The sequence below is a fragment of the Lutjanus erythropterus genome, chromosome 5 (assembly GCF_056507025.1).
Source record: "Lutjanus erythropterus isolate fLutEry1 chromosome 5, fLutEry1.hap2, whole genome shotgun sequence".
NCBI classification, from domain to species: domain Eukaryota; kingdom Metazoa; phylum Chordata; class Actinopteri; order Lutjaniformes; family Lutjanidae; genus Lutjanus; species Lutjanus erythropterus.
In genome coordinates this window covers 35192463-35451968 of record NC_139321.1, presented here as the reverse complement: position 1 = coordinate 35451968, position 259506 = coordinate 35192463, and the positions used below count along the sequence as shown (strand labels likewise).

At 38.3% G+C, this 259506-nt stretch overlaps 6 protein-coding genes across 6 annotated transcripts; 1 reads left to right on the top strand and 5 right to left on the bottom strand.

Moving 5' to 3' along the window:
* Nucleotides 1-8103: 8103 nt before the first annotated feature.
* ccna2 (cyclin A2) lies at nt 8104-13182 on the bottom strand. Its single transcript, XM_084719732.1, has 8 exons — nt 12741-13182; nt 11200-11461; nt 10938-11044; nt 10556-10779; nt 10269-10473; nt 8958-9071; nt 8712-8845; nt 8104-8617 (listed from the first exon to the last, which is right to left on the bottom strand). The coding sequence occupies exons 1-8, from the start codon at nt 12969-12971 to the stop codon at nt 8566-8568; spliced, it is 1329 nt and encodes a 442-aa protein (XP_084575858.1). The 5' UTR covers nt 12972-13182; the 3' UTR covers nt 8104-8565.
* A 1749-nt stretch (nt 13183-14931) lies between these two features.
* bbs7 (Bardet-Biedl syndrome 7) lies at nt 14932-25570 on the bottom strand. The gene is made up of 19 exons (XM_084718463.1): nt 25064-25570; nt 24826-24891; nt 23160-23222; nt 22889-23064; nt 22591-22777; nt 22423-22495; nt 21998-22105; nt 21606-21736; nt 21051-21135; nt 19719-19821; nt 19402-19594; nt 19185-19259; nt 19021-19089; nt 17274-17413; nt 16552-16716; nt 16127-16236; nt 15934-16037; nt 15686-15809; nt 14932-15491 (listed from the first exon to the last, which is right to left on the bottom strand). Exons 1-19 carry the CDS (start codon nt 25097-25099, stop codon nt 15358-15360), a joined length of 2142 nt encoding a protein of 713 aa, XP_084574589.1. The 5' UTR covers nt 25100-25570; the 3' UTR covers nt 14932-15357.
* Nucleotides 25571-26619: 1049 nt separating this feature from the next.
* tmem33 (transmembrane protein 33) lies at nt 26620-37707 on the bottom strand. The gene is made up of 8 exons (XM_084719731.1): nt 37597-37707; nt 36570-36637; nt 35314-35408; nt 35025-35212; nt 33773-33840; nt 33398-33531; nt 32845-32928; nt 26620-27716 (listed from the first exon to the last, which is right to left on the bottom strand). Exons 2-8 carry the CDS (start codon nt 36615-36617, stop codon nt 27587-27589), a joined length of 747 nt encoding a protein of 248 aa, XP_084575857.1. The 5' UTR covers nt 36618-36637; nt 37597-37707; the 3' UTR covers nt 26620-27586.
* A 23607-nt stretch (nt 37708-61314) lies between these two features.
* On the top strand, nt 61315-77042 carry ppid (peptidylprolyl isomerase D). Its single transcript, XM_084719730.1, has 10 exons — nt 61315-61475; nt 63085-63225; nt 64625-64731; nt 64986-65174; nt 66303-66425; nt 66983-67089; nt 68493-68634; nt 72555-72641; nt 72832-72874; nt 76417-77042. The coding sequence occupies exons 1-10, from the start codon at nt 61391-61393 to the stop codon at nt 76503-76505; spliced, it is 1113 nt and encodes a 370-aa protein (XP_084575856.1). The 5' UTR covers nt 61315-61390; the 3' UTR covers nt 76506-77042.
* On the bottom strand, nt 76865-104092 carry etfdh (electron transfer flavoprotein dehydrogenase). The gene is made up of 13 exons (XM_084719729.1): nt 103882-104092; nt 102435-102593; nt 100811-101040; nt 100472-100553; nt 99432-99550; nt 97975-98052; nt 97208-97354; nt 96376-96516; nt 88323-88466; nt 85595-85763; nt 84137-84319; nt 82470-82691; nt 76865-77692 (listed from the first exon to the last, which is right to left on the bottom strand). Exons 1-13 carry the CDS (start codon nt 103910-103912, stop codon nt 77529-77531), a joined length of 1869 nt encoding a protein of 622 aa, XP_084575855.1. The 5' UTR covers nt 103913-104092; the 3' UTR covers nt 76865-77528.
* Nucleotides 104093-109613: 5521 nt separating this feature from the next.
* rxfp1 (relaxin family peptide receptor 1) lies at nt 109614-233677 on the bottom strand. The gene is made up of 18 exons (XM_084718299.1): nt 233257-233677; nt 219314-219451; nt 159758-159841; nt 150451-150556; nt 140771-140842; nt 137818-137889; nt 135799-135870; nt 135503-135574; nt 135292-135360; nt 135098-135169; nt 134798-134869; nt 130822-130893; nt 128178-128249; nt 126234-126305; nt 123368-123597; nt 113064-113474; nt 111887-112105; nt 109614-110375 (listed from the first exon to the last, which is right to left on the bottom strand). The coding sequence occupies exons 1-18, from the start codon at nt 233675-233677 to the stop codon at nt 109954-109956; spliced, it is 2748 nt and encodes a 915-aa protein (XP_084574425.1). The 3' UTR covers nt 109614-109953.
* Nucleotides 233678-259506: the final 25829 nt, after the last annotated feature.

The window sequence follows — 259506 nt, the reverse complement described above, 5'->3', positions numbered from 1 at the left end:
TTACAATGGTTCCACTCAGACTAGTGGAAATGCAGGCTGGTTCATTAGAAAGTTTCCAAGGATGTTGAATCGAACTAATTTGGTGGAAAAGGGTCTTCTGAAGGGTTTCTACAGTAAACCTTTTTATATTTCAAGGGTCTTATCTAGAACCCACCTAGGGAGTTCTACCAAGAATCCTTTAATATTATGGTAAAAAAAAAAAAAAAGACATTGACAAACCCTCAGTGGAAGAGGATTTCGACTTGTAGAACTTCTTCCTCTACAAAGGGTTCTTTGGATGAAAAGGGTTCTTAACTGAACCCTTGGTCTTACAAAGAACCCTTGAAAAACTCTTTCTTCAAAAACGGTTCTTCAGAAACAAATAGTTGTGGATAGAACCTCAGCCCTTCAGGAAGAACCCCTCTGCAACCCTTATTTCTAAGAGTGTACCAACTAGATTGCCAACAAACTGCATCAAGTAAAATAAACAGGACATAATTTGTGACTTATTCCCATCATAAAATGCCAATTTAGGGACTTCACAGCTGCTTCCCTCATATGAAGTGATATTTTGTCTTCTAAAGAGACACCATGCACATAAGGGCTCTATAATAACATTTTATTTTCTTCTGTTGCTCAGTGGCAGTTTACCTTGATTTATATTTGATCATCTGTTTTCATCTCTACTTTACCAGTCTCACTCTCAAAAATACAACCAGCGGTGCAGAAAATAGAACCAGAATATGAGACAGGCAAACATTGTCCATCCTCATCTCATCTTTTCTTGACCATGAATTTCCCTCTCTGTAGGATAAACCCACCAGGGATCTACGGTGCAGAGGATACTGGATTGAAAGCTGCTATGACTCTTCCCATGTCCGTAGTTATTCACCGACTCATGGCACTGTTTTTATTAGAGGAGGATTGAGGAGGATTGAAAGGCCACAGATGGCCAAATATTGCCAGAGGACATATTTCAGCTCAACAGCAAAGGTGAAGCACGTACATGCAGTTATGGGATCTATCCAAGATGTTGGACCTCATTAATCATCAGATATCTTAAGGGAGCAGACAAGCAAACTGTTATTAGTCAACCTAACCTGTCAACCTTTTAAAGAGAAATCCTTAAATATTTTCTGGTTTGAAATAGTGCAGATAGTGTATTTATTTAACCAGCCAAGTTTGTCTGAGAAACAATGTTTAGAGCAATAGCTCAGCACTTTGGGAAAAAAACATTTTCTTTTTTTACTTTTTCAGCTTACTTTTTTGTGAATAATTAAATTAGAGAAGATTGATACCCCTTTCATGATTTTATTCTAAAAATGAAGCAAGCCAGCAGCTGCTCAATTTTAGCTAGCTGACAGTAGCTTAGCACAACAAATAGAAACAAAGGAAGCAGTTAGCCAGGGTTGGTACAAAGCTAACAAAATTAGTAAATTGAAGTTTTTATACTTAGATGTTTGCACAGATTAAAGAAAAAGATGCTAAGCTGAGCTAGGTTAACTGGTTGCTGCCTCCAACTTCAAATTCATCATATAGAAATATGAAAGTGGTATCAATCTTATTATCTAACTCTTAACATGAAAACAAGCGAATATTTCCTAAAATAAACCATTAACTACCGTGAGACAACAGCTAACGTTAGCATTAACCACCTCCTAGCTAACACTACTGTTCGATAATGTTACATTACATGGTAGGAGAGGCGGAAATGAATTCTTCTATTGATATTTCAGAATTAATTTGTCTTTCCTATTGAATCATATAACACTGCCAAATAGTAATGTTAGCTAGGAGGTTGAATGCTAACGTTAGCTGTTGTCTTACCATATCAAATGTTGAAAAACAAAACAAAACAAATGTTGTTTTACCTTGAAGTAAGGCCACATATTCACACGGCAGCCAGTTCCTGTGATGTCACAATCAGGGTGGGATGCTCAAATGTTGTACTGCAGTGTTCCAGTTTGCAAGTCATATGAACGTAAAGAATTGGATAATTTGTTATCATTTCACCATCTCCTGATTGATCAGCACATTGAACGTTAGCTGTTGTGTAACGGTAGCTAATGGGTTATCAAATATGGTGTTTTATCTTGAAATATACCCTTATGTTCCTCCAGACTTTTGCCATCCATTGTCTGTTTAGTTGCTGATGAATGAGGAAGTGGTGAAATGATCACAACATGTCAAAATATGGTGAATGTCCCTCCAGATTTTCATTATCCATTGACTTTTGCTGTTCAGTGGGGAGTCAGTGACATGATAATGATTTGTCAGATTTTGTATGGTTATGACTTAGAACCTGTAACACAGCAGTATGACATTATTATTTTCTTAGCAGCATTTGAGCCCCCCACCCTGAGTGTGACATCAGAGAAAAACGGCCGCCATGTGCCATAATGAAAACATATTTATGTTACTATATTCAATTTCTGCCATATTCTGCCAATAAATCCCCATTAATCTTACACACTGGACTTTTAAGTAGGCTATATTAGATGAAACAGTATCTTGTGTAACTAATTTGTTTTGATCAAAATTAATGATTTCTTTCCCTGTAGAAACATGCCAATGTTTACACCCCTTGAGAAATTTACTGAGGCATCACACACAGAGGCACTCACTCTCTGAACCATGGGTGTTTGTGTTATTGTGCTGCTGTGTACGGAAATCAACTGTCGATGTGTAATTAACGTGCTCCCTTCGGGGCTAATGGCTATTGATTCCTCTCAGACCACTCGATAAAAGACGGCCTGGCCACCTGCCCTGAGTAATGATTGAAGAAAAATAGAAATAAAACACAGATTTAGTGTTAACAAGTCATATTGAGTGAAAAATGTCACATGTCCCTGCCTTGCCCTGTCACCATTTGTAAACACCTAAGAAATATCAGGCAACATTAAGCCTGTGGGCTCTTGCAGCTGATATTAGTCTTGTCCCCGAGGGTCTCGTCTAGTTGGTCCCCTGATATGGACACAGGACTGGAGAAACCTTATGGCACACAGCTGCTTTCTTATTTTTCATCTGTGGCATATTCTCAATATCCCTCCTGCCAGTTCACCAATAAGATGAGAGGAGTGCAAATTGCCTTCCTGAATGCATTGCTTTAATCAGGTTGAAACAAGATGCAGATTTAATATTGGCTTGTTCTTTTACTCTGCAATTTAGATGTTTTGTTTAGATGCTCGCCTGTGTAAATTCATCAAATAGCAGAAGAATAACAGCTTTTTTTTAATAACTTGCTACTTCATTCATGTCTGAGAGAGATGATGTAGAAACACATTAAGCTGCTAAATGAGTCGACAGAGGTTTCTATAAATAAGAACATGAACAGATTTTATTATTTTCTGAGGGAATATAAGCACTCGAGTCCAAAGCAGAGAATTTTTTAAAGTCATTTTCTTACATTCGAGCATTCCAAAAATTGTCCCATTTCTCACAACACGTACTGAAGCTTGTGTTCAAAGCGAGGCTGCCTGAAAGAGCGGGCAGGCTGCAGCGTGGATTTCCCCACCGAGTTCCTCAGCTGCTTGAGGAGCACCCAGAGGAGAAGCAGCATGAGGGTCAGGAGTCCGAAGAGCATCCCCACGTACAGGCTCAGGTTCCAGCCCCAGCCCAGTGCCAGGGGCAGCGAGGTGGATGCCACCAGGAATCTCCTGGGGGCAGGCATTAGGGTTAGGCAGCAATCCGCCCCCCTTCACCTCGTCTTAAAAAAAAAGAAGCTGTTTTTCCCACACTTGGATCTTCTCAGGGGTCAGACAGATGCTGTGCTGGAGCTGCAGGAGCCATTGTTTAGACAAGTATCCAACAGGTTTGGCTGTTATGTTATAGAATTCCCATCTGTCCCCATGGTTTAGCACAGGTGGGTGCTGTCAGCGACAAAACAAACCTGTTGAGAGCGTGAGCGTGGTCTGTGAGCTGCCCATTCTCCTGAGGTGAGAGGGTGGAGAGCTGTGTGCAGCCAGGCTGTGCTGTGCTTCTCCTCTCCTGTCAGGCTCCTCGCACACAGCCAGCCTCCCAATTTATGAGCGAGAGAGGGGGGGGGAGAGAAAGCGAGAGATGCCTTCAACACCACTGGCTGCCTTCACCTCAATCCCACAGAGGAAATGAAATCACTGAAGTACACAACATCCATCTTATTGTATCATTTACTAATTGATAATTATGTGCAGATTAAAAAGGGTTACCTTTGTTTGCCATGCATGTCTTTATATTTCCATCTCTTGATATATTCATATTGGATTCAGGGTACAACTTTACAATAAGACTAACCCTATAAATTATTTAGAAATTGGCATCAATTGGTTCTCAATTGGGTTATTATCTTTAATAAACTGTTATTAGATAAAGAAGGGAAAGTGACCTGTTGCATGCCAAATAATGAGACCATATCTGTCAAGCTGCAGATCTCATAGCTTGCTTTGTCTTCTCCAACAGCTGCATTTATACCTGTCAGCTTCATCAGTCATTTGTTAATAAGTTACAAGCATTTAAAGGGACAGTTCATCCCCAAATCAAAAACACCGGATTTTGAACATATCTGCCACAGAGTTGTCTGCCTTCTCTCGAATAGAATCAGTCCCTCCAGGAAGTTGTGATGTTGCAGTCGCAACAATTCATTCTGCACGGCCTTGCAATTTTGTCCAATCGCAGCAACATATCTGCAAATTTGACCAATCATTATATTTTCCTGTGAGTTCCACCAGTCATAGCAGTTATGAGCAGTTACTGACATTTATCAGTGCTCTCTGTACTTTTATATTTGATCATTTTGTGCTGTTTTAAGCTCCAAAAGGATTTTGCTTCTTTGTGAAATACCCCCTGGGTGCACTTATTTATTTGCAAAGAATATTTATTTAATATTTTGTAAGAAATTTTGTAATCCTGAGCCTTTTTGGTAAGGTTACTTAAATCACTCAGAACATGTGTGGTTTTAGGCTTCCTAGAACAAATTGCTTTTGATTTTTAATGAATTGTACAAAAAAAGGAACTTACTTGCAATGTTCACTTGGTACACAAGTTTCATTGCAAAGAACACCAGAAAACATTGCAACATGCATCACATTATTTTTTTTTAGAAAAGATGACTTGAAGTCAGGAATTTTAGGCCACGACAATCTCAAAAACAGACTGCGAAACGCTTGAGGGACTATATAATGGAACAAAATAACACTTAGCTTGTGGTGCTCAAAGCGCCAAAAAATACATTTGAAAAAACTCAACAGCAGTGTCTCGTTCCAGGAATCATGACCCGCTCACTCAAGATAATCCACCAACCTTGTTGTGAGCAGTTTTGTGTAAGAACAGCTTTCCTTCTAGTAGAAAAAAAGTACAAACCCCAGTTCCAAAAAAGTTGGGACACAGAATGCAATGATTTACAAAAACCTTTCAACCTATATTCAACTGCCTATAGAACAAAGAGAAGATAATGAATGTTCAAACTGATTAACTTTATTGTTTTTTTTGTAAATACTCACGCATTCTGAATTTGAGGCCTCCACAAATTTCCAAAAAAAGTTGTGACAAGAGCATGTATTATGTCACCTTTTCCTTTGACAACACTCAGTCAGTGTTGGGAACTGAGGACATTAATTGTTGAAGTTTTGAAAGTGAAATTCTCTCATTGTTGGCTGATATACGACCTCAGGTGCTCAACAGTCTCCAGTCTCTGTTGTCATATTTTACACTTCATAATGCACCACACATTTTCAGTGGTAAACAGGTCTGGACTGCAGGCAGGCCAGTCTATTACCTGAACTCTTATAATACAAAGTCACACTGTCGTTACACATGTAGAATGTGTCTTGGCATTGTCTTGCTGAAATAAGCAGGGACGTCTCTAAAACAGACATCGTCTGGATGGCAGCATATGTTGCTAAAAAACCTGTCTGTAACTTTCAGCTTTAATGGAGCCTTCACAGACGTGACTGTTACTCATGTTATGGGTATTAATACACACCCATACCATCACAGATGCTGGCTTTTGAACTTTGTCTTAGTCAAAAATTATTTGCAAACCATTGCATTCTGCTTTAATTTACATTTTACACAATGTCCCAACACAGAGAAAAAACATAGTTTCTATATGAAAGTGCTCAATAGCAGGTTTTATAATTTACAACTGGAGGGTCAAACTCATTTTAGTTCATGGGCCTCATACAAACTAATTTGATCTCGAGTGGGCCGGAGCAGTAAAACCACTGGATACTAACCTATAAATAACTCCTCCTCCTCCACCTTTCCCTTTTCTGTTTCATGTAAAGAAGTAGAAGTATGTTGTGAAAATGCTCACAATTAATGAACCATCCACTTACAGAGCAGGAACAGCTTGAGACGTGTTAAGAAAAACAAGTCCAATGACAAAGTCTCAGTTTTTCCACATTCAGTCACTTGCATATTTCAAAACTGAACAATAATACAGTATATTACTTCATTGTGATTCAAACAACTTGCTGAGATCTAAAAATTTTAAAAGACATTTCTCCTCTTGTGTGGTAACACTGCATCGCCAAACAACAATTAAAGTAGAAACTAATGAGGAAGATAACTTAAATTTTCTCTGCCTTAAAAAACATTTCAAAAATGAAAAGTTTTAGCAGCACCTTAATAACAGGGTCACACCAACACAGCTTTAAGACAGAAGTTTTATACAGGTTCTTTTTGTACTGAAGCTGCTGATTGATAATATTTAGCACTATGTTCAATATCTTTAAAAATATATGCCATAAGAAGGGCTTTCATTTCTTTCTTTAGTTCTTTTTAAACTAGTTTAAACTCTGATGCAGAGATGTACGTTGCATGGACACCAGCGAACCCTCGTGTGTGGATAGCATAATACCAGCTTTCTTTTTTTTTTTAGATAATACTCTGGTCTTGAATTAATGACAGCTTCTTAGACTTTGCAAAGTCATCCAGTGGGCCAGGCCAGACTCTTTAGCAGGCCATTTTTGGTCTGCAGACCTAATGTTTGACACCCCTGCTTTAAAATAAGGCACCATTTTACCAGTTATGTTGACAGGATCTTGCCAAATTGTGAGCCTACATTGATGCATGAAAACTTACTTGTTTGAAGTGTTTAAATAACCTATAAACACTGATAAATTTGTGTAGTCTAGTGCAGTGTTTCCCATCCCTGGTTCTCAGGGCACACCGCCCTGCATGTTTTAGATGTTTCCCTGCTCCAACACACCTGATGCAAATGATCAGGTTCTAATCAGGGTTCTGCAGAGGCTCAATGAGGAGCTGATCATTTGAAGCAGGTGTGTTGGAGCACAGAAACATCTAGAACTTGCAGGGCAGTGTGCCCTGAAGAGCAGGTTTGGGAAACGCTGTTCTAGTGGTTCTCAACCCAAGTTGAGACCTCTCAGAATAATCAGGTTGATGTTTGAGACTGTGCTGGGATTGCTGTAAAGCACACAAAAAAAAACACATTCTGCAGTTTAAGTACAGCCCTCACTTCTCATGGTTGCTGGACTTAACATTTGAGATTGTAAATGTTAATTTGTCAGCATTTTGTGCTCATTTCTCCACAACCATCTGGTAAACCCTGAAGACTCCCCTGGGTCAAGAAATTGTCTTTTCAAAGTGGTACCAGCACAGGTATAACAGTTTGATAAAATTCAGTTGAACTTCAGTAAAGGGTGGACACTCAAAAATACTTAAATCATCCCTCAATTTAAAACAAAAAAAATCCTAGTTCATGTCTTTTACTCATGTTTCCATCTCCCTTATGATTCATTTCTTTGGTATAAAAACGTACATTTCTCTCATTTATAAGATTGTTTAAATATGGTCTGTCATTCTAAACTAGTTTAAGTTTTGCCTTCAATGTTCAGCCAAAGCTTTGTACATACAGGCTGATATGCCAAATAACACATCTGTACATGAGGCAAAGCACCTTTGATCAATAAACCATTATGGGCTTGAAATTTAACCAAGCTGAACAGTTCAGTCCCATTTTTGAAAGTCAGGGGGGGATTATACACATTTCAGTAGTTTCAAACCTCAGACACTGTAACACCATTTAAATAAATCTGAAGTCCTTGTGTCTGAGGAAATCCAATGACTAGAGGCAGTCCTCTGCTGCCCCCATGAGTCCAATGTGACAAAGATTTAGCAATGAAGTCTTACTTTAAATGAACTTTATTTACAAATTATATTACAGTGCAGATGATGCCCAGAAAAGCTGTAAGCTTCCAAGAACACCAATGTAATGAAACAGCTGACTCCATGACAGACAAAATATACTTTAATCTGCATCCCAAGAGGCCAGATAGTTAAAGGTTACACCTCTCAGTGAGCCAACAACTGCTTAGATCAACCCAACCCTTAAAAAAGTAGAAAAATTAAGGTTTGAATTTACAGAGTGGTGAGAAGACCTCTACATTTTGTCTGATTAAAAGTCAAACCATTAAAACTGCTTGATTAAACACAACTGTAGGAATGAGTATAAAAATACCTTTAAAAACTCTAAACATCTAGCTCTACTCCAAGAGCAGGCAGTGTCATTTGAAATTGTGGCACACATCATTTAAAAAAAAATTAAAGACTGGTACAACTCTACATGGACAGGGGGAGGGGGAGGAGTCAGTTCAGCAGCAGTTTAGCTGGAGGGTCAATCAGGGAAACTTCAAAGTACCTGGAAACCAAAGTAGAGTTAGAACACATATGCCAAAGTCATTTTTGAAACAAAGCAAAAACATGTTTTTGGTTCATCTTAGCAGTCTACTCACTTGGAGCCCTTGTATTTCTCACGCACAGACTGCTGGGCATGCTGAGCAGCATTGAGGTAAAGTCTGTGCAGATCCTCGACACACGGCATCAGATCTTCCAGGGAGTAGCCAGTCGTCTCCATCAAGGACTTTGGCTGAGGAGGAGACCACAGTTATCTTGCTTGTAGCTACTGCAGTTTGTGTGTGCAAAGGGTTTGACATCCTCAGGCAATACGATTGCTCCATTTTAGACCACCTCAAACTTACCCATGAGCCACCAGTCACTGTGTGGTTGGCCACGATGAAGGCTGCAGCAGCCGTCTGTGATGGTAGATACTTCAAGAAGGGATCTGAATCAACCAGGCTGAGCTCTCCAAGGTACTGAGGAAAACACACAAGCATTAGGTACATGCAATTAATGTAACTTGCACCAACAGACAGTGGGTTAAGAGAAGGATTATGCATTATCATGTATGGTTAACACTTCAAGGAGGTAGGAACACTAGGATTCTTCTACAGGAGAAGGAACCACTGAACACTTTCCATCTTGTACTAATCCAGGTTTTCAAATTGTTCAGTTTCTCCCCAGGGGGCTTTACACAGGCTGAAGGGAGGCTCAGTGGAAGAAAAAAAAAAAATCACAACAAATCAGAATAGTCCAAGTGTGTGATTTGAATAAAGCAATACTTCAGGGATGAGATATTAGGGAAATTTACCCAGATACTGAAACTAATAAAGTCCTTTGGGTGGACCATTATATGCATTTGGCATCTAGTTATGTAAAACAGCAATATAAGGCTCTTGGCTGAGTGTCTATGGGATCAAATGACCATGATCCAATCTCCTGAATTCCTACTTTTCGGTAATATACTACTTGACTTACAAGTTTGCACACTTTAAGGTGTGCATTTAGGAGACTGCTTGTCTTGTCAAATGTATATAAACGCATAAATTCAGGTCTTATCTAAAAACTTGAAGCAGCAAAAGGGAAGTGTTTGGTTTAAATCAGCAACTTACTGAGATCCAGAGATCCCTGAAAGTATGAACCATGATGCAGGAAAGGAACTTTACATCAAACTATGGAGATTCAGTTTGAAGCTATGAAACTTAGAGCACTGAACACAGACACTTAAATCCATCTCTCCTCTCCTGCAAACACATGAGCTGAGTCTTTTCCAGCACACATCAGGAAAAAAGAAAGGCAAACTCTTCTACTAGCAATGGAACAGTGTTCACTGCCTGTTTAAAACTCCTGCATAAATGTGCTACCTCAGGTGTGAAAATGGTATGTGCAATTGAACTGGGAGCCATTTCCAAGTTTTGTTGAGGGTGAAGAAGCCCTGTACTAACTGAATCATTTGATTTGGGCTTTTAGTTCAACATTGTGGAATTTAGTGTTAAACTGATTTCATTCACATCAATGTGAAATGTGAAGTTGGCGCCAGCAGCCTGCTAGCCTAGCATAAAGACAGGGATATCACTAGCCTGTCTTGTCCACAAGACGACATGTTGGCTTTCAAATGCTGTGATACAGCCAAATCCATAAACACTTATACTTAATATCTGCTGCGTGCTCACCATTGCCAGGCTTTCCACCTGTTTGTTAACTGAGTGATGGAGGAAGTACTGGGTGAGAAACTGGTTGATGGTTGGTGCTGCCAGATCAAAGGAGAGCACTTTAAGCACCAGATGCTCCATTCTTAACACTTGCTTCTTTGTGTAGGTGTCATCTGTGATGTAGACAAACTCTGCCACCTCAGGGGGGTAGATTTCCTCAAATTTCCTGCATTTGACAAAGTAAAGTCATTTACACAGAAGGAAATCCACTTTTGCATATACTTTAAACGAATGTGAATCATACATACGAGGCCAACAGCATGGCAGCAGTCCCAACCAGCTGAAGCTTCCCTCTCAGCACAGACATGGAGGACAGGAAGCGATCGATGTAGTTTACAGCCAGATAAAGTGTCTCATTCTGGAGCTTGTACTCCTCTCCAACTTCAACCAGCCAATCCACCAGGATGGCCCTCATACTGTTGGTGATGTCCGGCTGCTTCTTCATGTAGCCTGCTTTAGGCCTGGTTTTTACCTGGGGTGCAAAAACCACTATGTCACTACAGAGTCAACTTGCAGGCAAAATCCACTTTCAAGTAGTTGTGCACTTCTAGAATGGCCTCATGACAATCATAATATGCAAAACAGCTTAAGAATCTTGATGCAGTGTTGGAAGTAACTCAAGTTTCTCACCTCCATTTCCCTCAGGTATGTGTGGATTTCAGCAGCATATTCTGGAACCTCATTTACATTGACTGGTTTCTCCTCCCCCTCAACCACAGACATGTCCATGGGAGAGTCTGAGCAAAGAAAAGTTTAACATTTACCTTTTGACAAGGCAAGCAAACATTTCATTGACAGATTCTATAAGGAAACTATTGTGATGGTAAATTTGCAGCAATTTCTTCCCCTTACTGCTGACAAAGTGTAATGATAATAATCATTCACAACTTACCGAAGCTGACATCCATTGCGGATGGAACGTCAATTGTTGCCAGAGGCTGTCGGAGCCGTGCCACGGCATTGTTGATTTTGAGTGGAGAGTCTTCAGTGACCGACTTCACTTTGACAGCTTCGACCACCTGCTGTGGTTTCTTGGAGCAGGCACCATCAGGCTCATCCACGTGGATCTGGAAAGCGGACGGTTTGCTGGAGGGCTTCTCATAGCAGCTTTTGCTGAAGTCTTCATTTTTACAGGACAAGGGCTGTGATGACTCCTAGGAACAGAAAAACAGGGTCAGTTTCTCCATTCTTTATTATACTTCAAGGAGAGGTGCTTTTTGCAAGGCAAATAAATTGTAGGGCAGATTTAGATATTAATGTGCTGGCACTATACACCAAACAATTAAACACCCAGCTGCAACAATTGCAAAGTGGCAACTTGTGGGGGGAAGAGGCAATTTATTTTGTATTAAGGCAGGAGCAATTATTGTGCAAACAACAGATTGAAAACTATTCTGCTACACTCGCTTTTCAGAAACCTGTACTTTAAGATGTCAAGCAGCATGCACAGAATTACAACACTGAGGTAGGGATTTTCAAACTGAGTTGGAGGTCGCTGTAGTGGTTCCCCAGTAAGGGAGGATGAAATATTTAACTTCACTTTTTGAAAGTCCTTTGATCTGTATAATACATTGCAAACAAATCCTAAACTCACATTCCTTAATCCAAAATGCTCTGAAAAATAGAATCTTATCTATTGTGGGCTGGGCACAAAATTTAACTTTTGTCCACCAGGCAAACAGATAGTGAATGTTCAAATTCTACCATCTTTCTGACATATTTCTATTATTTCTGGCTACCAATCACTTGCATATTTTACCAGCATTTCCCTAGTGCTAATTTGGTCTATACTATGAAGACTCCTCTTCAGATTCCTCAAGACAAAATCCCCTCAAATTGGAAGTTGGCCTAATGTACAGCCCTATTTTGAACTGAGAAAAGACATTAAAAACATCACCTTGACCTCCATGAACTGGGATGGACATTTTATAGTGGCTGACAAGATAGATACAGGTAAGGTAACAATTTTAGAAGTACAGCAAAACCAAGCTAGTAAGAATACTACAATCAAGTGGAATAGAATTATTCAGTTTACTGTCCGTGACTTAATATTCACTTGGAGCTGAAATAAGAAAATTCAGACACTAAAAATACAAGTATCAAGGTGATAATTGATCATCTCGTCGTTAAAGGGTGTACAAGTCACAGTAAAACAAAACTAGTCTTTGGGCTTAAATGGCAAGTGCAGCACTAATTACAAGTTAAAATGGCGGCCAGCCTAAGCAACAGACATAGCTGTAAAGTTGTTCAACAATAAGGGCAAGGTTACAAAAACCAAAATGAGGTTTAAACCGGCAGTAAAACCTGACATGCAAGTGAAGTTAATTTGTAAGGTGAGTTTAGTTAGTTGCCTCCAAAACCTACAATGGTTCTCATCACTACAGTCAGTTAACATTAGCAGCCGAGCTATGTAGCATCGTTATCCAAACTGACCTGTTTTGTTCCGCGCTGGTTCTGGGTTTTGCTCCGCTGGTTGTTCTGCAGAGGTCCCAGCACGGTTCTGCTGCTGGCTGCTTGTTGTTTCGGTGGGAGATTTTCCTGGTTTTCGTTTGCAACACCAGCAGCTCGGGGTTTCATCGAGCCTCTTAGTTTTGACAGCATATTTTCTTGGTTGTGAAAGTCATTAGCCGCCGCGCTTGCCTGCCCTCTGTTAGCTCCTGACATGTTTCCCCTCAAACAAAAACCTGTCCCTGCTTGATTATCAAGACACTACAGCGTTTGAGAGCTCTTGTAGTGTGAAAATATCAAAAATGAGTAAGAAAAGATCACTTATGGACAGTTACAGGGAGGCTAGCATTAGCTGCTACGTTGCTGAGGAAGGTTACAGAATCGTTCACAATCAAAACTAAGCTGTTGAGATGGCAACGACACTCGCTAAAACCAAACCAGACAAAAACAGAAGATGCACAGATGGCGGTTCAAAGTCTACAACACGTTAAATGTGTTTTTAAGTCGCCATAGTTCTGAAACTGTACCACCAACCTGCAGACAAGAGCGCTAGCCTCGGTCCATTTGCACAGAAACATGCAGGGATGTTGCTTTCTCTCAGTTCAAGTAGCCCGCGAGGATTGAAACGGACCAATCACAGGCGGCGCAGGCAGTGACGTTAAAGATTGTACGGAAGCCGAACGAGTAAAAAATTCTTTTGATTACAAATTCAAAACCGGTTTGACACATTTGAGCCTATGGACAAACGTTATATAGAAGGAACAACTGTGGGATAATGGCAAACAATAAGAACCCACGTCTGTACTCTGATATAATTTACTTTGATCAGACATTATTTAAGATAGAGGCATTGTTGGCAAACAACACAGACCTACTCACTGAAGTCATTTTGGTTATGTGGTGGTTATTGGATTTATATACAACATGTTTGTATAGGGCCGCACGTAACAATTGTCAACCTATTGGTTATTTTATCAATCAATCAATTTGCTGTTGTGTCTATAAAGGGTCGAAAAATTGTGAAAAATGTCAACCACTGTTTCTAAAAGCCCAAGATGACATCTTCAAGTGTCTTGTTTTGCCCACACCCCAAAAATACTATATAGAGTAAAGAAAACAGAAAATGTTCACATTTAACAAGCTGAACTCAAAGAAATTTGCCATTTTTTTCTTTAAAAAATACTCACAGTAATCGATTATCAAAATAGTTGGCAATAATTAAATAATCGAGTCATATTCATTTAATAGTTGCAGCTCTAGTGTTTTATAACCTGTGTGCAATTATCCATATATACTTTTTTAAGTGACCCTCACTCTGCTGTAACAAGTGAATTCCCTGGTATCTTATTTTACATGGGAATATTTTGAAATTAATAATTTAATCAACTGAATTACAAAAAAATGTAATCTATTTGGAATACTTTTTGATTACATCAAAATCATTGAAAATATTGCACCTCCTTATACTAAATAAAATGACATAGCTACAAAAATTTGAGTCACAAATATTCTGTCTTGTCTCTAAACATCTCAGTGCATTTTCAGTGCAAATAAAATGCATTTTTGCAGAGGGTTATATTCTTCCTCCCGCACCTTATCTAAGAAACCCTGACATGTCAGATGCTGTTGTCATGAGTTCACAGAGCACTGGTTATGAAAACAAGTTTCATACATTTAAAGTAGCTACTTTTAAAGACACAATAAAACATGTAATCAAGTACTCCTTGACAATGTAACTGTTATCTATTTACACATTTTTGAAATGTATTGTACTGTATTTTTGTAATCATGTAATTCAGATTACATGTAGCCTAATCTGTTACTACCCTGTTACTGCTTGTGATGATGTCCAAATACCTCACACCCTACAAACATGTCATCTCACTGAAAGATTTCAGATCCTTTAATTTACCTGAACCACAATATAAAGTTGTGTATTCAAATTGTTACTTAAAGGTACAGAAGAGTAAAGAAAGATTAGGGAGAAATTATGGTAATGGTAATTGATTTATTGACTCATCAATTTGCCAATCAAGTGACAGCAGGTGTTGTAATTTAATGAATGACACTTGAACATGTGTTCAACATTTGTCACAAGGTTTTTTCTTCCAGTAGACTTTCTCATTCTTAGCGGTATCTGTTCACTATGAGCCCTTTGAATGATGAATCTTACAACTGTAGCAAATAAGCTCTAACTTTTATTTTAAGAGGAGGATCTCAAAGCGTTGAAGTCTCAAAGATTACCTGTGGTAATTATAATACAAAAACATACATTCTATGTACTTTAAACTGGTGTACATTTGGTCAGTGAAATGTGTACCCTCAACCAAAGCTTAGTCACTAATAAAAAGAGGAAGCTGCACTATCCTGGCAACCCTGTAGTGATTTTTTAATCACCACACTTGCTTTTAGATGCTATCAAAAGACATTTTGAATATTCAAATATTGCACATTTTAGTTACGACAAACAGTATCTAAATGACAGTATGACAACATGATAGACACTGCTAGCTAACTATCATAAAACAAACAATTTGTATTTACAATACAAAAATATCACAAACAAAGACATGTAAATAAATATGCTCTGATCTACAAATCATCATACTTCATTGAAAAAGTTTAACAGAGAATTTAAGTCATAATTATCAAGTATCTCCAGCAATGAGGACACCTTGGTTTTCACATTCTGGCCTTTGAACTTGAATTTGTCGATGAAGAGGTCGGTGATCATTCCTACAGGAAAGAAAAAGAAATATATTTGTGTAAATATAAGTTTCAAACAAGCTGTACTTTATAATATCCAGGTCACACAGCAGAACTTTTCTTTTGGGTAACAGTAATACAACATAATAACAGTATTTTTCCATCAGTCAATTAAAAGTGGAATCGGATATGAGTGTCAGTGAAATATATTGATAATGATGCACCATAAAGCCTCTCAAGGTGTGCCGGCTGCTTCTTGTACTCCTCGAGGAGATTAGCAGATTCATCCAAGATGTTGCGATATTCTGGGATGAGGAAGTCAGCATTCCCCTCATGAACCTGAAGCTCCTACCAATCAGAGAAAGAGGAAGTGGGGGAGAGACCAACAAGTGATGAACATAAGCAATTCCCAAAAAACCAAGTGAACAACCATGAGAGAACGGGTGAGACCTTGTGGTTTGCGGCTACTTACTTTGAGTGCATCGATAAGCTGAACTTTTCTAGCCAACAGCAACTGGTACTCTAGTTTGGGATGTATCATCTTCAGGGTATGGCTCACAGAGTCATCATTGATATCTGGAAGATTGACAAACAAACAAAAAAGATAATGTAATAGAATTTAATTTACCAGAGATTACTCACTGAAAGAATAATAATAATCCTACCATATGAAATGTTGAGATTGATTTTCTTCTTGGTAGCTTCTTTAGAGAGAACGTCACTCAGTATGGAGATGGTAGAGATGTTGTCTGACCTGAAGTGACCCTCCCCTTTACTAAAATTACAAATTCAGAAAAAAGGATGTTTGATTCCAAGTCAAGGGACATCAGATGGGATACAAAATTGTATAACCCCTTTTTAGTTAGATTATAGTCTCTGTAGTTGGGCTGCAAATCCTCATATTTAAAAAGCTGGAATGAACAAATGTTTGACATTTTTAATTGAAAAATGATTGAAAAGAATAACTGATGATCAGAATAGTTAGAAACTAATTTTCTCTCAACTGATTAATTGACTTATTGTTGCAGCTCTACTCTCCAGAGTTATATGCAGTCCTAGAAGAGTCTTTCTCCTGTGTGCTATCATTTACCAGTAGGTGGCTTCAAGCTGTGTCCCAAGAAAAGTGTTGTGGAAATAGAAAGTGATGCTGTCTCCTGCTGGTGTTTTCTCAGGCACCTCTGGCAAACAGAAGACCACCCAGGAGTGGATCTCAGCAAAACTGAACTGTCCCACCAGACTGAGCCTGTTCATGGGCCTGTATGACAGACAGAGAGACGAGTCAAGAGACAGACAGGCAAAAAGGTTTTGCAAGGTCAAAATCATGAATCAAAAACAGATGAGTCACGTTACTTCTATTGATTTATATGGCACTACAGAATTAAATCTCATTTCCATGACATATGATTCAAAACAAAACAAAAAAAAATGCTCAACAACCTGTTTGAATTATTAAAGGACTTTAAATGTTTTCTTTGATTAAATGTTACAATTAAACACTATTTGTTTTAACTTCATGTTTCATTGCCTAGTTTAATTATGCTACCAAATGCAGTCTGAATCCACCATTCCAGTAACTTGATAATTCACTTGTGTGCAGACATTCAGAAGTCTGAAGCCTCAAAGTGGGACTGACCTAAACCTGCTTTCCTGGCATCAACACAAACCAACAATGTGGAGTTTTGAAAAATACAGAAATGAAACTTAACAAAAATTCAAGATAAGATTCAAATTCAAACCCAAACTAAATGATTAGAATTGGCCTAAATCTCTTGTGAAAAAGCCCATTTTCGGATTCAGTTTAAATTCCTTTACCTGTCTTGGTCAATGCTGTGTGTCCGCTGGTGGAGGGACAGAGGTTTGATCTGGTACTGGCGGACCTGGCATGTCTTGGGTTGCAGTCTTGGGGTAATGTAAGCCTGCAGGGTCCCATACTGCCCCTCGATGGATCTCACCTAGACCAAAATATATTATCAGGGCTGTTCCAATGGATTCCAATAATGGAGTTATTGGCTGTTGTTGTTGTTTAAATCACACAAGGTGGCTGTGGCTCAGGGGGTAACTGATCGTCCCCTAATCAGAAGATTGGCAGTTTGATCCCTGGCTCCTCCAGTCTGCCTGTATTCTTAGGCAAGACACTGAACCCCAGATTGCCCCTGATGGCTGACATGTAGTTGTAAAGCCCTCTGAGTGTGCTTTGAGTGGTTGACAGATGAGAGAAGCACTATACAAAATGCAGTCCATGTACCATTTTACCATTTTAGTCAGCACAATCCTACAGCCACTGTTGGAATCTAATTCTACAAGTAGTAACTTACTAATAATATTAGTGTGGACAAATGTTTATCTGCAATTGTGCAGAAATACTGAATATTTAGAATGAACAGACATGCAAAAACAGCATTCAAATGTTGATTCAAAGCTTTGAACTATTGGGTGCAGCCCTAGTTATTATGGATTAAAAATATTAGAATTCTGCAGGGCATCATCAAATAGTTCCAGCAGTTGGAATGGGTGGCTATTTAAAGGGAAAATCCAGCACTTTTCATGTAGATGTCCAGTCAGTGTTGAAGCAATATATCTTGGTGTGTGCTCTATTGACCTACAAAGCTAAGTTCTCCTGCTCCAGGGTACTGCAGCAGTGCCTATGTATACCATGATGCATTGCATTGAAAATTGTAAGCCATGTATCCCCATCCTAGCCTACAGCTATTACTTTGGGGTTGTTTTGGGGGGTCCTGTATGGCTTTATTGACAGGACAGCAGAAGATATTACAGAAAAAGGGGAGAGAGAGTGTGGGGGGTGACATGCAACAAAGGGACGCAGTCTGGAATCGAACCCACAACCAGATCAAGCTGTTATGATTTCTGGAGGAAATGTGATTGATTTATAATTCAATGTTTAATTCAATGTCTGCTGTATCAGATGACAATTTGTTTCTCTACCTTATTCACTTAGTTCTTAATTTAATGAGATGAGCTGCTATGTTTGTTGTGTTTATGTGGTAAGTGTGCATGATTTTATGTGAAGAAAGCAAATGCTTATGCTGTTACTAATGGAGATCGTAACAAAGTCATAAAGACACAAAGCTGCTCAGCCTCTGTAAATGGAACACATGCTCTACCAACTGAGCTACCAGGGCTCCCAGCTATGAGTTTATTGACCATAACATAGCATTAGGTGACAAAAATAATCACCTACATACCCCGCTGGCTAACCAGAGGTGTAGACTAAAAATCCAAGCTGAAATAACCCATAGTTCAGTCTTGAACTACAGATTTTACAGCATTTAAACTCAGCTTTCTCGGTCAATACAGCAGCACACAGGAATTCATTGCTGTAATGAACTACATTTACCATCAACACTAACTAGACATCCACATGAAAAGTTTAAGATTTTCCCTTTGAGAACATGCAGAAGGTATATAATTCTACAGGAATGTTTTTACATTGTGTTAAATGATTGATGCACACAGAAAAGCATCTATAATTACACAGAAAGGCCCACTATGGTACTGTAGCTTTCCATTTCACAATATATAGATTTTTTTGATGCGTCACCTTGAGCTCAAGTCTGGTGGTGTTAGCCTGACATCTGTATGTGGCCAGGAGGAAGTTCCCATTTGGCTGCTGGAGACAGAATAAGAGAGTCAGGCCTCTGGGAGCAGCAGCAGGTTTGTGACTTTATTTAAACAGTATGTTTGTTCTGAGTATTCAGAGCTCACCTCTGAATCACATTCACTGAAACTGACGACAGCTGAGTTCTTATCCACATCCAGCAGGTCTATGGGGACGTCACTCTGCACAGGACATTCAACTTTAAGTTACATGTTGCATGATTATGTATGGGTTTAAGAGCATGATATATATTATGAGAGTCTGTGGGCACATGTTTTACTTCTACTCAAGGTTGTCACCACAGGGATTTATCAAAGAGCAGACCTGGAGCAGCAGATTGTCGATGGCAGTCTGCACCTCCAGAGTGAGGCTGTAGCTGGCGTCGTCCTGGCAGAGGGTGAACTTGTCATTGATGCTGAAGATGGGGACGGCGGAGACGGCTGTGCTCGACTGGGACGTCTGCTGGTACTGCTCACGGCCCTGCAGGACTTTGATCTGCAGCTGCTCCAGCTCTGCCCTGGAAGGGAACAATATGACTGACTGAAGGAAAGACCTGTCTTGAAATTGTACTTAAACAATTGAACAGCAAGTCAAATACATTAAAGGCACAATGACATGCCGTAAAATGAGAAATCTGATACCTGAGAGCTTCTACTTTGGACTGAGTCTCCTTACTCATCCTGACCTCATCTCCAGGGCCGGCCTCAGCCTTCTGGGGCTCAGTGGTCAAACCAGTCACCCATCCTTAAAGAGATAATGACAGTAATGCAGAATAATATTCTGTGCATGTCAGGTCTTCTTCTACCACTTCTTCTACACGTTTTAACATTAACTGTTTGGTTTGGGACAGTTTGCTACAAAATCAAATATATACATTATTCCTCTTACCTGTAGTGCCATTTGTTCATTTAATTTCTGATTTATTCAACTGATGATCAGATTTTTTTTGTGTGAGTTGCAGGGTTTTGGAGACATCAGTAGTAGAGGTATCTGCTTTTTTACAATATAATGGCACTACTGTAGATGGCATTAGTCTTGTGGTGCTCAAAGCACCAAAAAATACATTTGAAAAAATCAGCCGCAATCCATAACTCATGACCCAGTTACTCAAGATAATCCACAGACCTCATATAGGAACTCAGGTCAGGTGATCAATGTCCACAGTGAAGCACTGTGATGTTTTCAAAGTTTTTCCTTTAGTAAATCAGGCATAAGGTGCAATTATTACAGCTGCAACAATTCATCGATAATGAATCGATTATTAAATGAATCACCACCTATTCTGAGAATTGATTAATTGGTTGGACAATTTTTTAAAGAAAAATAAATAAAATTCCAGCTTCCTAAATGTAAATATTTTCAGGTTTCTGTACTCCTATTAGGTATCTCAGTGGAAGATGGCATCATCCATTGGCTGAACCACAGGATTAGTTGGAAATATTAGTAGGAAATATTTTATATTTTATACATATTTTCTTTCTATCCAACTACACGTCGTCCTTGAAGAAGGAAACGGGCATCTACTTATGGACGAGAAACTCATGACAGTGTGGGATGTAAATATTAATGGTGTCCTCCTCATCTGGGCTGTAATGTTAGCACAACTGAGCTAGCTAGCACAGAGATGAGGTTGGCTGGTATGGTTTGGTAAAAAGAAAATACACTGGTTCCTACATGAAACTGAGTAATCAGGTCATGATTTCTGGAAAGAGCTTGAAGCACCACAAGCAGAGCACCACTGAGTTCCATTATATTCGAGAGAAGGCAGACATCTCTGTGGTCGATATCTCCAAAATTCTGCAATTCACACCAAAATGATCTAGATCGATAAACAGCACAACAGGTTAGAGGAAAACTGTAGTTTTGATTTTGGGGTGAACTGTCCCTTTAAGTAACCCATTCTACATGTCATGCAGTGCAAGAATTTTCTGTATCTTCTGTAGCACACCGTTCTGATTTTTTTTTTATTTAACCTGTGTAAGTAGCAGTCAGGACTTCATCGTAAGAGTCCTTTCCCACGCAGCCACCCTGGATGGAAGTCACGCTCTCTGACAGCGCCTGAAGACAGAAAAGGCAAGAAACTTTAACCATCGATAATCTGTATCAGTCATGTGCTACAAAAAATGACAATGACTTGACCATCGAAGAAATGACCAACAAGGTATCAATATCAGTGTATAGGGAAAATATAACTAATACTACTTCAGATTATAAAAAATTAACTATTGTTTCCTTATAATTTCAGGAACACTTCAACAGATCTGGGTATAAAAAAGCCATTAGCAGACATAGTACAAGCTTGGCTTTTATAAAATTAAATTAAACAGTATGGTTGCAGGATACTGACACAAAAAGTCATCTTTGAATATGTAGCTAAACATTACCATATATGAAGACAAAAGGACAAAGCTTTTCTACATAATTTGGTTCCTCAGCATTTGAAAGCTACATACTGGAGTAAATTGTGTAAATTGTTACAGTAAAATAAATCCTTGCTATTTGATGAGTTGTGCTACACATTAACTCACATGCTCAAAGCGTAACATGGGCTCACTGGAGCTGTCGAAACCATAGACTTCAACTGTCCCATCATCCCTGCCCACCAGGATGTCATTCACTCCGTCTCCGATGATATCATAAGTGTCAATGCAGAGAATTCCTGACAGGAGACAGTAACATATAAATATAAGACATTGGAGCATCTTCAGAATACTAACAGTTTGCAACAATTCTTGTAACAACCATATTATAATATTGCAAGCATGAAGAAATAAAATATGTTTTGTTGTTGCTGTTCACTGGTACGGTTTTCTGGTCTCCTACAAGTTAATAGTCATGTACTGTGGAAGTGGTTGGTACTAAACAAATATATAAGAGATTTGTATTGACCTGTTTTGGTTTCGTCATGTTAACAACATACCTCCTTTCTTTTTGTCATTGTCAATCTCCCATTTGGTCGCAGCAGAATCCTCACCGATCTGGACCAATCCTATTCTGCCGTCTGTGGTTCCATAGAGGATTTCCTCTCCTGTGGAGAAAATCATTGACCTGATGTTAGATCTGCTCTAGAGATGCCCTGATCAATCAGCCACCAATCGTTATTGGGAAATCAGGATTAATGCTTTCTCTGCATAAGTCGTTATAAAACAGAGCAAGCAGCAAAAAACAGATCACTATAAAGTTCAATTTTCAGCTGTGCTGGACTAAATTTATGCTTCCCTGTTTTCAGTTACAGAATTATTTTAAATTGGACAATGTGCCCTTATTATGAGTATATTACAGCTATACAAAATCTTACACAAAATCAGCCTTATGTTTTATTGTTCTAGCAATATGTTAACTTGCCTCCATCTTTGTTGTAGAGCTCCAAGACAGATGGAGGGCCGGGAACTTCAATATCATAGGCAAGCTCAGATCCCTACAGAAGGAAAAAACACACATAGAATAATAATTGTTTGAGGTAGAATAACTTGCTGTATCAAAATCAGAACAGTAATTATGATCTTGGACTACCTGCAAGACTCTGAGAACCCGATCTTGGCACGCCAGGACCGGGACAAGGCGAGTCAGGTTTTCTGAGGACAAACATGTGATGTCATTGATTTTGTCTCCAGAAAGGTAGTAGTCCTGGTCCTTACAGTCACAGTAGTGGTTGTAGATGTAACTCGCACACACAAAAAGGTCAGCGCCTGAGACGTGCCTGGAAAAGAGATAAAATCTACTCAATACAGTGGAAATCACGCAGGTCAGCATTCTGCATGAGTCAACCTAATAGTGGAAGTAAAGTGTAAAGGGAAGACATGGTTCCTACATTGCGTTGATGCTCTCCGTGAGGTTGGCTTCAAAAGTGAGGAACTGTTTGCCCTTTTTGGTGAATCCCCGGACCTGAGAACCAGAACAAACAAAGATCTTCTCCTGGGGAGTTCCCACCGCTCCGCCAAGGTCCATTCTGGTTATTTTCTGCCCTGGAAGTGTTTTAAACACGGGCTGAAACAGAGAGTCAACATTATCATCATTAGAGACTGAAATTCAACACGTTAATATCCAACTGGCTGTACGATAAGAAAAGGAAAATCACACACCACTGCTTCTCCTTTCTTCATTCCAAAACATGTCAGGATACCATCATGATCAGCAATAGCAACCTGCAACAAAGAAATAACAATCAAGAACCATGATGGTGTGATGTGAAAGTTCAATTAAAAGACAGCACACTGCTACAAACTCTCTGTGGTGGAAGAAGCATTAAGAAATCTGATTAATCTGATGTTTCTGGATTAATATTGCTCCTACATTAATGTGTAGATTGCGTTTGCTGTGGTAGATGTTTAAGGTTGAGCTCACTTTAACTACTTCATCTAGTGCTGGGTAGTTTAATATAGGTATAAGTAAGTCTATATCACATTTGTAGCATTGCTGGGAAAACCACGCATCTCTAAAAGGTTAACTCTTCATGGTGTCAGAAAAACAGCATGATTTCAGCTTTGTGAAGATGCATTTTCAAGCTGATCCAAGAGGGTTTGTATATATTTAGTTAGTTTAAGAGGAAGGAGAAAAAGGATAAAAGGATAATTAATCCTTCAGTTTACCACAAACTTTCAAAATCAACACAGCCAGAGACAGAGTTATCATAGTTTTGTATTTTTCATTATTGTTTTAAATCTTTGTTTTAAAATCAGTTTCTTTTTTGATAGTTTCCAGAGTGATCTTTAGTTTAGTTTTTATTAGCTTCAGTATTCATTTTACTTTTTTTATTATAATATGGGGGGTATTTATCAGGGGTAAGATTTAATAAGTTCTAAACAGGTTAAGTACAAAAACAACACTTTGTGAAGACAGCTGACTCACAGACATGCAGACGTCCCAGTATGGATAGACAGATGCACCAATGCCTCCTCATGCGTGTTGTGTTGATACATTTAACCAAATTGACAAATACTAAATCTAAAGACATGTCCTGTATATTAAGCACTTATTTTTGTGGCTTTTGTAAATACACAATATTCTGAATCAGAGCTAGTTTTAGTTTTTAGTTTAATTTTAGGTAACTATAATAACCCTTGTTGGACATACATGGTTTTCACTGGACAGGAAGGGTATAAAAACTGTAATCTGAAAAGTAACTGATAACTGCAGCTGTCAGACAAATGTAGTGAAGTAATAAAGTATAATAAAGTGTAGTAAATAGAAGCGCTGCACAATTAATGGGAATTTTATCGAAATCACAGTATGGCTTTTTGCTATTTTCAAATTGCAGGAGGTGCAATATTTGTTAAAGGCATATTGTTTGTCAAAAATCTTTTAAATTAATGAATTTCAGGGGACAGAGATGTCCTGTCCTACACATCAGATTGTACAGACTTAAGAAAAACAGCTTCATTTGGTGAAGATTCCTGCTAAAAAAATATATATCATAGTAATTTTAACATTTTGCAATTAAAATAAGAAACATGATGTGAAAATTATCATTACCTCTAATATGCATCTCATATGGCAATTGCAAGATCAGTCAAAATAATGACAATTAGATATTTTTTCAAAATCATTCAGCTCTAATAAGTATTAAGCCTGTAAAAAATATAGCTACACTTGAGTATTGTGATATTATGTTTTGTTATTGTATTGATTGTCAAAAACACTGTATTGTGATATCAATGCATGAAATAGATGGTGGATAGATTAACAACGGATTAATAATCAATCAATCGATTAATCATTACAGCTCTAGTTCTGTCAGGCTAATATTACCTTTTGGGTTGCCTTTTTTCCCAAAGCTGGAAGCAGCCTCATAGTTTTCTGGGATGTCACACCAACCTGTGAGAGAGAATTTCATTATAATAAAAATTAACATAGGAAAATGAAAAATAAAAAAGAACAGATTGAAACAACCTGAATCATTAGGTAAAATGTTTAGTCTAGTGTAAAAATAAAAGATTTCTGAAGAGCACCATAGACTAAATAAACCAACGTCTATATTTGGTTTTACCTGAATGTAATCAGCTCGATTTAGATGGAGCTCCATCTTCTATTTTCCACTGAATATCTTAACTCAGAAGGAAAAAAGTATGATGCAAATCTTCCAGGCTGGTTATCCAGGTCTTAAAAGTGCATGGACCATTAGCTGCAGATATGACAATCACAACTTGTTGGTAACATTTCCATCCGAATTTCAAGGCAAGATAACAATGGTTAAGAGAGACTGGGATTAGAGTTAACTATCTGAGGCAAGGAGATTAGCTCGACGTGCTAACGTTAGCTAGCAGGCTAATTGGCTAACACGATTTATCCGTACGCCAACTGTCAGCTTCAGAAAATGAAATCATCTATAACAAATTCTACTGAGCGACATGTAAACACCTGAAGCAACTCACTGTCTCTATGTGTTCTGATACAGAGCTGAACTCTCCTTTTAACACGAATATTAGGCATAAACGTCCAAACCAACGCTTGCCAGAAACGCGTTGCCAATGGTAACGCCAGCAGCTGCAACAAACAGTGACACCATTGGATGGAAATAAGTTTCAGAAATTGACGCGGGAATCTGATTGGTTGACTCGCAAAGATAAACTTCTGAGGCTCTTATAATTGAAATGCATGATTTGCACGACTTTTCAGATTCATTCGTTTAAATTATAATTATATTGTTGAATTTAAATGCCTCATAAAATGTATCTTTCGCACCTTATCTCATCTGTAATTTTTTGGTGTTCTTTTGTTTTTGCTTTGTTTTCCTTTTGATCCGTAAATCCCCTGTTATATTTTGTAACTTTCATCTGTATTGTTATTATTATCCTCTTTGAGAGTTTGTATTTTCAATTGCTTAATAATAATAAAAAAGTATGCCCAATAAGAGAATCCCAGATCTACCAAAAATATATATATATATATTAAAAAATATTTATTTATTTATCTACCACAAAAGGCTTCATTATACGCTGCATTTATTTTATGATTAGACTTTTAACACTATTCCTTTCCACAGTTTTCCTAGTATAGGCCTTTCTTTTAATTTTTCCTTTTTATTAGACCTATTTTTGAATTGTTTATATGTTACATGTAATTTTTGATTGTATATTACTAAAAAAAAAAAAGCAAAATTCTCATTTTCTTTTATGTATGCACTGAGAATGAAACAGACTCTTGTGATGTATGTGTATGTCTGTAAGGGGTAATCTGCAAATATTTTCAGTGCATGTCTAATGTCTTTCTAATAATAATAATTCTCTTGCACTGGTCTTTCACTTAACTAAGTAGAATTGTAAAACATATTACTCCATGGGACATACATGAGGGCATCCATGGTATATTTTCTATTTTGCAAGTGGTCCTTGGTTGAGAAAAAAAAGAATAGATACACTTATACAGTCTGAAGCAATTAAATACAACAATTTTGCCTTAAATTCAACCTTTACAAAGTCTATAATATTACATTAACATATTTTATATCCATGGGTAGTTAATATTGTGGTTCACTGGTATAAAATTTGTTTAATATGAGGCAGATAAACTATTACATAAAACTAAGCACAAACTACACTACTGTTTTTTCAATATTTTATTGGTTTAATTAAGAGATCATATTCTTGTCATAAAAATGTGGTTTGTCTGTAGGCAAATAAACACATTTAACATGGCAGAAGAAAATCAGAGCATGCATTAGGCAAGAAAAACTACAAAGCAGCAAAAGAACAGAGCAAATTCAAAACAGTTTTCAAACTGAGAGACAAGGTCAGGATGCACTCAGAATCGTCATGACATGCATTGTGCAACTCATTTCAAATATGAATGAATCCAACAGCAGAATGTCTGATACCTTAAAATATTCTATAAAATACAGCAGATATCTTGTTTCTCAATTCAAACATCCATTTTGACATTATACCTACATAGAATGTGCATGTTGTTAAGTTGATGGCATTGATAGAACACATTTAAAGTCAGGCATGTAGACAAATCAGCATCAGATGCACATAAAAAAAGAAAATGGACTAAATCGAAACTGCAAACAAACCTCATTCTCCCCACTCTCCATCCATCCAAGCACATCAGGAGTTAAAAAAAAAAGGAAAATAACATTTTTAATTATGTATAAGCGCATTTTCATTAAGTTACTAATCTCAGAATGTTAATGTTCCGACACAGAATAAGAAATCTTCATGAATAAATAAGGACATAAGAGAAAAATATAATAACAGCCGATACAGAAACACAGCTGATGTCTACTATGCTCCGTTTGGTGAACGCAACAGAGTGAGTGTCCACTGCTTGAATGAGGTCACATTAAGAAGATGGGAAAAGAAAATATCACCATGGGACTTCAGTGCATTACTGGCTGGTCTTCAACTGTACTCAGACATACAGAGAGGCTGGAGCACAGACTGTTAAAGTTGACATTCAAAAAACAGTTCCTTCCGTTGATGGCAATGTCTGTCCCCATCAGAGTTTAAGTCACATCCTAAATGGCAGAAAAATAAAACATAAAAGAAGACAGGAATTTTATGCGGCGTAATCAGACCCCCGTGGGGGCGAGACGGCTGATGAAGGCGATACTGCTGAGGCACATCCTTCTGAAGAAGACGGGGCAGGCGGGCTTCATGATGAAGTGCTCCAGGAGAATCCGCAGCTCTGTGAACAAGGTGCTGAAGAGGAAACACATTTGTTTAATATTCAACTCTCAGACAGGGCAGAATACCAGACCACTGTGTTACATCGGATTATATTACTCTGCAATCTAACATTTGTTAATTTCTAATCAAATTATTTTGGTTTTCAGTGGGTCATGCCACTTTCAGTCAAAATTTCTGGCTGACAGCAAATCAAATTAAAATAATCAACAGGGCAAAAAGTTAGAAGCGTCTAAGGTTGTCCAACTCATTTTTTTTAATCACTGTATGTCTTTTTCAGTTGTCCTGTATCAGCTTACACGAATTTCACCCGTAGAACTTAACATCTCTGATTTACTTGTACGTTATGAAGCACCAAGACCCCTCAGATCATCTGGACCAGGTTTACTCAGTGTTCCCAGGATCAGAACCAAACAAGGTGAAGCAGCCTTTAGTTTCTATGCTCCCCGCCTGTGGAACAAACTTCCAGAACACCTGAGGTCAGCTGAAACTGTCGGCTCATTTAAATCAGGGCTTAAAACATTACTGTTTACTGCAGTTTACCAGTGAAGTGGATATGTTACATATTTTTAGGATAATCTGTAGCTATTGTTTTTATATTTGTCTGCTGTTGCTTTTGTTTTATGTTTGCTTCTTTCTTTAAATGCATTTTCTGTAATGTTTTAAACTATTTATTGTCCTGCTTTTAGCTTTTGTTCTTAATGATCTCAAATGCAATTTTAATGTTCTTTTAATGTTTTTATTTTAACGAATTTTCAAGTTCCGTAAAGCACCTTGAATTGCCTTGTGTATAAATAGTGCTATATAAATAAAATTGCCTTGCCTTGCCTTGCCTTTAGATTTAGGGCTTTTCTTCATCATCTGTGATGTGAAAACATTAGATTTTCACACAGTAAGATAAAGTTTGTGTGCGTCAGTTGCGTGTCATTTGACAGCACACTGTCTGGGAGCGTCTCTCCCCAGGCTGCAGCCTCTGTCTGGCGCCACCTGCTCTGCACATTCTGTTCCTTCACAGAGTGAAAGAAGGGTTTATTTCCACTAAACCAGAGCTGATTATTGAAAATAAAACAGAAATTAACTGTCCAACACACTGACAAAAAATGGATCAGGGTATGACCTGATGAAGATTCAGTTGAGTCAAAATCTTTGGCATATCCATGAATTAATACATTTTAAAATGAATTATCAGAGAGCTTCAGATTATTCCAGACTGCCATTAATTTCTAAATTGCCAGTCAGTATCTGTTTCATCAAATCTTTGGCTCATCGTTGAAAAGTTTTTTCCATCTTCTGCATTGCAACTACTACTTCAGTAACCCTGCGAAGCACTCAGTACTTTTCTTCAGAGTAGACACCAAGACGGTTTTGATTTGCTTCATTTCGTTTGTTAATTTTGAATGAAGCTGAAGATGTTGAAATTAAAGTTTTGATAATGTAGTCTAGTTGCTGGGAGCAATAAAAGAGCTGTTTCTGGTTACACAATTTGCGTCTTGCTCTTTAAAAAAGAAAAAAAGGTCTCAACAATCCTTTAACGTTGACAGATACTTCTAATAACAATCTGAGCCTGTAAGTAGCAAAAACAAGCATCACCTGCCCTGCATGCTCTGTGGTGCAGTGAGCTGAGGTGGCTGACAGCACATTACTCAATTTCATCACAATTCTCTGCTCCCATCTCATCTCAGTTTGGTGGTTTGCGGAGATTTTGAGACTTAGTTTGTAAAGTTTACTGCCTGCCATGCTGTTCCTTTACGTTATGTACAACGTCGCAGCTAAAACACAAGAGCTGAAACTTGTTTACCACTTGTTTCATCCTGTTTTTTAATAATTGCTCCAGCTAATATAAAAATAGATTTGATTCCCCTTATTTCTAATTCCTCATTGAAGTGTTCCCCCTTTGCATTTTTGTATGATTCTATCTGTTTTATCCTTTTACCCTGTTATTGTAATGCACACTGACTGACAAAAAACACAAAACACAGCCACTCAACTTAGAGATGTCAGTTGACTGAAGGGCCTCTAACTAATTATTAATTTCTTTAACTTTCAGGTAACAGCCCAAGTTGCTTGTTGGTTGTACCTATTCACACTTCATGTCAGTTATGCCATTTCTAGCCCAATTTTCTAAACTACTGTCATTTTTTGTTCTTTTTGGAGTTCTGGAGTTCTTTTTTGTACTCCAGACTGCTCTGCAGCTGCTTTATTATTCAACAATGTTTCACTATGCTGAAAAACAGTATGTTAATATGCTTCTGCTCTTATATACAACACACAGTATGTGCCAGAGCCCAAGCAATACTGGATTCAACAACTGAGAAATAAGCAGTGCTCTCTCATGGACAAACCAAGTAATTGCAACATTGTTTCTGAATTACCTCACATACATACATCTGTCATTTCTGTACTGAAATTCCTTGTAGGGCTGTGCGGTATACACGGTATGACGGTAGAAACGGTATAAATTTGGTCACGGTAGAGGTTTGCGCTCTCCTGTCATACCGTCGATGATGTCATCGCACCTGCCTCTGTGTGAAAATGGCCACAAGCACAGTAATGGCGAAGAACGAGGGGCTGGTAAAAAAACGGTGCTACATCCGTGATTTGGACGTGGTTCAGGTTTAAAAAGTCGGATGTTGAGCAGAAAATGTCATCTGCAAGATGTGTGGAGTAACTGAGACCGCCAACAAAGACCCAGACGCCGCCCTATACGGACCCGGACCTATAACCAATAAATTATTAAGAGATCTAATTAGGGCTGAACGATTTTAGGAAAAGATCTAATTGCGATTTTTCTGGCAGATATTGCGATTTCAATTCGATTCACGATTTTTTCTTCAAATCAAGCTTCAGTGCAATATTCACAATGTATAATAACATTTACAATCATTATTAATTATTCAAACTAGGTATTTGTGAGGGCTTAAAGAAAAATAACATTAAGAGAAAAACTACTGACTATACCGAAGACAATTCACAAACATCATCACATTAAATCCGTATAAATAAATAAATTAATAAACAAACACACACACACACACACACACACACACACACACACACACACACAGGTCTGGTCCATTCATTAAGTTCCATATGACGTTTGCTGCATTGTCGGTTGTGATGCACGTCAGAGGAGTGCAACTACGAAGCGAGAAAAATGTGTTAGCGAGCTATGTTGAGTCTAAATCCAGGGTTTTCAGTGTCACGAAAGTGGCTCTCTTTTAACCTGCTAGATCACCATGGTAACTTATTCTAAACTCATAACCTGGTCGGGAGCAGGTTATGTTAAGAGTTTCAGATTAAATCGTCTATAAAACGCGCCATTCTTTAACTTATAATTGTCCTAACAAGGTTGTTTATGAGCGATATAGCTTTTAAACTGAGGGAAGACATTAAAAATGAAAAGCTGCTGAGCTATATGTTCGTAATATCACCGAACGAATCCATATAATGTAAAAATGAAACAGCGGCACAAACTGTCTGCATCGCGCTGTCATGGTAATCTCCGTTTGGTGATGCAGAGTCATTTTCCCGTTTTCTCCAGATCATATTAACACTTTAAATTTACATCGTATATAATCCACACAGTAAAATAATGATGAAGCAACTACAGACACTTTGAATACTTTTTACTGTTATCTGTTTTGTTTTGGTGATATTGCAGCTCAGATCACTGATTAGAAAATTCATCATCATTTATCACAGACAGTCTTAAATCAGTTACACTCATTTTACGTTCGTTTAGCCAAAAACTTAAGTGATCTCCACGTCTCTGTCATCATAGGACAGTGTCAGACAGACTTCATCATGTTTAAATCTGCTGTATGGAGTTTTATTGTTTAATGTGCAGTTTTCATGTTAGAATAAACGTCAGCATTAAGACCACATTTAGTCGATCAGTAATTTTCTGACATCATTCTTCTTCTCCTGCTTTATTTGCAGCAACAATGTTGCTTTTTGCCGTAATGTATTTAGTATACTTTCCACAGCTCATAATTATAATAACTTGATCATTTTGACTTAAGTGGCTCGCGATCGCTTCATTTCATGCGGAAGAAGAGTGAAATGACGCAACAAACGCCCCTTTTATGTGAGCACGCACAGAGTCTGAAGACGAAAGCCTGGATTAACAAAGTGAGTTGATAACCACCGTTGTGATACCCGTTATCTCTGCTTGCAGTTTTAGGCTTTGTCGATCCAGATCATACAAAGAAAGCCTGGCTGTGTTGAGCTTGCTTCGTAGTACAGCCCTCAGGAGCACTGCAAAAAACCGCAGCTTTGGCGATCACGTGATCGCGTTGTCTGAAATTGCAATTTCGATCAGAAAACGATAAATCGTTCAGCCCTAGATTTAATTTTATTATGGGACGCTTCTATTTTAACTGGCGCAACTTTTCTAGTCTTTCCGGCGCTGGTTTATCTGATCAGGAAATACACAGACCAACAGCAGAGATGCTGCGTGTGGAGGAGACTGTTGTTAATGATGTTTTTTTTTTTCAGATTTTTACAGGATTACAGAACCTTTTCACTGTTTTTGCCATTTGCCTTATAGAAAACCTCTCTTACTTGAAGTACTGTTTACAGTATCTGTTTACTGTTTACTTTATTTTTGTAAGGATTTTTGTACTTCTGAGGCACTATCCTTACTTCTGTTGATCTTCTGCACAATAAATGCTCAAAAAGTTACATTATATCTTTGTTTTTTTTTTGCTGTTGTTGTTTTTTAAATCAATTTAGTTTTGCTAAGGGACTACAAAACCCATTCAGAAACACTTCCATTCTAAGTTTTACACCGCAACATTTATACCGCGATAAATACCGTTACCGAGAAGGGATTCAATTTATACCGTGATATGAATTTTGGGTCATACCGCCCAGCCCTAATTCCTTGTATTAAACTTTTGATCAATATACGCTGATACTGCTATACTTTGTCTGAGATGAGCTAGTGTTGGCCGATATTATCAGTCCAGCTGAATAATCAGCTCCAATGCATGCAGGGTACAGACATTTCCATGGCTCTGAACATGCCATACTTTTTAGTGTTTCCATTTTATTTTGGTTTGTGCAATAATAACTACCGTGTTGTTATAATTTATGGGAATACAGGTGCTGTATAACAATATTATATTATTTGACTTCTTACCGGCAGTATGGGTTTCTTCTGGATGTGTAGCGGAGAGTGAGGAATCTGTAGTAAATGAAAGGCAGCAGCAAACTCCCCTGGCCACTGTCAAAAAGACATGATATGAATAAGTCAAAACCAACTGTATAAAATTATTCAATCTTTAAATAATTAGCAATAAACTTCATTTGTTCAGCACATTTCAAAACATTGTTAATATTAATCTCAACTGTATTAGCAAGCAAAAGGAGCACCTATAATCTCATGCAATACAATACAGTGACTATCTGGCTCTACTTCTGTGTGTCACTTTGAAAATTTGCATATATAAAATAATGTGCATCAGATGACTACTGACACCAACACTCACGGGTAGTTGAGATGTAATTCAGTAAAACTGATTTATGTTGACAAGTATGGTTGCCTTCTGTGTAATAAAACTATTATAAAACTTTCTGAGAACAGATTCAGTGTATAAAATGTAATAATGTGTAAAATATTATAATAAGGAATTGCACTGTTTCTACACACTAACAATGAAAACAAAACACTTCAGAGAGTCATGTGCACTTACCTGAAGAGCATGAACACAGTGGCTGGCATCAGGAAGATCTCGTTGCAGGCGATGAACTTCAGGATGTTCTGCTGGTTGGTTGTAAGTTTGTCCAGGAGGTTTCTGATGAACATCAGACTGCTGGGGCCCATAGACTGCAAAGAAAAACAAAAGTAGCACAATTGAAGCAAAAACATCATCAGTCATCAGTTTGATTCAATTTAAAGGTTAAATTTGGGTCTCTGAGCAGTGGCTTGTTGACTGAGTAGATCATTAAAGCACCATTTGGCTGGTGGCAATTTTCCACCTTAATCGATGTTCAGCAAAATACTTTGTCATACATTTTTAACCAACAGCATTAAAAGTCACAGCGAATGAATGCTGCCTTCTACTCACATCAAGGACTTTCTTTGTGTAGGTAGTTGCATGAAGCAGAGAGAAGAGGAAGACTGGAAAGATGCTCACTGGACACAAACGTTAAGGATCAACATAAAAAAAGCAGGTAATGATAAATAATACAATTAACTGCAATTATTAGGGCCGCATAATAGCAAATTATGAGACATGATTATAATTTTGATGATTAAAATTATGGGATTTGATAATGCTGAGGAATGTGTGATATGCTGAATCCTCTTGAAAGCCCAGTGCAACACACTGTGCTATTTATTTGATAGATCAGATGCTACCAAAAAAAAAAACAGGATGGTAACCAATGTCATACTGGTTTGCCGAGTTAAGTTAATATTATTAGTGCTAGTAGAAGATCAGTTGAACCCGCAGCCACTGCTGAGGACTAACAGCCTCGGTTCATGCAGATGAGTAACATCTCAAATGCCACAGAAAGCTGGCGTTATCCATTAATAACAGAGATGCACCAACTGCAATATTCTTGGCCAATTCTAGTTTACATTTATTTAAAAGTCTGATGTGCTGATTCAAATTTGGCCCATTCAAATTTTCCTTCTTAGAACTTAAACTGACAGCATACACAAACATTTTTTTAACTTTTCTTTTGCAACTTTTCTTTCCTCGTCCACTTTTGCTTTCTTGACTTTCCTGCTCCACCTTTTCCCAACCTTTCTTCTCCCCACTTCTCTCCTCCTATATTTTCTAATCTTCTTTCGCTAGCTCTTCTTTATCCTGTTCTAGGAGTCTATCCTCCCTCCCAATATCGACAACATGCTAGAATGTGTGCGGCTGTGACCACCACTGTTAAACATGACTGTGACGTTACTGTGTCACCCATGGATGTAAAGAATTGCATGCAAAGAATTGGACAGTGATTGCCCATCATTGGTCCATCATTAATCAACAGAATATTGAATAGTTTTACCTACTGATATTTCTTGTGCTGACTGGATTGCAACGTTTAATCTACTAGACCACTAATAGAGCACTTTCTTATTTTAAGCTGGGGTATGTCTGTAACACCATAATGATAAATAGAATTACTCCTGCAATTTAGACACTGTACTTTGGCATACTGTGAATTTGATAAGATTTTGCATTAATTGTCCAGCCCTATTAAGCAGTACTTCTTTATTATTTTGAAATTTTAAATAAAGATAATAAACATGCACTCCTAATAGACACTTTTAACAACAATGCTATCCATTTTTCTGCATGTTTGAAGGTGAAAGGATACTTGTGATGGGGTAGGAGTTGACCAGGATGAGTGAGTACAGCAGGTAATGGCAGCTATCCTCCTGAAGAGCCTGGGCCAGGAAAGCTCTGCTCAACTGAAAGCGTGGAAGCCTTTGGTGCAAGCGAAGGGCACTGGTGAGGGCGTTCGCTAACAACGCTCGCTGATAGAAATTAGCTGCTGCATAGGGTCTGAAATACACAAGCAATCACAAATATTCTGACATCTATTCAGGCCGGGAGAAAGGAGAATAGGGTGAAAGTAGTGTTTTGCTGTTACTGAAACAACTCACCCCAAAATTGGTAGTATAAACATTACAGAGCAGTAGACGGTGAAGAGTCGAGAAAGCCACATTGCAGTTTCCAGCTTGTTGCTCATTAAAAATTGCTGTGGAAGAAATAAAAAAAATACATTCAGGATTTTTGAGCACATAAGTGTTAAACCTGCTCCATCACTTACGATATAACATTACAAGTGTTGGTACACCTTGTTAGCTGGTATGATTTACTGTTTTAGCATCTGGGAATCTGAAATGACAGGACGGGTTTTCTGTTCTTATGTGTACTGAAAACTGATTTGGTCAAAGGCTCAGACCTTTATCCATGTTCTCTCAACAGTCAACATAAAACAGCCAAACTAAAAAACAACTTAATTCAATCTGGCAGTTAATTTTATCGTCTTCCCATCAAAAGTCAGGAAACAAGATTCAGCTGTAGCTCATGAAAGAATCTGGTCTTTCAGCTGACTTCGCCTGAGTAAGGCCATCTCTATATTTCAAACAGGTTCTACATAAACTGAGTTGTTTGGATACAGTTTGAAGGAGGAAGAAAGGTGACAAAATGTGCCATTATCCCAAAATCTAAAAATCAAATCAATTAGCACTGCAACTGATGATAATTTTATTAATCACTTATTCGGGTCTAAAAGTATTAGAAAATTGTGAAAAATGTCCATCCTGTGTTCCCTGTATCCAAGGTGATATCTTCAAATGTCTTGTTTTGTCAGACCAAGAGTCCGACACACAAACACACACACTACTCACCTAAAAGAAGATGAACCCCTGAATTTTTACCAGTCATTCACAAAATTGATGAAGTGATTATCAAAATTGTTGCCATTTATGCTCTGTTGTTCAACTAGCTCTAAAATAATTACCCCAGGAATAACAATAATTGTGCTACACTGATGAAAAACATGAGACTTTTCTTAAAAATTCCAAATAAGGTCAGCCTGTGTATTTGTAAACAGTGGACACAATCAAAAGGAATACAGGCACAAAATAAAGCAATCTCGTACTATTGCTCTGAAATATATACCATCTTTCAGAAACTCATAGTGTTTAACTTGTGATGAAACTGTTTAAATTAACTTGTAAACACTGAAGTCTCTATAAAGTTTGGAAAGTTCTGGTAAAAATATTGTCACACCACCAGGGGCTAGTGTTCCTTGTAACAACTATTTATTTATGTGCAGTAGAATCAGTAAAGTGCGCCTTTCAAGGTGAGAAACATTTGGAAGATGTAACAGTAGGTCAAACACTCAACTTACCACAGGTCCTAGCTGGGGAGGAGGACTTTGTTGGTTTGTGTCAGCCATCTTTGGGAGTGTAGGTTGCTCTGTTGGGAACAAGTCAGACACATCATGAAGCAATACTGACTAGTCATACCAACAGGAGACAGGACTTACTGCTTGTCAGATGCACTGTTGGAGCTGTATTAATAAAATTCACTTGACTTCACCTGAAAGTGACTGTTGTTTGATAAACAGTCCAAATCCCAAAGATATCCAACTAACTACAGTATATAACTCCTTCCTTTATGAGTGCGTATCAATGTCAAAACTCTACACACAAGCCAAACAAAACAACCATCTGCTGTGTCAAAATTAAACTCTGCAATCAAATCTTGCAATCAATCAAAATGGCATATTTGTCAGAAAAACAATACAAACATGCACCAGTTGCTACTTAAATAATCATACACGCTAGCTTTCCAATATTCCGAATTGACAGCTTTTAATGATAAACTTTTATTGCTATTGGTTTAGAAATTAATTAGTGGCTTCACTGAAACTGTTCATCTCAATAAACCAACCTTTAAGGGGAAAATCCATATAGGAACTAACGAACTATTGCATCTCTGATTTGCTCTAGCCGAAGAGGAAGCTGCACCTTAGCCACGCTAGCACGCCTAACCTCCGCTAGTATGGCTACAATAACTTCTTCATAAAATTAAGGACAGATGCAAATGTAAACACTGACGCGTTACTACTGCTCAGAATGGATAACAACAGACCAGCGTGTATAAAGAATCGGAAAACACTACCGTCGGTGGTTTATTAATGCTAACATGACGCTAGCTAACGTTAGTGGCAGGTGGGTCTAGAATATTCTCAGTTACCATCGTTACTAGCATGTGAGCTAAAGCCTCCACAAACGTTAGCTACCCGCTAGCTCGTGAATTTACGTTACCCTGGTTACGCTGGCTAATTTCGTGATGTTTAGAGGAGCTTGAACAGAATGAATACTCCTGGTTGACCATATATGTATATCTTAGTAATAAAGTATATAACTTACCAGTGTTACAGCGTCGATATTTCACGTTGCTTGCTAGGTTTGAAGTGACAGGCTCAGAACCCAACTGAAGTAAATGATCAGCTGACCTTCCGAAGCGAGGAGGCACGTAACTCTCGCGGTATTTCAGAATAATAGTTCCTGGATCACGGGCAACACTTCCCTCTAGTGGCAAAATTACAAACACCCATGAAATACAACAAGGCTGCAGAAGTCCTTGCCATATGAGTACAACTACTACTAATAATAATACTAATACTACTACTTCTTCGTCTATTTCTTCTTCTTATTACTATTATAGTAGTAGTTGTTGTACTATATATTCTATTATAAGTCCATGGGCCGCGCAAAACGGGTTAGCAACTTGGGGCAACAACATTAAAAATAAACATAAATATGTAACAAAAAACAAACAAACAAACAAAAAAAGGACGAAAAGAAAAGAAAGAGAAAAAAAACAAAGAAAGAAACAACCTGAAGAAATGATAAAGAAATAAAATGAATTTTAAAAACACTGGAAGCACAAAATGTAGATTAAAAATCTAACTACACACCTTACAAGTAACACATACCTTTACAGTCTTTCAAGCTTTCTTGTTGTTACAGGTTTTAATGGATTGTAAATATAGTTGGAAAACTTAAAAAAAACAGAGGTAGAGAAAGGAGAAAAAAAAAGACATTTGGTTTGAAAATTTGCGTTCATTTTCTGACATAATGAAAGAAACTAAAATAGTGGAAATTCTTGGTATCAACAGTTCATTATTAAATCAAAAACATCTTTTCATTGATTTTTGAGTACGGGCAATGCCAAAAAATAAGCACAATAAAGCTCTCTAATCTTATTAGTTATAAAACTTTAATGAGGCAGTAACCAAATTTATTCAACAAATATTCTCAGTTAATTCAATGAGTAATTACATAAGACTTTGTATCACTCTGAAAAAAGAGAGTCAAGGGTTCTGTTATTATTCCTATAGGATGATGAGAAACAAATCCTCCCACAAGGGATGTCAAGAAGTTTAACCAAAGATATGAAACAGCTTTACACAGAATCACAGAACCATCAGGAGTAGACCCCATTACAAGAGCAAAGTCTTTAACAGTGACAGAAAAATTTAAATGAGAAACAAATTTATCATATTTCATAAGGTAATCTTCTGGGGTAATCAGTTGACTTACATCACCACTGTTCCAAATATGATGTTATTATTATGAGAAATATTTGCAAATTAAATTCAATGCCAGCTGTAACGCAAGTGTTTGACCACTGGGTGGCGCCAAAGCACCGTCTTAATGTTTTTAGTGATGTTAACGTTGACACGGCCACCTTCCCAACCTTTATTTAACATGTTATTTATACAACACATTGTTCGACTTCAGGTAACAAAAAGGCAGCATAATTTCAAACACATGTAACAATAGAGCCTAAATCAAAACACTGAAACAAGCAAAACCCAAACAGAAATTGTAAATGATGAAACAAATAATTATAAAAAAAAAAAATTAAATTGACTCCAAAGGGTATTAAAATAAAATCTAATTCAAGTAAACCTCAAGGCACTTCTATTCGTTTCTAAAAAAAATTTCAAAGATTGAGAGAAAAGGTAGGTCTTAAAAATGTATGTAATTAATTTATGTATTTTGGTAGCAAATTAAATCTTGAATTATGGGCAAAGAAATGTGCTTAGTGAAGTCACTGTGACTTTGACCCTTTGATCACCAAAGTCTAATCAGTTCATCTGTGAGTCCAAGTGAACAACTTCATGCAAAGTTTGAAAAGCCTGAAAATACAATGCCTCCAGCCATGAAAAACATAAAGGAAGAAAGGTCGTAAAAAAGTTTTTCAAGAATTTTGTGGCATTTGGAGCAGTGATGGTCAACTTGTGGTCCACGGGCTAAATCTGGCCCTTGATTGGATGGCCCTGTGACCATTTCTTAAATTCACACTATTTTTCTCAGGAAGGAGGGACAGATATGAAATAAATGAAGCTGTTAGGAACAGAAAAGGTTGATCTTTGTTTGAACAAACAAAATAAGTGCCGGGGAAACTGCTTCTAGCTACTGCACTCCAGGACTGTTCAACACCCTGCAGTCACATCAGACACGCAAACTCGTTTTCAAAAATCAGCTCAAGGCCGACTAAATGAGGCAGGCAGCTTTGTTTCACTGTTATTTTTACTCCTTGCATCTCTGCTTTTGTTAGATCTTTCATTCTATTTAGTAGAATTTATTTTTAGTTTTTTTTTCTTGTGTGCCTTGTTTTGAATAACATACTGCTGCTTTAATTTTACAATATGAATTACTTTATTTTTCTTTCATATTATTTTGTTTTGTTTTTAATGCCACATTGTAAAGCACTTTCACTTGCATGTTATGCATGAAAGGTGGTAATAAAAGTAGTAATTATTAATATTATACTTGTTGTTCTTCTTATAAATAAGTGTCCTCTGTGTGTATGATATCTAAATTCTGTCTTCTGGTCTGATTAGAAAACATCTTCAGGGTTTCAGAAAGGTCACCCTTAGCTATTGATCTAATGTGCCGGATAGATAGTGGAATGAGTCAGAAAATCAAAACTGTAAAAAAGAAAAGTCTCATACCTGATTTTGTACATTACATTAGGTTCATTACAAATATATACTTGTGATCAGCCACATTGTGCTTAAATAAATAATAAGAAATACTATAATCTGCTTTTTTTCCCATTTGATGCATTGTTAAGGATTAAGCTACTCATCAGTTTATAAAATAGGTCAGGTGAGCTCCACCAGTTACACTAACAAAGTTATGCTTAAAAAATATAATATTTTAACTATTAATATTTTTAGGGCATTATGTATATTGAGTACAAAACAAATAGTTCCAAGTCAAAATATAAATATCTGCTCTGGACACGGATGCCTGTTGTTACTCTTTTTGTTTTCCCTGCGGATCAGAAGTTTCTCATTTCTCATATCTGAGAATTAAAGATTTGTGACAAATTAAAGGAAGAAAGTGTCTTGAGTTTAGTGTTTTGGCCACTACGAGCCTCCAAAGAAGCTCCAGTGACGCTTCTTAGAGATTCTCCAAGTCAGTGACCTGTGATAAACACCTCACATGGCTGGTTGGTTGGGTTAAGATCTTGTGATTGTAAATGCTTTAACATGTGATTCATATTATTTTCATCTTCATCAAACCATTTAGCCCCACCCTCTTTCCCTCTGTGGAGGAGGAGGTAATGAAGGACTGGCTGTCTCTCTTGAAGAGGAGGGAGTGTTGGAGGACTGAAGGGAGAGTTTGCCTTCTGGGGAGGAGGAGGTGCTGGAGGACACAGGGGAGGTTTTCCACACCTGACAAAGACCCAGATTAGTAGACTGAGTCTTTACTGTAGCAGCCCAAGTTTGATCAGAGCGATCTGCTACTATATGTTAAATGATGATCTGCCACCATCTGTTCAGGTCATTTGCCCCTTGGTGGCCCTGCAAGGTTCTTAGCTTAAGGGCTGAAGGCTTGATCACCTAATATACTTTTAGGACTATGTTAGGCTGAGTCCTCGCTGTTGCAACCCAAGTTTGATTAGAGCCTGGGGTCGTTGCTGCATGTTATCCCCTGTCACTGTTGGTGGTGGTGGTGGGGGGGGGGGGGGGGGGGCGGCCTAGTTAGGCTGATCAGATAGGCTAGCCCAGGTTAGTTTAGTAAGGTTGAGTAAATTGGGGTCAAGTTTGGCTGTTAGGATATTTCATAGTTGCTAAGATCTTTTAAGATATTTTTAGGTCAGGTTAGGTTGTTAGGTTAGGATTGGTTAGAATAATGTGTAGTATTTTTCCTCAGTTTTGTTACATCTGGAATGTTTTCCTTGTGTGTATCTAAGCGGTTGCTCAGCTTGAATACCTGTGGTGCCTTCTTAAACAAGTTGAGAAAACTTGCTGCCGCCTACCTTCCCCTCTCCATTCCACTACTCTCTCTCTCTGTCTTTGCTTCTCTTCCAGCTCCTCCACCTGCTGTTGTGCTCCTCTTTTACAAACCCACAGCTGTCTCCTCCTGTAATACTAACTCCTCATCTTTAGCTCCTGCTGTAGGACACTGAGGCCTGAAACTAAAACATATGAAAGGTTAAGTCTGGTGTCCAGTTGTACAGATCCTGTTTGCATCATTTCTTATATTTTACAGAATAAATGTAACTAATGTGAATGAATGTGCTTATTTAAAACAACTATCAAACATTAAAATGTAGTAGACATAATTATAACCAGGTTTGGGGAGTAGTGCATTACATGTAATGGGATAATGTAATCAGGATACAAGAAAAGGTAACTGTATTCCATTAGTTACAGATTAAAAAGACGTAATCAGATGACAGATACATTTGGTAAAAATGTTGATTATTAGGAGTACAATTTTAAAACACTGTGTGCATACACAGTTATCAATTCATTATGATGGCCTGTAGTGAAAAATGTGTGAACATTTCTCAATGTTTTGTCTTTAAATCAATCAATCAATAAATAAACTGAACAAAGGAAGGAACAATGTCATGTAATTTTAATGTAAAAAAAAAAAGCCAAATTCTCAGAATTCATCTTCTTAAATGTGAATATTTTCTGCTCTCTTTACTTGTCTCTGATGGTAAACTGAATATTTTGAAGTTGTGGACAAAAAAAGACATTTGAGAACATCATCTTGAGTTCAGATTGATGGAGAAAATAATCAACTGATTAATAGATTATTAAAATAACTGTAAGTTGCAGCCCTAAAACACTCTATATTAGGCTAAACAATTTCACCAAATTTGATACAGAGGTTATTAAAAAGTAATATTTTGATACTTTTATTATGTTACTGCCTCTATTTTTGATAATCAGACTAGATTTTTAAAGTAATTTCCCCACCCTGATTATTAGCAATTAAAAGTGACTGTGTATCGTTAGGTAATGCATACTCCTCCTACAACATGTGGAACTTTATGCAAAAGAATCAAAATGAACTTTCTTACTATTAAGCAGAATGGACCACTCCTCCTTGTAGCTCCTGTTTGGGGGCTTTTATTGTGGCCTCCCTCTCAGACTTAAGCAACCAAGTGCAGAATCTTGTGAAGAGACTTCTTTCCTGTTTTTCTCCTCCATGTTCCTGACTATCTCAGTCTTTCTCCTCCCTCGTATTTGTTTCTCTTTCGTCTTTCTCCTGTCTTTTGCTTTAATTTTTCTCCTTCCTCAGCATGTCTTTCTTGTCTTTGGCCTGCCTTTCCCTCTCCTTTTTTTGCTTTTTCTTTTTCCTCCCTCTCCTGTCCTTTTCTCTTGTTTTTTTTGTCCTTTGCTCTTTCACCCTCCTGACATTCTCTGTCCTCCTCCTGTGCTTTTCTCTCCTCCTTAGGCTGTTTTTCCGCCTTCTTCCATTCCATTTTCATTCTTTCCCTCTTTCTTCTTCCTTTCTCTCTCCTTCTTCTCCCTCTTAAGTTTCTCTTTCTCCTCCTTCATATATCTTTCTAACTCCTCCTTCTCCCTCTTATCCTCTTTTTCATCTCCTTCTCCTGTCCTGTTCTCTCCTTCTTTTTCTTCTCCTTCTCTTGTCTTTTTCTCTTCTTCTTCTTCTCCTTCTCCTGTCGTTCTCTCTCCTTTTTCTCCCTCCTTCGCATCCCCCCACTTCTCCCATCTCTCTGCCTCCTTCCTTTCCGTTTTCTCTCTCTCTCTCCTCCATCTTCTGCATTGCTTTTTTTTCCTATTCCACTTCTCTTGTTGCCTCTCCTCCTCCTCCTATATTTTTCTCTCCTGTGCCATCCACTCCTTCCATTGTCTCTCCACCTACTCCTGCTTCTCTCTGTCCATCATCTCCTTCTCCCACCTCTCTCTTTTCAGTCTTTCATACTTTTCATTCCAAAGTTTGTCTCTATCCTCCATTCTCCTGGCCCATCGCTGGACAAATAATCGGGCCTGTCTCTTACTCTCTTTCTCATCCAGCTCTGGTGGTTTTGACTCTTCATCCTGCCGTTCTCTGCCCTCATCTTAAACAGAAGGAGAGTGAGAACTTTCAGGAGACTGATTTAAGTCCTGCCACACACCAAGGTGGACATCAACTGGAGACAAAGACATCTCAAGTTCCAGGTCACAGGAATCAGAGGAGATGCTTTCTGAAGGTGACTGATGTTTCTTCTTCCCTTTGCTTTTCCAGGTTGTAGAAGGCTCATCTCTGCAGAGATCAAAGGACTCTCACCCCTGCGTCTCTGCTGCCTCCTGGTGGTAGAAGGCTAGTTTTCTGCAGAAGGTGAAGGACTCTCACCGCTTCATCTTTACTGCATCCTGGTGGTAAGAGGCTTGTTGTCTTCAAAGGATGAAGGTCTCTCACCCCTCCATTTGTGTTCCTTCAAGATGGCTGAAGGGCCGGTATCTCCATAAGACAAAGGTCTCTCACCCCTTCGTCTCTGGGCCTTCACTACCATAGAAGGGCTGGTGTCGCCACAGAACAAAGGTCTCTCACCCCTTTGTCTGGGTTCCTTCATGATAATAGAAGGATTGGTGAGTCCACGAGACAAAAGTCTCTCACCCCTTCACCCGTGCTCCTCCCACATCCTGAAAGGGTCGATGTTACCACAAGACGAAGGTCCCTCACCCCTTCGTTGGGAAGGATGTGGTCTTCAGAAGATGGAGATCTCACACCCCTCCATTTATCTCTTGATAAAGACAGAGGTCTTGCAGGGGGCTTTGGTCCAGAAATGGAGCTAAACATTGTCTCTCTCTAGGCGTGTACCAACGGTGCTGATCTGCAGACACAAACACACAGTGGTTGGTCACAGGGAGGCAGACACACATAAATATTATGTCTGGTGTTGTTTGTCCTACCTCTGCTGAAATAAAAATAACTGATAAAAAAAACAAAACAAAAAAAAAACAGTGGTGATTTCACTGGTAATCATGTTATTCTTTCAAGAAGAACACTGAGCAAATTCTTTCTAACTTAAGTAATCATATTATCTGAGCTAAAATTCTACTAAAGATATCACTCCAAACCAGTGACAGGAAAAATGTTAAAGTCAGTATGAGAAATGTTATGCCCTTTGAAAAAAAAGGACTTGAAATACCATGAATTTAAAAAATTATGATTTTTAAATAAAGAAAATAATTTTACAATGTAGATGTAAAAAATCATAATAGGCCAATATAACCGTTTCTTATTATGTCATATTATTGTGTTTATACTAAGTTTGGAAGAGGAAAATAATTCCAAAACTATCAAATAAATATACAAAATGAAAATTACTAGAAATGCGTACATTTAATGTACTTTGGGTCACTGATGTACTTTTGTTTTAAGATGTTTACAATTCTGACTAAACCAAAAATTTGAAAATTGACATAACCACTTTCAGTAAGAAAAATCATAACAGAAAATGACTCTATGGTGACAGCATTGTTTTCCAAAACTGGTCTGTAACATGGCAAGAAAAAAACTATTTTGTTATCAGTAAACTGCACACAGAAATAATAGTAAGGGGAAGTCATATTTAGTGAAATGTCCATTATATAGTTTTTCATTTTCATTGCATCTGCAAATCAAACTGCAGATGGTCACAAGTGCAAAGACTGAAATAATTTCAGACGACATGAAATTTTCTCTAGTGCAAAGACAGACTCCAAATACAGTCCATTTTGCTCACATGCAATTTAGGCAACAAGTAAAGCAAAGTGTAGATGCTGAAAATTTGTTGTGCGACACAAAAAGTACATTTGCATCTCCTGATTATAGCAAAAAATGTACATTTGACTGTAATGGCATTTGGTATGTCACTAATTAAAAAAAAGCAATTTATTTGACTGAATAACTCAGGGAAAATAAATGAACTTCTCTGTCTCTCAATACAATACAGTTCTACTAAAGCAAAAAGTCAAATGAAAAAGTAGTTTTATCACAGATGAAAAATGGTCTTACCTCTCCAAAGGCTGCCTTGGGAATGAGGCCAGAGTTCTGTGTTCTGCAGATATGTTCATGAGATCACCATGATGTCACAGAACACAACAACAATATGCAAATTCAAGTTCTACTCTTATTTTTCTAAATAAACACTCATTCATTTATTCACTTCACACCCCTATATATGACACATTTCTAGAAAATTATTGTTTCTTTCTTTTTCATTATTGCATTAAATCAGACGTTATTATGCTGTTATCAACCAAAATTATGTTGTGACAGAATTCTACAGACAAGTGACACATTAAAGTAAAACACAACAAAGTTTTATGTCTTTAAGTACACTTGGCTTCCTTTAAGGGTTCCACATTTTGTGCATTTTCCTTAACCTGATAGTTTGGATAATTTATGAATCATTAATAATTAGTAAGATATAAAGCACTTTTTTCCTCCTAAATTTTCCCTATTTTTTTTCTAATTTTAAGCTTAATTTTAAGTTTCCTTATCCAATGAATGGCTCCACCAGACAAAACAATGTCAAATGAGGTGCAATTAATCTAGACAATTGATTAATTATCAGTTAATACATGTTTAATTAGTTATATTCTTATTTGGCAAATAATTGACTAATGATTGATCATTAACTTCCTATACGATCTGGCTCAGCAGATATCTGACTTATTTTGTTTCTTTATGTGAAAAGTTAGCTAACTAACTGCACTTTATTTTTTAAAGTCTGTATTGAGGCTGGGGGTGGGGGGGTGGGGTGGGGGCTCAACCACTGACCTAAGCATACCATTTATTTTTGAGGGCTGTAATCATGTAAGAAAACATGCAATGTGCATTTTACAATATAGGACCTTCTTATTATGGTGGAAATTTATGCATATTGTTTCTTCCCCACATGAAACATATTCCCATGGCTATGATAGCTACTTATGGAGCTGTTTTGTAAAAGACTGTAATTGCACCTGGTTGGTCTGGATGTCATTCAGTGCCGCCTTTCTGTTTTGATCGCTTCAATTAGTGACATATTCACATCAAGCAGCCTACAAACAGCGCTGGGTTGTGGAGAAATTACATGTTTACTTATATGTTGAATAATATGTTTTTCTGATGCACACCCACAGACTTGTTCTGGCTATGCTGGTACAGCAGAACAGATGTTTTCATATTAATTCAGCAAACATTACACAAAATTCAAATGATGGGACTAAGCCTGACATATGTATGGTAGCAGCTCATCTAGGAATCAGTGGAGATGAAACCGCAGACACATGCAGCAGCTGTGGCTGCATATCATCCCCCCACTTCAGCTAAAAAGCCCCCACATATGTTTTTAAAAAGGCTATGTTTTGGTCATAGTACTCAATGGCACATTATTTAAAGTAAAGAAAAACACAGAAGAGGAGACTGTAGAACATTTTCGTTTTACTTCACTGTACAAAATATGATGCTGAGAGAAGGGAACTTATACCTTAACCCTCCTATCATCCTCAAATATCACTAACACATTTTACCCTTGGGGTCAATCTGACTCCAGGGATATTTGCCTCCAGAAAGTGATTTACAGAAAATTGTTGACCAAGTTTTTGTGTCAGGCACTTTGTTTATTTGTTGAATACATAAATAACCCCTTGATAATGAAACCATGACCTGTCCTCTAGTGCCACCATCAGGCACTAAAGGATTAGAGGAAATTAATTAAAATTAATTTATCTTGAAAAGTTTTCATCCAAATCTTCTCAAATTTACTGACAACATTAATGACCACAAGAGTACGAACCCTATTGATTTTGGTGATGATGTGACCTTTCCTGCAGCGCCACCATCAGGTCAAATTTTCAGTTTTAGAGTTAATGTATCTTGATAATCTTTCATCCAAATCTATTCTAATTTGGGGTGCACATTCATGACTCTCACAGAATGAACCATATTTATTGATGTTGGTGACCCCCCATCCTCTCATAAACATATTTATTTACTTATTTTTATCTCCTTTTTTCGTAACATATTTGTGGTTAGTCACTATAAAGTCTCACTCACCCCTCCTCTTTTGTTATCCTTTTTTTTTGTTTATGATTTGTTTTGTTTTTGTTTTTTTGTCTTTTTTGGTTGGTTTTTTTTTTGTTTTTTTGGTGTGTGTGAGGGGGTTTACATGCTTGAAAATTCACCCATATATGAAACATAAAATCAAAGATCAGGGTGATGGCAAGGAGACCCTCCAACCTGAAAGAGTTGGAGCTCATCGCTAAAGCTGGATGGGCAAAAATACCACTGGAGACATGCAAAAAGCTGGTCAGCAATTATAGGAAACATTTGATTGCTGTAAGAGCCAATAAAGGCTTTTCTATTGATTATTGAGAAGGGTATGAATAATTTTGGACATGCCACTTTTTGTTCAAATGTAAATAAAAGCTGAGAAATAATTTTTTCCACAATGATGCCTGTTGTACATCATCTTATTATCTTTTGGGAGAAGCCTGTGTCATTTCCAGTCAAAAAAGAAAAACTCTGGTTGAATGAAAGTAACTTTAAGCAAAATTTGCCAGGGGTATGAATAATTTCGGGCTTGACTGTATGTATATTACATAGATAGATAGATAGATAGATAGATAGATAGATAGATAGATAGATAGATAGATAGATAGACAGATAGAGCTATCTCAGTTCTATCACCCAAACGTGTTTAAACCTAAACAGTACAACACACATCCTGGTGAGTAACCACACACATATGCAGTGTTTTTTGTTTTTTTTTAGAGATATTAAAAAATTGTAATCCTGCAAATAATCCTCATTTTAACTAAATGTATCTGTTATCTGATTCCATCTTATTTCTTGTAACTGTAATGTTTTACAGTTACCCTTTTTATATACTAATTACATGTATTCTGTTGCTCCCCACACCTGTTTATTTAGTACAGTTTTATGTTCAGTAGTGTGTCAAATACAGAGTCCTGTAGCTCAGTGAACTACACACTTGCAGGAGCCAACAGTGTTTATGTTGCATGTAGCACACATGAGAATGAAATGCTTTTTTTCTTCACTATTTAGCAGGGGGGGTCAAAGGTCACCCACGTTTGTTATTGTTCTCATTACATGAAATTGACAAGCTGTCACACACAGTGAAAATATTTGTAATTACTGTAATAACAATAGTGCTGCTGTAGTTTCGTGCATATATACATTTATTTACAGAACAACACAGCTTATAGTCAGATAGAGCTTCATCCTTCATCCTCCTCCTCCTCATTGGTGAACAGCAGGGGGTAATGAGGGGCAGTGTACTCAGCTATGTTGGGTAGTCCATACACCGCACAGCAGCTGGAGCAGGACATTTACCTGCGAGGAATGACTTAATCACTTCTGCTAACTCTGAAACAGAGAATGCTCCTTCCAAGGAGCGCTGGTTGCTCTTATTTAACTGTGCAGGCATGAAATCGGGTTTTAGTATAAAGAATCAGTACACACTAATAATTTTGAGCTAAATTCTCAAATATTAAAGAAATTTATATTAAGTTGCTCAAAATATTAAACTCTCACAATGTTATTAAAATGCTGAATAATAATAATAATAATAATAATAATAATAATAATAATAATAATAATAATAATTGCTCAGTCCTATCTGTGTGTAGATGTCTAGTGATTAAATATTTTACTAAAAAATAGCAACAGATTCACCTCTGCAGCCCCTTTTTCAGGTTTCTTTTTTAAGATAAGTTGAGAAACCACATAATGAATCCCTTAATTGAGATAATGAGGTCAGGAAGTGCAAGTTTTTCCCAAAATCATTGAGATTTTCCAAATAGTTCTCTGTCAAGGCCACAACAACACATACCATTTGTTTTGCTCATGTTAGATTTTAAATTGTCCGATGCAGAAAGGAAAATTGATCTGAGAAGTTTCATGATAAAGGTCAGAGATTGTTTACTTGTATCATGGCTCCTGCTGATGGAGAGTTTTCTAAGAAGATTACAGCTGCTGTAACTTTCTTGCTGATGCAACAAGCTCGGGCGAAAAATGCTGCTGCAAATCCTGTTCAATAAACTGTCAGATGGATTTGTTTCTACAGGTGAAATATTTCAAACTGCAGGTAAAAATGTGAACTTCAGAAGTTATTATTAAATCAAAGGTGTAGATCTAATCATTACGGTCACTGGCACGTAGGGCTGCACGATATTGGAAAAAACTGACATTGCGATTTTTTTGAACCCTGCGATATATATTGCGATATGAAAAAATACACGATTTTTTTTTTTTCGGATCGTATCACGGTTTTGAGTCACGGATCGGATCAGTTTTCGGATCAGCAAAAAAGAAAAAAGTGGTGGCATTAGGGTTAAATTATTTTTAAAATGCACTTGTCTTTGATCTTTGTCTGTCTGTAATTATCTGTAATGATCTGTGTCTTTGGTGATAGCATAGTTACATCAGTGAAAAAAGTTACGGTCTGGATTTCACTCAAGGCGATGTGATGGCTTTTAAATCAGTCGCTCTTCACAGAGATGAGCTGCACACAGCAGCATCTGTCTGTAATGAGATTTCAGGTATTATAACTTATACAAAAGTAACAGTGACAGTAAAAATGCTTTGCATTCGTCGTACTGAGCTGTGTGGTGCCGACGTAAATCGTCAAACAAATTAGTTGTGTTACCTCTCGTTGTGGCAACAGGTGCAAGGCACTGTCGACACAGAACACGTGTTTGGTCAATATCATTCCGAATATTCAATATGGTCAATATCATAGCCGAAATAATTCCAGATAACTAACGTTGCTTTTCTTTTTGGCACCAAGTCTTCGTGTGGCAAACTGATTAAGAACGATTGGTGGATCGCTGCGCGCAGTGTGTGTCAGGTACCCTTGAAATTAGATGAGAACACGTTTGCCTCCTACATCACAGGACCTGCGATGTGACTATTGTGCACACGTACATCGTGATGACGATGCTCAAACGATATTTCGTGCAGCTCTACTGGCACGGTCACAAGATACTCAGATATCTTTGGGCTTGTTTTGGTGGAGGAATTTTGGCACATTTTTTGTCTTGATCAAAATGTAATTTAGTGGTAAATTAGAGATAAATACAAAAAGTGTTCAATACAAACTCTGTATGCCAGGAAGGATTTCAGCACCATTTTGTCCCAGGTGTGCTTCACTGTAGATATTAGTTAGTTTTCTTACCTACTTGCTGTGTGGTATGTTTCCCTCTGCAGTAACATACTGTGCTGCAGGATTCTACCAGTAGGGTGGTGTTTTTCTGTAATGAAAGTGGATGCCAATAAACTGGAACCCTTTGAGCAAAACACTGTATGTCTGTATTTTGTCAATCATCTAACCCACTCTTACATGTGTTGTTTTTATGTTTTTTTTCTGTTGAGATATGACTTTCTTTTAAAAGCCTTCTTCTTAAACACACACTGCCCATAAACGATCTCTGTTATACAGTATTAAATCAGACATCTATATATTTATTGTGATATCAGACTGAATTGTCCACTGGACCCAGGCTACTATGTAATAACAATGACAATATGTAACTGTAGTTTCTTATTTATTTAATAATAAAATAAAATTTAAATCAAGAGATCACTTCAGTTCATTCAAAAAGTCAATTCAATAGCTACATGTACCACATCAATTGCAAATCAATTAATTTCTGTAACTACATCATCAATCATGAGCAAAAACATTACATTGACAAAATTCTTAACACCAGATTAGGCTTTCATGTTTTCTCTGTTTCTTCTTGCTGTAATTGCAATCCTGGAATGATTACACTTCTGTTGCCATTTCATATGAATCTGAAGAGCCTGAATCGCAGCTGTCGAACTCCTCATCTTCATCCTCATCCTCATCCTGGTCGAGCTCCTCATGACCACCATTTTCAGCCATCCTGAACAGACAAAACACAACATCAGTGGTGTGATACAAATTGTAAATACTCCAGACTAAATGTTGGGCAGCCTCCTGCTGCTGCCATAACATGTCTGATGTCCAGTGGCTCAGGTAGACTCTTGCTGTGAGAAATCTTGAAACCTTTCTCGGTTGTTTATCCGTCTGATGATACTAAGAAAAACAAATAATGTTCTCATATAAATATTACATTGTCATGGACAGTAAAGAAATGGGTGGTATATAGTAAATCTTAATGAAAACACACGTTGGAAGATGGCCAGCAGTGGATTCTGTGGAAGGATGTTTCTATAAAGAAAAAAGAAAAGTCAAACACTACCATCTTCTATCCTCAATCAGATGATCAGAAATATTACTCAGCTTGTAAATCTTCCACAAACTATAGAAGAAATTCATTGTAATCTCAGACATAACATCACTTTCTTCTCACCTCACTAGATCCAACAAGACGTGCTGTGCTATTTCCTGTTTTATTTTGGTAGTGTCTGGTCCTCCCTCGTGTGTCCTGTTTTTACTTCCTGTCTTTGTCTGTTTTCCCGCCTTTTGTGTTCAGTAATTTGTTTCACCTGTCTTTGACTGCCCTCACCTGTGTCTTGTTTTCCTCCCCCTCCCTAGTGTATTTAATCCTGTGTCTTGTCTCCATGTTGGTCCGTGTTTTCCTGTGTTGTTGGATTTATGGATTTTTGGTTTTCTTCCTCCCTGCCTGTTTTTGGACGCCCCCTCATCTCTCTTGTAAGTTTTGTGTTTGCTCTGCCATATTAAATATCTTTTGAACTCTACCCTCTGCCTCCCTTTGTCTGCATTTGGGTCCTCCACTTTGTCAAATTCTAACACGTGCACAGTCAAGAGTTCTTCATCTTCTGCCCCTCCAGTGTCGACAACCCCAGGCTTGAACAGCAGCACCAGTGTCAGCCCTACGACACATAAGCAGGGTTGGACATGTGGCAAGTGGCAAAAATGGCACACGTGCTGTAGCTGTTAATTGAAACGATGATTTCAATAGTACTCCATAAGATGACAGAGCTCTTTACGTGGCATAAAACCATTAAAAGCAGCTGCTGCAATATTAGAGAATCTTTTTAACAAATCAAGTTTGTTCCAGTTTGTCTTCAGTTGGTTTGGAAAGAGTGACATTTGGCTTATATAAGGACAATTTTCTGTCAGAAAAGGCTGTCTGATGGCAAGGTAAGGCTGTTAAAAATTGATAGTGATACTGATTTTTTTAGGTGGACCTTTTCTAGGTGGCTAAATTTATGTATGTAATATATGTTTTGTTGCTGATATATATATATATATATATATATATATATATATATATATATATATATATATATATATATATATATATATATATATTAGTTAGATTCCCGATCCACACTTCATAGTTGGTGGTAATGTTCCATAATGTTGTTTGCTATCCTATAAAGCACAAAGAAGAAGAAGAAGAACCCTACTTTTTTTTTTTTTTATGAGGAGGTATGTCTGTCTCTCATGGGTGGATGGTGAGTAGATAGGTCTCATGATTGTGTCCAAAACGCTGAAAATCAGGGTGTAACTTTAAGGAATGTCATTACCAAACACCTATTTTCTGCAATTAAGGAAACGTCTTAGGGTTTAATTGCAGAAAATTTAACTTTTGTGTTTATACACAAGCTAACCATGTGCTGACAAGCATCTCTGAGATCAACCAAGAATTACCTTAAATCGTGACTACTGAAACACTCACGACCAAAATACATGATGAGTTAAAGGGAACACTTAATCCTTTATTTGGGGAAAATAAACAAAATTTTAGTCCAGTTATGGGTTATGGGTATTTCAGTATGAACTCCATATCAGTTAAAATTCTGAAATGTGATATTTTTTGAATAGCAGCTGAAATAAAACACTTCTACCAGAACAGCCACAAATGAAACATGGGATGTTTTTTCCCCCAAAATAAAGTATATTAAGATGTTGTGTTTAGTTCAGTGTGTATTAAACTCATGGATCCTTAACTGTTAAATGATCAGCTTTACAACCCTTTGAAAAGAAAAACTGAATTAAAACAAAACAAAAAACAATCCAAACATTTTCCTTGAAAAATTTGCACATTATTTCATTTTTTGATTATTTCAGTAGTGGTAAATTTTGGGAGAGGAAAATTATTGCAAAACTATCTGAAATCATGAAATGAGAAATGTGCAATTACTAGAAATGTGTACCTTAGATGCTGTACACATTTATACATATACAATTTGCATTCATAAAAAAGTTAAAATACACAAGATAGTTACTGCTCTGGCTTTGAAATAAATTGTGTGGTGAATAGAATAAAAGGGTTTTTTTTTCTTTAGGTTTAAGCTTTTCCCCATGAAACTGGCAAGATTAAGCATCTCGAGTGAAAATAGTTTAATTTTGCATCAACTATGTTCTGTTTTTTATCTTACTAAAGAACATGTGGCCTACTTTCCAGTCAAATACAATAGAGAGCAATTCAAAGCTCAGTTTTGAACACCTTTGCCAAGTATGTCTGTTTGTTGGGTTTTTGATGACACCGTATTCTTTTATCCAAGCTGTAATAAACTTGAATTATCCTTAGTTATCATCATCAGCCAGGACGGATGCAATAATTCTTAAAGTATAATTTTGAGACATTGATGCAGTCTACACAGTATACTTCATGTAGAATTACTGTAATAAATCACACTAGTATGGAAACAAGTGAAATTTGGATTGTTGACACCATCACCTTTTTTACAGGTGTCATAGTTCACACATTGTCCCATTTTAAGTTGCTAGTCATGTTTCTTGCTGTGTAAGTATTGGATAAGCAGATAGGTGTAAAGAACCACCTACGTATAGTTTTCTGCGATATCTCTGTTCTGATCTAATAATTCCAAGGCTACAATGAAAGCAGACTCCACTTGGAAGCCCTGTTGCCTTTAATCTGTTCTAACTGCACCCTGCTTCTGTCACCAAAGAGAATCAGCAGAAAGAAAATCATTTTTCTCCTCCACAGCCCATCAACAAAAGCTTACATTTAGCTCATGTCTTTGTGCAATTTACTCATGGAGAGCGTGAATTAGCAATATATAGATGACAGAGGGTAGAAGAAAAAATAACATATCTACAGCTGGTCACAAAACGCCATGGCCACACTGAATGTCATGGTAATTATTCGATCTAGACAGTGAACTCATGAGACGTCTTTGCTCAGCAGCTCTGCCTCAGTTTAACTCATCTGGCAAATTGCTGTTGCTGACTGTCCCATGAAAAAAAAACCTGAAGAGGTCACTCAACAGAGTGCAGATCACCACCAGGCAACGGACGGTGAAGCACCTACTGCAATGTCATCACAACTGCCAGATGCAACCAGCTGAGATCTCCAACATTAATGTGACCCCTCCACATAAATACACAGACAGACCACGAGTAGATCAGTCCTGGTAGTGTGAGTACAATTTATCATGTAGTATTTTCTGTCACCTGTGATGTCAAACCTGGAGCAGAGGACCAGAGAGAAGTTATTTTGACAGATCAGACATTTTGCCCAATATCTATGATCTGATGTGTGAATCCTTAACATAACTGATGCAACTGTGTTTTCCTGTTATTGACACTTTGTTTCCTTTAAACTTATGATCAGAGTAGCAGGAGACTTAGAAAATGATGCATGTGAAAGCAGAAATCAGAGAAAAATAGCATTAAAATTCACCAGAATGCAGGACATACGCCTGACACTCAGAATTTCATCCCTGCTTGATTTGTGTTCCCACGCCTGAAGTCGCTGGCAAGGTGTCCCTTATTTTTCCACCTTGATATATTTATATCAATATCTATATTTATTGCCTGCCTGTACATATTTCTGCTCACAAGTCATGCATTCAGAAACGCAATTTAGATTTCCATCACCAACTGCTCAGAGCTGTACCTTCGTCTATTTATTATTTATATTCTTATTCTTTTTATTAGTACTATTCAACTCCACTTTTCTTACTAGCTTGGTTTGGCCTATGCTTTCATTTTTCATTGCTGTTGTTGCTGGGGATTAATAAAGATTTATCTTATCTTTTCTCATCTCATCTTATCTTATCTTATCTTTCAGTAGTGATGTCAATGCCTGATTCATGGTATTCACTGTCTCTGATTGCTGCCTATTTGTTTCCTTTCAGAAATAACATGACAGATGACTCTTTCCAACACTGAATTTCACAATGAACACAGTCAGAGTGAACAGCAGATGGCATCCTGCAACCCCCTGGGGGTCCCGCCTGCTAATAAGGTCTGTTGTGTTTGACAAGACATCTTTTAATCCTTGTAACATGTTGACTTTTGGACAGTTTCTCCATTTTTGAACACCGTCTAGCCTGAATGATTAGGGGAGAAAGTTTTCACAATCTGCTCAAAGCCATACATCCAAACAAGTCAGATATGGCATTGATTCCTCAAACTGAGGATTCTCTCCAAAAATGACAAGCTTGGTGTTGTTTATCAGAGGTCAATCTCCCCTCTCACAGTGTCACAGATATAGACTTTTGCTTCCTGTATGAGAAATGGCCAGTAATCCATCCCCACAGCAATAGCAATCATATCCACTCATGTCTGTAACTGTACGGATTGTTTACCTCAAGTCAAACCTCCAATCTTCTTATAATGAGCCACACAGACATCCATTTCTCCAGATCAGCAGCAATTTACTGGTAATACCATCACTACAAAGGGCTGCCCACAATCAGACACCCACCTGAGGGCATTTTGTAGTTGAACATTGCCCAGACAGAACATTGCAGAGGTGTGGACTTGAGTCATATGACTTGGACTCGAGTCTACATTTTATAGTTCTTCTAGTTTTAATGAAAAATGCAATGCAAAGACAATGATATGCTTTCCTCAGTACACCAGTCATCACTTCAACAACCGCCATATTGTGACATGCAGACATGGTCCAGACCTCACATGTGATACTAGCCGAATAAATGTTGTCTTTTTTTAAAATGGAAACTTTTTTGTCTTAAGGGTGTATTAAAATGCTTATTTTAATAATTAAAAATAAAAATTAAGAAAATATATATTCTCCCAGTCATTTAAGGTGGGTCAGTTGTAGAAGTGGGTGGGCCCAGGCCTGTTAGGCCCACCCATAACGCCATGCCTGATGGATGGATGGATAGATGCATAAATAAATGAATGAATGAATAAATGAATTAAAACACTGTTCCATTGCTAAAATAAAAAAAAATGATCACAAATAAGTGTTAACTGTTTATTCAGGTACAAATGCTCTGTAATCATGGTAATGGGGTCCTTTGACGAGAGGGTCCACACTCATTCCAGCCCAGCCCCCCCCCCCCAGCTAGGGGAAACACTGGCCATTTATATTTACGTGGGAAACAGGTCCTCATTCACGGAGGCCGCCATCTTGCGTCGCCATTTTTTCCATGGCTGTGCAGAGCGGATGCACTACAAAACGCCGCAGTGTAAATACGGAAGACGAAGAGGACAGACGAGGGCATTTGCTGGCTAACTATCTTGTTTTCTGAAGGCAGCCAGATAACATTTTAACCAGTGGATGAACATAGTTATTATTTACCACAAGAAAAAGCAGTGGATGGGAACCCTCATCCTCGAAGTAGCCAAAACATGAAGAAACCAAATGGAAGCGTGACAGGAGACGTCAGAAAACTACTGCTAACATCGGTGTGGTGTTTAGCAGATGGAAAAATCTCTGGGGGAAAAATGTTTTCACAGTGACACCGAAGTTGCCTCTTTTCTGCTGGACATGCAGTTCATCCTACACATGTAATTGTGCTTTATTATGAGATAGCTTTATGTAATCATATAACGAGGTTATGGCCATAACGCTAATTACTCACACAAATAACTATGTCTCCAGATAATAAGTATTTGTTACCATGACTGTAATCTTACTTGTATGCTTGGAAGGAGGCTCTGCTGGACTGAACCATCAGACCTGGAGAGGTACCGACATCTTTAGACCTGAATCTTTAATCTTCTTCTCACCTGAAACATTTCATCCATTTATCTTTCATTTCATTCTATAATAAATAAATTGTCATATCATTATGTGAATGAATTTTGGATTTAAATTTGAAGGAGCTGTCAAATGATGATGTAACAGAAAAAGGCAAGAACATAAACACATATTCGATGTAATATTTGTGTCTATGTAGTAGTTTTTATCCATCTAGATAGTTTTTTGTATGAGCTGCAGAGTTTTGGAGATAATCCATACTATGTTGTGACCAGCTTCAGAACTTTGGAGCTTCAAAACTCTATACAGAGTTCATCATGAAAAAGGCCAATATTACCACAGTTAACAAAATGAACGAAATATTTTGGGGGAAAAAATGCAGACAAAGTAAATCTGAAAATAAGGTGATCCTCCAGTGCATCGCCCTCAGTGGTGGAGAGAGTACTGTTCTCAAATACAAATATTTTTACATTAGTAAGAAAAGACTCAGTTACAAGTGAAGGTACTGGTGTTAGAAAATTACTTAAGTAAAAGTGCAAAGTACTCACCTCAAAAAATACTTGGACTATTAATTACTACTGTCCAATAATTTCATTAAAAAGAGGTGGTAATTACCAAGTATGATATTTGAAATTTGTTAGAATTTACTCCCAAAATTAACCCCAGATTTCATGGTTAATTATGTGACAATTAGCAAGTACTATTTGTATGTTGTGTGTGGTAATCACCAAGTAACATTTTCAATTTTCAGTTAAAGAAAGTTCAAATATGTGAAATAGTAATTGCCACCTAGTTGCATAAAAACAACATGCAAATGATCACAGACTTGTGACTTTGTGGGTAATTTCTAAGAAATTTCAAATATGTGACACCATCTGACAAGACACCATCTGTCAGCATTGGTCTTAGGCTGGACATCCTGTTGTTTTCTGATCCAGGTGGGTGAACTTTCTTCGTCAGCACTGGGGAGCTGGGATACTGTTGACTGAGTTCTGATGCTTCTTCAGAGTCCGGTATTTCAATGCAGGTGTGTGGATGCGGGCCCTCAACGCTGCAGTGTCTATTGGCTGGTCCTGCCGTATGATAGGTAGAATATTGTTGACTGGGTTCTGGTGTTTGCTCAGTGTCCCGTATCTCAATGCAGATATCAGGAGGGGGGTCTTTGACCCTGCAGTGTCTGTTGACTGGTCCTGCCGTATGATAGCCAGAACATTGACTGTGTTCTGATGTTTGCTCAGTGTTCTGTATCTCAATGCAGGTGGCTGGATGCGGGCCCTCGATGCTGCAGTGTCTGTTGGTTGGTCCTGGCGTATGATAGCCAGAACATTGTTGACTGGGTTCTGGTTTTCCTTCTTCTGGTAGCTCTTTGCAGGTGTTGGAAAGAGCACGCTTAATCCTGCAATGAAAATTCTACCCTTTCTACTGTCTCATCTGATGAAGATTGGCCACTGTGTTTCAGTGTTCCTTCTTGGGGGTCTGGTGTCTCTATGCCTTTGTCCGTACTGGATCTTTCAACCCTGTTGTGTCCTGCAGTGTGATGGTCAGAACACTGTTGATTTAGTTTACTTAGGGTGTCAGCAGGGGAGCTCTCAAACCTGCAGTGAACATTGTCCGGTGCACCACTGCAGTTTTCTGATCCCGTGCTCAGATACCCAGAGCCCTGCTGACTGGGTTCAGGGGTTTCCTCTTCACTGTCTTGAACTTTTTCAGCATCTTCAACTTCTTCAATATTGTCCAAGTTGGCAGTGTGGGAGCTCTGTGGGACGCTTTGAGCAAAGAAAGGATGCTGCAAAGCCTCCTGGGCTGTGATTCGATCGTCAGGGTTCAGGGTCAGCATCCTTTTAATCAAGTCCACCAACAGATGTTGATCACTCTGGCTCTCTGTGTCACACACCATGCGCTTCTCAAGTTCATCAAGACAGCTAAGAATAAAGCCCCCCAATTTCATACCATAATAGCCTGTGTCCTCTGCAAACTCCTCTCGCGTCTTGAATCTCCAGCGCCGTTGGCTGTTGTTTTCTGATTTGAAATAGAAGGGAGAACGCTCTCCCTGGTCCAGCACCCCATCCTCTGGCTGGCCTTGAGTCTGTATTATGAAGTTTAGAACATCATAGTCTGTGTTCCCAGGGTAGAGGTGTCTTCCTGTTGCCAGTTCTGCAATTGTTATGCCCAGAGACCACATGTCTATAGCCTCACTAAAAGGAGCCTCTAGCATTATTTCTGGTGCCTTGTAAGAAACGGTTCCCATATTGAGACCGGGCTGGAATTCTGAAGATGGCAGCGCCAGGCCAAAGTTAATTAGCTTGACCCTCAATGGCTGCTGTTGACAGTCCACAATCATAACATTGTCTGGTTTGAGGTCCACATGAGCAATTCCCAGTGAGTGCAGGTGGTAAAAGGCTGTTGTCAGCTGATGAACAATTGGTCTCAGCTCTGTCATAGGAAGTCCCCTGTAATTACGCTCGTGTATGTAATCACTTAGGCTTTGATCAAGGAGTTCGAAGCTGAGACATATTTGCTCCTTGTCAAAGAAAAATCCATTCCACTTGATAATATTACAAGTGTCTGGATCCAAACAGCGTAGCCGCCTCAGCATGGCAATTTCTGTTCTGGCGATACGAACAACATTGGGGGTACTTTTGTTAACTTTGATGGCCACACTCTCGCCTGTTTGAACGTTGCGGCATTGGGATACAAAACCAAAGCCGCCCTGTCTGAGGTAGGCCTCCACTTCAAAGCGAGGTCCGAGTGTAATCCCTGTAGGCATCATAAATTTATCGTGCATTGCCATTTAGATAGATGATTTACTGTGAATATTTTTTCTATCCAAAGGTTTGTGTCCACTTGTTGTGGATGTTAAGTTTGAAGATTTGATGTGCACTAAAGGATTAAGTGGCTCGTTTTAATTAGACTCTAGAATTCATGTCATATGTTCATATGTTTAGAATATCCTAGAGAGCAAGAAATTAAGAAATTCATCAAGGTATAAGAGCTGCAAGGATTAGTTAATTAATCGATTAGTAGATCAAAAGAAAATATAGATACCAACTATTTTGATATTCAGTTAATTTATCAAGCAAAAATGTCAAACATTTGCTGGTTCCGGCTTATTAAATGTGAACATTTGCTGCTTTTCTTTGTGATTTATTATAGTAAATGAAGAGGCTTTGGATTTTGGACTGTTGGTTGGGCAAAAGAAGCAAGTTGAAGACATCAAGTTGAAGTGATGAGTATTTTCACTTTTAAAAAAACAAAACAAAAACAACAACAACAACATAAAAACATTTTATCGCCTAAATGATTTCAGGAAAATAACAAAAATAACTGTCAACTATTACATTTTGCTGGATTGGCCAAAACAACCCTTTTCTGTCTGCTTATTTAATCCACAGTTTATTCTCCGGATGATACTGTATAGTGATGTATACCAAAATATATTGTATGCTGATATTACACTAAAACAAATAAATAAATAAGTAAATAAAAAATAAACATGGAATAACATAAAGGCTGGCATTGCTTTAGTGACAGTGAATGCATCAACGACCTTTTTAAAACTTGGTGTGAATTATATTTTATTTTTATTTATTTATTTATTTATTTATTTATTTACTTATTTATTTATTTAGATATCATTTTATTATATTATATAGTATATATTTTAAAAGTCATTTCCTTAACCTTATTTATAGATATAGAAATTTAGATGGTAGGCGCCAGATTAGGAACAGAAACTGTCTTTTTTTTTTTAATATAAAGGACTTTTAGCGCTCAGCTTCAGTCATCTATTACCTATGTTTTTGTCCTTTTAAATGTGAAACTCCTGATTTTATAGTCGCTTGTTCATTTGGTTACCTCCTAACGCTCAAATTTTTACAGTACATTCACGTATGATTTGTTTTATTTTGAAATTGTGTGACCGGAAGTTATTGAGTTTGTTCTTCTTCGTGTAAGCTGCTCCAGTACGCCGGCCGGGTTTTGGAAGGTTAGCTGAAACAAGTGTCTTACATCGCCTTGTCCTTAAAATGTCTCACCCAACACCGTCTGACAAGCCTTCCAACCCGTCAAACCCTCGTGTCTTCTTCGATGTAGACATTGATGGCGAAAGAGGTCAGGACAATTTGATTTTAATGTCAGCTAACGGTTTTTTAAAGGCCAGTTTAACCGTTAGCCTTGTTAGCTTAGCACCATCTTACTCATTCCAGGGACTTCTAGAACTGATTCATTTAGCATAGTAGCTGCCAGAACGGTTATACGTTACAAATAAGCCAATTTGTAAAGCACCGACATTAGGAGGTTGCTAATGTTTAATATGAGCTAGCTTTGTGTCAGATAAATGTTTATTAGGAGAGCTCGTGTCTTGTGAGTGCATGAACCACGTGTGGTTGTGTTGTGTAGTAAGAGTGAAATCTCAGCCTTTACTGTCATACTATCTCTGGCTAGTTATAGTCATCATAGCAGTTGGTAAATGTTAATCACACGTGTAGGTTAGGTCAATTAATTGTAGCTCATGTTGTTTACCGATCTTTTAATTGGCTGTAGTTATCAAATGTAAATATCACAAAGAAGACATGTTTTGTAGACTCACAAGGCCCATTTTGTTTAGTGGATATAGAGCTGTGTCATATATATTTGTAACCTGACCTGGCCAATACTGGATTTTTGGGGCTGATACCGATATTGGGAAGTGTAAAAAAAATCGATATCAATATATTAGACAGTACAGAATATAATATACAAAATATAGTCATAGTCACATTTTTTCAATGATTCATCAAAAGTGGTTAACACTACAAAGATTATGTTATGGAAGCAGGATATTTTATAGTTTAGTAATAAACATTATTGCCCAAAATGATATCAGGGCACTGTTACAGCAAACTATCTCCAGTATCTTTAATAAGATAAGATATTCTTTTATTAGTTCCGCAATGGGGAGATTTGCAGTGTATTAGCAGTAAGTGGATAGTAAGACAGAATAAGCATCAATATGAAAACAAGTAACCAGGCAATATAAATAGAAGGAGAGAAATAAAGGAACAATATGAATAAGAGGAACTATAAAAATACATAGGCACAATATATTTTCATAAATACAATATGAAGACTCAACAAATATACATCATTATTATAATATAAGGGATTGACCAATATATATTTTTCAGGACAGCTACTGATACCAATTATTAGTCATAAAAGAGACAGATATGTGAAATTTGGAACTGATATACATTTGCAGTAAAAGTGCAATAAAAGTGAAAATCCGTCAAAGTTTAAAACGATCATTTTCTGCTACTTTGTATTTCCACTCCACTACAATATTGTACCTTTTACTCCACAGGGCTACACTTATTTTATAACTTACAACTCAGATTATTAATACAAAATATATATAAATTATTATGAATAATTATGACGTAGTATTATAAATTAAGCAGTATATAACATAGTGTTAATAACAGTCAAATAGTGCTGTGGGCAGGACACTGAGTGAGACTACAGAGTGCGCTACAGACAGAGAGAAGTGGCTGCATCAGAGCCAAACTAGCGATAAATAAAATAAAAGTAATGTGACAGACATGATTTGTTCTCTGTTTGAAGTATGTGATAGTTAGCTCCGGGCTGTTCTCTTGTAAACTGTGCTGTAGTTGATTCAGTCAGAATCTGTGACTTAACTTGTGCAGTAACATTGTTACACTGAACTCTTCTCTGTCCACAGCTGGCCGAATAGTTTTGGAGCTGTTTGCTGATATCACCCCCAAGACTGCTGAAAACTTCCGGGCCCTCTGCACTGGAGAGAAAGGCACTGGAAAATCGACTGGGAAACCGCTGCACTTCAAAGGATGCCCGTTCCACAGAAGTAAATAACTCTCACACATCTGCATATAATCTGATACTTCAGTTTGGGAGGAAACCTTGAAGTTTTAGCGCACACACATGCACACATTCAGCACCCCTGGCTCTGTGGTTAGCAGAGTCGCCTCACAGGAAGAACTTCCTAGGTTTGAATCCCAGCTGGGACAGGCCTTTCTGTGTGGAGTTTCCATGTCCTTCCCGTGTTTGCGTGGGTTTCCTCTGTGTGCTGTGTGTGTGAGTTAGTCGCCAGGCACTGATCAGTGGAAGAATCTGTAGTTACTTGGATATTGAACTCCTTTTTTAAAATCTTCGTTGGTCTTGCAACATAACAGCCCTTGGACTAAATAATACAACAGTGTATAAAAATATAAGCACATAGATGCCAGACCAGCGCAGCCACACACATCCTACCTGCGCACCCACCCACCCCTCAAGGTCTGACCACTTATTTCTTCAGAACATGTACCTATTCAAAGAAAAAGGAATCAATAAAAACAGTACAGTATATTAACAAGAAACAAACAATAGCTGGGGGGAGAGATGGCTAGCAGCCTTTGTGTATTCATTTATTTGTAGGAGCAGGATAAAAAATAAAGACAATAAAATAGGAACTGTAAACCAAACATGTCATGACAGTTGAGTTCAATATTTGTGTGAATATAAAAGAAGTGTCATGTTGTGGAGCTTTTTAGATGCTCCAGGTCATTGAGTACACTCATCAGTGCATCTACCAGACGTAGGTGGATGTTCATCCTTCCACTTCATGGTTTTACATTTGTTGGCTGTGATAAGGACAGTTGTAGTACATTTGAGTGTGTTTTAATTTAATTTATTATAGATTTTAGTTAGACGTCTATTTATAACTGTCAGTTGTCTGTTAATGTAAAACTAAGCCTTTTATCCTGAAAACAAAAGCCCAGTGCTCTGAAAACACACACTCTGAAGCTGGAGTTCCAATACATAGTGCGTCCCATTCCACTTCCTCACACTGAACTCTTTCTTTAACAATACCATCTGCTTAAAGTTTAAGTTCACCAAAATTTGGGACACATAAAACTAAGTTATAGGTCAGGATTGCCCCATTAATTAAATAAGTTTAATTTGGGATCCCAAAGAGCAGCTAAAAAGTGCTGTGCAGCACAGCTGAACAAACAGTCATGGAAACTGCTTGTAGACATGTTGACAGTTAAAATATACAATAGAAACACATGAGAAATTGTCATGATGTAAAATGAATAGTTAGGAAGACAGGTAGTCAGCTGGAACTTTTAATGCTTTTCATCAGTCCTGAGACAATATAGTACGAATAGAAAGTACTGCCATTTACCATTTAAATTAGGCAGCTTAACACTCATTCAGTCTGGTTGATATGCAAAATAATTTTTTTGTAATTTTGTTTTCAGTCATCAAAAAGTTCATGATCCAAGGAGGTGACTTCTCAAACCATAATGGCACCGGGGGCGAGAGCATCTACGGGGAGAAGTTTGAGGATGAAAACTTCCACTACATGGTAAACTATTTAACCCTAATCCACTGTACCTTGAAATATATTAAAGCAGTTTCCTCATCCACCATGTCAGCCATCACAGTTTGTAGTTCAGCCACCAAGACGGTCTTGACTTTAGGTCAATTGTTTAAAGAATTGTTTAAAGAAAAGGGACAAAAATGAAATACAAACTCTGCTTTATTCTTGAACTATTTGTATTCCTACCTGTGTATTTGTTCATGTGTTTTTTTCAAGAATTTGTTTTCTTCTCCATGTAGCATGACAGAGTGGGTCTGCTCAGCATGGCCAATGCCGGGCCAAACACCAACGGCTCGCAGTTCTTCATCACTACTGTTCCCACGCCACACTTGGATGGCAAGCATGTAGTCTTTGGACAAGTTGCGAAAGGAATGGGAGTCGTAAAAATGCTGGAGGCGATCGACACTAAGGATGATGCCCCTGTAAAGGTAAATGTTTTCACTTCAAATTTGTATAGTTCAATTCCGAAGCAGTGCATTTACAATTTTACAAAGGTGGTACTGAGTCTTAGAAGTGTCATTGTAGGCCTTAATAATACTTAACTTAATAGACCTTGACTCTGGTGACTGTAGTGTTGCTTCAGGTGTTTTCTTGTCCTTTTTATTTGTTATTTTCCTCAATGTAATATAAAATATGTACCAAAACATCTTTGCACAGTAAATTCAAACCCTGAAGTCAACTGCTTATAGGTTCAATCATGGTAACAGTGGTTTTGTGGCCAAGGAAGAGTACACCAAAGGGCAAGCCAAAATTTTTAGGCATGCCTGTTATCATATCTATGGAGAATAGCTTCCATAACACGTGTTATCATTCATTAATCTGCAGTTATATTACTCAATATTTATTAATTCTAGAATTCAAGTATTCATTTGCAGCAACACACCTGTTTAAAAAACTGGGGTTTCCTTTGAAAGAAGGTTTTCACTGGAAATTCTTTGAGGGTTTAGAATTTGTCTCTGTATTTGGAAGTGAGTGTGTACAGAGTTCCAATATAGTAAAAAATAATTATTCATAACTTTTTGTATAGTTGTATACTGCATTAATAATATATGGTTATCACAATATCCCATGGCACACTTGGACTTCCCTTAGGGCACACAAATATGCAACTGCATGCAATCTGTCAATCACTATTTTAGAGAGTATAGAAAGGAACATATGTACCACACTGCTCTTTACCCTTAATATTGGCATCAGTATCAGGTATTATCTGTCAACCACTAGTCAACACCAAAATAATAAGCATTTTAAGTTAAAAAGCTCCAGCATTCATTCTTCATTGACAGTGCATTAGTTCTAAAGACACATTCATGGAGAACTGATGAATCTCACCTGTGAGAATTTTTTATAAGCTATAATTGGTTGTGAAAAATGTGAATATTTTCTAGTTTCTTTAGTCATTTTTGACAATACACTAGATATTTTTGGGTTGTGGACAAAACAAGATACTTTACAGACTGACAGATTAATCGACAATGAAAATAATTAAGGGCTGCAGCTCTAATAATTGTATATTAATTTCTGTCTGAAAATTCTGCTGCTGTCTTCCTCCGCAGCCATGTATCATAGCAGACTGTGGTGAGCATAAGGACGGGGACAGCTGGGGCACTGCACCTAACGATGGATCAGGGGACACCCACCCAGACTTCCCCGAGGACTCTGACATCGACTTTAAAGATGTGAGTATCTGTGAGGTCTTTGATGTTGAAGGACACGGCTGAACTTTGGCAGATAGTATCAGACCGCTCTGCTCAAGGACCACTCTGGCTTTTTGCGAAATGTGCCCAAGTTTTTCGGCTGATCCAAAGACCGATGAGATCGATATCAGTTTCAATAACAGGATCTGGGATGTGTTCAGCATATCAAACACCGGAACGTAACAAATTCAAAGGCTTGGCCCTAAAGGATGGCGTGATGGATTATTACCAATATTTTGAGTGTACTCACTTTCGACTTTACCTTGAAGTAAAGTGGTGTAGGTCGTCTGGCTAAACTTTTTGTTTACATCCTCAGTCTCAGTGTCTGCATGATTAAGTTTCCTGCCCAGTGGACTTTGTTTCAGCAATGTCTGTCTCTTCTCAGAGCTTAGATAGGGCTCTGTTATCATGACTAATGCAAAAAATAAGAACAAAGTTGCAAAAAAGACTTGAATTATTTATTTGTCATGCTAGCAGTTATATATGAAGGAAATGGAATTGAAATCTTGAGCATAATTTTCACTTGTGCTCTCCTTCAGGTTGACAAAGTTCTGTCTGTGGCCGAGGACATCAAGAATATTGGAAACACACTTTTTAAGAATCAGGACTGGAAAGCTGCAGTCAACAAATACAGCAAAGCCCTCAGGTATTATACAACATGACTGGATGTATGTGTGTGGTTTACTTTGTCACAGTTGCCTTCGGTTAATACAAGTGAGAATGTGAAAAGCACACCTTCAAAGCAACCATCCAAATAAAATAAATGATCTCAGATAATCTACCAGGCCTGCACAACTAATTGAAATAACTGGTAAGTAATAATAACTAATGTGTGTTTGTAATGAAAACTAGTTCAGCCTATGTCACAGGAGTAAATGGGACTGGATATTGAACCCTAGTAGCCACCAGTACTTGACGGATCATTTAGAAAACATGTATGCATGTCAGCATGGACGTTTTCCTTGATTAGCAGATCAAGAGCTGTATAACTGCTGTGCTTGCATCCTCCTGTGAGTGCTTTGTTCATTCAGTCCATTAAAAACTAAAAATAAGCCCAGAATCATGACTGTACAAGACGTACAGTTTTCATCCTGTGTCTGTCTGATCCGATGTAACAAGTGCTGCAGAAACTTCTGTCACTTCACTCAGGTACCGTCAATAATTGCTGTTTGTTTGACACAAAACCAGTTATTTATGTATAACACCTCCTTACTTTATATAAATATTTGAATAAAAAAATATTGCATTTTTTGGTCATTTGTGTCCATGTCATGTGACCCAGTTACTCCTAATCAATATTGGATTGTATTACTACACTGGACAAATACAGCACGCCTCTTTTTATCTGATTATTGTGCTTCTTTTTTTTTAAATTAACGTATTTATGGAAAATTCTCAATTTTATTTGAGTATCAGTTTCTTTGTCTGCCATCAAGTTGCGAAACAAGTTTTTTTTTTGTTTGTTTTTTTAACTTAAGTGGACACCGTACACATCTCAAAGAAATCCAGGACTTTTGCGATAATAATATTGCTTATAATACGTACAAATGATCTTTTTCACTCTTCGTTTCCTTTACTTCATGTTGCGATTAGCAGCTTTGAAGTTGATGCATGGAAAGCTCAAATTGGTGCAAGTGTGCGACGCTCACAATGTCATGGGAGAGAACCCACAGACCCCCTGCCTTAATTTGTGACTTGGGGTTGCTGGCAAGCTCTCCTTTATCTTTCCACCTTGAGCGGGGTGACCCTGCTAACCACCCACACAGAAAACACTTTGAGACAGTCAAGTGATAAAGTTTGTGTATAGGCAATGACAACAAACTGCTGGTTATATAAGCAACTAAGTGTTGCAGATAACCTTGGTGTTATGCCTATGAGACACAGTTTTGATAACTACATTTCAAATGCTCTGACACAGCAGCAGCAGCAGACAGATAGATGTAGTTACAGTATTCTTTGACTTTAGGCACAACAGTATTTTTCCACTGTGCCGAGCTCTTACCTTATCAGTGGTATTATTCGCTAACAATGAGCCATTGTCCTCCTCAGGTACTTGGAGGTGAGCGGAGATCAGCTGGAGGAGGAGGTGCACCAGAAGCTGGAGCCCACAGCCCTCAGCTGCTTCCTCAACACGGCAGCATGTAAACTGAAGATGCAGCTGTGGCAGGATGCTCTGGACAGCTGCAACGAGGTAAATCTGACAGCACAGTGCTCTCTTTGTGTTGGTCCTGTGTGATATGGAACCATCACACTTTACAGCTCATTTACCCACACCAAGGATTTAAACCAGCCTTTTACAGCCTCATGAGAGTAAGATTCAAGCACTTTTTATGCCCTTTCAAGGTACCTAAACCATCACAAATTACTATAAATATAAGTGCAAATTCCTTAATACCCACATCGTATATCAGGCATATTCAATAACTTTTTTTAGATGGTCCAGATTTGAAAGAAGTAGAGTGTCAAGGGGCTGAAAATTTCTTACCTGTAAAGTTCAGGTTTTAAATGTGAAAAACACTGCACCTTTTTTTTAATTTTTTCTCCACTGTCTTAGTTTTCACAGTTGGAAAAGAAACATCATGTTCCGGGAACAGCATCTTTTAATCTCAGATCAGAAGAAGCTTGTTGTTTTAATGAGCACAGTGCTGCATTTAACATTTCATTTAGTTTGACTCCCCTCCTCCCTCTGCTTTAACAGCCTGAGTTAAAACCTTTTGAAATAGTGTCTCTGTGCTCAACAGACATAATCAGTTAATGGCCTAATTACCTTACTAACAAAATGATGATCTTAATGATGTTAACACCCATAAACTAGGACATCGCTTGTTTTAATTAACACAATCTTGCATTTACTATTTTTTCACATTTACAGATGATCAAAGGTGGATTGTTGTAGTTAAAGGGCTGGATCTGGGTCTCCAACTGAACAGGCCTGATGTATACTGTTGCTTCATTTTACCAGCTGTTCATAATAACTTTGTATGTTTTGATCGTGATTATGGATGAGAGCAGCCATACGTCACTTCTCTCGACCACGCGCCCTTTGGGTGAAAACAAGCACTGTGCTCTGTCAGTTTATGCTGCCTTGTTGGAAAATGGTAAAGTAGCACAAATCGGTAGCAAAGTCTTTTTTTTTTTAATTACAAACAGGGGTAACTATGCCAGAAGAATGTATGAGGAGCATATTTTGATAATCTATTATAAATAGCTTTATTTAAGATTACAGGGTTAGCGTATTTTAATAGAGCAATATCTTAATCGAATAATGCTCCCACCACAGAATCATTTTATATTACACCAATACTCACTCACTCCAGCAATACTGTAAGAATAAGGGGAGCATGTTGAATACTCTGTTAACCACGAAGCAGCTCATCTTGAGAAGTAGCACATATTGTCAGAACACTGGCATCAAATTTTAAAAAATGTGTTATTTGCATGCATGTTAATGTTTGTGAGGTAATGAGTTTAATCAGTGAACAGATCACTAAAACAGCTAAATAGTTTTTTGAAAAGTGACAGATGTCTAGGAGCCAGTATTTCAGAACTTTTAATCTAGATCAGAATTATCCAGATTTTGTAATCCCTTTCTTGCTGTCCTGGATAAAACTGATCTTGTAGGTTCAAAGGTGTTTCAGATAGGATCATTCTGATAAAAATTTCACAAGATCAGGATTACAGAGACTAGATTTGGAGTCGTTGGATCAGCCTCCATCTGTTGGTCAAAGTAACATTTCATTAACACAATGTGAAAATGTTGGGGGGTGCATTATTATTATTAATTTAACGTCTTCCTGGATCAAAATAAAGTAACAAAAAACATTGTTTTGTCAGAATACTACAGTTTTTATTTATCGAAAGAGTAAAATAATGTTTCACTGGAGCGTCTCTCATTGACCGTCCAGCTGGTGTCAGTGCTGTCAGTGGCAGGTCAGGTTTCCACTGCAGTGAGGAACCTCACATCCTTTAGAGATCTTATGAAGCGTGATGCAGGTGAAAATTATGTTGCATGTGGCACTTTCCAAAGACTTTCTTGTTATTGCAACTACCCATTTTTACAGTTTTTAGGTAATCTAATTGAAAATATTGATTTATTGGTTAATTGTTTAATGTAGAACGGATATTTTGGCGTTGTTGCTTCAAGTAAATACATCCCATGAACTCTACATGGCTCTACCTCCACTTTTCCAATGGGATCAGGATGATCCTAATTTTTAGCATCAAAACTGTCCTGATTTCCACCCCTGGAGTTTTGAAAAATCTGGAATTTGGGTTAGGATTGAATTACCAAGTCTATATCTCAGTTTTGTAGGTTCAGGAACACTTATCCTGGTTTTGAAATACCCAGATCTGAGATTTAAGTAATCAGGATAATTCTGATCTGGATTAAAAGTTTTGAAAAACTGGCCCCAGAGGATTCAGTGAGGTAGTTGTGTGTGCCACCTCCGGCCACTAGGTGGGGTTGTTCTTCAACTTTGAAGGACAGACAGAAAGGTCACTCATTAACCCATATTTCTTTTTATTTTTTTTTTAATGTAGCGATGCCAAATGTTGATTTGCAGAGACATAGCTTAATAATTCCATATGATAGCCATGGGATTTGGGCTCCCAATAGTTATTTTATGCGTTTAAACTGGCAAAGACGTCAGAAATTTTCCAATGCCAATCAAAATTACGGTGGTTGTTTTCACCCAAAAAGGGATGGAAGCATTACGCAGGAGCAAAATACTTGGATTAGTTGCTCTCATCCATGTAATGCTTGCTAATTTCCAGAGTAAGAGCTCAACAGAGGACTTAATCTGGCTCTAAATGACAAATAATGATGTTTCATTTCATATGTAAAAAGATTTTTAATTTAGATGAGTGATTGTGCAAATAAAACATTGAAAATCAAGCATCTTAATACAGTGTAGTAGAATTCAAGCATATTCCTGGAACTGAAAAATTGCTGTTTCATCTCATTTGTATAATCTGTACCAAAAAAAAAAAAAGACAAATTGTAAGAACTACAGGGCTCGAATGGGGTCTGAAAATCCCTGAAAACACTGAATATTAATGTGGTGTTAACAGTGTTTGAACAGTGCTTGGATTTAGGATTAAGTGCTCAAAACTCCTTGAAATTCTAATTGCATTACTTTCATAATAAAATTGCCACCTTACTGAATAGTTCCCTTTTCGGATAAATAAGGAACTAATTCCTTTGGCCTTTTGCATAAAATGAAGAGGACGCAGCTTGAGCCTCACTCGCCGCTCTGCACATGTGTCTGCGCGCGCTGCGATCTGTCTGTCTTTCTTGATGCGCGCCGTCTGATGGAACAGCGAGTGGGAGGCTAACAGAACGACAACACGCCGGGAGGCTGCTGTTTCAATGAGCGTCGGCTAGAGGACAAATAATGAAAAGAAAAATTAAAAAGACTTATAGTCATTTGCACAGTTATTGTCTTGTATTGGCTCAGCCAGGTTATAAAGGACGCCAAGTCTACTTACAGACAGGTGACACATTTAGAAACCTGAAATGTTGTGTGTGTTTTCCTTTAAATTTGTCTGCCTTATGTAGAATGCTATCATCAAACATAATTTTGGTTGTTTATAGCACAGTTACATCTAATATAAGGTGATGAAGTGAAATAATCCTTTGGAGGATATAAATATGTAAATAAATGTCATTTGCCTCAGCTGAAAGCATGAGAAGTGCTTGAATTTGACTCGGGGAAAAGTGCAGGAACCCTGGAACTACACGCTGTTTTTTTTGTGACTTCCTGGAGATTAAATCAAATGAGTGTATTTCCCAAAACACCAAACTATTAATTTACTGGTATTCTACAGTACATCATATCTTGTACTTATATTCAGTATCTTTAAAGTGGACATCATTTGATATCTGGCAGGATAAAATCAACTTCCCATAAATATGATTAATGAGCAGATGCACTTTTTGTCGGACTCACCCTATCTCGGTGGTAGGGGGAACTTAATTGTTTCTTAAAAAAAACAGTAATAATTTACTGTAATAAATCATAAAATGCCCATGATATGTCATCAGCTGAGTTGAAATCTTTTTTTTAAAAACAATATTTAATGTCTGATGTGTGTTTCCCTTGTGTTTTTCAGGCTCTAGAGCTGAACCAAACAAACACTAAGGCACTTTTCCGGAGAGCCCAGGCCTGGCAGGGTTTAAAGGAATACAGCAAAGCCATGGTAACCACTGTTTAAAGCATCTCTCTCTTTCAAGTGGCAGAGAGCCTTTTTCTATGTTGTTCTATTCTGTACAACAGCTGTAGATGTATATGTGTGTTATTGTCTGTATATATGGACTATCCTGTGGTTTGGAGCAGTCTGACATCAGTTTGACTCTCCCTGCTCTTTTGTCATTTCTGTCATTTTTCAGACTGATCTGAAGAAAGCTCAGGAAATAGCCCCAGAAGACAAAGGTGGGAATTTTCTTCTTCTTCACCACTTTCCATATGCTCAGCCCTTACCCATGCCAAGATATGCAACAAGATATTGTCTTTCTTCTTCTACCACATTTGCATATTAAGTCTATTTATTTGAACATTTCATGCATATTCACATGCATTATTCAAACTTAGTATGCAAGCTCATGAAGAAAAACAGTCCAGCACGACAGGAAATCCCCCCCTTCCTCATGTTTGTTGTTCCTCCTAATTGGATTTTATGGGAGAACCTGAGTAATAATCTGTCTGTTAGTCATGAAAGGTCAGCTACAGGGCAATAATGATTCTATTAGTTTGACTCTTTCCTTCGCTTGGTTACCAGGGTTTTCATACAGGAAGCAAAGTGTGGTCACAGTTAACATTCTGCTATCTTACCTTAAAGGGATAGTTCGGATTATTTGATGTAGGGTTGAATGAGGTACTTAAAGATAGTCTGTGTACAGTAGATGACTGTTGACATGCACCCACTCTGGAGAGAAAGCAAAAGTACCAGAGTAGAAAACTGAGCAATGTTCTGCTGTGGACAGGTTCAGCAGCAAAACATATTTCAGCTGCCTAAAGAAAATCGGCGTCAGTGTAAGGGTTCATTATATTTAGAATATTTTCGCTGCTTTACCTTGCTGTCAGATGAGGGATGTTCCTGGCGACTACTTTCCCTGTTGATTTAATGCAAATTTTAATTTAGACTAGTTGACTAGTCTCGCAGTAAGAAAACACTCAGAAAGCAGTTAAAATTGAGCAGAATTTATTAATTGATAATTTTAAAGATTGTCCAAAAATACTGTGTGCAGTAGGAGCCACTTAAAGCCGTCAGTCACTGTCTACAATATCCAAATGGTATTTAAATGCTGCTTGTACCGCCATGCAGTACAAGCTTTGCACATTATCCTTCAAGACATGACAACAACTCACTAAATGCTTAATTTTTTCAGAGCGAATAAGATCAGTGTCTGGGGGTAAACAACATTGTTTACCCAGAGATGATGTTAGCTGCCAGCCCGCCAGACAGTGTGTCTGATGTTAGCAGTTTAATCTGACACAGCCTACATTCATCCATATTTTAATTTAGATAAAAACACTGCCAATCCACATCGGTTTTACTAGCTGTCATTTGCCCCACTTTGTTGATAACATTATCTGGGCCATCGAGACATTTGTGCCGAGTCAGTGCAGCCCCGACTAGTGGCGAGCGGCTGCATAACATCTTAAAGGCAACAGCTGACTGCCACTGTACATTAAAAAAAAAAAAAAAAAACAGTGATAAACAGTTAAACCGACTAGTATTTCTGGTGTCGACTAGTGAGGGTGGTGGCATTAAGCTGCACATCATTTGCTCAGAACCAACCAAACTTTACTGGTGTTTAACTTTGGTGTTTTAAAGGGATAGTTCACACACAATAACAGAAAAAAAAAAATTGATCAAGGCAGCGGTAGAACAGCAACTCTGCTGTTCTGCAAAGTAAAATGACCAAATCAGTGTGGTTGCTAGAGAGAGAGATATTTGGCTTATATAATGGCGGTTCCCTGTCAAAAAAGCAAGTTTGACTGCAGCGAAAATGTTCTAAATACAGGGTACACATAAATTAACGTCTACTATTTTAGATGGCCCTTTTTTAAGTGGCTAAAACACATTTTGTTGCTGACCCTGTCCACAGCAGTACATTGCTGAACTTGTGTGCAGCTTCTTCTGTCTTCTTGTCCAGACTGGGAATGTGAAAACAGTCATCTAGTAGGTTAAACACTGGTGATCGATAAGTACCTCACACACCTTCAGTTCAAATAATCCAAACTATCCCTTTAAAAACAAGCTTGGTATCGAATCTTAACAGGTTGTTGGACAATGAGCGGTCATGAACAGCAGTTGCTGCAGTTTTACTCATTTCCAGTGTAGGAGAAACTGTCAAGAAAACGTCCTGCAGTCTTTTTATTGATTCAAACTGTGCTCTCGATGAGCAGCATGCAACCAAAACATCACCTCGGGATGTAAACTGATCAAGGATTCATTCTGGGAAAAAAAATATATAGGAAGAAAATGGCCATATTAGCTTTAAGACAGATAACACTCCAGTGCTGCCAGAACGCCCTCATCTCTACCAGTAGATAAAATCTGATGCAACTGGCTAAAAAGGATATTACAGTTCAAGTTTCTGTCCCCCTTTTTTAAGAAATGGACACTTTTATCTGCGTGACTAATGAGAAAATTATTCACAGCTGCACGCTATCTCGTGGAACACGCATGTCCTTCAGAAATAGTTAATTCATGCTTTCATAGTGATCAAAGGACTCACTGCAATGTCAGTCCTGCTTTTGGCAGATATAAACTCTCCTTAAAGGGATGGTTCTGTCAGTGTATTAGCTACAGTAAATGCAGGTTGACATGTTCCCAGTTTGGAAAAGCAGAGGGTCACCAGCAAAAGGTATTTTAGACATTTAATAGAAGGTCCACTAAACAAAATCTATATCATTTTAAGTGTATGCTATATTTAAAGTATTTTCACTGCTTTGCCTTGCCATCAGACAGCCTTTTCTGACCGAAAGCTGCCATTGTAAAAGTCAAATGTTGCTCTCACCAAGCCAACCAAACTCAACAGGCAAAATCAGTAATTTTACCTCTAAGAACACAGGAGCTGCTGGTGTCACGCTGCCTCAACCTATTAGTTTGTTTGAGATATTGTGTGACTTAGGTGTTTGAAAAGGATAGTTCTACTTCACAGAAGTCACACAAAAACACAAACAAAGTTACCGATAAGGGGCAGTGGTAGACCAGCAACTCCCATATTCTGTGAGGTAAAATGACTGGTTTTTCGTATGGAGTTTGGTTGGTTTGGAGAGAGCAATATTTGGCTTAAATAATGGTGGGTTCCCATCGGAAAAGGCTGTCTGGTGGTAAGAAAAAGCAATGAAAATATTCAAAACATAGTGTGCATTTAAAGTGATATTTTTTAGATGGATCCTTTTTTAAGTGAACTAAAATATGTTTTGCTGCTGACCCTGTCCACAGCAGTTCTATGCTGGTTACTCCTCTCTGCTTCTCCAAACTGGATGTGTGCTGACCGCCATCTCTTGTAGGTAATGCCCTGACTATGGATAAGTACCTCATAAATGGTGCTTTCAAAGCTTGAAAGCAAGGATGGTATTTAGATGACATGTTTTGCCATTGCAAATCCATTGAGGAACAGTTGAAGGGAACAATGTAGAAGTAATACATTAAAAGCTGCGAGTGTGCTGGATGGGATCACACTCGCTGCAAATCCAGAGCTCGTCTCTGCTTTTTGACAGCGCTGCACTTCTTGCTTTATATTCTAAGCAGCGGTTTACTGGCTGCTGGTGAGGAGATAAGAGCTATCAGGGCACTTCAGGAGCAGTATTTTAAAATTGAAATTTAAAGTGGACACAAAACAACGTTTGAAATCTCAACATTCAAGGTGAAACAATTTCCATGATGAACAGTAGACATAATTACTTCTGATGCATTGGTTCATTCGTCTTGCTCATCCAAAGTGTTTTCTTTTTGACAGCTATCAGCAACGAGATGAAGAGAGTCCAGCTTAAAATCCAGGAAGAGAAGGAGAAAGAAAAGAAAATCTATGCCAAAATGTTTGCGTGAACACTTCACCTAATGATGCAATGAATGACAACGATCAATATTTGAAGTCATCCCCACGTGGGAAGCTGCACACACAGCTGTGAGCAGGTGAAAGTGTACAGTATTTTAAGTCCTGTCATGCACATTTCTCACCGTCTGTATCGTTACAAGGGAATAACTGTTGTAAGCTTTGACCTGTCTTAATTCTGACAAGTGTATTCACTGTAATAAAAAGTGTGAGCGTGAAGTCTGATGACCCTGAAAAACTGTTAATGCTCAACACTGGTCTTTTCTCTGGAGTTTTGAAGTAGTACAGCAAAGCAAAATTGTGTGTTTTACCGTTTCATGGAAGGGATTTTGAGACAGAGCCCTCAGCCACATACAGTACATCCATTTGTTTTTATTTGTTTTTTACAGAGTTCAATAAAAGTTAAAGGATATCAGTCAAGTGTTCTTTATTGTGATATCATAATCTAATGTTATGTACAATACTGTGTGGATTGAATGCTGTCAAAATATACCTGCAATAATGTTGAAATAAACCTAAATTTGAGAAGAGCTTATTTGTTGTGCAATAACAGCAGATGTTTAAGTAAATATATTAACTATTACAGTTGGTTAAGTACTTTCTAAAATAAAAGCCACCATTAAATGCCCAGAGTGTGGAGTTTATGGCTGTGATCCAAGAACTATAAAACTGCTAATTGTGATTCTGCTTTAACTTCAGATTTATATGGTCCTGTAGTTTGCATGGGTTTCATAGCACTTGTGCCACATTATATACTTAATTCCTCACTGTATAAATTAAGAACTTCTAGGACAAAATGCAGTTTTATTTCTAATATCATTGTTTTTTGCAGATTTATTTTCTTTTCACGCTCAAAAACAGCTATGTAGATATTTTCAGATCCATACTTAGGCACATTCGCCACTTGCTGGCAAGTACTGTCTGTAATGCTGAATGCATTGTACTTTACAGTTTTTTTTCCAAGACAAAATTATAAAAAAAAAAAAAAAAAAAAGAAGAAGAAATGAACGAGTTGTTCACATTCCATTGTAGGCGGGTCCACCACCGCCTTCAGGCACGACCCAGTTGATGTTCTGGCTCGGGTCCTTGATGTCACACGTCTTACAGTGGACACAGTTTTGTGCGTTAATCTGCAATCTCATCCCATCTCCAGTTTCCATGGGAACATACTCGTACACACCTGTGAGGGTAGACGGAGACAAAACATGAACTGGTTAGAGAAGACACATATGATATAGTTAACTAATTTATCATCCACTTAATGATCAGAATTGTTTTCTTTTATAGAGCACGAACAAGTGTCCTACTGGGGATGGAACAATGTCATATCATAGGCACTTGTATGATAACTTATTAATAAAGTGCTCTGACACGAAGAGATGAAAGTGACAGTTCACTCCTATATTAAAAATTCAGATTTTTCCTTGTACCTTTCATAAAGCTGGACAGTATATCGATATAATATCAATATTGTAATATGACACTAGATCTTGTTTTAAGATTTTGGTTATTATATTGTGATATGTCATGAGTGTTTTTTCTTGGTTTTAAAGGCTGCATTACAGTAAAGTGATGTAGTTTTCTAAACTTACCACAGTGCTCTAGCTGTTCTATTATTTGGCTTTACCTTCTTAGTCATTATATTCACATTAATAAGGTGGCAGCTAATGATTAATCTGTTGATCATTTTCTTGATTAATCAATTAGTTTTTTGGTTCATAAAATGTCAAAAAATTGTGAAAAATGTTGATCAGTTTTTCACAAAGCCCAACGTGCCATCCAAAAAACAAAACAAACAAACAAACAGTAGATATTTAAATTTTAAGAGCTAAAATCAGAAAATTTTGACTTTTTTTCCTCCAATGTCTCAAAAACATTAAGTTATTATCAAAAGAGTTGGCAAATACTTTACTAGTTAATAAACAACTTAATATTTAATTGAATAATTATTGCAGCTTATTGATCAAAAATCTCATTGAGTTGTATTTTGTTAAAGTACCAAAAGACATCTCTGCAATATTGTCACAGTATTGAGGTATTTGGACAAAAATTTTGCAATTCTGTTAATATTGCCCTGCTCCAACACTTCATTATTTCAGAGATAATTTGCATATCAAGATATATATTGTATGGTATGGAATAGCCACAATGCCCTGCCCTAACCTGTAGTGTCCATCTTACACATTTTATTTTTACTACAGCTCAACCTAAGACGACATTAATGTTTACACCCACACGGTCATCAGCTAAGGCCTTTTGTCCGCAAGTAGTTGCACTCTTCCTTCTGCGCTGTGATGGGGGATGGACATCAAGAACAACTACTAAACTGCTACTGGTTCCTGACTCGTCTGTACCAAAATATCAATTAAGTCCTAGACAAATGATGCTGCTTTCAGTATTTACATAACATTTAAAACAGCTAAAAACGTGTATGTTCACTTGACTACATATTTTTAAAAATGTAGCTAAATGCAATTACTCAATTTAACTTGTTACTTCTGCAAAAAAAGCAGAAGAAGGGTATCGATAAGCAGTTTAAGTGTCAGGGGTGTTACAGTTCTACAAACACACGATTAGTTAAGTTTCCGCAGCAAAAACCAACAGATTATTGGTTTCATGTCCTGTGTATTTTCTTTGGACATGCGGCACACACCCCAAGTAGACAGGAGAAGAGTAAAAAAAAAAACACTGGGAGAATCGTCTGCTTTTTGATTCTGGTATTTCCAATCCTATTTTCCCCGTGGTAAAATGAATCTTTTGAAATCTGAAGGCTCACAGAACAGTCAAACATGTCTCGTCTATTTTTACTGAAAAAAGCATCATAACCCATGCTCTCTGCAAGGTTTTGATGATTTTTTCCATTTCTGTAACAAATATTACCAGGGACAAATAACAGTGATAAAGCCTGACAGAAAACATGGTTTGAAAGTGTTTTTCAGAGGCGTTGCTGTGGACTCATCTGAGCTGCCCAGCTGGTTTCAAAAGTTTTACTGTGGTTTTAATGACTGCCTTGGTGCCCGCTGCAGCAGCAAAAGGTTTACAGGCAAGACGCTGGAGCAGACTGAGGAGGGCTTCCATGTTTGTTGTCTGCTTGAAACAGCCACTGACTGCAAAACTGACATGCTTAGATTGATCACAGTTGGTCATTCACAGATCAATGTATTGTCAACTATATAAGTGTGGTTCATGTTTGGTTTCATAAAACTGATCTGAAATTGGCAGTGGCACTGGCTTTGAGAGGAAATTGAAGGTTATTGTTGATAATTTGATGGGATTTGCAAGTAAAAAAAAAAAAAATAAATAAATAATAAAAAAAAAAATATATATATATATATATATATATATATATATATACACACACGCACATATATATACACATATATATACACACATATATATATATATATGGCAAAAGTGAATAAAAATTAAAAACCTTTACATGCACTACAGTGTGAGATTCCACAGTAATCTGTTTGTTACACACTACATGTGATTATAGTGACAGGATAATGAAGTCAGGGTTGAAAAACATATTTTTAGCCTCTAAAAATGTAGTTATACCCTCCAAAGTTGCACAGCTGTCACAATTTCCCGCTGCTTTATGTCAGGATTTACTATTTCCTAGAATTGACTGTTTTATGATTAATGCCAGCCAACAATGCTGAGTTCATAGCTAATTATAAACATAATTAATCATGCTAATTCAAAGATGCAGTGTTGCACAGTTTCTGCAGTAATTTTCTGTCCTGCTTCATCCAGTCTCTCCCACTCTTTGTCAAAGCTCACCTCTGTGGGTCACAACTGTCTCGCTTCATTTAGTTTCAAAGTTTCTAGAGAATTCAAAGACACAGTCTCTGAGATGAAATACTGAGTTTTGCTTTTCAAACACAACTGCTCCACTGGACAGGACCAATGACCTGAGACCGGCTGGCTTTACCAACACAACTCAGGGTTCAACAATAACCACGTCCCAGTGACCCGTGGACAAGAAAGTTGTTTGCATATTAATTTGTGGACTGATTTTGTGGAATGCACAGCAGGATTAAATCAAACAAAGTAAACATATCACACAGATGTATAGATTATATTTTTGTGAAGTACAGACATGAGGAAGGGGAATTAAAACACATGAAAGATGACACTATTGTTGTTTTTTCGCTTTCACATTGCATTATTGATTATGTTTAAAGGAACAAACATAGTTGTATAAGTATATGTTAAGTTGCTGTATGTATCAAAAGTACTGCAGCTATAAAAACAATGATCCAAGTGCTCATTCAAGACCTCAGTTCAATTGAGTCTTTATTTATTATCCTGCCTGAAATTTGGCCTGCAGCAAAACCAGACAGTGTTCAGTGATTTCTTTTACCAACACTGTGTGTAGGTTGTTAAGAAAAAATAATCCATGGTATTCAAAGAGGTATCGAGTACTGCTTTTTAATACTGGTACAGTATGAAATTTCAAATTCTAGTGTTGTGACAACTCTAACCTCTGGTATTGATTAAAACAACATTTGTTGTGAACTTGCATGAAAAATGTTTCTTTTACACAAAGGTAACAAGTATTTCAGGTGTAAACCTTTCTTTGTATTTATCTGGAAACCTCGTGTAAACACTTCAAACACTCTAAATCATTACAACTCATAAAGTGTTTTTTTTTCTTTGCAGTATTAAGATTTTGTTTTTCAGACTTGAAGAATGAGCAGCTGTGTCACTTCAGTATTTCCAGGGTACAGATGAGACAAAGTTGCAATGTTTTCTGTTCCTTATTAATTGGATCTGTCAAAACGGACTGTAACACCTCTGCAGGTGCACCATGGTCAAAATTAAGCTGTCTTTCATACAGGAATCTTCAGGACCCTGGAGCAGTTTTTTCATCTAAGTCTAGCATGTTCCCACCAGGGTGTTTGCTGTTTATTAAAGAACTGAAGTGTTTTCTCCTTTATTGAAGTTTGGTTGTTTACAACAGAGTCTCTGTTCTGTCCTCTGCTCTCAGCTTTAAAAAAAATCTATCAAACTGTGTTTAACTTTGCTTTGAGTAAGCGAAAGAAAACCCGGGTGAGTTATTTATCTCAAAGCAAAGGCTGACAAGTTTGGCAGAGACGTCAACATCTGGCAGCTGGGACTGAAGTTGAAAGCAGGTTGGAGTGGTGTTCCATGTCAAGTAATTTCTTAATTTTCTTCCACTATTGTGCTGAAATAATAAAACATAAATAGATCTTTGGGGGGGGGGGGACAGAAAAGTAATTTACAACAATTTTGAGTCTCTGATCAGGCAAAAATACCCAACTGTCACTGGTTCCAGCATGATGATTTGCTACTTTTTTCTCTGTTTATATCATAGAAAATTGAAAGTAGTTTAGTTTTGGACTTTGAGCTCTTGACAAAGAAAAGTCATCAATGTTAATTGCAGCTTAACTGGTCTGAGCATTACAGTGTGAATTTTAAGAATAAGGAAAGACAATAATAGGAAGTGTATTTTAAATTGTGGAGATTAAAGCAGATTCACAGCTATGACTAATGACATTTTTCTTTATTGATTAAGCTACTGATAATTTCCTGGAACAGATAATCAAAAAAAGCACACGTGTGCACACCGTTTGAACTGGGTGTGTGTGGAGTGACAGTAAGAGACTTGGATCACACTAGACAGGCAGTGTGGAGGCATTTTATGTCTTCTACATTTAAAAAACCTAAGCCTGACCTTCAGTTGGCATGAGGTGAGTGGATAATGACTGAGTTTTCATTTTTGTGTGAACTATCCCTTTAAGTATACTTGCTTTTTTTTTTTTTTAATTTTTTTGGTTCTCCTTTTGTTTGCTTGTCTGTCCATTTTTTTTACTTGGGTATTTTATGCAGAGGGAAGAGATGGACAGTAAGAGGGAACCCAGTGTACTCCATTATGCTTAAACGTTCTTATTTGCGCCCTGATAGATTGTGTTATGGATGATTGTTACCTGCGGGGCAGAAGCGTTGCTCAGGCCCATCGTATATGGTCAGGTTCCTGGCGACCGGGACGCTGTCGTCCTTTAGGGTGAGATGGGGGGGCTGATCTCCCTCGTGGTTGGTGCCGCTCAGGGCCACAGACGAGAGCAGGTCAAAGCTTATCTTGCCGTCGGGCTTGGGATATTCAATAGGTGTGCAATCCTTAGCCGGTTTCAGCTGGTCTGCATCAAGGCCTGAAGCAGATCGGGCACGGCTGGTTAGGAAATGTTGATTTTCTCTCCTGAGATAAGATGACCTCAAACCTAACCTTAAGAGAAACTACTGGCATTGTGCTAAGCGGCAACTAACTGCACTGAAAAAAAAAAAACTTTTCTGCTGTATAAGCTATATAAGTAATATTCTTGATGCATTCAGGTTGAAGGTTATGGACACAAACTCTTTTTATGCAAAGCTGACACTCAAGTAGCTGTTTTCCTTTTAATAACCAGTGTAAAAACAAATGAATACTATTAATCACAGTAACTCTATTATGGACTTTCTAATAAGACATGTTTACTGATTTTTTTCTCTACATTGACAACATTTTCCACAGATACAGGTCATGTAAACAGCATATTCTGTTTGGCCTTATTCTGAATGGAGCATTGTCTGACTATGACTTGTGGAATATGGCAATATTATTCAAGTTTTATGACCATTCTTTAGATGTATACAACACATTCAGATTATGCTTCTCAATGGAGTGTTTGCACCCAAGTCACAGTGTGGTCAGTAAACTGAAGGCGTGGCCATGTTGGAGCCACTGGAATATAAACAACAGAAGGGATTACATGCTGAATACTAAATTTAAGCCAACTTTAGCATGTCAAAACTAAGGAAAAGTTCAGGAAAATGTGTGGAAATGCTTAAACTCAGAAGGACTTGGTCACCAGGAAAAGGTGGAATATTCTCAGAAACTAAGGTTGATAGGTGGTGAAGATCCTCATGAGTTGGCTCCTTTGTCTTAGAATACTGACCCACAAATTTCAAATTCTAGTTCCCATACCAACACAGTGAACCATCTCATCATAATATTTCACCAACCACACACAGCTGAAGGCCTTAAATTTGACTAAAGTTTAGAAGCTACAAACAGATGGTGTGTGGATGGTGAGAGAGGCTCAATATCAGCTGAACAATGGCATGTGCCTACTTACAGTAGGTAATAATACATCATTAAATTAATGATGATAGGCTTCATGCGTAAATTTAGAAGTACACTACAGTTTGAAATGCAGCCAAACAAGAAAATGTCGACATAATTATGAAGTGTAATTTATTTTTCAAACTCAAAATGTCTTCAAACTAATAAAATCAATGAAAAACCTGGGTTTGGATAACAGCAGACTGACTGCACATGAGTCTACAACAGGTCTGGTCTTGTAAATTGTGTTTATACCTATGAGAAAATTCAAAATATGTGAAAATTCCTAGATCACTCCACCAACCCTCTTTAGAACAAATCTGTTTGTCTGAGTGGTTCTTGCATCAGGCCCATTGTACCTTTCAGAATGAGGTCACAAGCCGAAATATTTTGTGCATGTAAACTCAGTCAATGAACACAAGTTTTCCCAGTGTATTCAAATAAAAATAAATGTTTGACTGAAGCTGTACAATGATTCTGTTCCATGATACTCACCACAGTGTTTGAGGGTCCACGGCTCTTTTCCTCTGAAGATCCAGTAGAAGATCCCGGTGTAGACCATACCTCCATATAGGCCAAAGTAATTGTGGAAGGACGGCCTGATGTTTCTTACTGCGTACATCTCTTTCCACACCCACGAATTCTTCAAGTTCTCAGAGTACTCAGGTATATGAAGTCCTGCGAGGATTAAAATAATAACACCATTTTTCAGTCCTTCACTTTAAAATAAAATAAACTGAAGAAGTGTAATTTTATTTCTGCTCTGCTCTTGCCAAATTTAATGTTTTTTTTCTGATTTCTGGCCCCATATCAGCAAAGAGAGCAAGACAGCAGCCTTTCTCCTGGGAAATGTTGACAAAGTAAAGCCTTTCTTAAGAAAACTAGCAGATTGAACTACTGCAATTCACTGTTCACTGACTGATCAAAGAGGCTGATTCGGAGACTTCAACTAGATCGACAAGGACGAAGTGAAAAAGAGAGCAAATTACTCCTGTTTTAGCTACCCTGCACGGGCTTGACATTTCATTTAGAACTGATCTGAAGGCCACATTTAAAACTCTTAATGAAATTGCACCTTCTTACATTTAGCCTCTACCTCTTTTAGTTATTATGGTGGAACACTCTGCCAAGTTACATTAGACATGCAAGCTCTGTTGACATTTTTAAAACTCAACTGAAGGCCTACTTATTCAGGCAAGCATTTAGTTGATACGGAACCCTGTAGCTTGCCCTACTGTCTTTTATTCTATTTTCTAGATTTTTTTGTTTTCTTTTCTTTTGTTTTTAATGCCAGAGTGCTTCAACTTTCTGAATTTATGTATTTTTTTGTCTTGTTGTTAATCCCATGCTGTTGTTTTTAATGCCACACTGTAACGCATGAAAAACCCACGTAAAGAGGATTAATAAAATGTTAAAAAAGACAGCAACAAAACTTTGAAGCAAAGGCGTCACCACAGTGCTTCCAAGATGGATGACGTTCTCTCGCCAACTCAAAGTATCTGTCAGCACCCAGTACTGTATATCATGGCCCTATTGATTAGCTTCAACCTGTGGCTGATCTTTGACAGTGCAGCCTGTCTGATCGGAAAGTGATTTCTTGAGACAATTTTATCGCATTGTAGTTTTGTGATTGATGCACAGTTTGTCTCCTTTGGACCTCTGTCATGTTTTCTCTGGTTGTTTTGGAAATTCACATTAACAGAGTTTATTGTGTGATCTTTTCTAGCTGTCAAATGTTACTACCCAACTTTCAACCTGATATGACCCAGCCTCGACGCAGCATTGAGTTAAAACCATTTTTTCCATGACGTCTTAATATTATTTTGTCCACACTCTGCATAATTTAACTGACTGAACCTTAAAATTCCCATCCCATCATGAAGTAACTGGAATAATATACAAACAGCTACTGGTGCTACTATCAAGATTATTAATGGGTCTTTAACTCTGTACCTGTCGTCTCTGACTCCACGCTCTCTGCTGTGACTTTGGGGAAAATGGCCTCAGCAGCCAACATGCCGCTCTTCATAGCTGTGTGGGTGCCTTTGATCTTTGGGACGTTCATGAAACCGGGGCTGCAGCCAATCAGCAGCCCTCCAGGGAAAGTCAGCTTTGGGATAGACTGCAGAGAAAAAGCAGAGTGTTCATGTCAATTTTTAGCTTATTCATGTTCTACTTTCTAGGACCTTAACTTCTAACCAGATTTAGAGAATTAGACATAAAAGACTACATTATAATGACAATGAAGTCTTTTTATTTAAATAATTGTTATCATAGTGACATATAAGATTCTTTTTCAGTCATTGTAGTAGTGATGTGTATATCATTATAATGGTGATGATGTACTGTTATTCTAATGATAAAGTGCTGCATGTCCTTTGTGTCATGTGATATTTTCCTAAATGCTTTGGTAATACTGTTCAACAAACCAATAAAGCAAATAGAATTTAATTTGGTTGCTGTTATACACAGTGCAAATCAATATGTTGTGTTTGGCTATGTTTTGTGCAACTTATCGTGGTTTTGAGGAACCTGAGGCCCTTTCACACATGCACTGCTACTCTGCACTTACCTAGACGTTACCTGGAGAAGCTTTATGTGTCCAGTTGGCCTGGACTTAAAACTGCCAGCTCACTAGAGCTCATTATCTGGAGCAAGCAAGTGAGTATGTTGATGACGCTGTGTGGTGTGTAGGTGCTTCGTCTTTTTTCTGCTTGTATACTGCTTTCTTTTCTTTCATTTAGTGTTTTATTTTCATACAGACTATCTGCCGGTCATTTCAATTCCTCTCTTTATTATTTACGATATGTGTTACGTGCCACAGCGTCTGTGTATGGTTGTACCCTCCTGTGCCCAGGTTCTGCTAGCTCCGCCAGCTAGCAAAGGCACTCACTGTCTTCAGTGTTTGTGTTCTTGTTAGCCTTTTTAATAAAAGAACCTTTGTTTGCATTTATGTGTCAGTTTTCCTTCATTCCTTTTTCTCCTGATTAAATTTATTTATTGGGGGCTCGTCCGGGACCTGAACCCAGACGCAACGCAAAAAATGTTCCTCCTTGCTCCTTGTTCCTCTGTGCTTGGCAGGCACCACTCCTCACCTAAACTGTTTTGAGCATTTTCTACATTTGAGAACTTGTCTGATATGGACTATCTCCTGTTGTGTGCTACATGTGTGAAAGGACAAATTCGGACAATGTCCTGACCAGATTATCATGACATTGTTCAGAGATCGTATGTTAAAACTGCTCTATATGTGCTACCTGGTGTACACTGATAGAAACCAGGCAAGGTTACAGCAGGCTTCTGGTCTAATCAAAAACAGGGACAAAGCCTCAAAACCAGGACACTGTGCACAAAAAAATTGTCCTCCATAATTCTACTGAATATTATCACTGACACACTAATTATCACATGGTTAGAGCTGATCAACAAACAGTTGGTGTTTTCTTGACAGGGATGGTAAATGACTGCTTATCTGTCTAACTCTATATTGATTCTTGATCAATTTCCTGTGTGGAAAAAAGAAGGCCCGCACAGGTTTTTAGCATCAATGTAACTGTTATCTCTGAGTCTGACCACAGAGTAAAACTGGCACTTTTGTCATCTTTCTGTGTGAAATCAAGGCACACTTTGGACAGTTTCCTTCTCTCTGCCACAACTCCTTCTTGTTGCAAATTTCCAGCAGTGTAGACACTTTAGTTTGACGTTGCTTGTCAGTGTTTAGCATCACACAACTGATGAAGAAAAACACTCTGGCATTGATAAAAGGAACTGATAAGTGCAGAGGCATACAATTATGATGGATTGAACAATTTAGAACCGGTTCTCCATTCCCCATTCCTACGTGTTCTCAGGCCAGGTGGGAATCCATCAAACCTGTTTTGGGTCTTCCACCACTTGGACATGTCTGGAAAACCTCCACAGGGAAGAATCCAAACCAGTGGTTCGGCATAGTTTAATGAAACTGCTCAAAAATGGAGGTGTGATGTGTTATAATAAGCTCTTACCGCAATAACTTATCTTAATCATATTCTATTATCTTTGTAATAAGAGCGATATTGCATATCTGGCTGATAAAGGACGTTATCTGTCTTTCCATTAGAACTTTCATTTTAAAATCCTGATTCAGGAAGCACCAGAAACCAATTAAAACAGATTAGAGAAAAGAAACTAACAAGCTCGAAGGCTCATAGATACAATGTATACAATAAACAATACTGTATCAGTAATGGGAAAAATACATTAATAAGCAGATTCAGTTTTAGTAGCTTGATTCTGTCGTCATTCAGCTGTAAGAGCACTGATATGTTTGCTGAGTAAATTAGATTCTATATTTGGAATTCTGCTGATGGCTTCAATTAAATCTGAAAGTAGGAATAATATATTTAAACAATGCCTGTGGGGAAACTGGCTAGTTTAACAGAGTTGTGCACTGCAGTCTTCCCTATATTACATAAATATAAAGTAAGTGATTTCCAAATTAACACAGCTTCACTCAATCTTTTAGCATTTGGTCAATTCTGGGGTTTGATTTATTTAAAAGGGATTATCTACTCACCCTCGCACCAACTGAAGGTCAGGTTTAATTTTTAGTTTGCAAAACATTGCTGGAGTTTCATAGGAAAACGTTGTTGCAAAACAAGAATCCTTACTTATAATGACAATATATATTCTAGATATATACCTGCAATCCTCCTTCGTTCAGTGCCCTGGCTCCATATGCAATCCTGTGGCCTCCCTCTAATGTGGGGGCTACGAAGGGATGATGTTTCCAGCGCTGGAACTCCCGGAAGGGGCTCAGGTAAGGATTGGTGTAGTCCAGACCAACCTGCAGTAAGAAAAAAAAAGTTTAATTACAGCATTCCTACACCTTTTCCCAAAATCAAATTCAAGCACTTTTCAAGTTTTTCCAGCACCTTACAGCTGCAAAAAATGACACTTATATATGTTTCAAATGACTTGGCCCTGTATCACTTTGTTACCATAGATGTTACTGTGATAAAAACAATCAAAATCATGTTTCGTGATAGAATTCTACGGACGGGTAACAAATTAAAAGAAAATATAACAAAATTTCATGTTTTAAAATGGGTCACCTGTATGTGAGTAGCCATTAGAAAAGAATCACTTAAACAATTACATCAAATATCTACAATATTCTTTTCAGTTTTTGTTCTGAGTTCAGTTTTCCTCCCAGTGTGTTCTTGTTAATGACTGTTACATCACTGTTACAATAGAGAGCCCACATTAACAAAGACAGACAGATTTACAATAAGTGAAGCCACACACAAAGAGATAAGTGAGGCTCCAGCAAAATAGTCTTCATTGTTGAAAAGGCAAAAGCAACTTGGCTTTCTTTAACTTTATTGATTTCTTTATCTATAAAGTGAACTACTCAGGCAGATAGTGATTTATTATAAAAGTAATGCTGTTTCAAATTCAGAAAGTTTCAAGCACTTTATATAAAATCCTCTTTTATAAACTTGAAAGTGTTTTCAGGGATTTTCAACACTTGTAAAAAAAAAAAAAAAAAAACCCTTGTTTTCAAAAAACAAGGGTGCACCTAATCTTAAAATATATATATTTTTTAGGTTTTTATACCTTTAATTTTTAGTACAGCTGAAGATATGACTAGAAAGGGGGAGAGAGAGAGAGTGGGGGAATGATATGCAGCAAAGGCCATGGGCGGGAGTCAAACCTACGGCTGCTGCAGAGGACTCACAGCCTCACCACATGGGTCAAATTCTCTACCCACTGAGCTGCCCAGCCACCCTCTAGAACTCGTCTGAAGGTCACCTACAAAATTAAACTCAGAGGACATAATTTAGACTCGAGAGGCATTGATTTTGCTTTATATAGCTACCAAAGTTGGCAGTGCATGTCAGAGAAAAAACCAGACCAGGTCATGGACTGTGTTGTCCCCTTAGATTACCTCATGATGAAAAACGGACTCTTTTGAGCTCGATGTCTGGCCAAATTAAGACCAGACAAGAAAGACTTTGGTCAGGGAGATGAAAGCTGCCAGGATGATACTGGCTCCTTGAGGTGCAAGCTGATGACTGAATAGATTAGTCTAATGACACAAAAAAATTAATTTGGCCTGAATGTTTAGTGAAATGCCTGCTTACCACCAGACTCGATTAAATATATTTGGTGAAATGATGGTGGTAGCATCATGCTAAAGAGATGCTTTTTATTGGCAGGAACTGGGAGACTGGTGAGGACAGAGAGAATACTAAAACAGCTGTGTACAGAGGTTTTAAAAACAGCCTGCTCCTGAGCCTAAAAATCAGGATTCATTTTTTGGCATAACAACCCCAAGCAGATCAAATCAGGACAAAGCTGGAGAACCCTCAGGTCAAATCACTGAATGTCCTTCAGTGCTAAATTAGCAGAACTCACTCACTCACTTACTAACTTAATGTTCAATGGAAAAAACATTTTAACTTTCTTTCATTCATGTCCTGCCTCTATAAAATTAAAACGTGGATGTCCAAAAATGTCCTGCAATTGAATGACTGGAAATCAGATGTCATTATATTTACCCACTGTGGCCCTGTACTAGCAGCATTAATAATCTCTCCTCTAGTCTGGGTGCCTTGTCTAATTATGTTCAAAAACAGGCCTACAACCCGAGGATTATTTTTGATTCTGATTTGTCCTTTGATGCTCAAACATTGCAGTTCTGCTTTGCTCAACTGAGACAGCTACCCAGTATCAGGTCATTTCTTCCTCCTACAGACTTAAAAAAAAGGTCAGCCATGCTTTCATCTCTTCTAGGCTTCACTAATTCAGTACATTTTATTCTGGTATCAGCAAATAGGTCCCTACTAATGGTTCCAAAATCTTCTCCTGTCAGTAAAGGTGACTGGGCTTTTGCTGTCCTGGTCCCAGAAACAAGAACCCAAAACAACGGTTCCATAAAATGTCTTTTTGCCCTCTCATCACGTCTTTCCATGCGAAAACACAAATTCAGACCTTGAATTTACATATTTATTTTAGTTGCAAAGCAAGTATTAACAAAAATCAGAGTGATGCTCATGTCTTACCACTTTCACTGTGTGTTTTGACATGGAATGAAGCCTTTCATTTAAAAGCTTCACATTTATAATTCAAGAAAAAAGTGTGCCAAAGTTGTTTTGAAGTTATTTATTCTTTCACTCACTTTGCTCAAGCTGTAAAGACAAAAAACATAAAATAAAGTCCAAACCATGACCTTCTGCTTTGTTTAAATTTAAACTTCTTAGTTTCTTTATCTGCAACTTATTAAGTTTTAGATTTTTGTACTCCATTTCAGGTTTGTGACTTTCAATGTCGAGCAGATGACATTTTGAAATCAAACGGACATCCAGTGAAAGAGAAAATATTTCAAACAGTAGCTGATTGTGTAGTTGATAATGGCAATCTGAATAATTATGTCCTGCAGCAAGGTGTGTGGTTACACAGAAACTGTAGAATGAAGATATTTATTAACAAATAAAACAATAAGCACATTTGTATAACTTTTTTAAATTTGTTTTTTGTTAAACAGAACAGCTGAACATGGACATGAAGAGTGAGATAAAAAAGGTGACATGTATCAAGGGGCTGTAAGTCAGACATGAACTTGGGGCTCTAAGGACACCACCTCAGTACACTGGGCAGTCGCTCTGTCAATTAGGCTTAAGTTACTGAGGCACCTGTTGGAAGGCACTTGGCTATTTATCAGCAATTTTCTGTCAAGCCATCTCCCTCCCTCCCTGTTAATCAGTCTTGTTTTCCTGTTTCTCTGGGCAGCTTTTGGACTACATGCACGCTTGCAATGCAGCTTGTGCAACCCTAATTGGAGTTGGAGTTGCCCGGACACGGCTGAATTGTGTTAGTGGACAGCTTAAGCCTGGAGTGGAAGTCGAAGTTAATTCAAACTGTGCTTTTTCACTTAAGCACAGATGTCATTATCAGCCTTGACGGAATACCCCCCTGGAGATATGGCAGACCGATTCAGTATTCTTTTCTTTTCAAGTATATCTTTTATATACTTTTAATTAACTGCTGGCATTTGTTGTAACTATTTAACTTATTTTCCGCTTATATCTTAAAAGGCAGGTGATTTGCAGCATTTTATTTTGCATCATTGAGCAAAAACTTTTCTGCATATTGTAAATCAAGTGGTGTGAGAGAAAACTAGACATCTGCACCTTCTCCTGGCTCTGTTTTGTCAGGCTTTAGCAAATCTGGGCTGTGACAGTAGATCTAAACCAATCACAGGTTTCTAGAGACTGGGCATTCCTATTGGCTGTTCTACTACTTCAATTGTGCACACACGTTCCTTTGGTGAAATCCGGAATCTATGGCGGGATGTCCTACTGGAAAAGTCGCTACAAAACAGCATTATCAGAAAGAGAATATTAAAAGAGTCCAGCTAATGAGTGACACGCTCAGCCCAGTAGGTTGTTAGCTGACACACAGACACAATAGATAGCTGCTCAGAGCCAGAGAGCTCTGGATGAGAGGGTCGGTGGCAGACTGGATCTTCTGGAGGAAGAAATACCGGAGTCGCTCTGATGCTGGCTCCTTTATTGGCAGGATGAGAGCTCAAAGTGTATGTTTTGAACTTTCGGGATTTAAAAGTGAATTTATCTTCACTCCCGCTTCTCAACCCGTCTGCAGCAGCAAACCATGAAGACATTGTGGCCCAGCCAGACGAGAGCTCAGCGTTTCTTCTTTTAAACTTTTGTGATTAAAAAGTGGATTTATCTTCACATTTGCTTGTAAACCTCTGTGCAGCAGCCGACCACACTGTTTACAGTGAGATACTTACCCCGTATTTACACCAGGCCCGGCTGCGCCGCGGCACGCAGGGGAATAGAACCCATTCTAGTCAATGCTGTAATTTACACCAGAAGCGCCGCGGTGCGTTTCAGCAGCATCCCAGAAGCGGCTCGGCGCTCCGCTCCGCGGAGAGTATGCAGCAAGTCTATTTTCGACGGATGGCGCGTCAATTGGCACAGAGCAGGTTGAACGGGCAGGAAGTCAGGCACGGAAAACAGGAGAGAATCCGGTTGATTTTCAAAAGAAGACCCCGTGCAGACTCGCGATCATAAAGACAGACAGAAAATAAACAATTTAACTACGTAGCCTGCTTATCCATGGTAGAAGCACAAAGAGCAAGGAAAGAGGACTTAATCAACAAAATCAGAGCAAATAACATAATCAGACGGGCAAAACGCTCGGCTGCTGAAACGCTTCTGAAACGCTGCTGGTGTAAACCGCGGCGCAGCCGTTCTGCGGCGCAGGCGCGCCTGGTGTAAATCCCGGGTTAGTCTCTCTGTACATGTTGACTGATTACTGCAGAAATGTATTTCAAAGCCACCTCGTGAGAGTAAAGAGAGGAGGGATGTAAAGGAAAGAATCAACTTGCATTTTTGGCCACACCAAGTCAAACCATGTTGCAGCTGATTTGCACCACCACCACTTTTATTGCGCCAAGCTGCGCCCGGGATAGAATGACTCTGGAGTGGGACCAAAGTGAGCCCAATGAGTCTCCAAGCGGGATGCAGTCACATCCCGCCAACCACAGCCGAGCCTCCTTGCTCCCTCTCCAACAAGCAAGTGTTGTGATACTCAGGCAATGTGTATGCAAGCCAGCAGAGAGGACGATTTTAAAAGTCTCTTTATGTTCACATCTAAGTACTTCTGTAGCTTCTAACTGAAACTCCGTGCTTTGAAATGGGGTTTCTCTCATCTGTCACTGTTTGTACTTTCAGATTTCTGCTATATAGGTGACTGCCATGATAAACTGCTGTGTGCACACATGAAGCGCATGCTGCTCTTCTGGTAGGAAGTGTTCAGGACAAAGAAAACAAAACCTAACTCACCTCCTGGAGATAAGACTCAACAATCAACTGTTTCTAGGCTTTCTACCTACTGTAACTTTAAGTTCTTGGTCTTATAAGCTCTTATTTTATGGTTTTATTGTGGTGCTATATAAATAAACTTATCATCATTAATCTATTCCGACAGGGCTGGAGATGACCTGCAACTGTCCCAGTAAATGCAGAATGTGCAGAATGGCAAGTCAAAAGACATGGTCATTGAATTTATGTAAATTACATGCAAAAAAAAAAAAAAACAGTTTTTTTTTTAATTTCCTCTACAGGATTAAAAAAAACAGAAATAATCTAAAGCTGCTCAAGGCTATTTATTCAGAAGCTCAAGTATTATCCTGTGGTTCTTTACCTGCCTGAATGACATGGAGCTGTCACATCTGTTTATGTCATTGTCAGACTGTGTACAAATAGAGGTGTAAAATTCGCAGTACGGTACATAACTCAGTCATGGTTCTGTGTGTTTTCAGTACAGGAGGGAAAATACAGCCTTTTTGACATTTCATTCTGAAAAATGTAACCATTCAACAGCAGCTCAGTGGCCATACTTCTGACTGTAACAGTTAAGGCACTGAAATAATGACATATTTTCAATAAGAAAAAATAAATAATAACAACACTAATCTCAGTATAGTAATGTACATGTTGGTTATCGCTGAACAACTGCAGCTTGCACTCATTTAATCGGGGCAGGACTGACTAACATGCACATGTGAAGACATACTGAAGTAGGGCTCAACACTTTGATCGTGTGATTAAATTAAATATTCTGTATGGCCAACTATGGTTTCTATATCTGCTCCGCTAAACGCAGCATCAGGTATTGCTTTGGCACAGTCTGAATCAGCAGTAAGAAGCTGTCTGGACACTTTGAATAGAGGGAACTTTACTTCTGGTCCATTTTTGTCTTGTTATGCTAATTGACACATTCAGGTGACACCATCCAAAATGAGAATGTTTGAAGTGTTTCCACAGATGTACTCGACTTCAGTTGAAAATGTCGGAACACAGTTTTTTTTTTTTTTGGGTGTAACTAACCAGGAGACTGTGATGCTCCCATATATTGGATCTAAATGTCATGGCAGGATCCTCCAGCGCTGGCCTCTCCTTTGTGTTTGCCATTTGGATGTCAGGAGCACAGCATGAGCTTGGCAAACCAAGGATATAGCTGATAGTTTTAGCATTTAAATGCTATTAGGAACTGGATGGCGAAGAATTTTCTGCTGTTAAACGCAGACAAAGTTTGGATTATTGTCCCAATCTTCATTATACCATCTATAAACTGTCGAAAATGATGCTGCTAGGCTCTCAACACAATCCAACAGATATACAATACATTATTAACCTTCTATACACCCTTTATGAACAGAGCTCTTAAGTCCTCCACTCAGGGTTTTCTAAGTGTTCCTTTGATAATTTCATGACTCAGGGAGATTGTTCTTTTCAATCAGTAGGCCTTAAGATTTTCAATAATTTCCCATTAAGCCTGAGAACTCTGAACTCTGTCAACTCTGAAAGTAGTTTAAAACCTGTTCACACAGGCATTTGGGTACACAAAATATACACGGGGAGCAGATAAAAGCACATGATTAAAACATAAAATACCATATGCTGATGTTTTATGTTTGTTTTATTAATTTGATTTGATTTCTTTGACTGTGAAGTACGTTGCCATTGGTGTCTGTTAAAGGTGCCATATAACTAAATTCTGCTTGCTTGCTTAGTGCATTGCCAAAACTTACCAGGTAAAACTTGCACTCTAGAATCTCTTCTCTGCATGGGCAAGTACTTAGACGTAAACAGACTATGTGACAGTAATTGTTTGGGCCACAGGGTGCACTGAACAGAGGAGGTCCATTATTGAACTGAACATCCACAGTTTGAGATGAATAAATCTACCGTGACATCCAGTTCTAAATTTTTAAATCATAAGGTCCCAGAGCACAGACAGAGAGTGGCAGATTGGGCAACTCTGTCTAAGTGTGAGCTGTTGAAGCTAAATGAATAATGCCTTGTTTGTGATGACAGTTTTGCTTAGTTTTATTAATTTGAGCTTCTGCAATAATCACTCAAAATCAGCAGGTGAGGGTGCAAAATCAACTCTCATTAACTGCTCATTTCCTTTCTGTCTCTGGATTGCGCACAATTGGGGGGGGGGGAATTAGGATTTAAAGTTCTATTTTCAACCACAAAAATGATTGTGTTCTGTCTGTCTATGGATTTCATTCACTCACTGCACAAGCATGACCTAATTTAGCTTTAATGCTGCAGGGCGCACAGGAGCTCTACCACATTGTCTTCTTCTAAGTGAGGAAGTATATGCAGATCACATAACCCCTTTTTTAAGTTTTTAATAATCATCACTAAAGCAAAAGCCCAATCAGACAGACAGCAGTTTTTGCAGTGAGATGCGTCTGTATGTCAACTCACAGTTGCAGCAGAGAGAAAATCGGTGCTCATGTGGACTTACTGCTAAGTAATATTCAACTTCAACATAATCAGACTCCTCATGAAGCCGGTATAACATTTGATTGAGTGCTTAGCTATAGTTGACTGATATATGTAAACACATTACCATAGGAACAGTAGCCACATAACCTGAAACGAGCCACAATAGGTGGCAATAAGTAACATGCACGCCTCATAGGTGCATGCCGATAATTACACAAACAACACTAACTCTGAATTCCACAAAGGTTATTTCACTATTTAACAGCACAAATGGTCACTTGCTTAGCTGTGGGGCATACAGAAATGATCAGATAAAATCAAATAACACACAACCTTTATTTAAATGTTTTGATGGTGACGAAGGAACGAACGAAGGAACAAATTCCGCCCTGGTGACACCCCAAATACAAAGCTACTCACCACAAAGCCCAAGGCCACTAGTGGCTCTCCTTCATTCAGATGATACAGGAAGGATCCTCCATATGTGTTCCTGTTGAGGGGCCAGCCCACAGAATGCTCCACTCTGCCTGGCCTCCACTTCTTCTCATCAATCATCCACACCTTAAAAAAAAAAAAAAAAAAAAAAAAAAAAAAGGATTCCTTTAAATCAGGGATACGCAATCTTTACTATCTTTGAAAATTTGTCTGGAGCTGCAATTATTTCAATCTCTATTTTTGAGACTTTTCTTTTTTGCATACCTAGCAAAAAAGGGAGACTGGCAAAGTTTAGACTTTTTAAAATTTATTATTATTTGGTGTACTTGAGGACCAGGGTTGAGAAACACTGGGCTACGCAGTCAAAGCCACAGCGAGCAATGGAGCAGGCAAAAGAGCTGCATTCTGCTGACCCCTGCTTTAAATCTATCTATTCGTATTACTTTCCAACAGACACTATATTTGGGTGTGCTTTGAAAGGGTGGGCATGCATAATATATCACTTTATTAGGGTAGTACAGAGTTACTACAGTAACCCTATATAACATGCTATAGTAGATGTTTGTGGCAGCTTTCAGTACTTCAGCCATGTTTTTCTAAATGTCAAAAATATCCATGATTGTGGTGAGCAAAGAGTATTTATGTTTTCTACTGCGACTAAAATTAAATCATGAATTTACACCACAATGTGTACACACTGCTCATTCTCCAGCAGCCACTTTTATCAGTCTCCTCAGGATGGACTTTATTCATTAGGAATGATCAGTCAAACCAGATTAAGGGGAAATTTAGGTCACGAACAGTACATGTTATTTACCTCCTTCAGGCCAATGGCGTAGGTCTGCGGCTGACAGTTCTCGCGCAGGTTGAACTGCTTGTAAAGCTGCTTGGCCAAGTGCCCGTGACAGCCCTCTCCAAACAACGTGACTTTAGCATGGAGCTCCATTCCTCTTTCAAAAACATCCTGACGCAAAAGGGAAGCAGGATGCATTAATATACTTCATGATTGAGAATCAACTGAACATAATACAGATAATGGTACAGCTGGGGGGGGCTAATAATCACTGAATAGCTTTTTGTGTAGAGGATTTTATTTAATCAGACAGAAATGGAAAAAAATCAACTCCTACCTTCTCTGACAAAGGAGAAAAAAAATACATTTCTGAATGGCTATAATAGAGTACTGAATGATGTACCAAAAAAACTGTAACCATAATATTACTCTGATATACAATATACTGTTTGCACAGTATATGACATATTACAGGTTTAGCCATTTTCTTTAAAGAATACATTTGTTCAAAAGGACAGTTTCATTTTTTTCCATTTATAAGCCATACACAAACTCTTTTTTTTCAAAAAAATCTTTTATGAATAAAGGAGGTCAGTTAATGTCATATTCAATGCTTGATGCTTTAAAAAAAGGTGTTTGTGCCCCTACTGGATTGTGTGACCTTTATATCCTTTCAAATACGGCCTGACGTATCCAAGCTATTCATGTGTATTACACACTGCAAAGACTGGCCAGCAAATATACATTTTCAGCAGTGCAATTAAATTACATTTTTTTTTACTGTACAATACCTTCGGTGAGCCATCCTTGGCGATGCCTACATCATTGGTAGCAATTCCCTTTACACTTCCATCTTCATGAAACAGGACCTTAGCAAAAATAATACAAATAAAGGTTAACACTTAAGAGGGGGCAGGTAATATGTTTGATGTCCACTGATACAGATAAACTATAATCAGTCTATAACATTGGATCCAATCAACTGTTTAAGCTGCAAAGATGTAAAAAAATGAACCACCTATATTACAATAATTCATACTCGGCCAAATGGATACAGTGCTCTAATATCAGTGAACCTGATTTTATTTTGTAATTTATTTATTGGGTGTAAACAATAGACAAAATGATTTTACTATCAGATATCTAAAGTGACGTAATGAAAGTTGTAAACATGATCATGCCAGTCTGCCCCCAGTCTCTCCTCACATGAGTTATTTCTCTTTTGTTGTTTTGTTTTCTTCTTGACTCATTTTGATTCTTTCATATGATTAGCCTGAGCTTGAGTGTTGTTCTTTTGTTTGTACTCGTTTCTTGATAGTTGATTACATACAAAAAAATTGTCATGCTGAAAAAAGCCCATGTTGTAAGTCAAAAACTGAAATTCTCTATAAAAAACATAAATTGCAAAAAAGCTGTAAAAATGAATGTATGTATGTGTGTATAAATGTATGTAAAGTGATGTGATCTTTAATATGATGATTTTTTTTGTCTTTTGTGGGCAGGTTTACTGTTAGTTTGGGCAATTATTGACTATATTGATTTCAAGACAAAGTAAGACAGATTTAAGTTTAAAGCCATCATTCTTTCATTAATCTCTATTAACAGATATCTGCATAGGAGTGCAGAATCTGTAAGCAAGTGACAAGATTCTGGTTTCCATTTGTAGTTCCAGTAGAACTGACCAATCATCTTTAAGTGGTTGGTTGGTTGGTGGTTGCATGCAGTTAACAATCTGTGTGAGAGCAAAAGAGGGTGGGACGCATTGGCCGAAATGCAATCTCGAAAGCTCCTGGGTATCATCTTAAGGCAATTTAGCTTTTTTTTTTTTTTTTTTAAGTACATGCATTCTTATTCTGCAAATTTGTTTGCAAAGATTGGCTCTAACTTCATTTTTGTCTCACAAGTTGCTAATCAGGAAGAGGAAGTCTTGGCCAGGACATCTGTTGTCTGTTATTTGTTATCTGATGTTCCACTGGCTATACCAGAAGTCCCAAAACACCGGCCGTTGTCCCCAGAGGGTCAATCACAGTCAGATGACTGCCGATGGGTTCCGAGATTGTGCATCATAAAACAAGGCCAGTGGTGTCAACACTTGTAGGTTTTCAAAGTTTGATCTCTATTGTAGCATATAAGTCAGGCCAAGTGGCAAAACTTTAAGAAAAATCATAAATCATTAAAACGCCTCAAAATTAAGACCGCCATGGTCAACCTACCCAGCTATGGTACATTTTGACAAAATTTGTCTCACCTCAGCTGCAGCATAACCAGGATACAGCTCCACTCCTAGCTCCTCAGCCTGCTCCCCTAGCCAGCGCACAAAGTTCCCCAGCCTCACAATGTAGTTACCATGGTTCACCATGGGCAGACCTTCAGACAGTGAGAAAAATCATGCACATATAAAATCAGCACCGTGCTATGGTTCCATCATTTTAGGAAGTGTAACAACTGAAGTGCAGAGAAAAGTTTTCATGAGCATGCATATGGAGAACAGAGGAGCACTGGGTCAGATCCACGTAAAAGAGAAGACAAGGAATAATGGGGCTCAGTGCATAGACGTGCCGCTTCACCAGAGGCGTCTCTAAATGCACAGTAGGGTGCAGATTCTAGGCATTGTTTTCTGTAATGTCTCCTGATAAGTTAATTAAAATCAGCTTTGGCACAAGCCTATATAACATAAACAATCCAGCAGCTCTTAAACATATACTGTATGCTGTTCACTCATTATTACACTCTCTCCACCTCCCTACACTCATACTGAGTGCAACTCATTTACCAAAAAAGAGACAAAACACACAATAAACAAAGTTTAAGATTAATTTAAATGATAGCATTATTTCAATTTTTCTTTAGATATTGCATTAACATTGTTATTGGGAATTTTTTGGCAGCAATAATTGTGAAGTGAAAACTTTATATTGCGATAGCCCTACTTCACATAATTGAATTTAAAAATTACATATATAGAAATTTAGACCCCATGACTATATTTAGACTGTCAGTGTGTTCATCTTATCTTTGCATCAGTTCAATATGTCTGCTCACTCCAGACACCATGTAATTGAAACTGAAATGCAGACGGACCCTTTTGTTAGTTTTAAATTGAAGCCTGGGTAAGTAATACATATAGTTTCAAAAGTAATGTTTCTGATCTCTGGCTGAAACCATGAAGGTATAGATGAAACACTATCTCTGTGGGGCAGAATATATTAATGTCATCTCAGACTGAAAAATGAAAGAGTATTACACCATTTTTTATTAGATTTTGTTGGAAAAAAGACAGGCGTTTACCTGGCAACAGTGGGACAGGAATTCTGTATTTCTCTGTTAAAATGCTGAACACATCTTCAGTCACTGGAGTGTTCAGGGGAGCCTGAAGTATAAGAGCACAATATGTGTTGTTGTGAGTTTGACTTCATAGGGATTTGTGTGCATATATTTTTTCTGACATTAACACAAATAAATGCTTATTCACACATATGTATGACACCCCATATATACTAGTATGTACAGTATGTGTAGCTATGTTACATACAGCGTTGAAAACATCAGTACAAAGGAAGTACATCTTTGTAGATTCCAGTCAACACAACAAACACACAAAGAAGAAATGCTGTATAAGACACTCACCCCTCGTTCCTTCCAATCGGGAAAGAGCTCACAGAGGGCAGTGGGCTCCAGACAGGCTCCTGACAGGGTGTGTGCTCCAATCTGAGAGGCCTTCTCCACAAGACACACTCGCAGCTCCTTCTCATGTTCATTGGCTAGCTGCTTCAGACGAATGGCCGCTGAAAGACCTGCAGGACCCCCACCCACTATCACCACATCTGCCTCATCGGCAAATCTCTCCATTTCGACCCCTGGAAAAGGACCATAAAAGAGAGAAATACTGAGGAACTTGAGAGGCATTGCATTCTGTTTCAGTTTGCAGTGTATTAAAAGGAAAACTGCAACCCTGTGTGGATTACTTGACAGAGCCTTGCACCAAAACTGACAGCATTAGGCAAGTCTTTATTGGCAGAGGAGCCAACCAAACTAATGACAAGTATGTGATTTTTTTTCTCCTCCAAGAGGAGGAGAAACAGCAAAATTTTAATAGGCAAAAATACCAGGTTTTGGACTTATTTACACCGATTCCTCACGATATAAAACGTATGGTCTTTGCAAACCTTCTCAGTCTATGTGTATTTTTTGTATGCATTTTTTTAAACCATTCATCAGATAAAAATTTTCATGCCCAGAAACCTTGCACAATGAATTTTCTTCTTCTATTTGTTTCAAACATCACACAATAAAACAAGGAGATAAACATGGACACCTTATCAGTCTGCAACTCTGATCTGTCTCTCACTCCTTCTCTCATTTTCTCCCTTGATTCACTGAAGGTACCTCCCTAAGCTGTCGCTATTCTCTCACAATGTCTTGCATTTGGTCACATGAAGGGGCTGAGCTGTCCTCCCTTTCCATCTCCATCAGAGTGACTGCGTGCTTTCCTCATCCACTTTTTAATCCTCTTCCTCTAGTCTTCATTCACCAGATGCTAAAAAATTCAGAAACCTGTTCCAGAAACTTTAATGACAGACGAACGTTTCAGAGCTGATGTGTAAACATGATTGACATAACATGAGACTGCATTTATTTTTAAACAGCCCACAATTTCAGATGAATAATACTTGGTGTGTAAAGGCCTTTACACATGAACCCTTAAGTCTACCAAAAAACAGACAACAGATGCATCTACGAAATAGCAAGGGAAAAACTCAATGAACTCACAAATTGGAATAATGCCAAAGTTTGATCAGTTTTAACAAGATAAAAAGACTTTGGATAATCCAGTCCAACCCTCATGCCATCTTCACTGGCATTTCTCTTCCCATGACCATTATACTACTTACTTAGACATACTATATTAAACAAAATACTATAGCCAATAATGGAAAATATTATAGAAAGTCATCAAAGAAAGGTGTAATGCAGTTTGTGTTTTCTTCATACTATCAGTTTTCAAATATTTCGCTAACTGGCTTTGGTAACTTTATTGCTGGCTGCATGTAATAAATGGAAGTGCACTGTGAGCTTTATTGTGAAGGATGAAATAAATAAAACTGGGTCACTTTTGTTCAGTGTAAAAACACAGATCAGGCAACCAAAAAAATCATGTTCTTAAGGGTAAAAGGAAACAGGAAACAATCCTGAAGGTGTGTACTTATGATATCGGTTATTATAATGAATTTTAGATAATGCAGTGTCTTACCTTCCCATCTTGAATCTTTATCTCTAGAATGGATGGTGTAGTGTGTTGTGATGCGGGGCGTTGCCACAGAAGAGCATGTTCGTCTGTGTACTGTAGTGTACAGTTGAGGGGCAGCATAGTCTGTCTGTACAGTCTTCAGCGCCCTGATACACCTGTGGGCTGCAAGAGAGAGAGAGATCAGCTCCCAGTCAAAGTCAGTTCAAACAGGTGGGCATGTGGCCATTCAATATGTAGATAAGGTGCATACTGGTTTAGTTGAGCCAGATCTGGTTCTCAAATGATAAAACATTAACGGAATACAATGAAATAACAACACATAAGACTGTACCACTGCAGACAGGTGACATAATACAGTAAGAAGACTTTGGTTATGCTTCAATTTAAAGGTCCCATAATTTCAGGGTCAATAGGTGTAAATTACTAAGTAATATATTTGAAGTCACTTAATTTTCTTTGAAATTACTTCCAAATTACCCCCAAATTTCATGGTTGAGTATGTGATAATTTAGCAAGGACCATTTTCATGTAGTTGTGAAATGTTTATTACATACATACATTATATGTAGTGTAACTACCATTTCACTTAACTGCAACATTACCCCAAATTTCATGGTAAACATGATAATTAGCAAGTACTATGAAAATGACACTTTTGAATTATCACATACTTAACATGAAATCTGGGGGCAGTTTGGGGTAAATTGAGAAAAAATTGTTACTTTGTAATTACCACCAGTATGAAAATGGTGCTTGATAACTATCTTATGGATTTGGGGGTAATCTGAAATATATTACTTGAGCGTTATTAAGTAACGCTCAAGTAATATAGTAGCGCTTAATAAAGTAATAAAGTAACGCTTAATTTTTATGAAATTACACTTTTACAAATACATGACAGAGGCGAACAACAGGCTTATTATAGAAGCTTTAATAACTAATATGGAGGAAATGACAAGCAGCTGTCAAGCAACAGCAATGTTGCAGCAGTAGCACCATGCCAGCTAGCACAGAGTTGAATGAGCAACTGTAGCTAAGCTAAATTCAAAGTCCGAGGCTAAGAATAAACATCCTTCTTAGACAACAAAACCCTTTGAATAGCTTTCAAAACAACGTCAACTTACTAACAACACAATTACATGTCTGAAAAAGCGTATATTTATAAGTTAAGCCAGGACAAGGGCACTGTTCAAGTGACCTATATATTGGTTCAACTTTAACCTACATTTTAGCTTGTTGCTAATAAAAGTGAGCTAACTGGACTTTCTCTAAAACAAAGTCAGGCGCACAGAAAATACTTCAATATCATCTATAACAGACTGCAGTGAGCACACAAATCGCGCAGCAACATCTGACAAAACTGTCTTTAAACTGTTAGCATGTTAGCTTTGCCCAAGTCCAGCACAGCAAGCTCCCAACATGTTAGCTAACTAGCCATTAGCCGACGTACCTTTACTTGAATATCTGCTAGCTGGAAACATTATGTGTCAGCTAGTGTAAGCTCACTAGCAGACAGTGGTTTTCTTTGTACAAATCAGCCGAGGTAAAGCTGTGGTGTTCTCACTTCACTGCCAGTGCAAATGTTGTGTAAGCTGCCCGCACTGCAAACAAATGTTGAGCCGAGATACCTTACAAAATACGTCTCATAACAGAGACGTTAGAGAGCGTCAGAAGCTGCGCTGCGTTCATGTGACTGAGCAGCGGTAACTGCGTAAACGTAGATCTGTACTATATCTGTGCACTTCTCTGACTCAGTCCAAGACGGTCAGTCTGACATGGTAACGTATAGGAATCGATCAGTGTATGAAAGGAATTATTACAGGCTACTGTCGACTGTTTTTGAGGGACAGTGTTGACGTTGCAGTGTCATCAGAGCTTCTCAGTTTTTTTCTCAGTGAGGATCCCTTACAAGATAAAAAATACATCGGGTATCCCATCATGTATGTCGCTTCTTTTACACTTCTATTTAGTAATGTGAAAGGACGACACAATGTAAACATGTTTGAAAGATATGAAACATGTATTAAAAAAATATGTGCACCATGTCAACAAAGAAAACCCATAACAACAGAAAACTTAAAATTACGCCTAACCTGAACACATCTTTATTTTAATTGTAAATAAGTAATGATTGCTAAAACTCTGATCACAAAACAAATCCAGCCTATAATGAAACATTTTGTTTAAATCGATCAATAATAAATAAATAAATAAATAAATAAATAAATACGAATTTTTATATCGTGACAATTTAGGCTAAGTAAATAAATCAAAAACTTTTCATGAACGATTGAGGGTTCCTGGACAGCCATTTTTAAGAACTATTGGTTTAGATGACCCAACTTAAAAAAAAAAAAAAAATCTAATAAGAACTTTCCCAACTGTCTCTGGTGGTTGACTTTGGTTATCTCTGGCCCCTGAACACTTTGCTTTGGATTTTTTTGGATTTGGTATTGCCTAGGCAGCTTATTTCAGGAAATATTTAAAGGATAAAGCATACATTTTCACTTTTCTAAAATATAAACAAATGTTAACTGAATGTAAAGAGTGGTTTATTAACTATCAGCATCTACTTCTTTATTAGTTTGTCAGTGGTTGAGTGAAAATAGATTCAAGTAGGCCTGCTATATGAGCACTGTGCTCCTGTATAATTTTGAGACTGAATATAAATTTCATGCTACATAACCACTCTTCAGAGGCATAAAGTTAGCATATAGCTACTCTCTACTATATTTATCTAAGAATAATAGTTACTCTGAAATTTGTAAGTACAAACTCATGATTAAATATGATATGATTTTAGCTAAATTAGCTGTGCACATCTGATTCTGTGGTTCCTGATTTCTGCAACCAACACTTGGTATCAGTTGAACATTTTGTTGCTATAGCAACACCAACTGGCACAGTTAAATATAGGTTTGATTGACATTATTACATCTGAGTTCAATCCAAGTTCAGTCACTCACCTCAATGCCCTCATTGGAGCGTTATCTGTTGGTACTCTTTTTTATTACAGCTGTTTTGTGGTTATGTGTTGTATAATTTGAGATGTCAGTTTAGTTTTTTATGCAACCAGTTTACTGCCAACCCAGCTGAAGCTGAGAACGGTGCAATTCAAAGGGGGTTTAGTGGTGCAGGAAACATGTTTACATTGGCAAACCAGACCAACATTAACTGTAAGTAGGTGATATATTTACTGAAATCAATTACTATGTTCTACTTACTATGACTTTATTACATTTTATTTGCTTTAACTAACTCTTGTTTATGGTACAGGGTACTAATAAATAAATAAATGAATAAATGAATAATGGTCAGCAAGCAGATAAGAGGCATACATACATTTATTGTCCAAATTCCACTGAAGAAAAACAAAAATACAAAAAAAACCCCACCCTTTTTCAGTAATTTATTGTGGGAGACAAGTCAATACAACAAATGAAATAACACATTTTAAAACAATGTTTCCTATTAATGTTAAATGTAAGTCTGCAGATATTGTAGAAATATCTCAAGCAAACTGCTGGCTTCTGTTTTTTCAGCCTGTACAGGAATTCAGTTCAAACACAAACAGCACATACAATGTATCCACAAATGATTGTTTTAATAATTTATTCTCTGTTTCCTATACATTCATACATTTATATTGTCTGAAAAAGTCCTTTTCCACAGGAATCAGTAGTTCATTGAACGACGTACAGTATGCACAGAAGAGTTTATGATCATTGTACAAATGTCCTCACTGTACAGGTCACAGTGTAAAAAATGTGTAGAATGGATGGTGTAGTGGTCAGTTAGGTGAGGTTGAGTCCAAGTTCAAATCCCCAGACCAGCTGGGGATTTTCTAACCAGGATGTACAAAAGATTATTTAAAATTGTTCCCTGTAGCTGCAACCCGCTCACTAAAGTTTCTGTTTATACCTGCTGAAATTAAGTACATTCTTCGTTGAACATATTGGATATATCTTATACATTACATTCAATATTTCCCTAAAACCATTTTTGGTGGCTGAGGCAACACAAAAGCACTTTTGATGGGCGCAAGAATGAAAAAAAAGCTCTTATATATACATGAAATGATCAAATTGCAGAATAAAATGCATTGTTATGTGCCCATTCACTCTTGAAAAGAGAAAGACGTAAAACGGGGTTTATTCACCCTTCAAATTTCTTCAGGGGAACAGCCCAGTGATTTATCGTACAAGAAGGTAATGAATACCTGAACTGTGATGATTCAAGGCTTTTAGCTGCAAACTGTAATTTTTTTCTTCTTGTCACAGAAATAAGATATTATATTACACAGGGTCTGGAGAAATATTTCAAGAACTAAAGTGAACTGAAAGAAATAAATGCAAGTTATGTTCCTTTTCAGTGCACTGTTGAAAAGTTTGTCTATTCTGTTTCATGTAATTCGTGTTATGGTCATCAGTGCACCAGCACTGTACTTTTCTTTAATGTCTCTGGATCACCTGATCACTGGATTTACAGCTGCAAATATTGTGATATAATGAAACAGGCTTTTTTGGTCCATATTCTAAAATAAATAAATTAATAAATAAATAATTAAATCTACTAATGTATGGCTAATACAATTTTACACCTCATCATTATATCACACTCGATTCTGATTGGTCAATTACAGCATCCTATCTCACATTTCTGTATATCAGACCGTTACTATGGACACAGTTCTGATCAAAAACTTAATTTTAAAATTAATACTGTGTCAAATTATAGATTTTTCTGGTACATAACCATGTAACAAGCAGGATAATGTACAGTGGGCAGGTTACTATTGTGAAATAATGCCATAAAATCATTTTAAAATTAATATTTTGTGTCACATAAATGTGTGCCAGATTTTTTTTGTAAGTAATCCTGTAATAAGTGGAATAATGTACAGTCATTATTGGGAAATAAATCACAACAGGATGATGCAGGGGGTCCTGTATCATCTTGAAAGGTTTTATCCCTTACATATCAGAGGTCTGAACTGCAGGAAATACATGTTCATTACAAATATTGAGGAAAATACAGTAAATTTAGAGAATAATTTCCATTGTAGTCCTCCGAGTTCAAATTTGGAAACAACTACTGTTTCCAAATTCAAAGATGAACCTCGACACTCCACAATAATTTTGTTGAATTTTGAGTCTTAGCCACATAAGCACAGTCAGTGGGCTGACAGGAGTTGTACGTAATTGAACAAAATATTCTGTCTTTTGTCAACGTTAGACACAATAAGTGGTCCAATTTTTACCTGCCAGAACTACTCAGCTCAGAATATTGACATAATATCATGTTTCAGCTTTCAGAAGAATAATAGATGAGGCCCTTTGTGAGAAATGAAACTGAGCGAAGAAACCTAATGGAACAAAAGCTAAACCATATATGGAGCATTGCTTCTGTTCTGTATTGATACAAATTTTTTGGAGCCAACGCTTAGTTTTCATTAAAGGAACTACCATATAAGGGATTTCCACACTGACTTTACCCATTGCTGTGATGAAGGTTCCCATTTTTACCCAACATACGCACTTATGACTTGCATAAAGCTATATCAGCTGAGCAATATATATCATGTTGGCGGTAAAGGTGATGGTTCTTAGAGGACCGGTGTGTAGGATTTAGTGGAATCTAGCGATGAGCCTGCGGATTGCAAACATATCATTGCACTCTCTCCTTTCAAGCATGTAGGAGAACCTAAAATGTGAAAGGACATTCTGGACTACTGTTGAGCAACACGCAGCCTGATAAACTCTATGGAAGAGGTTCTCTCCCCTCTGTAGATATAAACTGTGGATTCACTTTTTTTCCAGTTTGGATCCGATTCAGTTATCTAAATACCAGCACTCTTTTTGTTGAAGTTCGTAATTATTATTTGTTATTACTGTTGTTATAATAATAAATTAGTGTAATAATAACAACAACAACAACAACAACAACAATAACAATAATAATAATAATAATAATAATAATAAAAGTAGCAGTAGTAAGATTATTGCAGAAAGATGAAACTGAACTTCAATCTGGAAAACTTGTGTAGTTTGTGTGATGTAACTGTAACTGTAACTGTAGCAGTGGTGTTCTTTAACCAGTGTGGGCTGTTTTAGGATTCTGGCTAGATAGAGTTAATGAAAACATACTTATGAATTTTATATTCCATTTCAGCCATATTTTGCCAATAAATCCCCCTAAATCTCACACGCAGAACGGTTAAAGGGGCACACCCCCTGAGTTGTCTTTTCTGTCCCCCATTGTTTAAGATTGATATATCTATATAAAAATAACAAAAACAACGAAAGTGGTAGCAGTATCATCTCCAGGGAGGTTGCCATGCTGCTCATCCTTCATGCCCCTGCTCTCCAGCAGAATCAGCCTGCTGCTCATCTGTCCACACTCTTTCTTCCTTCTCTGCATTTGTCACTGACGGACTTTTGGCACTGGCATTGTAATTGTTATTTTTGAATAATAAGACTGGGTTACACAAACACAGAATAATTTAATTTAATCAGACTTAAACAAAACTAGGTTTAAAATACATAAATCCAGATTTAAGTAAATAAGTTTTAAAAATCTAAAAAAAAAAAGTCATATTGTTTGCTAACTAAAATATAAAACATGTAATACTGTCTGCAAGTTGGCTAGCTGGCTAAAAAGTTAGTTAGCTTAGTTAGCTTACTCCTGATGGCTTAGCAGAGAAGCTAATTTATTTTCCTTTGAGAAAAACATGTTGGCTGAATTACCACCTGGAGGAAAGAAAGAAGAAATGCATCATAAAATTTAATTGTGTTGAGTCTGTCCCCCTACTTTTTTCCCCCCTCATTTTTTCCCCCACATTGGTGGCGGCAGCTTTGTGTCTCACTAGGTGTGCCAGTCGGTCTGGCATTTGCCAGAACTGACCCTTCCTAAGTCCCAACCATTTTTGCTCTGTGTTCTAATAACAGTTAAGCAAGCTTGGTTCCTCAGTCAATTTTCTCCTTGCCTGTTTCCTGTACTTAGTTTTGAGGATGATTAAAAGTTGTTGCTGGGGACCTGAAAAAGTGACATACCGCATAGTCACATCTTAAGTTAGCTAATGTTAGCAAACAGGCTGGCTACTTTAGCTAACTAGTTAGCCACCATTTTGCTAACATTAGCTAGATAGTTAGCTAACATTTTGCTAACTTTAGCTAACTTAAGATACAGGCCTACATGTCCCAGAAACTAGAAAAAGAGAAGTTTGACATACCAGGTTTGCTCAACTTATTAGAGCATAGAAAAAAGAGGCGGGACTTAGGATGTGTCAATTGCTAGATTACTCGTCTGAGCCTGGCCATGATTGCTGCTGCTTGGGGGAGATGAAAACACAATACTAATGATTTTTAAACACACAGACGTAGGGCACAAATCAGACTAGACTATCCCTTTAAAAAGTGTATTTTAACTGGTTACACTCTGAGATGAATGAACCTGAATCACATTTTGATCTGCTGAGGTGACAACATTACGAACATACGTATGTAGATCTGCTGTTCAACACCTAGCTGAGTTCATTTGTTTGTGTGTACATGTGCGTGTGTGTGAGCGTGTGAGGCGCTGTTTGTTTCTGTGAGCTCACTGACAGCACTTTGTTTTGCTTCTGTTTCTGCTGTGTGCCTGTGGTGATGTCATTGCATCTCTCTGTATTTTCCACGGGAGTGAGCTTGGGTAGCGTGCCTGCTGGCTCAGGCGAGTGCCCCGTGGCGAGGCCGTGGCTGTTCTCCTGCAGCGGCCACATTTCCTGCCAGGTGAGCGACGGATGATGAGCATGGTGACCGCTAAGCAAAGGCCTCCTCTGCCTGTAGTTAGCCCATACTTGCAGGATGGTCTCTTTGAAAGGTCGTGTGGTCAGCGTGTAAAGGATGGGGTTAAGGGCGCTGTTGATGGGAAGAATAAATATGACCACCCAGGAACTGATAGTACCTGTCGGGAGAGAAAAGACAGAGGAAGAAATAAAACAGCGGAGCTGGTGTATAGTCTGGTTTGAAGATTTCAATGTGGTTATGAGTTGGGAGAGTACTTAGACAAAAAAATCCTTTTATCAAGCCCATTTATGTGATTAATGAAAATCCCCTTTATCTCCACAGGGGACCTAATTAAGGAGCCACAGCTCACCAGGTTATGTATGTAATGGATTCTGCACAAATACTAAATGGTCATTTGGGTATACAGTGCAAACTAAAAGCACTTAAGTGGCTGCAGTAAAATGTTCTTTACACAGTGATAAATATGTTTTCAAACTCCTTTAAAACTCAGTGGAAACAGCTGTTATACTACTTTTTACATTAATATTTTATATTGGGCAGAAAAAGCAATACTTTAAAGAAATACTCCAAAAATGTCTCTTTTGAGCACTCATCTCCCTGCAGGCTTGAAATGTGGCTCTGAAAAGTTAGGAGGTTCGCAGACGATCACAAACCGACCGGATTAGGGCTGCAACTTATGATGATTTTCATTATCAATTAATCTGCTGAAATGGTTTGAATCACACAGGGGTTGTCATGGTAGCCCTGTTTCCGGTGTGCACCACTAATAAATGTGTCGCATGCACACACATACATGGAAGTGTGCAGCATGGTCAGTTGCAGGATTACTGTGAAAAACATTGACAGTAACTGTCTGCAGTAGAATAACGTTTCATCGAGGCTAAATGACAAGAATATGAGGCTGTTGTTTCAAAATCAAATAATACATCTATTAATCAGAGCAAAAAACAAGGAACAAAATCAGCAGGGGGACACAGGCAATGTTTTTTCTACTTCTCACGAATCATAGGCTACATCATATATTCTTTAGCAAACTAAAGAAACTAAGAACTAAAGAAACTTCTTGCACTGTTTAAAGCAAGAACTGATCTAAGTGATGTGTTCAATTCTTTTCACTATTTTACTCAATCAAAAATGGCAGCCAACAAAACCACTCCCACCCTTCATATCCTCTGTTATAAGAGCCACATAGCTCCTGTGTGTGCAGTGAGTGAGGAAGAGGAAGCAGGTGGCAGAGTGTGACAGTGAATGCAGCTGAGCAGAGGATAAAGTGAGCAGTAAAGCTGTGAATCTAGCAGTATATGTACAATGTTACAGTTTGTCAGTGAATAGAGGCTGCAGCTTCTCAATAATAAAAATGTTTCCCAATTTTTGAAATAGATTCGCTGAAAGTGGCAACTCGGTGATTTACTGGCGAAGCAGCAATTACTTGGGACAAACTGAGCGAAGGAATCAACAGCAGACAAGTGGATTATGCTGCAGCTGCTGTTTGAGAAATTTCTGTGGTCATTTTGCATTCAAGCGCACTGCAGATGTTCCCGCACAAAAGAGCAGGGTACAAACCTTTCAGAGCTTCATTGAAAGCCCACTGATTGGGTGTATTTGATGCTCAAAATGTTGACTTTAAGTGGAGTATTCTTTTACATGGTTATAGCACCTATACTGTACCGGGAATCTCCACCTGCAGCAGTGACAGGATCTTGAGGATGAAAATGGGGATCCAACAAAGGGAGTCAGTAATGACGATAGAGAAGAACCTCTTGGCGATGGTCACCTCTTTCTTGATGTGGTTGCTGTATTTAGTGGTCTGAGTCCCTGTTCTCTGGATGTTATAGAACATGCTTGCATAGGATAAAACAATGATAAGGAATGCAACCAGGTTCAGACCTGCAGAGAGATATCTGGTTAGTTTCTGAACTGCCATACAACTGCAATGCCTCATATTTACACTGTGGATGTGCAAATCTAAAATCATGCAAATAAATACAAATGATGAGACTGTGCTTTTACAATTGACCCTTCCTAAGTTTTGCCACTTTTTGCTCTTTGCTCCAGTAACAGCAGACTTGGTAGCTCAGTCAGCTGTCTCCTTTTCCCGTAAAGTCAATATATAGGGTCACTATGACGTACCCTGGCCTATTTATTCATTCTATATTTGTTTTACTAATGAAGGTGCCTGAGCAGCACTTCAACCATAAAAACCCCACCTCCTGGCTGAGAGTTCTCTTTTATTCATTCAATTGTATATTTCATTTATGACTATTTATGGCTTTTTTATGCAGTCAAATTCAGGATTTTGAAAGGACAGTTTTCAGGTTCAATTTCATAAGTGAAGAATGTTAATTTAAATGCTCACATTGTGCTGTGTGCCATTTCAGGGGCTCTATAAATCTTGGCCTAATGTAATCTTTTATTTATTATTTTCTCATGGCACAAGTTCGATTAGCGGGAACAGCTAAAGTTTACTTCAAAAAGTATTTAACTTACATTATTTTTATATGCGGTATAGCAATGATGCTGATGAAATAAAACTGTGATAAACAGTCTCTCAGTGAAGTCTAGTAGTAGTCTAGTCTAGTCTAGTGTGGAAAACACAAACAAAATTGCACTGAATTGTAAAATTGAATTGCAATACTTGCAAGACATATCGAATTAACCCACAAGTATCGTGATGGTATCGAATCGGGAGATATATATTGTTCCACCCCTAATATTTAAGTTAAAAAAACAGGAAAAGGAGAAAGTTGACTGAGGTACAGAGCACAGAGCAAAAATGGACAGGACAAAAAACAAAAAGTATTCTATATACAACAAAAAAGCTCCAAAGACAAGAACAAATGCCTACCCAGAAAAATGACGATGGAGTAAACATGAGCCCAAAGCGTCTCTGGCTGCTCAGAGTGCAGTGGGAAGCAAACCCCATTGGTCCCGTAGAAGTTGCGAAACAGCCCCTTGCAGGCCAGCGGCAAGAAGGCAACAATAAAGCCGAACACCCATATCCCGAGAAGGATGGTGACAGTTCGTCGCCAGCCAGGAGTCAAGTACCGGAAAGGGTAGACGATGCAGATGTATTTCTCCAGAGTGAGGTAAGTGAGGAGGAGGACTGACACCTCTGTGGACAGCATGGCCAGAGAGCCGATGATCTGACACTGACTGCTGTCCATCCAGGCCTGAGCGTGTCGGTTGTACTCGCCGCGGAACTTCAGATCATACGCGCCGATCATGAAAAGGTAGACTCCCATCAGCCCATCTGCACCTGAAACAAAGGGGAGTTCCAATTTATGACATATTCAGAAGATTTATTGATCGTAAAGATGGATTATATAATCAAACAACTTCAGCTCCAGCGTGATATAAGCAGTTTTAACAGCCTCTGGACTGTTTTGTCCTTGAATTCGTGAACACCATTTAAAGACACCAGCATTGTCTGATGAAGCAGGGTTTTTCTAAGCCAGTTCTCGTTCAAGGGAGCCACAATGCAATTTCTTCCAAGTGAGAATAGAATCAAACATGAAAGGCTTCCCGCCTATGATGTGGAGATGTGTGATGACAATTAGGAGCAGCCACTCCATTTTTAAATCCATTCATGTGTTACGATCAATAGAAGGGGTTAATTGCAAAGAGCAAAGACAGCATTGTTCTTTGTTGTCAATACAGAAAGACTGAAATATTGAAACTTGGTGCATATTCAATTACATTCTCTTCAAGGATGCCTATACAAGCTAAATCTATAGATGCATAAAAATTGTACTGCATAGATTCAGAAATCAAACACAGTGCCCTATTTGTAATGCTGTCTGAGAAGAGCGCAACTGGCATTTGATCTCAACCCCGCAAAACAGCTTAAACATAATAATCAAACCCCTGGTGACAATATGCATGCAGAAATGTAATCATGCTATGTTTATTGTCAGGCTGGGTCACATGTATAAATAATGGGTATGCACTGAATGTTTGAAAGTGCCACTTTAAACAGACATATGAGTCACCTTTCATCAGCAAAAGCCTCAAACAGAATTTCACGTGAAAATATTCAGAGAAATTTGCAAGGAAGAGACTGAGATTTAGAGCAATTAGAGCAACCATTTTTCCTTGGAGCCCCCCATATTTCAGTCTATGAAAAGCTGAGCCCCCTGAATCTATGCACATACGGTACATATGGTAAAATAATGGGCGATTATTTCCAGGCTTGAACATTCAGTTATAATTGTTCTTCAACCTTTACTTTTGTTAAATGTCTCTTTTCTAGGATTTTGTTATAACAACCCTACAGAGTAAACACACTCATCATGATTCATTATCACAGTGTGACACGTCACAGAGGTGTGGCCAACTCAGTAGCATATTATTTTTGACTGAGGACAAAAATAAATGATCTTTTAAATAGTTTTGCATACAGACATTTGTATAAATTGTGATTAAATTAACATGCGCAAATCTAAATTTGACATTCTCAGAGCAGACAAAGCCTTGGGGACCCCCTGAGATGTCTGGCGACCCCTAGAGGGGGCCCAGACCCCAGGTTGGGAACCAGTGATTTAGGAAAATGAGCTGATTTGGTTTATTGCCAAGAGTTATGTGAGAGGATTAACACCACTCTCCTATCTGTATGGTAAATATACAGCTGGAGCCAACAGTTGGTTAGTTTAGCTTGGCATAAAGCTGTCACAAAATCAGATTATCAATACACAATTATCATGGCCAAAATGATTGACAATAATAGTATTATTGTGATTTTGCTAGAAAATTAGGGGAAAAAGATAATGGTATTAATCTAATTCATGTTGAACTTTATTTATTGTGCATTTAGTCTCATTTTTGCCACAATAATTTCACTCTGATACAACTGTAGGGAGGTGGACAGAGAGTCTGTAACCATAACTGCACTAAACCATATAAAAAGTGCAATTAGGATGACTTCATTTACACATTATTATCAATATTTCATTCTCTAAATATCATGATTATCGTCAGAATATTTGACTGAAGACAGAATGTAACAAATAAAAAATTCTTTTAGTTAAAAATTAAATTCTCCTACTTTATGTAGTTATCCTGCCACCGAAAACATTGTAAGTAACCCTCAGGTCACAATCTATCAAAGCAGGTCGAATTACATTTAGCCATTCAATACGAACAGTCTACAGTTAGTTCTTTTCTTCCCTCAGTTCAGTGCACCACATTGATTTCCTATAACAGCCTACATGAGACTTGCATTTTGATGCCTTTCTTCGTCATCTGTAATGTGAAGATTTCAGATCCTCACACAGACAGAGAAAGTAAAAGGCGTGTCCTCTAATAGTCCTACAGAGGCTGCTGGTGTTAAAATGGGGAGACTGATGAGTTTGGCGAGAGCAGTAAAATTAATTTCTGTTTAAACAAAAAATGCCTTACTCCTTAAAAAAGGTCTCACTGCAGCGATCCTTTCCATAATGTTGTTAGACTCTTCTAACCACAATCTGAGCCTGTCAGTGGCAAAAACAAGCACACATTCTCTCTGGTGCTTCCATCACTTTTAGTTCTGTTGTTTGTGGTGATTTGGACACAAGGTTTACAGCCTGTCATGCTGTTACACTGCCTTGTGTACAATGACACGGCTAGAAAACAAGAGCTGAAACTTGTTTACCAACCACTCGTGTCACAAAGATGTTTTTTTAAATGAGTTAAATATATTTATGATTCCCCTTATTTATAATTCCTCATTGAAGTGTTCTCCTTGTGCATTTTTGTAAGCTTCCATGTGTTTTATCATGTTACTGTAATGCACACTGACAAAAAAAAAAAAAAGAAAGAAAAACAGAAAAGAAAAATAAAAAACAACTGCTCAACTGGAAGAATCTCACTTGGTCTTGGTCTCTCAGTGAGTCAGAGAGAATGTGTCATGAAGCGACACAGTGCGACTGAAACCTGATCATAATCACCAGACAAATAAGGTAACAGCAGCTGAAATAACCTGCATTTACTGTGCAGCACTCCCAGTCATATAATTAGCAGACTGTGGTGACCTAATCAACCAGAGGGCAAAGATGTTACGTGCTAAAGGGCAGAAATGAAATGTTCTTTATTTTAAATTAGACACACATTTATATCAAAATTTGAGACTTATCCCACCTATCCCACACATACTCTGAACCCCACGTTTAATTTGTTGGGATATGATCACTCTAATCAATATAAGGCATGAAGCATTGAGCCTGAACAAAGCCCTCTTATTAACATTTTGTATTTTGTTGGTTTAATCCAGTACAAACAGAAGTGTAAGAATGAAAAGTTGATGTTGAAGTGGTATTTCTTAGTCAGGAGCACTGACTTCCTGGAGTCTCAGTAAGTTTGATTTGCTTTAAAACGGTGACTTGTTGTTTCTGTTGCTTAAATTTACAGATCAAATTTCCGGTCCTTGTGCTAAGCTAAGCTGAGCTAAGTGACTGCGGATTCTTGTGTAATGGAAACGCCTGCAAATAACCTTATTACTCAAAACGGCTGCTTTAAAATTGTGTGATTATGGCATTATAGTTTCAGTGTGAATAATTATCTGTACATATGACCATGCTTCATACAATAGCATGGGATAAAGACACATTGGATAATAGCTTTAATGTACTGTACTCATTTATCATCAAGGACTTGGGTCAGAGGCAATCAACATTTACCATTTGGATTATTACGGATAATTGTGGACTAGGAATTATGTGCACTCAAGTAGGAAAATGACATGGACATGACAAGGAAAAATACTCCTAGGGTTTATGTTGTACATCTAGTGGACAGACTGTATGTCCACGTTTGCTCTTTCATACAAGGACTGCTGGTTTTCTCTCTACACAGATCATGTATCTGTGTCTGGCACCAAGCCTTTGAAAGTTTTTAAACTAAAAACTCTTGCCTAGAAAAAGCTGAAACAAGACAAAATAATAAATAAATCCCAATTCCACATGTTGTTGTCTCTTACTTTCTCTGCCCTCAGCGAATTCATTACACTGTTTTACTGACACTGTGTGAAGGCAGAAATTAGATTCATAACTTAGTCCCTCTGAGGGATTCACCACTGCTTCATTGTCAGTCACTACTTAAAGCTGGAATAGACAGTTATTTTTTGGCATCACGGGGCAAAAGTTCTATAATAACCTTAAAGCATAATGTAATTCAAGAGGTCTAAAACTAAAAGTCTGCTCCTTTTCTTGGCTCTGTTTTCAGGCTTTAGAAAATCTAGCCTGTGATAGGAGACTTTGGCCAAACACAGGACAGTAAGATAGCTGATTGTTGAGTATCATACCCAAAATGTCAGCATTTCACAACCTTGGTAACAACTCAGTAATCAACTATATTTCTTCAGAATTGTTTACACCCCATTTAAACTTTTTTTTTTTACGATGGGATCTGTATCCAGCTGATCTTACCTTTGTGTTCACACCTTGTATTTTTAATGTGCTATCCTCACTGAGATCAGATCTCTATCCTCCAGAGCAAAACCTGCACATGGCTCATCTGAGATGGAGGAAATTTGACAAAAGCATACACATCCAAATCCTATAATACTAAAAGCTGAGTGCAGAGTGCACATTGTGTGATGTCTTGGGCACTGAGGAAGGACATGTGCCCGAAACGTGACATGTACATTAATAAATGTTCACTGGAGTGTAATCTAGTGTGCAAAGTCTTTTATGCCGTGGCTGGAGACATTAGGTTTTCCACTTGTCCCTCTGTCCATCCCATTCTTGTGAGCATGATATCTCATGAGCGAATTTCTTCAAACTTGGTACAAATGTGTGTCTGGACTCAAGGATGACTTGCTTAGATTTTAGAGGTAAAGGTCACTCTCCTTCGTCCCAGTCTCGTCAATGCTATATCTCAGCAACATCTGGAGGGAACTAACTCAAATTTGGTACAAACTAGAGATGCACCGATTGCATTTTTCTTGGCTCATTACAATTCACAGTCTTTCTAACAACTATAATAAACAGAATACATAAATATTTTTGTCACTTTTCTTTAATGTAAAATTAAATTGTAATCATAATAAAAGAAAAAACCTGACAAAATGACTTTAAAATTTTCTCCAAAAGTGCTCCAGTGTACAGCAAGGCCTTACCAAATCATTATATTCAGATTCTGTACTAGAGGGAGCACAATCTTATGAGATCTCATATGGAACGTGACTTCATGTGCAGGCAGATGTAAACAAATCGGAGGCTGTTGGTGCAGTAAAGCTTTGCAGTGAGAAAAACAGAAGCGGATGAGAAAATGTTTGCGGAGAATAGGGTGTTAGTGCACCTTTAATGTTTAGTTCTTTGATAATTAATTCATTACTCCTAATAGTAATTCCTTTGATATGTAGGGAAGACCAATGCTCATCAAAAGGAATTTATAATTTAACACACATATATATATAATCATCATTAAAGACTCATTGCTCTTTGAGACACATACCTTTACCTGGCATTCAACATAATATTTTTGCCTGCCCAGCTATTAAATTATGAGATATGCATGCAGTGATATGGGATACCTTTATATGAAAGTAGCATGGATACATCAAAGTGTTAAAGATTAAAGGTGACCTCTGGCTGACTCAACTGAGCACGAGTGCATCTACTCTCTAAGACCAAGCAGAGAGGATACAGGAACCATGGCCCTCTTGCCTGGATTTACTTTAAAAAGGGAAAATATTCTGAGAAATAACAAACTGAGGAGGTGTTAGGAAAGAAAGGGTTTGACACAGAGAAGCGGGGAATAATGGGTGACAAATGTGAGAAATGACACTGGAAGTTCACAAGTCCAATGGACCACGAGTCCATTTTTCAGTTTACAGGGAGAATCAATCTCTATCTAAATGTCTCAGCTTTGTTTCTTTCTTCCCAGACTCAACTCTGTTCCACTTTAATAACTGGATTAAAAGCAACATTTAGAAACGTCTGCATGAAGACACATAATCTATTGTTAAAAAGAAGCAAAGAATGAATCATATCTCGACTATTTCGCTAGAGTTAATTACCTTAAGCTCTGTTTTTGTCTGTTCTCCGCCACCAGAAATTCCTGTCCTTCTGAAAACAGACCCACTTAGATTCTAGTAATAAACTTTTAAAGGTCGGCGTATTAAACAAGGCCTAAATTAAGAATGAATAACATCATCCTCCACGTGGCTTTCATTGTGGAAAGAGAGCAGATACCCAGTGTACAGAAATTCTGCTCTGCATATTCTTTGATGTCAGCTGCTCTGAGACTTACAGTGAGTCTATACAGGATCCTTTATGTTCGACTTATAGATGTTAAATTCCAGCACAGGCTTATAGTGATGGAATGTGTCATTTAATATGCACATATTTTCTCTCTCTGTGTGCTTACTTATCAAATGAAATTCCCTTTCAGAAATAATAACCATAAAGTTAATGTGCACTGCCTGCTTTTATACCTGCATGATCCTTTCAGTGACCGGATAAAAATAATACATTTTATTTGCAGAGCACCCCCAGGGTAATCAAAGACACTTTACATTCACTCTATACCAGCAAGCTCCTGTAAACGTGGGTTTGTTTGATTTATATTCTCCTCAACAAACACACGGTCATGAATTCAATGAATTTTCCTCGAGCAACTTTTAATATCACAGTGAGGCTCCCACTGAATGTCAATCAGAAACTATCATGCCAAAATGTCAAGAAAAATGCATTACATGATTTTTAGCATGAGCGGCTGCAGCTTATATCAGACCTTTATCTGTGCAGTGTCAGTGCCATTGTTAATCTTCAAATCGTCACTGTCCAGTGAAAAGCACTTATCTACAAATTTGTTTATTTTGAATTTTTTGATAAAACTGAAGGAGGGAGGAGGGAGTGCACCTTTAGGCGCTGAGACACTTTAACTACTTCTTAAGCCCAACAAACCATTTACAAAGCCACCGGATTATCTGAAAAATGCATCGCCACAAAGCTGAAAACGTTGTTTTTCTTTTCTGACAAAAACTGAGAAAAGTGGTTTCCACCGGACAGCAGTGAAATATTAATTCTGCTTTATCGTCTCTGCCAGGTGTAGGCCTGAACGGGATCATGCAATCGTTTGCGTGTGTGTGTGTGCGACCACATGGACCCGGAACTTATCCGCAGCTAATTTCTCACACTACTGAACCGATTTTTTTGTGCATATTCATGCCTCTATGCTGAAGGACCTCTGTGATTCACACAAACTTTTTTTTATGGCTTCACACCAGCGACAGCATTGGCAGACATTATGTGTTTGGGTCATCCCATTCTTGTGAACGTGATATCTCAAGAACATCTTGAGGGAATTTCTTGGCACAAAGACCTGCTGGACTCAAGGATGAACTGATTTTGTTGGCCAAAGGTCAAAGGATGAGGTCACTGTGACTTCACAGAACATGTTTTTGGCCATAAAAAATTCACATAAAAGTTTAATAGGATAGCAGCAATCGTACATTTAACTTGCAGGTCATTAAATTACACAATAGATGTTACTGTAATCCATTACAGTTACAGTTACTATTAGGCTCTTGCAGCTTGATTACACTGGGCATGGCTGCATTGATTACAGCTGTCACAGGCACCAGAGCTGGACATGACTGTTCTACGTAAGGCTCGTAAATCCACCAGCAGCGCTGCAACGTGTCCTAGAAGTGGCTCTCCGCTCTGCTCCACTTCAAATACACACTGAGTCTATTTTTGACGGTGTCGAGCAAAGAGCAGATTGAGCAGTCAGAAATGACAGAGAGAACCTGGTCAGTTTTCAAAATGACACACTTTGTGCAGACTCATGATCACAACAACAGACTAAAAAAAGCTATTGAGCTATGAAGCAAACTTATCCATATTAAAAGCACAAAAATCAAGTAAAAAAGTATTTAAAAATACATTCTTTAAAAAAAACTTAAGTATTCAAAAGTACAAATTACAAAGTACATTTTCTAATATCACTACATGCTGTATTGTTTTCACAGTGCATTTACAGAAGCTTGTAACTCTCTGAAACCATCTAATGATGCACTGACCTGCTTGTACAACCACTCTGCTACACAAAGTCTATAGAAACACCTATAAATGTAATCAAAAACAAAAAGGACAGCTGTTGTCATTTTCTGATGTAACTGTTTTAAAATCACTGCATAAAAGCAGATTGAAGCCAAGTGTAAGGAGTTCTCTAAGTCTGTTAAATAACTGAGATTTCTTTCTGTCTTCAGGAGCAGTATATATACATGAATTATGAGGTATTTCTGACCCTGATAAAAAACAATCCAACATTAAAAGCCTACCTGGAATTATTTCTCTTTTTCTAATCACAATAACATCTTGAAATTTAATCTTTCTCCTGCTGTCACCATTACTGATCTTTGTTTGAATGAAAGAGGGAGAGCTTGCTTGTGCTTATTACATGTATTTTTCTTTTTACATCAATCCCAGTTGAGAGCGGGTACTGTGATTGGTTTCCTTCTGTGAGGAACACAGCGTGTAGCCAATTGCATTTTAGAAAAGAAAGAACAGCAACAGCTGACTTTAAAGCTCTGGTTAGAATAAAAGTAACGAGTAACAACAACCTTCCTAGTACAATAAAAGTACAATATTTGTCTTTGAAATGTAGTGGAGTGAAAGTCAAAAGTTTACAAAAAACAAACAAAAAAAAACCAAAAACAAATGCCCAAGTAAAGTACAGATACTTAAGTACAGTACTGAAGTAAATGCAGCCCTGTGGAGGAAGGAAGGAATCAACAGATTATAGTGATCACGTCTGGCCGGGAAAACGTTTATTATAACTAAATTGTTTTGTTTTTCTTTATTACTCAAGCAGATTACCATCTAATTGACATGAGTACATTTATCACAAAAATAAAAAGTAATGAAACAGACAGCCTGAATATTTTTCTCTAAGGGCCAACTTTTCTGTCTCCACCACTGCAGACCGCTTGTGTCGTTTGAGTAGCTCAGACAACACAAAGCAGCTTGAGAAACAACAAGTTTTACTGCTGCATCTCACCGTCTTATTTTTGGGAGTTTGTCAGAAGTTTCAAGAGAAAATTACTTTTTTTTTCTTGTCATCATTTCAATGTGCAGCAACCTTCAGGTAACCAACTGGAAGCAGATGAGTTACCGCAAGACAAAGTATGATGGAAGTTAAGCAAAAAAAAAAAAAACAAAACAAAACAAAAAACTGCAGTTTTAGACTGGTTTTATATGTGTTATCATATATAAAACTGTAAGTGGTCTATTTGATTACAAGGAGGAAATGATTTAAACTTCATTTGTATAGGAATGATTCTGTTCCAAGCTTTTTGACTGATATAAGCGGTTGATCACTGTGATCGCTGCAAGAGGTTTCCACTGGACTCATCAAAATGTTAGTGATAAAGTGACAACGATAGGAGCGCACTGTACTGAGTCCTCTTACTCAAGAACTTTCTCCTTCCTGCAAAAAAGTCTTTGTGTCTGTAGAAGTAGAAGCTCTTTAAAAAACCTCTCACAGCAGCTCTTATCTGAAGGCCACCACACACAAAAGTAGTAGATAAGGATGGTTACACAAACGCCACACTGATACATTTTTTATAAGCCAACACATTCATGTAAAGTGTTTTTTTTAGCAGCTTTGTTTTGAATGCACTGAACAAAAACAGCATAAATTTAGTTACATTCTCTAAAGATATATATACTTGGGGAAGACACTGCAAGTCAAATTGTTAAAAGATAAAGTACATGTGGAGAGCTCAGAGTTTTCATTATTTAATTGCCTTTATTAGACTGCTATCATTGAGCAGTTATCATAATATAGGTCAGTGTTGCGCTGTGACTAATTTCTTTTAACTCAGATGGCAGATAACACATTTTGGAATGAGATTTTATTTTACTTTTTTAGGTGTGATGTGAAATCTGTGTTGAAGAATCACTCTGATTAGCACTGGGAACCAATTTAAAATTTGCGGCTGTTTACTTCACAAGCAGTAAACTAAAGTTATTTTGCAGAATTTGTCATTTCCACTTCTGTTGTTGTATCTGGCCTGATTCCAGAGATTCAGTCGGGTCTATAATCTTAAAAATATGTTTTTTGGGGCAGTAAATACCACACTCACTATCCCTGTATGACTCACAGATATGTACATACTGTACTGTCATATATACAGTGTATTAAGATGGTAAAAGATGTGTGACTTACAGCACAGAGAGATGATGCACATGGCGTGGAGTTTGTTCTCCGATCGGATGTACGAGCGCATGCAGATGACGAAGATGTTGCCGAAGCAGGTGGTGGCAGAGACCACCCAGACGAAGACCCTCAGCACGATGTTGGCCAGCAGGTCCTCAAAGGACGAGATGCCGTCGGTGTTGGGTTTGCAGCTGCGCACATGAGGAGCGTAGCCGCAGTACTGGAATTTCTTGAAGTAGCTGTGATAACAGATGAAATAAAAGCATCAAGTAAGCCAAAGATAAGCAAGCGACTCTATTTGCACCTGCAAAGTTTTGTTTTTTTGTACAAAAGAGTGTGCGGTCCACACTCTTTTACAGCGTCTTAGCTTTTATAAGTCGAGACAGCTGAAAGGCAGAAGCAGTGAAAAGAAAAATAAAAGGTTTGGTAATTTGATTTTTATTGAATTGAATTGGGTTGAACTAAAGAGGAAAGTCAATCAGAAAATATATTTGGAAAGTGAAGCTTTTCTTCTTTCAAAATGTTTTACCTTTGAGTTGCCTGAAGAATTAATTTGACAAAGCTTTAACAATGATCATTCAGACAAAACTTATGGTTTAGTTCAAACAAATTAAAAACAAAAAACAAAACAAAACAAATTTATCTCTGGTGGTATCTAGCCATGCAGGCTGTTTTGGGGGGCTTTTTTAAGCTTAATTGACAAGATAGCTGCAGACTGACAGGATGTGGGGGAGAGAAGAGGAGAAGACATGCAGCAAAGGCCCGCCAGCCGGAATCAAACCCACAGCTGCTGCCTCTGTACATGGAGCGCACGCTCTGGCCACTGAGCTACTGGGACGCTCCAACTGTTTTGGTTTTATTTGCCTGTCATTTTGAGATATTTAAGATTTATGCCTCCACCCAGTACAGCAAAGTTGAATGAAATACCATTTGTGGTGCTCAGACAATTTAACAATTATATTTAATCATGACTAAAAGTTGGCAATGTGGCAGATTTTTAAAAGTTGGGGTGACCATATATTCAAACCCCCAAACTAGTCATGCACACGCACATGTATGCACTTATGCATGTACCGCAAGCATTTTCATCAGGATAATGTGTGTATGTGTGTGTGTGTGTGTGTGTGTGTGTGTGTGTGTGTGTGTGTGTGTGTGTGTGTGTGTGTGTGCAAATTCCTGCAGCACCTGAAAGCAGCAGGACTGTGTAACAATGTTGTTACACACAGCTGCCCACTGTGTTTAATCTTCATTAAATTACACCAGGCTGCTATAGTATAACCATACAGACCTCTACACACATCAGACCGGTCAGTTATGATTCAGTATCCTCGTCCTACCAGGGACGCTGGAGTCTATGTAATGATGTCATACCAAATGGTGCACTGCATCCATGTTTTTTTGTATTAATGTGAATGGCCAGGGTAAATCTAAATTGAAAATGTTTTGCATGACAGCCGACAGCAAACCTTAACACCAACATATTGCTGGGAAATTCTGACTTTCAGTTCAACTGAATACACCGTAATGCATGAGAACTGCAAGGAGATGAAGAGGGAGACAAGAAAAGGCAACCTATCTGTTTCTCGCTGTAACAGAGGCTCCAGTACATAGCGGAGCCACGGTCATATACTTCATGCTGCACGATCAAAGAAGGTTTTTAGTAAGTACCGTTAACTCTTGCAGGAGTGAACAGTGCTCACATTGAGTTGCAAATTGATTTGTTCAGTTCGTTGCTCACCAAAAACATGAGCAAGCTCAGTGAACTACACTCTTTTAGCATGTTCATGCACAACACTGAATGCAACCTAAAATACAATGGGAATGCTAATGCTAATGTTAGGCAGGTAATGTTTACCATGGTCACCATCTTAGTTTGGATGCTAACATTCACTTAACAGCACTAAACACAAGCTTGTAGGGATGCCATTAGTTTTACAGGTAGCCTATTTGGTCATAAATCAAAATATTGAACAAATTACATTTTTTGACCTGATCATGCAGTGTATCCTAAGGGAAGATAATTGTCTACCAAACTCTACCAAACTTTTATTTATCCAATAGTTATGGAGAGATTTCACTCTCAACCACAATCGGCAATCTCATGGTGGCGCTAAAGGAAAAGTCAGGGGATCACCAAAGTCAGGGGGCTGTGAATGTTTTTACAAAACTGCTGATGAGATATGTCTGTATGGACCGAAGTAAAGGACCAGCTGACTGATACTGCCATCTCTACAGAGCCGTGGCCTGGCTAAAACCTCAAGTGAAATATGTCTATCCACGAACACTGTTCCAGTTCCTCTGGTTAATTCATGTACCTCACAGTGTTATCAGAAGTACATGAAAACTATTATGAAAACTAGATTATCCAGAGTGACAGGGGAACTGTTTCTGTAAAGAGATGTTTCTTCTAAAACATATAAATATCCTTTTTCAGTGTTTTGAGCACCAAATGAATTCCCACTCACCTCCTGTGTATTGATGCAGAGGCAAGAGACCTTAGACACAGATTACTCAAAATCTGGACACATAAAGCCAAAAATCGGCATGGTTGGATAGATGCAATCTTAAGGTTGAGTGAAAATTATGTCTTGAGAATAAAGAGTCTTGAAAAGCTCTATGCAAGGCTGAGAAACCATTTATTTTCTCTCTGATGCATCCTTTCCAGGACCTGCATGACAGTATCTGAAGCTGTTTTCCTACAGAGAAGATGGATTACACTAAGCCTGACTCCAACGTCTCACAGTAAGAAGAGAAGCCTGACAGTTTCGATAAGGCCAGTCTGGGACTCGCCACTAGACATATGTGAGAAAAGCTTGTGGTCTGCACAACAGTCCTTAATTGACATACAGAGACAGCATGATAATGCAGTACTTACATATGTGTCAGGTGTTTGAGAGGTTCAAACATCCTCCGTTGTATGTTTTCAATTTCTATCCCCTCTATGCTCCTGGAGGATATATGCCACACACACAGACACAATACAATATTAAATTTATGTCTGTACATTATTTAAGAGTTTGAACAATTATAAAACACGTTTTCACTCATGGAAACAGCCTAAATAAGAAACATTTATGCAAGAACAAAAACATTTTCTTTCACATTTTGACTTGTGACTCAACGGAAAGAACACGTTAATCAAATAACACTCAAAGAGCATGTTATGTAGTAACATTGCATTATGTAATAATGTCATAAAAATGTCATAAATTTTCACTTCATTCTGTAAAATCCAGAATCCATTAGACTTTATTGATCTCTGCAGAGAAATAGTTTGTGTTATAGTTGCTCTCCTTCAAGAATAGCATACAAAAGTTTACATAAGCACATTAATTTTATACACTACATTTTTAATTTTTTTTTTTTTTTTTTTTACATTAGACTACTATATACAACAATATATGCAAAAATAGAAAATAAGTAATGTGTAAAAATATGTATGCAACAATATATACAACACATGAACTACAATTATGCTGAAGATGGTGGATTTAGTATTATAAATGAGAGTATAGGGTGGCTGACATGCACAGGATAAATAATACATGTAAAAATTATGCCAGTGTAAACAGTGTGTTGCACTACTTACTATTATTGTCACACCAATATTGCACAGATGAAGATATAAATTAAATATAAATAATAATTCTTCTTCTGAGTTGAAGATATGCATGATAAATATAACACCAGTGTTTTGTAAAAATGTATTGCATTTTCTAATAAACAGCCTGAACACAATATGTAATAAATTTCCTATATTTTGTAATAAATGATTATATTTTGCAGTGGTTATTACAAAATGTGGGATCTGGTCTTTTTTTTATTTTTTGCTGAAAATGTAATAATCTGGTATATGATGTAATAACCAACCAAAATGAATGTCAGCATTCATAAACATGGTCATAATATTATATCAATAATATTTATTTTGTGCATTCCAGCATAAATCATATTGACTCAAATTCATTTTAAAAATACAAAAATACAATCAGTTCAGTTGATTAGTAAAACCTTTCTTTGACTAAAACTACATCAGGTGTCACTGTAGTCCTTTGCTAAACAACTACTATGATATACAGTATATAATTTAATACAATATATTATTATTATTATTATTATTATTATTATTATTATTATTATTATTATTATTATATTTCTTTCAGGCTGTTTATTACAAAATGAAGCAGATTATTTCAAAAATATGGGTGTTATTACATAATGAAGTGCAAATGTATTAGTTTGTTGAGTTATTATGTATATGTATTAACTCAACAGAATACATTTTCACTTTATTATGTTATAGCACCCATATTTTGAAATAATCTACCTTATTTCATAATAAACAGACAATATTACACAATATTTAATAATGGAATGCAATGGTCATTACAAAATGCACGATTTACACTCTGATTTACTGTGTCACTGTATTCCTCAGTTTAATAACCATTAAAAAAAATCCTGCAGACTATTACAAAATGTGGGTGTTTTGACATAATGAAGTATAAAAACAAATTTACATTCTGTTGAGTTATTAGATAATGCGTATTATGTCACTACATAATTCCTTGTTACATCATGCAGCAAATACTGTGAACTTCCTGCAATGAACAATGTTGAGAGCAACATGCGAGCTTGTTTTGATTTTCATCAGTTTGGTTCATCACATTTGTTTGATTTGCTGCTTTTATGCTCAGCATATGACAGGAGAGCTTTTTGATTGTGTCTTAACACAAAACAGGCTTTTCTCCTTTGTGCAAGAGGGAGGTTTTTAATGAGTTGCAGACGTCATTCAGCATTTAGCAACATGCATACTTACAATGATTTCAGTTTATGCAGCTTGTCAAAGTGGTCTACTTGGAGCTCCATGATGGGATTGTCCGAAATATTCCTGGTAAATAAAGATAAGAAACTCAAGGACAAGGACATAGTAAACCAGCTTTTAATGCTACAGCGCCATAAAAACATGATGGAAGATTGGACACATTTCCCTTCCTTTCTTGTTCTGCTTTCTGCTGCATTGAAGTTGTGTCCTTCCACTATTTCCCTTCATATGGCATCTTTTTATCCACCCACTGAGCTTCCATACATTCACTGCCTACTACTTGAAGGGAAATTCCGCTCTTTTAAAGTGGATGTCCGTAAATGTTGATGGCATACAAGCCAATTGAAGCAAAACATTCCTCAGAGCGTGCTATACTGACAGAGAAAACTGCTGCAAAATCTTTTTGTTCTTCCCACATCCAGTGGTATCACAGTGATGTAGTTGGTGCTGAGGTAAAACTACAAGCTATTTCAGCTGAAAGTGATAAGTGACAACCTTGAGACCTCAAAAATAGGGAGGATTTCAAAACCAAAGCAGCAGTTCCAATGATTCCTCCCCTCTAGTTTCAAAAGCTTTCCTGCATTCAGAGGACTTTTAAAGAATGCAAATTGTTAAATAATAACTAAGTACACTGCAGCAGCATTTTTTTGTTAAAAAACTTTTGATTTTATCTTTTATTTTCAGGAAGAAGAAAGAAGAGAATAATTTGCCCCTCTGGCGTGAGTTTGTTTGTAGCTCTGGAATAAACTAGTATTCATCAGTTTTCATTCATTAATTCATTCACGCTCTGTGCCTGAAGGAAAAATTCAATGTGGCAGATTTTGCAAAATGCGTGCTCCTTTTCCTTGAGAAATTTCTGTAAGAATCTGTGATTATTCTTTCAAGAACAACATTTGTTTGAGTACTCTCTATATCTCATTCCATCTCTCCCTCAGTGAGGAGGCAACAGCAGACTTGCAGGGCTCATACAGTGTCCGAAACAGGTTGTGATGAGGAAAAGGAAAAAAAATGTGTGAAAATCTGTGCTAAATCAGGAGAAAGACAGGAGAACTGTGACCATCCGGAGGAAAACAGGAAAGCAATGAATGACTCCTGGGAATATTGGCAGGGTTAGCAAGTCTGCTGCCTCAGGGTAGTCTGAGGGCGTGCTAGAGTGTTTTTGTCACTGAACACTATGTTTTGTAACAGCTATGGGCTATTATTGATGTGGGTATCAGAAGCTCACATGCATTGCATCCATGTAGGCACTTATGTAGAACTCAGTTTTCCTGGCCAATTTTACATATGCTGAGAAATTTATGGCTTTATTTATATAAAAAAGTTATGGATTTTCCCTTTTAAGTTATAATAAAGATGAGATAACATAAGATATGCCGTTATTAGTCCCACAATGGGTAAATCTGCAGTGTAAAAGCAGCAACTGGACAGCAAAATAGAATAAGAACCAATAAGAAAACAATAGTAATAAGTAAACAAGCAATATAAATAAAGAGATATAAAAAATAGGAACACTACAGACAAGGGGAAATATAAAAATATGAAGGAGCAATACATACAATGTAATCAGTAAGCAGATTTAAGAAGTTTAGGATTATCATGAAATCAAACCCCATTTTTGCAAATATTTATTTCTTAAATAGTCATTCAGTGTATTTACAATCAGTAATTACGTCAATAATAAAAACTCAGTAATTAGTTTTAATTTATAGTGGTGGAGTCCGCCACTCCTGCCTTCGATTCAGATTGCCAAAAACAATGATGAAGCATATAATCTGGTTATCTCCTTGATGATAGCCTCACTGTTTACTGTTGACTCTCTTTACTCTGTGTCTGAGCTACATTAACTGTCGACCAACCACAAGGGTTTAACTGTTTTAAAATGTACACGTGCAAAAACTTTGTTGAGTTAAAAAATACAATGCTGCTGGTATCTGACCATGTCTCTCCCAATCAGTATAATAGCTGAAGAATTCGATGAACATAAAGTAGGGGAGACCAGGGTTTTATTTTTTTGCAAAATTAAAAAAAATATACGTTCACGTTTTAGATCAGCTCATTTTCAGCCCTTTCCTCTAAGTTATGATTATTTTTTATAATGGTTCTAGGAAGGAACTAGTTCTTAAATTAAAGTACAGTGTTTCATAATCTTATAAAATACACTTAATCATAATCATAACCATAATTCTAGATTAATATTAAAGTCTCTGGATCTCTGATGGTTATTACCCTACAGAAAAGCACTGCTTTGAATATGTCCAACATTATGGTTAATTATGCAATGGCATGCATACCGAGAAATACATAATTAAACTTAACAAAATTTACATTTTAGTGTCATTTCACTTTTTAAAAGATTTCCTGACAGAAAAAATACATGAATCTCTTAATTGGGTACAGTTTGGAATTCTAACAGTCAAAATGACAGTTTACAGCAGCTCAAGTTGTTATGGTGTGAAGTTACTGTTAATGAGAACTGAACATCCTACTGCTGCTTCAAATTAAACGCCTTCAATTTAGACATAACTCTATTGTCAGTCCCTGACAGAATCAAAAGATAAACACTACAAAATATTCATGGAATGGGTATGCTAGCACACAGAAGTGTATATCCAAGTGTATTTGTGTGAACAGAACTCACAGTTGGAGCAAATCCCCCAGTAAGACAAAGAGATTGGGAGGGATCGCCATCAGTCTGTTGCTGGATAGATCCCTGCGCGGCGAGACAAATCCACATCGGTTTCCCAAAAGCACAACACAAAAAACAAAAGTTGATGTAAAACACTGGGTTATCTGACAGATGCATAGTCCCAATAGCCTGTGCTTGAACTCAGCTGAGAGTTACATGTGTGAATGGAAACGGCCGTGGTGACAACGACCAGACCTGCAGGAAAGTGTGAGTTTTTACAGTTGATAAAAAGTGAGTCTCAGCCCTCAAAAAACCACTTTGTGGCAACACGGCGTTAAGGTCTGCTCACCACTCTTGAGATGATGGCTAAACAGGGTTAGCAATTAACTTTAAATGGTTCGATCTTTCCTTACTCTCACTCTTATTCCTGCTTGCCATATGTTCTTTAAAATCTGTGCCTGGTTGGCTGGTAAGCAAAATATTTCCCTAAGTGAAAGATTTCACTTAGGAGTGTTGTGTAAATTTTTTTCTAGGTTGTTGCACCAACAAGAATTAATTTATAAACCCAATGAAATAACGGCTTATCTTGAAATTGTGTTGCAAACTTTTAAATTAGCCTAAAATTAAGAAAGATTACATTTAAACCTGTCCTTAAACCTCAGTTTAGTTTTTACTATAAACCTTTACTTTTTTCCCATGGTGTGCTGTTGTATGTTTTTAAAACTTCTATTATTTGGCCATATTGCTCCATTAATTTGGCCAACAAGTTTGCCTTAAAGAAGGAGAAATTAGATCTTCTCTGCTGAGCCATCACGAGAGAGCTAGCTAGGTTAAGTAACTCTTTAGCTAGTTAACAAACAATGCAATGTTTCTGACCCACAATCCTGTGCAGTGGAAATGATGTCACATTGACTGAGCTGCATGGAGACCATATGACACCTTACGCCTGTTCCAAATTGCACACACTTTCCTTCTATTATGGACTGCAAAGACAGATGTGTGACCAAAAGGAGAAGTGCCATGTTATGAGAAAGTATTCCCCAATTGTATGCATATTGCATAAAACAGTAGTACTTTGTAAGGGCAGATGCAGTACATGCTGTAAAAGTGGAAACTAAGCAATTCAGAACACAGCCAAGATTCTGGTTGAGAGAAAGTAAGCAATATTTGGCTTATTTGCTGGCAGTTTCCCATCAGAAAAGGCTGTCTGAGGGCAAGGTTAAGTGGTAAACACATTCTAAATACAGTGCACATTTAAACTGATATTGATTTTTGTAACAACAAACAGAGGAAACACTTTGCACATCTATTAAACAAGACAGGTGCGTTGGAGAGAGAAGACCAAAAAGTTGCAAAAGGACTCTCGCGCACTGTCTAACTTGCAATATATCATTTATTTGCGACATTTGGGTACCAAAGCTTCATCAGGCAAAACTATTTTTGTTTCTATTTTGCCTGATGAAGGTCTAGTATTGAAACGTCGCAAATAAATGATATATCGCACGTTAGACAGTGTGCGGGAGTCCTTTTGCAACTATTTTAGGTGGCTAAAATACATTTTGTTCGGCTGAACCTGTCCATACCAGCTTTCATGATGGTCTTCCTCTGTGCTTCTCCAAACTTTGGGATGTGCTGACTGTCATCTTCTGTAGGTAATAAACTGGCTATGATTAACTACCTCATACAACCCCACTACAAATGATCTTAACTACACCTTTAAAAACAGTTTTAGCATTCACAGTCTTGCCTTTTAAAGTAAGTGAAACTCTGAGGTATCAACTGAGCTTAAAAATATCTGTTAATATGGTTTTATAAGACCAAGTCACGATGTTTGTCCTAAAAATCATCACAAACTCTCTGTCTCTCAAAGTTTCATTAAAGTAACAAAGTTTAAATCAATAAAGATTTCAGTGGACTTTAGAACAACAATTGTGAGGACCCAATAGGATTTTAAGAGCTTCAGAAGTGTTTGTAAAAACTCTACAGAATGTCAGCACAACATAAAAGCACTTGAAATGAAAGAAACACAGACTGGGCACTCAGCCCAAGATCACAGCAAGATACACTGTGCAATACTCAGGAGAGTGACAAATATTTGCAAAAAGTAATGCGCATTTGTCCTGTTTGCACGTTGGATAGCTGCATCACCAGCATATGTACTAACTGACACCTACCACGGTTGGGAGGATTACTTTAAAAATGTATTCTGATACAGTTATTGATTAACTGTTGGATGTTGAGCTCTTGGAGATGATAACATATCCAAAGCTGGAAGTCAGTCCAGTCACTGTGTTGTGATGCTGTTCCCCTTTTCTGATTTAAGGACAAAACAATGGCCAAATTTCCCCACGCTGAAGAATTTTTTCACTAGAGGTCACAATAATGAAATGATTGTGAGATTAGCTGGTTTCACCGGAGACCTTTGGTGGTGGTGTGGTCGTTACCACGGCAACCCTTGCAGAGAGGCTGGTGATGTTTGAACACATAAATCCGATCTGATCGCCTGCAAATAACAGTGTGGACAGTCTGTCTTAAAGATTTGACAAACAAATAGTATTTGCCTGCAGTCTGAACCAGGGCTTAATCGTAGCGAAAAGGTTGGTCAAAGGGAAATCTTTGCCCTGACGAAAGGTCAGAGAAGAATCATCCAGTGGAGACCTCAAATATGTCTACCTCCTACCCAGAAGTTTAGTTCAGGCCAGGGTCAGACAAATGCATCCACTAACTGAAACGCTTCTCTTCCATCAGTATTTCTAAAAGGGAAACTTGCCACTTTTAATGTGGATGCCCAATTTGCGTTGATGAAGCAATAAATTCTTCAGTGTGTGCTATATAGATAAAGAAAACAGAGTCCGCCTGTGGCAATATCTTGGATATATTACAGAGAACTGGATAAAGCACTGGAGGGAGGCCTCCATTCATTCATATGAGAGCTGGTCATAAGTATGCCAACTTTGATGTCACATTGTGCATCCCTCAGCCAATCAGCTAACTCCTGGTTTAGCCTCCGCTAGCTTGAGTTAGCTAGCTTGGGATAAAATAACTGAATCATGCACCTCTTCTACACTTTCCCACTGTTATTGGACCAGAGGAATAAAATTCTGATGGCAAATTGAGTGATTTTGCATGAGTTGTGGTGCTAAAAGAAATGTATCTGTCATTTTGCAGCTGGTTCTTTAACAATGTAAGTCTTCAGGGAGTCGTTTTGGGCTGCAGAACAACACGTGATGTTGTCCTTATACAGTTTAGTCACTATATCAAATTGGCCTCAAAGCCCGGCACTCCTCATGTGGGCTTGTGCAAACTCTGTTGTTCTTCCTTAATCCAGTGATGCGACTGTGTGTAAGGAAGAACTACAGCTAATTTCTGCTCTCATTTCTAGCCTCTGCCTCTGGGCAGCCAGCAGGCCTGCTAAATGAGTGTTTTTGTTATCTAACTCTATGTTTTGGCCAACAAAATAACAGGAGGGTGGCGATAACACAGCAACATTGGTGTTAGAGTCACAACCTCCTGCAATGCATCCTGGTACATGAAGGCACTGCTGCACTGTTCCATAGGCAGAAAAAAGTAATCACACACCGAGGAATTTAATGATTATTTTTTGAGCTTTTTTGCTTTAATCATAGTGACAGCTGAAGATATGACAGGAAAGGGGGGTGAAGACAGAGGGGATGACATGCAGCAAATGGACCGCAGGCAGGATTTGAACCAGCAGCCGCTGCAGAGGACTAACAGCCTCAGTACATGATGTGCACGCTGTACCAACTGAGCTATAGGGTTGCCCCACACTGAGGAATTTAAATGACTACATTTACCATCATTTTGCTGATTATACATTCACATGAAAAGTGCCAAAGTTTCCCTTTAAGTCCACGCTTGTAACACATGTTCAGAATGATCCACATTTTAATTGTGTCAATTATAACAATCCTAAAAGTTGTGAAATGGTTCCTATCTAGTTTTGTACAACCAAACAAAAATAACTTACAACTCTCCAAGCTTTTGGAGGACTGAGAAAGCCTGTTCATGTATGTGGCTGATCCTGTTCCGCTGTAAAACCCTGGAATTAAATCCAAAAAAAAAAAAAGAAAAAAAAAGGATAATATTACTACTTTTTGACCTTCTTAATCCCATTTAATGAATCAATGCAGCATCAATTACATGATGTAATTCAAATTCTGAAGAACTAATTTGGAAGCCTCTCACAGAAATTCAAGCAAATGTCAAGTTAATTAAAAGCAAAAACTGTGCTTTTGCCATCGACCGATTAAAGTAAATGTCTACTTACAGAACTGTCAGCATGCTGCATGAGCGTAATGACACATTTCCAATGGTTTCAATGAGATTCCCCTCCAAATCCCTGTAGGAACATTATCACGAATTGCACACACAGAGCGCACACAGAGTGACAAAATACATTTATCATAAGACAGGATCAGTTTTTGACAAGATAGCTTATTTTTTTCTTGACATCCTACTTACAGCCAGTTCAATATCGGCATTTCCCGACAGATGTCATCCAGTTTTGTCAAAGAGTTGTTCAGCAAAACCCTGTCAATCAGTGACACACAATGTAACAAGGTGCGCTGCCTTTTCCATCAGTGGACAGATCAACAAAAGCTCACAATACCAGAGCTTCTTCTGACTTCAGAGGACATCACAACAAAGCAAAACTGATTTAAAAAACACTCACAGCAAAACAAGAGAGTTCAGTCCTGAAAATGTCATGGAGGATATCTGATGGATGTTGTTACTTTCCAGGATCCTATAACAAAAAAGAAGAAACGGCATAAATTAATCTGTGATGTGTTTATCTGTATGCAATAAAAAAAAATACAATGTAAACAAAATCTTTTTTTATCAGTAGGAATTATTAATCACAAAACTGGACTTCTCCACCTATAGCGAACCAATATGTACAGAGAGTAAAATATCCTAATATACTATGCATGGAGCACTTTATATTCTTTTGGGGGAGAGTAAACTTACAACCACTCCAGCTTGTGCAGGTCCTGGAACACCCCCGGCATCAGGACAGATATCTTGTTGTAGCTCAGATACCTTAGAGAGGAAAGAAGAGTTTGAAAAGTTACCTGAAGAGGAAGTTCCTTTTACATGTGGAATAAACTAATGAGAAAACATTTTCCTTGTTTCTTTTATTGCACAGCTCAGTAGTATTCAGACTGCATTCCATGTAGTTCATAAAGCAACACTTCATTTGAAGGGGTGTGCATAAGACTGTCATAGCCATGTCCTTATGGTTATGGGAGAAAAAGTTGCACACTCATAGCCACGATGCAAAAGACAATATTCTTTATTTTACCAGTGTTTTGACATGACATTCAAAATGATTCAGGGTATACATGGATGTATTACTCGCAATTTCCACCAGGCATGGCTGCGCCGTGTTATGGCCATGCCGCAGCAGTGAGAGTGATCCGCAGCCATTCCAGACAACGCTTGTGATTCCACCAGAAGCGCTGTGGCTCATCCCTGAAGCGGTTCTCTGCCCTGCTCCATTTCAAATATGTGCCAAAACTATTTTTGATGGATGCTGCGTCAATTAGCTGAGAGCAGATAAATGGGCAGGAATTCAAACACAAAAAAGACAAGGAGAATCCGGGTAATTTTCAAAACAAAAGACCCCGTGCAGACGTGCAATCATAAAGACAGACAGAAAAGAAACTGTTTAACCACATAGCCTGCTCATCCATGGTAGAAGCACAAAGAGCAAGAAAAGAGGACATGATAAACAAAATCTGAGCAAGTAAACATAATAAAGTGGGCAAAATGCTCCGCTGCTGAAAGGCCTCTGAAACGCTGCTGTTGGGTGCTGCAGCCATGCCTACGACAGATCAGAACCGTGGAGCAGACGTGCCACGCCTGATGGAATTTCTGGGTTATAATGAAGTAGATAATGTATGCAAAGAGGGCACACGTTCAATCCGACTAGAATTGCTCGCTTCACTCATAAGCCAAAAGACTTCCTGGGTTAATTCCTGGTTATTCAGCACACTGAATGAGCACAGAAGTGTTTCCACACCTTGTCCACAGACACCAGCTCCCGCTGAGCCCATGGGCTTTACATTTTGATGACATCACAGATTTTTAAATCCGTTTTCTCGGTTCTAGGAGAATGTTACAAATGTAAAAGTTCCATGGATCAAAAATTCATCATAGTGAGAGTCATAGCTGAGCTTGCTTGCAGTTCAAGGTGTTTTATGGGTCTATTTTATAATGGTGGCTTACTGGGAATATGCTTTTGGAGCTGGTGGTGAATTTTTTTTGCTGCAATATTACGAGTGGCTGAGTGGCAAGGCCCCATCTAGGTTTATATAATACCTCTATGGGGTATAGCTTGTGAAGAATATTTCTTTTGCATCATGGCAACAAGTGTGCAGCTATTTTCTCCCACAACCTGTTCTGTTCCTCACCAATATCAGTGAGCATTCTTCCTTCCTGGCAATGACACCTGCTATGAGCATGAGGACTGAGAATGTTTAATACTGTTGTCATTAAATGTCATATATGCTTTTTTTACCATGCCTGAGTATAGTTGTCACACTAATCAAACAAACTGGACTTTGGATTCTTTGCTTGCACTTCTCCAGTTTATGGACCAAATATGGTTTCACCCATGTCTTTTATTATTGGACACTCCCCTCCCCTGATGTTATGTTATTTGTAGTGGTTTTCATGATGACCCTGATGAAGGCCACAAGCCAAAAATTCGATGGTCTGATAATAAGGTTGTTCCATATGCTAATATATCAGTGCCTCCCCTCTCCCCTGCTCTGCTCTATAATTAAAGGACTTCTACTGAGCAGGACTGAGAAAAACTTGACACACACACAGATGTGACTAAGCCAGGGATTATGAAGTATGAATGAAACAGTTGATGCAAGCTCAACTTCAGTAGTCTGTCTGAACTAACACATTTTTTTACAGCCTGAACAACTGTTTGCTTTATTACTTAATGGTATGTGTTGCAAAAATGAACAAACTTACAGTCTTGTTAAATTATGCAGCCCTCTGAATGCATCAGGACTCACATCTTGAATTCTGTTGTGCTGAAGATATCTGCATAACAAAAACACAAAACACTTTGAACAATGAGAAGAAAAATAATGCTTTCATTCTGTGTTAAAAAAAAAGAAATTATCTAAATGATCTGAATAAAAATATCCTCCTGCTTCTTTTACACCCTGTAGTGCCATTTATATCATACTTGATACATGAGTTTCTGAGACCTCTAAAACATCAACATGATCAATACTTTTCTGAAAAACCTTGTGTCCAATTTGAGACATGTCTTCTGCCTTCTAGTGGAATTTCAGAACGCTGCAGGCAGCAGTCAGCCACTGAGTGCAAAATCCAACATGGCTGCCTTCACGAGGTGACTCGCACATTCTTGGCAGAGAAATCTTTGATAATTTCAAAAAGGTTCCAGTTGAATAACAATTATATTGTCACTAATATTTCAGTACAAATATTTAAATATTTACTGTAAAACCATGTTGAAAATGCGCCTACCAAACATGATATAGCAGGTACATAAGATAAATTAATTCATGTGTTAATGCCTCAATCATTATTCTCTTGAATATATTGATCCAATCTGCACTATGCCTACCACAACCACAAATACACTGTTTAATAAACTAATAAAAGATATCACTTTAAGATGAATTTAAAGCAGAAATTGAGATATTTATATGGGTTTTTTAAAAACGAAACCTGCTCTCATGATAATCATGTGGATGTTACAAACAATTATTATTTAACAATTATTATGAGCACCTAGTGTGCACTTGCTAATAATTATATCAACAAATTTGGATGTGGAATAAAAAGGTTCCTGTTTGAAAGATAAAAGAACCAAATCAATTAAAACATACCAAATTTTCAAGAAGCTATGAACAATATTTGTTTTTGTTCCTAAAATAAAAATCACTGTGATCGGTGGATGTTTTTTTTCAATGTTTTTTCAATGAATGAATGAAAATTGAAATCAAATCCCCCCCCGACACACACACACACACGCTTAAATTAGGTTGTTTGAGAAACAGAACTTTCACTAATAAAGACTTCAAATATGAATATGAGCCCAGCTAAAAGAAATTAGTATTTGATATCAAACAATCAGGTGTGCACCTTGTATAGTACATACTGTGAGCTTAACAAACCTCCACTGACAGCTGTGTTTTTGTCTCTCTGGGTATTTTACACACCTGCCAACTCATTCTTTGTTATATTTATTTATATATTTATATTTATTTATCTCAGACAAGTTTTCAATTAGGTCGAACCTTCAGAGCAGCGACCGAAGGCCGACAAAGCCAGATGCTTCCTGGCGGAGGATCAGACCTATTCTCCTGCTGCGTCCATCAGTGGCACTGTGAGACACTGATAAACAACGCAACTCGGCGATGAGTGAAGATGCGCGCCAGACGGAACAATCACGTTTGTTTGCGAGCTCAGAAGTTGTCTTACACAGATCAGCTTTGTAGTCGTTAAACTTGTTTGTTGTGTTTGACACTCAAAGGCTGGTCATTATCTCTGCTCTGTGGTATCATGAAGGCATTGTGATTTACTGAATGAACAGTGTGGGCTCTCATGCATGCTAATAGTCCTGCTTTGTATATAGCGCTTATCAGAGCAACACTGAAAAAAGGACAGAAAAATTACAAAGAGAACAATTAGGAAGGACAGAAACACAAATTTCACCACGGTTTTTATCTGCGTTCTGAGCAGTTTTGATATGGATATTCTAATATTAAGAACTAATTTTCTGCTTGGGTTCTATCTCGGAAAACATGAAAAAAGCAATTATTTTCAAGGAACAAAAACAGTTTACTCATAATTTGTTTTAAACCATAAACAATTTATGGTTGGTTTATAAACCAAACATGTATGAGAAAGACTTTTCTTTTTTGGAAGATTTACTTGTTCTTTTAGGATGACTTATCTTTTTCTTATTCATTCCACATTTACAGGTTGAGGAAGAATATATGGATGAATATTTATGAATATGAGGTGACAGTCATAAATGTAGTCATTCTCATGATGGACAGAAGTTCAGTCTTGCTGGGGAGTTTATTTTCATTGTTAGCGACCACATTATCTGGCTAACAGTAGCTTCTTAAGGTTAGTTTGGCAGCCAGGGTGGGAAACTTTTAAAATGTGAACATTACCAGTCATTGACAGATAAATGTTTAAATCCACCAGCCATTCAATACTAAATCATTATTTTGTCTGAAATCTACCAATCACTTCCCTATCTTACCAGCATTTGGGGGTTTAACTTACTTTCCCACCCTGCTAGCAGCTAATGCTAATGCTTGCTAATGCCTGCTAGCACTAAAGGATGGGTTACTCCAGTCACTAGCAAAAACCTGAAGCTATCCCTTAACTTGGTCTAGTCTCTGTAGACTAAGATTAGGAAGCTAACTTGGTGGCTAGCTAACAATGAAAATAAACTCCTCAGCAAGATATAAAATGATTTTAAAAAAGACTGAACTTGACATTTGTACTGCTGTCCTTCTTCAGACTATCAACAAAATCCTCAATTTTGAAGTTTCTTATAAACATTGTGTTTGACATTTTCTCATGTCCTCTCTGCTCTTTTTTACATTATCGAGCAGTGTCATCATGACAAAGACACAGACTCTGATTGGTCCTCTTGTGTGCCTTCCAAGCACTGATTGGCTCACAAAGTTTGAACCAAGCCCACATAAAAAGTCCAAAATAAATATAAATTAAAAAAGCACACCTCACATAATGTTGATAGATTGTCAAATAACAAAATTTTGACAAAATGTCAGATAGAACCTTATAATTCCAAGGACCATGAGGCAAAATATAAAATAAAATGCAGCTAAATAATAAAAAAAAATACATTATAAATAAACAAATAAATAGATACACAACAAAGAAATATCATATATTCATGGAAACTCACAATTTCTGTAGGCTCTGGTACTTCATGAATGTGTTTGCTGCCAGTTTCTGTAGATGGTTCCTTTGTAGGGACCTGAGGGACAGCGAGAAGCTCAAAATCAGAAAATAGAGAGGCTGAATCACACCATCAACATGCACTGCACTCCTTCAGACTGTCGGTTATAATTTCAACATGTGGGTTTAAATTATGAAGCCTTAAAATGTCTAATTAATGGGGTTTTTGAGCCTGAGGACCTGTTCAACATGAAAAAGGCTCTCTCAACACCAATACTGCAGAAGACTTTTCTTCCCCTCTCTCAACAGTGAATGTTATCTTTTAAACTAGATAGCTGAGATAAAACAAGCAAACAAACAAACAAAAAAAAACTGTTTCAAATAAATTGTATTCCTATCTCATTCTTTATCATTGGGGTCTTCGCTCTCTATCATTTTAAATGAAATTAGGATGGCAACTATTTATACTGTTTGACATGTAATTGCATTTTCAAACCCTTAGAGATCCAAAAGAACTTTTACAGCACAGTTTTTGTGTAAATATGTTTCTAAGATTAAAAAAAAAGGTGGGCAGACATTAACCACTATCAAAAATCTATAACATCTAAATAAAAGCATAGTAAAGAAATAAAAATAAAATTACTATCATTAACAAACACCTTTTTAAATTGAGCCAGTTTTCAGAAAAATTAATCTGCGAACATGACGTACTATAGTCTTTTTCATTCTGTTTTATCATCTAAAGGAGACTTAGCCAATTGATTCTAAAGCTTTTAACGGATTAATCAATCAACGGATTAAAGGCTCATCCACTCACACACTGTCATGTCAAATGCATGAAAGTGGTCATATTTGAGACAAAGTTTTCTGTGTCTTAACGTTAACACTTAACACACTGTAAAAATAAACTATTTGTTTTGACTAAAAAAGCTAAGGCAGCCTGGACACTAACTTTTTTTTAAATTTGTATGAATTTGACAAGACAAATTAAGGTAATTTTCAAATTCAAATAAATACGTTTTTCCAGTCAAATAAACTTGAGTCAGTTGTACTTGAGGAAACATGGTCAATGAGTTTAAGATATTAAGTCAGAACAACCAACAACTTTTCAGTCACACTGACAAACAATACAAACAAATTTAATTTCCTTTTGTACAACACACACACAATTTTCATCATATATGTTTTTTCAAACTATGATAAAGGGTCTCAGGGGAGTTTTAACTCTCAAACAATGCATGCTGGGAAGTCTGCTAATATGCTGATCATGTTTCTTTAGAAACTTAATTTAATGAGTTGATTTAAGTCTGTACAGTACATTTATTTAACTCATCATGTCAAGCCTTTGTGTTCTGAAAAATAAACACTTGAAATTAAATCGAACAAATAAAACCCTTTTATTTAGTTTTAACAGTATTGTAAAACATTGTCATTCTTCCTGAGGATGTGATGATTCTGGTCCATTTCTGTAACAACATCAAAGGTAAAGGAACACACTTTCTTACCAAAAACACACTGGGCCTCATACAAGAACATTTTCATGTTCTTATCCTAACTTGCATTTCTTTTCTCTGACTGGTTGATGCTAGTGGGCACGGCATGTCCGGGCCACGGTTTTGATTTGTCCTCCACAAATCTGCAGCCCCTATCAGCAGTGTTTCAGCAGCAGAATGTTTTGTCCACCTGATTATGTTAACTTCAGTTCAGGTTTTGTTGATTTGCTCCTCTTGCCTTGCTTTTTGTGCTTCTACCACAGATAAGTAAGTTGGGTAGTTAAATTGTGTCTTTTCTGATGATTTTCTGAGGTCTTTTTTGATTGCGAATCTGCAAGGGGTCTTTTATTTTGAAAATTGACTGGAGTCTCTGCTTTTTTGTGTGTGTCTGACCTCCTGCCTGCTCAATCTGCTCTGTGCTAATTGATGTGGCATCTGTTAAAAATAGACTTGGTGTGCATTTGAAGCAGAGCAAAGCTGCGCTGAGGAGCTACTGGTGGAATCACAAGCATCGTGTAGAATGGCTTTGATCAGCTCCGGCTGACGTGGCACAGCCACAACGCGACGCCAGCCACACCTGGTGGAATCAAGCCATGAGGTTTGTGAGTTTTCCAAGCCACATTCACCAAACTGTCTTCACTGCATAAATGTAAATGAGTCATTTGAGCCTGATGAGCAGCAGCTGAGTGCCCCTGAAGTGGCCGTACCAGGCTACCTCTTCCACTTTATTTGTATGCAAGTTTCATGCAGAGACATTTTACCAAAGCCTTGCTTATTATTTCAGTTAAGCAGTGTCAGTAATTGCATTAGAGGACATGGAACAATTTGAAGATATTAATAGTGAACCTGCCCATGATGTGTAATCACAGCCGTGCCATAGTGTGACAGAAATAAAGAGTGAATGGTATAGCATGAGGTTTCAACCTAAAAAAAAGTGTTTCTAAAGTGACAGTAATGGAGTTATTAGACACGATTATATCCAACAGTGGGTAATGTTGCAGGTGTAATAGATGATAAAGACCCTGAGGCAGCTGTTAGAGTGAGAAATGTCAAATTATGCCAGTAAAAATCATAAAACCCCACAAAATTACCAGTGTATTGTCAAACCTTGATAATAATTATACGGCGAACATGGACTTATTATTTCAGGTCAAATCAGAGGTGCGATATTTAATTTGTATGAAAGAGAAAAATCTCAGGAGGTAAAATTAACTGAAGGTCACATTTTGAATCGTTTGTATGAGACACAATGTGTGTGTGGAGGCCAAATACTCATGATGCAAGAATGAATAAAGACTTTCGCTCTGCGCGTGACGCTTTAAAAGTGGATTTTCAGAGGAAAAAAAAGCCTGCACACTGCTTCTGCTCAGCATAACAATTTATTGATCCTACCTCTGTTTTTTAGTCCCTCTGGATCTTTGTTAAGAGCGTTTCAAACAGTTGAGTTAACTTGGTGATGCTCTGCCTGTCTGTGTGTGCATTATTCTCCTGTGGGAGAGAGTATTTATGATCAATGTTGTAATAATTGTCAGTCCTGAAATATTAATAAGCTCCTGACTAGGACTGCAATTTTTTTCCCATAGTTGAAAATGTTAATGATTGATTTTCTTATTTTTTCTAATTTTTCGTCATTTTAAGTTGAAGTTTCTTTATTCAACAAAAAGGCCTCTGCCAGACAAAAGAATGAGAAACAATTACTGCCATTTCCACACTACCAAATAAATATCGAAGAAGCTAATACATTTTTAATCTGTTAAATTCTTAATGGCTTAGAACAAAACTGCTGTGAAACATTTTATTCCTCTGATTCACCAGGTTTCCTGCTCCCAGCTGTCCCTCTCCCCATTCAGTCTGTACCTTGCATGACCATCTATCTATCATATATCTAGCTATCTCTCCATCCTCTCCCCTTCAAACGTAGCCATGTGAGAGTGCAGTGGAGTCGAGACAAGAGAAACAGAGAAACTGAACAGAGCGGTTAAGAGGAGTGTCTGAACAGTTTAGGACAGCAGTTTTTCGAAGACTGTAGGACTTCCCTCAGACAAAGCTTGGAAAAAGGCAACCTCCCCCCTTTATTTACTCACACCTGGTTTGGAGCACACCTATGGCTTTAAAAACCCCTGGTTTAGGTTATTTGTCTGTGAATAAATGCTACAACTTCCCAAGTGACCAAAGCCAAGCCACTTTCTTGCATACTGCTGAAAGGGGTTAGCTCAGCTGTTCTTAGTTTAGTGACAAGCTGTTCCTACTTTGTTTGGAGATGAACACAACCCTTTACCTCAGTTACCAGTAAAAGCAGACTCCTTGGGCACCCACTGGGTGACCCGCAAACATTGTGTAATGGGTAAAAAAAAGATATTTATATAAATTCACGGGTGTGGACACAGGAAAATGAATTAACTGCAGGTGGGTAGCAGGTGAAAACAATGATATAACACATACAATCCAATAATATCTTCTTTTTCCTCAGAGAAATCAGAAATGAATTTGGTTGTGCAGTATTTTTAACATTTTCATCCAATAATACAGTAATCTCAAACCTAATGAACAGCCAGGATTTGACTGTGAAAGCCCATGACACAACCTTTGACCCCGCATCCTGCCAAACAATGTTACATCACAGTTTGAGCTGACTGCGATGTAGGCTAGCTGCTGGTTAAAATGGATGACATACAGATAAAAATACCAAATTATGGACAAGTCGGAAATTTTGGAGGATTTGGTGTAGTCGAAGACTGCGAGAATAACGTTGTCAGTGGCTTTGCTGCTTGTAAAAACTTTCAAAATCTGTTTTCACATATGCACTCTGAACTATTTTCTGAGAATCACACATACTGCACACGATAGGAGATTGTTCATACTAGAAGTGTTCATACGTGTTAGAAATAGTCTGTATGGTTTGGGCGAGGGCTGGTGCCTGCAGAGTGAGGAGGAGGAGGAAGACTCATCTCTAATGATGACTGTTTTGATATCAATACAATCTCTAAATAACAAACTGTGATGGAGGTGGGGAAGGGTGATAGATGCATGTAGATACAGATCAGCTAACTCCAGTGTGCTGACTCAGTGGTGACCTTTATTCGTAGGATGGTGAAGGCATGTCCCGCCATGCCAAATAATCACCTCCCGGCAGGAGAGGCACTTCTTGGTGCACTGTTTATCTGTTTATATTCTGATGTTTTCACATCATAATGATGCAGAGAGGCGTTAAAACTCGAGCTCAAACAATATGAGACTCATGCAGGCTGATGCTGATTGGCAGATAGTCTGTATGAAAACGAAACTATTAAGTGGACTTTGGACTAGGGACCTGGCAGGGTTACGTCTGGGCATCTGTGTTCACACATGCAGCTCCCCCCAGTAGTTTCTAGGTGATTACAGAGTTGCAGTGCACGTGTGAAAGGGATTTAATGCAAACCACAAAGTAAGCAAGCCAATGACAGACATGGATATTTGTCTGTTGGGGGCAGCAGGTGTCAGTTCATGTGCTCCCCCACTCCCCTTATCCAGCAGGCCATCATATTCAAGATTCTTGGCATCACGTTATTCGGACATTTATGTCATGGATTTTTAGGATTGACAGCAGATGTGGAGATGGTGCCTTGATGCGCTTGTGAATACAGTGGACTGGTCTGCTGAGCAGCGGTTTCTGGACACTGGATGTACTGTGGTGTTAAATGGAGAAGTTTGGGGAGTGTGTGGCACATCAATAGTGTCCACAGCTGTCTGTATACTCGTCCGTTTGAGGGTAATTCAGCCTTAATGCTGTTTAAACAGTGGAGTGGCGTATGTCAGATCTATCAGTGACTCTCCTGATATATGTGGTGGATTACATCGATTCGTCTCTGATCAAAGTTGAGGCTCCAAATGACACACAGGCTCTGAACAATCTGTTTAAGTAACCTAATCATCTTTTAGTGTAAATATTTAAAATTATTAAATGAACAAATAGTTGTATGACAGTTTTCTTCTGTGTTGTCATAATGTAATTTGCTTTTTCTTCATCATCATTAATATTTTACAGTACAAAAGGTCTGGTCTAGGGCACTCTTTGAACTTTGATGTTAACAACAAAATATACAAAAGTATTGATGAACGCCACAAAAGTTCTTCAATTGTTCATACACACAATTATAGATCAAATCTGTGCGTATGAATAATTCATGCATGAGGCTCATTGTCTTTTGTGATTAGCTGTGAAAATGTCCTTATATAACCCTTTTCAAAACGTATTTTACAGAAATAATCATTGTTGGGACAATATAGAGGTAATCAAGTAAAGACATTTCCTGCCAAATGAGTTCATTCCTCCTCTGTCAGGATGCAGAAACAATTTAGCAAAAAGGTCATAGATAAGCTGTAATTTAATGAAAGCCTGTGCAGTAAATGGAAGAAGACAATGAGTACAGAGTGTTATGATTTGAAATAACGCTCTCGCATTTGGATAGACTTGGAAACTGAAGCATTTTGATAATAAACAGGGCCTGTGGGCGAATCCTGTTCTGTGTAAACAAAAGCTTGCATTACGAAGCAGAAGAATAGCTGTCTGGGAACTGAGTGTCATAACTAAAAACCCACTAAGTGTTTACTGTTGTTTAACTTGGATTTTCATTTTTTCTAATTCATATAATACTGTAATCTAACTCATTCATTTCACTTTGGCTCTTCAGTGCACCCACTCTCTCTAAATCTTTCCTGAACAAAAAAAAATCAAATGAAATAGAAGTTATGTGTTTACAATTCAAGCGCTAACATCTCTTTTTTGTTCAAACAGAATAAAGTCACCATGAACTGCAATGGCTGCCATGGCTAAAATGGCAAGAAAGAGTGCCACCAACACTAAGTGAAGCAAAACAAAGGAAAAATACTTCACTTTACTGGGAGTGTTAACTGACAAAACAATCTCAACAAAGTGCAAAGAAGAAAACACCACAACAATAAACTGAGAGATCAAAACTCCTGTCTGGAACTAAAAAGTATTTATCCTGCGTGTTGCTCTGGTCTCGTTAACTTATTTCACTTCATAAAGTGAAGTAATGCCAGATAAAGTAGTATTTTCTCTTCTCATATCTCTGTTTTATATCTCTGTCACCCAGGTAAGACTTCAATCAGTCTAGGGAAGGTCCCGGTCATGCCAATCCAGTTTTCAAGTGGATCAAGTAGTAACGCTGTGATCAACTGTATCAAAGGCAGCAGAGATGTCTCGCAGCAGCAAAACAGTACAGTGTCTGAGTTCATCCTAATTGCAATTTCTATACTGTAATATCTTGGAAAACTGGACTGAAACTTTTCAAAGATGATTCGTGAAGGACGTCAGCTGTTAGTGTAGGCGTCATCTATGGGGAGGGCACTTTACTTTTATGTTATCTATCTATCTATCTATCTATCTATCTATCTATCTATCTATCTATCTATCTATCTATCTATCTATATTAAACAATGAAGATGTAAACTCTGTGCTGTAAGGAGGTATGAAATGTGCAGGACAGTCAACAGTGGATTTATACTAGGATATTTGTTGGGGTCTGTAACAAACAAACAAGTTTTCTTTCATCTGGAGAACAAGGTTTTTAGGTCAGGGCGTCTCTGCAGCACTACAGTACCTCATTATAACGCTGTTTTCTCACATTTTTCCTTTTTCACAACACACTCATGCAAAAACCACTCGTACGAACAGATTTGTTCCTAAGCAGTGTGTACTAGTGATTTACAAGAACTTGTCACATTCACCAATTTTCTTATATTTAGAATTTTCTCTCAAAAACAAACACAATGTCTGAGTGGTACAGACCTGTCATAGAGTCATGTGCAGTCAGTCTGCTGACATCCAAACTAGTTTTTCACTAATGTCTGTATATTTCATTAGCTTGAAGACATTCAGAGTTTGAAAAATAAATTACACTTCATAATTATCCTGTTTGACTACATTTCAAATTATAATATAATTGTAAATTTACATAAATCCTCTCATCCTTCATTCAATGACCTATTATTACCTGCTGTCAGGTGTACTTGCCGTATATCTGCACATGCAGTCTCTGAAGTCTCTCTCCATGTGAACATCCTCACTTATTTTGTCCTCTTTCTCCATGATGAAAACTTCCCCTTATCCCCCTCCTCTCGCTGCAGGTATTGATCTGCCCTTGCTGTGGTGAGAAATTTTTGTGTCTCTGAAGTCATTTTCACATCGAGACATTTCCTCTTTATTTCAGTGACAGTCCGACCCTCTGGTAACGTGGCATTAACAGCACTCACTTTTCCCATTTCTTTGCTTTAGCAGCTCTTTTTATTCTGCTGCTGACACTGTTAAAATGATCTCTGAAAGCAAGATGTCAAACTCCAAACTCTTAAAGTTCTTCTTTTTCTCTTTGATTCTATTTTCATGATAGAAACCTTCCCGACACATGGAGCAGGAAGTGTAGCCTTATATGGGATTACTGGGGCGTTAATTCTGCTAATTTACAAGCCTCATGCATGTACACTCAAATATGCACAGGTGGATAACTCACACAGTTATCTGAAGTTATGAGTGTCTGTTGAATCTGACACAGGGTGATCATACGAGTCTTTCGTCGGAAAAAAAGTGAGAGAAATTTAAGACAAGAATACGAAAATATTCTTGCATGAGGCCATGCTTTGGTTCTGCAATTTGGATAATGCACTTGGCAATATCCCAATTAACTGTATGGCCCTAATTTATATTTTATCCAAAACACATCTGGGTGAAATATTGAGAGATGGCAGCATATGATGGACTTCCCCTAAACCACTGGTTGCGGCAAAATGTGGCTCGTACTGAAGAAATACGGCCAAAATCTCTTGAGGAATGTATCCGAAACCTTGCACGAAGTGAGTGAGAGCTTTGCTTTTTAACTATGAATGATCACAAACTTCATCAGGTCGATTGTATGTAAGATTGCGTCGTGGACCGTGCCAGCCTTTTGCTGTGCTCAGCCGCATCTGAACGCAAACAGAATATTGGATCTGTCTCAATTTAATATCAGGACTTTGAAAACACTGAATGTCTTGCTTGAACGAATTTCACTTCCACAAAAGCTGTTCAGACAGACAGTGAAGACAAAAACATGGACTTGGCGTTTCGAGCCCTGCAGCTCTAGTGAAGGCAACCTGCTGCGCAGTTTATATTTTGTTCATTATTACGCTGATTAATGTTGAAATGACCTTCTTCTGCCTCAATAATTATTACACCACCTGATAACTCATTGAACTGATCAGGCTTTATAACCCACATACATCAGGATTGTGTGCTTCAGTTCCCAGAATAGAAAATGTCTCAAGAAGAATATTATTTCCTGCTCCTCACCACATCATACCATCTATCATTTACATATATTTTTGCCCTCCCAATGTTCAACACAAGCTGGCACCCAATCCAGTACTGTAGCTCAAAAGGGTAATTTAGAAATGGGTTAAAATTATTATGATTTTTGGTATCGAGGTTAGATCTTTTCAATAAGGGATACACAACAACTGATTTAAAAACTGGAGGAAAACTCCCACAGATAGAGATTAAACATTGATAAAACATCTGAAGATAAAAATGCAGACACCTCTTTTAAATATCTTGTGGGTAAAACATCTAAAGGAGAGGAGGAAGATTTCATACCGTTAATCACGCTCAGTAAGTCAGACTGGGAAACCAGATTAAAAGAATTCTAATAGACCTCCCTCTGTGGTCGAATAACTGGGAATGGCATGATTTGGGCTCTAATGCAAAAAACTTTATCGACAGAGGACTAAAATTTCTCAGCGCTCTTCAGAGACGGGACTTCATTTAATTTGGAAGGCGGTGGATAAAAGAGTATAAGACCCTAAATAGCAATTTGTGGCTGTGATATTTTGGGCTATTTTCTTAAAAGAATTTAAACACCTGGATGTAAGAAACCAGGTGTGTGTGATGCTGGCTTTACTTTTCTTTCAAGGACGTTCACGTCTCACCGGCTCAGTGAGAAGAGGGTGCATTCGTCACTTCATCTTCCACCAGAGATTCATCTTTGTCTGGCTTCAAGTAAATTACTGACTCATGCCATGACATAGTGGCAAGGTGGTGTTTTGGAGGAGGGGATTTGCTACAGCGCTTCTTCACATGCTGTGACAGTCACAGCCAAGGGTGACGGCTTTCTGGGGATTTCTTGAGCTTTACTGAAAAAAAACGGTGATATTTTCTACTCACATCATGGTGACATTCATTGCCACCACTGGGATATCATGAAGCTGAGCGCCGTCACAGTCCAGCTCCAGGTCTCGGCACTGGCAGAGCTCAGGAACGACACCCAGCACTGGACAGATGGAGAGGAGAAGGAAGGGACATCAGAGGATATGTCAATCAAATGGTAATCAAGACTGGGACTGTTTGTAAGAATGGCAAACTAGAGCTGCTGAAATAGAAGTAGAGATTAAAGTACCTGAGAAAAAAAAGAAAGAATTGGAGGCAAATATTATTAACAGGTCTATCGAGATTTTTCAGTGAATATTCCTGTGTTTAACCAGCTTGATTATCTTTTGCCAAATCCCAGTTTACATAGGTAAGATGTGCTAAATGGAGCAGACTGTTTAGTTTAACCAGGACTTCCAGGCTCCAGTGAAGGTAAATTATATTTGAAGACACATCAATATTAGTCATTAAGGGGCAGCCCATGAACAGCTCCCCTTTGAGAGTTTCATTTGCAGAGATAATTACACATTTGAGTCATGGTTTACCTGCATCCCAGCTAAGTCAATGTTTTTAGAGTTAGTATTGATTGAGGCAAGTTAAAAAGGGCATCTGCTTAGCAGGGATGTTCTGAGCAAATCCACTGGCTTTTGATAGGAGTTGTTTCTTGATTGAGGTATGACTACTGGCAAATACACCCACTTTGCACTTCATTTAAACCTGCCTCTAACACACAGAGATACAAGCACACTACATCTTTAAATGTGGTCAAGGTGCGGCTTTTAATTAAGCATTTTGTTCATGATTTGGATGAAGAGATGACTACAGAATTGGCTGACACAGCTACTAACTTTTACTAAAAAATACACTAATTAATTTCCTACCAGTGCCAGAATGTTCTTTTGAGTTTCTTCTTTGGGCTCTTTTTTTTTTTTAAGGCACTGGAAACCCATGTTTTGTACACTTGATATTGGGGTTGAACTGGGTGTGCTTATGCTTGAATATTTCTTATGAAAATAAGGCAATTGATTCCTCGAACCAATCAATAAAAAATACATGTCAGTTGTCCCACCAAATGGGTGAAGCAAACCTGGTTAATCTGAAGAATCTTCATATCTGAGTGTGAGCCAGCTGAGGCCATTATATGGCTCCAGACTTCTCTGATTGAACATGACAATATAATGTATAATTTTCAGTGAGAAAAATACTGTCTTCACTTAGAGTTTATTTTTGACCTTTTGGATATAAAATGTAATCACCTCCTCATTTTATCCTACTAGACATTTGTGTGAACTTTTTACATAATTATATGTATTCTTGAGTTACGGCAAAAAGTTACTGTGACCTTTCACCTCAAAAATCATCATTTCATCTTTTAGTCCAAGTTAGAAGAAATTCCCTCAAGGTGTTTTTGAGAGAGCACATTCATGAGAATGAGACAGTCATGAGATCACAATGACTAAAGAATCTCATCATCATCATCATCATCATCATCATCATCATCATCATCATCATCATCATCACCATCATCATCATCATCAGAATCTCAGTCCAAGTGGACATTTGTGCCAAGTTTGAAGAAATTCCCTCAAGGCATTCTTGAGATATTGCATTCAAAAGAATGGGATGGACATGTGGATGGACCACTGGAAAAATAATGCCTCACGAGGCCATGGCTGTCGCCAGCACAGAGGCATAATAATACAAACAAACTAACTGATCGCAGCAGCAGGAGACCAGCAATTCCCATGCTCTGCAAGGTAAAGTGACTGTTTTTGCCAAAGGTTTCTGGACGTAAAGGGCTGCCTGATGGAAAAGAAAAGCGGTGAAAACAGAATAGAATAGAATAGACTGTATTTATGGTTATTGTAACATGTAAAACAGAATTAAAATGCGAAACCAGTGCATCATTCAAAGTCATATAAAACTATAAAGGAGCATAAAAAATATCTAGAATAAATAGGTAGCTAAAATAAATAGTGTTAAAACAAATAAGATATAAAAAAACACACACACACAACCATACATTCTATCATCTGTCGTACGATCCCTTATTGCACTAGCAGCATATATTACGTTTTGGTTTTATTGAGTGTGGTTATTGCTGTGGGCTAAAAGCTGTCTCTGAGTCTATTTGTCCTTGTTCTGATTGATTTGTACCGTCTGCCTGACGGCAACAGTTGCTCTCTATGGAGCATCGATAAAAAGACACCAGCAGTCTCTGGGTGATGTGGTTCTTCCTGAGCACCCTTAGAAAGTGCAGTCTCTGCTGGGCCTTTTTCAGCAGCTCAGAGGTGTTCACGCTCCAGGTCAAGTTCTCCTCAATGTGGACTCCCAGGAGGCGGAAGTGGGCCACCCACTCCACACAGTCCCCGCTGATGATTAATGGTGGAATGTCTCTTTTCTTCTTCCTGAAGTCTATTATCAGTTCCTTGGTTTTTGAGGTGCTGAGAAGCAGATTATTCTCCCTGCACCACTCTGTCAGCTGCTCCACCTCGTCTCTGTGGGCGGACTCTTGCCCCCCAGAGATGAGCCCCACCACCGTGGTGTTGTCCGCAAACTTGACGGTGGTGTTGCTGTGGTGGACAGGCATGCAGAGGGCATAGAGCAGGGGGCTCAGCACACAGCCCTGTGGGAGCCTGTGCTGAGGCTGAGGGCTGTAGATGTCAAAACTACGGGGCAGGAGTGACGTGATATGACCTCAGACCAGCTTTTCAAAGCATTTCATCACCACTGGAGCGAGTGCGACTGGCCGGTAGTCGCTGAGTGGACTTCAGACAGGGTGGGACAGTGGACCGGGACAGGTTCAATATCCTGGTGAAGACTCCAGCCACCTGGTCCATGCAGTCTTTCAACACACATCCTGAGATGCTGTCAGGTCCAGCAGCTTTTCTTGGGCTGACAGCCCGCAGCGTGCGCCTGACCTCACACTCCTCTACTGTGAGGGTGAAGCTGGGGTGTAGTGTAGCTGCTACTAGGTACTATACACAGCTTACTCTATATACGCCTTACTTAGCTTTTTTAGGTGGCTAAAAAACATTTTGCCGTTGACCCCGTCCATAGCAGGACATCGCTTAGCTTCGGTCCTGTTCAAAATGTGATCTGTCGTTCCTACACAGTCTTGCGAAATGGTCTAAACCATTTAAGTACTGTACATTAAAAAAGGAGAACACGAGAGCTCCCCTAACGTGAAGCTAGAATATCTGAAATGCCGCCTGGTGGCTGGCTGCAGTGTGGGTGATAAGCCCTGCCTCACAAATGTTAATTGGTGGGACATGGGCCAAGCTAAAACATAAAAGTGCATGACAAATTATTTTTTCCCATGGATGGTTTCTGTCATTTTAGGGAGCTCTTATCACTCTGATGTTTGTTCATTTTTCTAATCAGTTTTTTTTTTTTTTATAGCATATGATGCTATAAAAACAGGGTTTCATGCCGGGATTGCCAGCTGAGTCAGCCGGCTGTGTTAGCAGGGACTCAAAAGCATGGCCCTGTTCACTGCTGTGCAGGCTGTGGCTCCAAATGATTCACCAGCACAAGACGGCAGCGCTTGTATCCAGGAAACGCTGGTTTCATTTTTGTACAGTGGGAGGAAGTACAGCCACGTGTCAATCTTTATTTACAGTCAATGGTCTAAACAGTAAAATAAGCATTTTTTTTTAAACCTGGTTTTCTAATAGTTGCATGCTTCCTGACACGCTTTATGAGACACTACATTTTGATATCATATGTGCATTTTTTATTATTTCAAGCCGACTCTCTAACATCTTATATCTCACCATGACTGCACAGCTCTATTATAATGATTTCGGACAGGATCCTTTTAACAGACAGGGCATTTTCTTTTGGGGGTTAGAGATTGGGAAGAACAAGACAAAAATGTGTCTTGAATTTGTTATTGTTCTGCTGATGTGAGTACTGCACTGCCATACTAAATCTGAATGAGTATAGAAATAAAATATGCTTTTAAGGTGACTTATTTCTACCTATGTGGCTTTTATTATGTGTGGATTAACAGTTTTAATGAAATGCAGGACCACGCAAGAGTTCCAACATCAGAATTCAGAAAGTAATAAGAGAGCTCCTGGAAAAAATATAAGAAGAAGTGGAGTGTCACTTTGATGTAATTTGGAATGCTGCAAATTAACCTTACTGGAAATAAATCACAGGAATGTCGCTGCCAGAAGAAATGAATAAAAATATCAAAAAGCTAGGGAAAACATTCAGAACCAGGTTTGTATCTGACATATTTATGGACACCCAAGCTCGATAGAGGCTGATAAACGGCAAATAGGAAAACAAACAGAAGCAGAACTATGATTAGAGTGTGACTTCTAAAACACAGTTTTCTCATGTCAACCAGTTTGGTAATCAACATGCCTTAAGGTGGCTATAGAGCAGTTTTTGTATTAGTTTTTTTCAACCCTCTGGTAATCATTGTTGATGTGCTCATGAAGACTGTTTCAATTAAGGGACAGACTGAGCCGTCTTCTGATTTCAAAAGAACAAGGGAAGTAGCAATTCCAGGGGAATTCTATGTGCTAAACAGCAGCTATGGACACAGTGAAACAGGTGATTAAACAAGCAGTTCAATTCAGGCAGCCCTGAATTGGACTCAGTGCCACATCAGACCACACACAATGGAAAAGACTTCACAAACAGTCCAACTACAAAGTGCAAAATGATAGAGAACCTGTGAGTGGAAATTGCAATCCCCCCAAAAAAGACAGAAACTGGGGATTTTTCTTTACTTTTACAAACTGTAAGTTGTTGAGAAAACTGAATCCTAAAGAACATCTGACTTTTAGTGGATTCTTTTAGACCTTATTTTGGGGGAAAAAAGCTCCTTGTTTCCCAAAATGGAGCAGGGAAACCTGGATCCCCTCCTGAAACCAAGCCTGACAGACAAGTTGCAGCAAACTACTGCAATGGCACCTTGCTTGTAAAAGCACATATTAAGGCTCATTTATGCTAAACAGTAGATACTCATACAGATACAAGAAACAGCCTGCTATTCATATTCTGTGTTTGTGCACTTGATGAGCAACTTTGCTGCCTTCTTGGCCAGGTCACCACTGAGGATGAGACTTTATCTCAGTTGATTTTAGCTGGTTAAATAAATAAAAACTTTGTCCATATTTATGCACATTTTCTGAAAGCTTACGGATACAGACGAAACAGAGCAGTACCACCAGTACGTGAGACGCGACCACAGGACATGACAAAAGGCCTTTTCACGGTGCATATTTTTAGCCCAGGCCTATCCTTAGCCCAGGACTATCCTTAGCCCTGGGCTAGGAATTAAGCCTGGGATAACTTAGCCCCTTTTCACACACACATTGCTAACCCACGGTTGAGCTAAGCCCAGGGCTACATGATTCACACTACCCTTCTTCTAGCTCTGGGTTAAAGCCTCTGTACACTCACACAGATGTTTTCCATCAACCTGGGTTCAGTCGATTCTCAGGGAAACAACCCCGCAAACTCAGGGCTAACCCTGCTCCAGAGCAAGGCCAGCTAGCCCCAGGCTAAAGTTAGGGTTCGCCCAGTTTAGAACATGCCAGGATCGTGCCAGTGTGAGAGCTCTTTTAGTCTAGGCTAATGATTCTCTTAACCTTGGGCTAAATGCAGTGTGAAAAGCTCTTCTGTTTTATTAAACTGCCCTGATGGAGGACAATGAAAATCATTAGCATTATTGTTATATTAAAGATAAGATACTACATCAAATCAGTGGGGATGATTGCACCTGCATGATCCAAATGCGAATCACAAATAGCACTGTTCATTAGGGGTGCTTTTTTTTTTTTTTTACTTTCGCTGCTACTTTTGTATAAGTAACAATCCCCCAAATCTCAATGCATTAAAAAGACAGGACAGATGTGCGCTGTGTTTTACCCTGCAGCACATCTCTGTGAAGAGCCACTGACTTAACAAGCCGTCACATCGTCAGTGAAATCCCAACCATGATTTCAGGCATTTCCACTGGTGTAACTATGCGATTATGAAAGCAACAGATCATTAGATGGTGATATTTATTGAAACTTTAGCGATATCTGCTGTCTTAACTTCTACACGGCTCCCTTGTGATCACCGGTGCAGCTCTGTGTCTGTGACACAATGTGTTCATGTTGATTGGCTCAGACCTGAGTCAAAATGATTTCCCTCTGCTCCTGCTCGGAATTCCACAACTGATTTTCTGGACATCCCAATTTATTTTCTTTAAACAGCTTAGTGACTGTCTGTTACGACAGAGAATAGTTGAGAAAAGGTTGTAAAGACATCATTGATAAATTCAGTATGTCAACATAAATACAATATCAAAGAAAACCACTGTTTTTATGATTAAAGCTGCCTTTGGTCGTCATGTTACAAACCATCTGGATGTACACAAACCTTTGATCTTCTAAAGCAGAACACAAGGCCAAACCTGCTGGGAATATTTTTGGAGATAAAAAGGGAGGTGTATTTTTTTTTCTTTACTGTAAACCTTCAGAGGATGGTATGAATTCTCAGGGAACACGGTGTGGTTGTTAGCTTTCAAACTACTGTCATAGTAGAGCAAGAGTCAAGAAGCAGGAGCTGAGAAAAGAACACAATTTTAAACTCAACTGTGAGCAAAAAATTCACAAAACTTGATGTCAAAGATGAAAATGAATCCTGACAATTTGACTTCCTCTGACTTGTTTGGGCTTTCATGTTTGGGACTTTGTAATTTAGTGCAGATGGCAAATTAAAAATATAATTATGTCAGCAATTAGGCCATGCATATATTATTCATCTTTTACACAAATCGAGTCTGACAAACCAATGCCCAGCTAAATATACAGCTGTCAAAATAAAACACATTTACTTGAAAGCATCTGACAAAAAGCATTAACCAAAAGTAAATTGATAGCACTTGTATATAATTAACTTTCCAAACAAGCTGAGAGAAGACCTGATTAATTGGAAAGATGAATGAAATTGGTTTATTTACATGCAAGAAACAGTCCTAGAGGGCATCAGAGAATATACCCTGTAGTTTGAATAAGTAACTTTATAGAGTAAAAAACAGATTTAATCCAAAGTAAATTTGTATTATTTTGGGTATAACATACTGTGGCAATTAAAAAAAACATAATAGGATTTCTCCAGAAGGGAAGAGTTCAATGTCTGTCCTAATATTTTCTCCTCCGGAGACAGCTTGTTATTTATGAATGTGATGAATTTTTTAATCACTTTTACTTTTTCAAACTTAGTATTTTATTATATTTATATTTATGCCATATCTTCATACATTTCTGTCCTTTTTAAGCTCCCGAATTGTCAGCTGAATCCTTTCATCTTCAGAAATGAGCAGAGCTCAAATGCCTCTTTTGTGCTTTCTTGTGTGAAGGACTATGATATGGTACTGCACAGCACATAAACTTCAGCAAGCCAGCAGAGAACAAGATTGAAAGTTTTGCTCATTTTCTTTGATTATGTTCTCTTATATTTCACCACAGATAGTTCACAGAACATTTGCTGTTTTTCTTGATGTGCCTGCCAGTCTGATTCATCAGCTTGTCGGACATGATTTAGAAATTACTTCCCCACATCTCTGGACAAGCAAAGTCTGTATTTTACTCAAATTTGCTGTCGCTGTCCCCTGGATATGATGTCAAGCTTCTGAGTAACATCCATGTTTCAGAAGCAGAGTGTCTGCTCTTCAGCAGCCACATAAAATGCAGAATTCACTCTCTCTCTGTCAAAAAACCTCTTGATGCACTTGCCCAATCAGCATAGTATCAGAGCATTGGGCCGCAAGAAGGATCACATCAGCTGCGGATGGGCTTTCTACTTTGTATTTACGCAGTTTTGGACTTCTTGAAGTTACCTGTCTACTCCAAAACAACCACATGCACCTTCATATTTAACAAAATGGGAAACAAAATGGAACTCAGGCTGGCAAAGCCAGGGGAAACTGTTATGATCACACAGATAGACCTGCGTCTCAAAATTACAGATGAAGCATTTGCACTTGATGGTTGAACCAGTTCCAAGCTGACAGTTTGCAACTCGCAAGAGTCCAGCAGGAGGAGGGGAGCATCTATGATGCTTTGAGCACAAACTCAGTCAAAGTTGATGTCCACAGATGCTGACATTAGTCGTGTCTGTTGGGGACAGATGTATCACTCACACACTCACACACGTATACTTACGAAGATGGAATGAGACTCCATGGGGGTCCTACAGCCCACGGCAACAGAGGAGGGGACAAAGCGAGCTGAGCCCAGCATTCCCATGGCCGGTTAATGCACACGACTTTGGGTCAGAGCGGGAAACTCTGGCGATCGCCAGCGACTCAACTCGTTCATCTCTGAACGTGTGGGGGAGTTCCGCACCACGCCTCCCATCTAAGGGAGCCGGGTCAACTCCAGCTCAGTCCATAACATCTTCTCAGGGTCTATTTATAAACTTCTGAATCAGTGACATCATCAGGACATCATAAGATAATCTTATAGGCTAATAGAAATCCAGCATGACATCAGCTATGATGTCACAAACCAAGCATGGTTGCACACATTGTCTTTTTCCCACTTTATGTACATGTTATAAGCATAAACACTGTTGTTCATTTTGTGAGCTGCAATCCAATTTTGTAGTTGTTCAGTTGTCAGCCAACAGAAAACACAAATTTAAACACTAAATCAAAGAGATTCCAATTCACACAGGACTGATATTATCACAGGACCTCTGTGTTTGGTGAAACATGGTAGGTAATTTGCAGTGGGAGATTTACTTTCCAAATTACAGACAGCAATCAAAGTATTAGAAGTCCCCAGGTAATACTAATCCATGAGAAATTGTGTAGATCTAGAATGATCAGAACTGAAGCATTTACAAATACGACTGGTTGCATTTTGTAACTTGTAAACCTTTTTGTTGTGTTTTGTTGCTTCTTTCTATTTGTCAGGGAGATGCTTCATAATGAGGGCATCATGGATACAAAGATTGAAATTATTCCCCTCCAGACCTCACCCCGCCTTCAGAAAGGCATCCAAACCAACCAGTCAGAGTCACTAGGACATGATCCCTCACTGGCTTCCCATCTATAGCTGTATGTGATCAAGCACCTAGCAGATCCACAACTGGTGGTTAGACTCCTGTTGCTGCAGTGAGTGTTATACTGACCCCCAGTTTTGTTTCATTCAGTAGCACAGCACTGATTCAATCATGCATGGGTTTCTATTTGCAGCCCTGAAGGACAACAACAACAAAAAAGAAATATAAAATGATACAATACAATGATATTTCAAAATATCATTAAACATGCAATTTAGAGACAGAACATGCTACAAGTACTTACAGCATACATTGGACTTGGTCCCAGCGTTATAACTGGGCATTCCAAAATACTTGTCGAAAAGATGGGGCCATCCATTATTATCCCCTGGAAAAGAAAATGAGACACAATCAGATATGACAACCCTTCATTAGTCCCTCAAGCATCTTTTATAATTCAGTATAATTTTCTGTAGTTTAAATGTTCCATTCTGTCAGGACACAGGGCAGACAGCACATTGTTCCTCTCACTCCTTGTTCTTTTGCTTTGCCAAGATGGTAATTCCTGTTGCTTTCTGATGGCTGTACATAATTTATCATTTATTTTTCTCTTTAACAACAGGTCCATTATGGATACATTCTAAGAATAATAATAAAAAAAACATTAAAAACAGACATCAGCTCAGATTCATACAACACCAGAGGTTAAAATAATTTGCAATTAGAGGAATCAAGAAACTCAATATTTTTTGTATTTCAGATAGCACACTGGACCAGTATTTGCAGGCTATAGCATAATCAAAGACAATGAATTAGGGGACCAATTTCTATCTTGCATTTAAGGCGCTTGGGTGAAAGAGTAGGGTCGAAGTTAGAGCTGCAAAATTAATCGAAATATTATCGAAATCACAAAACTGAACGATTATAATGAGGTACTGTAGTGCTGCAGATGTCCTGGCCTACGAATCCTATTCTCCAGACGCAAGCATGTTTGTTTAGATCCAAACAAATGTAATCATCATGGTGGTATTATTTATTTTCTGTTTTCAGTGAAAATGGGAATCGTGATTCACTAATCATGAATCAAAAGTCAAAATATCTGCAATATAATTTTTTAAAACCATATCGCGAAACCCTTGTAATTTGGGGGATAGGTGAATTGTGTATACGCTCACTGGCCACTTCATTAGGTACACTTGTTCAACCGGTCATTAATGCAAATATGTAATCAGCCAAATACACGGCAGCGACTCAATGCATTTTGACATATAGACATGGTCAAGACGACCCGTTGATATTCAAACTGAGCATCAGAATGGGAAAGAAAAGTGATTTAAGTGACTTTGAACGTGGCACGGTTGTTGTTGACAGACAAGAAAATAGAAAGGAGAAAAGAAAAAAGTGAGCGACAGTTCTCTGGGAGAAACTGCCATGTTGATGCCAGAGGTCAGAGGAGAATGGCCAGACTGGATCAAGATGATAGAAAGGCAACAGTAAATCAAATAACCACTTGCTTGCTAGGTATGCAGAAGATCATCTCTGAACGCACAACACGTTGAACCTTGAAGCAGATGAGCTACAGCAGCAGAAGACACACCGGGTGCCACTCCTGTCAGCTAAGAACAGGAAATTGTGGCTACAATTTACAGAGGCTCACAAAAATTGGACAATAGAAGACTGGAAATACATTGCTTGATCTGACGAGTCAGAATTTGGTGTAAACAACATGTAAGCACGGATCCATCCTGCCTTGTATCAATGGTTCAGGCTGATGGTGGTGTAATGGTGCGGGGAATATGTTCTTGGCACACTTTGGGCCTCTTAGTACCAACTGTTTAAACACCACAGACCACCTGAGTATTGTTGCTGATCATGTCCATCCTTTTATGACCACAGTGTATCCATCTTCTGATGGCTACTTCCAGCAGGATAACACAACATGCCACAAAGCTCAAATCATCTCAAACTGGTTTCTTGAACATGACAATGAGTTCACTGTACTCCAGTGGCCTCCACGGTCAGCAGACCTCAATCTAATAGAGCACTTTTGGAATGTGGTGAAATGGGAAATTCACTTCATGGATGTGCAGCCGATAAATCTGCAGCAACTGTGTGATGCTGTCATGTAATTATGGACATGAATGATTATTTCTTAATAGAGGGTCTGCCAGGCTTCTCAATTAACATTGTGCTGTGAAAATACAGAACAGAGCTTTTTAAATTTTGCGGTTGGTTTGAAATAAGAGGTGGAACTCACTTAAAAAATTCATACCAAAATGAGTAACAAAACTACTCACATAACAACTGCTGTGCCACTTCAACTCCCTCAGCAGAAGAAAATATCTTGGCAGGCACAAAACTTTCAAACAGGTGCTAAAAGAAATGACTTGCACCTGATGGAAGTGGCAACTCCACCACTAGCTTTGCAATGGCGTGAAATTAGAGGCTAACAACTTCCATCTTCTGTTATTTGCTCTTCTCCCAAATATGTTAGTTATGGACATAACAAGTCACAGCAGGATGCTCAGCCTGCTGTGACTCGGAGAAACATCAGCTTATCATTTGCTGTCATGACCTCCAACAAGTAAGCGCCAGGTCACCTGCCACAAGCGCACAGACGGTAATGATTATACGTTTCATTACACTGGTATATTTTTTATCTATAAAGCGTTAACTCCAGCCTGCCTCTGTACCATTCCTTGTAACAGGTCAGGTAGTTACCAGCTACCCTGGGTTTTGACAGATCTGGGGTTGAAAATATTGAATTTGTTGCATTTTAATATGTTTGTGATTGTTGTAGTCTTAGTGAGACTTCCTTGTTAAATAAAGGTAAAATAATTATTATAAAGCCAGGAACAATATGAGTTGTGGTGTTTTTAACCAAGCATATTAAGGGCTGCAACTAATAATTATTTTCACTATCTTTTTCTTATAATTTTGTTTTCTTTAAAATTCATTTGCCATGTGCCAAGTTGGCCTGGTAATGCTTTAAAATGGGGGAGCAAACTTGGACAGGCACACAGGGGTCCTACATAAGGAGAAAAAAATTATTTAATTAAATTATTTATTTAAATTATTATTAGTTTCCTGGATTTCTAGACACATAATCTCATGCATTAAGCCAAGACCTACAGTGTGTTTACCCCCCACTACATCCCAAATAATAAAAAAGAACAAAGCTAATACAAAATTAGCACAAAGCCCACATTTAAAAGAGCCGACTCTTTGGTTTAAAATTAAATGCATCAATCTGTTGCAGTTTGAGAGTAAAATTAAGTAGCTCTCTGTGAAGAACTTTGTGATTTTGTGAACATTTTGTGCTCTAGTATGTCACTTAATCATAAACGCCCTGGTCTCTGTGTATGAATGGTGACAATATAGCAAAAAAGTCGAACCCAGAGACATGGTAAACAAGACCAGGCCCAGTTCTGAGGATGCAAAAGCATGCATCATTTTGAGTTATTTGGATATAGCAAAATTTTGCTCCCCATGATTAGGGATTGGAATTGATAAGATTTTTGCGATTCCGATTCCATTTTTGATTCTGCTTAACGATTCGGTTCTTTATCGATTCTCTTATCGATTCTCATTTAGAAAAAAGGAGAACAAACAGGAAGCTAGACGTGAACTGGAGCGAGTACTGCCAGCCTCTGAGCCAGTCAGACTCTGTCTCTCGTCATGGTCATCTAAATGTAATGCATGAGAAGGCATTCATTTAACCTTAACAGTTAACAGTAATAGCAGGTTTTACAATGAGGCAAATGGCGCTAACATGATAGGCAGTGTTAGTTAGTTAGTTACCTGCAGTATTAACTAGGGGTGCAACGGATCAGAAAACTCATGGTTTGGATCGTATCACAGTTTTGAGTCACGGATCAGATCATTTTTCGGATCAGCAAAAAAGAAAAAAGTGTTGGGATTAGGGTTAAATTATTTTAAAAATGCACTTGTCTTTGATCTTTGTCTGTCTGTAATTATCACCATAGTTATGTAATGTAATAATAATGATAATGGTAATATATTAAAAACTTCAAACTTATACAGTGCTGTACTATGTATATACTATACATATATTAGATCATTATACACTGTACAGTATAATACACAATTATGCTCTGTAGTCTGGCTCAATGTCCCGCCTACAGCAGCACATCTGATTGGTTAGAAGTCATGATCAATCAGCAGACACACTGTGTCACAGACGGGGTGAGACAGAGCTGCACCGGTGAGCAGAGAGGAGCTGTGTAGAAGTTAAGACAGCTGATATCACCAAAGTTTCAATGAACATCACAGTTTCATGATCTGTTTCTTTGGTGGTAGCATAGTTACATCAGTGAAAAAAGTTGCTTTTCACAGAGATGAGCTGCACACAGCAGCGTCTGTCCTGTCTGTTCACTGCAACTCTGCATTGAGATTTTGGGTATTATAACTTATACAAAAGTAACAGTGACAGTAAAACTACGATGCTCACATGTGTCTGCGGATCACATGCTAGCCGAACCGTAGAGGGCGATCTGTACGGAACACGGATCAACCGCAATCCATTGCACCCCTAATATTAACAGCAGAGGATGTGCTAACGGTGCCGCTGCTGCTGGGTTGAGATTCACTCTGGAGCGGATCGAAAACGCGACATTCATTCAAAGTTATCGCATGCTGTGTGTGAAAATGTTTCTACATATTGGTAGTATTTGCAACGTGCATGGTGACGTCATTTGCACCCACTGGAATTGATACGGGAATCATTTGCAAAATTGGCAAACGATACCAAGGAATTGAAACACTGGGAACCGGTTCTCAACAAGAACCTGTTTTTGATTCCCATCCCTACCCATGATTGAATATTGGGGATGCATTTGCACTACGTGCTCCATTGCATAGGCGCCTGTGGTAAAGATATCAAAGATGAGACATTCCATCAGCGGCACCAATAATGGAAATAAAAATGCTGTAGAATGGAAAATAAATTCATCTAAGAGAGAACAGAGTACTGGTCATGATCCACAGAAAAGGAAGCCACTCAGGGAAGATGAAACAGCAATCATAATTCAGGCTCCGCAGACAGTGTCACATAATTCCAACAATTTTGTTTTCTCTGTATGGCTCCTATCAGTCATTCTGGTCAGCATGGATTCATATGAGAAGGTTTTTGTCATATGATTGACCCATTCATTCAATTTTGGAGGCGTAGTTGATTTCAAATGCATGAGTGTTATTCTAGAAGCGCTGATGACCCCAGCCATATCAACCAAATATCCTTCTCTTGACATGTTACATACTTGTGATCTGTCTGCTAATAATCATATTCTTGGAGACACTGGCAGAGTTTTTACCCAGCCACCTACTCATGTACTAAAATTCTTCTCCCACAGGGCTGAATGAGCGGACAATCCTAAATACAATGTAAGAAAGTATCTATTTCTTTATGGCATTTCCAACATGTATTGCTAGTTAATAAGCCCATCCTGTGTCTGGTTGGTGTTGAGCAGCACTGATGTATTATTTTACACTGGGTGAATTTACTTTTCGATTCCCTGACATATTTACCACTGTCTGACAGTAGTTTCAACATTTCCTTTTCTCACAATCTACATTCCAGGACTGTTTGCCATATTATTTTCAAACTGTTACAACTACTGCTGAGCACAAAGGTGCTCTGGCAGCAGTTTGAAGAACTCTGAGCACTTGAAGTCCTTGAGGTAATACAGCTCCTAATTTAGAGACATTACCATTTTCTTCCTGCAAGAGTGCATCTCCTTATCAAATCAGAATATGACAGAAATACTCTTGATACAAGTCAGCAGTATGAAATCTTGTTGGTGCCACTTTTTCCAATAATTTCGTATTCTCCAAGTAACTGTAGGGTTTTACCATGAATGAGTAAGATTGTCTAATATGTGGTATTTTATAAAGCCTGATGGATACTGGATTTTTTCTGCCTGATACCAATATTAGGGAGAAAAAAAAAGATATATATTTAATAGTAATAAATAACACAAATAGAGTAAAATATATCTAGATATTTCACCTGAATTAAGAAAAAGTATCAAATATATAAATACTGCCTGTGAAGCTAACAAATAAAAACAATCTGCATTATGTTCTGTTTCATAGAGGTGCATATTGAACAACATATATGCTGATACCAATGCAGATCAATATAGCTGTGATAGCCCAATAGCAGGCCAATAATATCAGTTGACCTTAAAGCCTTTATTAATTAAGCTATTTCCATAGCTGTCAGACACATTTAATCATATGCACATGTCCACACAGGAGACTGAACTGACTGAACAGATGCTCCTACCTGAATCAATACAGCTGCCTATTCAGTTTCATGAATGCGTAAACATGCCATTTGTTTTACCCTTTAAGTCTATTTTCTTCAATTTTATGCACCTAACAGCGATTAAGTGTTGGGTTCTAAGAGCTGCTAAAACACAGGTGACCTACACTCAATACTGTGCCTGAACACAGCATCTGGAGACACAAGCGGCCCACTGAAGTGGCTGCTGCTGCTCCGCTAACGTGCTGTTCATGCTACACCACATGTGTAGACACTGCGTTAGCAAACACTAATCAACTTAAACCATTCTCCAGCACGTCAGACCCGTGATGCAAATTGTACACTGTAACTACAGAAGCACAGACTCGGGAGGGTTACTTTTCGATTACCTCAATACCAAACGTTCAATTTGTTGAGCCTACTAAGTTTTATATCCAATGTTAAATTTATAAACTGTATTTTCAGTAGTAGCAGTAGTATTGACAGGTTAGTTAGCTAACTGCAATAGTAACATTGTATATTTAAATTAAGTTGTGGATATCCAGTTTTGGATGATGACAGTATTTACACAGCTGAAGGCAGGACAGTGGCTTTACTGCAATGTTCCCATTTTATGACAAATTAAAAGTAAAATTTCCTCCCAGTTGAAGTACGTTTTCAGTAGTGGCCATGATAATGAATTGCTAACTGTAAGATTAAGACACACAAAAAGAGCTGTAAACGTTCTTTATTTAAAATGCGTTTCAAAATTCTAATCTCATTACGACTCTTTTTATGTAACTGTATGGATGTTTGTGTATCCTGATTACATTATCCCATTACATGTAATCCATTACTCTCCAAGCCTGTGCAAGTGTCATGAGGACCACATCCTGCAGAGAAATAAGTATTTTAAATTTGTGCTGTTTCAAAAGTGTGAGGATCGTAAAGACACGACTGAGTTTCCGCTCCGGTCCTCGTGAGGCTCTGATGTGGTATTTGAGGTGGTCACACAAAACTCCAATAAAGACCCTTCATCCTGTCCTGGCAGACTCACCCACCACCAGTTTTAATTCCAGAGACTCCTTGCTTTTTCCAACTATGCATGAAAGTTCTTAACAGCCTTGTGCTCTCCGCTAACTTGCAACTTCAGCCGAGGATTGATCCTGAGGATACTGTGCGGCTGCTGTTTCTCAAGTGACTGTTATCTTTATGAGGCAGCTGCTTTCTCCTCCTCAATCCTCTGCTAGTTTCTCATATGTGTTGTACTATCATATATATATGGTGGAATTTAATGTGTGAGCATCATTACAATATTGTATAAATATTAAATGTCCCCTCCAGTGAAAAAAGTGATGCCCAGCCCACAGGAGAAACAGGATATAGCTAGTGAGCTTGGAAGACAGAGGGGTCACCAGCTGCAGCTGCTTAGGGGTGGGGGTGGGGCATGGAGGGAGCAGGGGTGAGTTGAGGAGAGGGCGGGGACTATTGTATATTCATGAATTCTTGAATACTAAATGCAGGTAATGCAAGCATTTTAACAAGGCATGGTCACTATTTTGCAAAGAAAAAAACATATCAGAACATACAGTCATTACATCTTGCAGAGCATTTATGCAATGTGAAAAACATGAATGAAGGTGGACTTCAAAATCAATCACTAAAACAAACTGTGAGGAAGGCTTTTATTAACAAGGCTCTTGAGGAGCTTGGATGAATAATTCCATATCGGAGAGACGTGTAATAATTATTTCACCATCACAGTTTGAAATCCTACAATCAATAAGTCTGTCAGATATGTGAAACATTAGGATTCAGTGCTGATGGTGAAAGACAAAGAAATCGGACCAATATTCATGGCAGATAAGGCCCAATGAGAATGTATTGATTGAAAAGTACAGACCTTGAACCACGCTCCAACCCACTACAGACACGTGATCTACATGCCAAATGTACCTACACAGCGGAGTTAACATGGATAATAAATGACATGGGACTGTTCCCTGCATGAATTAGGAACTGGGCCTTTAAAATCAATATTACCTGACTGAATGTCAATGCTGCTTTTTATCTGTATTGACATTCTTCGTGTCATTTGAAATTTGTGCAGTTTAGCTTGTATTGCCTTATAGTGTTTTGAGGTTTCCATTTAGAAACCAGGTTCTTCTAAACACATTCAACACGTTACAGAAAGTTTATGTATGTAGTACTGTACCTGTGTTTAAGATTTTTTGGCCAGACCTGAAAAATGGCTTTGTGACACAACAGAGCCATAATCACCTAACACTAGGAAACTGTTAAATTTTAAATTATTTTTTAAAATTTGGCTTGGTGGTTAATAACATGTTTATGTAGTATGACAAACTCAGAACACATTTATTACTGGTTAACACAGATGATTAATTAATGATCATTTTTAATTTTCCTTCTCTTTCTATTTGTTTAAAAAAAGGGGGCTGTAATAATGTAACATCTCTTGAATACATTTTGATTATTTTGACATTAAATTTACTTTCTGGTAAGAGAGAGAGAAAAAAAGAGAGAAGTCAACTCCGTATGTGCCAGATCTTCTTAACCACCCAAATCTGCTTTTACCGAGACGTGCTGAATGATGAATCCCACCTGATTATAAACTGGAGGCAGGTGGCTGATTGTTTGCTATTTGCATAGGAGCACCCCCTCAACACTGAACAGGAGCAAGTGTTGTGCCATGTGAAAATACGGTGGCACATGCCCAACAATTGGAGAGATGCCACCAGAAAAGCCTGTAAGAAAAACTTCAGCAGTAGTGAAATCTGTAAATAGACGAGTCTGGCTAAGTACCAGATGTTGACAAGCTGCCATTACTGTAGTGGCGTCTCCCTACAGTATGAGTGTGAATGAATGCGAGCCGGCATAAGAATTTCAGAATTTTCCATTTTTACACTTACTTTTCATGCAACATTACTTTTGACAACAATGTCCAGGAAGTCAGGAAGAACCTGTGCAGTTCGGCTGCTCCAACAGTTGTGTCAAATTTCACCTTTGGACAAAAAAACGGAACGCAAAATACACAAACATTTACTTCATGAAGAGTGCTGCTGTCTAAGACCGGAGAGTCTACAGAGATTCACTGAGTGAACAGAAGACCAGGATGTGTCAGAGTAGATCAAAAAATATAAACCGAAAGGAGCTTTGTTCCTGAAAATCTTCAATACCTGATGAAAAATGTGAATTCATATATATATATATATTTTAATATTTATTACACAGGACTTCAACACTTAAATGTGATGGAGGCGGCCCGTTTTTGTCTCTTATTCATTATCAATTTCTGGCTGTTGCCACAACCAACGTCTCACTATGTAACATTTAAATAATGTGAATTAAATGAACCTTCACCAGCCGCTGTCAATCCAATTATCCATGCTGTCACTATTAGCAGTTAACAGCAGTCAGGTGTTTAGAAGGGAACCCCAGATCCGCAAGATCTTGCCGTGAAAAATCCTGTGAGAGTGTCACAAATATGGGGTTCCCTCCTAGACCCAACCAGCAGACACCGAGTGACGACACAAGATGGCGGAAATATTTATTTAAATAAATATTTAAATATTTATAACAAGCAATTTTATTTACTAGATTATAAATTTAGCTATATTTTTGACTTTTCTGATTTCCTTATATTACAACCCCAATTCCAAAAGAATAAGATGTTGTGTGAAATATAAATAAAAACAGAACGCAGTGTTTTGCAAACACCTTTTGACCTATATTCAATCGAATACGGTGCAAAGACAAAATCAAACTGATTTACTTTACTGTTTTTTCTCAATATACACTCATTCCAAATTTGATGCCTGAAACATGTTCCAAAAAAGTTCTGACAGGGTTTTACCACTGTGTTACATCACTTTGTCTGTGAGCGTTTGGGAACTGAGGACACTAACTGTTGAAGTTTTGAAAGTGCTTCATAATGCACCGCACATTTTCAGTGGGAGACAAATCTGGACTGCAGGCAGGACACTCAAGTCTACAGACACACAATGTGTCTTGGCATTGTCTTACTGAAATAATTAGGGTTGTCCCTGAAAAAGCTGTTGCCTATCTCGTGAACCACAAATCTTACTTCGTCATACAGAGACGTTTGCCACAGGCTCGAGCCAAAAAGGGCGATAGCAGTTGGTAGTGGTAACAATTAGTCAGTAAGAAGGAGAATAAGAAGAATGCCACTGTTGTAAACAAATCAGGTTTCAAAATATACAAACAAAAGCTTTTCAAATTTTTTAAGGGGCACAAAACACATTAAATGTGATTGTTTGGTTTCTGAGGTAAATGTTGAACGTGAATGAGGTTGTTTTTGTTCATAAAGAAACCTCCACAGGGTATATTTAAAACATCCATATGCATGTAACGTTATGTTGGGAATTTGGATCTCTGTGGAAATAACAACAGGTTAGCTTAGCAGTGTAACGTGCATCTTAATATATCATTTTAATATACTGTTATTAGAATGTGTTATTTAGTAGCAGCTTTACATTTCAGCCATGCTGGTCACGTGGCTCTGCACTGCTGATGGCAACATAGTCCAGATTGAAACAGACCAACTAAATGGATTGCTTTAAAATGTTGTACAGACATACATGCAATCATTTGCAAAGATGCATTTGAGATCAGAGCTACACACATGACAAGTCAGGAATGGAGCCTGTGATTTGTCAGCAGATTTAACCCAAGGCATCATGGACTGCCAGTGGATAGCTAACATGCTAACAACAACTGTTTTCAACCCTGAAAAAATAAATAATCACAAAGGGCATCCCGTGTTGGATTTGTCATTATGGATTTATTTCACCACATCTCCAAAAAGACGCTGCGACTCAAAGCTCCAGAAACAATCTCACCAGAGCCAACGTTATAAAGATACAATGCTAATGTTAGCATTAGCATTAGCTTAATGCCTTTCCTGCTCAGCTTGCTTCAGGGCCCTTTACTTTTCCAGCAGCTGGGAAATGACAGACAAGCTGCAGCTTTTATTATCATATGCACTATAACCTGCAACTGTACATTTACTGCCAGAATGACGATTTACTTCTAAACTGAAGTTTCTGCTCTAGTATTACACTTGTCTGCTGCTTGCTTTATCTCACTTGCATGCCACCCGCACATTACCTTAAACAAGACAGTATGGACAGAAATCCAAACTGTCACAGCACTATTGATTTAAGTACATTTAAGTCATGATACAATATTACATTTATATATGTGTTGAGATGCTGAGTATTTTAATATATTGTACTTTATTATCCTTATGTCCCCAAAGGAAAAAAATGTCAGTTTGTCAGCCTGTTTTATCTAGTATGCCTTCAGTTATTTTTATGGCAGCAAAACAGGATTACTGTAAAAATGTATTCCAATACAGTTATAAATTACCTGTTAAAAATGTAATCAGTTACCTAATATAAGTATCACAATATTAAAGTAACATAACTTGATTTTTGTATTACCTCAATATAAAATATGATGCAGTTGTTTATCCATATATAATGTTTTGTTGTTAGGTTTATTAGTTTGTCCAGATATTCCCTCATGTTGGTATAATCTGTTAATGTTTTTTTATTTGTAACTGTAATGGAATATAGTTTTTTTTTTTTTGTGTCTAGATTGTGTAACCCTGTTACATGTACTCCATTAGTACATGTAGTCTGATAAAACCCCATGAATCCTGCTGATTATGATCTCTAACTCACCAGAAAAAAAAATTCCATCACCATCTAGTAGACTGAAAAAGCAACTGATTTTTAGTATTCAAGCACCATTCACATTTGCAATATTACAAATTTATATGAGAAAAGTTCGACATTTGGCGTCCATGTATTGATATGATACGCTCTATTGATTTTTTTCCCCTCACCGCTACTTCAAAGACTCCTTTTTTTCATGCCAGGCTTCTATAATTCTAGCTTATGAATACATAGATGGAGATCACATATCAATCTATGAACTGCGAACATTATTCACTATACCGATGGCAGCAGGGTCAAACAATTTGCTGAGGCTTGTGATCAAAGCCGCTGCAGTGGGCAGTGAAACCTCTGTCATTTACGGTAGCTTTATGTTTAGCTTTTTACATTTCCGGGAGTAGCGATGCTTCAGAGGCAGCGGGGGGTCTCACACACATTCTCCGCAGATTGGGTATGAAATACAAATCTCACAAAGCTGAGATGCCATGACAGCTGTGATAAAAGAAGATATGATAAAAAGAGAGCACTCCTGTTAATAATTGATATGCACAAATTTGACGTGAAATATTGAGCAAAATGATGGATGTTGAGATGGTTAACAGAGGAACAGTGCTAAACAGTTTTTGATCAAAGCAAGTACAGTAAGAGCGCTGGGCCAGTGAAACCGAGCCCTGCTGCTGTCATTTATGATAGATTTACGTTTAGCATTTTACAATTCTGTGTGTAGCATGACTTCAAAGGCAGCAGCAGGTCTCACATATGCCTTAGTTATGGGTATGAAATGCAGATCTCACAAAGCGCAGATGCTCTGAGATGTAATAAAACATTTGATATATTATCTGTTCAAAGCAATGTCCAAAAGCACAATACTGAGTGTGGAAACATCCATAAATGTTGCCAATGATTACAGCCATCTCTGCAGAGACACTGTACTTTATGATGTTTTTCTCTGTTGTCACTCCCTCTCACTATTGGAAATATCAGCGGTTGAAAAGTGCAGGTTGTACAATCATTATAGGAACAAGTGTGTAATTTATTTAAACCGTGACCCATTTACTTCTACAGGGCTGAGGTTCTGCCCAGAACCATTTCCTTCTGAAGAATTGTTTTTTAATAAAGGGTTTGTCAAGGGGTTCTTTGTAAGAGTTTCACTGAGAAACCCTTTCATCAAAGGAAACCTTCTTGGAAGGCAGAGTTCTTCAAAGATTGTTGAAATCTTTAAAGAACTCAAGGGTTCTTTGTACCACAATATAAAAAGGTTTTGGGTAGAGCCCCCCAAAGTGTGCTAAACGAAACCCTTGGGATATCAAAATGTTCTCAGTAGAACCTCCTGAGTGGGCTCAAGATAAAAACATTGGAATATAAAGAGGTTCTTGATGGAACGCCCTGGGTGGGTTCAACATGAAACCCTTGGAATATCAACAGTAGAACCTCCCGAGTGCGTTCTAGATAAATCACTTGGAATACAAAAAGGTTCTTGGTAGAAGAACGTATTCAGTAGGACCTCCTAGCTGGGTTCTTCGTAGAACCCTTAGGCAATAGAAAGGTTCTGTATAGCATCCTCCCAATGAGAGTTTTGTGTGTAACCATTATACCATACATACGTTCTCTGTAGAAGACCCTTTAAATATAGTTCTTGGTATAGCCCTGGTTCTAGGTTTGGTTCTAGGTAGAACCCTCTGAAAGGTTCCATAAAGCACCTTATAAAAGGTTCCAATAGGAACCAAAAAGGATTCTCCTACAAGAACAGGCAGAATAACCCTTTATGGTTCTAGTTATCACCATTTCTACAAGTGTATGAAATCACAAGCCTGAAATGAGAAAAAGGTTGGGATTTGGGATCGAATAAATTATTGATTGGTGATGTCATTCCCTTTCTTATCTTGATGGGCTGGTTTTTGATCATGTAGGATTTTAAATCTTGCCTAATTATACTCAACTATTTCCAGATGATTCATGATGTGTTTGAAGTACCTTACTCTTAATTATGTTTTTGTTCTATCACAATATGATAACCCTCTGGACCTTGTATTGATTTTCATATTGATTGGTGTTGTCATTAGCGACTTTTCATTTATCTTTGCGTCTTGATGATTAAGTTGCATTAATGAGAGCTCTGTCAGGGAAACTGCAATGATAAATGGATCCTGATGCTGCATGAAAACCAAATTTAAAAGTTACTGTGAAACTATGGCGAGAGCAGAGTGCATTACTCAAGTTGCTGTTTGGTTTTCACAGAACCAAACAGTCTACACCTTGTAATAAATGACATGCTGGTTTATTTTAAAACTTCCTTACTCTCTTGGGCTCTATTAGTCTTGTTCTGTCTGAAGCAGCAATTTATTTGTTATTTTGTCCTAAATAAATAAATAAATGAATAAGACACATAACTATATGATGCAAGCGAATGCAGCAGAAGAAAATACAGGGACTAATCAAAAAGGGAATTCACTCAAATCGTAGTAAGACTTGGATTTGAATCAGGATGCAGACACAATCAGGAATTACGGTGAATAGTTACAGGGTTGCATGAAGAGTGTGTAGAGGTTTATTTATCTTCAGAATCAGAAAATAGCATTTTATTTATCTGATTCACCTGCTTTCTCTTTACCACTGCTCCCTCTCTGATTCAGTGTCTACCTTGTTCAACCACGCTGTGCACTGCACGCTCTCTCTCAGACAAATGGACACAAACCGAAAGAAGCCTCTTGGTATCATATTTTGCAGCATAAACTGCAAGCGAGACCCCGAAGTTGAAGCTGGATACACAAAGTAAAACATGCACAGACACAACTTTTAAGAGCATCATTGATAAGTTCATGAGCTCAGCATGAATAGCGCCCAGTTTCAGAGATATTTCGGGCTGACTGTGGAGCAGTCTGATCACCAGCTTATGTGACTGACCACCGCAGTGTAACATCAGGTTCCTCCAAAAGTTGACTCTGTTTCAACTTTTCTGCTGCAGGCTGCTGCAACTTTTTGTCCCAGCATCCCCTGTGGCCCCAACCACTGCAGCCTAGGCTTGGGCGGGTGTAAAACAGCTCAGCAGAGTAGATACAAACTACAAGTTTATTTTTTTTAATAGTTTTTTTTCTCATTTTAATTTTTACATTGTACACTATTAATAAAAAAAAATACATTCTAAATTCGTAACAGTGATTAATTAATTCAAGAGGATTTACAGACAGATTTACAGATTAACTTCCTAGTCTGACTAAATGGATGTATACTGCAGGTATAAGTCTGCCATTGGTCGCTACTTTCAGTATGCATCCCACTGTCTGCTATCTACATTTTCCAAAAGTTCCCAGGAAACAAGAACAACCTCTGAGCTGCAACCTACAAGCTGAAAACAGCAAATTAGCACCTGGGACACTAACAGTATGAACGTAAACAAGTTAACAGCCATTTTAATACCAGAGATTACCTCCCAGCATGCAAAAGTTTGACTAAAACAGCTTCCCTACATGTTATATACTATAGTTTTGGTTAACTGACATTTTTACAATGTTATTTATGTATCAAATGACAATTAGAAACCAATTTGACAGTATGAGAGGTGTTGCTCATCGTATTATCTTCTGAATCTGCAGTGCCCCTTGGTTTCATGGCGCTTCATGGTGGGTTTCAGCTTATTGTTTCGCTGGCTGTCAATTTTACCCTTTTGGTTCACTCTCACTGCTCTCATTGTGTCTTTTCTGGCAAAAGGAGGCAGCTGTTTTCAGAGAAAACCTCTAAAATAGCAACTGATCTCAGATTTAGTGATGTTCCCTATTATCTTTGAACAAGAGTGATGTTACTTTCACACATTTGTCAGTTGTTGCAGCTGACTGAAAGGAACACTGGTGGGCAGGAGGCAAGGGATGCAAGATACACGACTGTTCTGTGAGCTACTTAACCTGAAAAATAAATTTCTCCTTCTCCTTGATGCCCCCTTCTGAGTCACTCACCACTTGCATTAGTCACCCTCTCATGTTTTGTCTCTGTTATCCTGGTTCAGTCAGGATTCAGTGTCCATCAGGATTCTTGGTCATGTTTAGAAGCACTAAATCAATAACAGGAGACAGCAAGAAGGATTCCAATTTATCTTCAGTGAGCTGATTACACCTTAAAGAATCACTGAGTTCACCAGTGAGGTGTTAAAGCACCCAAGATTGTATCATTACCTCCTTAAAGTGATGTATTTCTTGCAGACACAGGACAGTGAGAGATCAATCTTAAATGCATGAAGCAAGGTTTACATTTAAGTTATGGAGAGAATGGTGTTTCAATTTGATGTGACAGGCAGAGAAAGGGACTGATTTTATTGGTTGGGCTATTTTTATCCACTACAGCAGCATGAGGTCACTGAGCAGTTTTCCAGGAAGTGAGTTTTCCTCGAAGTTCAATTGGTGAAGTTCAATTGATACTTTTGTTTTCAGGAGCCAGCGCTAAGCCGCTGGCACAGATGTGTGAGTGTCATCTTGGTCACAGTGAAACCGTCAGCCTGGAAGTGCAAGCCCTCATGGAACACATTAACACCCAGGGACACAAACATCAAGTTTACATAAGACGATGAAGGAGACAATAGAGTGGTTTTTTGGAGTGCACCCCAAAGGGAATGGAAGCTGGGCAATTTAAGTTTACAGGAATATGACTCATACCAATGTCCTACTTGAAAACAGACTGAGAGTTACTGGAACTCTTCACCATCGGGCAGAGAATATGCCAACATACACTGAAGACAAAGAGGGGTAGCATTTCAGGAGAGGGCTACAAACTGGGCAAATAGATAGTTCCATCTGAGAAATAACCGAGGAGAGAGGAGCTGTTATCTTGAAAGCCAGCAATCCAGCGAGACAGAAAGCCATCCACCCTGAAGAGCATTTACACAAACCCCTGAAATACACAAAGTCTCTAATGCACTGAGGTAGAAGACAAAACAAAAGCTGAACAAGTGCGCATGGCCCTGGACATGACTTACTTCCTGTATTTCGGCTGCTTGAGCTTGATGGCACTAGAAGTAAACACTTACTGTGCAAAGGCTAAAAGAAAGCATGCTATGCTTTTTGACTTTTGAATTATTGCACAAATATGTTGAGTGTAACTTACCCAAGCTGACTGCTTCGTATTCCTTTGCTCAGGGAGAGAAGGTCAAATGCTGTTATCCAAAGAATAATCATAAATGTAGGGAGTCTGACAAATTGTTATCCTATCATCACTTCCTGACTGATCAGCAGCTGAAAAGAGAAAGCATAGTAAAAATCCATATGGACGTTGGGCTGTATTTCAAGCTAAAACAACATATTTTATAAGCCACTACTGTGATAATCTAAGATACTGTAAGACAATAGCTAATGTTAGCATTCAGCCACCTCCTCGCTAACATTACTATTACTACTACTAGTTTTACCAAATTGATAGGAAAGTCATATTTCTGAAATATCATCACACATTTTAGATACATTTATTTATACCTGGAAGTAAAATGCACTGGATGTACTGTCAAACAGCAGTATTAGTTAAGAGGTGGCTGAGTGCTAACTTTAGCTATTTCACAGTAGCTAAATGTTGTTTTAGCTTGAAATATGGTCCAATGTTGCTGCAGATTTCCTATATTCATTGTTTTAAATGTGTCACATTCCCAACATTTATACAACCTGCAAACTGCAATTATCATTATTCTGTTGATAAGAGTATCTGAACATTCCACCCTAAGCATGACGTTAGAGGAAAATGGCCGCCATGTGAATATGATGAATGGGTCCTTGATTTCAGAGGTAGATAAAAGCAGGCTTCACATAGTCAGAAACTGACTATATTGCCAGCTAAAATCACAATTGTCTCTGGCATATTTTTTTTTCAGCTAGCTGGGTAGCTATTTAAGCGTCAGATCCATGAGTTTCTGGCTTAAGTTTTTTTTGCTTCCAGTTGATTTGTTTTAAAATGAGAATCCTGTAAAAGGATTTTAAATTTGCGCTTGATAGTTACACACGTGATATTATGCTATGGCTAAAGCTAAAAGGTCCCAGACCAAAAGTCGGCATCCTCATGAAGAAAACTTGTAAGAAACAGCATTGTTCTTGTGTTGCAGTGTATACATCAGACAGGTACTTCAGGCCACACCCCTTTTGTGGGATAGAAAACCACGGATCCCATAGAGCGTTTGTATGAATTCACGCTGAGTTTAACAAACCTTTATACAGTTTTATATGTGTGTCTAAGAATTATTCTGTTACTTTGCCTGAACCAGAGCATTAGTGATATCATAATACTACAGAGGTTGATGGGGACAAAACGTCATAATGCCTAACACTACATATGTCACGAGTGACGCTGAAGTCATGCAACTGTAGTGTAGTTTGTTTATGATGTAACATTAGTCTTTTTTTTTTTTTTTTTTACTTCTGGAGTTTGCATTTATGTTTCTAAAATGGTGTTTGTCTCTTTGAACAAAGTGTCACTAACTTTCATTTGCCACAAGGCTTATTTTCTGCACTTAATAAGACGGCAGCAGCTCAGTCCATAAGGACTTTGCTCGGGAACAAAAGGGTCACCAGTTCAAGTCCCAAATGGACCAAAGAACAGAGTGTGGACTGGTAGCTGGAGAGGAGCCAATTTGCTTCCTGGGCATAGTAGAGATGCCTGACTAGTGTATGCGTGCAGCTCCCTCGCTCTGATATCTCTCCAATGCATGTCTATAAGTCCTGTTTGTGTATGTGTGCATTTCAGGCCTGTGCATGTATAAAACATTACAGAGTGAAAAATATAATTTCCCCTAGAGGTATTAATAAAGTATTTGTTGTTCTTCTTCTGATCCAAAATCCAATGGAAAAGTCTCATTGGTTTTTTTGTGAGGCCTACAAAAATACGTCATCCCTGCAGCTCTTGCAGAAAAGCAAAATACAAAGTTTCTGTTTGTGAACCTTCAAAGTTGCTGGGTAGATAATCTACATTCATGATAGCCGTGCATGGTTAAGACCCCACACTTGTTAAAACTCGTTACATTCGAGAGGAAATTTAGTTTTTTTAAAATTAGTCACTGACACCCCGTCTATTTAGTTTATATTATTTTCAGCCAGCTGTCTAATTAGAGGGGAAGTAAACCATAGATGTGATTCCCCGCTTGATAAACCGTGGAAGTGAAATAATCAGACGTTCAACGGAGTCACTTTGAACTTCAAAGGCAGATTAATTTGTGACTCATTAAATTATCGCGATGATAGACACAAGTTAAACAGCACAAACAGACTGATGCTCAGTCAAACCAATAATTAAAAAACGGATGGCGTCATTGCGGTTCAGAGATCAGCAGTCACAATTATTCAAAAGGGGCAGGAGGGAACACATCTGTGGGAACACTGTGATGTAGCCTGCATGTAAACTATTTGAAGTTAAAAAAATAATGCGAATGACACGCCTGCAGATATGCAGACAAAAATATTTGCATTTCTTTCGGATAAAAACCCTCCTTTCGACCATCTGTCTGTTTCTTAAACAAGGTAGAATTAGGTTACATGCTCCTCTGTGGGCTGAAACACCTTGTTATGAATGCATTAGATGAAAAATGAACCAGATCTATCTGAAGAATACAGAAATTTGATCTTAAACAATAAGTCTGACCTACATTGCTCCTCACAGCATCCTGAGACAGACATCAGCCCTAACTTACAATTACACAGCAAAGCGGTGACTCTCAATCCTCATTCTGGTCTCTAACAATGAGGAGTCCCTGCTGATTTTCATTCTAGCCATATAATCAGGTCCTGTCTGAGATGCCAAGTAAATGTAATCAGGTACTTGGTTGGACAGAACAGCAACAGCACTGTGTCCCGAAAGGACCGACAGTTTCTAATACAGAGGAACTATTTCTTATCATAATTGCACTGTCTTAACATTTCAAGAAAAGAGGAGATGGAGCTACACAAACAGCTGATTCATCAAACTTTAAGAGACACATGTCAAGATTAATTGGACAGAGGACTTCTATATGCTCAAAGCCCTGTAGCAATCAAAGATTATGGAATAAGTAACTCAAAGTGAATTGCACAGAGATTTAAACAACTCTTGTCTGCTAGGGAGCACTTAATAACTTAAGACACCTCCTAACTCATCTGGGAAGAGCCTTTGCACCTCTATGTTCTACTTGATTACACTTTCCAGAACTGCCTTTCTAGTACAGGCATTTTGTGAGAAATAAGAGGTGAACCTCACACAAATTAGAAAATCTAATAAAGGTTTGTAGCTCATAAAAGTCTCTGCTATAATGTCTAAAAAGTAGAGATGCGGGTATTCCAATTTTCTTGGCCTATTCCAATTTACTATTTCTGATTTTCTAATGTGTCCTGCTGACCTGCTGATTTGGATTTTGGTCGATTCTAATTTTACGTCTTTCTAAGAACTATATTTGACAGCATTCACAAAGATTTTTGCAATTTTTCTTGTAAAATTAAACTGTATGTTCATAAAAAAGTGCTCCAGTTTATAGCCTGGCCTTATTATATTATTATAGTATCAATATTATGTACTGAAGGGAACACAATTTTGTGAGATTTTGTGATCACATGTAGAAGCAGATGTAAACAAACCAGAGACAGATGCGGTGCAACAGTTTGCTGCAGTAAAACTTTGCAGTGAGAAAAACAGAAGCAGAAGTCAAACGTGTCTGAATGAGAAAATGTTTGAGGAGACACATCAACACAGGTTGTTTATTCTTCAGCCAGAACAGCAGGTGAGATTTTAACTGTCTCTCTGTGAACAGCAGTCTGCTGCTGGCTAACATTAGCATGAAGAGCTACAAAGTTTACAGCTGTTTGGAGACACCGCCAGCTGTTCTGTCTTGTTGTAGACTGTCTGTTTTCTCTTTATCCTGTTCTTGGAATCTGTCGTTAACACTGACTTCATGCAAGCATGTGTCTGAGTGTGTGCTGCTGTGATCAGCGCTGTTGTGAGTGTGATGTTACAGCCAGTGTCTGCATGATGAGACCGTCGTGCAATGCACGTGTGTGAATATGACCGCCACAGAATCTGATATGTGACACTGACTGGCCAATCACCGGTCATGCAGAAAACCAGAAAGGTTCCGGTCTCTGGCTGTCTGATTGGTGCATCCGTACTAATGTCGATCTAACCAATCAAGTTACAGTTTATATCCATGTCTGTCCAGACACATATAATAAAGAAAAGACTTAGAAGCAATTTAATATGGAACTTACCACAATATTGACCTGTAACGTTGAAGGAATTCAATAAAAGCTATTAACTGTATGTGGTCGGTAAATCACAGATATCCTTAAAAAATAGGCTGACTGGTCCAGTGGTATTCAAGATTAGCTGCAGACAGACTAAATTCTGACCCACTTAGGCATTAAGAATTTTATTTTGCACTGCACTGCATCCAACTCTGTCTCATGTAAAACACGGTTTCTGGTAGATTGTGGACAGTACTGAACCCTACATCAGACAAGAAGACATTGTGGCATCACAAATTTCAGTATTCAGTTTTAATTTCAGTTGGCTCTATTGGCATGACATTTACATATGTTGCCAAGGCACAATTATAATTCATTCAAATTTTCCCCACTGGAATTTCAGCCTTTTGATATGTTATACATGACATTTTCATATGAGTAGAAGAGTTGAAAGAGTCTCTGGTGCAATGAGGTCTTATCATATAATGCCTGTACTAGGAGGATGGATCAATTCTCAGAACATACGTCATCCACTTAAGTCCTCTGATTTTCATTTCAAAATGATCACCACTACACAATAGGACTGAAATGATGCAACTGTGCTCAACCATAGAAATGGAATGCTGCATCATCCTTACACACAACTGAATCTGATCCTCTGAAGGGAATTAACCTGTTCAAACCAGTGTCACACCACCAAACTCAGCCACCAGCATTAAGGCTTATCACAAGAAAGAAGAAAAAATAATTTTCTGTCTGGAACACATGAACAGCGGGTGTCTGCAAAGATTGACTTAAAGCTTAAAACTTAAGCCCTTTTCACACATCAAGCTTCATCTAAGTATGTTCCTGAAATTATCCACGTCAGGGTTAAATTTGCACTGGAGCTGATATGCTGCAAAAGGCTCCAGGAAAACTAGATGCCCAGATGTTTCTTTGCAACACAGTTTTGAAAGAAAGCACTGAAACTACTGTACCAGGAGTACTCTAAAGTGGAGTGGCAAATTTCATTTGGCGCAGCATTTGTCTGGAGCGCAACAAGCAGAAGTCTGAAAATTGAGAAGAAGACCTTTTTTCCAAAATGTCTGCACAGAGGGCAGCCTCCAATGTATGGGGATTGTAGGTCATCCGAGTGGAAGATGAGATTATTAGAAGAAAATAAGAGCACTTAGTGCAAAATCTTGCTCCAGCTCACCTGTTCAAGACTGTCAATCAGACAACAGAAATCCTATCAGTCAGAGGGCAACAAATCAGAGTGTGGTTGTACAGACAGCTTCCAGGTGTAAATGTGGATTGTGGGTGATTGCATGTGTGCAGCAGGTCATTACTGGAAAAAAAAATGGTATTGCTCTCCACAAATCTCACCTGGTTTGCAGCTTATAAAGAATACAAAATCCAATAGGACAGCCAAAAAACATTTACCTGGCAATGATGGGTTCTGAATGAGGGAGAGTTGTTCCAAGATTTCCTATAATGTGGAAAAGAACAGACAAACACTACAAATACTTGCTTCAATTTAAGATCAAAGAAGACTAGGTGAAACCTTGTATATGGCTGGACCTCACTCAAATTCAAAGGGTTGCTGTGACATTATTTTTTTCACTTTTTGTGCCTTTATGTGATGGTGCTACAGTCTCTCATAAGAACCAGAATCAGAATTTGTTGCCCATGATGACAAAGAGGAGACACGGCTTGTATCTCTTCTTCTCCATAAGCCTCTGTAGCCTTGACCCCACTCTCCTCTTATACTGCTTTTTCCTCCCCTGCATCCTCTGTGCATACATCTCCAGATCTTTTCAGGGATATCTGTTGATCTAGTTGCCATGTCAGCTAAGCTCGGAGAGATACTCATTATTTCTTAAGTTTTTCATTATAATGACTTACAGGATCTTAATTTTTCCATTACATTAGCATAAATAGGCTTTCCTAGAGAGAGATGGGGCAAGGTCATGAATGCATGGAAATACAGATGTTTCACAGAGGTGTATATAACACAAATCTCTGTGCTGACACACTCCAGTCTGAAGCAACAGAAACGGAGAGTAATATCAGGCTTTATGATCAAACAAAGTTAGTATCACCTGGACACTTCAACCCATATTCATACACCGTCTCTCCCGTGCTCTCTCCTGGGAGTCGCACAGAACAGCCCAGTGGTTTTCCAGTGGTTCATACAGTGCAGGCAGAGCAATGATGCCGCTGAAGAGAACATGATTTGTTGCCCTGTCCGATGTGAAGAGCTTCTAAAGAGCCACACTGTGCCTAAAACAACTGGTAACTGGTGGTAGTCCAGCTTTTTTCCTGTGTAAAGTGTGCTGCCGAACGGTCTCAGCCATGTGTGACTTGCCGCAGTCGATGACATCATGATGTATACTTGACTGACCAATGGTATAATTTCATCACTGAGTTACTTACTTACTCAGCCACCCAGCAACCCAAAAAGCCTGAAGGGGAGGCCACTGAATAACAACCTGGCACAACACAAAAGAAATCTAGTGTCGGATTTGTTTTGTGACGAGGAAAAGTCCCTGAAATTCTGGAACTGTTTTATGTCCCTGGAATAGGCACTTGTGTTTGTTGGTAGCTAACAAGAAACTTATGAGTAACTAGCATGACAGATACTGGCTGCAGAGGCTAAAAAGAAACTCGAAATTAATGTGCAAAAAAGTAAGAAAGAAAGAAAAGGCAAACAAGTGGCAACAGAAACAGAAAGCACACACTGGTCACATAGTGCTAAAACACCATAATGTTGAGCACCAAAGATGTTGCCTAAATATACTCAACAAAACAAATGCAGCACTTTTGTTTTAGCTCCTGTTCTTCAAGAGTTTAACTAAAAGATCTAGGACCTTTTCTGTGTCTTTCCTGTTCTGGCTTTGTCTTGGCTGAGAAAATGTACACTTGCTTTTCACTCCCAGATCAAATGGCTCTGCAGTGGTCATGGGTAATTATCGTCTCTAGATCTATGCAGCAGTGATCTTAACACAACACCTGGATGGACAAGCTAATTTTCGCCCCTTTTCAGCACAAGCAATGGAGGCTTGTCACCTCCGCTGGTAGGCTTAACTGCTGCGACTCTTTTGATCCTTTTTCGCACTCGTGCTGCTTGGCCTGAAGTGGTGTGTCAGCCCATCACAGTGGAGTTTGCGTGATGCTCATTAAACAGCATGATTACTGCACAAGAGTGCCTTGGACTGGTCACAATGAAAGACCACAGAGAAATTGTGCAGTTTTACCACACAACACAATGCCACAGGTGCTGCGTGTTTTGAGGGAGCGTGCCATTTGCATGCTGCCTGTGGGGATTGTCCACCGGAGCTGTTGCCTGTGAACTGAACTCCATTGTTGTTTCTGAGAGTTGGCAGTACATCCAGCCAGCCTCACGACTATAGGACTTGTGTAACCGCGACAGCTGATGTAACTGTTAGTTTGCGCAGTCAAAGAATTTAAGCCATCAGAAACCATCTCAGCAGGGCTGCTTGATTAAAAAATTACAATCTCAATTCATACATCTCTGCCCTTTCATTTCTAGAGGATGGCGATTTACCTGCTGCTTTCCCTCCATTAATTCAGGTCACACTGCATTGATGTGCCGACTTCAGATCAGACCCAGTAAAGCAAAACACACTGGTAATTTAACGCTCATGCATAAAATTGAAATCGTTTTCTCACATTTCTGACCACTACAGGGCTATACTTAGAGAGAAAAGTCAACAGTTTAGAGCGGCAAGTATTAATCCATTATTAATCAATTATTAAATTAATTACAACTATTTTAATAATTGATTAATCAGTCTGAGTCATTTTTTAAGAAGAAGTCAAAATACTCTAATTTCAACTTCTTAAATGTGATTTCTTTTTTTGTTTGTTTGTTTGTTTCTTTGGGCTGACGACAAAACAAGACATTTGAGGATGTTACCTTAGACTTTGTGACATTTTATAGACCAAACAAATATTAATTGATTCATCAAGAAAATTATTGCTAGTTGCAGCCCAACATCAGTTGGATTTCAGGTCTTTACTGCAAATCTGTGACTTGTCACCGATAGTCAGAATGAACTAAAAGCATTTCAGGACAGTAAAATGAGATCTCTGTGTGACTTTGTGAATGCAACTGTTGCAGTAACCAAGTTAAATGTGTGTTCACAGTAATACAGGGAACAGCTTCTTAGGTTTGCCAGAACAAAAACAGAAACAACAACACAGACATAGCAGTTATTTCAAAATAAAATTTATAAAGAAAAGTATCTGAACATAAACGTCTGACCGTGAAGGATCTCAGATGCATTTTTACACTCGAGCATCTAGGAGTGCAATCAATGTAAGAATCGTGTGTGTGAGAGAAAATCGTAATATTAATTCAACTTCATTGGATTTTGGCACTTTGCCTGGTTCAGTGCAAACTGGGATTCATGAGGAGAACATCTCTCCAGACAGCGTGTATGGCGTCATGTGAGTGAGCACTTTGCTGATGTCAAAGTTGTGAACAGAGTGCCCCATGGTAGTGGTGGGGTCATGGTTTTGGCAGGCGTAGGATGTGGACAACAGGCACAGGTTTACTGATGGCAACTTGAATACACATACCATGACAAGATCCTGAGGCCCATTGTCAGGTCATTCATCCACCACCATCAACTCATCTTGCAGCATGATGCACAGATGCACAGCCCCCTGTTGTGAAAATCTGTACACAATTCCTGGGAAGCTGAAAACATCCCAGTTCTCCCATGGCCTGCGTGTTTGGAATACTGCGGATCGCTGCAGTATGTATTGTCCTAATCCCTGCCGATATCCAGCAATTTCACACAGTCACTGAAAGAGATGTGAGACAATAATCATTCTGTTTAATCACCAGCTCTAGACGCCACACCTGTAAGGTGATTGGATTATCTTGGCAAATGAAAATTGCTGACTAACACACATTTGAACAAATTTGTGCTAAAAATTTCAGTGTGCACAGAAAAAGATCTTTTACCTAAACTCATGAAAAATGGCAGCAAAAATGAAACTGTTGTTTATATTTAATGACTGACTTGTGAACAAAAGCAGGATTGTCACCTCAGGGTTTGAAGACTGATCCCCAGAATGGGCGCGGTAAATCTGAGCGAGGAAGCGACTGAGGAGTGACAGCCGTAACCACAGTTATCACGGCTTTGTTGCAGGGAGAATGGGGACATAATGGACAGGTACTGTCAGGTAAGATTGTATGGCCACCAATTTGTCTCATTGTGGAAGTGCTGATAATTGAGGATTTAGCCGGTTTGTGATGATTTGGAGATCTGTCAACTTGTGTCACAATATTTTTCTCACATCAAAACAAAGTACTGCACATTTTGATCTCTTAAGCTTGTTAGTTTATATTCGCTTTATGATGTCCTTTATTACTACCTATGGGGACTTTGTCTGTGTGCAAAAAATTGGTCAGCTTACTAATGCTTGGTGAGAACAACATATCACATTATCATTACTTATCTTTTTTATATGCAGCATATTCAGTCAATACTTCATAACAATGGAGACTAGGACATCTGCACTGCTGCTCTGAATGCATTTCAGATGCTTATGTGAGTGTCTCCCTATTGAGAGTGGAGGCTGCATGTTGTACAGACTGTAAAGAGAGAAATTTATGATTCTGGGATATAGGCTTACAAATAAACTCAACTTGATTTGACCTGACTATGCGTGTGTGAGACAGAGAGAGAGAAAAGAAAAGTGATATAGACTTTGAACTTAAAGCTAGGGTAGGTAATGTATTTAAAAAAGGCATTTTTTGTTATATATGTTGAAATTCTCTTAGAACATGTCAGCATTTGATAAAACAAATGCCCTGACAAAAAACAAAAAACCTAAAAGAGGTCTCAGACAGGCAACAGATGGTGAAGCACCTGCTGCAATGCCACCACAACTGCCAAATGCTGCCAGCAGAGATTTGTAAAGTTCCTGCAACATTTACATGACCCCAACATACGCTGTCCCTAACTGAAACAAGACACTAAACTGATCATTTGCACCCACTAGCAGCCGGTTAAGAAGAGCGAGAAGTCATCTGTCGATGGTCGTATAAAACAGAGCAGTCAAAAAACAGAATTACTGCCTCACAGTTAACTGTCTACACACGTGAATTCTGCCCGTGCGTGACTGGAGTCTGTCCACAAGGTTAGGCAGATATACTGCTAAAGCTATAGTGAGCTAGTCACGTAAGAATGGCAGAGAAAGTGCAGCCAGCATGTCCCAGTACTGATATGCTAGCTTGACACAGTGAAAAATAACAGTAGCCATGTCAGTTACTTACATTCATTATGATATGAGGTACTTTCTTTCATGTGAATGAGACATGAGGTAGTTGGATACAGTTAGCAAAGACAACGATGCACTCCTCTCCCTGATGGGGCTCCCTAAAACTTGGTATTTCACTCGAGATCATTCATTCAGTCATTTTGTCACTTTCTGGACAAGATAACAAAACAGTAATTGACAAAAGAGGTTTATTCACTTAATCTTTGCTTTAGCCCCAAGGTGCGTACAAGCGATTTAAGAGAACTTGTGGCCTTTACCAATTTTCTCATATTCTGAATTTTCTTTCAGATACAAACACAATTTCTGAGTGGTCCAGACCTGTTGTAGAGTCATGTGCAGTCAGACTGTTGGTATCCATACCCAAGTTTGTCACTAATGACTGTATATTTCATAAGTTTGAAGACATTTTCAATTTGAAAAATAAATTACTCTTCATAATTATGTTGACATTATCCTGTTTGACTACATTTCAATTATTGTAAATTTACATATAAAGGCTCTCATTATTCATTCAATGACCTATTATTACCTGCTGTCAGGTTTATTTGCCATATATCTGCACATGCAGGTTTATGAAGTCTCTGTCCAGGCGAACATCCTCACTTATTCTGTCCTCTTTCTCCATGATGAAAACCTCCCAGTAACCTTCTCCTGTCACTGCAGTCATTGATTGCCCCTTACGGTGGCTGTGGGAAGTAATTTTTTTCCTTTGAAATCATTTTTACATTGAGACGTTTCCTCTTTATTTCAGTGAAAGTCTGACCCTCTGGTAACAGCACTCACTTTTCCCGTTTCTGTGCTTCAGCAGGTCTTTTTATTCCTCTGCTGACGCTGTTAAAATGACAGATCTTCCTTTATGGATCTCTGAAAGTAGAATGTCAAACTCCAAACTCTTTAAATTCTTCTTTTTTTCTCTTTGATGCCATTTTCATGAATAAACATAAACTTCCTGACATAGAGGTGTGGAGCAGGAAGCACAACCATATATGGTATTATTGGGGCGTTAATTATGCTAATTTACAAGTCTCATGGATGTGCGCTCAAATATGCACAGCTGGATAATTTTCGCAGTTTTCTGAAGTTACAAGCGTTTGTTGAATCTGACATGGCATGTTCGTACGAGCTTCTCGTACACAAAAAAAGGAATAGAAATTTAAATCAAGAATACGAAAATGTTCTTGCATGAGGCCCATGGATTGATAAAGTAGATTTGAAAATAGGTGAGTGAACTCACAGCCTCATTTCAGACAGGTAGTTAACCTGAGTGACTGTTGCAGAGTTGGTTGAGCGGGTCGTCCACTTGTTGGACGTTCAATCATTGAACTGCCCCTTTAAGGCAGAGAGCGTCAACAAACCCTACTCTGATAAAAAAAATTTAAAAAAACAACAGGCCAGGCTAACCTCAAATAATACTTACGTTCTACAAAATACATTCTAACAATGATGATGGAGTTTTATAATAGCTGTAGTCGCACTATGGAACTGTTTTCCCATGAAAGGGTCATAGTTTTATTTATGTTCTGCACATACATGCACAAATGAAATACACATTCCTGCCAACAGTTTCACACTATTCCTCAAGAGAGGTTTAGGGTTCAAGGATGTATTAAATGTGTTTTGATGAATAACACTACATTTAAACAAGACTTTTATTTTTTAACAATAAAACTCCACAGCACACCTTTAACACTAACATAACCTTCAAAAACAAAACATGTACATTCTGCCACTAGGGGTATTTTGATGATGTCATGAAGCAGCGTGGGATCATGGGAGTTGTTTTCTTCACTTTTACACAACCACCGGCTGCTGAAAATCTATTTGACATGACTCAGGCAAGAATCATGTTCATAGACGAATCGATATTAAAATTTTATTCACGCCACGTTTAATCACATTAGCCAACTTCCTTCTACACAGAATATATCCCGTCTTCTCCAAGACGTTTTAGCTTTAGTTTTAGTTTTAAGTACACATCTTACCAAAATATTTAACAATTTCCAGTGCTTTAATATATTTTAATGCATAAATATTACATATTATAGCTCTAAATAACTCGCAACAGGAACAGGAACCCACTGTTTCATTACAGAAAATGACTGAGTGGGATGTTTTATTTTTCTATCAGTCAGTCCACTTTTCATTTGGCCCAAGAATAACATCTCATATCAACACCACATTAGATCACACCGAGCCACAGTCATTACTAAAGAGACCGATGGTGTAAGGCTTATTACCACGGGGTAATGAGTGTTTTATGAAAATCACAGATCAAAAATTAGAGGCTGTTTTTGTTTGCATCATTGACTTTTCATTTTGCGAGGACAAAAGCACATTTAAACAAGCAACAGCAGACTTCAATCAAAAAAAATTTGCCCTTCGTGATGTTACACGCCGGGGAGAAGCCGCTCTGTAGCTCTAACGTGAAACAAATACACAACTCTATGTAACAAGATATGTTTCCTTGAATATTTGAGCTATTTACAACTCAGAATCTTTTCAGTCGGATGAGTTTTTAACAGGTCAATTGAAATGATCGAGTCATTCTTTTTTGTTTCAGTCCAGCGCACCACAGTAAATTCCTGTATCAGCCTACATGGGTATGTTTTACTAGTAAGACTCTGTTATAAAAGGTTCAGTTATAAAATTCCACAGACATTTTTAATAATAATAATCTGAGCTTGTCAGTGGCAAAAAAAAGGAATAAGAAAACAAAGCAAGTGTCACCTACTCTGCATGATGCTCTGTTTCTTGTGAATTTGCAAGCTTCTATCTGTTTTATCATGTTAGTCGACTAGAAGGATCCCAGTTGACTGAGGGGTCTCCAACTGATGATTCACTTCTTTGACTCTCAGGGGACGGCCCTAACAGAATGATGTGCTCATACAGTTTGACACCAGAAGGCTGTGTTCAAATTCACCTGCTGAAAGTGGGAAGTTTCTACGTGCTCTTCAAAAATCATGCTTGGAAAGTTTAGAGCGGGGAAACTGCTCAGTTATTTTATAACATTTTTGTGTACTGGGGTAGTTGTTGTCTTTTAATATATTAAAACTTGATGTTAGGCTGCTGTGCCTCAGAGATGGATGGATTTTTAATGAAACAGACAGGCAGATTAATTGATTATTAAAATAGTTAACATTTAATAATCAGTTAATCACACATTTATCTCAGATGGTTTTATGTTTGTCACATTTTACAGATCTTAGCTTAATCTACCTCAAAGTTAACTTTGATATTGTATGTTTAATTGTGAAACACTTTTACATTGCACACATTTTTTTCACGAAGTTAAAGGGTGTCTTTAACATTATTTATTGCATCTTTATGAAGTTAGTTTACCTCAAAGTTAATTTTTACTTGCTGTCTTTATTTCCTGTGTATCAGCGTTAGATTATTCCGTCATCCTCATTTATTTTCATTTGTGTTTTTCAGTGTTGTTCAGTGTTAACATAAAAATGAATTACCTGTGTTCCTTGATAACGTGGTCAAATTCAACCTCAGTCATTAAAAATAATCAATAATTATTGTAAGATAGGGTTTCTATAAACTTACTTGTTACTGAATTAAACTATCGGGGGCCTCTGGGTAAAGCAAGAGCACAGGGACAACTTTGTCTGTTTAACTCGATCCACTTCAGTGTCCAAATGAAAATGTAGGACAACTGAACACCGACAACAAAAGTGGCATCTCACGTCTTACATATCACTCGGCCAATCTCAATCATAACTCGCATTACCTACTCTTAAGGTCAAGGTCAAGGTCAAGTTTTTTTATAAAGCACATTTAAAACAACCTATGTTTGCCAACGTGCTGTACAATCCAGAAAGCACTAAAGTATTAAAATACAACTATAGAAATAGAAAGTACAATATTAGAGTGCACAGTACACAAAAAATGTAACAATAGAAAACAAAATAAAGTGCACAATAAGCACAAAATTCAATAAAACAGTCCATAAATCCATAGGTGCACTATATTATATAGTTTCAGATTTAAATTAAAGAGCAACACTAACATAAAGAAACACTTCACACCCCAAAATAATTTGTATAACAATTCCAAAATATTTATTTTCCTCACATGCTAATGCCTCCATGTGAACGTAGAATGAATAATACACCAGATCTCTAATCCAAGTCTCATTTTTCTGGTCGTTCTGCTCAATACTTCCAAAAGTAACCCTGCTTATGAAACAATTTTTGGTGGGAAGCCGCACATGAGTGGTTAAACATTCGCATGCATGGAGTACAGAGCAAAAACCACGTGCATGTGTGTAGTGTAGTCCCACCTCTGACCTCTTTCACTGGACAAGAGCTTTACAGTCCCGTGAAAAATAGGATTGGCGGCAAAAAAAATGCACATATTTGTTTGTTCCATATAGTATAAATATGAGAATGATATCCTTTAACCGGCATAAAACCTTCAGAAAGACAGAATAGATACAAGCTGTAGTTCTCTAAAATATATTTTTAGCATGTACCTATCTTGTCATACACCCACAGGCGAGGCTATTCTCTGTATTTAATTCCACTCCCCTGCACAAAATGACTTTGACACTGTCATTCTTTTCATATATGTTTCTGCAAGAAATATTGCCCTGAACCAAAATAATGGAAACATAGTAAATGGCCACGCAGGCCTGAAACAAATTGCTTTAGAAAAAGTTATTACTTATATGAATTAATCATAAAAGCTTTGACAAACTCTGAATGACAGGAACATGTATGAGGTGGCCGGGTCCAGTCCCCTGGGTTTACATGACATTTAGATGTAATGTGGTTCAAATGTGCTCATAATTTAACTGCATGGTCTCATGACTCTGTGAAAATAGCCTTAAAATGAATTTTACTACTGATATCAGAAACTTAGGATGGATATTTTGCTTCTATTCGCACTACACAATGCTGTTAGCAGCTACTGGACGGTCAACAACACATATATACTCAATTTTCATTTTGGCTCAGGGTGTGAGTGGTTTTTCAGTGCCGTATCCACATAGGCTGTTTGTCAGGGTTATGTGGACATCAAAGCCAAAAGATTCATACATATAAAGATGAAATGTTGTTTTCACCCCGGGAATTGCTGCGCAAAGAGTACTTCACATGAAACAAGTCCGCATTGTTGTTTTTTTTAATACACCGTCACAGAGAGGGAAGCAGTGTTGAACAAAGAGCCAGGAGCGTGATGTAACAGTCAGAGAGAACATCTTGTCACTAAAAGGATCCGGGTTTAGTGGCAGCATACATATTTATTCCCTGTTTAAATGATTCAAAAAAAGATATTGATACGCTGTCTCTACACTTTGACATTAGGTTGGTGTGGTATCAAGGTATTATGGAATACTGGGGTATTTACAAATCCAGAAAGTATGATTTTCAGTATCATCACTGTGAACAGTTATCTGAAACAAGCTTTTTTAATTGATGGAAAATGCAAATATAAATTGAAATGAATTTACTACAATAGGGAACTTAGCCAAGAGAATAATTATCTGGAGATAAAAAACAGAAATAACTGGCTTGTTATTTCTGCTCGATAGCCTACTGTAGTCTCCTTGCTAATTAATTAAATGTCACCACATATGGAGTCATGAAAATACTTTACTTTGACATGACTTCTTACAACTATAAAGGCAGTCAATGTGCCACATGATATATCTATAAATCATCTCCATTCAGCCAAATGATGTGTGGTATCCATGGCGACGAGTGCCAATGGGGCCTTTAAGCAAGAATCTATGTATTCAAACCCAGCAAGACTTGTTTAAAAAGGCTAATGAGACATAAAGCATTGTAAGCTAGTCAATGACATATATGCCACACATAACAGTAAGTCACAGGTGACCACTCTGCAAAGATTTGGTTCTATAATTTAAGAGCTATGAACAGAAAACAAAGGTAATTCCATATCAGAATTGCTGATGTGTTTGTTTTACTTGCAAGCTATAAGTAATAACACTATAATGTCAAACTAATTTTCTATTTTAAAAGACCATAGTGCTGCATAAAATATTGAATTCGTTTTAAAATATTATAATATTTGTCATTTAAATGCTATAATATTACACACCTGTAGAATTGAAGAAACACAGCAACAAATTATTTTGTACAAACATGTCAGCACTCAAATGTGCCTAAATCTGCTCTTGAGTGTTTGTAGATTCTGTTCTTACCTAATAACAAAAGCTACACGCCAAAATCTTTGTGAAAGATTCAAAGATTTTGGCTTCATTTCAAGACATTTGAGAGGGCATAATACATTTCTTCTTCTTCTTCTTCTTCTTCTTCTTCTTCTTCTTATTATTATTATTATTATTATTATTATTATTATTATGTCTATGTATTTGAGCCTTGTGGTCTTCAGGATTAGGCTTGTATTGAAGATTCATCTGCACACAGTGCTTACTCAGAAAGATAAATATAATAAAGCTGCATATTTATCTAGAGCAGGGGTCTATAACCTTTACTCTCAAAAGAGCCATTTTATTTTCTGTATTTTCCCCTGAAGACTTCCCTTGTTTTGGATTTGGCATCCATAGCTAGTCTACAGAGGCTAAAGACTAGCCACCTGCAAAATTTAGGGGAAACGGCACTGAACTGTAAACTGCTATGACGCACATTTTAGTTGATGAAATATCAAACCCTTCTTTTTTAATTTGGTGAATGGGCTACAAATTTTTACTCAAAATCACAGAAAAAACCTCAAGGCGCTCTCTTTTAAAACAATTAAAAATGCCTTTATTGTCACAGCACGGTCACATTAGACCTTACAGTCTCAGTTTTGTCTTGATTAGTGCCTTGATGTCTTAATGATTTTTGAGTTGGTGTGTCTCTATCCAAAGAGCATCTCAAACAAATGCAGTCCTGGAAGCTCCTACCCAAACATTTTTTTATTTAGACATTTTTACAGTTAGGGAATGCATGAATCACTTTAGATCTACAGCAATGATGAATTAAAAGTCTGAATGACCCTTATTTATTTTCTTAGAATTTTTGTCAAAGCCACAGGGAGCCACTGAAGAGAGGCAAAGAGCCGCAGGTTGCAGACCCCTGATCCAGAGCGCACACACTGCTCACAGACTAACCCTTTAGACATGAGGTTAGATGTCAAATGTGCTCCTCTGTGAAGGTTCACGTCTCGCCTTTGAGCCAGACGGTGTTTTGTATTTAGCTGATCCATTTCAGCGGATATCTCTTTGACGGGTTCATCCTCACAGTTCTATTTCTGCTACCCTCGAGAGGTGATGAATCACAGATAATCATGTCAGCGTCTTTTTAAACCGACCGTGCCGATGCCAGAGGAGAACGGGTGGAGGGGGTTAGTTCAGGAAGACAACAGCAGTAAAATGTTGTTAATAGTCTGTTGAGTATGATCAGACTGCAGCTCATCTGAAACTGCTGAAATCCACCGACACATGGGAGGCAACAGCTGCAGCAGGAAAGAAAAAAGGGCTTTCATCTCCATTCTCATTCATGTTCATGCAGGAACGTGTGGGAAAAAATTGCGGATTTGTTTTGCACGACTGTCAGACAAATAATTCTTTCTCTCTTTATCAGAGGTGGCAAAAGTACACACACACTTCACTCAAGCAGAAGTGCAGATGATTCAGCGAGTTTACTCAAGTAAAAGAGAAAAAGTACAGGCTCTGAAATGTAAGTATAAAAGTATAAGTATAAAAGCATAAAAATAAAAAGCAGCTCGACTCCTCGTCTCTGTCTGTTTCCTCTTGTTATGTCTTTTACATCATTTTCATCTCGTTTCATATTATGTTGTTTTTGTCTTGTCACGTCTTTGTGTCGTTTCCGTTATACATCTCTGTCGTTTTCGTTATATTACGTCTTTTATGTCATTTTTATCTTTAACACTGGTTTTGTCTTGTTATGCCATTTTCACTTTGCGCTGTTTTAGACTTGCTACGTCTGGTCACACCATTTTCTTCTTGTTTAGTCTCTTTATGTCTTGTTATGCCATCTTGTTATGTCTCTTACATAGTTTCCGTCTTGTTGCATCTTTTTCATAGTTCTCTTATTGTTACATCTTGTTATGTTTTTAACATCATGTTCATCATGTTTAAGTTTGTTATATCGTTTTGTATTTTACGTCATTTTCGTCTTTTACATAGTGTTCGTCCTGATACGTCATTCTTGCCTTGTTACATCTTATGTCATTTTTGTCTTGTCTTGTTATGTCTTCTTATGTCGTTGCCATCTGGTTACATCATTTTTGTTGTTATGTGTTCTTACCTCATTTTCATCTTGTTTTGTCTTGATGTTATTTTTGTCGTGTTACCTCTTTTACATCATTTATCTTTTACATCTTTTTCTTCTTGTTACATTACTTTTGCCTTGCTTTGTTGTTTTCATCTTATGTCATTTTCTTCTTGCATCATTGCCGTTTTATGTCTTTTACAACATTTTTGTCTTATTGCGCAATTTTCATCTTGCTACACCTTGTAACATGTATCATTTTTGTCTTGTTTGTCTTTTTACGTCTTTTTTTCATTACATTGTTTTTATCTTGTTAGTATGCCATGTTTGATATGCACTGATGGAGTCTTTTCTATGTGTTATTGTTCCATTCATTAGAGTTGGGGGTTGTGTTAAAATTTTCCAAATGACCATCATCAGGATTGGCAATATCTTTGTCCCCCCTTCTGCCCTCTTGGGTCTCAGCTGGGAGATGAGCGCAAGCAGTGAATTCACTACATCACATCCACTATGTGCAAAAAACAAACTTACAAAGTGTCAAGAAATTAAATATTCTCACACTTATTTTCCTTTTTAAACCAAGAAATACAACCGTAAATCTTCTAAATTCAAGCTTTTCTCTTTTACTGAACTCAGACGACCTTAATTGGCTCGTCAAACAAAAAAAAGCAACCAGCGATGGATTCAGCCCATTGTCGATAGACAATAAAAATCAATAATTAATGTAAGTTAATATAATAACAAGCCTGTTTTGAAAGACAAGGAGTAGAAAGTACTGATATTTGTGTTAAAATGTAAAGAGGTATTTGTACTTAGTTACTCCCCACCTCTGCTCTTCATAATAAAAGCATCAATCAAGCAAAACTGCACTGATGTTGATGGAAGGAGATAAAATGTGTCACCAGCTCCTGATGTCAACACCATGGTGCTGGAGCAGCTGCAACCCTTTAAATTATGGTTCCCCCTCACTCAATACATCAGAAAAAAAACTGATCATTTCAAATGAAGTTTTGGCTGGCAGCAGAGGAGGAGACCAAGGCCGGTCCTGTGAAAGATGACACCAATCTACTGCCAACACCGCACAAGGGAGCGCTACTATGTTTGATGAAGCCTTGGATGGGAACAGGCAAAAAAAAACAAAAAAAAAAATCTTACCAGTGACAACTTTTTTACCTCTCTTCACCTTGCTTACAAGCATCCTGAGAAAATGGTGTAGGAGCTGCGAAAAAGAAAAATAAAGCAGATGGAAACTTCTATCGTCTGTGCATGAGAGTCTGGAGGTGTTCAGCACCGAGACACTTCCTGTCAGTGTGGCTCTCACTTGCGTCAGTGCAGTGAAAGCTACACTGACAGGAAGTCAGCCTGTGGAGGTCAGAGGGGCAAGCGATGAAGAGTGAGCCAAAGACATTCATTACAGTTCCACACATGGTGGGAAGGAAATATTCTGTGAGAGGTGTCAGTGAGTGATGGATGGTTGCAATATTTGGCTCGGTAGCCGCATGTTTTATACATAACATTTCGCCTTGTTTTTCTTGCCATTTATTTTTTTTCCCCACACATAAAGTTAACACAGAAGAAAACCACTTGTGAGGGATATGGCACTTCATAAGTTTAAGTCAGGCTTATCTAAACACATCAAGGAAATGTTCTTTTAAAATTAATCCATTCCACAAAGTGTTTAAATAAACTTGAACAAAGTCACGACGGAAACCTACAGCGACAGATGGGTTCACACGCAAACAACCAGACTGAGACTTTCGGCTGCTTAGACGCAGCGGTGCTTTGAGCTAAATGCTCATTTAAGCAAGCCCACATCTGCATTACTAAAACACAAAAAACAAAGACACAAAAAAGTTAACTCTTTCCAGCATATTTTTATTAAGTTGCCAGCTAGCACCAGCAAAAAAAATTCACAGATTTTTCAACACTCACAGAATACTCAGTTCTGTGAATATGTTAACATGGAATAGATCCAAAACATTTTCAGACACAAAAACAGTTTCTTCTAGCTTCATTCATTCTTTTTTATACCCTCTTGAGTGTTGGTTGGTTTCATCAAAAAGTCCACTTTTTTTGTCAAAGAATGGAGAAAACAGTGACTTTGTGAACAAGACATTTTTAAGCAGAATATTGATGTTTTTTTGTCTTGTTTGCACGTTTTTTGTTTTTTTGTTTGTTTGTATTGTTTTTTTTATCACTTCATATTATGTGAGTGACATCACTGTTGCCCGTGTGATTACCATCAGGTGTGTGTGTGTGTGTGTTTCCTGCCCCTGCCTGAAACACTGACCGAGAGGCCCGGGGGCTGGAGCGCTCTCTGCCTGGGCTGCGGCTGCGGTGTGACTTCAGGTGCTGTGGCATGTGCAGCCTGGCCGCGCCTCAACTGCTGTGGAGGTCCTGGAGCTTTAGCGCGAGCAGCCTCCCTCTGTCTGACTTCATTCCTGGGTCATGATGCTCTCTGACCTGCGGCTCTGCAGCTGAGCACCATATTTTCATGCTAGAAAACACCATCATCTTCTTCTGCTGCTCAATTCTAATGGTTCCCTTCATCTTAGGCTTACAAATTTTTGTCAGATGATGTGCCACAGCGTCGCCTACCACCTTGCCATGACAACTGCAATTGATGGAATATCTTGTCACTGGCAGGGAAGTGTTGTGTTTTAAATGATGAAGAATCTTGTCAATGGTGGGGAAAGAGTTAAAAGTGTGTGGATGGATTTATAAACTCCTTCTAAACAAAAAACATTAAATTCTGTAAAAATCATGTGATGCAGTACTTGTCATACCAGCAAAATAAAAACACAGAGTAAAACTAGCGGTAGAGAAATAGTAAAAGTACTATATTGTTCTGTGCTTGTTTTCAGTATAAAGGACAATAAATTAGATTTCAACTGTTTTAATATATGTCAACAGTGTTTGGTACAGCGGCTAATGCTTGTCACAAGGGCTACAAACAGCAATACCTGCCTTGGTGTTGCTTGTGATTCCAGTGTTTTGTTGGCCTGCATTCAGCTCACGCTGAAGCTGCTGTCCCTCTGTCTCAGGGAGGTGACGGCCCAAGAGGTGACTTCAGCATGACAAGACAATGGCAGCATGAGCGACACCAGGGCAGCCAGTGGGAGAATACATTGGCAAGATGAGTAATTCATTCATTTGCATTTATGTTGGTTATTGTGCTGGTTTACTGTTACACCATGAGTGAGATGCCTATATCCCTTCACTCCAGCTGTAACATTACACAGTTCTCTGGAGTCTTATACATCACATGCATGATTGAATTGTTACACCCCTACTGAATACTACTTTTTCCATTTGAATACCATGGCAATGAATGAAGCTTAGTTCAAAGCATTCAGTACAGCCCTCTGTGAGTCTGCGGGAAATCGTCTCAAAACTAGTCTGCATAAACATATTGCATCTGTTTGTTGGCTGTTGCATGGATAAACCTCTGCTTGGTTCATTAATCCGTTCACTTGCTTAAGCAATCTGTGCACCCAGATTTAAACATAAACCTATTTTTATATCATATGACCCTGTGGGGATTTTGTCAGATGATTTATTACAATCATCTGACAAAATTAAAACAGTGTTTTCCCCAAAGTTCAGGACTACCAGGCTCTCATTACTGTTATCGTATTCATAAAGGCTGGGGAGAGGACAAGAAATAATTACTTTGACTTCTTGCTACTTCAAATGTAGAGGTCAGACCTGTACATAGATGGGTTTTTTGTCCTCTTGAAGTTCTTTTCCACAGTCAGCTGGACCATTTTTAAACAATTGTACTTATTAGGGAAAAAGGAAAAGATTCCATGGGGGGAGGTGGGTAAGAGGGGGATGTTAGTCAAGCTGATGTCAATCATGGAAAACACTTCTCACCCCCTGCAAGAGACTGTGGGAGCCTTAAGCAGCTTCTTCAGCAACACACTGCTGCAACCACAGTGCAAGAAGGGGGACTACTACAGGTCCTTCAGTCCAACAGCTGTCAGACTGTCAGACCACAACAACAGCATGAGATAATGTAGCACACTGTGTGTCCATCCACACACACACACACACACACACACACACACACACACACACACACACACACACACACACACACACACACACACACTATAATATGCATATTATGATATAATAATATGTATATAGACATATATTTTTATACATTTATTTTATATCATATCCTATTCAATATCCGTTTATGTATGCATACCAGCCTCTCTATATATATTTTATATTATAAATGCAGACAAGTAATCCTTCATCTCTAACATGTACTGATTCTGTGCAATATACTGCATATTTATATCTATACTGTCAAATCATTCTGTGCAATAATATCCTCATACCATGAAACCATCCTGTGACTTCTGCTGCTTGTATCCTCCGCTACCAACTTCTATTTCTATGAGCAATTATCCATTTTTACAGACCCAAGGAGGATTATTTTTCATAGAAGTAAATCACCTTTTTGGGGGATTTAACATACTTGAAAATTTTGGTGTACACATCAGCCACAGTGTAAATGTCTGACATGCATGAAAATCGGTACACATGTATATCTCACCCAGACACACAAAACAGTCTCAAAACCAAATAACAAGTCAGTCATTTTGATTTCTGTGGTCATTTTTGGCTTTTTTTTTTACATGTTGTATTTTAACAAACTCCTTCTACAGAATTGAACAGATTGATTTCAAAATCAGTGTGTGTCATCTAGACTAGTTTGTGATCTTAAGTTATTCAAATATCTAGCTATTGTTGAAAGGTGTGGCCGTGGTGTCGAATTTTGATGTCTCGCCATGAAACACGGAATTGCCATAACTTTAGTATAAATGATCCAGTCTTCACCAAACTTCATGTTTGATAAGAGTCCCACCCTGAACACATCTACATGATAATAACCGTAATCATAGCACCACCTAGTGGAGACAGGAAGTGACACCTAACTCTATTCTGCAACATTCAGAATCTCTTCGACAGGTTGGCATCCGGCAACAGGGCCATGGCCGCCACAGGCCCTGACTGGCACCGGGATGCAAAGGCCTGTCCAATGCTTCTTGCAGCTTTATATTTTTTCTCTCAGTATAATGCTACACTGCATGTACGTTTTACAGCACTTGTGCAATTACCCTGTACAATTACCCATATATTTGTACAAGTGAAAAGTGTATATAGTGTATAGTTTTTTAATTAATATTTTATATTTCATTCCATGTTTATTGTATTATTATTATGTTATCTTATGTATCCTTGAGCAAGACATTTGAAATCTGTGTGCTTGCCCACATTGCTCTGAATGAATAGATTTTGTTTATTGGAGGCAGATTGATGGTCCCTACGCACAAAAGACTGATATTTACAGACGGCTTAAAAATCATCTTGTTATCAAACTCCACTGGAGCATCATGTCTGCTGAATTGTTCCCTGTTAATGAATGGCTTTTTACAGGTGTAAAATACAAAACACCACGCAGAGAAATGAGTAACACAAGGCACACCATTTTCACCTGGACTGTATTTAGCATGCTGGTTTGTTGAGGGCTGGCATAGCAGCTACTATCAGTAACCTAGAAACGCCAGCAAAACAAGGAGTTGCTGTATTTATTGAACAGAGAAAATTTCCATTAGCTTTCCATCAAGCTGCACTGATGACTCAAAAGCATCCAAGCATCAATTCTATTTAACGCCTCTGAATTCATTAAACCACGTACGTACGTAGCTTTTTCCTCTCGTCTCTTTTTGTGGAACTGTATTTTCTTTCCTACACTAAGAAAACTCACTCACACATTACATATTCTCTTAAAGGTGTCCAATAAAACATTCAGCCTCGTTAGATATCAGCAAACAATTAATTGCTATGGAGAGAATGACATCCCACCCCTTTTATTATTATTGTCTTTTAGTCTCCTCTGGCCATAATGGCCGCGCATTCATGCATGTCCCTGATGGCAGCCTGGTGAGTAACTTTCTCATACTGCAGCTAAACTCTACATTAAAATATGTCTCTGAAAACATTTTAGGTGAGAAACAGGTGAAGCAGTAAGAATATTGAGTTACTTTTAATTGACCCTGCTTAATCTGACAGTTTGATCTGAGTTTCAGGAGTCTCTGTAGGAAACGGTTGTATCTAGAAGAGAAAGCTTTGTAGACACTGGGCCTCATGCAAAAACATTTTTGTATTCTTATCTTAAATTACTCTTACTTAACATCAGATTCAGCAAACTGTGTAATTTATTTTCCAAACTCAAAATGTCTTCAAACTGATGAAATATACATTTCTTGTTTAATTGCATTTATTGTTCCCTGAAAAATGCCTTTTTGTATAATAATTCTGAAATGTACATTATTTTCAGTTCAGCCTTACTTTTTTTTTCTAACCTCTGGCAGTTCACCAATTATCTTTGTACCATTTCAAGCGATTCATTGGACTTGAACTGCTTGAATTTCGATAAAAAACTGGAAAAATTGTGGTGTTCTAAAACTTTTGACCAGTAGTGCATATAATCTAATATATAATTAGAAAAAGAGGAATAATTCCAGGTAGGCTTTCAATGTTGGATTGTTTTTATCAGGGTAAAAAATACATCATAATTAACATATATACTGCCCCTGAAGACAGAAAGAAAACTCAGTTATTTAACAGACTTGGAGAACTCCTTATGGTCGACTTCTTTTTATGCAGTGATTTTAATACAGTTACATCAGAAAATGACAATAACTGTCCTTTTTGTTTTGCTATGCTGAAGTTTTTATAGGTGTTTCTATAGGCTTTGTGTAGCAGAGAGGTTGTACAAGCAAGTCAGAGAGTTACAAGGGTCTGTAAATGCACTGTGAATACTGTACAGCAATATAGTGATACTAGAAAATGTACTCTGTAATTTGTATTTTTGAATACTAAGTATTTTTAAAAGCAAGTACTCTAGTACTTTAACTCGAGTAAAATTTTGACAGAGCAACTTTCACTTGTAGTTGAGTAATATTTGACCAGGAGTATCTATACTTTGACTCAAGTACTGGGGTTGAGTACTTTGACCACTTAAGAACAAACCTGCTCATATGAGTTTTCCATCGTACAATTGTTTCTTGATTGTGCACTGGCTTTCTTTGAGTACAACAGGCTGAGTGCCATCAAGTTCCATTATATCCAAGAGAAGGCAGCCATCTGTACAGCTGATATCTCCAAAACTCTGCAACTCATTCCAAAATAATCTAGATGGATAAAGAGCACTACAGGTAAGAGGAATAATATGTATTTTGTATGTGTATACACATGTATGTGTACTGTTCCTTTAAAAGGGACATATGTCACTCCAGCTCTGTTTTGACATTGTAGGACCTTTACAGAGGTTTCCCAAAGTCTCTTAACTGCTTATGAAAATGTGAACAGAGAAAGGCCAGACCCAGACTCTTCTTTAAGACTTCAATTATTTCCCACTGGCCTTTCTTAAAAAGATAGTCTTTCAGGAAACTGTTAAACTATAATGATAATAATGAAAATAAATAACTGTTTTTTTCTTTCTACTTTTATTCAAAACCTCATCTATCTTTGTCTCTTACTGCTTCTAAACAAACCTCTAGGTCACTTGGCATCTAGTCTAGTTATTTATCAGCTGGAGGTCTGCCAAACAGCACTCTGAGTCAGACTCAAGGCTATCTAAGGACTCCTTTTAGCCACATTAATGTGCCTTTAAATGTGCTCCACACCATTAGCTTATTTTATTCACACGATTACATTATTACCTAATGTGCTAGCTTTTATTAATAATCATTTTAGTAAAAGGTTGTTGGGATTTAATGCAGGTAAGTCGGACTGTTTTTGATGTGAAGTAGTTAAGGGATGCTGCACAGTGAGTGGGTCATTATAGCAGGGGGATGCTGCGTCTTGACTCACCCTGAAGGGGTTTCTTTCACATTATTACATGGCGTTGTTAAATACTCGATTCTGATTGGTCAGTTACAGCATTCTAAGACCGTTGTTATGAACACACTTCTGATCATAGACTGAGGACTCTGGAGGAATGATAAAATTGTTAAATCAGTAAAATCATTTTAAATATTTTGCGTCACGTTTATGTGTGGCAAATAAACCCCTTCAGGATGTCAGGGTTTATTTGACAATAAAGACCTGCTCACTTCACATTATCCCTCTTATTACATGGCTGCTTACTGAAAATTAATTAATTTGACACAACATATCAATCTAAAATAGGTTTTATTGTATTTATTATTTTTATATTGATCTACAAACAAAGGTGTTGCTCCTCCAGAGTCTATGATCAGAACTGTGTCCATAGCAACAGTCGGTTATTCATAGTAATTGACTGCTATACAGAAATAAAATAAAGAAATATGTGACCAATCAGAATCAAGTATTTAACAAAGCTGTGTAATAAAATAGATGTGTCACTACTTAAGTTTGTTTTGTGAAATTGTAGTTAGTGAGCCCAAACAGCTTCAGCAGTGAAAACATCTGATTCAGTATATTGTCAGCCTAACTGGCTGAATCAGTCACTAGGAGGCAAGGTATTAGTTTTAAATTTAAAAACACTCCGGCATCTTATAGCTATATGGGTCCTGCAAACAGGCTGACGTGTCTGGTGCCAGCTAGGAATCACACCCCTGAATCCAATTTTAAGAATTGCAGGCAAAATACTGTTTATTAATTAGATAACTCAGCCACTGCTGATATCATAGAGAGGGGAAATCGTGTCCCTTACGTTGGACATCCATGGGACCTTACTTTGTAGTCATGTTCCCATTTGAAATTTACCTTGAATTAAAGCCCTGTGCAGGACTGCTTTCTTAATCCTGTGGGATTTCTGACTATTACTGCCCACTCCTGCATTGATTTTATGCCTTCTCCTGTCCTGCAGGGAAAACACATTATTTTTCTGTGGCATTAAGAAAAAGATACAGAGATTCAATTAAATGTGTTCATGTCTGCTCTCTACAGGGACACTGTGTAGTTGATGTAAACAAGTTTTAAAAATATACAAAGGGCGGAAGAAGCTTGAACGACCTATTTTACAAATTATATGAACAATGATCCAATAATCCAATGATCCAGGGAGAAGATGCTGCCTACACCAGACATCACACTGACTACCTGCAGCACAGTGAGACAGGAGGGAGAGAGAGAGAGAGAGAGAGAGAGAGAGAGAACCCGGTGGTACACCAGCAGCAGAAGAATGGGACATATTACCCTGAAAAAGGTCTGAGAAGTCGATAAAATGTTTAAGAAAGTCACCAAGTTGGCAACACTGGCTAAATTCTGGGACCGCAAGATTGTCCCGTGGGACACGCAGGATCCTAATCCCAGTACAGCCTTCTACCATGAATGAGAAATAGGATGTTTGTCAATTAAAAACCATATTTTACAAGTCAAGAAAGTTGCTGTTTGTTGTTAAACTGTTGAAATAAGACCGGGAGATAAATGGAAAATGCAGATCCAGAGGACGTGAGTGACATCATGACTTTCTCCCCCTGCAGCAGCAGCAGCAGCAGCATCACCCTGTTTGCTTTCTGTTAGCACCAAAGCACAGTGGTGGACAGTAGTGAAGTACATTTACTTGAGCACTGTACTTAAGTACATTTTTTGAGTATCTGTACTTTACTTGAGTATTTGTTTTTTTGGAAACTTCTGACTTTCACTCCACTACTTTTCAAAGACAAATATTGTACTTTTGATTCCACTACATTTCTAGGAAGTTTGTTGTTACTTTTTGACTGAGCTTTGAAGTCAGCTGTTGGTGTTTTTTATTTTCTAAAATGTAATTGGTCACATGCTGTGTTCCTCACAGAAAGAAACCAATCACAGTAGCTCCTCTCAAATAGGACTGATGTAAATGCAGAAATACGTCCAGGCGCTCTCTGTAACAAGATTAAGCAAGTTCTCCCTCTTTCATTCAAACAAAAAGTGGTAATGGTGACAGCAGGAGAAAGACAAAATTAAATCTCAAGATGTTATTATAATTATTAATTATTCCAGGTAGCTTTTAAAGTTGGATTGTTTTTATCGGGGTGAAAAATAGAACATAATTCATGTATATATACTGCCTCTGAGGACAGAAAGAAATCTCAGTTATTTAACAGACTTGGAGAACTCCTTACAGTTAACTTCAATCTGCTTTTATGCAGTGATTTTAATACAGTTACATCAGAAAATGATAATAACTGTCCTTTTTGTTTTTGATTGTATTTCTATGTTGAAGTTTTTATAGGTGTTTCTATAGACTTTGTGTAGCAGAGTGGTTCTACAAGCAGGTCAGTGCATCATTAGATGGTTTCAGAGAGTTACAAGCTTCTGTAAATGCATCATGAAAACAATACAGTGTGTATTGATATTAGAAAATGTACTTTGTAATTTGTACTTTTGAATACTTAAGTATTTTTAAAAACATGTACTTTTGAATACTTAAGCATTTTTAAAACCAAGTACTCTAGTACTTTAACTCAAATAAAATTGTGACTGAGCGACTTTCACTTGTAGTTGAGTAATATTTGACCAGGAGTATCTATACTTTGACTCAAGTACTGCTGTTGAGTACTTTGTCCATCACTGCCGAAGCATGATATATGAGGATTATCAACACTTTAACATGTTTCTCTTAGTAGAAGTCAATTAAGATCAGATGGCAGAAAAACAGAAAGTACTTTCTTTGGCCCACACTGATGCAAAAATACACTTCCACTGATCATCTTACCTGCATATGACTCCAGTAATGAAATAACTCCATGTTATAACCAGTCCAATCCGGTTCAGTAAAGGTTTGACAGTGATTACCTATTAAATGAATGTGCATCATAGCTTCTTTTGATTTGAGGTCCAGTATTTTTCTGATTGGACATCTGACATGTAAACTACTGAATAAGGTGGAAATAAGACTAGCATTAAAATATGCCACTATTATCATTATTCTAATGTGCTTTATGTGTCTATTTTTTCAGGATCACGATTAAATAAAATATTGAAATATTAATGAGACACATTTTTGATATGTATTTAGGTAAATTAATTGTTTAAAATGTTAGATTAATCGATAAATTAATCAACAGAGTAATCATTTAAAAAGTAATCATTAGGTGCAGTCCTAACTGTGTGTTTTGAGACGTATTCTCATTCTTTACTTTTGCTGCTGATAAAAGGACCAGGAGTCGCTGGATAACATAAGATAAGATACATTACAGGAGACGTTGATGTTGGTGTTGATGACATATATATTGTGTGACTTTTTTGTCTCATAAAATGATCTTTTACATTTACAAAAATCATGAGTAATGTGTGGCACAATTCAAACAGGAACAAAAAATAATTTGTTTCTTGCCATAGACTACCTTTCACATTTTTTAGTTACTCTCAGTATAGGAGGGACTTCCTCTTATATATGATATATGGAGGTTACCTCTCACCTCAAGCTTATATTCACAGTTCTTTTCACAGATATTCCAGTTACAAAAACTACATCACTTACTCCTTTACTCAAAGTGCAAACTGGAGGTACAGGAGGATTTAATTAGTCCTGAATTTGTCAACACTTCTGTCTGATGATATGCTAATGATACCCTGCAAATGCTCCACACGTAACCGACATGTCACTGAGCACATCTTATTCTTAACCTGGTTCCCAACCTCTAAAATCAACATTTACATCTGAAACTACAAAGTCAAAGTGAAATTAGCGGTAAGAACACAAAGTCACAGTGACATTTGAAAGTAGCAAATGATTAAATATGCAGCCATATTGTGTGGTTTGCTCCATTTGTCAAGACACGAAGGGCCACCAGTTGGACAAACTGAGGCCATATAGCAAATTACTGCACCATGAGGTGTCAGACGGTCAAAATAATAATTACAAAATAGGAGACGTGGTTAGACAGTGGAGAGGGGAGTACTGGCATCTTTTTCTTCAGTAGAAGTAGAAATACCACAGGTTTAAATTAGAATATCTGAACAAATATGCTGATTACATGACCTGTATCAAATTCAAAATACTGTCATATTAATTGTGGAAAATTAGAGTAAACATAGTCGTATACATCATGCTATATTGTGTGTGCCGTCATACCAGTAATGGGAGCTCTAGATTTTTACAATATGGTTACAATATGGTTAGTTAACCTCTAGTCTCAGGTCTTGCTCCACACATTATCATTCAGCCGTACAGGAAAAAAAAAATGCTCTGTCCAGTTAGTACGGGCGGTGTTAAACCCAGGATGCAGCGACGGTGCCCCTGCAAACAAGTGTAGGGTTGTGACAATAACAGCATTACCTCAAAGTCAGACTGTGTGGTTGAGCTCGATGCTGTCATCAAATTTTATTTTGAAGGATCAACTGCATGTTGAGATCAGCAGATTGATCTATTAATACACCTATGGATCAGCTCTGTCACACACAAATATAGCCTCTGATTGGTTGAACAACTCAACCCAAGGCATCTTGGGATTACAAGTGGGTGACTAACAACATGGTAACAACAGCAACTGGATAAATACGTACAGAAGACAATGGGTGTTTATGGTTATGGATTTATTTTATTACAAAGCATTCGAAAGGGATGCAATCGCATTGAAGCCAGTGTTGTATAGGTTCAATGCTAGCATTAGGATTAGTTTAACATTAGCATTGTCTTAAGGTTAGCCTTTCCTGCCCAGCTAATTTCAGAGCTAACACCGTCACTTTTCCAGCAGCTGGGAAATAACAGACAAGACCTTTCTTGGTCTTGAGAAGCGGCACCCTTAATTAAATGACACACTGTAGTGTGGACTGTACATTTACTGCCATATTGACGTCTTACTGCTAAGTTTGGGTTTCTGGTCTGCTATGAGCAGCACCCTCACTGACCCTCGCTCTCCTTGACTTACATGCCATACACACTGACGCACTACCCTATTCCTTACAGGAGCTATGCTACACTTAAGACAGTATGTTTCAAGAAAGTCCACTAAAATGTAATTATTGAGGCAGTTGCGGTAAACTACCATCCTGCAAGAAAAGTGTTGTTTTGTCACAGATCTAAGAAAAGGTAGATCACACAGGGTAACTTGTTTTACTGGAACATTTGCTTGTGGGGAGGTGAGTCTTCAGAATTAAAATGGCTGAATTCCAGCAAAAGAAAAGGTAACAGCTGCTAGCTTGTTTGGATTTGTACTGTTAGCGACCAGAAGAAGAACTTGCCATTTTCATTGCATAAATTGCAAGATTGGAGGTTGTCGTCCAAGAAACAGGCAGACAATTCATCTTAGGTATAGAGCGGAAATGTTCAACAGAAATTTATCAAAACAAGCATTTGCTGGTTTCAACTGCTTTTCTTTGTTTAACATTATTGTAAACATATTTTTGGGTTACAGGTGGTCAGATTAGGAAATTGTGGCATTTTTCCCTATTTCAGACATGTTGCAGATTAATAGTCATTAGTTGAAGCCCTAAAATAAACCCTCATTGACATTTTGCAGTTTGCAATGAGATATACAAGCTGGTGGAACAGCAGCCAGCCTTGACGAGGTATTAGGTCTTTGGCTGGATATCAAATGTTCCCAAAAACAACTGTCAGGAAGGCATGTCAGGCTGAACAGTGGAGAGGTGATGAAATGGCGATTCAGTCTGATTACCAGAACATCCTGTTTGACCCAGGGCATTTGTGCTTGTTCTGTCTAAACTCTTAACCACATATATGCCGCTGAACACTTCTTGAAGAGGGTTTTCAAGTGGGACAAGCCTTAGGCAGGCTGCTATTTTCAGCAGGGAGGTCGTCTGTTTAAATCATTCAGACACCTCTAAACTGATGTAATCAAGAGACCATTAAATTCTTATGAGAAAAGCCCATAAAGACAGATCCCCACCCCCCACCCCCAGTTTCTAAAATCTGCTGGCTCAATCAGACACCAAAATGTAACTTCATTCATCTACCTTTAAGATGGAGCATGACTTATTGATTCTTCGACTTTAGTAATTTGAACAATCGGGCCTCAAAAAAAGATTGAGGGGTTTTGTGTCTTGCTCAGAGATGCTTGAAAAGGGATTGCCTACTTATCCGCCCCAAAAGGAGTTTAGGAATGACCCTCAAACTCGAAGGTGAGCGATCTGTTCCTCCTGATGAGCAATATCGAAAAGGTCTTGAGTTAGAGGCCAATGTGAATGGCCTCTTTTGTTCAGTTTGTTGCTAAAGGTGCAATTGTACATCTCCAATAAATCACATTTCAGAAAACCTTTTTTAGAAGGACATGTTGTAACCCATAATTTACACCAGCTGCGGCTGCGCCGAAGTTTTGTTCTGTCATACACGCGACTTTCGGAAGCGTTTCAGCAGCGGAGTGTTTTGCCTGTCTGATTATTTTGTTGATGAAGTCCTCTTTCCTTGGTCTTTGTGCTTCTACCATGGATAAGCAGGCTATGTAGTTAAACTGCTTATTTTCTGTCTGTCTTTATGATCGCAAGTCTGCATGGGGTCTTTTATTTTGAAAATTAACCGGATTCTCCCGTTTTCCGTGCCTGACTTCCTACTCGTTCGACCTGCTCTGTGGCAATTGATGCGCCATCCATCAAAAATAGACTTGCTGCATATTCTCTGCGGAGCGGAGTGCCGAGCCGCTTCTGGGACGCTGCTGAGACGCACCGCGGCGCTTCTGGTGTAAATTACAGCATTGACTAGAATGGCTGCGTATGTCCCTGAGTGCCGCAGCACAGCCGTGACGTGGCACAGCCATGCCTGGTGTAAATTAGGGGTGAGGGGAGTCACCCCTACCAAAACTGTATAATTCAAGTATTTTGTGTCATAAGTAATTACTCTTTTCTCAGGAAGTTCTGTTCTGTTCTCTCTTTAAAAGGTCAGACATGTTTTATAGAAATGTGACTGAAGTGACATCTTCAGTAACTCAATTAGCTACAAACATTTAAATATAATTTTATCAACTCGTTAAGTTAATATGCTGAATGTAACTTTTTATTTACACATGCAGTAGACATAAAGTAACATTAACATTAGTTTTATGTCGTGTTTATGTCACCTTGATGAAAGCTGATATTCACTCTGCTTTTAGCTCAGTTTTGTTCCCCACCAACTCCTGAAAAAGATATCGGGCTCTTTAATTGTAAAATGCGCCACTAGTTCTAACCTCACCAGCTGTTCGCTAACTTTAACTGCCTATTGATGCTGGACTGGTAGTGGGTAGTGTTCCCCCCCCTGAAAACTGCTGTCTGCTGCTGGAAATTATCTTAATGAGTGCCATGAGACTAAATAAAAACAATGAAGTTGCTAACCCTAAAACAAAACTTAAGAGCAGAGGAAGTGCATACAGTCGAGTGCACGCTTCCTCTCAAAACTTCTCATTTAATGTTTTGGATTTAAAACATTTTGTACTTAGAAATTTTCAAGCAACGAAGTGGCTTTGCGGCAATATAAGAGATACAGAAAGCTACATTTTGGGAGAATCTCACAAAAGCTGAAATTCTAAATAATTTACACTTGATGTCACGTTTTCAAAGGTCAGAGCCCCAATGTCCCACTGAAAGTTGTGGCTGTTCAGTGCGTTAATATTTTAGCATCAATTAGATCACCCCCAGTAACTGAACTTAAATCCCTTCATTCCCATTTTGTCATCTTTATATTAAAAAAAAGGTCAATTAAGAATAACGAGGAGTCAGCAATCATTATGAAACAATAAAATGGGTTTTTCAAGCTTTTTTTTTTTAAATGTAAATTTCAGCAACCTCAAGAGGTCTCAGGAAGCAGTCATAAATATGCCCCAATAATATAAAGATGATGTGTCCAGCACTGTGCGAGATGAGCTGTGGGCTCGAACAGTAGCATCGCCACTGATGGTCGCACAGAAACAAATATTGCATGATCACCATCAGGTTTATGCCTGATGGAGATATTGAGCTGAAAGATCACAAAAAGCTCTGCAAAGCTGAGGGAAACTGCAGATTTGGTTGATATTTTTGCTGGTTCATTACTGACTGACCCCTTTCACGTTACACAGATAATTATTTCCACTGTCAGAAGACATGAGGTCAGCAATCACTCACACAGGACAATGCCAGTTTTAAACATTATTCCCATGTTTTAATCATAAATATATTGTCTGTCACATTAACAATTCTATTGTAGTGTTTTCTGTTTTGCTACAGCCAGCTGCAACAGCCTGATTTACTTCAACCATCCACTGATTCATTCTTTTCCCCTTCTATTTGCTACAAGGGACTCGCTGCTGTTCAGTATGATAATGTCACTGGCCAAGTTTTTTTCAGGAGTTTAATTTGAAGAGAGTTACGTGGATTAAGATTCATAGCACAGGATGTTGTGACACCAATGGATGATGACATAAGTAAGTGACATAAGAAGTGTCTTTTTTCCCTCCTCTCTGCATGGGAGTATCATTAGAGCTTCGCCTGCTACTGGATTTAAGAACAGCGTTTTAGCCAGCCAATCGATATCAAGCGATGCTCCTACTGCACCTCTAAGACAGAGAGAAACATGTACGAGTACGTGTTTCTGTAATCTAACACTGAAGTATATGAGTTATGTGCTTAATGGCTCTTACTTTAACAAGACTACATAAACCACAAGCGCTTAGTGGACACAAAGCTGAAATCAGATCACCATCCTTCCTGCAGGATGACTCAATCGAGCCTGGGGAATCAACGGAAGTCGGAGGAATTCATGACAGTGATTTATTATAATTTGACAGCTGTTTTATAAGCTGCACCTCTTTTGGCTCAGACGTCATGATTTATGATTGTTTCCTGAAGATAAATTCAGGAAATCTGCCGTGCATGAGACTGTTTTGACAACCTGGAGCTGCAGATCAGCAGAGGTGAGGAGGCCTCAATATTAAAAGGTTATCATTTTTAAGTGTTACCTATCACTTTTGGGATCTTTGGGTTGAAATTGAATTTTATTTTCATTTTCAGCTATTACAAGGACTCTTTAAGTGGTTATGAAACAGTCCCCATTTAATACTGATGCCTCTATATGACCTACAGAAGTTAATGAAACTATCAGGGAAAAGATTGGCTATTTCCGTATAGTTATTATTGATGCCTGCCACCTGGTTGCCTTCTTGAAATCAGATTAAATGAGGCTGTGTTAACATTTTCCCAGCCACAGTTACAAAGAGTAGTACTTTATCCAGTTACAGACCTTTCAAAATTTTTATTAACATTTTTTTTTTTTTACATTTTTGACTGTATATTTTGGGATTATTGAAGTGGAACTGCTACCGCTTTTTTCCACAAGGGCCTCTAGAAATCAGCAAAATATTAAAGTTCCTTGTGGGGCTTTAAGGATAATTCTGTCTATGACATATTTTTCGACAACACTGCCAGCAACCAGCTCAAAACGTATTTAATTATTAACGGTATTAATGGTAAAGCATCTACTGCAATGCCAACACAACTGCCTGATTTGCAAAGCCAGCTGTCAACATCAACATGGCCCCCACGTACACTGTATCTAGTGGATACAGAATTTCAAACTGAAGCACTTATTGATCACTTGTGTCCCCTAGCGGCTTGTTAAGATGAGTGAGAAGTGAGCTGTCAATGGTTGTATAAAACATACCCATGACCTTTAATCACCAAACTCTAATCAGTTCACTCTTGAGTGCAGGTGAAAGCCTGTACCAAGTTTGAAGCAATTCCCTCCAAACGTTCCTCAGATATCGCCTTCATGAGAACGGGATGGAGATGAGGTCACTGTGGTAATTGATTGACGACCAGCAAAATCAATCTTCGAGTCCAGGTGGTCATTTGCACCACATTTGAATAAATTCCCTCAAGGTGTTCTTGAGATATCATGTTGACAAGAGTGAAATCAGCTGAGGAATAACGCCTGTGGTTACAGCTGTGGCTAGCGTGCTATATAAAAAAAAAAGGTTTTTAAAAAATTCTGAATCACAGAGGTCCTTTAACATACTATCATGAATGCACACAAAAAATAGACTGATGTGTCCAGTAGTACGCAAGATAAGCTGAGGACAAGCTCCAGGTCCATTGGTCATGCAAACACGCAAGTGATCACTTATGCCACATGGGTATAACAGAAGTGAAAATAATGTACAGTGCTACAGTCTTGCATATTTGTCCTAATATAACCGAATGATATATATATTTAGAACAGCTCCCCGGCATGTAGAAAAGTAGAAAAGGTCAGCTGCTGCTGTATCCTGGTGTCCAATAATTAGCAGAGGAATCCATGCTGTGCCAGCTGTGCAGAGAGTACACGAACGGCAGAAGTGGGAGTGCATTTCTCAACAAATGAGTTGTACTGACAAAGTGGAAACATAATCCACTAAAAACATGGATGATGCAAGCTGTACGTCCCACTGTGATGCCTTTTTCAAACTGTATCTTATAATTTTTTCATTTCCCCAAGCTGTTGTGGGCTGCCAGCAACCAGCTTGAGGTTTTATTAATTAGAGTACAGATTGGATCAGGTCTGGTGTGAAACTTTGCGCGTGCAGAGCCACGGGTTTGGGAAACCAGAACTGCACGTTTTCCTCGGACGTTTTAGAGACAAAGCTGACAAAGGCTGGAGGATGTGGGATGTGTGGTGTACACAGTGAATTAAAGTGTTAGCAGGGATTTAAATTTTATACCGAGATGAAACGAAAGGATGAAAAAAACGAAGGCTGTGACAAATGATACTGTTTTCTTTAGCACAGGAATCAACATAAAAACACTCATTTGCAGCGTGTGTGATATTTCTCTGCATATTTCACTCTCCTGGCTCTGTTCCTTGATTTAAAAAAAAGGGCACAGAGTGAACAGAGACCAACAGGTGGATCAACAACAGCTGAATTTTGACAAAAAACATTTTAATTGAATAGAAGAAGCGCTGAAATCCAGTAACTGTTGTCTGTCTTATTTGTGCAGTGTAGCAATAATTATTTGTATTGATTTGGAGTAATGCAATTATTTTCTATTTAAATATTTATGTAAAGTAAATTTAATAATAGTTTTCACAATTATGGGAAAGTCAGCACAAAGGTATTGGCATTAAAAAAAAAAGCCTTTGCCTTTTTGCATTTTTGTTAGAATTTTTTACAAAGGTGGGAGCCAAAAATACAAAGGTGGCCTAACCTTGAGTTAGATAGGCAGGAAGAACCCTGTGAACAGAACTCTGAGGAACATCACAGAAGCAAATTAGCACATTCAAAACTTGCTTAGTGAGCATGCAGTATAAAGAGTGTGAGATAGCTGCCTCTGCTGGGCTTATATGCACGTTAGCAGCTTATAAAATATATGTTTTTACCTAAAGAGCACATTAAAACTGAGACACCTTTGAACACGCTGTCACCACAGGACTGTACGTCTTTTTTTATGTTTGAGTTCTCGCAACCCTTCCCTCCAAAACTTTTTTTCCTGCTTCCATTATTCTTCTCTCTCATTACAGGAACCAACCAGAAGGACCACAGCCATGAAGCCTCATTGAGACGTGCCCCCCCACACAACCTGGGTGTTTGACCTCTTTCCACCCCTCTCCCCATCAGACCTTGTTCGTCTCGCTCCCAACTGTACCTGCCAGTCCAACTAATTAATTTGCTTACTTGATGTCCATCTTCAGTCATGTTTTAAAAGAATATAAAATGCTTGCCAAGAAGTGGCTAGGGTTAAAAATGTTTCACTGGTGGGGGTCTTTAAATAATGTGATCTTTTCAAGTGAAACCATAGGTACCTACTAAATTCACCCCAAAATGTATTTTCCCTCTTACCCGTAGTGCTATCTGTAAGTCTAGATTGTTTGGTGGAACTTTTAAAGATACGGGCCGTAGAGATTTTTTGCCTTTGTGTCATGGAAAGAAGGTGGTCTCTCGTGAAACTGCTCACAGCAAGGTCTGGGGATTATTTTAAGTAACTGGGAAAGAAACACTGCTTCTGAGTTTTTTAGTTTTTATTGGCTGTTTGAGGCCAAGAGCCAAGTGTCCACTTCCATTATGTGCTAGAGAAGGTAGACATCTCAACAGCAGATATCCTCAAAATAAATGTAGCACTACAAGCCAGAGGGAGAATATGTACTTTGATTATGTGGTGAACAATCCTTTTCACCACAAAATCCTTTCAACTGTCTAAATTGTTAACCTTGCATATTTGTCAGAAGTGAGACCTAAAGCCAACACTGAAAGTAGTGAAAGTGAGTTTAGTCTCCATGAGTCGGCCACTTTTAGGCCTCATTCATAAAAATGTTCTTTGACTTACACTTGAATTTAATCTTGTGATTATTTTCCATGCTGTGACTGCATTGGATTCACGAAAGATGCTGAGCGTAACAAACCCTGCTTACACAGGCTCTGAGGAGCACATTGGTGGGGGTGAAGGTTTTATCACAACAGCCACGGAACAAAAGAGAAAAGCTAACTTTTTGGAAGGCGAGATCACACTGGTGGCAGGGGAGACTGAAGCCAGGCGACACGGATAATTATTCAGTGCAATAAATATTGGGTTGACAGACAAAGACAACACACATTGTTCACATTGTTCATTAAGCTAATGCAAAATTCACCACAGGCTTCGGCGCATTTTGCAATACTCCTACATAACCAGCAAGAAAATTAAGAAAACTTATGTCAATTCTAGACTTTGCTTAGATATAAGATCCTTTCCATGTCAAAGTAAGGTTTTGTAAAGAACTACTTATATGTGGTTGTCTGTGTCCGTTTTCTAAACGAGGCCCCAGGAGGTTAGCGAAGCTTCAGCAGAGCCAATGCACAGATCAAACCATTATGGTACTGCTAGTACAATGGAAACCACTTATAGTGATGACAGTTACAGTGATTTTACAATTTTCTATTGATCAAAAAGCTTGTTTTTTTTTGTTCTTGTTGTTCAGTGTTCATATTTGGTCTTTTCATGCATCACAACATTTGGAAAAACAATTTTACCTGAGGCGTTTGCTGCGCGCACATTAAAATCATGACAGGAAAAAGAAAACAATTTTTTTCTCTCAACGGAAAACTTTGTTTCCTTGAAGCTTCTGACACACCGCCAAAACCAAGCCAACAAGATGCAGTGGTGGGACTCGCTCTTCGCTCCTCAGGCTACCCAAACAACGAGAAACAATCTGCTAATGATGGAGACAGAAAATGAATGTGCTCGGGGAAAAGCACATGCACACGGGGTTCCTGCACCTTTTCCTAAGACAAATTCAAGCACTTTTCAAGCATTTTCGACGCACATTTTCAAGCTTTTCCAGCACCTGTGGTAAACAACATATTTATATTCACATACATGCTCAAATGATTATTTAATTTCTTCATCACAAGCAAAGAGATGTTATTAAAATTGAGGATGCAGAGTGGGATGATATGTGCCTAAACTTTTCCAGCTGTTTACTGCTAACAGAGCACAAGAACTTCAATTCAAGATAAGTGAGCCAGTGAGACGCAATTAAACGAATCCAGATCTGTTGAAGTTGTGTGATAAGAGCATGAATACAGAGGGAACATAGTTTCTGTTTAGTAAAATGTGCATGTACAGTATATCCACAACTTCTGGGAAGTTGTTCTCAAAGAAATCAATGATATACTCATATACTCAAAAAGTAAACACCTATCCTCTGTTATGCAAAAACCTAAACCTTTGGAAAATCCTTTTTTTCTGTGCCAGGAGGTGCATCTTATTAAAGTGGGTGTCAGAAGAACCCCGTAGCATCACACAGTGGTTAAGTAGCGTTTTAGTGTTCATGCCTCTAGAAGCCAGTTTTTATTGAAGAGAGAAACCTTTTCAGTTTTATCAAGTCTGGATTCCTTTCACATCTTACTTGGCACCTAATGGTTTGCAAATGATAACTGCGGGGCTCTGTAGTCTAGTGTGGATACAATAAATGTATTATTTTTAATAAATGTGTCCTGACTGTGTCTGCACATTCCTGCTTTATTTTAATCCACTTTATTCATCTTTTTTTTTTTATTATCATTGGCTTACTCATCTGTCAAATCTGTGACTGACTGTAAGCCTATTAATATCAGTAATTAAATGTAATAATAAAAACAATCTTTATTGTGCTGCGAACAACCACAATCATGTTTCAAAATTTGTCATCTGTCCGTCAGTAGACTTGTCATCCTTTATAGACTGGCTGAGCCAATATAAAACAATTCCAGGCACGTTGCCATGTGCCTCCCACTGATTCTTCCTTCAGAGTGGAATCATCATTGTTTTGTATGAAAGGCAAAAGCAATTAGGCTCTTTCTAATTGATTTTATTTCTTTATTAAAAACTGAACTATTTGGTCTGGTAGCAATTAATTGTAGTTAATAAATGTAATTTATTGTAATTAGGTCCTATTACATTTTTTTTTTGTTTGCCTTTTTAACCTTTATTTGATAAGACAGCTTTAGATGGACAGGGAATTGGAGGGAAAAAGAGATAACATGCAGCTAAGGGCCAACTGGCTGTTGCTGAGGTCTCTTAGCCTCTGTATATGGAGCATATCAACCAAGCAACCAGGGCACCTCCAATTGCATTTTTGAGCCATTTTAAGCACTTTATGCTAAATCCAACCAAATCCAACCTTTCTCCTATCCTGTTTCTCCAGTATGATATGTCCTAGGTTTGTTTATGTTGAAAAGAAAACCAAATTTGAAGATGGTTAAAAGATGTCAATGGGACCTATAAAACCATACAGTCATATCTTAAGTTAGCTAGCATTGTGCTAACATTTGCTAACTACTTAGCTAATGGTTGCTGTGGGTTCTCACTTCTGAATATATTTAGCCTATGGGGCTTTTACAGGTCCCCCAGCAACCATCTTCAAAATTTGGTTTTCTTTTCAGCATAGACGAGCCTAGCTTGTAGCATGTCTAGGAAGGGCTCTAAGAAGGGCTGTCAGGAGAACAAAAATTTTGTGACTCAGTGTTTTTCTTCTTTTTTTCCCCAGTACTGTAGGTACCAGAAGTACTGGAGATGCAGTTCGTCTTGACATAACCAGTGCTGTAGTCTGCTGTTAAATGCCAGAGAAAGAAGAAGAAGAACGCCTACCAGCACTGAACAACAGTAACTACACGTGTAAGACGTGCAGCTGCAGCAACAGCTCCGTTTCAACTCGTCCAAAAAGAAAAAGTAGTGATGCACGGATCGACCCAGTTCATGCATGGGATGGGCGGATTTGGTCTGACTTTCTAGAAAATACCACAGTTTATGTCTGGTGGTCAAGTGACGAAGCAGCAATTGGAGTGAGTATCATTGACTTTCAGAAAGACTGTGTGCCACAGTCCTTCCACCTCCCTTCACCTCTCTCTGACTCCCTCTCTCTCTCACACACACACACACACACACACACACACGCTGGCTGCAGCAGTGCGCACAGCAGCACATCCAATGCACTCTATCAGCTCAGCCAACAAAATTAGTTAAATCTTGAAAATGTGGACCCTTTTTTTTTTGTCTGCACAGTGTAGCCGAACACCAGGCTAGAAATTCAGTAGAGACTTACAGATGTGTACTACTATTCTGTTCATATTAACTTAAAATAAGAAGGGAAAAAGAGGGAGAGAATGAGAGAGAAAAAGCAACAGACTGAGACTGTCTGAGCAAAAATCACTTTTGCATTACCTTCTAGACATGGCAACATACTCTTCTGACAGTGATTTATGGTAACTTAGTAAATCTCCCCCTTCATCTTTTGTCCTTCAACTGCAAGAGAATTTTTACTTCAAGTGGCAAAGAGAAGCAGAAATGGCTGAATTTAATTCTCGTTTTTGTCTTTTACCGTGGTATCAAATTAGGTATCAAGAATCATAGAAATTCTCTAGTACTGGTATCGACTACTACATTTCTGGTATCGTGACAGCCCTATATCCAAGTACAGGGAACAGGAAAGGATGTTGACCGAGGATCCAGAAGAGGTGGGACTTAGGAAGGGTCAACTGTCTCGTACTTCGTGGGCAAAAAAAAAAAACAACTTTGTTTTTGTTGGTTTACAGGTCGACTTAATTTGCAGTGGGGAAAAAAGACAAATAAGTACCACTGCAATAGCCACTATAGACAGGAACCAGAATAAATTGATAGTCTAATGTTGTGACTATACCGACTATTATACTTACATAATACTTACAGAGTCCATTTGGAAACTGATTCTTTCAATGTATGCGTCAACTTTTATCTAAGAGCCCCACACAGCTGGTTCATCGCAGATGTAGCAACGAGGTTTCACAGCACATGAACATATTAACATTTGTTCAAGTAGAGACAGTGACTCACCACAGTTCTCCTCATCAGCCTGATTTCCACAGTCGTCGATGCCGTTGCAGTGCATGAGCTGGGGGAGGCACACGGTCAAGTTGCCACAGGGGAAATATCCAAGGGGGCACGATGCCTGCTCCTCTGTGATATTGAGTGCTATAAACAAAGCAGAGCAAGTCCAAGAATGTGATTATGAATGTAAGATTTAAACCACTTGTCCTTATCAGTGACATACTGAGAGCCCTTGTCAACAAGTGGAATCTGTGTGTCTCATTAGCTTTTAGATGCATTTTTTCCAACCCATGTCAACAGGCTCTATCAGTGCTTCAGGGAGCAGTTCGTTGCATATTCCATGCAGTCTTGTATGGCTACTGTTGGACTTCAGAGCCTAAATTATGCGCAGACATAGAACAAACAGTACAGATTGGCAAATGTAATAAATGTAAAGCAGCCTTCTTATGCCATTTAAGCTGGAAAAGATTATTCGCTGCCTCATCTCATCCTGCCATCACGATTAAGGTTCCTTATTCATATGCAACAGTGAGTGAGCCTTACCATGTCTCTGCTTCAAGACACAGCAGACAGGCTAATGACAAGTCAGCTGCAGGTTACATATTAGACCTATACTGCCATTCCTGCCCTGACACCCAATTAAGAACAGAATAAGATTTATGATTCTCATCATCTATAGGGCACTTAACAGTTGGGCTTCATGCTAAATCATATATTTATCATGTCATTATGTCCCATAAGACATCAAGGATTCTCTTTCGTCATTAGTAAGGAACTAAAGGTAAGTGAGTCTTATCCTGACATACTTTTTAAAAGTTTTCTGCGTCATCTAAAATACTTTGTAACCATACTTTTGATATGTGCAAAATGAGGAAATATTAATTAATTCATTGTCCATAACCACTTATCCTTGACGGGTGGCAGGAGATCTGGAGCCAGTTCATCTCAGGGCTGACACATACAGACAAACAACAGGCAATTTAGAGTGATCGATTATCCATGTCTTTGGACTGTGGGAGGAAGCTGGAAAACCGGGAGAGAATCCACATGGACATGAGGAGAACACGCAAACTCCAAGGTCCTGCCCCAGCCACAAACTCTCCAGCTGCCTGGAGGATTTACAGTCTGAACTCTCTTGCAGTGAGGCAACAGTGCTACCCACTGCACCACCATGCAAATCACTTAACATATCACATATCTCTAAACGTACACTTGACTTTCAAACAGCAAGACAACGGGCCATATTTAGATAATCCACAGCACATGGTCCAAAGTACAGCATGCAAGGATTTTTAGGGTGTATCCACTTAACTCCACTCGCGCTAGGCACAAAAGGGGTTGCATTTAGTGTCTTAAATAATCACATATGTGATGATATGTTTTGGGTGGAACATCAATGAAAGGACAAGAAACAAAGTAAACAGCAGGAATCCTAGAAATAGTTTTTATGTATAAAAGTATGTGTGATAATGTTTATGGACTGTAAATTGATGAGGGCAGGATTCTTCTGGGACTGGGGCAGGACAGGAGTATTTTTGTGGGAGTTGGATGGGACAGGAGTGACAGTGCACTCCCATGTCACCCTCTAGTGTACGCATGGTAGTGAACCCACCTATGCAGATGCATCCTCCTGTCTGAATAACGCCCCCCTTTAACTAGCAGGAAAATACTGCTCCATTGACTTTAGACCAGGTTTTTGTTGGTCAGCGGCGCAATTGCTTTCTGCTTCCTCAAGAAAGCAATGCCCCTGTCCACACCTACTTTGAACACCAACATACCTTTGGCTGCACAGATGGGCACAAGTACTTTTGCTACCTACACATTATCAAATCGTGGGCACTGGGTGAGAAAGTGACAACTGCGTCAGTCCAAAAAAAACAAGCAATCACATCTGTGCTGTGCAGCGCTTTGCTCTGGGCAGATGATAGAGCCCAAGGTGTTGAGAAGTGGTCACAAAAAGATTCAGATGCTTCAGTACACACAGAGCTGGTTACTGACACATTTAAAAAGTTTAAAATATTACACTGATAATGTGATGATTATCAATAATCCCTAAGTTATTAGAAGATATAAATTCTGTCTATTGCAAAACAGTGTTAAAATTTAATTGGACTCCGAGTGTGTTTTGAAAAACAAATATAAAATGTTGGTTGTACAAGATTTATCTGATGTAGAAAACAAAGATCCTCCTGCTGGGTCCTGAAACACTGTATGACCTGCGTCTGACTTCAAACATCTTATATCTGCTTCTTTTGACCCCGTGTTCTCCTGAAAACTGGAAAAGTTCAGGGTCCAATTAAATCAGAAATAACACTTCTGTGCTGTTTACTTATGTCCTCAGTTATACTCTGTGTATGATGCCATTTACTGATATGCTGCATCCAAAACAAGAATTTTTCAATATTTTTTTAGGGCTGCACCTAATGATTATTTTTTTTGAAGGATTACTCTAATTATTTTTAATTAACTTATCAATTTATCAAACTTTTTATTATTATTTAATTATGTAACAATGAATTGACCTGAAATACATATCAAAACTTTTCTCATTAATATTTCAACATTTTATTTAATAATTACAATTATTATATTATAATTATTATTAATAATGACACAAAGCACATTAGAATAATGATAAAAGTGATATATTTTAAAGTTCTTCTAGTTTCCAACATGTTTGATAGACTCCAGTTTTCAGATGCTGGATCAGAAAAATACTGGGTCTCAAATTCAAAAGGAGCTGTGATGCATATTGATTTACACTAATCACTGTCAACACTTCACTGAGCTTGACAATCAGTATTCTGACTTATTTCATCAGTGGAGTCATAAGGTAAAATGATCATGATGAGGGTATTTTTGCATATCAGTGTGGGACAAAGAAAATAATTGACAAGAGTTATATGAGTCCATTTCTGACTCATACTTGGCTGATAAAGTGAAGAGAAAGTGTTTCATGTGTTGATAATCCCCTTATACTGCCTGGCCAAAAAAAAAGGCACCACCTGGATTTACCTAAACAAATAGGTAAGAGTCTTCCACTGGATATTTACTGCAGTAATTAATGTTTCAGCTGGTAACAAGTTATTTAACCCGAACTGATGCAGTGAGGAGCTTCTCATTTCTTAAACAACCATGTCAGAAGACATATCCTGTGGTTGAGGAAAAGATCTTACTCTGTTTCAGAAGAGTCAAATTATTTTCCTGCATCAAGCAAAGAAAAACAACCAAGGAGATTGATGAAACTACTAAAACTGAGTTAAGAACTGTCCAACGATTTATTGAAATCTGGAAGGATAGTGATGAAACATCATCTTCAAGGAAGAAATGTGGTTGAGAAAAAGTCTTGAATGATTGTGGTCAAAGATCACTTAAACGTTTGGTGAAATCAAATTGGAAAAAATTAACAGTACAACTCAAGGCTATGTTTAATAGTGAAAGTAAGAGCATTTCCACACAGTATGGAGAAAATTCAAGGGATTGGGACTAAACAGCTGTGTAGCCACTCATCAGTGAGGTTAATTAGAAAAAAAGGCTTCAGTTTGCTAGGGAGCATAAAGTTTGGACTCTGGAGCGATGGAAAAAGATCATGTGGTCTGATGAGTCCAGATTTACCCTGTTCCAGAGTGATGGGGGCATCAGGGTGAGAAGAGAGGCAGATGAAGTGATGCTCCAATCATGCCTAGTGCCTACTGTACAAGCCTTTGGAGGCAGTGATGGCAGTGGAGTGGAGGCAGACAGATCTGGGGTTGCTTCAGTTGCTCAGGTCAAGGTTCAGCAACATAATGAGCCCAAAAAATGAGGTCAGCTCACTACCTGAATATACTGAATGAGCAGGTTTTTCCATCAATGCATTTTTCTCTTCCCTGGTGGCACGGACATATTCCAAGATGACAATGGCAGGATTCATCAGGCTCAAATAGTGACAGAGTGGTTCAGGGAGCACAAGACATCATTTTCATACATGGATTGTCCACCACAGAGTCCAGACCATAACCCCAATGAGAATCTTTGGGATGTGCTGGAGAGGACATTATGCTGCAGTCCGACTCTCCCATCATCAATATAAGATCTTGGCAAAATATTACTGCAACTCTGGACAGAAATACATGTTGTGACATTGTGTAAACTTATTGAAATGATGCCATGGCAAATTCATGTCATAATAAAAGCTAAACGCGGTCCACTGAAATATTAGAGTGTGTGATTTATTTCTTTATTTTTTGGACCAGGCAGTGTCTAACATGCTAGGGTGCTGACAGAAAGTAAACTCTCTGCTCTCTGTAGCTTGTTGCCTGCTGTCATTTTGTTATTTCTGATAACTGTAAGATTGGTGATGTAAGACCAGGTTGAGATATTTTCAGCATCAACAATAATTGAAGTATTTTGGGGGCTTTACACAACAACAGTGGAGAGATGACAGAAAATAAAGGAAAAGATGGGCAATTAAATCCAACAGATGCCCCTGTGTGGACTCAAACCTGATTCATTGTTGGCACCTTAAAGGGTACTTCCGTTATTTCTATACCCGGGCCCTTTTTATCTTAAATATTTTGTGGTCCAAATGACCCAGATTTCTAAATTTCACTACTTTACCCTTCTGTCAGAAAGCCTTTTACAATGGGAAACCACCTTTACATAAGCTAAGTATTGCTCTCTTTTGCTTACTCAAACTCCACTGGCAAAATCATTAAGTTTTTAATTCTGCTGCTGCCTCGATCAGTTAGCTTTTTGTGGTATTATTTGACTTTGGTGCATCAAAAGAGTCCTTTTAAAAGACTGAGGTCACACAGTATCACAAACAAACTAAAAGACTGAGGCAGCAGGAGACCAGCAACTCCTACATTCTGCAAGGTAAAATTGATGAATTTATCAACAGAGTCTGGTTGAGCGAGAAAGACCAATATTTGGCATATATAATGGTTCCCATTGGAAAAGGCTGTCTGACAGAAAGGAAAAGTGGTGAAAATACTGTAATAGTCACTTAAACTGGCATATTTTTTTGAAATGGAACTACTAAAATACATTTTGCTGTATTGACTCTGTCCACAGTGGTACATTGCTTGTGCTGGTACTGGTCCTGGGAGAATTCAGTCTACTGTAGGTAATGCACTAACTACTGATAAGCACCAAATACAACTTCACTTCAAATAATCCGAACTATCCCTTTAAGAACATGACCACTACTCTTTGATTGAAAGCCAAAGTAAAAACTACAGCTTACAAAGTGAAGAAAGAAGAAAGCTTTCGCAGCTGTCTTTTTAATGTTAATTTCTTTTTTATCCACACGTGTCCAAGGACATCGGTGTAACCACCCACTTAAGATTGCTGACAAATCTTTTAGTTTACTTACTGTAAGTTGGGGCAATTGTGTTTGTTTGCAAAAATAAAAAATAAAAGCAGCAGATCTGAGTCACTCATCCACATGAATGAATCTCAAAATCAGCGTCAGCCGGCTACATTTATAGGCGAGTTTTGTGAGTATACACCAGTAATGTCATCATGGTCACATATGTTCTACCAAACTGTCCTCGCCATAACAAAATGGAGCCAGCCGCACAACATCCATGACAGGAGACGTTCGAACACATGTCAATTCAAAGTACAACAATCCACTTACAAATAGGAATGGCAATAAAAGAATTTATACACATATTAACATGTGTATTCTTGAAACAAAGCGTATACAATTGCAGCATATTAAAAATCTTCATGACCTTATTGGGTCACTAAAGCAGAATAAGTACCTATGGAAGAAGTAAAGTAAGTTAAAACTGTGTTGCACCTTTTAACTTTGGTCAAACCCTTTTTATTTTTAAAAACAGACTATTTGTCCATGGATTAAAGTGTTGGCTTTGCTTTAGGCATGCATCATATCTACAATGGTGAGCTTACAGTTAAGTGCTGGCACTTAAGAGTCATAGTAATTAATCACACCCTGTGTTTCCAGGCCAGATTGGAGGCTGTTTCAAGACGTCTGTTTTCTAAAACAAATGCCAAATAAATCACCATTCCCAGGAGTATAAACTCTTAGTTCTTGGCAAATATGAAAATGATTTTAGAACCAGGCATCTTTTATTGTGTGTAATGCTTGTTGCCTGCCACTGCATCAGCAAGCCAAATTATTTCAGTCTAAGGAGCTCTACCAGAGCGAACAATAGTTCTAGTGTTACACAATGCATAAATGTGAGAAAACTCTTGATATATTAATGATTAATGAAGAAAAGTGCTGAAAACCAACAGAGAGGACAAAAATGTGTTTCCTACATGCCGTAATGAAGTCCAACAGGAGGTCACACCATGCATTATGAATCAGTCTCCCTATTTGCACATCCCTAATAAAGCCTCTCAGTCAAAGTGTAACATTTCTAGCAGGAAGTCTGACATTTTTTTCTGACACATAAGCTGTCACTCTTGACCAGGTGCTGTGCACTGTCAGTGTTAATTGGAACGGAAGGTTCCATAAAAAGAACGTCTTGGATCGCTGTGTGGCAGTGGACATTTGATTGTTCTTTCACTCATGTTAGAAGGGACGGAGGCAACAAATGAAGTTGAAAAGAAGATTAAAGCTGGTTTCGACTTTGAAATGGAAATTACTTTGCTGGTTAGGACAAAGGGGCAAAAGTATCATTACCTGCAACATCCCTGAGTGACCAGAGAACACACACAATCGATAGAACTCTATTATTGTTCATCTGTGAATGGTCAGAATGTTTGCTGGAACAGGCAGGAGTGGACATAAATAATGTGTAAAGTTAGAAATGTAGCAGGAGCAGAATTGACCCTTCACTAAGCACCGCCCTCCTTAGTTACTGTTGCTACGTCTGCCAAGGTTTCCATTCTCACACTGCATTTATGCAGTTTGCAGTGTGAACGGTGGCAGATTTAACATCGAAATTGGGAGTGATTTTTGTAACACGAGCTCTTTGATTCCTTAGAGAAGTAAACAAAAGCAGATTCTCATTTCTAGCTGACGACTGGATTTTGTCGGCTAAAACTATGACTCACAAGCAGATTTCATAAGTGTAGCTGGCTCTAATGCTAACTCGACTTGAGTCAGCTGAGACGTCTCCGGCTGATGTTTCCATTAAACGGACACATTTTAAAACAAGAACCCTGTGAAAGTGTAAATGTAGTTGTAAGTTAACTGACAGCTGCGTACATGATATAACATAAATGCTTAAAGATTGAGGATAAAGCTAGCTTACATCTCAGCAAACAATGGTCGGATGTTGAACTATGGTAGATATATCTACATGATAGATGGCAGAAATACAATCATTAACGTGGGAAAAGGAAGTGCAGGGACTCGATTAGTGCAGCTGACCTTGATACTGTTAACTGTCAACTATGGTGGCTCTGTAAGGTCAGACACAGCGACGTTTTCCTTCCTTGGTGTGTCTATTTGTACGTGTTTATTTGTGAAGTATGGGTATAATATTGTATAGTATAAGTTAATTGAACAACATGGGCTCATGTGTTTTGTTTTTTTCTCCCCTTTGCAGGCTCATAGTCTGCCAGCATTCCAGACAGTGCTGTCCGTGTGCGTCTCCCGACCGGCCACTTGTATATTTTTATCTGTTCTGTCTTGTTTATCTTTTCTGTGCTGGAGTTGTTTTGACTATGCAGTCCGAAATAAATGTATGATCATTAACTTGAATCGTTCGTGTCTCTTTATTTTATTCACACACTAAATTAGGAAGCTATTTTGATGGTCAAGCATATTGTTTTTTTTATTGGAATATTGCCATATTCCTATCACATTATAAGTAAGATATGAGATATTTGCTGATAGAATGATTCGACAGTAAATAAAGGTCATAGAAGCTGTAGAGAGGCTACGCTGTGCAGCTTTGATACATTGTCCAAATGTTGTCTGGAGAGCATTTCTGACCAAATGTTGACGTCTCGGCGACATCTTCCCAATGAGCAAATGCTCTCCATACGACGTTGCGGCCATGCAACTTCATTCATCGTGCCGACGTCGGCAAGACGTAGGCGTGCCACTGTACCACCGTGCTGCCCTATACATCAGCTATTATGAACAATTATGATGTATTATTATAGATTAAGTTGCCCAGCAGCATATAAAGAAGCCTATTTAACAGCAGATTAAGTGAGACTACAGAATGGATTACAGACAAAGAGAGGTGGCCGCACCAGAGCAAAAGTAGCACATTTATATCCACTATATATCTACTAGACTGGTCTTACGAGAAGTGTTTTTCGTTTTCTTTTGTAAACTGGTTGTACAGACGCTTCCAGAGCCAAAGTCATCATTATGTCACGGTTTTACCTTGAAGAAAAATAAAAAGGGAAAACTGGAGGCAAACATGAATCACCTCACAGTGGTAGACCACAAGCAAAAATGTCATCTTGCTGTTTTGGTGCTGTGGGTCTCAGTATCAACAACATTGATGGTTCAAAATTGAGGTTTTCTCGCATACCAGCTACCACTGACAGACAAAAACAAAAAAACTAAGACAGCTATGGTGGGAGATGTGCGCCAGCTGAATATTAGAAAGGAACGTCTATTTCGCTTATTAAACAGAAAAATAAAACTGACCACCTTCTGAATACAAGTCTCTCCTTTATCAAACTAAGACCAGCTTTAATTAAATTGTCTATAAAACCCTTTCCCTTCAGACTTGACAGACAGAACCAAACTAAAAACCCACAAAACCTAGACTGATCACTCTTCCCAATTTAATAACAATCACCGACTCTGGTTTTGTCAAAATAAATCCTAAATTTACATCCAGAATTTCAAAACAAATGTTAAAATAGGCGGCTTTACTTGCAAACAAGAAAAAAAAAAAAAAGTGTGAACCAAACTATTATAACACCCTAAAAAATGCTGAAGATCGCAGCCGAGAATTGACAAGGCAGATAATCAGACAACCATGTTAAGACCGAGAAATATTCAGTCTGCCTCAAACAGCAAATGTGTCAACTGCTGTATATTTCAAATAAACCTCTAAACGTGCAAGAGTGTACAGTATTTCAGCACAGTAACGGCCCTGGAGACACCAAGCTGACATTTACCAGGCTGCAGACAGTAGGGCCACCGGCTTCATGTTTCAGGTCCTACTTAAACAACTAAATTCCACCAGGTGTGGCTGCATCACAGTATGGCTGCGCCATATTAGCCAGAGCTGAGCGCAGCCATTCAACACAATGCTTGTGATTCCACCAGCAGTGCCTCAGTGCATCCCATAAGCGGTCAAATACACGCCGAGTCCATTTTTGATTGATGTCGCGTCTATCAGCACAGAGCAGATCGAACGAGCAGGAAGTCAGACACAGAAAAGGCAGGGAGAATCTGGTTAATTTTCAAAATAAAAGACCCCATGCAGACTCACGATCATAAAGACAGACAGAAAAGAAACCATGTACCCTGCTTATCCATGGTAGAGGCACAACGAGCAAGGAAAGAGGACCTAATCAACAAAATCTGAGCAAATCAACATAATCAGGTGGGCAAAACGCTCCTCTGCTGAAATGCTTCTAAAATGCTGCTGATGGGGCTTGCAGCAGTGCGGAGGACCGATCAGAACCGTGGTATTTTGTGTCTTAAGTTAAGAGTTGAAAACAATGCAAAGACAACAATCGATGGCCAACTGCGTAAGAGGAAATATCAACTCGTTATCTTCATTCAAAATCCTAGAAGCATCATGGAAAGACAAACAAAACAAAGTATTCTGGTAGATTTCACTGGGAAAACTTTCTTGGGTTTCATCACAATGATGATTAGCTGTAAATATTCAATATTTTCACACCACTGGTTATCTGTCTTATTTGAAATATGAATAAAGAATATGTCTGACTGTAAAGTTTGCTTAGATTTTCAGCCTCATCTGTTCTTTGGCTTGTGGAGAGAAAATACAAGATAAAGCACAATATAGTCACTCACTGAATATCCAATCATTTATTAAATGTTGACTCAGCTAATCAGAAACAGATAAGGACTGACTAGAGCCAGCAGGGACAGGCGCATCATAAAAAAAAAACCATGGGCGATGGTTAACCACAGACGTCTGATGGCAGACTGACTATGAATCAGGGTATGAGAGATCTTCAGGCCATTACTGTGAGAGCTCCTCAACAGTAGCCTATCATCTGCTGACAAAATGTAATCTCTATTGGTTGCTTCTTCCAGCAGGAGATCCATCTTTCTCAAGGCAGCACACAGTAGTGATGGGAATTCCAGCTCTTTTTAGCAAGCTGGTTCTTTTGGCTCCGCTCCCTAAAAAGAGCCGGCACTTTCGGCTCCAAGTGGCTCGTCAGATTTTTTGTTGCTCAAATTAATTTATTACCCAAAATAATGTAAAATGAATTACTAATGAAAAAAACATACATTATATCAAATGTTTATTATTTATATGGCTTTATTTATACGCTCAGTATACTAAACATGGAAGAGAGTACTACAATATTAAGCAGAGTGCTTAATTTTGACAACAAACACCACATATTATATTAATTACGAATTTTCTGTGTAATTGTAATATTTAACACTGGATATATTTGTCTTCTGTTGTGCAATGAAGTTTTAATCTGTCAACAAGCAGATATTTTGTCTGATAATAATAAAGATTATATATATGACTTATATATGACTTGGTTTTACAAGGCAGATAAAAGAACAGATGTTACATGTATCAGAAGGGGGATCTCTTTATTTTAACTTCAATAAGCGATCAAGAACGCACTTTATTTCTTCAGCTATGACCGTGGTCTGCAGACTACAGGTAACCTACAGGTGGTCTCTTCCTCTATTCTCTCTTAACTCTGTTGAAAACTGTCCAACTTGACTGTAGATTTTCGTCTGCACTTCCTGCTGCGGCCGCCTGATCTCGTCTACTTTCCAGGCGAGGCGCAGTTCATCTCAAACGAGTGTATTTTCTCACCTTTCATGTGTGTTGTCTCTGTCTGTAGCGCATGTTCTCTCTCGTCTCCCTCCCACTTGTTCATGTGCTCACTGTGTTGTGTGTCTATAACCCCTCCCCTCCCCCTTCTACTCAGTGTGGACACACACACACGCCACCAATCATGTGGGACTTTAACAGAAAAAAAGAGAAGAAAAAAACAAATCGGCTCCCAATCAAGAGCCGGTTCCCGTCGTTCACTTCGAAGAGCCGGCTCTAAGATCCGGATCGTTCGCGACCGACACATCACTAGCACACAGTGTAGCCAGTTATGGCCCATATTAGGTCTAACTAGAATGCAAGCAAAGCAAACAGAGTTAAGAACAGATTCCTGCCCTGAGCAGCACCTTACAGTATGATGAGCGCTAGCAGGGCTGCCCCATTTAAAATTAAACTCTAAACTTTCAGAAAACCCCAAAACACTAAGCAACACAGGTCTGCAGTCAAGCTAAAGAATGCAATTATGACCTAGAGTGATAGTTTGGATTATTATAAGTAAGCTTGTATGAGGTACTTATTCGTAGTTGGTGTTTTATCCACAGTAGATGGAGGTCGACACGTCCCCAGGTTGGAGAAGAAGCAGGAGTACCAGTGTAGGAAGCTAAGCAATGAACTGCTGTAGACAGGATCAGCAGCAAGACCTGTTTTAGCCACCAAAAAAAAAAATCAGTATCATTTGAAGTGTACGCTATATATAGAATATTTTCACCACTTTACTGTGCTGTCAGACAGCCTTTTGCAATGACAGACCTCTGTTATATAAACCAAACATCACTCTCTCCAAAGTCACCAGACGTTTGTCATTTTACCTTGCAGAATACAAGAGTTGCTCATTTAGTTTTAGACTTCTGTGAATCTGAACTAAACTTTTAAAACACAGAGTGGAAGACCTAAAATTTCCATGTTCCACGAGGTAAAATGACTGATTTTGCCAAAGGAGTCTGGTTGTTTTGGAGACAACAATATTTGGCTTATATAACAACAGCAGCTTCCCTTTGGAAAAGGGTTTCTGACAGCAAAGTGGTAAAAATATTCTAAATATAGCATACACTTAAACTGATTTAACTTTTTTAGGTGGCTAAAATATTTTCCACTGCGGACTCTGGTCACAGTAGTGCATTGTTTAATTTGTGTATGAGTATTACTCTCAGCCTCTCCAAACTGGGAGTATGTCTTTCATTCCCACTCTCTCTTAACCCACCTATTTTCAGTTAGCTATCCATGGGCGTTCACTCTTTAGGTCCACCAACCAGATTTAGTCATGGTCCCTACCAGCCAATCATGTCGTTGTGTCAAAACTTTAAATCTGTTCTCCTCTCTGCTGCTTTCAGCTGTCATTTCAGCACGGAATCGTTGCGACCCTCCTACACCCCATTCTCCTCCAGTTCTTCAGGTTGAGCTCATCAGAAGTCCTTCATTGGATGCAGCATATTGCTATGGAGATAACTGTGCACAATGTTGTATTACAGCTGAGATGTGACCACTTGATTTACAAGGACAAAACACTCACACCGGATTAAAGCTCCTCTGCTGTACGGACTAAAAGCTACAATTTGACCTGACTGGGTTTTGGTAAGGCATTCTGGGTCAGAAAATACCTGCTTTCTTTTTAAATCAGTACAACATGAGCAGTGTGTGGACACCTTTAGTCCTACAGGCTTCACATGGACTAACAACCCTGCATTTATACAGACTGTGCACTAAACTACTGGACAGTGACTGAAAACAGCTGCCACATTCACTATTAGAGGAGGGATGGATGTAGAGCTATTGTTAATCGATTAGTCAATTGATGGAAAATTAGTTGCCAACTGTTTTGACTATTTTGATTGAGCATTTCTGTCATTTTGTAAGCAAAAATATCAAACATCTGCTGGTTCCAGCTTCTTAAATGTGAGGATGTGCTGCTCTTGATCACCATTTAGGGCTGTTTTGGACTGTTGGTTGGGCAAAAGAAGCTTTTTGAATTTTCACTTTTTTTTGACATTTTTACTGGGGTCAACAATAAGGATCTTTGGTTTGCCCGAGCTAGTGATAAAAAAAAAAACAAACAACAACAACATAATCAAGTCTTTAATGCTAAATGGCAGAAAATGCTGTTTTCAGCCTCTCAAATATGAAGATTTCCTGCTGTTCCTGCTCATTGATTATTATCATATTAAACTGAATATCTTTGGATTTTAGTTTGAAAAACACAAGAAACTTACAGACATCACCCCGGAGGTTTTTCAATATTTTCTGACATTTTATGGAGATTGCAACCCTAAAATAAGCCTGGCAACTAACTTTCTGTTAGTCTGTTACTTGATAACTGCATTTGAACAGGGACAAGTAAAGGGATGTCTGGCCCTCTTTCCCACCACACAAGTGTAAAAATGATTCAAATTGAACTCTGAATCGATGATGAAAATAATCATAAGATGGATGCAGCATTACATGGTTCATGTAATGCATTACATGGTTCATGTAATGCAACTATTGTTGAAGACGCTTCAAGACGGTAAGAAATCTGCTCCTGACACGAGGAGATTAACAACAGCAACCTCTCATAAGATGCAAAATATAAATATCTTAAGACACAGAAACTGGGATGCTGCGGTGTTAAAATTGGATTTTCCCAGAATCTCTGAATGAGGATATCTCATAATAGAAACCACCCGGTGGGATGCCTCCCACTGATGATAATCTCTTCCACTTCCAGATAATTTCACAATGCTCAGGCAGTTATTACACAGTGGGTGTCTTCGCATGATCCACAATATAATGATATTAGAAATGCTGCTGATACAGTTGTATTCCCTTAAACAAAACCATCCTGAATGTCTTTCGATTGTAAAATCATTCTGCAAGTGACCGTCTTCTCTTTGTTTTTTGTCATTGGTTACTTCTCCGATAACAGATTATTTTGTGCATTTTTTTTAAATTTTTTTTGCAGATTTAAGATTAAGATTTTGCGCGATAGCTTTAAAAAGCTCCAGACTGAGCTCCAATCACTTGAAAAAGACAAGTTGCTGAACTTACCCGACACTCCATAAGCGAATATCACAGCCACATAAACTTGCATGGTACCTCTTGAAGTTTCACTGAAAATCGCGCGGGTGGAGGTGAAAAAGGGAGCAGTACTCTCGCGTCCTTGTCCAAACTGAGGAACCTGTGCGTAAAAAGAACACCAAAAGTTGTACGCGCGGTTCCTGTGTGATAAACGCGTGAACCGCGCAGGGAGAAGGAGGACGTGTGGCCGCTTCGCAGGATCGAGTCGGTATGCAGCCAGTGCGTCTGGGAGCATGGTCTTAAAGGACTGAGTTGCCACCGTCTGACGCACGACGAGCAGCAGCAGCAACAGCTCAGGTGCAGCGCGCAGGGAGGGGAGGGGCTGAGACACAGCGACGAAGAGAGATAAAGACAGATCTACACGAAGAGCTGTGAAGAAGCTGCTGTTCATGAGATCCTCTGCTGATTGCATTCATTTAGTGCGTATTGTCACTGTCAAACCCCAATACCGTGTGCGTCTTTGTCAGAGGTCTGATGCATTAAAGCTGAGACGGTCTTCTCAAGAAAATGAAACAATCGTGGCATAATTACCTGAGATATTTGTCTCGCACAATTTAAAGTCTTTGGAACCACTTTCTAATCACATAAGGGTCTCATGTACATAATAATAAGCATCTAAAGAGTATTACTAATTAGTTTCAAAAGAGAAATCTGTGATATGTTTCCTGAAGTAAATCATAAAACAACCATGATGTTATCAGAGATTGAGGAAGCATGCTATGTTCAAACATTACAACAAACCCACAGCAGCAATGTCTTCCTTTAAAATTTGTATTCTCGGTCAGAAAAACTATTTTAGTTTAGAGGTCAAATTAATACAGAATGTTCTCTGAATAAATGTGAGTCATAAGAAATCATTAATAATCTTGTAGAAGGAGTAGATGTTTATAACCGTTAGACTGAGCATTATGTTAAAGGGTCTGGCAGGCAGAAGGCAAGCAGTGACTCAATCAAGCTCGGGAGTGTGTGTTTTCAGAGCAGTGGGTTTTTATTTTGGCTTAACTTTACATTGATAGACAATACAGACAGATGATCAAACTGCCAGCCCTGTAGCTTCCTTGAGCCTCAGGAGGGGGGTGAGGTGGAGGAGCAACTTGCTTCAACCTAGATTGTATATTAAATTGTATTTCAACATATTTAATATACAGTAATTGGCTCCAACTCCAACTACTAATTTTTGCTTGTGCAACATTGCTCCTTTAATTGTCAATGAAGGAGTTAATTTTCCTGATATTGGGTTTAAAATGGGGTAATCTTGTGCTTGGACATTACACAATTAATTTCACAAACCAGTCCTACTCTTTCAAGGGTCTGCAGGACAGGGGGTGTCACACACTACAGACTGTAAAGCCACCTGAGGCAAAACTGTGTTGTGTTGTGTGGTCTGTACAAATAAAATTGGACTTCACTGAAAAATCCAGGTCAAGTGCTTTGTGGGTGCAACAAAGGTTTTCTGCTCCCACTACTCATCTATCTGTTCCCTGAGTCTGACGGCTTGTTCACACTACATGCTTGAGCAGTGTGTGACGGCACCATCACTGAAGTGCTGCAGCTTGTACACGCTGTGGTGTCCACAGGCTGCGTTTCTGCTGCGAGGCAGCTGCTGAAAGCCCTGTCTTTCTGCACAGAGTTTGTAGAAGAGCTTGAAGAGACGAGAAAGACTGTTTTCTGAAGGCAATCAGTGATTTTCCCATTCGTTTACAGAGGGAGGGAGAGGAGAAAACAGAAAGAAAGAAAAGACTTTTCATGTCTGTGAAAATGAAAGTGCAGTGAGAGGTGTCCTGTTGTCGTTATAATGTTGATATGACTGTCAACAGATCATTTTTAATATATATTTTTGCCAAGAACCACGTGCATCACATGGAAAATATAGGCGAGTCTCTGAATCTCTAGCTGAAGTGTGGCTGCAGCTGCGTCTGACATGCATGTGAGCAGCACTGCACATGTGGGCTGTGTGGACACTGTAACCTGTTAGCATGGGCCCTGAAATAAAAACCAGCAGGCATCGCACGCGCACACTCACTGCTCAGGCATCGAGTGTGAACAGGCCATGAGTGGATAAAGATGGCACCGCTTCCCCCCACTGTATAAAACTGAGGCCAAAATATCACAGAAATGACCGCTGCTGTCTTGTCCTGCTGACATAATTTAGAGCCATACTCTCTGCAGAAGTGATCAGCGTTGGTGATGAGCCAGCTGACTCGATCACAAGTTCAGCTGTCAATCATGTTTTTATATCATCAAATTACTATAAAGACTAAGCTGATTAGAAAAATGAACACCTGAACAAACATCATGGTGATACAAACTATACCTAAAATGAGCCAAACCATCTGTTGGAAAATTTTATTTGATGTGTACTTTGACGTTTTAATTTGGCGCATCTCCTATTTATTAACAATGGGGAAGCAAGATTTATGATCTATACTGCAGCAAGCCACCAAGAGGGCAACTGATACGTTGTGGCGTCACTTTTGGGGAGCTCTCATGCTGTCCATTTCAATAAATGTAAATGGTCTGAGCCAACTCAGAAGTGAACTGAAGCCGTTTTATCACGTCAGACTACTGCTCTGCGGCTATACAGCCTTTTCCAGCGAGGAATGGAAGCTGTGGTCTGGCCTCCTAAGAACCACTAGATTCCTTTGAAAAATACAGTAATTTTACCTCACCAAACACAGGAGTTGCCCATCTTCCACTGACCTGATCTGCAGGAAATAATGTTAATTTGGATCTGACCTAACATGTTAGAACTCCAGAGTTACAATAACAAACTAACAGATTGAGGCCACCGTAACCCACTCACTCCCATTTCCTGCAAGGTAAAATTAAAATTTTTTGCAAGGAGTCTGGTGGTGCTGAATAAAGCATGGTGGCTGCAGTTCCTCATCGGAAAAGGCCGTCTGATGGCAAAGTAAAGTGGTGAAAATATTCTAAATATAGCATACACTTAACCAGTATTAATGGCCTCATCTACAGCGGTCCACAGCTTGAGGGAAATGGCAATAAAATGTGATCAGCCATGCCCACACAGTTTTGATAAATGGCAAAATAAGCTGTTTTTTGAATTAGGTTTTTTTTTATTACTTATGAACGTCTTTTTTCTCTCAGGTCTTTGTGGATGCTTTATGAGAAACTACTAACTTAAATATCATTTATGCATTTTACTATTTAAAGCCACATTTCCAGGGGCTTTAATTCTTCAAAGTGTTCGGAAGCAGAGTAAGTGCCAAGGATCTGCTCAGGTTTCATCCTTTGTCACTGTTTACGTATATCTTCACATAAAAGGCATGCTCACCTGCCTCACATTCTCGTCTGTGAGGCAGGTGCCTTAAAGCGGATTGCGCTTATCTTTTTACCCCCCAGCCTGCATGGTATCTGTATTCTCAGTCTATATGCCTGCACCCTGTAGCCTCTGAAGTCTACAGAAGTGCTGTCATAGAGGTCCTGTCATCTGCAGTCTTCCAGTGCAGAAAAGTAATAAAAAGCTTTTAAAGGTCCATTATGTAAGCTTTATGGTGATTTAGTGGCAGAAAATGGCAGAAATGGAATATGATATCCATAAGTATGTTTTCATTACTGTATAATCACCTGAAAATAAGAGTCATGTGTTTTTGTTATCTTAGAATGAGCCGTTTATATCTGCAGAGGGAGCAGGTCTTCTTCCATGTTACACTGTCATGTTTTTACAGTAGCCCAGAATGGACAAACCAAAGACTGACTCAAGATACAGCCTTTTTCACAGCATAACATCGTGGCCGTTGTTGGTTCTCCCATGCACATGGAATATGAGAGTGAGATGAGCATTATTCAGTTGGTTACAATCTGCAACCTCACCACCAGATATCACTAAATCCTACACATTGGTCCTTTAAAGCTGCATCAATCAATATTTTAATGGATAGAATGAGTATTTGCATTGAGAAAGGGTTTATTCAGTTTCCACAGAGAATTATCACTGACTCTGCACTTCCTCTCAGGTTTATATAGAAATTTAGAGCTTTCAGCTGGATTGACTGTTTTGGTTCACTCTCATTGCATCTACATGCAGCAGGAAGTAAAACAAAACAGCAGTATGCTACCTGACCAGCAAAGTCACATGACATACATAAGTGAACACACTTATTTTAGCCCAAAACATGATCTTTTCAAAAATCTAAAAAAAAGTAGTAGTAGTTAGTCCCTAAACCTACCCAAATGGTTTCATAATGTTAACCACAAATTAAAAAGGCTTTCTGGCAGCGTCCCATACAACCACTAAAGGGTGCATCAGCATGAGACACCATGGACATGACAAAGCAGCGTCTGTAGTTAACGAACTGGGATGAGAACTTGTTGGATAGGTTGGTCAGGGGATGGTGGAGACTTAATAGAGGTAAAAGGAGAATAAAACATCGGACTTATACTTTTCATTTGATCCTAGACACAACTCAAAATAAAAACAAATGTTGCTTTGTTTGCTGAAATATTTCGAGTATGCATTTTTATTGACTTGTTTAAAACAGTTGACAAACCAGTGCAACCATATAACATGCCCACCTTGTCCTCACCGTGAAAATGAGCATCTTGCACAAGCAGCTTATTGTGACCCAATTTATGTTTAATGTGAGGTGGTGACCTCTAGTGGGTGTAGTAATTATGACAGGATAAGTGTAAAGTGTGAGGAAGTCCACATATGCAGGTGGTGGGGTGAACAAGCAAATGACTTTCTCCCAGAAGACCAGGGTTCTAGTCCAGTGGGAAACAAAAAGTCAAGAGTGAGTTATTTAAAGTTTTAATTTACTGAAGTTTGATTATTTTTGTGGCTTCTGTCATGGGTACTTCCATCATGTGACATACGCACTGCATTTATTTATCCCAAACCTCCGAACTCTAACCAAACCGCAACCATTTTACAATGTTAGCCACCTGTGTAATGTCACCTGACTTATGTAAATAAGGTCAGGTAAGCCTGTCATTGCCAATGCTTTCCACTGGTCATATACGTTATCTTGGGAGCAACTGGCAATCAACCTATTCTGTTGTGTAGGTATAAGAATGTGTTAAACATGCCGTATAGAGGGCCATAACCAGCATTTTAGAAATACTGAGGTCATGAGTTAGTTGGAAGGGGATACCAAAAGAGTCTAACACAAAGTGGCAAAAGTGACCGCATTTGAAATCACTCTTTTTCTATCCTGTCTCATGTCGAAATCACTTTTACTGTCAAACAAACTGAACAGAGCAGCGCAGCAGTATCTCGCAGGTTTTTATCTAAATTGCCTGACGAGTGCCTGGCAAACACTTAGTACTCAAGTCTGTCGATAAGCCACGATAAAAAACTATAATGCCAATGGCAGCAGCTGACTACGGGTCATGGAAAGTAAAACTCACTTGAACTTACTTCTTGGCTTAAAAAAAGGAAGGTGTATAAAACTGTTGAAAAGGCTTCAGTTGCCCCTTGCCCTAAATATATACCAGTATATACTAAATGATAAATGATGTCTCACTGAAACATTGGTGGCGGTGTCACTGGACACACAGCTATCTGTCTGTTCCATGATAAAACAAAGTATTTTCAACAAATTATCACTTTAATTTAATGTAGCCCAGAGGGTTAAATAAGCCCTTAAAAAGATCAATAAATAAATACATCTCTATATAATTCCATTGAAATTAATACAATTTTATTAAATAGCTCACATAAATATGTTCAAGAGTGTAAAAGTGCACAAAAGTGTGAGATAAAACGAAAGGTTTGGTTGAGGAGTCTGGCAAACAGACATTAAACATGAAGATCACTTTCACTTCAACCAATCAGATGTTTAAGCCCTGTTTACATTCCATTGGTCACAGCCTGTTTACAAGCTTCAGGCGTGTGCACGCAGATCAGGTCTGAGAGGCTACAGTTGACGTTTAGGCTAAAAACATGGTGTAAATGGTGTCTTTTTGGTTCAGATTTTAATGTCCCTGCTTACGGACACTTGGATTACACTACACAAGCAGCATGGAGACATTTTGTGTTTTATTTGTGTTCTTTTTTACATTTTAAAACTGGTCACCGTTCACTTTGGCTGCAATACTATTTTCCGCTGAAGCTCCGGGAGTGTTTTGTGAACTGGAGATCTTCACCCATCCTCACATCAGCACAGGGATGAGTAGATATTGAGTCAAATTTCATCTTTGGGTGAACTATTGCTTTAAGGAGACTGTCATTTATATTGTTTTTATATTCTTTTTATGCCATTTCTGAGTTATTTGCTGCAGTTTAACTGTTGACCAAGATTTACCTTGCTGTATTTTGCTAGTGAATTTCAGTGTTAGTGATGGTAATTTTGGACAGTTTGCAGTAATTTAGGAATAATTTAAAGGTGCATCAGTGACCAGATTCATGCTGTTAATTGTCTTGTATTGTTTTTTTGCTATGCACTTTAACTGTGTTAGTTTTACTACAAGTGTAGCTCTTATGAGCAAAGTTGTGAATTTGAAACCAAAGTGAATTACATATGTTATACAAGCGAAAATGTGAATTAGAGCATTGAGTTTAATTAATTAGCTTTATTTTATCGTAATTAATGTTCATAAAAATTGCATAAATTTAATTTTTAAATTTAAATTTAATTTGATCCCCTTAAGACGAGCCGAGACTTCAGAAGAATTCTCCGAGCCATCAGTGGAGGTACCAGAGATTTAGAGACGGTTTCAAGCAAACCTTTTCCAGTACTGGATGGCGAGCCCAGCCAGTGAGACATAGAACCTGTTGCTGCCAAAAGGAGGAGGTGAACCGAACCCCCATGTCCTATACCTACCTTTCTTCATATTGTACCAGAGTTTGATTGCAAACTGTGACTCTTACAGAGACAACGAACAATATACCCAGGTCTTTTATTTTTTTATGTGTGCACAGTTTTTTTTTTTTTGTGTGTGTGTATTTGCATTGTATTTTAACTTACCTGTTGAACTGCTATTACCCTGTTAATTTTTTTCAGTGTATGCAGTTAAAATCTGCATTTGTGTCCTATGGTTCTGTCTCACTGTGGTTACTCATCCACTTGGCTCCTGTCATTCCTAAAATCTGTCAGGTCAGTGTGGTCTAATCTTTATAGTACCTTTAATGTCTCTTTTCTCACTCTGTACTTAGTTGTGTTGTTACATTAACATCTGCAAATGGAAAAAGCCTGATAAGAAATGTAAAAAGATCCAAAAACAAGTATTGAGGACGTGACCTCAGTGTCCTCTATGGTAGCTACAAAATTGGCCGTATATGCAGAAGACTGTGTATGCAGTGAACTGGAAAACAACCTCATCAAACCTCACCAAATCTCACCAACCCTAAAAGCTAAAGCTTTTTCTACACACAATAAAACACATATTCTGTCTGATTCTACTGTGGGTCTCCTGACAACTAAGTGGAAACAATGCAATTGTTTTTTTTTTTTATTTAGGTTGTTCAAGAAAACACAATAACATTTGGCTTTGGAAACATTAAATGTGTTTGTTTTTAGCAGTTTAGAGTCTCTATAAAGCCTCAGATTGTCAGATCATTAAATAAAAACAAGCCCTGTGGGTGCTTGGCACGCTATGGTAGCTTGTAATGTTTTGGCAGTCCATAAATGACTTGACTTACAACGCGCAAGACATACTCAAATACAGCTTCAGATCCTCTCTCTGTTCATGGAAAAGGAGATTGCATGTTTATTTTTGGGGTTTGCCGCTTTAGTGAAATTTCCCTCAGTTGTTTTTGATGGATGCGTGTTGGAGTGCTGATTTTACAGAATCAAATCCAGAGAGTTAAATAAGGAGAAAACACAAACATTGCCAGCCAGTGCGGGGTTAGACATGTAGTTTCTCTGAGAGAGTTGATCATTAAACATTTTTTATTTAACATTAGCCTAATCGGGCTTGACTTAAAAGAGCCTTAAAAAGCATCTACTTACTGGTGCTGAAAATGTCTACACCAGACACAACACATCCTCATGCAAACCTCAGTTCCAAAAAAGTTGTAATGTTGTGTAAAATGTAAATAAAAATAGAAGCCAATGATTTGCAAAAAATAACTTTTCAATCTATATTCAGCTGAATAAAGTACAAATAAAATATATTTAATGTTCAAACTGAATAACTTTATTATTTTTTGTAAATATATACTCATTCTGCAGCATGTTCCAAAAAGTTTGGACAGGGGGACATTGATCACTGTGATACATCACCTTTTCTTTTTAACAAAAAAGCATTTGGGACCTGAGGACATTAATGATGGAAGTTTTGAAAGAGAAATTCTTTCCCATTCTTGCTTGATATACGACTTCAGGTGCTCCACCACATATTTTCAGTGGGAGACAAGTCTGGACTGCAGGCAGGTAAGTCTAGTACCTGAACTCTTTTATTACAAAGTCATGCTGTTGTAACACGCGCAGAATGTGTCTTGTCATTTCCCTGCTGAAATAAGCAGGGACGTCTCTGAAAAAGACATAATCTGGACGGCAGCATATATTGCTGCTAAACCTGTGTGTACCTTTCACAATTAATGGGGCCTTCACAGATGTGACAGTTACCCATGATGTAATGGACACTAACTCACGCTCATACCATCACAAATACTGTCTTTTGAGGTTAGTTCTGGTAACAATGTAAACTAGAGTCTTTAGCCCAGAGGACATGACATGCATGGTTTTCTTTTTTTTATGATTAACATTTCATTGGGATTTTAAAATAGCAACATTACAAACATACATATGGTAAATGCCTGGTGATAGGACCAGCAGTATTGATATCAGAGCTTGTACATGAAAAGTAGAAGAACACTGACAGTGTTTGGAGCAGACAAACCAACAAAAGAAAGGAAAAGAAATACAAGACAAAACATAAACACTGAAAGACAGACAGGACAATACTGCTCCCATTTCAATGGGAATCTTTCCACTCTATTTATGAGTCCATATGACAGGCCCTTCCAGTGCTGCTAGTCTACCTAAATGATTATGCCACAGATGCCACAGATTGACAGGGGCAGGTGAGGGTGCCTTCCATTCTGAAATAAGAAGCTTGCGACCCAGCATCAGTGCAGTCCACATCCATTCTTCATGGGACGGGAGGTCCTTAAGTAGAGCTGGATACCCCAGGATATACAGCTTCTGAGGAAAAGGAACATCATCCTCAATGATTTGTTTAACATTTTTGTTAAGTCTCGTATTTTTTGGCAGCTGCACAATATGAGTCAACGTACCCTTCCCGTTTCCTCCATCATCTCCATCATTCTGGGGTTTGTATTAACTTGACTTGATGTAGTTTGGAGGAGGTCCATGAGAGTCTATTCAGAATCTTGAATTGGACGAGCCTACTTCTTAGTTCCCTGGAGTTTAAGAGTAGATGTGCCTTTGTCAGAGCATTTTAGAAGCAGTGAATAATACAAAGACACCTCACGTCCCTCACCAAAGACTCATTTATTGCAGCTTGTAGTAGAAGGAGGTGTTGAGAGAGATCCAAATGTGTGGAGCAATAGATGTCTGAGTTGTAACTACTTCCAGAACTGCTGCTTGGGTAGATGGAATTGAGCCTTTAGGTCACTGAAGGACTTGAGCACACTCCTCTCATATAGGTCCCCAAGGACTAAGATTCCCCCGTCAACCCAGGAATCCAGAGAAATGATGATCTCCCTATGCAGTTTAGAGTTGAGCCATATAGAGGCTGTTTTATGAAAATGAGCATTAAAATTGAATATGAAAGCCATCCTTTTCCATACCGATTGTATGTGTGAAATAATCATGTGGGGAGAGTGGGCTGCACAGAGGACTCTCAGGGTTAAACCATGGAGGAGGCTCTCTCTCTCTTCATGTGTCTAAAGCTAAATGTGAAATGATAGAACAGTAAATTTTGGGACCCCAGTCCACCTTGATCTACTAGCCTACAACTTTATCAGATTTGACCTGGGTCGTTTATTGTTCCATTGGAATTTGTTGCATAGCCTGTCAAAGTGCCTGAAATATTTTAAGGGAATCTTAATCGAGAATGCCTGTAACAGATAATTACAGTTGGGGGTACAATTCATTTAGGGTGGCACAGTGGTGCAGTGGTTAGCACTGTCACCCCACAGCAAGAACGTCCTGAATTCGAATCCTGGCTGGGGAGTTTGTGGCTGGGGCAGAGCCCTTCTGTGCAGAGTTTGCATGTTCTCCTCATGTTTGCGTGGGTTCTCTCTGGGTACTCTAGCTTCTTCTCACAGTCCAAACACATGCAGTATAATAGAATAGACTCTAAGTGGCCCTTAGGTATGAGTGGTTGTCTGTCTCTATGTGTCAGACCTGCAATAAACTGGCGAATTGTCCCAGTTGTACCCCCCATCTCACCCAATGTCAGCTGGGATATGGGGGACCACTGTTGTATATCAGTCTTAAATTTATCTACGAGGGGCTCAAAATGAATATAAATGTAAAATAGGATGCCTAGGTATTTGATACCTGACAGTGGCCCAGGTGATGTCACCAGGTTGGAATATGGCAGCAGGGTGTCAGAGGTAGTACCTCTGATTTGGACCAGTTCCAAGGGAGTCCAGAAAACAGTTTGATGCTTTTAAAAAGGGAAGGGAGATAGCATTCTGGTTCTGTGGTTATCAGTACCAAAGCATCATCTGTGTAAAGCATCAGCTTGTGACTACCACTGCCTGTTTGGATACCTGGAAATTCTGGGTCTGTGCAAGTAGCTGCTGTAAGAGTCTCCAGCACCAGTGTGAAGAGGAAAGGGCTCAGCGGGCATCCCTGTCTGATGCCTCCATAAAGCTTGAAAGACTGTGAGATGACACCATTTGTTGCAACTGTGGATCTAGGGTTAGTATATAAGAGTTTGACCCAGCTAATAAATTTCCTGCCAAAATCAAAAGCCTCTGGGACAGAGAACAAGTATTGCCACTGTACCCTGTCAAATGCCTTTTTGATGTCTAGAGAAAGGGCTGCAGTGGGGGAAGTTTAATTTCGGGAGGCCTACAACATGAATGTTGTCTGATGTTGTCGTCAGAACTATGAGTCTGAATAAAACCAACTCAGCTGGAGTGGATCAGGCTAGTTATCACCTTGTCTAATCTCACAGCTAAGACTTTAGCAAGAATTTGCTGTCACAGCCATCAAGCTAATTGGTCTATAGCTTCTGCAAACTAATGGATCATTATCTTTCTTTTAAATAAGATACGTAAATGCCTCAGACAGTATAGAAGGTTGCCTACCCTCTCCTTGAGCCTTGAAACACATCCACAAAAGTAAAGAGGAGAACTCCTTAGATTACCCCTTAAGGCCTGGGGCCTTGCTGGATGGGAGGCCTCTTATAACATCTCCAATCTCCTCTTGAATAATTGGTGCTTGCATCAAATCCACCTGGTCCACTGACAAAGTAGGGAGACCAAAGGGATACAGGAATGTGTTTATCTCTTGCTAGACATCAAGATTTTCGGAAACAATCTGAAACGTGGACTGACCACACACATGCATGTCTATTTTGTTGCACTCACACTATTTAAGGTAGGGAAAGACTTGGTTTTGATTCCATTTGTGATTTCGGTTTAACAGCAGTGGGACATATTACCAAGTTGTACATATATTTGTTTAATATGTCATCCTGTCAATAGAAGCATTAGATGATTAAAGGGCAGGCACAGAACACTTAATTGAGTGCCTATTGCTTTTTGATACTTCGCTTTGGTCAGAACTCAGAAGAAAAGTTTCTACTGTCGATCCATCCTCTATTTCTCTCCCAGAACATTACCCCTGGCATTTTAGTGAAAAAAAAAACAGACCCTCATGTTGGGAAATTAATTATGAAACAAATTTGAATGAATGCACTCTGGAAAATCAAAATAATTGTTTTAAAAAAGTCTGTTAAGCTGGTGGTGAGTGAGAGTGGTACAGCCACGGTTATAATATCTCTTTTGTTTAAGTCGTGCAATGTTTTCTTCCTTTCTTTGATCAGGATTTTTATCTAACAAGGTTTTTTGAAGGAAAAAATAAATGAAAGCTGAAAACTGGGGAAAAAAATAGCAGAATAATAAAAGACCCTGACACTGAATTAAAGGCAGCAGGCTTTTAACATCACCTTAAAAGAGCTCTATACGGCTTGACTTTGCTGTTTCCAAAGCCATTTATGACAGGGAGAGCATTTAAAAACCCTTGAAATGTGACTGAAAATGATTTTGGATCCTGTAGTTAAAGATAAAGAATATTATAGTTATTAGAATGCACAAATATCTTACATCTAATGACTACTAGAACAGGAACTAATGCAGATTTTGTGCTGAGAGAACATTTCGCAGGCTCAAGTTGAAGCTGTCCCTGTCACTGACAATTTAGAGTTGTTTTTCTAGTTCCCTCCCCCAAACACACACACACACACACACACACACACACACACACACATATATATAACGCAGTAGGTATATGCTGCAGGAGAAAGACGTGTGTGAGTGGAGAGGGAATCATTTTCTAAATCTGAACAGGACCCAATTAAGACTGAGACAGGAGGACTAATAAATCTGACAAACCTTGCTGCACGTCACATGAGCCTCCCACACACTGTCAAGGCTGCAGCTCTCTCTAAACACTTACAAGCTAGTAAAATGTAGGGTTGGGAACGATAAACCGATATGACCGGATATCCGGTTTTACAGGCGAGAGATATGGCTGTGTCAGCAGCAGACTCCCCAATCGATAGTCAGCCACAAATCCTTGATGAATCGATTGTAGAGCTATGGATCGGCTATCGCGAGAGTAGAAGTCGGTTGCCTGAGGCTTTACAGTTTTCATCTCTAAAATAACGCGAGAGCTGACGAAACGACTGTCACACATGTTCCGTAACATTATCTTCACAACCCAACTGGACACCTGCTGCCGCGCTCACAAAACAGAAAACTGTGTCTCCTTTTCATTTGCTCTTAACAGACGGCACTGAAAACAGCGTCAGAAGTGACATTGTACCGCGTCGCACCACCAAACTTTAATAACGCTCAAGTGTAGACTAAGTTTGGGTTTTATAAGAAAGATGAGAAACGCTGCTGCAGATCATTTATGTAAAAGATGTCTGACAGCAGAGAACAGAGACACGAGTCTGACCCACAGAGACGTCATGTCACTGTGAGAGCAGGTAACACTTCACTGTTCCTCCACACTGATCAAAACCACAGCACTCTTCAGATGAAACAGAGCAGCAGATCATCTTGCTGCAAAAATACTGATATTTTAAACAGTTTTTAAGTTTCTCATTTATCTCATCTCATTTACACATGAGACTCATAATAAGATATAAACATCACTGTAAATGTCTCCTTCTGTCTGTCTCTACTGTTACTATATTTAGTAAAACTATCAGGATTTTTTGACAACTAACAGCACTCTACAAATGTTGCATGTAACCAAATCGTTGGCCACTTAAAGATTTATAAAATATATCGTATCACTGAACATGTATCGAGATACGTATCGAATCGTCTCAGTCAGTGAGATACACACCCCTAATAAAATGTATTTTTATTTTCACTCCATGTCAATTTTATCTGCATTTTTGAACTATTGGTCATTTCACTAATTCATGGGCTTTGCAAGAAGCTGTCACACAATATGTATAATTCATTAGAAATACTGACAGATAACTTGATATGTCATCACAAACTTCTGGGGTTGGCTGAGTTAACTACATGTTATTTCTCGTGTGATTTATGATTCAGAAGCCATGGCTGTTTGCATTTTAATGCATGATATTTTCAGTATTTGCTCATGTTCTTTATCCTCTTGTTGCTTTTGTTTAATCTCCGGGCTTTGCGCTCCTGAATGTAAATAGGTTGAAAGAGGTATCTAGAAATAACCTTTCAGATCTCATGCTTTGCTGGTGAATAAGAAGTATCTCAGTTTTGGGAAGTCCTTGAAATAAATGTGGAGCCATAACTCTGACTTTCTGTATTTGATGATGATACTGAACTTGCACACCCACTTCACAAGTGTGGAATGCAGCAGTAGCACATAAGCCACGGCACTTTTATCCCTAAAAGGCCTTGTATAAAGACTGGACATTGTCTTCTTCTTTGCACAATATAAACTCATAACAAGGCCACAGACACACTGATAAGGAAAAAGTGTCAAACAGTGGCTAAAACACAGTCATATTTATTGACTTGAACATTTCAGTGTTTTTTTTTTTCTCCTATCCCTCTGACACTGGCAAAACTTGACGACTAAAATTTGCTAGCATCACTCATACCAGTAAGCCTGTACAGTACATTATACATTACATTATAAGTATAAGATTACTCATATTTATATTTATATTTACTCATATTTTTCAGCTAACGCTGTCTACAAATATACATAAATAACATGAAATTACAGCCTGGCTAAGACATAGCTATAGTCAGAGGTAAAAAAAACTGTAAAGGGCACCATCTGTGGTGAAATCGTACAATCCCTGCTTTAGATTAAAACAGTTTAATTATTTGACTTAAAGTACAATTACTACATGTTAAGCACACAGGAAACTATTAACTATTTAACCATTTAAAGACATGTAATGGGCCAATGATTTTGTAGCATGTAGGCCAGCCTGTGGCACTGCATTAGATTTTATTCATTGAAATGGACACACAACAACTAGAGTATTTGCTCCCAACCTGGGGTCCGGGCCCCACTGACTTCATGCTCGAGCAGCACGTGTGTGTGGTGTTACCTGCTGGTTTTCATTTCAGCTCCCATATTAACTGATTAGAGTGTCCACACAGCCCCCTCAAGCAGCGCGACTCAGGCATCAGGCGCTGTCAACTGCTGCTCTCGCCACGCTTCATCTACAGATTCACAGGCTTGGTCTTTTTTTTCCTTGTGATGCACATGGTTCTTGGCAAAAATACATATTAAAAGTGATCCGTTGACAGTCATATCAACATAATATGACCAACAGGACACCTCTCACTACAGTTTTATTGACTACATCTGTGCAATATGTCACAGACATGACAAAATTGGGTGCAAGGCAGTGTTTTTTTTCTCTCTTTTCTCTTCTTCCTCTATCTTTTCATCCCTCCCTTCCTCATCTGAACATGGGGGAAACCACTGGTTGTGTTCAGAAAACAGCTATTTTCTTCTCTTCTAACTCTTCTGCAAACTCTGTGTAAAAACAGAACTTTCAGCAGCTGCCTCGCAGTATGTGCAAGCCGCAGCAGCTTGGTGATGGTGCTGTCACGCGCTACTCCAATGTGTTGTGTGAACAAGCTGTTAAGGGGCCGTCAGACATCACAGGGGATCCTCAAGACTTTGTCTTCTCTGAGGTCATCTAAATTAGATTTGCACGTTGCATAACTGTAAAATCTATATAGAAAAGTCTATTTAAAGCTAGATACATATCTTTGTCCTCAGTTAAAAATAGTTGGCTACTTAGTGTGCCACAACTCTTTGACCTCTCAGCTCTGTGATAATGAATCGTTATTGCTGGTCAAGTGTGTGTAAGTTACTTTGTTAGGTTGTTAAAAAAAATAGTTAGACTTATACTTGAAAACAGACATTTACCAAAGTTAAATGTTCTAAGAATGAAAACGATGGACAGTAAAGCTTTGTTATGATTCAAACCAAGGAAAAAAGGTTTGGGGTGCTAGAGGTAACTTTATCATGTTAGGGGCAATGAAGAGGACAGTTTGCAGCAATACCATATGTACTACTGTGCATTTGATGAAAATTTTTGTTCGCTTGAGGAATGAAAAATGACCTTCCATTGCCTGTCTGGTGGCATATGACATGTTTTATTGGTTGTACTAATATGATGGAGTTTTGCATTCTTCAACTTTTAGATAGTTTAGACAGAAATGCAAGCTATTTATGGCATGCTACCTTGGTCTGTACTAGCTGGAATTCACTTATTCTTTCTGAGTGCCATTTGTGGACGATAAGCTCATCATACCTTAGAAGAGCAAAGCTTTCTTTCTCTGGTAGCTTTCATCTCAGGAGGCAGCTTGTTTATCCTCTGCCAAACTGAGTAAGGATAGTCCTCATTTTTGGAAATGCTTCATCCTTTCAGCTTAAACCTTAGAAACGTCACCCCTTGTGTTCGAGGTCGAGATCTATCGGGGATCTATCCACTGACTATTTTAGACACACTTTGAAGAGGCAGGTAAAATTTTCTGGCACAACTACACCTACTCGCAAGGTGCATGGAAATGGACACGTTTAATATTTCAAACAACAACAGATCAATGCATTTCAGATGTAGCCCTCATCTGGATGACCCCCTGTGTTGCTGGAGTTTTAACTGTTTTGGACACTTTTCCAATCCATTGAACTCCTTCTATCCCAGTGGTGCGCAGGGTTGCAGAAAGTCATGCCCTTTTCCTCGCACTCCACTTTTCGTTCTCAGGGATACCATCAATAATTACACTGTGATACCTAGATTGACCATTAACAAAGTCCACTAATGAAGCTCAGTGTAAGTTCAATCAGGAAGACCTTCTATTACACTGCCTTCATTCATAACTTTCCTTTACTTGTGTCTCTCCTCCTATTCCCTCTAATCAGCTGTTTGTGGGCGTTCACCTTCGTCTTTACTATCCAATCAGATTTTGCCACGGTCGCGATAACCAGTCAATTTGCTGCTGCCAAACTTTAAATCGCCTCTGTCTTTGCTCCATCAGTTGTCATTCAGTCAGTCGCGCGACCCTCCTCCACCCCTCTCTCCTCCAGTCATTGGACCCAGGAAGCCACAAGATGTTCACCTCAATCCTCCCCAACGCCCTCTCCTCCAGTCTTCAGGTCCAGGCAGCAGGAGTCCAGAGCCACTTCACCTCACCAGTCTCTGCTTTGCACCTCATCATCACCACCACCAGTGTCTAGACCCCGGGGGGTTCTCTTCTCTACAGCTTCATCACCCCCATTTATATATATATATATATATATATATATATATATATATATATATATATATATATATATACATATATATATATATATATATATATATATATATATTGTTTCACCTCAATGGGGTCTAACCGCCAAAGACTGTTCATGTTTCATATATCATGCATGTGCCAATAAACCATTTCTCTTTTACTCTTAGTCTCTCCTGATTGAATTATGTCTGTTATTATCCTTAATTCCACCAGGTTCATCAGCTTCATTACAGCTCCATGACAGACTGGTGCTGGCAGCTTTCAAGTCATCCACCACCTTTTGTGTGAATTGGAGACTGGCTTAATACCTGCAGCTCTTTCAGAATGGCATCATTCTTGTCTTCAGTTTATCCCAGCCTGTTGCTGAAATAAGCAGTGACAGGACTCCAGGTGGCTGCCACATCCACAACAACAATGTAATCAGTAATAACCTGCTGAAAAAAAAGAATCATCACAGGCATTGATCAAGACCTGCTGTGGTTCAGTCACACTTGTGTGTGATTTATGGTCTTGCCTGAATCAATAACTGACGCTAACATTATCAAACAATTTGGAATTTCACTCCCATGGAGACCCCCCACGCACAGACACAGACAATTGAAGACAAATGAAGGTTATCCAAAAGACAGAAGATGAAATGACTTTCAGGCATTTAGTCCACAGTGAGCTGGTGGCTGTTTAGCGATGTATTCTCTGCATGTTTCGGGTGCCACTAAAGCGCCAGCCTTCTATCCTCTAATCTGTGTGAGCTCTGCAAAAGCCCTTTGTACTGAATTTAGAAACGATTCTTGGCAGGATACTTTTAGCTTCCTTTGCCTAACTAATATCAATTTAGGAATGGAAATATTAGTGTGCAAAAATGGAGAGGCAGCAATTATTAAACTGGATCAATCTCATGAATTACGGAAACCTAATTGTCCCCATTTCATCTGCAACTGCGCTAAGCATTGCAGGGTATAATTCAGAGAGAAGAGACATGACTTTCCTTCTGTGAATTTATATTTATATGAGTTTACGCTGCAGCAGGCTGTGAGAAGAAATTTCCCCTCCGGGTGACTGATAACTGAAGAAAAAGACTCACTCAAACTGTGTTGTGGTTCTACACCAAATCCTCATCTATGAGAGCAAAATGACTCTATTTATGCTAATTAACTGAACACACAGAATACTCCAAATGGCACAGTTTCCTCTGTACATGTGATGCTTGCATGAACACAATAATACAACAATTGCTTATTTTGCTTTAAGTCTGATTATTAACATGTTTAAAGCAACAACTCCTCATATGTTTTTATTTCATACAACTGAAGCATTTTATTGGCACTGGCCAGAGCCAAAAAAAAGGCAAATGTTCTGGTGGACACAGAATTGTCATGTATTATTTATGCAGCAGCCTGTTGTACAGGATTATCCACACAGGATGAGTGTGATTGTACAGCATTTGTACAATGATTTCATCTGCCAAACTGAAGGTGAGTATTACTGCTGCTAGAGTGCTTTTACATCTGTTTGATTCATTTCTTTGCTGCATAAAGGAAAAAAGGATTTTTGTTTTGTTTTAGCTCTGGCCCACTTCGTATTCATACTGACTTATTTGAAACAAATATGCAGCAAAAATCATGTCATGAAGACTGACAGGTAACATTTACTGGATAGTTTTGGCGATCATCAGCCCTCGTGGATCAGTGAGAGGAAATCAAATTCAGGTGACTGACAGCAGGTCATGCTGCACTTAACTGCATCTTATATGTTTATTATAAGAGCTAAAGACTCTTTCAAGCACAACACACCATAATTGGAACGCTATAAATTAAAGAACACAATATCCGATTGATATGGAATACAAGGACAAAAACATTTCATGATCAACAACTTTTGTTTAGCTTTTGAATTCATGTTAAAAAAAAATCTAGAATGCTATGGTGTTCCCCCTTTTCAGGATGTCTGAGTCTGATTGTTTAGTCCAAACTGAACAAACTGGCCATACGCATAAGGTCTCAACAGAACTGAACTCGACCACTTTCCAACACATTCTCATCCCAGCTTGTCACATACCCACAAAATGTCATCGCCTCTCGGCATCTGATTCTGAGGTAGATGCTGCTGTATCTGACTCAGTCAGAGAGCCATTTTTAACGTGATTAACGCTGTGATGATTTATGAGGATTGCAGTTTGGTTAGGATTAGGCACTAAAACTACTTTGGTTACATTTAGGATAAAACCATGTCTGGGGTTACCATGACTATGACAGTTATGTGACAAAAAGAGCTGACATTTCATTGGAAAGTCGTCAGATCATTGTGCCGTTCAAACAACAGAACTTTCTGTCTTGTAATTGTGAGTCCTGAAGTTGTTGTGCTTTGCACATTGCATGACTGATCAGAGAGGGGGTCATTTTTACCTGAGGAATCGCCCATGAACCTGTCACAACCATGATAGAAGTGATGTTTGATTAGTAACACTGAAGATTCAGTGTGCAGCACGTTTCTCTGTGTTCACACAGTCAGACCTATAGGACTTGGATATGAAGTGGTCATGGCACAAAAAGTTTCTAAAGTGAAGATGGAGCCCCTTTCCTCTCCATCTCTATGCATTATACAAAAGTGTGTTAATTAACTGGGATATGAAGCATCCGTATCACAAAGTAACATATTAGTTTCTGACAAGATAAGACTGAGCCCTCTCCTCTCCTCTCCTCTCCTCTCCTCTCCTCTCCTCTCCTCTCCTCTCCTCTCCTCTCCTCTCCTCTGCTGCATATGGAGGAAAACACTGAAACCATGAAATACTGGAGCATCAGTGTGCAGCATGCTCTCTTGCAGCTTGCTCTTCTCCACAGCGCTGCATCAGGGCTGTGTGGATGTGGAGCTTGTTTATAACTGTAGCCACTACTACCACTTCCTGTTTATCTTTTGCTCATTTTTAGATATAAATATACATTCAGTATAAAAGTTGCAGTAGTTGTGTGTGTGGACTTTTCTGGCTGCTCCTCAGGTGCTCTTCCATCTCACCTTCTCTGTATCTGCCTCTCGACTCCCCTCCTCACCCCGGCTGTGTCTGCAGCTCTCAACCTGTGTCTGCTCTCATTGGCTGCAGCTGTTGAATGGCTCCTCGAGTTTTCCCCGACATGACCAGATATTAAAGCTGCTTGATATCTATCTTGGCATCGGCAAGGGACCAGTGAGCTCTCACTGAGCTTTGGATCGCGTCTTTGAAAAGTTCACACATTGTGATCTTTGCTCACGGGAGTGGGCACCAGTTTTCCTCTGACCAGTCAGCGTCACGATGCAACAAAGGGCTGAAAACTGTAACAAAATTCCTGTGGCTAACTAAGATGCTAGATTTCATCATGTCAAAGGATTATTTTATCACTCTGTGTTGACCAAAGAAGAAAAGCTACACTGACAAAGTAAATTTTATCTGCAAATCTCAGTGTCCCCTCTCCATAACCTGCTTTTCTTAGAGAATTGATCCCACTGAAGTGAAACACTTTTATATTTACAAGTAATTGATCAAATCACCAGGAAAGATGATAATTTAACCTAACAAAGATGAAAACCAGGTCTCATAACTATGTTTGCTTCAACCTCCGCAGTTTGTCAGGCCCAATTAGCGACTAACACACTTAGGAAGCCACGATCCCACAGCTTTCCTCCCACTCTTCCTGCTGATGCCTCATGTCTTATTGCCTGTGTCCAGTTTTCTCCTCTTTAAAGCTCTTTTTTTGAATTCCATTGCACCTATCTACTAAACACTTTTACTCTTCCAAGCAGACAAAGAAAAAGACAGTAAAGTTTTAACTGTGTTTTACTTTCTGACTGATCAGAGAAAATCTCCCCACTAAAATGCTGGGGACGAATGCCAGAATCGAAATACTTTGATATTTACAACAATTTGATCGACTTACCAGGAAAGATCAATATTTAACAAACCAAAGATGTAGCTTAATTAGCTTCAACCTCTACAGTTTGTCTGGCCCAATTACTGATGAACACCAACTGAGAAAGTCAGGCTCCCACTGTTTTCCCACTCTTCCTGCTGATGCTTCATGTCTTATAACCTTTAGCCTTATACCTGTTTTTTTTTCTTATAAGCTCAGTTTTTTTTTACTTTATTAGACCTTATGTGTTTATTTGCTCATCAGTTTTACTCTTTCAAGCAGACAAAGCACAATAGATACTACAGTTCTGACTGTTTCTTTGCTTTCTGATTGATCAGGGAAAATCCTCCTGCGAAAATGCCAGATATGAAGAGTGAAATGCTTTGATATTTCCGACAATTTGATCAAATCTCCAGGAAAGACCATCAAGTCACTCAGTAGAGTGCAGATCCTCGCCAGGGAACAGATGGTGAAGCACCTACTGCAATGCCTCCATGACTGCTAGATGCAACCAGCAGACATTTGCAAAGTTCCACCATCATTAAGTTGACCACCAGTTATGTTGTCTCTGGCTGAAACAAGATTTTAAACGGAAGCAGTTGTTGATCACTTGTGGTCCATAGTGGCTGGTTAAGAAGAGTGTTAAGTCAAAAAACAAAGCAGTCCAAAAATACAATTACTGCCTTGCAGTTGTACGCCTCCACCAACCAGTCAAGTCAGTTTACATCCATGTCTGCCCAGACTCGTATAATGTATGTAGTGACAACTTTAAGTTAGGGGTGGGCGATATGGCAAAAATATCATATCACGATTTTTTTTATCAGAAAATCATGATTTCGATTTTATCACGATCTTACATGTATTTATATTATGTATTATGCTATGTATTTAGATTTACATTTACTGTTTTTACTTTACTTTCTACTTTTTTTTCAAGCACAAAGGTAAAAGTAAAGGTAGTAATGTCTGCAAAAACTACAAACAGAAGAACTGAAACAGTCACCAGAATATTTTGTTAACATGTTAAAATCACAACATTTTTCTTCTGGAGCAGGACAGACTCCCAGACCCCCAGAGGACAGGGGACTGGTTTACCAACATGTCATCTTTTTCTCCTCTTATGAGTTCGCAGGTCTGTATTTAGTCATCAAAAAATACCAACAAGAATACCATTAAAATACAACAACAGCAAAAAAAAAAAGTTTATTTTTCAAAAAAGAAAAAAATAACATACAAGACTTTTTAAATTGTATTTATGTATTTTTACATTGTGGTATTAATGTTTTTACTTAAATAAAGAATGTGAGTATATTTTCCATCACAGCAGGTCAGTGATCAGTGTTTCAGTGACTCTCTGTGGTTCAGTGAATAGTGTTTTATTTATGGCGGCCCGCCACAATAAAAACATCGGCACCATGACATGATTTTCTATTTTGGAGCTGAAAGTTTCTCACAGAGAAACACAGACTCTCCTGTTTTACGTTTAGGCCTCCTTATACAGTTGTTTAATTTTATAAGTACATCTGGTTGGTGTCGATGTCATTAACCATCACGTTAGTTTCTGTTGTAATAAACTCCGTCATTAGCAGCAGTCTCCTCCTCTCTGCAGTTGGTCTGTGTGTTTCCTGATCAGATAAACCAGCACTGGAAAGACTAGAAAAGTTGCGCCAGTTAAAATAGAAGCGTCCCATCAAAATTTAAAATCTCTTAATAATTTATTGGTTATAGGTCCGGGTCCGTATAGGATGGCGTGTGGGTCCAGACTCGGACCGCGGTCCGCCTGTTAGGGACCCCTGCTCTACAGTATGTCTCGACAAATTAACAATTAACACCCACTTAGGAATCCAGTTTTTTTCTTAAAGGCTCAGGTTTTTTGGTTCAGCAGCTGACAGTATAAAGACGTAGTTCCGGGTTCTTTACCCTGTGGTAGAGCATCCCACCACAAAACAGCACAGCATACACTATTTGTTTAAACACTGACAGATTTCTGAAATGATTCTGGCATTTCAGACATGCAAGACCTTTAAAATGATCCTTTAAATGGATGGAGGATTTGGAGGGATAAATCAGGTATTGCACCAGTTTCAACAGTGTCAAGTGCTGTACATATACCTACTATCCAGGTGGTCTTTCATGTGCAAAGTTCTCTTTTGTCACTTTTTCCGTCACCTTTTCCTCTTCTTTCATTTGAGTGTCTGTGCTCTTTGGTTGTAATATTTGACACCTGCTTTTCCATCCAACTTCACATATGAGAGTGAAATAGAATAATCAGCACGAGTGGTTTTGGTTAAAGGGTGCGCTTCAAAAACAAGTGCAACAAAGAATCAGACATAAAAGGAAGATACACGTGATGGACAGGACAGCAGTGATGCAGTGAAGAACAAGCTTAAAGTCTCGCGTGGTCAACCTGACCCATTACGCTGTCATGTCAGCCTGTCGTGCACTATTGGTACACTGCAGGCATCTACTCTGACATGACAAACTCACTGTCAAGCCAGGATTTTTTTCTTAGGTACAGTAATTTTCACAGCGGGAAAATTGTGCCCGGCATTGCTTTTGCCACGAAGCTAAGGCTGTTGTCAGGGAAACTGTATTCTATGTTTAATTTTTCCTGTATTATCATTACACTAAAGCTGATGTTTAGTTCTTGGGAATTTAGTAACATGTTATCATATAACTGAGACTTTGACAGCTACACACGTGTGGCCAGGCTGTAGCAGAAATTCCATCATGGCATTCTTAAAATATTGTGTTCACAAGAATGGGATGGACATGAGGTCACTGTGACTTTGACAATTGACCACCAGAATCTAATCAGTTCATTTTTGAATCCAAGTGGGCATTATTTGTGAATGGATGGACAGACAGGACACGGCATCAGCGTGGAGGCATTAAAAAACAAAACAAAAAAAACACCACCTTTAAGCAGCTAAATCCCACAGATTCAGTAAGGATGCATTTGGTAGTGAATGAAGAAATAAGACAAGGACTTTCCCCATGATTACAAATTTAATTTAATATCAAAACACATTTAGGAAAGCAAAAAACTATTTAAATGGGCAATAATCTAGTTTATAATTTTAAGAACCATTGCTGATAAAAAAAAATGATCCATAACAAATACATACTAATCCAAATGTTGAGCTGTGACCATTGGGGAGTCAGAGGAGGAAAGGGATATTAAGGTTGACTAGAGTCAGTATGGAATGATGTGTGACACCATTATAAATGCTGAGAGCTTGTCAAAGATTTTGATGTTGAAAAATAAGCATTTCTGTTCTGCCCCTCAGTTTGTAACATATCTATGCTTTGCCATCTGCTTGATTCAGGAGCACACAGGAGACTATAGATAGGTAGTGTCTCTATTGTTTTTGTAGCTACATTTCATTTTCTTGTAACATATTCTGCCTTAATCTAAATAGCTTGTGACTTTGTGGTTGCTCATAATTGTTTCCTGTTGGGTGTATGATAGCAAAGATGGTGACAGGCTAGCCTGTATTTTATCTAAGTGTGCGCAGTTTCCCCAGTGGTGACCGTCTTTCTTGCTTTCCTGACATTGGATAAGAGTCAGATTTTAGAAAAGTTTTTAGAAAAGTGTCTGTCCTGCAGTGGTTTGACTTTTGAAAACTTGAGTCAATCAAAATGTGGGACGTGGTCACGTTGAGTGTGAGACCTGGGACAATAAAATAGGAGTTACGGGAGAAAAAAAAATGTTGTGCAGTCCCACGTATAGTGGTACACTTGGTCACCCAAGCCTCTGCCCTAATCATGAGGAAAGTGCAAATGGAGAAATCCAATGGATAAATTATCACACACATACATGGGTATGGGGCGGTGATGTGCAGGTGAGGACAACCTATCACCACTGAGCCCCCACTCCTAGGATGACTGCCCTCGCCCCCTTGACTGGGTACTCTCAGTCAACAAAGAAAAGAAATGTGGTCATTTCACAAAATCTCTTAAAAGCACAACACACAAATAATTGCCATGATGCTATTATGCAACAAACTTGTGGGAAGCTACAAAAATACCCAAATAGTGTTATCCTAACCATACAGCAGGGAATATACACTAAAATTGAACCTAAAATATACCCCAAAAGCATAATAAATCAGGTTAGCGCAAATTAAACACTAAGCATACAATCTTAGTAAAACAAAATAGCAAATTATATTAACAAAGCAGCAGGGTTAGGGTTTGGCACAATCCCACATGAACGCCTCATACCAGGCCCAGCACAGAGTCACATGGCTTGCATCCAGACAGGTATCCTACCAGTGATCACAGCAATCACAGTATCACTCGGGCCCTGCAGGGAGTCGTGTGCCTTGCCTTGGAGTGTGGCTTAAAGCAACGCATCAGAACAAAGACGCCTAACACTGAAAAACTGAAACCAGTGCCTTCTTAACACTTAGCAGCTAATGTGGAGACCTACTGTGTAACTCGCTCCCCACGCTGAGGAAGTTCGCTATCAGCTGTGATAGCATCACAGCATCACAGGAAGAGGTAACATGATGTGAGCTCCTCTGAATGCTCATATATTCTGTCGAACAAACAAAAGTGTGGAAGTGGAAAGGTTTTACTGCAGAATAGCAACAGTAGCAGGGGAGGCACATTTGAACTGCTGGCTACACACAGGAGTAAGAAAAATACACAACAAAATGGCCCGAGAGCAGCTGCTGATAAGCAGTGTTATGCTGTGTTGTTTTTGGGGTATTTTTTTCCCCTGTAAAGTTCTTGTTGTTGATAATATATGTAGGTCATGAAGGTAGAACCTGGTCCTCAGTCATAAACAAAATTGCTTTTCTTGTTTTTTTAAATCAGAGCCTCAGCAAATATTCAAAAAGGCCCATAATTCCAAAGGAAATATGTCTTTGAAGTTGAACACAAACAAAAAAAAAGAGGCAAGACTGTCACATGTTTATTTTTCATCTGATAAAAAATGACATCTTGCAAATGCCTGTGCTTGATTTAGACAGCGCTCCTCACAGGGACGATCCCTCTGCCTGCAGAAATAATCTCATTATGATAAATTTCAATCAAAGAACTTCAGGTTTAATTTCACAAGATATTAAACTAAAAATAAAAACTTTGATATTCATGATTGCAGCAAGAGGATTTAGATGCAAACAGTCACATTAGGTGTATTTATAACATCTTGCAAGGTTGATTATCTCTACCATGTGTAAACCTCGAGGGCAGTAATTCTATTTTTTGACTTCTCAGTTTTACATGACCATTGACAGCTGACTTCTCACTCTTCTTAACTGGCTGCTTGGGGCCAAAAGTGATCAACAACTGCTTTAATCTGATGTCTTGTTTCAGCTCGGGACAACATATTTGGAGTTTGTGGTAATGTCAGTGGAACGTCAACCAAATCTCCACTGGCTGCTGCATAAAGAAAAGAGTAAAAAGAGTGGTCCATGTACTCAGACCTGATTTTAGGTTTGGTTTTGTTCTACTTCG

Excerpts from the sequence above, each read along its gene's own strand:
- tmem33 (XM_084719731.1), bottom strand. The coding sequence starts at position 36,617 with ATGGCTGACACAAACCAACAAAGTCCTCCTCCCCAGCTAGGACCTGTG. Across the intron at positions 35,213-35,313 it reads TTTATACTACCAATTTTGGG|ACCCTATGCAGCAGCTAATT; the intron begins GTGAGTTGTTTC and ends TGTGTATTTCAG. Across the intron at positions 27,717-32,844 it reads AGAAGAAACCCATACTGCCG|CACCTTGTTCACAGAGCTGC; the intron begins GTAAGAAGTCAA and ends TTTCCTCTTCAG.
- ppid (XM_084719730.1), top strand. The coding sequence starts at position 61,391 with ATGTCTCACCCAACACCGTCTGACAAGCCTTCCAACCCGTCAAACCCT. Across the intron at positions 64,732-64,985 it reads ATGAAAACTTCCACTACATG|CATGACAGAGTGGGTCTGCT; the intron begins GTAAACTATTTA and ends TTCTCCATGTAG. Across the intron at positions 67,090-68,492 it reads AAATACAGCAAAGCCCTCAG|GTACTTGGAGGTGAGCGGAG; the intron begins GTATTATACAAC and ends TGTCCTCCTCAG.
- bbs7 (XM_084718463.1), bottom strand. The coding sequence starts at position 25,099 with ATGGAGCTCCATCTAAATCGAGCTGATTACATTCAG. Across the intron at positions 19,260-19,401 it reads TCGACAATCTGCTGCTCCAG|AGTGACGTCCCCATAGACCT; the intron begins GTCTGCTCTTTG and ends TGTCCTGTGCAG. Across the intron at positions 15,810-15,933 it reads AGCTTATCGATGCACTCAAA|GAGCTTCAGGTTCATGAGGG; the intron begins GTAAGTAGCCGC and ends TCTGATTGGTAG.
- ccna2 (XM_084719732.1), bottom strand. The coding sequence starts at position 12,971 with ATGTCAGGAGCTAACAGAGGGCAGGCAAGCGCGGCGGCTAATGACTTT. Across the intron at positions 11,045-11,199 it reads CGCAATGGATGTCAGCTTCG|ACTCTCCCATGGACATGTCT; the intron begins GTAAGTTGTGAA and ends TTCTTTGCTCAG. Across the intron at positions 8,618-8,711 it reads GAGAAATACAAGGGCTCCAA|GTACTTTGAAGTTTCCCTGA; the intron begins GTGAGTAGACTG and ends TTTGGTTTCCAG.
- rxfp1 (XM_084718299.1), bottom strand. The coding sequence starts at position 233,677 with ATGAACAGCAGCTTCTTCACAGCTCTTCGTGTAGATCTGTCTTTATCT. Across the intron at positions 219,452-233,256 it reads ATTCGCTTATGGAGTGTCGG|CACTCAATATCACAGAGGAG; the intron begins GTAAGTTCAGCA and ends CTTTGTTTATAG. Across the intron at positions 110,376-111,886 it reads GCTGCAGGTGGAGATTCCCG|GTACTATCAGTTCCTGGGTG; the intron begins GTACAGTATAGG and ends CTCTCCCGACAG.
- etfdh (XM_084719729.1), bottom strand. The coding sequence starts at position 103,912 with ATGTTTCCAGCTAGCAGATATTCAAGTAAAG. Across the intron at positions 98,053-99,431 it reads CTGGTTATGCTGCAGCTGAG|GTCCTGTTTCATGAAGATGG; the intron begins GTGAGACAAATT and ends ATTTTTGCTAAG. Across the intron at positions 96,517-97,207 it reads ACGCCATTGGCCTGAAGGAG|GTGTGGATGATTGATGAGAA; the intron begins GTAAATAACATG and ends TTTTTTTTTAAG.